The 207370-nt window shown below is 44.4% G+C and overlaps 7 protein-coding genes across 25 annotated transcripts; 3 read left to right on the top strand and 4 right to left on the bottom strand.

The window, feature by feature from the left end:
* The first annotated feature begins 25550 nt into the window (after positions 1-25550).
* On the top strand, positions 25551-39652 carry LOC105009629 (visual pigment-like receptor peropsin). Its single transcript, XM_029119771.2, has 6 exons — positions 25551-25828; positions 27169-27374; positions 33682-33781; positions 35508-35612; positions 36985-37208; positions 38325-39652. Exons 1-6 carry the CDS (start codon positions 25687-25689, stop codon positions 38850-38852), a joined length of 1305 nt encoding a protein of 434 aa, XP_028975604.2. The 5' UTR covers positions 25551-25686; the 3' UTR covers positions 38853-39652.
* A 2679-nt stretch (positions 39653-42331) lies between these two features.
* vit (vitrin) lies at positions 42332-85543 on the top strand. Of its 6 annotated transcripts, none has more exons than XM_029119759.2 (23): positions 42332-42547; positions 53895-53998; positions 55535-55597; positions 56802-56955; positions 57688-57821; positions 58169-58246; positions 58477-58653; positions 60533-60580; positions 63512-63550; positions 65003-65053; positions 67327-67401; positions 69391-69459; positions 72635-72709; positions 73070-73138; positions 73981-74043; positions 74999-75055; positions 75284-75331; positions 76340-76408; positions 78840-78987; positions 79301-79404; positions 80895-81121; positions 81408-81921; positions 82213-85543. In XM_029119759.2, exons 2-23 carry the CDS (start codon positions 53962-53964, stop codon positions 82389-82391), a joined length of 2478 nt encoding a protein of 825 aa, XP_028975592.2. In that variant the 5' UTR covers positions 42332-42547; positions 53895-53961; the 3' UTR covers positions 82392-85543. The 6 variants fall into 6 exon arrangements, with proteins under 6 accessions (XP_028975592.2, XP_028975590.2, XP_028975591.2 ...); XM_029119757.2 differs by having other exon boundaries at positions 56799-56955; XM_029119758.2 differs by having other exon boundaries at positions 53890-53998; positions 56799-56955.
* A 68-nt stretch (positions 85544-85611) lies between these two features.
* Positions 85612-120010, bottom strand: LOC105010268 (striatin). Of its 2 annotated transcripts, none has more exons than XM_029119763.2 (17): positions 119605-120010; positions 105264-105367; positions 102479-102552; positions 100928-101006; positions 98992-99159; positions 98680-98827; positions 98413-98596; positions 96968-97078; positions 95347-95493; positions 93957-94090; positions 93442-93617; positions 92034-92203; positions 91077-91241; positions 90669-90809; positions 90280-90381; positions 89734-89820; positions 85612-87789 (listed from the first exon to the last, which is right to left on the bottom strand). In XM_029119763.2, the coding sequence occupies exons 1-17, from the start codon at positions 119809-119811 to the stop codon at positions 87620-87622; spliced, it is 2367 nt and encodes a 788-aa protein (XP_028975596.1). In that variant the 5' UTR covers positions 119812-120010; the 3' UTR covers positions 85612-87619. The 2 variants fall into 2 exon arrangements, with proteins under 2 accessions (XP_028975596.1, XP_028975597.1); XM_029119764.2 differs by lacking the exon at positions 119605-120010 and adding an exon at positions 118331-118382.
* Positions 120011-120553: 543 nt separating this feature from the next.
* heatr5b (HEAT repeat containing 5B) lies at positions 120554-153697 on the bottom strand. Of its 8 annotated transcripts, none has more exons than XM_034292526.1 (40): positions 153584-153697; positions 152834-153072; positions 152331-152542; positions 152083-152191; positions 151373-151522; positions 151054-151225; positions 150722-150879; positions 148574-148696; positions 148271-148445; positions 147873-147905; positions 146531-146686; positions 145085-145335; positions 144060-144171; positions 143339-143491; positions 142951-143050; positions 142243-142352; positions 141991-142154; positions 141648-141823; positions 140927-141032; positions 140637-140827; positions 138520-138679; positions 137967-138156; positions 136817-136986; positions 136078-136243; positions 134447-134632; positions 133510-133773; positions 132138-132319; positions 131978-132046; positions 127105-127284; positions 125945-126191; positions 125467-125709; positions 124243-124370; positions 123728-123872; positions 123474-123624; positions 123172-123296; positions 122969-123070; positions 122725-122847; positions 122431-122582; positions 122148-122361; positions 120554-121688 (listed from the first exon to the last, which is right to left on the bottom strand). In XM_034292526.1, the coding sequence occupies exons 2-40, from the start codon at positions 152957-152959 to the stop codon at positions 121381-121383; spliced, it is 6282 nt and encodes a 2093-aa protein (XP_034148417.1). In that variant the 5' UTR covers positions 152960-153072; positions 153584-153697; the 3' UTR covers positions 120554-121380. The 8 variants fall into 8 exon arrangements, with proteins under 8 accessions (XP_034148417.1, XP_034148419.1, XP_034148421.1 ...); XM_034292528.1 differs by having other exon boundaries at positions 134453-134632; XM_034292530.1 differs by having other exon boundaries at positions 136120-136243.
* A 114-nt stretch (positions 153698-153811) lies between these two features.
* Positions 153812-164966, top strand: gpatch11 (G patch domain containing 11). 2 transcript variants are annotated; one of them, XM_029119777.2, is made up of 8 exons: positions 153812-153963; positions 154877-155103; positions 156140-156181; positions 156336-156456; positions 158380-158470; positions 162517-162642; positions 162807-162888; positions 164794-164966. In XM_029119777.2, the coding sequence occupies exons 1-8, from the start codon at positions 153914-153916 to the stop codon at positions 164850-164852; spliced, it is 798 nt and encodes a 265-aa protein (XP_028975610.1). In that variant the 5' UTR covers positions 153812-153913; the 3' UTR covers positions 164853-164966. The 2 variants fall into 2 exon arrangements, with proteins under 2 accessions (XP_028975610.1, XP_028975613.1); XM_029119780.2 differs by having other exon boundaries at positions 153833-153963; positions 154882-155103.
* A 245-nt stretch (positions 164967-165211) lies between these two features.
* LOC105008362 (eukaryotic translation initiation factor 2-alpha kinase 3) lies at positions 165212-170298 on the bottom strand. The gene is made up of 11 exons (XM_010867645.4): positions 170141-170298; positions 169045-169598; positions 168891-168932; positions 168682-168801; positions 168457-168573; positions 168189-168332; positions 167485-167659; positions 167240-167380; positions 166597-166698; positions 166415-166477; positions 165212-166312 (listed from the first exon to the last, which is right to left on the bottom strand). The coding sequence occupies exons 2-11, from the start codon at positions 169587-169589 to the stop codon at positions 166190-166192; spliced, it is 1572 nt and encodes a 523-aa protein (XP_010865947.3). The 5' UTR covers positions 169590-169598; positions 170141-170298; the 3' UTR covers positions 165212-166189.
* A 2787-nt stretch (positions 170299-173085) lies between these two features.
* Positions 173086-187986, bottom strand: LOC105008364 (interferon-induced, double-stranded RNA-activated protein kinase). Of its 5 annotated transcripts, none has more exons than XM_029119766.2 (20): positions 187771-187986; positions 187351-187487; positions 187081-187210; positions 185797-185957; positions 181053-181179; positions 180875-180948; positions 180321-180485; positions 179925-180057; positions 178640-178707; positions 178387-178492; positions 178179-178213; positions 178057-178099; positions 177503-177576; positions 177232-177351; positions 176764-176892; positions 176164-176362; positions 175773-175931; positions 174757-174855; positions 174616-174678; positions 173086-174385 (listed from the first exon to the last, which is right to left on the bottom strand). In XM_029119766.2, the coding sequence occupies exons 2-20, from the start codon at positions 187461-187463 to the stop codon at positions 174248-174250; spliced, it is 2136 nt and encodes a 711-aa protein (XP_028975599.2). In that variant the 5' UTR covers positions 187464-187487; positions 187771-187986; the 3' UTR covers positions 173086-174247. The 5 variants fall into 5 exon arrangements, with proteins under 5 accessions (XP_028975599.2, XP_028975598.2, XP_028975600.2 ...); XM_029119765.2 differs by having other exon boundaries at positions 178179-178216; positions 187771-187985; XM_029119767.2 differs by lacking the exons at positions 178057-178099; positions 178179-178213 and having other exon boundaries at positions 187771-187985.
* Positions 187987-207370: the final 19384 nt, after the last annotated feature.

Here is a 207370-nt window from a genome sequence, read left to right as displayed (position 1 = left end):
GGGTTGTGTAGGGGTACATGTGGAGGGTTGTGTAGAGGTACATGTGGAGAGTTGTGTAGGGGTACATGTGGAGGGTTGTGTAGAGGTAGATGTGGAGGGTTGTGTAGAGGTACATGTGGAGGGTTGTGTAGGGGTACATGTGGAGAGTTGTGTAGGGGTACATGTAGAGGGTTGTGTAGAGGTACATGTGGAGGGTTGTGTAGGGGTACATGTGGAGGGTTGTGTAGAGGTACATGTGGAGGGTTGTGTAGAGGTACATGTGGAGAGTTGTGTAGGGGTACATGTGGAGGGTTGTGTAGAGGTAGATGTGGAGGGTTGTGTAGGAGTACATGTGGAGGGTTGTGTAGGGGTACATGTGGAGAGTTGTGTAGGGGTACATGTGGAGGGTTGTGTAGGGTTGTGTAGAGGTACATGTGGAGGGTTGTGTAGGGTTGTGTAGAGGTACATGTGGAGGGTTGTGTAGGGTTGTGTAGAGGTACATGTGGAGGGTTGTGTTCTACGACAGCCCTGGTTCCTCTCACCATAGATCCCCTGTTCTACAGCAGCCCTGGTTCCTCTCACCACAGATCCCCTGTTCTACAGCAGCCCGGGTTCCTCTCACCACAGATCCCCTGGGCCTCAAGGCCAGAACATCATTTCATTAACAGAGTATTATCTTTACATCTCGGAAGGTCAAACCCTAGGTCAAATTGAATCTGTTTGGAAATTGAGGAAATGTATTTATCTTCATGGTCACTGTTTCTTTGTGAAGTAATGTGCTGTTCCGTGTGTGTGTTCATGCATATTCTAGTCTGAGATATTTTTAATTCCTCCATTAAATGGTAAAGCTCATGATCTGAATGGAGCCTATGACACAAAATCATGGATACCTGGCCAGGAAGGAAGTGAAAAAATTTAACAATTTTAAATAAGGAGGAAGAAGGAGTGAAAGATGAACAAGGGAACAAATGAAGTTCAGTGTTATTATAAATTGCCCAATATACAACCGTTTGTGTCCCAAACTGCACTCTAATTGCCCCTTTTTCAACCATGCGAGATATCATGCCAACAGTAGTGTACTATGAATAGATGAAGGTGGCCTTTTGGACGTGACCAACCTCTCAAATGGTGTTATTCAAGGATCAGGCACAGGAAATAATGGGACATTCCATGAAATTCCACAGTGTTTATCAAGACAATTTAATACCTTGTGTGTATGACTGACATGGTTTAAATTTACCGCCACCTAGAACCCAACCAAACCTAGCCCAATCAAGCCCAGATCAGATTGGGTTAAGCTGGGTTGGGCTGAGGTCAGCAACGTCCAACCCACAAGACATCTAACACATTTTCCAGTTAGAAAACAAACCAGTCAGTGGCTGGGAGTTGTCTTTCTTTGACTCAGGTCGGGCCCCACATGTTGCTGCAGATAAGCAGCTCCATATGAGAAACTAGTGGTAAAGGACAGAACAATTGACAGTCCTTCAGGCAACTGAGAAATAAATGTCTCTCTAGGTAGAAAAGATGAATCTATTCTATGTAGTTGAGAGTGGTAATCTTTGAAGCTGGACAGCGTCCCCATGTCATGCCACCACCCCATGGGTCTGAATGTAACCTCAGCTGGCCACAGGTTATTTTCTTCAATATTCAAAAACGCTATTTAAATAACAAGCTATATCCACCAATCGAAAGAGAGGTGGATGCTTGACTTTGTGCCTGTGGGGATCTAATTGGAACTATGAACCCCATTCAGCGGTAGACAATGTTCCATTGAGCATTGTTAGTGTTGAGTGTGACAGTTTAACTTGGGTATCCCATCAGTCCAACTGCTCTACAGACAGATCAGTAACATTTCAAATATCTGAAAACCCTAATCTTATCCTAACCATTAACATTAAACCTTACACAAACCCTTATTCCAAACCTAACTGTAACCTTATATAATATAATAATAATAATATGATAATATGACTATATAGCGAGCATGTACTGATGTACTATTGGGACTCTCAAAATAAATTATGGCCTGAAGAGAAATTGGCATCTCATTAAATAAAATTATGTGACCATATCCGGTCTCTCCCGATGGAGTTCCTCATTCTTCACCGTCTAAATGAATTGTGACACACTGAATCATTTCGAATGCTGTTGAAAAGTAGATACACCACTTAATGGAAAACCTGATTGGCAAACCTCTCTCCAAGTCAAATGTAATAGGCTGTATACTCTAGGTTTCATATTTACTAGGGAACAACATTATCTCTAAGGGTGAAACCCGTCCATCTGTGGAATGTTACCTGTCCTTTATTGAAGCTTTACCCAACCAGAAAATGATAGTTGAGCTTAGATACATGCTTAAGAGTAATGATCTGATAGTGGGTCAAACCACGAAAACTAAACACGGATGCTCTGTGATTATAACCACACCCTGTAGGTTAACTATCCCTGCTGAAGACCGCATCCCTGGAGCAGAGCACGGACTGGGTTTGTGGTGAGGTTGGTAATAGCAGGCCTCTCACCACCTACTGTCTAATTTAGGAAAACCACTGTGCTTTAACACGGTTTGAGAGGGAAAAGAACTTGTGATGCGGTAACCTTTTCCTTTCTAGGCTGTTTGTAGGTGTTTAGAGAAATGAGAGCCGCAGGAAAAGGCTAATGCTTCTATACCTGGACTAGTATCCACACAGCAGATAAATGTGATGATGCTTCTTTATCCAGACTAGTATCCACACAGCAGATAAATGTGATGATGCTTCTTTATCCAGACTGGTATCCACACAGCAGATAAATGTGATGATGCTTCTTTATCCAGACTAATATCCACACAGCAGATAAATGTGATGATGCTTCTTTATCCAGACTAGTATCCACACAGCAGATAAATGTGATGATGCTTCTTTATCCAGACTAGCTTACAGCAATTTAATGTGAGAATATTTACATACCCGGACTAGCCTTCACACCATTTCAATATGATAATGCTTCTAAACCAGAATAATGTTTCTAAACCAGGACTAGCCTCCACAAAGCAGTGTTATGTGTCCAATAGCTCTTGGACTAGCTCAATTATCATTTATGTTTCCATGACTAACTTTGCTGACTTTTTAATTCACTCAAGTGTCACTATCTCTTTCCTTTTCAGTTTTTCTGGCCCTCTATCCCTCTCTCTCTTTATATATTTCTCTTTCTTGCTCTTTGTGATCTCTTTCTGTGTTTGTCAATGTACCCCAGCCATCTGGTGTTTTCCACCACAGATTGCCTTGAGGAGCGTTGGTGTTGTGAAAACCTTTTTCTGACCTTGAAGTGTTGAATGGAAGACTCACTCAACTGTATCTAAAGTTATTGCCCACTCGAGTCCACTCAGGCTGTTGTTGTAATGGTGCGAATCATTACAAAAGTCATTTGTAAGTTTTACTTTGCCTAGGAGTATGATAAGCACAGGCAAGTATACTTACGCTTAGCTTTACCACAGCCTCTGCCATAGAAAGAAACAGTGTGGCTTTGTTTTACTGCATTAAAATTGCATGAAACTGCTTGTCCCTCAGGCTGTTAAAAATGCAGTTATAAAAATGCAATATGTGTACGATTCTTGAAGGGGGTACACACAACACATTATTCTTCATGAGTCAATAGTTTTCGTCCCTCTAATAAAGCCTATTTATACTCCTAAAATGTTTTACTTCATCACAGAGAATATGTGAGTAAAAACATGGATCAAAAGAGATGGAGGTCAATACCTCTAAATCATTTTATTGAGTGAATTTTGTTGTGCCACACATTTCTGTTTCCTATGTAAGGGATCCAGGGTTCTCAAACGTGTGGGTATTGCTGGTGTAGGGTTGGGGGGTTAGTGGGTTGGTTGGCTCTCCTGTAATCCCAACAGTCACACTGCCATAAATGATGCGGACAATGTCCTGAGAGGAGGATAAATCCAGTTGTCACTGCTAAATGAGCAGCACCTCCAACATGGGGAATACCGAAACAAAGGTCAACGGCATCCATCTCACCAGCTGGAGAAAGATGTGTGGACATCTGCTCTGGGTCGAAATGAAAGTGACACGCTGCCTGTCCAAACAGAACAGGGTTTTTCATCAGTGATATATGCTGCCTGTCACTTCTTGCCTGGGGCCTGAGTCTTAAGCTGAGAGCCCTTTAGAGTGCTTGACTCAGACCTTTCTGTGAAGTCATCTGTTGATATCAGTGGAAAATCTCAAATTTTGGGGCATAATCTTTTGATTTAAACTCTGACTTGAATTACAATACAAACATGTTACAATGCAGACGATTGGACTTCCTTGACAGGGCAACACTCCTCAATGAAAGGATTCATGTCACAATGACATTAGTTTAACAGCATTGTGCCTTGTCGGCCTAATGAGGGCTGCCAACCAACTGTTACAGTATAACTTCACCCTCAAATAGAGGCTTGATGATTCTATGTTGATAAGGTGCCTTGCTGGTTTCAGAGATGTAGAGAGAGTCTGAAAGGTAGTTTCTGACTGTTTGACAAATTTGGGTACCAGGAGAAAATATTTAAAAGCAGAAACAGCAAAATAACGAAACCACAAAAGCAGGAATTCTAACTTGCATAGAATGACATCACACATTGACTTGCTTTCATTAGTTTATGATAATCAGAAGCTACATTATTGCCAATATAATGAGCTGTCCACTATGAAACATCATGTCGGGACATTTTTGTGCCTCTAAATCATGATATCTTGGCTCCAGGCGGAGAACAATTATTCCTGGGAACATGAGTAGCACATTACAGTAATCAACAAACTTGTAACTGAGGGGCTGGACATTGACATGTACTGTAGAAGTCCAGGCATATGGTAAGTTGGAAAATGGTTGTTAAGATGCTGCTGATGAGAACCTTTTAAATGAAAGGAACAGCCTTTCGAGGGTCATTCCACAGCATTGTCTTAGCAGCCTGGTCATGAAGAACTGCCAATGCAACAGGGTCTTTGAACAGCTGGCTGTGTTATCACACTGCAGGGAGGCTGTGTTATCACACACCATGGAGGCTGTGTTATCAAACTGCAGGGAGGCTGTGTTATCACACACCAGGGAGGCTGTGTTATCACACTGCAGGGAGGTTGTGTTATCACACACCAGGGAGGCTGTGTTATCACACCCCAGGGAGGCTGTGTTATCAAACTGCAGGGAGGCTGTGTTATCACACAGCAGGGAGGCTGTGTTATCACACACCAGGGAGGCTGTGTTATCAAACTGCAGGGAGGCTGTGTTATCACACACCAGGGAGGCTGTGTTATCACACTGCAGGGAGGCTGTGTTATCACACAGCAGGGAGGCTGTGTTATCACACTGCAGGGAGGCTGTGTTATCACACCCCAGGGAGGCTGTGTTATCACACACCAGGGAGGCTGTGTTATCACACTGCAGGGAGGCTGTGTTATCAAACTGCAGGGAGGCTGTGTTATCACACACCAGGGAAGCTGTGTTATCACACTGCAGGGAGGTTGTGTTATCACACCCCAGGGAGGCTGTGTTATCACACACCAGGGAGGCTGTGTTATCACACACCAGGGAGGCTGTGTTATCACACTGCAGGGAGGTTGTGTTATCACACACCAGGGAGGCTGTGTTATCACACACCAGGGAGCTTAATATTGTTTAATGCCATTTTGAGAGAAAACTCTGAACTCTCGCCCCCCTATAAATACTGTATGAAACGCATCGCCATAATGAGTTGACTTCTTCAAGACAGACTCAACTCAGGAAAAGTTTCAAGATAAACCGTTTGTAGAGGGTTCTAGAGAGAACTTTGTGAGATGAATGTATACTTCAGAGAACCCTGTATGGTTTGACTTGACACCATTGTGTAATAGTATGCCTACATATATACATAGCATGTCTATAATATCTAGGTCAACTCCTAGCCTACGGTGAGTGTTTTTTTTATTGGACCCCCCCCAACCCCCATCAGAAAGACCGCAGGTTTCTTGTTATTCATGTCAGGTGGTTCTGGCTATGCGTAACGGGCTGAGATGGACATGTCAGGGCGACGGGCGGGGAGTGGCCAGTGGAGAGTGGGCGTTGAGAGTGGGAGGGGCACGGTGTCAGAGGAAGGGGATGGATTGGGCAGGAGGGAGAGGCAGGGGGAGGGGCGTGGTGAGGTGAATAGCAGGCTGGCCTGAAGCACATTCCTTCGTCCTTTCAACGGCCAGGACTACTGATGAAATGTGAAAGTGCATTGAAGTGTGTTTTTATAAGAGTAATGCTTCTTCATCCCCATCGCTCTTTTATCTCTTTCAGTCTTTTTTTCCTTCAGTGTTTCTGCTAGCTTGATGCCCTGAGGTCATTCATGTGAAGACAGGACCTGTCTCTCACCTCTGACCCTCTGTATCCTCAGCCTGCATCTGCCCCCAAAACCACTGGAACCATTAACCATCACCCCCCCAACATGAAAAACAGAGCTACGCCCTTGAACACCAGTCATTACAGGATATATAGAACAACTTACAAGTAATAAATTCACAATGATACTAAACATTTTAACATGTCTAGAGTGACTTCCAGAATGATTGGCACCTTGGTAAAGATGGATATAATAAATATTTTAAAAAATTCAATGCTGTTTATGAGCTTGATCTTACAATAAAACATAAGAGAAATCGAGCCTTTAATCAAAGTAAAATAAATATTTCTAAAATGTAAGACAGTTATTGTTAGCCCTAGAAATTATTTAGGAAATGGTCATCAGTGACTTCCTGTTTCTCTGGGGTATAACTATGAGATGACACAAATGCTGAACTCCCTTGGTCAAATATGAACATGGGAAAGGTCAGAGAACACAAATGAAAAATAAATCTTCTACTCTTACCAAGACCCCTGACCTGCCCAAAACAAGGTGAGGTATCACGATTGTGTTTAGTTCTTCTTGATATTCGGAGATAATGTAATGTACAAATAACTAAAGATCTGCATGAAAGAAAACAAGAAAACACTAAACAGCAAAACTGATCAGGAGCCTTTGAGGTGTCTGCTATCCATTACAATGCCATATTAAAGACGACCTCTCTTCCTCCTTTTCTCGATTCTTAGTTATGATCATGAGTTTTTTTTTCCTTGACGCACGTGTGCTTATACCCTTTAACTTGAACAAGGTTACCTCTAAAATGGCTGACTAGAGCTATCATGCTGTCCTTGTCAGTTATTGCATAAGAGTATTTAAGATGTCAACACAGATGCCAACAGCTAAGGCCCAGACAGACCCAGACAGATACAGTATGTCTAAGATGAACAAGAATACCAACATCTGTGTGGACAAATACAAGCTTGATATAACCAGACTGTGAACCTCAATGATACCCACACCACCCACAGGACCAGTCATACTCACCCCACCCACAGGACCAGTCATACCCACACCACCCACAGGACCAGTCATACCCACCCCACCCACAGGACCAGTCATACCCACCCCACCCACAGGACCAGTCATACCCACCCCACCCACAGGACCAATCATAACCACCCACAGGACCAGTCATAACCACCCACAGGACCAGTCATACTCACCCCACCCACAGGACCAATCATACCCACCCACAGGACCAGTCATACTCACCCCACCCACAGGACCAGTCATACCCACCCCACCCACAGGACCAATCATAACCACCCACAGGACCAGTCATAACCACCCACAGGACCAGTCATACTCACCCCACCCACAGGACCAATCATACCCACCCACAGGACCAGTCATACTCACCCCACCCACAGGACCAATCATACCCACCCACAGGACCAGTCATACTCACCCCACCCACAGGACCAATCATAACCACCCACAGGACCAATCATACCCACACCACCCACAGGACCAGTCATACCCACCCCACCCACAGGACCAGTCATACCCACACCACCCACAGGACCAGTCATACCCACCCCACCCACAGGACCAGTCATACCCACCCACAGGACCAGTCATACCCACACCACCCACAGGACCAATCATAACCACACCACCCACAGGACCAATCATAACCACCCACAGGACCAATCATACCCACACCACCCACAGGACCAGTCATAACCACACCACCCACAGGACCAGTCATACCCACACCACCCACAGGACCAGTCATAACCACACCACCCACAGGACCAGTCATACCCACACCACCCACAGGACCAGTCATACCCACCCCACCCACAGGACCAGTCATACCCACACCACCCACAGGACCAGTCATACCCACCCACAGGACCAGTCATACCCACCCCACCCACAGGACCAGTCATACCCACCCCACCCACAGGACCAATCATAACCACCCACAGGACCAGTCATACCCACACCACCCACAGGACCAGTCATAACCACACCACCCACAGGACCAGTCATACCCACACCACCCACAGGACCAGTCATAACCACACCACCCACAGGACCAATCATAACCACACCACCCACAGGACCAGTCATAACCACACCACCCACAGGACCAGTCATACCCACCCACAGGACCAGTCATACCCACACCACCCACAGGACCAATCATAACCACACCACCCACAGGACCAATCATACCCACACCACCCACAGGACCAGTCATAACCACACCACCCACAGGACCAGTCATACCCACACCACCCACAGGACCAGTCATAACCACACCACCCACAGGACCAGTCATACCCACCCCACCCACAGGACCAGTCATACCCACCCCACCCACAGGACCAATCATAACCACCCACAGGACCAGTCATACCCACACCACCCACAGGACCAGTCATAACCACACCACCCACAGGACCAGTCATACCCACACCACCCACAGGACCAGTCATAACCACACCACCCACAGGACCAGTCATAACCACACCACCCACAGGACCAATCATACCCACACCACCCACAGGACCAGTCATACCCACCCCACCCACAGGACCAATCATAACCACCCACAGGACCAATCATACCCACACCACCCACAGGACCAATCATAACCACCCACAGGACCAATCATACCCACACCACCCACAGGACCAATCATAACCACACCACCCACAGGACCAATCATAACCACACCACCCACAGGACCAATCATAACCACCCACAGGACCAATCATACCCACACCACCCACAGGACCAATCATAACCACCCACAGGACCAATCATACCCACACCACCCACAGGACCAATCATAACCACCCACAGGACCAATCATACCCACACCACCCACAGGACCAGTCATAACCACCCACCCACAGGACCAGTCATACCCACACCACCCACAGGACCAATCATAACCACACCACCCACAGGACCAGTCATACTCACCCCACCCACAGGACCAGTCATAACCACCCACCCACAGGACAAAGCAAAGCAAAGGCATTGAATTATTTTTTATACTATTTGAAAGTGCAGGGCATTAGAGGTTTTCAGTAAAAGTATACAGTCTCTTTTGTCTTTATTGTAAGGAAGCTGTGTCTTAGAAATGTCACACTTGATTTCTCCTTACAATTAATGTATTAATCCCAAGTATAATTCACATAATAATTCAGATGTCCTGCGCTCCCAGTGTTACCTGTGTTCCCTAAACACCCTGTGTTCCCTAAACACCCTGTGTTCCCTAAACACCCTGTGTTCCCTAAACACCCTGTGTTCCCTAAACACCCTGTGTTCCCTAAACACCCTGTGTTCCCTATACACCCTGTGTTCCCTATACACCCTGTGTTCCCTAAACACCATGTGTTCCCTATACACCCTGTGTTCCCTAAACACCCTGTGTGTATTTAGATAGAAGGGTATGACATGCTGTTAGATAGAGGGGTGTGATGACATGCTGTTAGATAGAGGGGTGTGATGACATGCTGTTAGAGAGAGAGGTGTGATGACATGCTGTTAGATAGATGGGTGTGATGACATGCTGTTAGATAGAGGGGTGTGATGACATGCTGTTAGATAGAGGGGTGTGATGACATGCTGTTAGATAGAGGGGTGTGATGACATGCTGTTAGATAGAGGGGTGTGATGACATGCTGTTAGATAGAGGGGTGTGATGACATGCTGTTAGATAGAGGGGTGTGATGACATGCTGTTAGATAGAGGAGTGTGATGACATGCTGTTAGATAGAGGGGTGGGATGACATGCTGTTAGATAGAGGGGTGTGATGACATGCTGTTAGATAGACGGGTGTGATGACATGCTGTTAGATAGACGGGTGTGATGACATGCTGTTAGATAGAGGGGTGTGATGACATGCTGTTAGATAGAGGGGTGTGATGACATGCTTTCAGATAGAAGTGTGTAATGGCATGTTGTGTAATAGAGGCCTGTGATGACAAAATATGAAGGGCCCCTTAGTTCAGAACCAGAACAAACTACCTCAGATTACCTCAAAGCTATTGAAACACTGAACCAACCCTGTTTTCGCCAAGTGTAGATTTGGCCTGTCACTTTTCGGTTTAGATGCCCCAATGTCAATGTCCTTGTTTTAGAGTAAGTAAAATTAGAATAACTTATTTATCAAGAGTCAAACTCTCGAATTTCAGGTAACTCAGAGTAACAGTATCTGTAACTAATCTTTTTTTTAAATATAAATCTCATTTAAATGGGATTTACCATAATGATTTCCTCTTTGGCAGACATGAACCAGGGTACGTACCCAGAACACTAGGCCTCCTGTCTCAGAGGTTGGCTGATGTGAATCCTCTGGCTTGGTACCTGGATGGCACTGCCAGAATCTACAGTCTAAAAGGGTTGACCCTAGTTATGACCTCATGCCATGATGGGAGAGCTAACATATTCAACAAAAAAAAAAAAGTTCTCTGCAAAGAAAACATGCATTTAATACACCTTATACATGTGGAATACAGAGAAAAGCCACCAAATTTAAATTGTTTTATTGTTATTCCAGGTTCCTTTCTGGCGCCTGTCTCATATTTGGGCGTATGCTGTGTTTGCTTTTTAACCTGATGTTGTTTTTATCCAGCGGAAAAGATACTTGATGAAAAACACAAACAAACAGAGTCGGCATGGACCCATTCACCCCTCATCTTTCTAAGCCAGCCTGTTTGGAGGAGTCCCTACAAACTGTGGAGCAGAGAGCAGACCAGTCCAACTGCCAACGAAACTTGGAATCTTTATGGGTCTGTTTTCTGTCCAGCTCAACTTGTGCCAAGTCTGGATGTGAGTGGACTGGATACAGTTTGAATACATTTTCTGGTTTTCCAGAAATCCTGGTTCATCTCCTATCTATGCCCTCCTGAATTCAAGAATCCTCTAACCTGGGTTTTGGGAGAACCAAGAAATGTATTTCTGCAAGTCTAGTAACTAGATGTGAATAAACTCAATATCTTCATTGTCACATACAAGTGAGACCGGTCCTCAGACTATTTATCAGGTAAAAGTCCTGAGACACGACTTACTCATAGTTATAGATGGTATTTAATATTTGGCACATGGATAAAGGACACCTCTCTTCTATACCAGGAATAATTATTTCTCTCTTGCTTGTAGGCCAACAATGGCCCACAATGAGAAGGTGAATTAAGAGGGCAGGGAAAGTATGAATATATCCACTAGGGATTAATGTGTGTAGACTGGGAGATCTTCCTCTAAAAAAATACCCTTCATTAATAATGACAAGTGGTCACCTGGGCGCAGGATAGGCTTAGGATTTTAACCTCCTGACACTCCTCCCCTGTCCTCTTGACCCTCACCAAGGATGTTCAGTGTCTTCACAGAATCACTTGACAATTAACACCATGAAGGAATCCGACATATCACCTCAAGACTTTCAAGACATTATCTATCCAACCAGAATAATTTCATGTCAGCGTGCATTTCATGCTCTGTAGGTCCTAATGTCCGCCTTTATGTACTACATATAAGTTGAGAGGTATGCAAACTAAATCATTGTTGAGAGGTATGCAGGCTATATAAATGTTGAGAGGTATGCAGACTATATCATTGTTGAGAGGTATGCCGACTGTATCATTATTGAGAGGTATGCAGACTATATCATTGTTGAGACGTATGCAAACTATATCATTGTTGAGACGTATGCAAACTATATCAATGTTGAGAGGTACGCAGACGACCCAACCTGTTTTGGTTGTATGGGTCAGAACATGGTGTGTTTTGGTTATTAAGGTCAGAACAGGCCCATGGTGTGTTTTTGGTTGTAAAGGTCAGAACAGGCCCTTGGTGTGTTTTGGGTTGTAAAGGTCAGAACAGGCCCTTGGTGTGTTTTGGGTTGTAAAGGTCAGAACAGGCCCTTGGTGTTTTTTTGGTTGTAACGGTCAGAACAGGCCCTTGGTGTTTTTTTGGTTGTAACGGTCAGAACAGGCCCTTGGTGTGTTTTGGGTTGTAAAGGTCAGAACAGGCCCTTGGTGTTTTTTTGGTTGTAACGGTCAGAACAGGCCCTTGGTGTGTTTTGGGTTGTAAAGGTCAGAACAGGCCCTTGGTGTTTTTTTGGTTGTAACCGTCAGAACAGGCCCTTGGTGTGTTTATCTTCATGCTTTACATCCATGTCTTGCTCCATCAAAATGTCTTTCTCTTTCCATCCTCTGTACTAACTCCTCTCTATCCTCCCTACCACCTCCAAATAGTCTGCTAGACTCTGTAGCCATCAATAACGCTGAAAGAAGCAAAATAATATAATGAAAGGGATACAGAAAGAGTAGAGAGTGGCAGAGAGACAGAAAGAGAGAGACAGACAGAGACACTGAAGGGAGCAGAGTGACAGAAAAAGACTGGAAGAGAAAAAGAAGAAAAATAGAGACATTGGGAGACAGACAGACAGAGAGAGACAGACATACAGAAAGAGACAGACAGGTAGACAGACAGCTGCAGAGAGAGACAGACAGTGACAGAGAGAGACAGAGAGACATAGAGAGAGACAGACAAAAAGCAGAGACTGATAAACAAAGACAGACAGAGAGAAAGACAGAGACAGTCAGACAGAGACAGACAGGCAGAGACAGACAGAGTGACAGACAAAGACCAACAGACCCAGGAGAGCATTTATGCCATTTAAATATCAAATTTGGAACTGAACTGGCTAAAAATATTCAAATCTATAATTGAACTAATTCCACTGTATGGCAGTGTGGGGCCTGCTTACAAAACAAGAATTTGACAAATGGTACAAACACCCAATTGAAAGTCTTCATGCAGAACTCTATAAGAGCATCCTGAGAGTCCAGAGAAAAACCCCAAACAATGCATGCAGTGCAGAACTAGGCCAATTCCCTCTTCTGATTAATATACAAAAAAGAGCCACCACATTTTATGAATATTTAATAAAAGGCCACCCCCACACCTACCACTCCAACGCCCTCCAGTGCCAGGAGGAAACGATAGAGAAGAGTCCAGCTGTATGACAAGACCATGGAAGTAATGCATCATGTTTAGGACCTCTGTTGAAGCTGCATCAACCAATCAACCAAATGTGTTTTTTAAAACCACAAAGTGCTTATACATATGCCCAGCCTAAATCCCGAAGGAGCAAGCAAGGCTGATGTACAGAGGCAAGGAAAAACCCAGCGGTTGGCAAAAACTCCCTGGAGTTGATGGAGCAGATGCTATCTTGCCTGTCATTCTGACCTGGCTTGGTGTGAGGTCACATCCAGAATTGGCCCAAGTCACCCAGACTGTAACACAAGACCATTGAGGCTGCATGTCCAGGACTTACCCAGGAACTAAACATTCCTACCAGGCATCAGAGTAGGTATACAGCACACCCTGAACCTACACCTCTCTTTAATCAACACCGCAATTGACCAGACCACTAATACCACCCACCCCCTAGACCAGACCACCAACACCACCCACATCCCTAGACCAGACCGCCAACACCACCCACATCCCTAGACCAGACCACCAACACCAGCCACATCCCTAGACCAGACCACTAAGCGCAATTTTCTTTGCAGCCATCTGCTTGGGCAGCAACATCAGAGTCAGTGACAGCAAGAGACTGAACATGCTAATAAAGAGGGCAGGCTCTGTGCTCTGGTCTGCTCTGGAGCCCCTGGAGTTGGTTGTGGAGAGAAGAATGTTACACAAACTGTTTAACATCGTGGACAATACTTCACATCCGCTGCACAACCTGCTGGTCGGGCAGCAGAGTGTATTCAGCTGGAGACTGTTACAGGAATTATTCCTACCCACTGCCATTACAATACACAACAACTCCCCTCTGGGCAGGGAGAGGAGAATGAATGACATGTGAATTACAAAGGGAATAACATTGCATAGTTCAACATCGTACTCAACACTCTCAAAACTAGCATTGGTAAAGGGATACCAATTTGTACATTCTGAATATGCGCACAGTTTCACATATCTTAGATTTGTAAATATATATTTTTAATATGTACATTTTGTACATTTTAATCAACCTCATGTTAGTTTGTGTATATATATGTCTAATCTGTGTGTTTTTGTAATTTTGCTGCTGCAACATTGCAATTTCAGGGATCAATAAAGATCAATCTATCTTTCCATCTATCTATCTATCTAATTTATCTATCTATCATCTATCTATCTATCTATCTATCTATCTATCTGTCTGTCTATCTAACAACACCTCAATGGATCAGACCACTAACACCACCCACCTCCCTAGACCAGACCAATAACACCACCCACCTCCCTAGACCAGACCAATAACACCACCCACCTCCCTAGACCAGACCAATAACACCACCCACCTCCCTAGACCAGACCGATAACACCACCCACCTCCCTAGACCAGACCGATAACACCACCCACCTCCCTAGACCAGACCAATAACACCACCCACCTCCCTAGACCAGACCGATAACACCACCCACCTCCCTAGACCAGACCGATAACACCACCCACCTCCCTAGACCAGACCGATAACACCACCCACCTCCCTAGACCAGACCAATAACACCACCCACCTCTCTAGACCAGACCAATAACACCACCCACCTCCCTAGACCTGACCAATAACACCACCCACCTCCCTAGACCAGACTAATAACACCACCCACCTCCCTAGACCAGACCAATAACACCACCCACCTCCCTAGACCAGACCAATAACACCACCCACTTCTCTAGACCAGACCAATAACACCACCCACCTCCCTAGACCAGACCAATAACACCACCCACCTCCCTGATGTGTTAAAACTCTACGATCTGACCCCTTATCTCATCCAAAGTGTCAGATCCACTGATGTGACTCTCTTTGAGACGACTAAGTGTCAGCAGGTGCCTGGACTAAATGTTTGAACGCAGTGCGGAGAGAGTTTGATCCTGACCTGCAGCTCTGGGGGGAGTTTGATACTGACCTGCAGCTCTGGGGGGAGTTTGTTCCTGACCTGCAGCTCTGGGGGGAGTTTGTTCCTGACCTGCAGCTCTGGGGGGAGTTTGTTCCTGACCTGCAGCTCTGGGGGGAGTTTGATACTGACCTGCAGCTCTGGGGGGAGTTTGATACTGACCTGCAGCTCTGGGGGGAGTTTGTTCCTGACCTGCAGCTCTGGGGGGAGTTTGTTCCTGACCTGCAGCTCTGGGGGGAGTTTGTTCCTGACCTGCAGCTCTGGGGGGAGTTTGTTCCTGACCTGCAGCTCTGGGGGGAGTTTGTTCCTGACCTGCAGCTCTGGGGGGAGTTTGTTGTGATATGGTGATGGGGGTGTCAGGGCCAAACTGTTGATCCAAGATGGGCATTTCCAGACCAAACTTTTGACCTTGGCAAGGCTTCTGTTGACTGATGACCTCAGATTGTGTGTCAACATAATTCACAGGGTCACACTCTCTGAGATCTAAGGACAGCTTGGATGTTCTTTGTTCGGAGTTTGATACAGTGTGACAATTTTTAACCCCTGTTGACACTTTTTAAAATCCTCTCAGGGACTCGGCAGCCTCTGTGTTTTTCACCTCAGGATGGTTCAGACTAGGCTGGTCCCATATAAAAAAATGTAGCACCAATGGTCGTTGTAAAAAAAAATAAAAAATAGTTTAGACCTTTGAAAAGGCTTCAAGAAGACAGGTCGCATACAGTTTGATAGAATTGTTAAGACAGTTTGACAATTTTACATCCTCCCATGCAGCCAGACAGCCATGAGAGGCTGTAAAACCAGTTGTTTCAATAGCGGGGGCTGACAATAAGGACGTGTGAACAGCAGAATCAACAACCTCTGCATAATCCAAACAGTTGATTTGTGAACCCGTGTTCCCTGTCATTATGGAACTGCTACAGCAGCCTGAAAACACCCATGGGCCTTGCTTGGCCCTGGAATAGCAGGTCCGATGATGTGGAGGTGGAAAAAAACTGGTCTAAGACAAATCCTCAATGAAAATGCTCAGTCAGCGAGAAGAGCCTTGGAGCCTGGGACTAATCCTGGTGGCTTGCCCTCTGGGTAGGGCAGAGGATCCAGGCGCCTGCTCACGATGTCAGAGATAGCTCTAGAACACAGGACCAGATCCTCAAACTAACAAACTGTTCCCCCAGAGAGGCACGCTGTCCACTCAAACAAAGCAGGAGACTGAGGAGATTAGTTGCTCTCGCCTTCCCCTTTCTCTGCCAACCCAGTGAGATGAGGGCTGTGTTGGGCAGATGTCAATGAGCACAACAGCAGAAGGTTGGGGGTAATTCCCCTGAAACAATAATATTTGATCAGCCAAAGGTCGCTGGGTCAAATACCTGAGTTGGAATGATACTGTTGTGCCCTTGAGCATGGCACTGAACCCCAGTTGCTCCTGTAAGTTGCTCTGGACAAGATTGGATGCTGGACGATTAAAATGTAATCAGTCAGTCTCATTCCAAGCTTTACAAAGCTTGTATGACTGTGAAAGCCATTGGTCATGAATGAATGAATGCCTGCCAGAGTTCTCCAGATCATTTCAATCAGTTGAAGTCAAAACAAATCATGTAGGGAAGGATTCAACGCTAAAACAGCCCAAAGTGGTTAGTATGTCCAGCCTAACAGCACCAAGTCCTATATATAATCTGTACTATTCGGACACAATTTAGGATGTTCAGTTTCATTTACACTTTCCAGTTTCCTTGCGGATGTCAGGTGGTATCTTTTCTTCCATGTGTAAACGGATGTGCAGTGTCCTGGGGGACGGCTATGGATTTGACCATAAACCATCCTATTTACATAGGTTACCTTCTAAAATAAATACTGCGTGCCCGTCGCAGAGCCACACCTGAATCAAGTGGCTACATAAATGTTTGTACATGGTTCAGAGCCAAAGACCCTGAGCCACTAACTGATCCAATCCTCGCTGCTGCCTCTTGGCCTGGACATGAAGTGTGTTGACTGGGGTGGCTGGCTGTCTGACTGTAGCATCATTCATCTATTACTTTCCAATGGGGTTGAATCAGGCAGTGGCACGGAGGAACAATTTCATGTCTGGATTAATTGAGGATTGTCTGGTCAGAATTCCCACTAATCTGTGTGAGGAAGTGGGAGAGATCGTTCATCCACCTGACTGTCTTTAACTTATCGATCTGGAGAAGAATTTTTGTTTCGTTTGTTACAACGCATTCTTTCGGGGTGACAGAGAGCATACTGTTAAGAGCATTTGACCTTTCATCACGGGATCAAAACCCTGAGGTGTCAAGGTGAAAAAAATCTGTTGTTGTGTCTCAGAGAAAGACAGTTAGCCCTTATTCCTCTCATGAGTCCCTGCTGTTATGTGTGTCTGCTAAATGACCAACATGCCAAAGTATAATCAACTCCGGAAAGTATATTTAAGTCACTTGTATTTGTTGCAAATGGTATTCTATTTCTTCTAAGCTGTGGTAAAAATGAGTGCACCAGTTTGCAACAGAATGACTTTACTTTAATTACGAGTCAGATTCATTGCCTTGAATACTACAGTCTCGTAGCAGTATGCAGACCATAGTCTAACCAAATATATCATCCTTACTTAAGGTCTCAGCCTGACTAAAGATAACAGGGTTGAAATTTTAGGGTTAAACTCGATAAACTGAGAGACATTATATTTCATAACAAGTTTTTATTTATGCTTCAGAGATGCAACTAGTATGATGACATTCTTGAACCTGCTCTGGCATCCAAACTATGTTTTTGGAACATGATGTGCCAAGGTAAGCCAGGTTGGGTCAGATTAATCTAGCCTAATATCCCTCATTCTGATGCCGTGGTGTGGGTGCTTTTGACACCATGGTGTGGTCATGTTTATTTATTATAAATTTTTTTTATTTATCTTTTATTGGAAAAGCATACTGAAATTTACAATTGTTTGACATCTTACATACATTATGTTGCTTTACCGTTTTAAACTTTTTAATACAAGAACAACAGAACTCAAGTAAGTGTGGCGGGGGAGCCAAATTACTTCCATATTATTTAAATTATTCCATTAAACTTGAAAATCTGTGCACAATTAGTAAGAGGCAGCAGTGCCTACCCAAAATCTGATCTAATCGGCTTAACATATTCCGTCCACATGGACCATATCCTATAGAAAGTGTCCCTCTGCAATTTGAGTGAAAACGACAGTTTTCCATTGTGTAGATCTCGTGCACAATGTTTATCCAGTCCCCAATTGTTGGTGGTTCTGGTTTGAGCCATCTCCTCGTTAGAGCCTTTTTACTTGCTGCCAGTAAGATGTAAAGAAGTTTCTTGTCCTTTGAGTCCAAATGATCCGTTGAAATGTTACTGAGATATAAGGTTTCAAAAGCAAATGGAAAAACAAACGCAAAAACATTCTGTATATGCTCATGAATTTTAGACCAATACTGAGAAATAACTCGACAGTCCCAAAAAATGTTAAAATGGTTAGCTCCACACCCTCCACATCTCCAGCAAGAATCTCCATTGCCCAGATACCTCTTCTGAGCCGGGGTGATGAAAAATCTCAATATACTCTAACCCATTGTATTCATGTGGTCATGTTTCTATTAGGGCAAAAGGTTATAGGAACATCACATCGATACGTTGGTGCAATCACACTGTACTCATGTTTAATTAGTGCTGTGGTTTGGGGTATAAATCACTGGTTGTTTGCTAGCTAGTTTTCAGGTGCCAACCAGGTGGATTGTCCAAACCTCTGGCATATGAGTAAGGGGGCCTTATTTTCCATCCAGATGTGTGATGTCAGTTTGCTGGACAGCTTTTATCTCTGTGTTGGAGGGCAAATAACACATAAACCACATCAGCTGCCTAAAAGTGACAGATTTCTCTCCAACACATGGCAGAGTCAATCTACAGACTTCTCTGTCTGCAGAGTCTACAGACTTCTCTGTCTACAGAGTCTACAGACTTCTCTGTCTACAGAGTCTACAGACTTCTCTGTCTACAGAGTCTACAGAATTCTCTGTCTACAGAGTCTACAGAATTCTCTGTAGACTTCTCTATAGACCTCTCTGTGGACTTCTCTGTAGACTTCTCAGCAGACTTCTCTGGAAACATCTCTGTAGTCTTCTTTGTAAACATCTTCATAGACTTCTCTGTTGACCTCTCTGCAGACTTCACCGTAAAATTCTCTGTAAAATTCTCTGTAGACTTCTGTGTAAATGTCTCTGTAGACTTCTCTGTAGACTTCTTTAAATACCTCTCTGTGGACTTCTCTGTAGATTTTTCTGTAGACTTCTCTGTAAACCTCTATATAGACTTCTCTTTAGACTTTTCTGTAGACAACTATGTAGTCTACTCTATAAATGTCTCTGTTGACTTCTCTGCAGACTTCTCTATAAACATCTCTGTAGTGTTCTCTGCAAACTTCTCTGTAGACTTCTCTGTAGACTTCTCTGCAGACTTCTCTGTAAACTTCTCTGCAAACTTCTCTGTAGACTTCTCTGTAGACTTCTTTGTAGACCTCCCTGCAGACTTCTCTGTAAACTTATCTGAAAACTTCTCTGTAGATTTCTCTGTAGACTTCTCTGTAGACTGCTTTATCTAAACTAAATCATCCTGCTGTTGCAGGAAATGTCAGGCTTGATTTGTGTGAACCCCTTTAAAATAATTATAATAATTAATATCCAGATATCAATTTACTATTTATGTTATAGAAGACATATCTGACGACTGCACAGACCTAGTATGGGCTGAGTTGTAAATATAGTAAAAAACACAGAATTATTTGTGGTAGTTTGAGAAGGTAATCGTTTGGGATTTGCCATTTGTCCTTTTCGTGCAAAGTTTAGTCCAGAAGAATTACAGGCAAGCCATTCTCCTCTGTGGTTGGAGTGAACACAAAACAGCCCCTGTGTTTCATAGCCCACTAAATCCAGCAACCTACTTTAGCTCAGAGTCAGGTATGAGGAAACAGAGTGTGTGTGTTTGTGTGTGTGTGTGTGTGTGCATGTGTGTGTTCTTAAAGTGATGCACATTTATAAAGAAACTGTCTTGTGGGACTAAGAGAAGAATTGATTTGTTTGTTTTCGACAGCTTCTGTGTTCCACACACAACAACAAAACACACACAAATGAACACACATGATAAAACACTTCCATAATAGTGTCTGTGTCAGGGACTTTCCATTTGGAGCATTTAACCCCCCCCCCCCCCCCCCGGTTTTGCTACTGCCTCTGAACTGTAATCATTATATCATAAGCAGTAATGATACAGTACCCCAACTGTAGAGAAGTCACACCAACTGCCAAAACCAACGGTAGCAAGTCAAGCTTAATCACCAGGACCACTTCCAGCCATCAATTCACACCTGAGGACTGTACAGTTTATATTATATTCAGGCCAGTATATTGACGCTTCATATACTGAACCTTAACACCTGAGGACTGTACAGTTTATATAATATTCAGGCCAGTATATTGACACTTCACATACTGAACCTTAACACCTGAGAGCTGTACAGTTAACATATTAATTCAGGCCAGTATATTGATGCTTCACATACTGAACCTTAACACCTGAGGGCTGTACGGTTTATATTATATTCAAGCCAGTACATTGACGCTTCATATACTGAAACTTAACACCTGAGGACTACTATTTATATTATATTCAAGCCAGTACATTAATGCTTCACATACTGAACCTTAACACCTGAGAACTGTACAGTTTATATTATATTCAGGCCAGTACATTAACACTTCACATACTGAATCTTAACACCTGACGACTGTATAATATACACTCACCTAAAGGATTATTAGAAACACCATACTAATACTGTGTTTGACCCCCTTTCGCCTTCAGAACTGCCTTAATTCTACGTGGCATTGATTCAACAAGGTGCTGAAAGCATTCTTTAGAAATGTTGGCCCATATTGATAGAATAGCATCTTGCAGTTGATGGAGATTTGTGGGATGCACATCCAGGGCACGAAGCTCCCATTCCACCACATCCCAAAGATGCTCTATTGGGTTGAGATCTGGTGACTGTGGGGGCCATTTCATTACAGTGAACTCATTGTCATGTTCAAGAAACCAATTTGAAATGATTCGAGCTTTGTGACATGGTGCATTATACTGCTGGAAGTAGCCATCAGAGGATGGATACATGGTGGTCATAAAGAGATGGAAATGGTCAGAAACAATGCTCAGGTAGGCCATGGCATTTAAACAATGCCCAATTGGCACTAAGGGGCCTAAAGTGTGGCAAGAAAACATCCCCCACACCATTACACCACCACCACCAGTCTGCACAGTGGTAACAAGGAATGATGGATCCATGTTCTCATTCTGTTTCACGCCAAAACCAAACCAAATTCAGCTTGAATCAGTCGGCCCATTCTCCTCTGACCTCTAGCATCAACAAGGCATTTTGGCCCACAGGACTGCCGCATACTGGATGTTTTTCCCTTTTCACACCATTCTTTGTAAACCCTAGAAATGGTTGTGCGTGAAAATCCCAGTAACTGAGCAGATTGTGAAATACTCAGACCGGCCCGCCTGGCACCAACAACCATGCCACGCTCAAAATTGCTTAAATCACCTTTCTTTCCCATTCTGACAATCAGTTTGGAGTTTGTCTTGACCAGGACCACACCCCTAAATGCATTGAAGCAACTGCCATGTGATTGTTTGATTAGATAATTGCATTCATGAGAAATTGAACAGGTGTTCCTAATAATCCTTTAGGTGAGTGTATTATCACCATGAACAGCTGAGGACTGTATAGTATATATTATCATCATGAACCTCTGAGGACTGTACAGTATATATTATGAACTGGACAGGATGTTTAAAACCACTGTGCCAATATTTCTTGGAGCTCACTAGTGTTGTAATTTTTGGCAATAAAAAACACAGACACAGCTGCTGTTTTGATTTTGGTGTTTACTAGGCCGGGTGTTTCTGTAAAAGCTCTTTGAGCTCTCTGTTGTTTTTCTTTACTGATTTGATTTGGTGCCACATAATGCAGACTGAGAAACTTCCCACTCTTTACATTTTGCTCTGGTATCTTTAGAAATAGCCTGACCTCTTAGGTATGATGCCAAAGTCTTAGGTTTAGGTAAGAAGTCTGGGGTTAGAGTTAATGTTAGGATTAAGCATTTAGTTGTAAATGTAATGAGGTTAGGGTTACGTTTAGGGTTAGGATGGGGTTCAAGGTTAGGGTTAGGGTTAACGTTAGGGGTTAGGTTTAATACAAGTAGGACTTTTAAGGGCAATCAAAAAGTGTGTGAAACAGAGAAAGTGTCTGACGTGGAGGCTGGAGTGGCCAGGGGAGAGAGAGACTTCCCTGCACATCCTGTCAACCAGGCCTGGGGAGCAAGTTGCTCACACACACACACACACACACACATTTGCACACACAGACACGCACGCTTACACACACCAGAGAGCTAAAGGGAAACAAGGTGAATACTGTGACACAGGGGTGGAGGTGGGCTCGGGTTACCCCAAGGGGTGTGTTACATCCCTTCACTGTGAAGGGAGGGAGGTGGGGAGGTAGATAGGGAGGGATGATGAGAGAGGGGGAGGGAGGCCACTTGAGGAGGGAGACATGGGATGGAGTGGGGGGATCAAAACAGGAATGCTTCAATCCAAACACCTGATGGTGAAATGCGGCTCCTTCAAATCCAGCTTTAATACATCACCTGCCTCGTGTTTCTATTCATCTATTAAACAAAACCATTAAAGCATACTGGGTATGGTGCCTGTTTGTACTTTCCTTCAGTAAACATGCTTTTTTTCTATTAAAAAGAGTATGTAGATTGAAGACCTTGCTTAATCATTTTTAAATGTATATAAAATATAAGAAGTACATCAAATGTGTGTGTGTATCAAAGCAACTCAACCCAGACATATTTTAAAGCTACAACATTGTTACTGGTTTAAACAGTGTGGGAGCAGTAACATTCTAAGCGATAATAAGTCAGACATTTGGCCAATAATCTTCTGTCTTGGTTCACTTGAGCCCAAATAACAATTCATATTTTACTGTTTTATTAATAAATGACTATATACTTTTTCTTGGTTACAGGTATTTGATTTTATAGAATGCTTTTCAAAAACAACGCCTTTCTTAGGCTTCCTCCTGTCAAACAAAGAATGGATTTCAACACGGCTTACTGTGCATGAATGATAATATCAAATAAAACATTCCTAATAGAAATGTGTGTAAATACTATACAGTTCTGCATCTGTCAAACAGAGCCTGCCAAGCTATTCATTCCCAAGGCTAATACAGTCCCTTAAAACACTGCACCAGACCACCCAACTGAAGCCAACACCACAGATTAATTATCAGTGTGTCTTTGCTCAGGACCAATGCCAACATGTTGCTGCGGTCCATATCTCAAAGTTTGAGTTCGGCCATCTTTTGAACATGTCAGATGAATAACCTACTGGTTTCAGAGTGGACGTAGACGTAATTATTCCAAACACAAACCAATAGCTTCCGCTTAGATTCCCCTCAGGCTACATTTTCCTTTATATTTCATAACTTTTAACAAAGGCCAGTAGTTAGTTAAGATCCATATTAAATCTGATTCATATTAAATAGAACCCATAGTGATTAGGGTCCATATTCATTTAGGGTCCATGGTTAACAGGTTCTTATTAAATAGGGCCCATAGTGATTAGGGTCCATATTCACTTAGGGTCCATTGTGAACAGGTTCAAATTAAATAGGGCCCATATTCAATAGGACCTATCGTGAATAAGGTCAACTGTAAATAAAGTCCATAGTAATTAGGGTATTTGAACAGGGTATTTAGTAAACATAGCCCATATTCAGTAGGACCCTTAGCGAATAGTATCCATAGTCCATAATGGTGAGGGTCCATTGTGAACATGGTCCATCGTGGTTAGGATCCATTGTGAATATGGTCCAGAGTGATTAGGGTCCATTGTGAATATGGTCCATAGTGATTAGTGTCCATTGTGAATATGGTCCATAGTGGTTAGGGTCCATTGTGAATATGGTCCAAAGTGGTTAGGGTCCATTGTGAATATGGTCCATAGTGGTTAGGGTCCATTGTGAATATGGTCCATAGTGTCCGTAGTGTAATAATAATAATTATTATAACAGCTTTTTTTAATGATTTGCAGTAAGTCCTTTTTAACCACTTGCATCCCAAATACCAAAGTAGTGTAATATTAATGGAATATGGGGTGTATTTGGGGTGCACACTATTCCCAAGTAGTGCACTATAAATGGATTTGGGTGTATTTGGGCTGCACACTATTCCAGAGTATTATGCTATAAATGGAATAGGGTGTATTTGGAGTACACACTATTCCAAAGCAGTGTATTAAAAATGGAGTAGGGTGTATTTGGGGTGCACAGTATTCCGAATATTTTATTCAGTTGAGTAATATTCTAACACATGATTTTTCTTTGGCTCTCTTAACTGCTGATAGTGACTTTAATCCCTTGATTCCTGAGGATCTGCCCTGTCTTGTCTGATGTTTTAAAACTGCTCAAGGCTTGATACATGAATGCTTGTGGCTTAAATATCTGATATTTACCATCCAAACTGATTCATACTGATTCATGGTTGACACACACACACACATGCATGCACTCCCAGACAAAGCACACACATGCACACACATACAGACATGTTGCACATACGAAACACATGTTCCTGTGTGCAATAGCATTGTACAACACAAACCAAGGGTTCAACCCTACAGACAGCAAAGGAAGACAGACAGCAAAGCCCGGATGGAAAGGCCAGACCCTGACAGAAGTGACTGAACTCTGTGTTAGACCAACACCCCGTACTGCAAATACCTGGAAGAACTCAATAACATTGTGAATAATATTGTCTAAAGAGAGCAAATCTATTGTGCATCTTCATGGACAGACACAAACCTAGGCTAACATAATTGGCTATGGAATTAGGCTATGGAATCTGGACATATTTGCATGATGAATTGTCATTATGGTGGTAATCTGTAGGCTACTTAAAGAAACAAGTTTAAGCTGAAATAAATTAAACCAATTACATCCCCCTCTAGTGAAGTGGCTTAATTTAGTTTTTCTCTTATTGGTCAGGATTCCACACCAAAATCTCCATCTGTTTTTGTCCTTAAGACAGAAATTGGATTACCAGTGCAGGCTAGGCCACTTGCTATCATTTGGCCTGCAATGAATTGTACTGTGGGCTAACTTTAGCGCATTGGTGTTTAGTTCTAAGCTGGCTTTACTAGGAAGCACAGGCAAGTTTCTCTTCAGTATCTTACTGAATGAAGACTTTAGAGAACGGGCAAGAAGCATCACAGAACATACAGGGATTCATGTCTTGGAATTTAGAACATTCAGAACATTTAGAACATTTTGAAGATGGAACAACTCGCACCCCTGAGACTTCCCATGAAGATAGCCAACATTCCGTGGAGGAATAACAATCTGAGCCAGATATATAAAGAGCCTCCCCTGTCGGAGAAGGGGGAGACTGTCATTGGTCTTTACCTGATATTGCTTGGTAGGTGGTGTTATACTGCAGGGTGGATGTAGCTGATATTGCTTGGTAGGTGGTGTTATACTGCAGGGTGGATGTAGCTGATATTGCTTGGTAGGTGGTGTTATACTGCAGGGTGGATGTAGCTAATATTTCTTGGTAGGTGGTGTTATACTGCAGGGTGGATGTAGCTGATATTGCTTGGTAGGTGGTGTTATACTGCAGGGTGGATGTAGATGATATTGCTTGGTAGGTGGTGTTATACTGCAGGGTGGATGTAGATGATATTGCTTGGTAGGTGGTGTTATACTGCAGGGTGGATGTAGATGATATTGCTTGGTAGGTGGTGTTATACTGCAGGGTGGATGTAGCTGATATTGCTTGGTAGGTGGTATTATACTGCAGGGTGGATGTAGATGATATTGCTTGGTAGGTGGTGTTATACTGCAGGGTGGATGTAGATGATATTGCTTGGTAGGTGGTGTTATACTGCAGGGTGGATGTAGCTGATATTGCTTGGTAGGTGGTGTTATACTGCAGGGTGGATGTAGCTGATATTGCTTGGTAGGTGGTGTTATACTGCAGGGTGGATGTAGCTGATATTGCTTGGTAGGTGGTATTATACTGCAGGGTGGATGTAGATGATATTGCTTGGTAGGTGGTGTTATACTGCAGGGTGGATGTAGATGATATTGCTTGGTAGGTGGTGTTATACTGCAGGGTGGATGTAGCTGATATTTCTTGGTAGGTGGGTGTTATACCAGATCAGTTTCAGTGTGGTCAGTCCAGTGGTCAGAACACCAGATCAGTTTCAGTGTGGTCAGTCCAGTGGTCAGAGCACCAGATCAGTTTCAGTGTGGTCAGTCCAGTGGTCAGAGCACCAGATCAGTTTCAGTGTGGTCAGTCCAGTGGTCAGAGCACCAGATCAGTTTCAGAGTGGTCAGTCCAGTGATCAGAGCACCAGATCAGTTTCAGAGTGGTCAGTCCAGTGGCCACTTTGTCAAGAAATAAGTTTCCGTTTTCAGTCTACTGGTCAATGTGACCAGTCTACTGGGTTTGTCTTCAGTCAACAGAGTCAAGAGGTATGTCTCTATATTAAGACAACTGGTCAAGGATCTCTGGAGCCATTTATGGGATGTTCAGCCCCCAGGGCTATGTGTCTTGTGAACGGAATGAGTGGAAAACGGTTGACCTTTGACTTTTGATCCTTTTATTGTGCTCCAGGTAGAGATTGATCTCCTGACCCAATAATCAGTTAAAGATAAAAGACTGTCAATCTTTCTGTCCATTAAATATAATTGGCTTTCTTAGTTTGAATTTAATGATATCGACCTGGTTCTCTAATTCCTTTCCTTTCCTCTCAGGCATACTGTCCTGGTTTGGGAACAGTATAGTGATATTGGTGCTATACAGACAGAGGGCTTCCTTCCTGCCTACAGACTTCCTTACTTTAAACCTAGCTATCTCAGATGCCAGCATATCTGTTTTTGGATACTCCCGAGGGATACTGGAGATTTTTAACCTCTTCAGAGATGACGGCTTCTGGATCAACTGGATCTGGACCTGCCAGGTGAGAATGATTGGTTGGTTGATTCATTGGTTGCTTGATTGTTGTGTATGTATGTATATATCAAATGTTTACTGTATGTATTGAATGATAAACAGCTTCTTCTGCATCTTTTGTGCACTTATTAAATCACATGCAATTTGGAAACCTCCAAGTACGTTTCATTGTTTGAAGGATTAATGATTGGGACAAGATGGGTCAAGAACGTCATAATTATCAGTGTTCTGAGCCTTGCTGACGGAGGTGGTTTGGATTCTAGAGTGTAATGTCAATACCTGTCATTAAACAAAAAATGCTGCCTGGGCCCTTCCTGTGCTGTTTTAGTCCTGGACGGATGTAGAAAAGCCCCAGTACAGAAGAGATGACATAGTGTCGGTCTTATGGACCACTGAACAGGTCCGATACCCGTTGATAGTGTGCATATGCATTTCCAAGACCATGTACCTTGTTGGTCTTCAAAACGCTCTTTCAATTTATCCCGATGACGAGGGTGTGTCTGGCTAGCTATGTCCCTCCTGTTACAGGCCAATCAAGAATGCTGTGAAGGAGTGGCCTGTGGAATGGGGAGGGAGGTGTGAAGGGGGATTAGGCTTGTCTAGGCTAGCTGCTGTCCATGCGGGTCAGAGATTTATCTGTAATCAGATTACGGTTGGATGTCGTGGCGCCAGGGCCTCCACCCCAGGCAAACCAACCCTATAGGCCACACAACATCTGTCAACTATCAAAGAGACACACAGACACACAGATATACAGACACATAGAGACACAGACACACAGATATACAGATATACAGATACACAGAAACACAAAGATACAGACACACTGGCACACAGACACACAGATATACAGACACACAGAGACACAGATACACAGAGATACAGATATACAGACACACAGATATACAGACACACAGAGATACAGACACACAGATATACAGACACACTGGCACACAGATATACAGAGATACAGATACACAGACACACAGATATACAGACACACAGAGACACAGAGATACAGATATACAGACACACAGATATACAGACACACAGATATACAGACAAACAGATACACAGAGATACAGACACACAGAGATACAGACACACAGGCACACAGATACACAGAGATACAGATATACAGACACACAGATATACAGACACACAGAGATACAGACACACAGATCTACAGACACACTGGCACACAGATATACAGAGATACAGACACACAGACACACAGATATACAGACACACAGAGATACAGACACACAGACACACAGATATACAGACACACAGACACACAGATATACAGACACACAGAGACACAGAGATACAGATATACAGACACACAGAGATACAGACACACAGAGATACAGACACACAGATACACAGACACACAGAGATACAGACATACAGATACACAGAGATACAGACACACAGACACACAGATATACAGACACACAGATACACAGAGATACAGATATACAGACACACAGATACACAGAGATACAGATATACAGACACACAGAGATACAGACACACTGGCATACAGACACACGGAGATACAGACACACAGACACACAGATATACAGATATACAGACACACAGATATACAGACACACAGATATACAGAGATACAGACACACAGACACACAGATATACAGATATACAGAGATACAGACACACAGATATACAGATATACAGATATACAGACACACAGATATACAGACACACAGATATACAGACACACAGATACACAGAGATACAGACACACAGACACACAGACATACAGATATACAGACACACAGATACACAGAGATACAGATATACAGACACACAGACAGAGTCTACTCATGGAACCTGGGAGTTCGACTCAATGAAACTTTGGAATTTGGAACCTGGGAGTATTGACTCAAACAACTAATGCAAAGCATACTACCATTTAACATTATAATACAATATTAACATTTTTGTCATTTATGATTATTACTGTGGTCACAGCCCCCTCTATAGAATATGTAGCTGTGGGAATCATTTGTATTACTTGTTGATTTTTGTCCTATTTTAGATTACGTTTGTTGATTAACTAACAAAAATCACTATACTCAAATAATGTTTGGGTGTTTGCCTCTGTTCCACCTTGGCTTTTATTACTGTAACTAGCCATACTTTAGCTAGGAATTTGGGAATGCTTATTTGTGTAAGAGAAGGCTAGCCCATGGTGGAAGCTCTGATATCCTGCTTTCTACTCTATCAGAGGGCTCTCTGTGGGAGCACCTAGAACAACATTGGTAGAACAATAACTGCCTCATTCACAGTCCCAGTCTGGGCTGAAATTTCAACCTACTGCCTATTTAAAGCACCTAGACCATAGGTCTCTGGTAAATGGCAGTTCAATTAATAGAGAATATAAAGTGTTATTTGGGCCACTGACTCCCTTTTAACCATTTGACTAGGAGGTATACGAAGCAGGCAGACAGTGGACTGTCCTCATTGGGTTTGGAGGTATACGAAGCAGGCAGACAGTGGACTGTCCTCATTGGGTTTGGAGGTATACGAAGCAGGCAGACAGTGGGCTGTCCTAATTGGGTTTGGAGGTATACGAAGCAGGCAGACAGTGGGCTGTCCTCATTGGGTTTGGAGGTATACGAAGCAGGCAGACAGTGGGCTGTCCTCATTGGGTTTGGAGGTATACGAAGCAGGCAGACAGTGGACTGTCCTCATTGGGTTTGGAGGTATACGAAGCAGGCAGACAGTGGACTGTCCTCATTGGGTTTGGAGGTATACGAAGCAGGCAGACAGTGGGCTGTCCTCATTGGGTTAGGAGGTATACGAAGCAGGCAGTGGGCTGTCCTCATTGGGTTTGGAGGTATACGAAGCAGGCAGACAGTGGGCTGTCCTCATTGGGTTTTGAGGTATACGAAGCAGGCAGACAGTGGCCTGTCCTCATTGGGTTTGGAGGTATACGAAGCAGGCAGACAGTGGGCTGTCCTCATTGGGTTTGGAGGTATACGAAGCAGGCAGACAGTGGGCTGTCCTCATTGGGTTTGGAGGTATACAAAGCAGGCAGACAGTGGGCTGTCCTCATTGGGTTTTGAGGTATACGAATCAGGGAGACAGTGGCCTGTCCTCATTGGGTTTGGAGGTATACGAAGCAGGCAGACAGTGGCCTGTTCTCATTGGGTTTGGAGGTATACGAAGCAGGGAGACAGTGGCCTGTTCTCATTGGGTTGGTCAGAAACTTAGACGTAGAGGGAGGCTTCCACACCTTTGTCCTGTCTGTTAAATGATCTCAACTCTCAACCATCCCTGCTATCTCCAGTTTTTGGGTGGAGGGAGAAATATTAGGATAGGTAAGTCTGTCCTTTTGGAATATTAGTTGGAAAATGCAATGTAGATACTAAAGGAGGGGACATGGATTGGGAGGAGGGATAGAGGGAGATAGGGAGAGAGGGAGACAGAAAAAGAAGAAAGGTGGAAGGATAAAAGGTGAAGAAAAAGGGAAGAGACTGAGACAGAGAAAGGGACTGTGTGAAGTGAATGAGAAATGGAGAAAGTGGGAGGGATAGAGATGAGTGAGAAAGACAGAGGGAGGGAAAGACAGGGAGAGAGATGACGGGAGAAAGACAGAAGGAGGGAAAGACAGGGAGAGGGATGAAGGGAGAGAAATATAAAGCGAAGGAGGAATGGAGCAAGCAGGCGTGACGGAGAGGGAACGAGACAGGCATGTGAGAAGTATTAGCAGATCAGGGAAACAGAGAGCGTGACAGGAACAGGTACACCCGGGACATGCCTCTCCTCACAAGACAGGACATGGAGGCATGGAATGGTTTTATCTCTTGGAGGGGGACATTTAATGTGTGGTAGTAATGCTGAAGACCTACACAGCTAGACAGATAGCCCAGTTTATAGTACAGAGGAAACAGACAAAGAAATAATAACACTTGCAAAATGTTTTCAAATGTATTTTTTTTAAATACATTTGCTGCTTACAAACAAAGGTGCAGGAACTCCTGGGATCAAGTTGAGGGTTACTAGGAGGCAGTCTGTGCTTGGGTAAAGGAGGGAGAAATACCTGTTGATTATCAGTAATTGGATTAAGTAACCTCCTAGAGCAGATCAGGAGTAATTAGTGACAGTACACTGCATGGAGGGCCCTGTCACTTCACTGCTGTTGTTCACAATGTCTGAATCATAGAGTCACAGCTGGCTGAACCGTAGAGTCACAGTTGGCTGAACCGTAGAGTCTCAGCTGGCTGAATCATAGAGTCACAGCTGGCTGAACCGTGGAGTCTCAGCTGGCTGAATCATAGAGTCACAGCTGGCTGAACCGTAGAGTCACAGCAGGCTGAATCATAGAGTCACAGTTGGCTGAACCGTAGAGTCACAGCTGGCTGAACCGTAGAGTCACAGTTGGCTGAACCGTAGAGTCTCAGCTGGCTAAATCATAGAGTAACAGCTTGTTGAATCATAGAGTCACAGCTGGCTGAACCATAGTGTCACGGTTGGCTGAACCGTAGTCTCAGCAGGCTGAATCATAGAGTCACAGCTGGCTGAACCATAGAGTCACAGTTGGGTGAAGTATAGAGTGACAGTTGGGTGAAGTATAGAGTCACAGTTGGGTGAAGTATAGAGTCACAGTTGGGTGAAGTATAGAGTGACAGTGGGCTGAAGTATAGAGTCACAGTTGGGTGAAGTATAGAGTGACAGTTGGGTGAAGTATAGAGTGACAGTTGGGTGAAGTATAGAGTCACAGTTGGGTGAAGTATAGAGTGACAGTTGGGTGAAGTATAGAGTGACAGTTGGGTGAAGTATAGAGTCACAGTTGGGTGAAGTATAGAGTGACAGTTGGGTGAAGTATAGAGTGACAGTTGGGTGAAGCATAGAGTCACAGTTGGGTGAAGTGTAGAGTGACAGTTGGGTGAAGTATAGAGTCACAGTTGGGTGAAGTATAGAGTGACAGTTGGGTGAAGTATAGAGTGACAGTTGGGTGAAGTATAGAGTGACAGTTGGGTGAAGTATAGAGTGACAGTTGGGTGAAGTATAGAGTCACAGTTGGGTGAAGTATAGAGTGACAGTTGGGTGAAGTATAGAGTCACAGTTGGGTGAAGTATAGAGTCACAGTTGGGTGAAGTATAGAGTGACAGTTGGGTGAAGTATACGAATCAGGGAGACGAATCAGAGTCACAGCTGGATAATAGTCACAGTTGGGTGAAGTATAGAGTGACAGTTGGGTGAAGTATAGAGTCACAGTTGGGTGAAGTATAGAGTGACAGTTGGGTGAAGTATAGAGTCACAGTTGGGTGAAGTATAGAGTCACAGTTGGGTGAAGTATAGAGTCACAGTTGGGTGAAGTATAGAGTGCCCGGTGGTGAGCTGCAAAGTTCCCTTCATTTTCTCTGCATTGAATGAGCCTGGCTAAACAACAGACACATGAGCACCTCCCGCCACGCCAGGACAGGATTCCATCTCATCCCAGTGTTTCCTTTAATAGTTAATGGCACACCTTTAACTATTAGTTAATTTGCAAACACCTTTCGTGTGTACTCAATAGTAAATCATTGAAGGCATCTTTAATAAAATGAGAAAGAAGGAAGTCCATAACAACCAGACCGAAGGATATCAAGACCTGGAAAGATTCTGGTTTGGAGGAATGGACCGAGATCCCAAACTAATGGGAGAACGCCTTCCAATCTGGGTCTTTATCAATCTTATTTCCACAATTTCTCTGTCAGGGACATTTACTAGATATCACATTAGTTGAGTTATCAGCTCCCACCTGATTGGCTGTTGTGGATTGAATGAAAGTCCAAAGGCAGTAGGTATCTGACGGACAGGTTCTAGATCTGCTCTGTGTAGTGATGGCCATTTGAGGCTTCATTACCATTCTTCTAGCAGCAGGATATTATTCCAGCAGCTCTAACTCTGATGTTCAAAATAATAGCCATCACTGAAATATATTAGGCAATATAGTTAACAATCTAGTCTGTACATTTTATGTTTAATGTCTGTTCCAATGTTATTCTTGTCTGTTCTTTTTCACAGTCTAGATTGTTAACAATATTGCCTTATACATTTCAATGATGGCTTTTATTGTGATAAAGAAAATCTGAGTGCTGCCAGCATAATATCCCGCTGCTAAAATAACGCTAATGAAGCTTCAAATGGCCATCACTAACATCAGACTTACCAGGTAGTCAGGGGGTTCTGTGCCAGAGGCAAGGTCCTTGGTCGCTAAGTGACAGGCAGAGACAACCAGTTGTTACAAAACATGAGCCAATGGCATGATGACCCTCTCCCTGTCTCCTCTCCTATAGGTTGACGGGTTCTTCACCTTACTGTTCGGCCTGGCCAGTGTCAACACCTTAACTGTCTACAGTGTCACCAGATACATCAAAGGCTGCCATCCTAACAAAGGTCCGTCGACCACTTACCTTTAACCTTTACTTAAAACTTACGTTCCTGTGGCTTTCATCTTATCAGAGAGGAAAGAAAACGTTGTTGTGTGTTAATGAGCACTGATTACGTGCATGCGTCATGAGAGTACAATTACTGTTTAATGCCCACTATTTCCCAAACATTTCATTATCTACTCCAGACTCGACAATTTAGCTAATTTGAGGTGAAGTTGAGCTACTATTTTAGACTGGTGTAATTAGTGTTGAAAGGAATGTCCTAACTGCCATGTAATTGGGCAGAATAACTGCCTGAAAACTGCATAAGCATTTGGTTGCTTTGGAGGGGAGCAAATGTTTTAAATCCACTAGTTATTTCAATTTAATTTTATAGCAACTATGTGTAAACTAGAGGTATAGTCTAGATGTTCTGCTATGACACACTGACACCATGAATTAGTAGATTTATTGTTATGTACATTTCACTGATTCAGTTGAGAAAGAATCAAACAGCAGGTCCTTCTGAGTCCATTTATGAACAAGGTGTAGGTGCGACCACAAGCAGTCAACAATCTAGTTCTGAAAAGATGTCATCAGAAGTCTTTTCGAATTGATTGATGTATTTGCCACGGTTTGATAACAGCAATATGCTTACTGAGTGCTGGCCAGTCAGACATGCGTAACTGGTCAATCAGACTACAGTCCTTGCAATTAATCAATACCAATTGATTTCTTATCCAGACTGAGTAAAACCTACATGTACATTGTAAACAGAGGTTCTTTTCAGTGGTAGTGATTTACCAGCTAGGTGGCTGCTGAAAAAAGACTCATTGTTCATAAAATGTCACAGTCTGACATTCATAACTAGGGTGGGAAGAATGTTGGGACTTAAGTGCCTCCTCCAAGTTTTCCTGTTGTCATCTAGTGTTTGAGGAGGATTAGCATTTGGAAAGCCAAGCAGAGAAAGATTCAAAAGGACCTAAGATTAGAGACGAAGGTCATTATATGACCTTTGGGGTGGTAGGGTAGCCTAGTAGTCAAGAGCTTGGGACCAGTAAACAACAGATTACTGGTTCCTTTCCCAGATCCAGCCAATTGAAAGAATGCAGTCCTTGAGCAAGGCTGTTAGCCCAATAATAACTCCCAGGTTGTTGATTAAAATAGGAATGTGCTGTTATTTTACCTGGTGAAATAATGGAAAAAGAAACTCTGTACTTTTACATGTTTTTAGCAAGTCTTGAGAATGTTTTTTAGAATCTTTAGAAAATGTTTCCGCCCTTACAATGTTTCCAGGCAGTCTTTAGAATGTTCTTCAAAAACGTATTCAGTGTATCTTTAGAATGTTCTTCAAAAACGTATTCAGTGTATCTTTAGAATGTTCTTCAAAAACGTATTCAGTGTATCTTTAGAATGTTCTTCAAAAACGTATTCAGTGTATCTTTTGAATGTTCTTTAAAAAAAATATGTTTTGCTTTTATCTACCAAACAGTCTTAATGCCATCTGTCAAGCCATAACTTAACTACTTTACTAAAAAGATATTGAAATCAAAACATTTCCTTCATAAGGTGTATGTACGCTAGCAGCGACTGGGAGGAAATTCTAGGGAAACGCTGACTATCATCTTTTACACACTGCGCCTCAAACCATGTTATTTCAGGGGAGAGGTTTGTATGTTGCACATTCATTGCTTCTACAGTTGTGTGCCCCACCCTGTCCAATATGTGTGTTCTTCCCCTCCTGTTTACAGCCTACTGTGTCAGTACGAGCACTGTCCTCACCTCCCTGCTGTTCATCTGGGCCGGAGCCTTCTTCTGGTCTGTCACCCCCCTGTTGGGTTGGGGCAGCTACAGAGGTTAGTGTCTATCTACATCCATCTCTACCTGTCTATAATTACATGTTTATCATCTATGTAATTATCTATCTATGTCAAATTATTAATCTATTAATAATCTATCTATAGTATCCACCTATTATCTATGTATAATCTCTATCTATCTAATAATCTATCTTTAGTATCCACCTATTATCTATGTATAATCTCTATCTATCTAATAATCTATCTTTAGTATCCACCTATTATCTATGTATAATCTCTATCTATCTAATAATATATCTATAGTATCCACCTATTATCTATGTATAATCTCTATCTATCTAATAATCTATCATTAGTATCCACCTATTATCTATGTATAATCTCTATCTATCTAATAATCTATCTTTAGTATCCACCTATTATCTATGTATAATCTCTATCTATCTAATAATCTATCTTTAGTATCCACCTATTATCTATGTATAATCTCTATCTATCTAATAATCTATCTATAGTATCCACCTAGTATCTATGTATAATCTCTATCTAATAATCTATCTATAGTATCCACCTATTATCTATGTATAATCTCTATCTAATAATCTATCTATAGTATCCACCTATTATCTATGTATAATCTCTATCTAATAATCTATCTATAGTATCCACCTATTATCTATGTATAATCTCTATCTATCTAATAATCTATCTATAGTATCCACCTAGTATCTATGTATAATCTCTATCTAATAATCTATCTATAGTATCCACCTATTATCTATGTATAATCTCTATCTAATAATCTATCTTTAGTATCCACCTATTATCTATGTATAATCTCTATTTATCTAATAATCTATCTTTAGTATCCACCTATTATCTATGTATAATCTCTATCTATCTAATAATCTATCTTTAGTATCCACCTATTATCTATGTATAATCTCTATCTATCTAATAATCTATCTTTAGTATCCACCTATTATCTATGTATAATCTCTATCTATCTAATAATCTATCTTTAGTATCCACCTATTATCTATGTATAATCTCTATCTAATAATCTATCTATAGTATCCATCTATTATCTATGTATAATCTCTATCTATCTAATAATCTCTCTCTGGAGTATCTATCATCTTTCTACCTATATCTATCCATCCATCTAACGCTGATGAAGAAGGCCCCCCCTTGCTGCGTCAGCGTTGTGCCAACGCCCCCCGTGTGGGGGCTGCCCTTGCTGGCTGCCCCAGGGAGGTTACGGAACCTGACAGCTTTCACCTATGGGGGCGTTGGTGCAACACTTATGCAGTAGATGTGCGGGTTTGTGCCTATCATCAATCTTCCATCCATATGTCCATCAAACCACCTCTCAAAGCACTCGTCCAACCCGACCATTCCTTTCCAGACCAGGGGTATGGGTCCTGTGAGGTGGACTGGGCCAAGGCGAACTATTCTACCATTTACAAGTCCTATATCATCTCCATCCTTATCTCCTGCTTCTTCGTCCCAGTGATGGTCATGGTCTTCTCCTATGTCTCCATCATAAAGTCAGTAAGGTGCAACAATGTCATGTCACCTGACATGTACCTGTCCTCCCGGCAGAGGAAAGTGGAGAGAGACATCACACGGGTGAGCCAATCACTGTTCTGTCAGCCACACAACTGGCAGTCAGAAGTACATTGTTAGTCATTATCATGTCCTTTACTATAACGTTGCTTAGTCTCCAATGGCCAACATCTCCTCTGTCCTCATTCAGTCCAAACATCTCCTCTGTCCTCATTCAGTCAAAACATCTCCTCTGTCCTCATACAGTCACAACATCTCCTCTGACCTTCTGCAGTCACAACATCTCCTATGATCTCATACAGTCCCAACATCTCTTCTGACCTTCTGTAGTCCTAACATCTCCTCTGACCTCATACAGTTCCAACATCTCCTCTGACCTTCTGCAGTCACAATATCTCCTCTGAACTCATACAGTCACAACATCTCCTCTGACCTTCTGCAGTCCCAACATCTCCTCTGACCTCATACAGTCCCAACATCTCCTCATACCTTCTGCAGTCACAACATCTCCTCTGACCTTCTGCAGTCACAACATCTCCTCTGACCTTCTGCAGTCACAACATCTCCTCTGACCTCATACAGTCCCAACATCTCCTCTGACCTCATACAGTTCCAACATTGTCTCTGACCTTCTGTAGTCCTAACATCTCCTCTGATCTCATACAGTCCCAAAATCTCCTCTGACCTTCTGTAGTCCCAACATCTCCTCTGACCTCATACAGTCCCAACATCTCCTCTGACCTCATACAGTCACAACCTCTCCTCTGTCCTAATACAGTCCCAACATCTCCTCTGACCTCATACAGTCCCAACATCTCCTCTGACCTCATACAGTCACAACATCTCCTCTGACCTTCTGCAGTCACAACATCTCCTCTGACCTTCTGCAGTCACAACATCTCCTCTGACCTCATACAGTCACAACATCTCCTCTGACCTCATACAGTTCCAACATCGTCTCTGACCTTCTGTAGTCCCAACATCTCCTCTGACCTTCTGTATTCCCAACATCTCCTCTGTCCTCATACAGTCCCAACATCTCCTCTGACCTTCTGTAGTCCCAACATTTCTTCTGACCTCATACAGTCCCAACATCTCCTCTGGCCTCGTACAGTCTCAACATCTCTTCTGACCTGCTCCAGTCCCTAACCCCTCTTTTTCCTGTCTTCTCTTCTCCAGGTTTCCATAGTGATCTGCACAGCCTTCATCATGGCCTGGTCTCCCTATGCAGTCGTCTCCATGTGGTTGGCCTGTGGTAACCATGTTCCCAGAATGACATCCATCTTCACCCGTCTCTTTGCCAAGTCTGCCTCCTTTTACAACCCCTTGATCTACTTTGGAATGAGCTCCAAGTTTCGCAAGGACGTTGCAGCACTGTTTCCATGTTCTGCTGAAGAATCCATCCAGAAAGAAGTGGTCCGCCTCAAGAACTTTCAGGAGCTCAACGAACTGAAGCCGGAAGATCCAGAGGCCACAGTCCTTCCAGCGCTACCAGTGACTGTGGTTCCTTTAGGGAAGTATACTAACAGGGATGTGTTGGAGCCTGATGGCGTAGGGGCTCAGGGTTCAGACTCAGAGATGAATGGATCCCTACATTCCCTGGTTTGTGTCACTCAAGACTCCCTGTACTACATTCCCAATGTGCCCCTCACCCCTCTACCCAGCATGCAATCTGAGACACAAATGTACGTGACCGACAATCTTTAAAATGTCATTGTCTGTCCAAAATGCCAGAATGTTCTCTACATAGAAGACTTATTTTGACCCTTAGGGGATGAATGGGGAATTATATAGGGAACAGGGTGCTAATATATAGGGAATAGGGTGTCATTATATAGGGTGGAGGGTTGAATTATGTAGGCAATAGGGTGTCATTAAATAGACAATAGGGTGTCATTAAATAGGCAATAGGGTGTCATTAAATAGACAATAGGGTGCCATTGAGTAGACAATAGGGTGCCATTGAATAGGCAATAGGGTGCCATTGAAAAGGCAATAGGGTGCCATTAAATAGGCAATAGGGTGTCATTTCAGACAAAACATTTCTGTCTCATCTTCTTTGCTTCTGATTTTACTTGAATCATACCAATTACTTGAATTATTATAGGATTGTTGTAAAAAAAGAAAAAAAATCCTCAGCTTGTGGGTATTTATTTATCTTGGTGCGAATTCATTAAATGTTTGCGTCAAAATGTCAAAATGTGCTTGGTTTTGTCATTAAACCATTTTACACTACTTAGAATAAGTCAACTGTTATATTGTGTCTGTATTGGCAGTGTCACTGTGTATGAACCGTGTCACCACAGCAGTATTTATGTGCAGCGACGCTTGTGGGCAAGGTGAGTGGTGTTGTTCAAGTGGTCCTTTCGGTAACTGCCAGGGAATGTGGGTAATTCAGGAAATATGAACAAAACGATCAGGCCGAGGAAGAAACACACACAGAGCCACACATACAGAGTCACACACACCCACAAAGCCACACACACCACACACACACACACAGACGCACACACACACCCACAAAGCCACACACACCACACACCACACACACACACACACACACACACACCACACACACACACACACACAAAGCCACACATACAAACACACACACACACCACACACACATACAAAGCCACACACACACACACCATGCACACACACAAAGCCACACACACACACACACACCATGCACACACACAAAGCCACACACACACACACACCATGCACACACACAAAGCCACACACACACACACACACCATGCACACACACAAAGCCACACACACACACACACACACACCATGCACACACACAAAGCCACACACACACACCATACACACCATGCACACACACAAAGCCACACACACAAATACAGACACACAAACAAATCCACACACATAAATACAGACACACAAACAAATCCACACACACACACACGTACCCTGAGTGTGATCACCACGTTACCAGAACCTTAGGATAAGGTTCCTACTGTCCTGTGGACTTTCTTGAACCAGAGGACAATCCGTTAAGACCAACTGGTTTATATCTAGAACCAGATGATGGTCCATGCTGACATGTGTCTCTAGCTTTCACTCATAAAGGTGATGTCAATTAGAAGAGTCAATTTAAGAAGATACATTAATTTAAAACATTCTTTTTTTATTTATTATTTTATTAGCTGCTACTTTTAATTTATTCAAGTCAGTAAGAAAAAGGACTCAATTGTATGCACTCACTACTGTATGCCGAAAACTGCAAAATTAAAAGATTTCTGTTGGAATTGCATTTTTTTTTCCTGGATGATTGAACCCAGTAAGCATCACATCACCTCCCAGAAGCCTCATGGAGACCAATCTAGACAGTCCCAAACAGCTTCAGGGAGACCAATCTAGCTAGTCCCAGACAGCTTCAGGGAGACCAATCTAGCCAGTCCCAAACAGCTTCAGGGAGACCAATCTAGCTAGTCCCAGACAGCTTCAGGGAGACCAATCTAGCCAGTCCCAAACAGCTTCAGGGAGACCAATCTAGACAGTCCCAAACAGCTTCAGGGAGACCAATCTAGACAGTCCCAAACAGCTTCGGGGAGACCAATCTAGCCAGTCCCAAACAGCTTCAGGGAGACCAATCTAGACAGTCCCAAACAGCTTCAGGGAGACCAATCTAGTCAGTCCCAGACAGCCTCAGGTTAACACACAATCACTGTCACACACACGCACACACACACAGGCTAACCCACACAGGCACCACAAGAGAAAGCCAGATTCCTACATAGTGTTGTGTGTGTGTGTGTGTGTATGTGTGTGTGTATGTGTGTATGTGTGTGTGTATGTGTGTGTGTGTGTGTGTGTGGAGGGGGGCGGAAGGGCGGGAGGGGGTCTAATCACAACACAAAGCTTTCTTACCAAAGCTCTTAAGAACATTACATTAAAATGCCAGGCAATCCCAAGACAGGCTCACTCACATGCCCCCCCCCCCCCCCCCCCCACACACACATTTCTTAAACATCTCTAGCTTTTTGGGGACACCAAAAGTTATTCCCCTTCAAAATCTTATCTTTCCTAACCCCTAATCCTTAACCCCTAAAGCCTAACCCTACTACTAACTACCTTAATAAAACATGAAGAAACACACACACAGACTATTCTCATCGAGAACTTTTAGGCAGCACCAACACAAGTTAGTACTGTCTGTAAGTAACTGTCTGTTCATTTAGCCAGAGAAGCAGGTGTCATTTCTCCAAAAGGTTCATTCTGGTCTCCACCGCCTCCTGAGTTGAATAGCTTGTCAACAGCATGGACCACTACACTACAACCAGAACAAAATAGCACTTGATTAACAAGTGCTCACGGCTAGGGCGCCTAAAGGCCTTCTACAGGGGCTCTGGTTAAAGTAGCGGACACTATCTAGAGAATAATGTGTGGCCTGGGGATGTAGACTGTCAGAAACGTATTTGGTTTGTCACTTTCAGGGTAGCAGGGAGGATCCCCACAGCCCAGGTGTGACTGACCACACCTACATGTCTGGCTTTGAACTGTGGGGTCACAGCCACTGGGTGACCAGGTCACAGGGTTTTATTAAGTCACAGGACTGGATGTGTTTGGTAGCAGAGACCCATTGATCTGTCTGAGATCCACAGATCTGTCTGCATGTATCTCAGATAGTACTGACTCAGTAACCTAATCATAAGAAACCCTGCTTTAAATCCAAGATTATACTCCTCCTTGAAACTATTTAAAAAATATATAAATTATTAACTAATGTAGCCTAAATAGGTAATCTCGGTTAAGATTAATTATATAAACGTAATTGGTGAAAAAATATGACTTAAAATTATTTTCCACATAATCTGTTGTTTTCATGCATTCATCTTTCAGCAATTACTTTCTAAATAATTCTAAAAGAATAGAATAATAATAATTGAGTTGCAATTTAACAGTGAGTTCGTCACTAGTACTTCTACTGATCAGCCCATACTTCGGGCCCCTTGCCTCGTGGTGCCCATGACACTTTCAATGCAGCTCGAATACTTTTTTGCGCCCTGACTTGTTTGTTTCCCAAATGACACCATGTTCCCGAGAGAGCTGTATGCTGCAATCAAATGTAGTGCACTACATAGAGAATAAGGTGGCATTTGGGACATAAGCTGAGTGTAGGACGGGCTGAGCTAAGGGAATAATTTGGTCATGTCCCATTCTCCACTTCACATCGCGCACTCCCGCACAACTCCGAGGATGCAGATCTAACCCTGACGGTGGACCGGACTGCTGGAGCGTTTACTCATAAGCGACACGTGCATGGGAGACCATTTGGATTGTAATTTCAAAGAACGGATCACGGAAAATTGTTGAACATTAAGCAAGAAAAACGTGGAATCAGAATACATTTGCAGTCGTGTTCCCAGGTATGTTCGCCTTCAGGCTATTGCGCAGTGGATGTATAATTGAAATGCTTTAGCTTGTGTCTGCTCAACTTTCCCCACAATGTGTGAAAACTATGGAACTGTAATTTGGCCATGTCAATTGCAGATTTGTTTCAGATATGTGGTGCTCTCGATGATGGCTCTATGTATTTTCGATTAAAATACATTTTATAGATCTTGTGCATTTTTATATGATACTTAAATTGCCACTGGTGTGTGGGAATTATGAATAATAAATGTAGAACTTTAGACAAATCCTACAAGAATACTTTCCACGACTTAAAAAATGTCGTTTAGTTTTAGCTTTTCGTTGGTAGCGGGTTAATGGACACAGTCCCGACGTAGGACAGACTGACTACAGCACGACCAACTAGCACAGACTTGAACCAGGCGCCCTGAGCTATATAGTTACAGCGGCAGAGCTGTCCATGCATAAGCTCAGCTGCACTGAAAGTCATTTACGGTTTACTTTTCCAGCACAACCAAGAACACTCCTCCCCGCAATGTCCCAATGGAGCGCGGATCTGAACCTCGTACAATGACTTTTCCCTGCACACATCTAGTGATGCTGAAGCTGAATGCGCTGTGGTTCAGGCTATCTTTGTTTTTTACTAGTTTTTATTAACGTTTTTCATAATGTCATGGTTTTTCGGATTATTTGCTCAGTGTTCATTCAGTGTAGAACACACCCCTGGTGTTTTTTCGTTCAATTTGACTTGACTAATCTGATAAAGTGCCCTAAAATACACATTTAAACATTCAGTTGGGATTAATAGGAATATTAGATCCAGAAGGACAGCCCAGATTTATACAGCCCAGGACTTTCTCAGAAGTGTGAAGAAGCAACCCATACCATATGAAGTACCTAGTCATTTTGTGTCCTCTTACTATAGTTTATTGTTTAAACTTTGATAATTGATGTGTGATATGTTGGACATTTCTGCAAGAGTGCTCTAAACAGAAAAAAAAAAGTGTTTGTCATCTTACATACAAATCCCATACTCATCCCACCTTTCATACAAATCCCATACTCATCCCACCTTACATACAAATCCCATACTCATCCCACCTTACATACAAATCCCATACTCATCCCACCTTACATACAAATCCCATACTCATCCCACCTTTCATACAAATCCCATACTCATCCCACCTTTCGACACAAAATACATTGACGTGTTCTAAAACTCATCAGAAATAAATACGAGGGCCGATTGACAGTATGTATGGTTTAAAGAGATCATCCACATGAAATCTCCTTCCCACTGCAAAGTTACACCATTATTTCAAACCATTCATAAATGTCAAAGACAAAACAAGAGTGACAACCAATTCACTCCAATTGAAACAGGAATGCACAGCCCTTCCCAAACAACCTGTGGCACAGATTAATCTTATTTACTGTGATTGTCATTGGTGGTATGTCTGGTACTTATCTACTCTTTACAGTTCTGCTTAACTGTGTCATGCTCAAGGCCTTTCTTGCATGCACAGAATGATTCAAGTTCCCCATAGTATTATGATAGGATTAAGATCTGGGCTTTGACTCGACCTTTCCATTACCCTCCATTACTTCTTTATGAGCCATTGTGTTGTAGGTTTAATTGTGTTCTTGGCTCATTGTCCTGTTGAAAGATCCATGTTTGGTTGAGCTTCTGCTTTTTGACAGATGGACTAAAATTCTACTCAATAACTCTCTGATACAACATGGAATTTGTTGTTGACTCAGTGCTGGTAAGTTGGCCAGACCCTGAGGCAGCAAAGCAGCCCCAAAACATAATGCGTCCGCCTCCATGCTTAGCAATGGTTATAAGGTTCTTCTTTTCAAAGGAATCTAGCTTTGACTAATTTTCCAAAAGTATAATCACTAGACACCTGGAAATATACTTCTAGTTGATAAGGTCTTTGCCCATGTGTTGTTTCACAAATGTCTTGTCTTAACATACATTTTTTACAGCAGAGGCTCCTTCTTCCTGACCTCTTACGTAGACCAGCTTTGCACAGTCTCTTTCTGCCAGTTGACTCGTTCACTACAGCTTTGACGATGGGCATCAATACACTTCCTTTTGAGAGCTTTGAAGGTCTTTTGATCTTGGCATGATGTGTTTCCACATGCCCATGAGGTTGAGACCAAACCAGACCAAGGTTTTACTCTTTAAGGAAAAGTAAAACCTTGGTTAAAACATTAACGTCTTCAATGAATGTGGTTGGAATTTAGCTCAGAAATCCATGTGTCAAAATATTTAAAAAAAACTTTCCAGAAGGTGTACTTTTTGCACATGACTGTAAATTGTAGGGCCCTATAATCCAGGACAGATATAAAAGTGACTTGGGCAATTGTTTCTGTTATTATCTGGTCACGCATGTTTTATAGTAAAGGATTCAGACCTTTTCACTTACTCCACATGTTGCTGCATTATGGACTTAATATCTTATTACAAAATATGTTTTTAGAAATGTTTGCCAATTTATTTACATTAATATTTTGTCCCTTTTTTCACTGCTTTGTAGAATCTACATTGAGGTTGATTACAGCTTTGAGTATTGTTAGGTTTGCCTTTACCATCTGTGCCCAAAACTTATTTCAACAAAAGCACATTTGATTTACAAATGTTTTGCAATTACTCCTAAAATGAAACCCAGTGCATTTAGCATGAAAAGTAATTGTACATACCAATCTTTGGCTATGGAAATTAAGAGACAGAAAAAAAAAGACCATGAATGTCGATAGCTCTCACTTAAGTGAAAGTAAAAAGAATCGTTCTATTCCGGCTTGGTGTTTGCGGCCCACTTCCATTTTGTAGTGGGTGTGTAAAGGCTCACTGTGCCTTGATATCTTCATCTCACACCTGCCTAGTGATCTTTCAGGTACACACAGCTGTGTAAAGTGTATGTATGATGAGCTGACACAGCCTCACACACTCAAACACACACACATACAAACACAGTGAACACATCTTGTACTTGGCATTGGGACCGGCCTCGACAACTACTCCACGTCCTGTACAGTGTTTTCATAGATATTATCACTAGACACTTCCAACACACACTAGTATCATCCCTAGACACCTCCAACACACACTAGTATCATCACTAGACACCTCCAACACACACTAGTATCATCACTAGACACCTCCAACACACTAGTATTATTACTAGACACCTCCAACACACACTAGTATTATCACTGGACACCTCCAACACACACTAGTATCATCACTAGACACCTCCAACACACACTAGTATCATCACTAGACACCTCCAACACACACTAGTATTATCACTAGACACCTCCAACACACACTAGTATCATCACTAGACACCTCCAACACACACTAGTATTATCACTAGACACCTCCAACACACAATAGTATCATCACTAGACACCTCCAACACACACTAGTATTATCACTAGACACCTCCAACACACACTAGTATTATCACTAGACACTTCCAACACACACTAGTATTATCACTAGACACTTCCAACACACACTACTATTATCACTAAACACCTCCAACACACACTAGTATCATCACTAGACACCTCCAACACACACTAGTTTTATCACTACACACCTCCAACACACACTAGTTTTATCACTACACACCTCCAACACACACTAGTATTATCACTAGACACCTCCAACACACACTAGTATTATCACTAGACACCTCCAACACACACTAGTATTATCACTAGACACTTTCAACACACACTAGTATTATCACTAGACACCTCCAACACACACTAGTATCATCACTAGACACCTCCAACACACACTAGTATTATCACTAAATACCTCCAACACACACTAGTATTATCACTAGACACCTCCAACACACACTAGTATCATCACTAGACACCTCCAACACACACTAGTATTATCACTAGACACCTCCAACACCCACTAGTATTATCACTAAATACCTCCAACACACACTAGTATTATCACTAGACACCTCCAACACACACTAGTATTATCACTAGACACTTCCAACACACACTAGTATTGTCACTAAATACCTCCAACACACACTAGTATTATCACTAGACACCTCCAACACACACTAGTATCATCACTAGACACCTCCAACACACACTAGTATCATCACTAGACACCTCCAACACACACTAATATCATCACTAGACACTTCCAACACACACTAGTATTATCACTAGACACTTCCAACACACACTAGTATCATCACTAGACACCTCCAACACACACTAGTATCATCACTAGACACCTCCAACACACACTAGTATTATCACTAGACACCTCCAACACACACTAGTATCATCACTAGACACCTCCAACACACACTAGTATTGTCACTAAATACCTCCAACACACTAGTATTATCACTAGACACCTCCAACACACACTAGTATTATCACTAGACACCTCCAACACACTAGTATTATTACTAGACACCTCCAACACACACTAGTATTATCACTAGACACCTAAACAGTGTTATTCATAGTGTTGATGTGGGCAGGGCCAAGGCCATGCACCCCAGAGTGGAAACATCATCAGAGAGTTGTGTGCTGTGTAGATTCCCTGTAATGGTTTATGTGCTGCGTCCATCAACGGCCTGCATGGCCTCAATTCCCATGGCTGATATCGATGGGAGACAATGTGGAGGCCCCCAGGCGTCCTTCATGTGGAAGAATGTAGTCCGGATGTGCCTCAGTGAAGCCTCCAACAGATGTCCTGTTTATCGCAGGTGCAGCCAAAGTGTGTCTGCAGGTACAGCACGATGGAGCCCCAAAGCCGCCGCTTGCTCACACTATTCTGGATGCACCCGTTGGCTTGTGATGACAAGCTGAGTGAGGTTCTCACACCCTGACCTGGTTGCACCTGGGATCCTGGACCGTCTGCCTTTGGCCTTGGTCTCCAGTCCAAACACTTTTTTGTGTGTGTGACAAGTCCTACAAAATATACTGCAATACTGGCTCAGATGTGTTGCCCAGTCACATTAGGGCTTTGTTCAGATGCTTAGCTGTGATTGGCTGAGGGTCTCTGCACATCCCTCAGAAGCTGACATTATTTAAAGGGAATTCCCAAACAGACTTAAGTTAGGATTTCAGGCTCCCATCCTGGTGGTTTTAACTCCATCCATCCATCCATCTTCTACCGCTTATCCGGGGCCGGGTCGCGGGGGCAGCAGTCTAAGCAGGGATGCCCAGACTTCCCTCTCCCCAGACACTTCCTCTAGCTCTTCCGGGGGGACACCGAGGCGTTCCCAGGCCAGCCGGGAGACATAGTCCCTCCAGCGAGTCCTAGGTCTTCCCCGGGGTCTCCTCCCGGTGGGATGGGACCGGAACACCTTCCCAGGAAGGCGTTCCGGAGGCATCCGAAAAAGATGCCCAAGCCACCTCAGCTGACCCCTCTCGATGTGGAGGAGCAACGGCTCTACTCTGAGCTCCTCCCGGGTGACCGAGCTTCTCACCCTATCTCTAAGGGATCGCCCAGCCACCCTGCGGAGAAAACTCATTTCGGCCGCCTGTATCCGGGATCTTGTCCTTTCGGTCATGACCCAAAGCTCATGACCATAGGTGAGAGTAGGAACGTAGATTGACTGGTAAATCGAGAGCTTCGCCTTGCGGCTCAGCTCTTTCTTCACCACGACAGACCGATACATCGACTGCATTACTGCAGAAGCTGCACCGATCCGTCTGTCAATCTCCCGTTCCATCCTTCCCTCACTCGTGAACAAGACCCCTAGATACTTAAACTCCTCCACTTGAGGCAGGCACTCTCCACCAACCTGAAGTGGGCAAGCCACCCTTTTCCGACTGAGGACCATGGCCTCGGATTTGGAGGTACTGATTTTCATCCCCACCGCTTCACACTCGGCTGCAAACCGTCCCAGTGCATACTGAAGGTCCTGGTTAGAAGGGGCCAACACGACAACATCATCTGCAAAGAGCAGAGACGAAATCGTGTGGTCCCCAAACCTGACACCCTCCGGCCCCTGGCTGCGCCTAGAAATTCTGTCCATAAAAATTACAAACAGAACCGGTGACAAAGGGCAGCCCTGCCGGAGTCCAACATGCACTGGGAACAAGTCTGACTTACTGCCGGCAATGCGGACCAAGCTCCTGCTTCGGTTGTATAGGGACCTGACAGCCCTTAGCAAAGGACCCAGGACCCCATATTCCCCAAGCACCCTCCACAAGATGCCGCGAGGGACACAGTCGAATGCCTTCTCCAAATCCACAAAACACATGTGGATTGGTTGGGCAAACTCCCATGAACCCTCCAACACCCCGTAGAGGGTATAGAGCTGGTCCAGTGTTCCACGGCCCGGACGAAAACCACACTGTTCCTCCTGAATCCGAGGTTCTACTATCGGCCGTATTCTCCTCTCCAGAACCCTGGCATAGACTTTCCCGGGGAGGCTGAGAAGTGTGATCCCCCTATAGTTGGAACACACCCTCCGGTCCCCCTTCTTAAAAAGAGGGACCACCACCCCGGTCTGCCATCCCAGAGGCACTGTCCCCGACCGCCACGCGATGTTGCACAGGCGTGTCAACCAAGACAGCCCCACAACATCCAGAGACTTGAGGTACTCAGGGCGGATCTCATCCACCCCCGGTGCCTTGCCACCGAGGAGTTTCTTGACCACCTCTGTGACTTCAGCCCGGGTGATGGACGAGTCCACCACTGAGCCCTCATCCTCTGCTTCCTCAATGGAAGACATGTCAGCGGGATTGAGGAGATCCTCGAAGTACTCCTTCCACCGCCCGACGACATCCTCAGTTGAGGTCAACAGCTGCCCACCTCTACTGTAAACAGCGTTGGTAGGGCACTGTTTCCCTCTCCTGAGGCGCCGGATGGTTTGCCAGAATCTCTTCGAGGCCAGCCGATAGTCCTTCTCCATGGCCTCACCGAACTCCTCCCAGGCCCGAGTTTTTGCCTCCACAACCACCCGGGCTGCAGCCCGCTTGGCCTGTCGGTACCCGTCAGCTGCCTCAGGAGTCCCACAAGCCAACCAGGCCTGATAGGACTCCTTCTTCAGCTTGACGGCATCCCTTACTTCCGGTGTCCACCACCGGGTTCGGGGATTGCCGCCTCGACAGGCACCGGAGACCTTACGGCCACAGCTCCGAGCGGCCGCTTCGACAATGGCGGTGGAGAACATGGTCCACTCGGACTCAATATCTCCAACCTCCCTCGGGATCCAGTCGAAGCTCTGCCGGAGGTGGGAGTTAAAGATCTCTCTGACAGGAGACTCGGCCAGACGTTCCCAGCAGACCCTTACAGTACGCTTGGGCCTGCCGAGTCTGTCCAGCTTCCTCCCCCACCATCGGATCCAACTCACCACCAGGTGGTGATCAGTTGACAGCTCCGCCCCTCTCTTCACCCGAGTGTCCAAGACATACGGCCGCAGGTCAGATGAGACGACAACAAAGTCGATCATCGACCTGCGGCCTAGGGTGTCCTGGTGCCACGTGCACTGATGGACACCCTTATGCTTGAACATGGTGTTCGTTATGGACAAACTGTGACTAGCACAGAAGTCCAATAACTGAACACCACTCGGGTTCAGATCAGGGGGGCCGTTCCTCCCAATCACGCCCCTCCAGGTGTCACTGTCGTTGCCCACGTGGGCGTTGAAGTCCCCCAGTAGAACAATAGAGTCCCCAGTCGGAGCACTTTCCAGCACCCCTCCCAGAGACTCCAAGAAGGTCGGGTACTCTGCACTGCGGTTCGGCCCGTAGGCACAAACAACAGTGAGAGACCTATCCCCGACCCGTAGGCGCAGGGAAACGACCCTCTCGTTCACCGGGGTAAACTCCAACACATGGCGGCAGAGCTGGGGAGCTATGAGCAAACCCACACCAGCCCGCCGCCTCTCACCATGGGCAACTCCAGAGTGGTGAAGAGTCCATCCTCTCTCAAGGAGTGTGGTTCCAGAGCCCAAGCCGTGCGTAGAGGTGATCCCGACTACCTCTAATCGGAACCTCTCAACCTCACGCACTAACTCAGGCTCCTTCCCCGCCAGCGAGGTGACATTCCACGTCCCTAGAGCCAGTTTCTGTGTCCAGAGATCGGGTTGTCTAGGCCCCTGCCTTCGACTGCCGCCCGATCCTCTTTGCACCGGCCCCTTATGGTCCCTCCTGTGGGTGGTGAGCCCACGGGAGGGCGGCCCCACGTCACCCGTTCGGGCTGAGCCCGGCCGGGCCCCATGGGGGAAGGCCCGGCCACCAGGCGCTCGCATTCGAGCCCCAACCCCGGGCCTGGCTCCGGGGTGGGGCCCCGGCTGCGCCATACCGGGCGACGTCACGGTACTCAAAATTTTATTCTTCATTAAGGGGTTTTGAACCGCTCTTAGTCTGACCCGTCGCCTAAGACCTGTTTGCCTTGGGAGACCCTACCAGGGGCATATAGCCCCAGACAACATAGCTCCTAGGGTCACTCGGGTACTCAAACCCCTCCACCACGTTAAGGTGGCAGTTCTTGGAGGGGTGGTTTTAACTCCAGTCCTGAAACTGGAGAGCTACTGTCCTGTAGGTTAATTCTATCCTTGTGGAGAGATGGTGGGGTCTGTCTCTACTATTGGCACCAGGGAGCCTATTTGATACCATCAATCCTCCTGTCGCCAGCTCACATCCCGACAGACCTGGAATTTGACCTCTTAAACCGTAGGTTACTAGCCTGCCTCTCTAACGGCTAGGCTGAGTAGATATATACAGTATGCATTTTATGGTGAAAAAGCAGACGGTCAGTTTAAATCCCTGGACCACCCTAGACCAACAACATCAGTCAGTTTAGATCCCTGAACCACCCTAGACCACCAACATCAGTCAGTTTAAATCTCTGGACCCCCCTAGACCACCAACATCAGTCAGTTAAAATCTCTGGACCCCCCTAGACCACCAACATCAGTCAGTTTAGATCCCTGGACCACCCTAGACCACCAACATCAGTCAGTTTAGATCTCTGGACCCCCCTAGACCACCAACATCAGTCAGTTAAAATCCCTGGACCACCCTAGACCACCAACATCAGTCAGTTAAAATGCCTGGACCCCCCTAGACCACCAACATCAGTCCACTAGGTGGATGTCTTGACGAGTGTTTGGCAAACCAGTCTGGTAGTTTCCTTTATCCTTCAGCCAGAATCCACTGATGCTGATTCATCTGTCTGTCTGTTTGTCGGCTTTCTCTCTCTCTAACTCTTTCTTTCTTGCTTTTTTCTCGCTCTGTAGCTGCCCCAGCTTGTTCCTTTAGGCTCCTCCTTCAATGCTGGCTGACAGTGTGTGTGTGTGTGTGCATGTGCGTGTGTGTGCCCCTTTTTTGCTGCATGTATTTCATCTACCTGCCTGTCAAAACTCAACCCTGTGGAAAATATTGTGCCAGTGCTCATTAGTGTCATGTCTCTCAAACACCAAACTGAAGTGTGTAGACATGGAGTCCCTGCATTACATAAGATAAAGTCTCAGTTTTGAATAGTTTGATGTTAGTTATAATGACATTAGTTGTCCGACAAGACACGCAAACAGGTGGAAAAAAAAACATTCTGAAATGCAGACTTTGCAGAATGAAAACGTTGATGAAACGTTGTTCATGAAACGTTGTTAATGAAACGTTGTTAATGAAACGTTGTTGACAGTCTAATAGGGAGAATGTGTACTTATTTAGTGGTTTGGATAAATCAGTTAGTCAGGTTTGCACCAGTAGTCTTTAGGCCAATAAAGTCAGTGCTAAAGTGATTGAAGTGTGATGGTCCCCCTTTATTGAATGTTTTCACACACTGTACTCCTTGGGGAGTTCGTTGACATGGCAATGCAGCAGCCCCCACCATCTACCCTCTAGACATAAGAATAACTGACATGAACTCTGACCCTGAGGGTGACCCGTGATGCCTGTTTGAGGTCACCGCACTGGCAAAATGTTTGTAACATGACATAACCATACATTGTACCACAAATTATTTTATAAGATGTCATAAAAAAACATTACTACATGAGAACGATTCTGGACAAAAATCCTTTGTCTAATTTCCCAAAGTCTTTGCTGTGTGGTGTGTTATTGTACGTGACAGGGATGTTGGCCCCAGTCTGACCCTGGATGTGGTCCCTGTGATCAGACGGCTGTGTGATGTTTGGGTCACGATGTACCTGTTGAGAGACAAGACACCACCCTTGGAGAAAGTTCAGCATTCCTTTGATAAAAGAGAATAATGGTGGGCTTCACTCAGCGCAACTCTCAACGTGGCTTAGACTTCTGCCCTTGTGGAGGGGAGGACCCAGAATAGACTTCTGCCCCACTGTCCTTGTGAAGGGGAGGACCCAGAATAGACTTCTGCCCTTGTGGAGGGGAGGACCCAGAATAGACTTCTGCCCCACTGTCCTTGTGAAGGGGAGGACCCAGAATAGACTTCTGCCCTTGTGGAGGGGAGGACCCAGAATAGACTTCTGCCCTTGTGGAGGGGAGGACCCAGAATAGACTTCTGCCCTTGTGGAGGGGAGGACCCAGGGTAGAGTTCTGCCCAACAGTTTTGTCTACCTGTCATGCATAAAGGAGGAGAATATAATGTGTCCAGAAGACAGAGGGTGTCTGTCTTGCAAATGTCAATTCATTAGCAATATAAAAATAGATGCATAGAAAACTTTCATTAATGTGACATTTGACTGCTCAAACACAGGAGCATAGCATGCTGTAAGCAGCTCCTCTCTCTGACTCCATGTTACCTGCTCCTCTCTCTGACTCAATGTTTCCTACTCCTCTCTCTGACTCCATGTAACCTGCTCCTCTCTCTGACTCCATGTAACCTGCTCCTCTCTCTGACTCCATGTAACCTGCTCCTCTCTCTGACTCCATGTAACCTGCTCCTCTATTTGCTGTCAGGAAACCAGCAGTTTTTTATTCCCATTAGTAAATTATCAGTCTGACTTGCATCACGGATGACAGTCCATTTGTTGTGTAGGGAAAAGGTATGGAGCCAAATAGAGCTCAAATAGGGCTCCTGAATAGGCCTCCTGAATAGGGCTTGGGTCTAAGTTACAGCACTATGTAGGGAATAGGGCTTGGGTCTAAGTTACAGCACTATGTAGGGAATAGGGCTCGTGTCTATAGTAGTGCACTATGTAGAAAGTAGGGTTTCATTTGGGAAACATAGTCTGACTTGAAAATGTTGTTCTTATTAACACTGTTTTTATCTACAAGTTGTTATGTATAAGTGTGCTATTGGGTAATTACATTAATACAGTATCAAATACATTTCCTTTGTTTCTCTCTGTCTTACAATCTCTCTCTCTCTCTCCTCTCTATCTCTATTTGTCTCTCTCTCTTTCTTTTGGAGAACAGCCAACTTTAGGAGGATATCAGACCGACCAGATAGGACTGGCTCGCAACAAACCTGCCTCTCACCACCATGATGCAGAGAGTATTACTCACTGCTTTCTGCCTAGGTATGGGCACACGCGCACACACACACACACACACACACACACACACACACACACACACACACACACACACACACACACACACACACACACACACACACACACACACACACACAGAAAACTGATAAACACCACAAAATGACAGATGTTGAGCTATTCACCTGGGTTGCTGAGGTAACTGTCTTGTTGTCATGAGGAACAGCCAAATTCTCCCTAACACTTGTATACAGCGATGCTCTGTTTACAGTAAACTCCTGTAACAGAAATATAGGCTTCTCTTAATGTGTGTATTTGTTACTTCTACAGCTATGAAATGATTACATGTTACCCGGATCGTGTTAGGTCAGGAAATATTTGGACATTGACAACATTTTCATATTTATGCCTCTGTACACCACCACAAGGGATTTGAAATGAAACAACCAAGATACAATTGAAGTGCTGACTTTCATCTTTAATTCAAGGGGTTGAACAAAAATAGTGTATGAAGCATTTAGGAATTGCTGCATACTTATTTAAGGGGCTCAAATGTAATTGGACAAATTAACACAATCATTAATAAAATGTTCATTTTTAATACTTGTCAAGAGTCCTTTGCAGGCAATGACTGCTTGAAGTCCAGAACGCATGGACATCACCAAACACGGATGCTTTTCCTGGCCTTTACTGCAGCTGTCTTCAGTTGTTGTCTGTTTGTGGGTCTTTCCGCCTTAGGTTTTGTCTTCAGCAAGTGAAATCGTGCCATTGGAAGTACCATTGCCAATGGATTCTACGATCATCCACCATTGGTGGCTTCCAAGGACTTCCAGGTCTTTTTGTGTTGTAGAGCTCATCAATGCATTCTTTTTTTCTCAGAATGTGCCAAACTGTTGATTTGGCCACTCCTAATATTCCTGCTATCTCTCACATGGATTTTCTTCCTGCGGACTAAGGATGGCCAGTTTCACTTGCATTGAGAGCTCCTTTGACCGCATGTTGTGGGTTCACAGCAACAGCTTCCAAATGGAAATGCCACACCTGAAATCAACTCCAGACCTTTTACCTGCTTAATTGATGAAGAAATAATGAAGGAATAGCCCACATATGTCCATAAAACAGCTTATGAGTCAATTGTCCAATAATTTTTGGTCCCTTGATGAAGAGGGGGCTACATATTAAAGAGCTGCAATTCCTAAAGCCTTCCTCCAATTTGGATGCGCATAATTAAAGCTGAGAGACTGCACTTTAAGCCCGTATTCATTATTTTACAGTAACTTGAATCTATTTTGGTAAACAACCAATATAACAAAACTTGTGTCACTGTCCAATTATTCCCGGACTTAACTATATACAGTATATTTCTGTTCATGTGCCGCTGTGATTTGTAAGGTGAACAGCTATGACACAATCTTGGCTGTTTTGTTTCAAGTCATCTTTGTGTTTTTAGAAAAGTGCTAGTAAACAAATATGTTGTATACTGAATGTGTATAAACATGCCAAGTAAACATGTAATTAAACATGTTTTAAAACTCTGTATCATGTCCTTGGTCTTGGATCTAGTTCTCCTCCAAAGCGGTGGTGAGACCAAACCCGATGGACCCAAGAACAAGAAACCAAAACAAGGTAGACATCATGACAAACAGATATCAGGGTTGACAAGGTAGACATCATGACAAACAGATATCAGGGTTGACAAGGTAGACATCATGACAAACAGATATCAGGGTTGACAAGGTAGACATCATGACAAACAGATATCAGATTTGACAAGGTAGACATCATGACAAACAGATATCAGATTTGACAAGGTAGACATCATGACAAACTGATATCAGGGTTGACAAGGTAGACATCATGACAAACAGATATCAGGGTTGACAAGGTAGACATCATGACAAACTGATATCAGGGTTGACAAGGTAGACATCATGACAAACAGATATCAGGGTTGACAAGGTAGACATCATGACAAACAGATATCAGGGTTGACAAGGTAGACATCATGACAAACAGATATCAGGGTTGACAAGGTAGACATCATGACAAACAGATATCAGATTTGACAAGGTAGACATCATGACAAACAGATATCAGGGTTGACAAGGTAGACATCATGACAAACAGATATCAGGGTTGACAAGGTAGACATCATGACAAACTGATATCAGGGTTGACAAGGTAGACATCATGACAAACTGATATCAGATTTGACAAGGTAGACATCATGACAAACAGATATCAGGGTTGACAAGGTAGACATCATGACAAACTGATATCAGATTTGACAAGGTAGACATCATGACAAACAGATATCAGGGTTGACAAGGTAGACATCATGACAAACAGATATCAGATTTGACAAGGTAGACATCATGACAAACAGATATCAGATTTGACAAGGTAGACATCATGACAAACAGATATCAGATTTGACAAGGTAGACATCATGACAAACAGATATCAGATTTGACAAGGTAGACATCATGACAAACAGATATCAGGGTTGACAAGGTAGACATCATAACAAACTGACTCCATATCAGTGATGTTGGTTATCTTATTCTGTAACACTATTTGGAGGGACCCAACAGTCTATCTGTTGATGTTTAATCTGCTGATGTTTTTTATCTGCTGACTATCAGTTTGGTTTGGTTTAGTTCTGTGTGAAAATCCCATTGGTCCCATAGTTGTACCTTGCTTTTGATTCTCCCTCCATGCCCCTCTTTCTAACCCCTCCATGCCCCTCTTTCTACCCCCTCCATGCCCCTCTTTCTACCCCTCCATGCCCCTCTTTCTACCCACTCCATGCCATTTTCTACCCCAGTAGTTCCTGCCATAGAGTGTGATGTGCGGGCAGGGAAGATCAACCTCCCAGAATTCATTGTTAAATGCCCAGCCGACTGTAAACAAACAAAGAGTCAGGTGTACGGAACCGGTGTCTTCGCCTCCATCTCCAGCATCTGTAATGCAGCCATACATAGGTGAGGACAGGACTGGTACAGCTGTGTCTTAGACACACAGGAGAGGACAGCTGTGTCATAGACACACATGAGAGGACAGCTGTATCATAGACATACAGGAGAGGACAGCTGTGTCACAGACATACAGGAGAGGACAGTTGTATCATTGACATACAGGAGAGGACAGATGTATCGTAGACATACAGGAGAGGACAGCTGTATCGTAGACATACAGGAGAGGACAGCTGTATTGTAGACATACAGGAGAGGACAGCTGTGTCATAGACATACAGGAGAAGACAGTTGTATCGTAGACATACAGGAGAGGACAGATGTATCGTAGACAGACAGGAGAGGACAGATGTATCGTAGACATACAGGAGAGGACAGATGTATCGTAGACAGACAGGAGAGGACAGATGTATCGTAGACATACAGGAGAGGACAGCTGTATCGTAGACATACAGGAGAGGACAGCTGTGTCATAGACATACAGGAGAAGACAGTTGTATCGTAGACATACAGGAGAGGACAGGTGTATCATAGACATACAGGAGAAGACCTGTACAGCATTACAGGGTGGAACAGAATTTCCTCTCTGCAGGTGTTTCAACTAAGCTGTCTGAAGCCTCACCAGGAAGTGTATTGAAAGGCTGAAGAAGTATTTTAGCCTGGGAGAGTCCTAAACAGCAGAGGCTTAGGCTCTCTGAAGCTACATGTCAGTGGTGTCTGATGGGCGGTTCATTTCTACAGCGGTATCATCACTAACGCTGGAGGCAAGGTCATCGTGAAGAAGATGCCTGGACAAAGTGTCTACAAGGGTTCCAATTCTCACGGAGTTCGTTCCCTGTCCCTGCCCAAGTGGAGGGAGTCCTTTGTTGTCTCAGGTATCAAATGTATTTGTCAATCAATCTTAGCATGGGTGTTTAATCAGCCTAGTAGCAGTTGTAGTGTGCAATTTCAGGCTATGTGTGGTTCCCTTGGTAAAGGCATTGTGCTTTTAATACCAGTGTTGTGAGTTCAGTTCCCATTGGGGGCAGCATGAAAACGTACTCACTACTGTTCACTCCTCTGGATTAAGGTCTTTCCTGAATGACTAAACATGATACCACATTGCCAGATGACTAAGTTCTGTTGACACCACAGAAGAGATTTAATATCACCAGTCGCTGTACCACCACCAATATTTTTTCATTTCACCTGATTCTTTTCTAAATGGTTGTTGTGGTGTCAGTGGGGAAGCCAAAGAAAGGTGAGATCTACCCATCCTCACTGGACTACATCCCCAGCAGGCCCACCTATGTCAAGACAGGTGAGAGGGAGTCTTCAACACATCTGAATGCATGTTAACAGGGACCTGAGTCCTGGGGAAGTGATGTGTTGAAATACAGATTATTGGTTCTGGAAGGGCGAGTTTGGAATGTAAAGAATGTGTTGTTACACTGTGGTTTCTATTAAGGCTACTCCTCCCCATTCATTCCTCTTACACCTCCTCACCCTTTCCGCCTTCCCATCCCTGCATCCTCTCCTCCCCTGGTACAGGTCAGAAGGAGGCCAAAGTTCCAGTGGTCACTACTGTCCAGCCGACCACCACTCCAGAGCCCACTACCACGACCACCACCCCAGAGCCCACCACCACCACACCCCCCACCACCACCACCACACCCCCCACCACCACCCCCAGGCCCCGAGCTGCTGTCCACAAAGTCAGGGACGCAGGTGAATCACACATGTTTTAATAGACCTTCCTGATTTAATGTATGCTGTGAATATAGAGGATTGGATATTTACTGAGATACAGATTAGCATGACTGGTTGCATGCTTCTCTGCATCCGCTGATTGGCCAACGTAAGAATTGATCCAGTAATACCAATCCTGATTGGCCGACATTATACCAATCAAACAGTGGATGCAGTACCTAAAACAATGTCCTGACCTAACGGTCACAGTCACAGGATCATGTCTTCATTTGCACTTTTGCGTGATGAGGAAGGGAATGTGATCAAATTAATTAATATCACATCAGATCATTTCAATGGACTGATACTATGTGGTTTTTAAAGATGCCATCCTGAGTTTTTCTATTATTTCAACCAGTGGTGAGAGTGGTGGTCATGAGCCAAACCCCATAGATTATACTACATCACCAATGTATTATACTACGTCATCCATTTATGTACTACGTCATCCATTTGTGTACTACATCATCCATTTGTGTACACTGTCCATTTTTCATGCTAGGTTATCCAGTTTATATCGTATGTATCATATATACTTTTAGAACCTGGAATGCATCATTAGTATTTGATCTTGTCACCTCCCATCGCTGGAGTCAAATGACGATATGAACCAGTACTAATCACATGACCATGACAATATGAAACAATACTAATCACCTGATCATGACGATATGAAACAGTACTAATCACCTGACCATGACGATATGAACCAGTACTAATCACCTGACCATGAAGATACGAACCAGTACAAATCACTTCATCATGAAGATATGAACCAGTACTAATCACCTGATCATGAATATATGAACCAGTACTAATCAATTGATCATGACGATATGAACCAGTACTAATCACCTGATCATGAAGATATGACCCAGTACAAATCACTTGATCATGAAGATATAAACCAGTACTAATCACGTGATCATGATTATATGAACCAGTACTAATCACCTGATCATGATGATATGAACCAGTACTAATCACCCGATCATGGTCACTAACTGGCCTGGTACTCTATTGTATCTACGACACATGAGCAAGGTATGTGAAGGTCTCCCCCCTCTCCCACCCACCCCCTCACCTCCCTGGGTACCCATAGCCCCCCACTCCCTCCACGGTAACCATAGTCCCCCCCCTCTCCACCCCGGGTAACCATAGCCCCCCACTCCCCTCCCCAAGTAACCATAGCCACCCCTCCCCGGGTAACCATATCCCCCCACTCCCCTCCCCAGGTAACCATAGCCCCCCCCCCTCCCCGGGTAACCATAGCCCCCCACTCCCTCCCCGGGTAACCATAGCCCCCCACTCCCTCCACGGTAACCATAGTCCCCCCCCCTCTCCACCCCGGGTAACCATAGCCCCCCACTCCCCTCCCCAAGTAACCATAGCCACCCCTCCCCGGGTAACCATAGCTCCCCACTCCGCCCAGGTTAACCATAGCCCCCCGCTCCCTCCCCCAGAGATGGGGACAAGACCCCCACTCCCTCCCCGGGTAACCATAGCCCCCCACTCCCTCCCCGGGTAACCATAGCCCCCCACTCCCTCCCCGGGTAACCATAGCCCCCCCTCCCCGGGTAACCATAGCCCCCCCCCTCCCCGGGTAACCATAGCCCCCCCCTCCCCGGGTAACCGTAGCCCCCCCTCCCCGGGTAACCATAGCCCCCCACTCCGCCCCGGGTAACCATAGCCCCCCCTCTCCCCTCCCCGGGTAACCATAGCCCCCCACTCCCTCCCCGGGTAACCATAGCCCCCCCTCTCCCCTCCCCGGGTAACAATAGTCCCCCCCCCTCCTCCCCGGGTAACCATAGACCCCCTCTCCGCTCCCTGGGTAACCAAGTCTGTCTCTCTGATCCAGGCAGCAGTCATCCATACTTTGCATCTGTAGCAGCAGCCTCCAGTAAAAGTAAGTTCACCTCAGATGTCTGTGACATCAACTCAGATGTCTGTGACATCACCTCAGATGTCTGTGACATCAACTCAGATGTCTGTGACATCACCTCAGATGTCTGTGACATCACCTCAGATGTCTGTGACATCACCTCAGATGTCTGTGACATCACCTCAGATGTCTGAGATGGTCTATGAGTCTGAGGTGCTGGTGGGGCCTTGGTTTTGAATGGGTTGTTGACATGGTGGTCTGTGTGGTCAGTATGTTGGTTGCTGTTCATTGTGGGGTCTGTTCTATAGATGTCTGTGCCATCAGTATGTCGGTTGTCATTTGTTGTGGTTTCTGCTCGGTTGATGTCTGTGTGGTCAATATGTTGGTTGTTATTTGTTGTGGGTTCTGCGTGGTTGATGTCTGTGTGGTCAGTATGTCGGTTGCTATTCATTATGAGGTCTGTTTTATAGATGTCTGTGCCATCAGTATGTTGGTTGTTATTTGTTGTGGGTTCTGCTCTGTTAATGTCTTTGTCATCAATATATTGGTTGTTATTTGTTGTGGGGTCAGATTTTTTATATATTTGTGTGGTCAGTATGTCAGATTTGTGTGTGTATCTAGTGCCTCATGATGTCACTGTTGTGTCTCATGTTGTCACTGATGTGCCTCATGATGTCACTGTTGTGTCTCGTGTTGTCACTGTTGTGCCTCATGATGTCACTGTTGTGTCTCATGATGTCACTGTTGTGTCTCGTGTTGTCACTGTTGTGCCTCATGATGTCACTCTTGTGTCTTGTGTTGTCACTGTTGTGTCTCGTGTTGTCACTGTTGTGTCTCGTGTTGTCACTATTGTGTCTTGTTAGGTGCTAGCCTTTGGCATCCCACAATATCCATGAAATGTCTCATTTGTTTTTGGTACAGCCAAATCATTTTGAATGCTTTAAAAAATGTGAAGTTACCTATTTTAGCCAAACACTACTGTAGACCATCTCTGGCTTTGGGTGAAACAACATAATGTGTTATTGTTAGCGTTGTTGTTGTTGTTATCAATGTAGCTTTACATAAAATGTACATGATAATGTTTTTACAGTTTTTCACAATTGCTAAGACACATTTTTTGAAACCACCCATTTTCTCAAAACTTTAAACACAGATTCAAATCTTCATACTACATTCACAAAACCCCTGACTCTTGTCAAAATCAAACACTCACCTCAAAGCCATTTCATCTGTTCTCAAAATCAAACAATTCTTTCAGATCATACACACAGCCAGCCAATATATAAACACTACAGAGCATTCATTAGACACTATATATAAAAACGGAGAACACAGCACCCAGGGCATGTAGTTAAAATTGTAAATAGTAAAAGCATTTTGCAATAAATAATAATATATAATATAATAATCCCAACTTAGTTCAGTGAATATATTGAATTCTGTATGAATATATTCATCATCATCATCATCTTCCGCTCATCCGGGGCCGGGTCGCGGGGGCAGCAGTCTAAGAAGAGATGCCCAGACATCCCTCTCCCCAGACACTTCCTCCAGCTCTTCCTGGGGGGACACTGAGGCGTTCCCAGGCCAGCCGGGAGACATAGTCCCTCCAGCGTGTCCTAGGTCTTCCCCAGGGTCTCCTCCCGGTGGGACGGGCCCGGAACACCTTCCCGGGAATGCGTTCAGGAGGCATCCAGATCAGATGCCCAAGCCACCTCAGCTGTCCCCTCTCGATGTGGAGGAGCAGCGGCTCTACTCTGAGCTCCTCCCGGGTGACCAAGCTTCTAACCCTATCTCTAACGGATCGCCCAGCCACCCTGCAGAGAAAGCTCATTTCGTCCGCCTGTATCTGGGATCTTGTCCTTTCGGTCATGACCCAAAGCTCATGACCATAGGTGAGAGTAGGGACGTAGATTGACCGGTAAATCGAGAGCTTCGCCTTGCGGCTCAGCTCTTTCTTCACCACGACAGGCAGATACATCGACCACATTACTGCAGAAGCTGCACCGATCCGTCTGTCAATCTCCCGTTCCTTCCTTCCCTCACTCATGAACAGGACCCCTAGATACTTAAACTCCTCCACTTGAGGCAGGCACTCTCCACCAACCTGAAGTGGGCAAGCCACCCTTTTCCGACTGAGGACCATGGCCTCGGATTTGGAGGTACTGATTTTCATCCCAACCGCTTCACACTCAGCTGCAAACCGTCCCAGTGCATGCTGAAGGTCCTGGTTTGAAGTGGCCAACACGACAACATCATCGGCAAAGAGCAGAGACGAAATCGTGTGGTCCCCAAACCTGACACCCTCCGGCCCCTGGCTGCGCTTAGAAATTCTGTCCATAAAAATTACAAACAGAACCGGCGATAAAGGGCAGCCCTGCCGGAGTCCAACATGCACTGGGAACAAGTTTGACTTACTGCCGGCAATGCGAACCAAGCTCCTGCTTCGGTCGTACAGGGACCTGACAGCCCTTAGCAAAGGACCCAGGACCCCATACTCCTGAAGCACCCTCCACAGGATGCCGCGAGGGACACAGTCGAATGCCTTCTCCAAATCCACAAAACACATGTGGACTGGTTGGGCAAACTCCCATGAACCCTCCAGCACCCTGTAGAGGGTATAGAGCTGGTCCAGTGTTCCACGGCCTGGACGAAAACCACACTGTTCCTTCTGAATCCGAGGTTCTACTATCGGCCGTATTCTCCTCTCCAGTACCCTGGCATAGACTTTCCCGAAAGTCTTTTGCAAACTGTGTGAATGCTATTTGCAAATGATGTCTACCTGAATTAGTTTTAGGTTTTGCCAAAAGAGTGACTGATTCCAGAAATGGGTTTGGGCCACTGAGAATTTGGTTCAGAGAATGGGGTTTAGTGTTTTAGCAATTCAGAAAAACTGTAATCTCTATAACCATATTGCGTAATTCTCAACATTGGGTATCTGTTGGCTATCTATAGGGCAGTCACAGACTAGTCAAGGAAAGGTTCCAATCCCAGGTATGTTCCACTCTCATTTGTTTTATGTGCTTTAAGTAATAGTCTTTACTGTAATACACCCATCAGCCATAACATTATGACCACTGACAGGTGAAGTGAATAACCCTGACAATCTCATTATCATGGCACCTGTCAGTGGGTGGGGTATATTAGGCAGCAAGTGAACATTCTGTCCTCAAAGTTGATATGTTAGAAGCAGGAAAAATGGGCACGAGTAAGGATATGTGTGTCTTTGACAAGGGCCGAATTGTGACAGCTAGACTACTGGGTCAGAACATCTCCAAAACTGGTCAGTGCCTATCAAAAATGGTCCAAGGAAAAGCGGTGAACCAGCGACAGGATCAAGGCTCGTTGATGCATGTGGGGCCCGTGTGGTCCGATCCAACAGACAAGCTACTGAGGCTCAAATTGCTGAAAAGATTAATGCTTGAACTGATAGAAAGGTGTCAGAACACACAGGGCATCACAGTTTGTTGCGTATGAGCCTGCGTAGCCGCAGACCAGTCAGGGTGCCCATGCTGACCCTTGTGCACTGCCGAAAGCGCTTACAATGTGCACATGAGCATCAGAACTGGACTTTGGAGCTGTGGAAGAAGGTGGCCTGGTCTGATGAATCATGTTTTCTTTTACATCACATGGATGGCTGTGTGGGTCGCTTACCTGGAGAACACATGGCACCAGGATGCACTATGGGAAGAAGGCAAGCCAGTGGAGGCAGTGTGATGCTTTGGGCAATGTTCTGCTAGGAAACCTTGGGTCTTGCCATTCATGTGGATGTTACTTCGACACGTTCCTCATACGTAAGCATTGTTGCAGACCATGTGCACCCTTTCATGGCAACGGTATTCCCTGATGGCATTGGCCTCTTTCAGCAGGATAATGCGCCCTGCCACAAAGCAAAAGTGGTTCAGGAATGGTTTGAGGAACACAACAAGGAGTTCAAGGTGTTGACTTGGCCTCCAAATTCCCCATATCTCAATCCAATCGAGCACCTGTTGAATGTGCTGGACAAACAGGTCCGATCCATGGAGGCCCCAACTTCCAACTTACAGGACTTAAAGGATCTGCTGCTAACGTCTTGGTGCCAGATACCACAGCACACCTTCAGAGGTCTAGTGGAGTCCATGCCTCGACGGGTCAGGGCTGTTTTGGCGGCATAAGGGGGACCTGCACAATATTAGGCAAGTGGTCATAATGTTATGGCTGATGGGTGTATAACCTGTAAATCTAAATCTAAACCCTCCTGTGGGTTCTCACACCAACACTAAACCAATGCACTTGATTCTAATTGTTAGCTGGTTGATGAACTGAATTTAGTCAGTACTGTTGTTAGAGTGAGATGTTACATAGCTCTATGGAACCATATTTGTAGTGAAAACCTCCAAACGGGAAAACTACTGAAATGGGTTTGGAAAGGCCTGAATTGAACCAGTATAAATGTCTTATTCAAAGCTTTCCGAGGCGGAACATATGCCAGTAGGCTTCCATCCCGGGTCAACACAGGTAATATAAACCTTAATAAATGGACCCTTGTCATTCCTCTGACTGCCTCAACTTTTTCACCTGTTCGCCCTCAACCCTTCCCACTCGGCCACACCCGGTCCTGTCTGTCTGTCTGTCTCACACACTGTTGGAGCTCTCTACAGCACTGGACTGTCTGTCTGTCTCTAAGACTGTTGGAGCTCACTTCAGCCCTGGACTGTCTGTCTGTCTCACACACTGTTGGAGCTTTCTCCAGTGTAGTTTCTATTTGTTTTGATCGTTTTCTTTGCTGTCTGGGTTGAGGTCTTGGCATGCCACTCTTGACCATGTACACAGGTCTGTAATACGTTTACTGGGACCTCCGTGGGTTTCCCAAACAGTTCCGGATTGTTCTGCTCAGGTCTAGTTCTATTTTATATCCAGCCAGTAGCTGCCGATTCCTGTGTCTGTGTCTGTTGGTCTACTGACTCCTGTGTCTGTTGGTCAACTGATTCCTGTGTCTGTTGGTCTACTGATTCCTGTGTCTGTTAGTCTACTGATTCCTGTGTCTGTTAGTCTACTGACTCCTGTGTCTGTTGGTCTACTGATTCTTGTGTCTGTTGGTCTACTGACTACTGTGTCTGTTGCTCTACTGACTCCTGTGTCTGTTGGTCTACTGACTCCTGTGTCTTTATGTCATGCTTTATCTTTATGTCATACTATTGCTTTATGTCTTTATGTCATGCTTTATCTTTATGTCATACTATTTGCTTTATGTCGTTATGTCATGCTTTATCTTTATGTCATACTATTTGCTTTATGTCTTTATGTCATGCTTTATCTTCATGTCATACTATTTGCTTTATGTCTTTATGTCATGCTTTATCTTTATGTCATACTATTGCTTTATGTCTTTATGTCATGCTTTATCTTTATGTCATACTATTTGCTTTATGTCGTTATGTCATGCTTTATCTTTATGTCATACTATTTGCTTTATGTCTTTATGTCATGCTTTATCTTTATGTCATACTATTTGCTTTATGTCTATATGTCATGCTTTATCTTTATGTCATACTATTTGCTTTATGTCTTTATGTCATGCTTTATCTTTATGTCGTACTATTTGCTTTATGTCTTTATGTCATGCTTTATCTTTATGTCGTACTATTTGCTTTATGTCTTTATGTCATGCTTTATTTTTATGTCATACTATTTGCTTTATGTCTTTATGTCATGCTTTATGTCGTACTATTTGCTTGTTCTTTCCTTTTCACCTTATAAAATCCTATTGGATGACACTTGAGGTCCGGCCCCTGTCTTTCTCCCTTGACGGCTTTGGTACATTTCATGAAATTAAAACCAGGGAACACTGGTGAAGCGTAGTTAGATGTCAGATTATTATGTAAAACAACATGCTTGCAACTGATCCTTAATTGTTCATTTAAGGCTGGCCTAGCATATATATGAAAAAGTATAATTTTACTGAATTGCAAATGATACAGTTTTGTTCTGTTTGATCTTTTATTTTTCAAAATGACAATCAATTATTGTATTCTGTGATTGGTTTTAAGTTGGGAAATATTTGTAAGAACATTTTAAAAAATATACTACTTGCATAAGTATTCAACCCCATGTGCTGTTAAAACTCCCAGTTTACACAGATTAAAGAAATGTCCCAAATGAGGACACAGTAATATTTCAACTGGCCTCTGCCTGTGAACAAACAGTGGTTTTCTGGATAGAAATCCAATGTTGAAGCATCATAATTGAAAATTAAGACCAAAGAGCATTGTACAGAAGTTAGAAACAAAGTAATACAAATGCAGAGATTAGTAAAAGGGTAAAAAAAATATATATATATCCATGTGTTTGGATATCAAAGTGAGCACATTTGCAATAATCAGGAAGTAGAAGCTCCATCACACCACCCAGGAACTATCAAGAAAAGACTGTCCCTCAAAACTCAGCGCTCAAACAATAATCAAACAAGTATCCCCAGGGGGGCCAACCCTAACCCTAACCCAATCACTTTGAAGGTGCTACAGTGTTTGATCGCTGGGTCTATCATGTCAAGGAGAGGGTGGTGTGTTTATTGTTGCATTGTTTTAGTAATTAGTTCATCCTGAGTCTCCCGACTAATTTTGCGTTCTGTAACGTTCTCATGCCTAACATGCTTACGATGTAATGTTTTCCGGTTGTATTATCTATGGTTCACAATCTTATTTTGTGTTTGGGTCACTTTGTTGACAGGTTCTAATATCTATGGTCACTTTGTTGACAGGTTCTAATATCTATGGTCACTTTGTTGACAGGTTCTCGCAGGCCAGAGGCAGCCGGATCACCTACCATCAGGAGACAACCAGCGCCCGGCTCACCCTCCGGAACAGGTCAGAGGTCAAACCTCACCCCACACTAACCTCCTAAACCAACATAAATAGATTGATCCTCATCTGAACTTCTTTGGGTAGGACCTGGGGTAGATTGTGGGGTTAATGGTGTTAGAGAGTGGGCAAAGAAGATATCTGGAAAGAATATTTCAATATCACAACACTGCCCACCCATAAACCCCTTTAACCTCCTTCCACCCTCCAATCCTCCAGCCCTTCAATATTTTCACCTATTAAACCCTCAGGCTTCTATCTTCCCATCCTCAAGCCCTTCTACTCCTTCACCTATTAAACCCTCAGGCTTCTATCTTCCCATCCTCAAGCCCTTCTACTCCTTCACCTATTAAACCCTCAGGCATCTATCTTCCCATCCTCAAGCCCTTCTACTCCTTCACCTATTAAACACTTACCCTTCCACACTCCAATCTTCCAGCCCTTGTACTCCACCTATTAAACCCTCACCATTCCTTTTGATTTTCTAACTGCAAACCCTCTACTCGTTTGCTCCATTCTTTCCACCATTCATCCTTCTATTAGAGATACTTCATACTAATAAATAATACAAAGCCTCTCTGCGAACACAGCTTTCCTGTGGCCTCTAATTGTTTTTCTTTAAAAGCTCACTGCTGTTAAATAACGTACTGCAACATACTGCGCCCCTAAAGGCTCCCTATCACCTACACACAGCACTAGTCTGGTCAAAAGAAGTCCACACTATCTAGCTAATAGTGTGCCATTTTGGACAGAGCCTCCATCTGCCATCAGGAGCATCTTGAACTTCTACTTCTAAATATTTATAGTCTGGAAGATGAAAAGAGCAAATGAAGTTGATCTAAAGCCCTGTGAATACACTCAGCACATGTCCTATTGTTTTTCATATCATGTTGAGGGGGCTGAGATAGAGAATGAGAGAGAGAGAGAGAAAGAGTGAGAAAGAGTGACATAGAGAGAATCAAACAGCTGTTTTGTGTAAAAGTCCTGAGCTGCTGAACTGAAGTCCTCTCTTCTCCTCCCTGTCTTCTTCCTCTCACACAACCGGAAGTTCTCCTCTCTCTCTTTTTCTCTGTCCCTCGTCCATGCGGTCTCTCTCTCTTTTCTCTGTCCCTCGTCCATGCGGTCTCTCTCTCTTTTCTCTGTCCCTCGTCCATGCGGTCTCTCTCTTTTCTCTGTCCCTCGTCCATGCGGTCTCTCTCTTTTTCTCTGTCCCTCGTCCATGCGGTCTCTCTCTTTTTCCCTGTCCCTCGTCCATGCGGTCTCTCTCTCTTTTCTCTGTCCCTCGTCCATGCGGTCTCTCTCTTTTTCTCTGTCCCTCGTCCATGCGGTCTCTCTCTCTTTTCTCTGTCCCTCGTCCATGCGGTCTCTCTCTTTTCTCTGTCTCTCGTCCATGCGGTCTCTCTCTTTTTCTCTGTCCCTCGTCCATGCGGTCTCTCTCTCTTTTCTCTGTCCCTTGTCCATGCGGTCTCTCTCTCTTTTCTCTGTCCCTCGTCCATGCGGTCTCTCTCTTTTCTCTGTCTCTCGTCCATGCGGTCTCTCTCTCTTTTTCTCTGTCCCTCGTCCATGCGGTCTCTCTCTCTTTTCTCTGTCCCTCGTCCATGCGGTCTCTCTCTCTTTTCTCTGTCCCTCGTCCATGCGGTCTCTCTCTTTTTCTGATGATCTTTCTCTTCTCATCTATGCTATCACTTTGTCTGATTATCTTTTCTCTCTGTCTCATCTATGCTATCACTCTATTTTTCTCTCTGTCTCATCTATGCTATCACTCTATTTTTCTCTCTGTCTCATCTATGCTATCACTCTATTTTTCTCTCTGTCTCATCTATGCTATCACTCTATTTTTCTCTCTGTCTCATTTATGCTATCACTCTATTTTTCTCTCTGTCTCATCTATGCTATCACTCTATTTTTCTCTCTGTCTCATCTATGCTATCACTCTATTTTTCTCTCTGTCTTGCGCTTACAATCTCCTCCATCCATTTTCTCATTGCTGAGCAGCTTTTAACAGGGTGGTTCAACCAGTCCCAGTGGAGAAGAACCGGCAGCAGTCACCACAGCACAACCCAAGTAAGTCCCTTAAGATCTCCAGAACCAGACCAGAACCAGACCAGAACCAGACCCAGACGTGACTCAGAACCAGACCAGAACCAGACCTGACTCAGAACCATACCCAGGTCTGACTCAGAGCCAGAAAACCAGAACAGAACCAGACCTGACTCAGAACCAGACCTGACACAGAACCAGACCAGAACCAGACCATGAACCAGAACCAGACCCAGAACCAGACCAGAACCAGACCAGACTGAGAACCAGACCCAGATCCAGGCCAGAGCCAGTTCTGACCTAGACCAGACCCAGGCCAGAACCAGTTCAGACCTAGACCAGACCCAGACCAGAAACAGTTCAGACCTAGACCAGACCCAGACCAGTGTACTATGTAGTAAGTGGTGCCATTTGAGATGCAGCCTGTGTTGTGAAGGAAACATCCTACTGCTCCACCGCAGAATAAAAGACAATGGATGAAGAGGTTCCAGGTTAGACAGCACATCAACAGTTTTATGACAAGCTGACATGACAGGCAGTAAAAACAGCAGTTGTAAAAAAGGTCTAAAAATATCTTGAAAGAAATACTAAGCTGAGAAAAATACATATGTACTTTGTTATCTCTTCCTTGGGAGTTGAGAGACGTGATCTGAAATATTGATAACATGTCTTTAGATATATGGGTCATGACAACACAAATGTTTTCTTAGATCTGTAATAACAGTGAATTCCTACTAAGATAGATCAGGTGCCATCTGTTCACTGCCTGGTAAACATTTAAAGAAGGACACAGAAAGAGATGAAAGAAGAGACAGCTCAGTGGAGCTCCCTCAGAACAGCAAGCCCAGCCAAACCTCTGTATAACTGGAGCCAGGAGGCCCTGTGTGATTCAGGCAAGCAGCCTGTCTGACTAGACTGAAAGGACTCCCCACACCAGGCTTAGGGGCCTCTGAGAGAGCTGTGTTTCCTCTTAACTGTGGTGTTGGTAAGAACCGTGGATCCCTCAGTCTCTGCCCATAGCTGTGGTGGGAAATCTGGCGGGCGTGACCGTGGCTCTTCTGAAATTAAATCACCACACATACGCACAGTGTAATATCCAAACACCATCTACTGTGTATCCAGGTTTGGTTGGGGGCAGGCTTTTGGTATTAGAGCATTAGAGCCATTCTCCCACGGTTATGGTTATGGTTAGGGTTAGGGTTATGGTTAGGGTTATGGTTAGGGTTATGGTTAGGGTTATGGTTATGGTTATGGTTAGGGTTAGGGTTATGGTTAGGGTTAGGGTTAGGGTTAGGTATGCTTTGCTATGTTAGCCAGTTAGTCTGGCTCCTCCCCCTCCTCCCAGACAACACACACCACAGCCACAGCAGTGCGTGGGAACCCCACTGTTCAGGGTATGTGTGTTGTTGTAAGGCCTCTGTTGCTGCTGTTTACCCAGGATTCCTCTGGGGTGGCGGGGGGGCCCTGGGAATGTGTGGTGTTTAGTCGTAGTGGCTTGTTATCAGTCCAGATGGATTCACTCCCTGTGTGTTTTGGTTGTTGTTTGGTGTGTTGTGGTTGGTGTCTTAGTTCTCACACGTTAATCAGGTTTTCTGGTCTAGGAGGCCCAATGCTGGAGCATAACGGAGGCACAGCTCCTATAGACGTCCTCAGAGACCGGTCACACTAGAACGTTCCTGATGAGACACATTGCTAATCCCATTTATACACAAAACATACATTGAATTCTTCACATAATTGTTGCCTCTGGCGATTATTTCTGTCACCAGCAGACAGAAACATTGTAATGTTATAATGAACCAAGGGCAAAGTTGGAGTAAGCCCAGCATTGCAAGCAAACATGGATAAAGACGGTCCAACAATTCATTGTATTTGCTCGTTTGGCCATGTTGAATTTTGCCTGTAGTTTTTTCTTCGTAGCTCAATGTGTTGACCACAAATCCCTGAGTGCTAGTAGCTCTAGGGGCCTGGATAGTTACAGATCTAGAATGGTTTAACCACAGTTCTCAGTAATCTTTGACGTGTCAGAAGAAAGGCCAAGTGGTGTGAAGAAAATAAACTGTACTTTGTCCCAAACAGCACAATATCCCCTATGTAGTGAATTTCTTTCTTATAGGCAATGGAGCACTGCATAGGGAATAGAGTACCATTCAGAACTCAGAATAGTAGGATCAGATAGCGCCTTGTGACTTCTGGGTATCCCTCCACCCTGCAGGTAGTTTCCTCTGGGTCAACTCATATCCCTCCACCCTGCAGGTAGTTTCCTCTGGGTCAACTCATATCCCTGCACCCTGCAGGTAGTTTCCTCTGGGTCAACTCATATCCCTCCACCCTGCAGGTAGTTTCCTCTGGGTCAACTCATATCCCTGCACCCTGCAGGTAGTTTCCTCTGGGTCAACTCATATCCCTCCACCCTGCAGGTAGTTTCCTCTGGGTCAACTCATATCTCTACCCTGCAGGTAGTTTCCTCTGGGTCAACTCATATCTCCACCCTGCAGGTAGTTTCCTCTGGGTCAACTCATATCTCCACCCTGCAGGTAGTTTCCTCTGGGTCAACTCATATCTCCACCCTGCAGGTAGTTTCCTCTGGGTCAACTCATATCCCTCCACCCTGCAGGTAGTTTCCTCTGGGTCAACTCATATCTCCACCCTGCAGGTAGTTTCCTCTGGGTCAACTCATATCCCTCCACCCTGCAGGTAGTTTCCTCTGGGTCAACTCATATCTCCACCCTGCAGGTAGTTTCCTCTGGGTCAACTCATATCCCTCCACCCTGCAGGTAGTTTCCTCTGGGTCAACTCATATCCAATAGCTGTGGTGGGCCTCTATGGTGTAGTACTTCTAACCAGGGTCAATTGGGGAACAGTGTGTCACTCATCAGGTTGTTTAGCAGACTTGGGTCCATCCAAGCTTCATTGTGGCTACCATATATGTGTAGACATGTTACACAGTCGTACCTCCTAGTATAAAACAATTGGAGATCTCTTTGTGTGAAATGGTCCTGGGATGATAAATGTGTGAGTGCTGAGAAAGGTGTTTTTACTTGGTTTAGAGAGGACAAATGGTCTGATTTCATCATTTCGTACTCTGGTCAGTTATGACATAAATGGTTTCGGTGGTCAGAGGGAGCGATGACATCACAAGATGACATCACACTGCATCACATTAACGCAGCATTCTAATCCCCCCTCACCCTCTCAGCTGTGGCCCGTAGGGATTGGCCAACCGCTTCCTTTGCACGACCTGATTGGTCACCTGGAGCAAGGCGACCAACAGGTAATAAAGACAAGGAGCACCATTTCTTCTACATGACAATAAGTTTACAGATGACTAGTGCATAGTAACAGTAAATTCAACAAATAATGCAGCATAGCAATATTTTATAATGGTTATAATATTAATTATAAATCTTTGTGTAACATTTCACAGTATCAACACATCTAGTTGTTATATTCTGCATGCTGGCTTCTGCTTGTCAATGCCAGACCAGTAGTCAAGTCCCATTTCAATATCTGCCGTGTCCAATGTATTTCAAATATATTGGAATTCAGAATTTAAATGGAACTGAGACAGTCCTTTATCAACTGTGTTAGCCAGTAGTCTCCTACTAGCTAATCCTCTGTGCTGTAAATCCAGACGCCAGTCAAGCTGCTCCAGATTCTGGCTACACATGGAGTGAGGCAGAGGCTGCGCCAGAGATCGCAGGTAAGTCAGCGAGACTTTAGGACAACAGTGTCTCTACTGCCCCCTGACAGAACATTATGGTACTGCACCTCTGAGGCAATACTGTGTGCAGTAACCAAAAACGTCATTTTGGTTGTGTGCATTGTAAATCGATTCTATGACCTGTGTGTGCAGAGGCCAGGTCTCCACATCTCTTCATATTAGCGTGTAGCATGTAAAGAACAACCCACGCTGGTATGATGGATATTCTCATGTACCTGGTGCTCTGCTTGCCTCATGGCTTTAATATGGCTCCACTGTGACTGAGATTCCCTGCCAGTAACAGTCCAGCTGTTCTCGTACAGGGGTATATGATCGTCATCCGGGTTAACACTAAAGGGCATTTACCTGTGGGAATACGTTATTCTCTTTGTGGGGATTCTTCCACTTAAGTCAGAATGTTCTGCACTGATGTCCACTGGAGACTTGGTGAATGAAGATTTAAAGCTAAAATCCAAAGTTGAATCCATAACAAAGTGGTCAAAGGGGAGTGACTTTTTGCATTGGTTTTGTTTAAAAAAAAACAAGCACATGATCTGGTTTCTGGTGGCACTACAGCTAATCTATGGTTTCTGGTGGTACCACAGTTAATCTATGCTCAACAGGCATTCATTTGTTTTATTGGAATACATCATTCATTTGTATGTCCCAAAATGTATGTATCAAGCAGGGATTCAAACTTAAGTGGAAGCTAGAACTTACCCACAAACTGGTCTGTGATTGGTTAAACTCTAAATCTGTCCACTCACAAGCATGGAAAGTGTGCATCTTGAATCCTAACTAACATTAAAGTTAACATGATGTAAAAACATCTTCCCGACCAGCCCGCGACCCCAGGCCTGATATCTCCGAGTATGAACGCTGGTTTCATAACTTTGGGCAGTACCGTAAGTTCTTTTTCATTTTCTGTCTTCGAAATTCTGGTTGGACGATTCTGGATATACTGCTTGTTACCTTTTCATTCTGGAGATCTTCCAACCAGGATTCATCGAAATCCTGGGAATTTTCTTGAACGTTGTAACTAAAAGTATTGAAAGATAAAGATTTGATTGTTTTCATACATAAAATATGTGACTCAGTCAGATGTACTGTATGTTGAGGATTATCAATATCATTATTTTTTAATCAAAATCACCAAATTTGTATACTACTTTTGTCTCTGTAAAACTCTGATCTGATCATCTGTATGGTCATCTTTCCAGCACTGATCTTTTCCGATAACTAATTCTCACTGCTATACTGTGTGATTGTTTCACCAGGGTCTTAAATGTTAGCCCGTAATGTAAATCACTCTAAGAGCGCTTGTTAAATTACTCAAATATAAATGTAAATCTGCCCACCTATTTAAGTCCAAGAATAAAAAACATAACCATGTTTATTCACCTTTTCTGCATTTGGAGGTTAGTTTTAGCATTGCAGTCCTCCTACCAACACTCACCCCAAAGCACTAACCAAAGCCTAAACCTGCTCCATGATAGTTTTATGTTGACAGTAAACACTGTTTTGACCGTGGAAGGCATCTACATCTAAATGAACCTGAGCTCATGTCTGACATATCTCATTCTTATCCCACAGACAAGAAAACACACATACCCAGAGACGTTAACACAACAACCTTCAACACACCAGTCTATTAACACAACAACCTTCAACACACCAGTCTATTAACACAACAACCTTCAACACACCAGTCTATTAACACAACAACCTTCAACACACCAGTCTATTAACACAACAACACTTAACAACAACAACAGATGAATATACCAGCACACCAACATGAACACTTCAACAAGTCTGCCTGAATGAGAAGTGATGAGGTCTTGTCTTGTCATCTTTCAGCACCATCCCGGTCCACGGACCCAGAGCGTATGTTACCGCTAGACACTCCCACTAGAGGTGGGTACATAAGTCCAGTTGGCTGGGCGATGAGCCCGTGGACAGGGCCACACCAATCAGAACTGTAGCTCTTCTGCTCCAACAACTGACACGTCAACATTCCATTTTGATTCTTTGACAGTCACTGATATTGTCTCCCAAGGTGTTTTATGCCCAGTACGTCCTGCCAGTGCTGGGGGCTACAGTATGCCTTTCTAACACTCAGCTTCTGTAATATCTCCCACACAGTGGAGACGGTGGATGCCTGGAAACCAGAGGTGAACGCTTATGATTCAGGTGAGACCCGGTAGCATCTTGTAACATGCCTCTAGTACCAGCACTCTCCTGTTGACCTTGTCCAGTCCCACAAGGACCAATGCAGTAACGGCCATGAAACAGGAACCCGTCCCGGCAGTATTCCTCTTCTCTGTAATTGTTCTGTACCATGTTCATGCTTGAGGTATGTACAGTATGTAGCGATGTCCTGTACACAAGCAGCCAACTGAATTATACAAGTACCAAGCCCAGTGGTGAAGATATACTGGCACTAGTGGCAGCGTCTATAGATAGATAATAACAGGAGTAATCCTGGTGGTCTGTTTGTATAGCATGATGCAGGCAGCACAAACAGAAAAACCTTATGGGCAGCGTGGAAGTGCACATTTTGGTAAGAGGTTATTCGTGGAGATCCCAGCCTCTCCCTCCATCCTCGGAGAGCTGCTGGGGTGCGTCAGTAAATACGGAGCCTTTAATTGTAGTAATATACCCTGGAAGGAAACTGGACACATGGGGGCTGTCTCAGTAAGGAAGGAAACCGCTCTGCCACCAACCCTTACAAACAAGATTGCAGTTCTGAAACCGCTCTTCGAGTCCACTTTCTTGTTTAGAACTTGTTTTATACATGCAGTCCTGTAACTGTAACTAAGCCGCACACTGTTTGCAATGTTTCAGTGGAACCAAGAACTTGGAATATCCAGCAACAACATATTATATATACTATTAAACAGGTTCATAGGTCAGCCAGCAAAATGTTGACAAATAGTTTGGTAACAACTGCTTGAAATGGGCATGCACTAATCAACCCGGTAACAAAACACATGTTTCTAAGTTTAGCTTTCTTTATTATACGTGTCAGCAATATCTGGCTAACTTATTGGACCTGTGTTGTAGTAAACCCTCTAAAAACAACACAAGTCTTTTGGCTATTCAGAACCAAGACTTCAGAATGTAAAGTGTATAGAGAGGAAAGTGTTGTCTCAGTCTAACCAAGCTTCCATCTCTCCATCCTATAATGCATCTAACCAGGCTTAAGTGTCCGAGAGCAAGACTCTTTACCTAGAGCGGTCCCAGAGCCTTTGTCCCAGGGAGATCCACGTAGGTTCATCATCCATGTATTCTACTGTATCACATCCATATACAGCTCTGGAAAACATTAAGAGACCACTGCACCTTTTTCTTACCTTTCCAAAAACATTGAAAAGGAAGGTTTTGAGTGAGGAACAGAAGGGTTAAATTAAGAGACCACTGCAAATTGAACGCTTCTGTTCCTCACTCAAAACCTTCCTTTTCAACTTTTTTGGAAAGGAAAGAAAAAGGTGCAGTGGTATCTTAATTTTTTTCCGGAGCTGTATTTCAGTGGATCACATCCATATATTGTATTGTATCACATTCATATCTTGTACTGTTTCACATCCATATCTTCTACTGCATAATATTAATTTCTTGTGTATGGCTTCCATGTATTTTTGTGTATCACATCAACATCTTCTGCTCTGTCACATCCATATATTCTACACCTGTATCACATCCATATACACTGATGAGACAAAACATTATGACCATGTGCTGCCAAAACAGCGCCGACCCACCAAGGTGGACTTTACAAGATCCCTGAAGGTGTCCTGTGGTATCTGGCACCAAGACATTAGCAGCAGATCCTTCAAGTCCTGTAACTTCGGACCTGTTTGTCCAGCACATCCCACAGATGCTCAATTGGACTGAGATCTCGGGAATTTGGAGGCCAAGTCAACACCTTGAACTCTTCATCATGTTCCTTAAACCATTCCTGAACAATTTGTGCAGTATGGCAGGACACATTATCCTGCTGAAAGAGGTGAATACCATCAGGGAATACCGTTGCCATGAAGGGGTGTACCTGGTCTGCTACAATGTTTAGGTTGGTGGCACATGAATGCCCAGATCCAGGGTTTCCCAGCAGGACATTTTCACACGGTGCATCCTGGTCCGTCACTTCCCCAGGTGAACGGTGCCCACGGCCGTCCACGTGATGGAAAAGAGAACGGGACTCATCTGACCAGACCACCTTCTTCCACTGCTTCAAGGTCCAGTTCCGATGCTTGTGTGCCCATTGTTGGTGCTTTTGACGGTGGACAGGGTTCATCATGGGCTCTCTGACCGGTCTGCGGCTACACAGCCCCATATGCAGCCGGGTGCAATGTACTGTGTGTTCTGACACATTCCTCCCGTAACCATCATTAACATGTTCTGTGACTTGTGCCACAGTAGACCTATCGGTTTGGACCAGACAGAATAGGCTTTGTTGCCCTTGTGCATCGATGAGCCTTTGGTGCCCAACACCTAGTCACTGGTTTGTGGTTTGTCCCTCCTCGGACCACTGCCAGTACGTACTCACCACTGCTGACCGGGTGAACCCCACAAGCCTCACAGTTTCAGAGAAGCTCTGATCCAGTAATCTGTTCATAACAATTTGGTCCTTGTCAAAGTCGCTGAGTTCTTTACTCCTGCCCATTTCTCCTGCATCCAACACATTGACTATGAGAACTGATACCCAGACCTTGAAAGGTACCTTTGTTAGGAGATGATCAACGTTATTCCCTTCACCTATGAGTGGGCATAATGTTTTGGCTCATCAGTATATTCTATGGTATCACATTCACATGTTCATTTTCACATCCGTATCTACTAGTGTATCACATCCATGACTTCTACTAAATCACATCCATATTTACTAGTGTATCACATTCATGTCTTCTACTAAATCACATCCATATTTACTAGTGTATCACATCCATGTATTCTACTAAATCACATCCATATCTACTAGTGTATCACATCCATGTCTTCTACTAAATCACATCCATATTTACTAGTGTATCACATTCATGTCTTCTACTAAATCACATCCATATTTACTAGTGTATCACATCCATGTCTTCTACTAAATCACCTCCATATCTACTAGTGTATCACATTCATGTCTTCTACTAAATCACATCCATATCTACTAGTGTATCACATCCATGTCTTCTACTAAATCACATCCAAATCTACTAGTGTATCACATTCATGTCTTCTACTAAATCACATCCATATCTACTAGTGTATCACATCCATGTCTTCTACTAAATCACATCCAAATCTACTAGTGTATCACATTCATGTCTTCTACTAAATCACATCCATTTCTACTAGTGTATCACATCCATGTCTTCTACTAAATCACATCCAAATCTACTAGTGTATCACATTCATGTCTTCTACTAAATCACATCCATATTTACTAGTGTATCACATCCATGTCTTCTACTAAATCACATCCAAATCTACTAGTATATCACATTCATGTCTTCTACTAAATCACATCCATATCTACTAGTGTATCACATCCATGTCTTCTACTAAATAACATCCATATCCTCCCTTTAAGAGATGTAAACAGAGAGGTTTTTTATTAGCCTGGTCTTAAGGCTGTTTGTGTATCAGATCTATCACTAGGGTTATTATCCGCGGCCATAACCCTCCTGCTGTTTCCTGTTCTCTACAGACTGTAAGGTGGACATAGCGTGGTTGATGGATGGTAGTTGGAGCATTGGGAAACGTCGCTTTAAGATCCAGAAGGACTTCTTGGCTGAGGTGGCACAGGTCATCAACGTGGGCGTGGCTGGACCCATGATGGGTGTCATCCAATATGGGTAACTAAATATAGCATTCTTTATGAATTTGTTCTCTCCACTTCCTATCAAAAAGTGGACAGACCTGACAGGAAGTGGACAGACCTGACAGGAACTGGAGAGACCTGACATGTCTTTTCTTCTGTCAGGTCTGTCCACTTCCAGTCAGGTCTTTTCACCTCCTGTCAGGCATGCCCACTTTCTGTCAGGTCTCTCCACTGTCTGTCAGGTCTTTCCTTCTCCTGTATTTTGTTGTTGTTTGTAATAGATAACCAGATCAGATATACTTTGTGGTTCTTTCAGTTTTTGTTAATATTGTTGCTGTTCTCTACAGAGATGATCCAGTAACAGAGTTCAGTCTGAAGGCCTATTCTAACTCCAAAGACCTGAAGCCTGCTGTAGACAAAATCACACAGAAGGGGGGGATGTCCAATGTTGGTGAGTAGGTGAATAAATGAAGTAAACAACATCACAGCAAACAACTTTGGCTGTAATATATGTACAGCTTCCTAGAGAGGATAAGACTGGTCAGCCATTACCAAGCCAGATGCCATCATGGCCGCAGGAGCAAAACTTACTGTAAGTGCAAAAGTGAAAAGGCTACAATTATTGCTTGTTCCTAAAGATGTTTACTATATTTTCACATGCTGAGATTCAGAGGGTAGAATTAAATCTAAATTTGCCCCTAGACACTGTTGGTTAAATTGCAGCCCTGGTGTTAACGTAAAGTTGAACAACAGGCCTCCAGACCAAAGGCATCTGGTTTCACCAGCCCTGGCAGACCAAAGGCATCTGGTTTCACCAGCCCTGGCAGACTAAAGGGGGCAGGCTACCGTCTGGAAATTGAGTTTTATGCGTTGGTTGTTAGGTGTGTCTTGACTCTTTGTGACTCGACTTAACATTGCTGCTGGATACAAATAGGGCTGTTTATGTTTACAGAATGTAACCTCCCTCAAATCAGCAAGGTCAGTTAGGTAGCAAGTAGGTAGCAGGTAACAAGTATCCCTGGACCAGTAACAAGAAGGTTGCTGATTTAAATCCCTAGTGATGTGCTCTTGAGCGCGGCATCTAAACAGGCATTGCTCCAGGGTTGCAGTGAACAACTGACCCATGCTGGTGACCCCTCACTCTGAGGTGCAGATTTAAACATCATCATCTGCACTTTAGTCTCTGTATGTCTCTGTACAACACAGATCACCTACCGTCTTGTGACAGGTAGGCTGACAGCTGCTTTACGTTGTGCAGTGCTGTGTTACTTCACATGTACGACAAATGCCTGGCCAGGGATCATTTCATCTAATGCCTTTCAAGGGAATGCTGGAAAGAATGCATCTGGTGACTTGTTTGCTGGAAAGGCAATTTATACAATACATCTTCAAAAGGCATCCTTGTGTGTGTGTGTGTGTGTGTATACAGACTTGTCCTTAGTGTGTGTGTATACAGACGTGTCCTTAGTGTGTATGTGTGTATACAGACGTGTCCTTAGTGTGTGTGTGTGTGCATAGAAGTGTCCTTAGTGTGTGTGTGTATACAGACATGTCCTTAGTGTGTGTGTGTATACAGACATGTCCTTAGTGTGTGTGTGTATACAGATGTGTATTTAGTGTGTGTGTGTATAGAAGTGTCCTTAGTGTGTGTGTGTGTGTGTGTGTGTATACACAGATGTGTCCTTAGTGTGCCTACCGTATGTCTGGTGTGAATGTGTGTGTGTGTGTGTGTGTATACAGATGTGTCCTTAGTGTGCCTACCGTATGTCTGGTGTGAATGTGTGTGTGTGTGTGTGTATACAGATGTGTCTTTACTGTGTGTGTGTATACCTTAGTGTGTGTGTGTGTATACAGACGTGTCCTTAGTGGGTGTGTGTATATTTCAGTGTGTGTGTGTTGGTGTTAACTGACCACCTCCTGGCTTCCCTTGGGACCTCCTAGGAAAGGCCCTCTCCTACATCAACAAGCACTACTTCAGTGACGCCAACGGCAACCGTGGCGGCGCTCCTAACGTTGCCGTGGTGCTTGTGGACGGGTGGCCCACTGACAAGGTGGAGGAGGCATCCCGCCAGGCCAGGGAGTCCGGTATCAACATCTTCTTTGTCACCATCGAGGGGCCTGACGACAACGAGAAACAGAACGTGGTAGAGCCCAACTTCGTGGACAAGGTTGGTAGAGAGAAGATGGTTGTCAGCCCTTGCTACGCCAATGCGTTCAGCTGGTCATGATGTGGTCTCTTCCAATCCCATAAGCCACATCTTCTCGGGTTGATCTGAACGCTGTAAACTCTATGGAGGTTGCCCCACCACTACACTGATGAAACTTATCAGCCAGCTTCAGATCTAAGTGATGGATGGATTGGGACCAGCCAATACAGCCCTGACGCTTCTGGAAACCCTGAATCTGGAAACCTTAACTAACAACGTCTTGCTGTCTGTCTTGTCGTCCCTCTAGGCTGTGTGCCGGACCAACGGTTTCTTCTCCCTGCCCGTGTCCAGCTGGTTCGGCCTGCGGAAGGCGGTCCAGCCCCTGGTGAAGCGTGTGTGCGACACAGACCGTCTGGTGTGCAGTAAGACCTGCCTCAACGCCAACGACATTGCCTTCGTCATCGACGGCTCCAGCTCCGTAGGCACCGGAAACTTCCGGACCGTCCTGCAGTTTGTGGCCAACATCACCCGGGAGTTTGAGATCTCTGACACGGACACGCGTGTGGGCGCTGTGCAGTACACCTATGAACAACGCCTGGAGTTCGCCTTCGGGGAGCACAACAATAAGGCAGACCTTCTCAACGCTATAAAGAGGATCAACTACTGGAGCGGAGGGACGAGTACTGGGGCAGCCATAACGTACGCCGCAGAGCAGCTGTTCAGCAAGTCCAAGCCCAACAAACGCAAGATCATGATCGTTATCACGGATGGGAGGAGCTATGATGATGTCAGAGTTCCCGCGCTGGCAGTCCACCGCCAAGGTGAGGGTTCCAGAGAATTCGATTAGATTTAGATTAGATTTACAATCTAGAATTCGAATCTGATCAATGGGGCAAAAGCTCCCAAATACCTAAGAATTTACAACAGTAGTGGGACATTTATATAGCTTGATATGATATGGTTATGTTGGTTTGAAAGTTGACCGGAATGGCAAATACCCAATCCGTCACCTTTGTCTTTTCTGTCATGGATGTGATCTTTAACCATGTGTTTATTCACTCCTGTCAAGAATGTGATTGCTAAATATGAGTTTTGTTTATTTGATTGTCCAGGTGTCATAGCTTACTCTATCGGTATTGCCTGGGCTGCGCAGGACGAGCTGGAGTACATCGCCACCGACCCAGATAAGGAGCACTCCTTCTTCGTTGATGAGTTTGACAGCCTCTATAAGTTTGTCCCAAAGGTTGTCAACAATATCTGCCAAGAGTTCAACTCCCAACCCCGGAATTGAGCCGGGCAACATAGACTTCACCTCATATAGGGACACAGCAAACCGAGACCAGGTGTGTCAAACTCAAGTCCTAGAGGATTGTGGTTGGTTTTTGGTATTTTCCCTCAATTTGTGTCCAATTAACAACACAACAACCAGGTGAGGGATGTTCCCAACTAATTAATTAAGTGCAAGAAAGGAAAACACCTCCAATGACTCTGCCCTCGAGGACTGGAGTTTGACACATGCCTTAAGACATCCATTCAACCCCCTGACATCCGTGATTTGGTTGGATTGGTGAGTGTGGTAGTGTGATACACCAATCCAAACTATTATATATTCCTTCTTACATACAGGTACCCCAAGGTTACAAAGGAGGACACGTTTGTTAAGTATTAAAACCTTAGGCTGGGGAAGGGGGCGGGGTTAAGGTAGAGGAGCGTGTAAAGTATTAATACCTTCGGAGGCTGGGGAAGGGGGCGGGGTTAAGATAGTGGAGTGTGTAACATAATACCTTCGGAGGCTGGGGAAGGGGGCGGGGTTAAGATAGAGGAGTATGCATCTGAGTCTTTATGAAACGTATTATCGCTAAGTTACCCAATAAAGAATTGCACAGAAGTTAACAGATTTATTATAATAGATTGACGCTTCCCAATGTATGGTATTGGCGTGAAGCAAAAGACAATTGGTATCAGAACATGAATCCAGAACTATGAAACCATTGAGTGATTTGACCATTTGGTCACGAGATGCTAATCATGTAAGATAACTGATCAAAATGTAAAACTACAGTGTGGAGAAATGGTGCTTATCAGGGTTGGGGACATTTCAAATTTAATACCGTCAGTTTACGAAATAAACTGAAATGTAATAAATAAATCTCAAAGACTTTTCAACAAGCCAAAAATAAACTATCAATCAACTTTTTTCCAAATAACAGTCAGATTGGTTAGCAATTACTTTTCTGGCATTACACAGAATCTTTATGGGGACATGGTGCTTTACAAATGAAAATAGCTTTTGGGGACATACTGTAATGCTTACAAAAACAGACTTATTGGGACATGGTTCTTATAGAGAAACATAGCCTTATGGCACATGGTTCTTATAGAGAAACATATCCTTATGGGACATGGTTCTTATAGAGAAACATATCCTTATGGCACATGGTTCTTATAGAGAAACATATCCTTATGGGACATGGTTCTTACAGAGAAACATATCCTTATGGGACATGGTTCTTATAGAGAAACATATCCTTATGGGACATGGTTCTTATAGAGAAACATATCCTTATGGGACATGGTTCTTATAGAGAAACATAGCCTTATGGGACATGGTTCTTATAGAGAAACATAGCCTTATGGGACATGGTTCTTATAGAGAAACATAGCCTTATGGGGACATTATGTTTACAGAGACACATAACCAATGGGAATATGGTGCTTACAGAAAAACATATCCTTTACAGGACATGGTGCTTGCAGAGAAATATTGTTTTATGGGGACCTGGTGCTTACAGAGAAACCTAGCTCTGCAGAAACACAAAGTGGTGCTTTGTCTTCAGTAGGGGAGAGTTAAAACAGTTATCAGTAAAGGAGATCTGATCTCAGACTATCCATGCCTATATATATATATATATATATATATAGTATGTTGAATTCAGCTATATTATGGTATTTTCATCAGTGTGTGTAATGTATGGGGCTATATCAAGCGCATTTGAGGGATGTTTTGCAAGTGTTATCCTTCAATATCTGTTGTTGTGCCGAGATTGACTATTTATGTTGGTTTCTTTTGGTCAAAGTCGGATGGGATATTATTGATTGACAATCAATTGTGGAAGAAGCCATATAACAAGGGGCCATGCTTTGCATTTTCAAGATTAATTTAGAGAAACTATTGCTGTTATGAACGTGATGGAACACCATTAGCCTTCCACATACAGAAACATAATACTTAGCCGCCAAGCTGTCACTAAATGGATGAAAACAGCCTGCTTTGTTGTAATCCTAAAAACAGTTCTCTATATATGGCTAATATGTATTGCAGTTTAAGTGAACTTTAAGAAGAAGTTATGCTTTTTCTATATCAGCTTTGAGACGTAAATAGATTTAACTTTAAGACCAACTTATCACTAAACGCATTCCTCACAAACCAACCCAGGGTCATATTCATTAGAGTGCACTGTAGCAAAACTTCTTCCAACAAAACAGTGTATTTTTGTATTGGACAAATCCAGGAAGTTCTGTCCATCCCTCTTCAGTTTTATGACTAATGAACATGGCCCTGCTTTCCTCCTCTATTTAGTGGTGACATCTTCACATGGATATTCTTTGGTTTTATTCAAAGATAGTATTTAAAATCTTAGTATTTTTTTGTCCAGTTTATTTGTACATATGCATATTACAAAACACCTTTCGCTTGTAATTTTCAAATACATATTGGATCAATATTTTAATGCAATTTTTAATAAAATGATAATGAAAAAATTTGATTTCAGATGTTTTTCTGTACAGGCTAGGATTCACTGAAACCTATCATTACAATGTCTTCCTTAACGATGTCTTTCACAAAAAATGTAAAAATGGGAGAGCATACCTGTGGGTGGGGGGGTTCTGGGTTTCAATTGCAGTTACTATAGGTTACCCAGGACGGAAGTTCACACTTTGTGTGTTAGACAAAATGAAACCCAGAGATGAATGTGAAGTGTTCAGCTCCCGCCCACACAGTAGCTCACCCCAGACATCAGACGCATTTTATAATGCTCTTTGTGAAAATGGCCCATGCTGAAAGTGCTGAATCCAGACACCCAGCCTAAAACCACAATGTGGGGGTCCATAATGTGGACGTCAGGTCAGGACTACAGTACAGGGTCACTAACAGCTGAGAGGCCAAAGTGGTTTAATCCTGAAGTCTTTCACCATTTCAAAGTTCTCCTTGGAGTGGGAATTATGGGTAAGGGAGTAATCACGGAATTCCATGATGAGTCTGCCGCTAAATTACACGGTACTCTGAATAAAAAAAAGATATACAGCAGGTGGCAGTAAATCACCAACCTCACATACCGGCTCAGACTCCCCGGAGGAGGAGTGTCGGCAGCGGTTTAGTTACTGCACCAAACGGCAACATGGCATTCCCATAGAAAAAACATGTTAGTTCTCTACAATGAATATGTTCAGTTATAAAATCACAACCCCACCCACCTCACTAATGGGGAAATCAAACACTGAAACAAACACAGATTCAACAGCAGTTTTAATGAAAACACTTTCATATACAAACCAGTGACTGACTGTCAAAGTAAATGGCTCATTTGAACTTGCAAGTTACATGAATGTCTCAAAAGTTTAACATACCACTACTGTAACTACAGGTGTTGTTGAATGTCCAAAACGTTACCCTACATAGTGCAGTTCTTTTGACCAGAGCAATGTTGGACACCACCAGTCTCTGCTTTGAACACAGTGCTCCTATAATCAATCGGAACCCAGCACTAATAAAGTCCTGTACTGATGCTTCCTAAACCAAATATGGGCCCAGATTCTGACACAAAACAGCACAGCACAGCAGTAAGCCAGAACACAGATTTGTTTGTGCATTTCACACGCATCTGGTTTTCCAGTGGTCACAGGACATGGCAACACAAACAGACCAGGTGCTGAGACGACCAGGCTGGCATCCAGTCTGAGAGAGCACTGTGACTAACTACACACTGGGTCCAGGCAGAAAACACAGCCCAACCTCAAACCCTCAGACGCTGTAACCTAAAGATAACTGTTACCACATATTTAACTTCATATTGTTAGAACTAGAGGGTTTACTTTGGAAACATGACTGCGTAATTAAACTTTCCTGCATTGTACAGTAATAACTAGGAATTATTCTAAAAGGAAATACCTAATGTCTCTTTAGCTCTGCCAATTTAGCTTCCTACAGTTTCCCTTTAGCCTGGTACAGATCTCTTGGGTACCATCTTTACTAATGAACCAGTAGGTAAGGCCTGGGGTTTGAACTCCCACTCCCACCAACGAGCATGTTATGATCCAGTTCAAATTATCAACCAAAACACAAGGCCAGTATATGGTCATCCTCAAACAGGACTGGAGCAAAGCTAGTAATTCCCAATCATTCTATTTATAAAAAATGTGCACTCAAACTCACACACCACAGTGTGGTTTAGGACTTGAATAGATATATTTTGTTTATTAATAAGTGTTTGAAAATTTACATCCAAGGTTATTGGTAAAATGGACACCATTTTGACAACCACCCCCCCAACCCCCCTCCCCCAACAAAGATGCACTGTAAAATAATGTTCATTTCAAGACCTTTTTAAAGCAAAGGCACATTTGTCAAAAAAAACAAATGAAAATGAAAAAGCAGTGAAAAAGGCCGGCTGATAGATTGAAGCCAGATGCTTCCATCCATGACAGCCTTCAGAAGCAGTCCCCATGTCCTCCACAACAGCGTATCTTAAAACCCATTGAGGCCAGTCATTACTGGAAGTTTGCAGGTGCATGAACAGCCAACAGGTAGTTATTATGAACCAGTACCTGTTCCTCAGGCCATGATTACATCCGGTTAGCTACTTCATACATTGTTAGAAACTATTAATAAGTGACTATTACGTGCACCTTAAAGTGTCACCCAACACAACTCCAGAGGGGGGGCTGGGTCCTGGCCCAGGTCAAGCCAGTTATACAGGGAGGCATGATGACATGACCGAGGCGTTAGGGGGCAACAGCTCACTGGTCCAAACTAAACCCACTCGCCTGTCTTCAATTGAGAAAAGCTGTGCCTCAAAACCCCTTTGGAGACTAGGGTCCACTGGGCTCTGTTATAGGGTCAGCTCATGTGGGTGTGTATTGGCTGCAGGTTCGAAGGTGGGAGGGGCCCTATGGTCAACTGTACCCAGGGGGCTGGGCATCATGGCCGGTCACACCCAGGGGCCTGCCTGGATGGTAGCGGGTAGAGGAAGTAGGAAGTCTTGTGCCCAACAGCAGTTCTAACCAACCACCGCGGTAACCACAGCCCTGGCCTTCTCCCTCAGGAGGCGGGCCGTGTCTGGGGCTAAGCTGTGGCCACGGGCTGCGCCATGTGCCAGTCAAAACAGGGAACCAGCAGCATTAGGGGAGCTTTGCGAGGTGAGGTGATATCACACGTCAATCAAACCTACACCTTAAGGTCCCACCCCTCATGTGTCTCTATTGGTCCTTGGCGCAGAGTTGGTGGGTGGTCGTAGGTCGTCATACGAAAACCTTGGCGAGAGCGTCAGCGCCAGCTGAGGCAATGTAGGCCTGGGAGGGGTGGAAGGCCACGTCGTGAATGGACTCATCGTTCTTTTTCCGGTGGGCAGTGAACTCCTGGATACACGTCTTTGTCTCCAGGTTCCACAGTCGGATGGAGCAGTCATGACCTGGAGAAGGAGAGGATTAGAGAGGGAAGGAGAAGGGACAGGGAGGGATGGAGGGTTAGGGAGGGAGGGAAAGAAGGAGAAGGGTTAGGGAGGGAGGAGAAGGGACAGGGAGGGAGGAAAAGGGTTAGGGAGGGAGGAGAAGGGACAGGGAGGGAAGGAAGGAGGGAGAAGGTGAAGGAGGGAAAGAAGGAGAAGGGTTAGGGAGGGAGGAGAAGGGACAGGGAGGGAAGGAAGGAAGGAGAAGGTTAGAGAGGGAAGGAGAAGGGACAAGGAGGGAGGAGAAAGGTTGGGTAGGGGAGGAAGGAGAAGGGTTAGAGAGGGAGGAGAAGGGTTGGGTAGGAGAGGAAGGAGAAGGGTTAGAGAGGGAGGGGAAGGGTTGGGTAGGAGAGGAAGGAGAAGGGTTAGAGAGGGAGGGGAAGGGTTGGGTAGGAGAGGAAGGACCAGGGTTAGAGAGGGAGGGGAAGGGTTGGGTAGGAGAGGAAGGAGAAGGGTTAGAGAGGGAGGGGAAGGGTTGGGTAGGAGAGGAAGGAGAAGGGTTAGAGAGGGAGGGGAAGGGTTGGGTAGGAGAGGAAGGAGAAGGGTTAGAGAGGGAGGGGAAGGGTTGGGTAGGAGAGGAAGGAGAAGGGTTAGAGAGGGAGGGGAAGGGTTGGGTAGGAGAGGAAGGAGAAGGGTTAGAGAGGGAGGAGAAGGGTTGGGTAGGAGAGGAAGGAGAAGGGTTAGAGAGGGAGGAGAAGGGTTGGGTAGGAGAGGAAGGAGAAGGGTTAGAGAGGGAGGAGAAGGGTTGGGTAGGAGAGGAAGGAGAAGGGTTAGAGAGGGAGGAGAAGGGTTGGGTAGGAGAGGAAGGAGAAGGGTTAGAGAGGGAGGAGAAGGGTTGGGTAGGAGAGGAAGGAGAAGGGTTAGAGAGGGAGGAGAAGGGTTGGGTAGGAGAGGAAGGAGAAGGGTTAGAGAGGGAGGAGAAGGGTTGGGTAGGAGAGGAAGGAGAAGGGTTAGAGAGGGAGGAGAAGGGTTGGGTAGGAGAGGAAGGAGAAGGGTTAGAGAGGGAGGAGAAGGGTTGGGTAGGAGAGGAAGGAGAAGGGTTAGAGAGGGAGGAGAAGGGTTGGGTAGGAGAGGAAGGAGAAGGGTTAGAGAGGGAGGAGAAGGGTTGGGTAGGAGAGGAAGGAGAAGGGTTAGAGAGGGAGGAGAAGGGTTGGGTAGGAGAGGAAGGAGAAGGGTTAGAGAGGGAGGAGAAGGGTTGGGTAGGAGAGGAAGGAGAAGGGTTAGAGAGGGAGGAGAAGGGTTGGGTAGGAGAGGAAGGAGAAGGGTTAGAGAGGGAGGAGAAGGGTTGGGTAGGAGAGGAAGGAGAAGGGTTAGAGAGGGAGGAGAAGGGTTGGGTAGGAGAGGAAGGAGAAGGGTTAGAGAGGGAGGAGAAGGGTTGGGTAGGAGAGGAAGGAGAAGGGTTAGAGAGGGAGGAGAAGGGTTGGGTAGGAGAGGAAGGAGAAGGGTTAGAGAGGGAGGAGAAGGGTTGGGTAGGAGAGGAAGGAGAAGGGTTAGAGAGGGAGGAGAAGGGTTGGGTAGGAGAGGAAGGAGAAGGGTTAGAGAGGGAGGAGAAGGGTTGGGTAGGAGAGGAAGGAGAAGGGTTAGAGAGGGAGGAGAAGGGTTGGGTAGGAGAGGAAGGAGAAGGGTTAGAGAGGGAGGAGAAGGGTTGGGTAGGAGAGGAAGGAGAAGGGTTAGAGAGGGAGAAGGGTTGGGTAGGAGAGGAAGGAGAAGGGTTAGAGAGGGAGGAGAAGGGTTGGGTAGGGAGAGGAACAGAGGAGGACGATGTGAGAAGTTGATCCGCAGGTGGATGACCAGGCAGTCTACAGCTCAGCTGGTGTCCCCCAGGGCTCCGTTCTAGACCCTCTGAAGTCCAAACATAGTATCAGAGTATCTGACCATGGATATGACCGAATGCTGTGAGCTACTTACTGCCAGACATCAGGTAGAGCCCGTTGGGGTCCACAGCTAGACTGGTGACAGCATCCAGGTGGGCCACCATTGAGTGGATCGGCTTTCCTGAAGACAGACAGATTTCTCAGTCAACAGTGCAGTTCAGTGCATTCAGTTTTATATCACCTGAAACCCAAACTGGGTCAAGATTAGGTTTAAACTGGGTCAAGATTAGGTTTAAACTGGGTCAAGATTAGGTTTGAACTGGGTCAAGATTAGGTTTAAACTGGGTCAAGATTAGGTTTAAACTGGGTCAAGATTAGGTTTAAACTGGATGACAGATATTCAAAACACTTTTAGATTGGGACAGGAGTAGCAAGAGGTCCTATTTCATTCAGAAGGTGGATACTGTTTTGAGAACCAAACGTACAGAATGACCGCCTACAGTCCATAATCAACTGGGCGCTTTGAACCCTGACTGCTGTATACCATAGGTATGACATCACAGCACTAACTACTCTAGTTGTGTTGGTGCCCACTTGATAGTAGCACATAGGTATCTCAGGCTAAGTGTGACAAAACTACCTGTGTTGTTGTCGAAGAACTTGATGTGCCTGTCCTCCTGAGCGGTGATGGTGATGGGAAGAGTGGGGTGACTGAGCACTTTGTTGATCTGACAAGTAGCACCTGTGGAAGGAGAATATTCATATCTGCCTTAAATGACCAGGCTTTCTCTCAATGAGTAATTATTGAAAGAAAAGATACAATTCTAGTTGAAACACTGAAGTAACAGTTTCTTCTTTAGACTTGTGACTGAGGAGGAACATCCAGATCTGTTAAACAGGACAATCTGACAGATTTTCTCAGTCCTTCCCCCAAACTGCCTCACTCACTTCCCTTGGAACTCCTGCCCGTCACCAAGCCCCACCCGCCCGTCGCCAAGCCCCACCCACTCGTCGCCAAGCCCCACCCACCCGTTTCCACATTAGATTCCAGTCTTAGAACCAGCTGTTGCGTCTCCATGTTGAACAGGCCGATGTGTCCGCTGGTGAATGATGTCACCATGTGGGCGGGGTCACTGCAGACAAGATCCACTGATGAGGGAACACCAAACTCTGCAGCAGGACGCAGGACAAACACGACACACATTATTCCCTGAAACTAACAGCTGGAAATCAACACATTCTCATCACATGGCTGCTACTTGGGTAAATTCTCTGACTCTCTTCATTTCACCACAAAATCTGAACATCACAGGAATCACTGAATTGGAAGTGGAGGTATCACTGCTGTGTCTAAACATGCTGCCCAAATGTCTGTGTGGTTGGAACTAACTTTATTCCTGGGGGGGGGACTAACTTTATTCCTGCTCGTGCACATACCTTTATTCTGGAAGATGGCCAGGGCAGGCTTGGTGCTGGAGGAGTCCCACAGCCGAACAGTCCCGTCACCCGAGCAGGACAGCAGTCTCTGGTGGATACTACTGTATACCAGGCCCCACACACAGTCAGTATGACCACACAGCGCCCCCCGAAGGACAGACGGCTCTATTACACCAAGAGAAAGACAGGTTAGTGAGACAGACCAGTGGTTACCGTAGGAGTCATAGGGGTCTATATACAGTATCTAGATCCAGTGGTTACCGTAGGGGTCTATATACAGTATCTAGATCCAGTGGTTACCATAGGAGTCATAGGGGTCTATATACAGTATCTAGATCCAGTGGTTACCGTAGGAGTCATAGGGGTCTATATACAGTATCTAGATCCAGTGGTTACCGTAGGAGTCATAGGGGTCTATATACAGTATCTAGATCCAGTGGTTTACCATAGGAGTCATAGGGGTCTATATACAGTATCTAGATCCAGTGGTTACCGTAGGAGTCATAGGGGTCTATATACAGTATCTAGATCCAGTGGTTTACCGTAGGAGTCATAGGGGTCTATATACAGTATCTAGATCCAGTGGTTACCGTAGGAGTCATAGGGGTCTATATACAGTATCTAGATCCAGTGGTTACCATAGGAGTCTATATACAGTATCTAGATCCAGTGGTTACCATGGGAGTCATAAGGGTCTATATACAGTATCTAGATCCAGTGGTTACCATAGGAGTCATAGGGGTCTATATACAGTATCTAGATCCAGTGGTTACCATAGGAGTCATAGGGGTCTATATACAGTATCTAGATCCAGTGGTTACCATAGGAGTCTATATACAGTATCTAGATCCAGTGGTTTACCGTAGGAGTCATAGGGGTCTATATACAGTATCTAGATCCAGTGGTTACCGTAGGAGTCATAGGGGTCTATATACAGTATCTAGATCCAGTGGTTACCGTAGGAGTCATAGGGGTCAATGTTGGGGTTTGGGGTGTTCCAGCTCTGAATGGTCCCGTCCACTCCACCACTGAAACACTGGTCCCCCTTACTACTCATCTCCACACACAGAACTGCTCCACGATGAGCCCTGAATGTATAGATGGGTTCCACATCTAGAGAGGCACTCCTGCAGACACACAGAGAAGCATTAAGCGGGGAAACAAACAGCAGCACTGAATCTTACTATAGAAATAAACTGTGGCCAGTAGAGCAGTGGTACTTAAAGGAGTCTGATTTCTAGCTACTCCAAAATTCACAGATTCAAACAGACCTTTGACCAGTGCTAAATGCAAGTAAAACTCAATACATGCTCCTCTCAGGGAACCAAACTCTACGACTGCACAATCCCCAAATGACTTGAGGGCTGTACCCTAGAATATCCTCATACCTGCAACATCTAGAGATTTGGTTAGATGACAATAAGATAATGATAATCTCTCATTTAAATCACACAATACTGCAGAAACCTCAACTTTATATTTTCTTAGCACAAAAATAAACTAGAAAACCTGCAGTATCAAACATCCTAAAGACTGGCTCGTCCTCACAAGACTGGCTCGTCCTCACAAGACTGGCTCGTCCTCACAAGACTGGCTCGTCCTCACAAGACTGGCTCGTCCTCACAAGACTGGCTCGTCCTCACAAGACTGGCTCGTCCTCACAAGACTGGCTCGTCCTCACAAGACTAGCTATATTCCACACTAATGGAATGTCTTAAAATAGGCTTAAGCTTGTATATGTATATAATAAACAACCTTTTTATTGTTCACTGGGATTGCCTTTCTTAGTGTGTGTTTTAATTTTACTTTATATTTTTATGCTTTAATGATTGCTGTAATACAGCACTCAACTGCAAAACAACCAGTCTCTGCTTGATTTCTCCGTATAAATGAATCTAAAATGAAATAACTTCTAGATGCTACATGTCCTGTTACAAGATGCCATGCATGATCCTTCTAGGCGCTAAGCATCATCCTTCTAGGCGCCAAGCATCATCCTTCTAGGCGCCAAGCATCATCCTTCTAGGCGCCAAGCATCATCCTTCTAGGCGCCAAGCATCATCCTTCTAGGCGCCAAGCATCATCCTTCTAGGCGCCAAGCATCATCCTTCTAGGCGCCAAGCATCATCCTTCTAGGCGCCAAGCATCATCCTTCTAGGCGCCAAGCATCATCCTTCTAGGCGCCAAGCATCATCCTTCTAGGAGCTAAGCATCATCCTTCTAGGAGCTAAGCATCATCCTTCAAGGAGCTAAGCATCATCCTTCAAGGAGCTAAGCATCATCCTTCAAGGAGCTAAGCATCATCCTTCAAGGAGCTAAGCATCATCCTTACTTCTTCTGCTTCTACTAATGCTTGTGGTCTTACTTCTTGGCAGGGGCAGTCTTCTGCAGATTCCACATCTTAAGCGTGTGGTCCTCAGAGGCAGTGACTAGGACAGGTTCTGTGGGGTGGAACGCCAGACCACGGATCCCATCGAAGTGGCTACGCAGAGTGAACTTAGGGTTCCACGTTCTCCTCAGGGCATCCTTGTTGCTGGAGACCTGAACAGGGGAAACACTATGTGTCATCAACACTGATCATGTCATTGGCTAGAGGAGAGAGCAGATCGTGTTATTGGCTAGAGGAGATAGCTGATCGTGTTATGGGCTAGAGGGGAGAGCAGATCATGTTATGGGCTAGAAGTGGGGGTTGGTCATGTGATTGGCTAGAGGAGAGTCTTGATCATGTGATTGGCTAGATGAGTGTGTTGATCATGTGATTGGCTAGAGTAGGGTGTTGATCATTTTATTGGCTAGAGGAGATTGGTGATCATGCGATTGGCTAGAGGAGAGTGGTGGGCTAGAGGAAGGAGCTGTATTTATCCTGAAGGTAACACTCACATCATAAAGCAGACTATCAGCTTCATTAGCTACAGTCAGACCAGCCAGCTCTCCCAGTCCCAGAGCCTCATTGTTTTCATCAGGCCCCATTATAAAGGATTTCCCTGAGGTGGGAGGGAATGTCAGCGCCTCCACTGGAAAAAGAAAACACCAAAGTCAATCCTGGAAGCTCCTGTACAGACGACATTCTGGACATCAGGGCCTTGGTCTATCACAGAGTCAGATTTACAATCACTGCATTCAGTGTAAGGAATATTCCAACTAGCATTAGCACAATTTAGCTTTGTCTAGCAAAACTGTCTGATGGACAGACACACAGAGAGAACCGAGAGATGGACAGACACAGAGAGAGAGAACCGAGAGATGGACAGACACAGAGAGAGAGAACCGAGAGATGGACATACACAGAGAGAGAGAACCGAGAGATGGACAGACACAGAGAGAGAGAACCGAGAGATGGACAGACACAGAGAGAGAGAACCGAGAGATGGACAGATACAGAGAGAGAACCGAGAGATGGACAGACACAGAGAGAGAACCGAGAGATGGACAGACACAGAGAGAGAGAACCGAGAGATGGACAGACACAGAGAGAGAGAACCGAGAGATGGACAGACACAGAGAGAGAGAACCGAGAGATGGACAGATACAGAGAGAGAACCGAGAGATGGACAGATACAGAGAGAGAACCGAGAGATGGACAGATACAGAGAGAGAGAGAGAATGTAAATCATTACTTTGTTTTTTTCCATATTTATAGATAATGCCCAATGTTAACAGTACTGTTCTAGTATGGACAGACTCTGTTGTTAACCCTGTTCTGTCGGTGACCATATAACCAAGTCATCAGCATGTAAAAGATGCTTTATTTCTTTGTCTTCCAGTGAGAGTCCTGGAGATGTAGATGTTCCAGTACAGTGAGAGTCCTGGAGATGTAGACCGTTCCAGTACTGCTGCCAGTTCATTATTGTAAATATTGAACAAGGTTGGACTGACAACCTTGTCTCACGCCTCTATCCTGACTAAAGGTTTCTGTTCTTTTGTTTTCTACTTTTACACAACATTTGTTTTCTTCATACATCACTTTTATAAACCTTGCCTCTTACACCACTTTGAAAGAGTTTTAAGAACATACCTGCCATATTGAGTGAAAGGCTTTTTTGAAGTCTATGAAACAGCCAAATATTTTCCCTTTTTTAGTTTCATGGACATGTTTTTTTTTATCAAGGTGTGAAGCCTTTATATATGGTCTGTTTTTCGGTTCGGTGTTCGAGAGATGGACAGAGAGAGAGAGAGAAAGGCAGAGATGGACAGAGAGAGAGAGTGTGAGTGAGTGAGAGATGGACAGACAGAAAGGGAGAGATGGACAGACAGAGAGAAGAGTCAGTACCTTCGTCAGAGCGATTGTCTTGGTGCTGCTCGTTGACCCTGGGGGCGTTGGGGCGTGCCGGGGGAGGGGCAGAGGGCTCTCGTGGACCCATGTCCTCCTGGTCTCTCAGGTTCGCTAACATGTCCTGGAGCTTTGAACGGTTAGGTCCTGGATGCGTGACGGGGGGGGGGGCAGCGTTAATAACACAGAATTCACTCAGAGTAGCAAACTACTGAACAAACAGAAAATCAACCACAGTCAACCCAGTGAAATGCAGTGGTGAGAGAGAGCACAGGAATACAAAGATGAAAGTAAAAACACGCAGGTTCTTCACATCTAGAAAAGCTGCAGTAAAAACAAGCAAGGAAAAATGTGTGTCCATGTTAGTTCCCACTGAAAAGAAGATCAACAGATGGTCATGATGTGAAGTGTGTGTGTGTGTGGGTGACCTGATGAACAAACACCCCCCACCACACTCACACATAACACACACACCCACCCACACTCACACATAACACACACACTCACCCACACAAGGAATACTGAATAGAAAAAGGAGATTATAAATACAATCCCGTGAAAAAAATAGGGAAAAAGAAGCAGATTGGGACAGACAGTTGTAGAAAATGATGTCTGGGTGAAGCGAGAGTAGACTGGGAATAAAGGCAAGAGAAGCGCAAATCTTTAAATCTGAGTGAATTTGTGGGTGACTTTTAAATCTACTGATAGAACAAGACAGTCTTGGCCTTCAAGGTTCCAGAGTGTATTCTAAATGATGTACACTTATAGAAGACACTACAGCTACGGTCAAACTGGCAGCCCATTTCTGATATCTTCCCACTAAGTGGTATTTCAGACAACCACATCAAATCTGGTCACATAAATAAAAAAAGATCTGATCTCACTGGTTAAAATTTGTTTGTGGAAGAAATACGTGAATTTGCCTGCCTGTGAAAACGTGGCAAAATAGAAGCTGATGACGTTCAGATAAACGTGAGTTGATTTGATAGCTAAAAACTGATTAGTTACGTTGAGTATGTTGAATGCATTATGATTTAGCTAGGGGTTGCTTATATTTGTCCCGCTCATACACACATGAACAGTTGTCGTTGTACAAGTTCTCTGCTTATCCAAAGGCATTCATGGAGAATGGTGTCAGAGCTACTTAGATTGACTCTTAAGATAATGACTATGATAATGACAATTGAATGGGGAAGATGGACTATCTAGCAGTGTACAAATGGGTATGTCAACTAAAGACAGAACAGAATGGACATTATATTAAATAAAAAAGGAGGTACAGATGGGAACATTAAAACAGATACGATGGAGGTATAGAACCGAGACAGTTGAAGGTAGAGGTACACAATGAAAACAAATGAAGATGCAGGTACAGAACAGAGACAACTGAAGATGGAGGTACAGAACAGAGGAAGATGAAGACAGAGGCATAACAGGGACAGTTGAAGATGGAGGTATAGAACAGAGACAACTGAAGATGGATATGGGATGTGCAGATGAAGAGAAGCTGAAGTAAAAGACGAGAAGAGCGGAAAGAGGCTTTTTCATTACTCAAGGCTTCTGGTTCCATTTCTCTTACTCTACAGAGAGAAGAGAGAGAGGAAGAGGAGAGAGGACTTACTCTTCCCCCCTTTTTTGCCCTTCCGCTCCTTCCTGTACTCCTCCTTGAGTTTGGTGATCAGACCTTGGTCCACATCCCACGCCTCAGACAGGCCAGTCTGACCGTCCTTCTCTACAGGGCACAAGACCAGACCAGGAGGCTGTTCAGTGCCGGCCAGGCAAGAGGTTCTAACTGGATGCAGCCGGTACCAGGACAAGACCAGGTGAGATCCTTACTGGACACTAGCCATACCTGACCGTGGCAGGGGTGTGGTGGGGAGAGGAGTGTTTCCTGTTGACACTCCAAACTACCAGGACAGCTATTCATCAATTTAAACTCCTCCTGTACCTGCAGTGTTCAGCTGGTTATGACCAATCTACCAGGCCAGGTATTTAAACTCCTCCTGTACCTGCAGTGTTCAGCTGGTTATGATGAATCTACCAGGCCAGGTATTTAAACTCCTCCTGTACCTGCAGTGTTCAGCTGGTTATGATGAATCTACCAGGCCAGGTATTTAAACTCCTCCTGTACCTGCAGTGTTCAGCTGGTTATGACAAACTGAATAATTCCAATAGTTCAAGGGGATTTTAACTGAATGTAGAATCCATAAAAAAAGACTTATTTTTCTATATTTTCCTTTAGGGTTTGTCTTTAGGATGTCACTGTTCGATATGAGAAGTCAGCAGCCTCTCTTTCACAAAGAGCCATATATAGTAACTAGAGCGGTGGGCCAGGTTTGGGACAGAAGACAGACTACAGAGAGACATGGGACAACCAGCCGTTACCCCACAGAGGTAGACCAGACAAAATGAAGAACAACCAGGACACAGAGACAACAACATATCTAGAGTCGAGGTATTATGACATCATCATGTATATTGAGATACATGAAGAACACTGTCAATCTGAAAAACAAAGCGTCAGCTTTGACAAATGTAAAGGCCTAAATTAAAAAACAAAATACAAAAGCTATAGGCAAAGTTAGTAAACACGTTTTCAATTGAAATTGTAACTGTGATACAGAGGTTGAAATAACAATATGCCACAGGTCTTACCAATTTGTCTGACTCCGCCCAGCCCTCCGCCAACCCCACCGACCCAACATACAACCTAACCTAGTCCACCCCAAAACCCAACCTACCCCACCCCCCGACACACAAACTCACCCACAACCTAACCCAACTCACCCCAACCAACAACCCAACCCACCCCAACCCACCCCACAACCTAACCCAACCCACCCCAACCAACAACCCACCCCAACCAACAACCTAACCCACCCCTCAACCTAACCCACCCCAACTCACCCCAAAAACTAAGCCAACCCACCCCACAACCTAACCCACCACAACTCACCCCAAAAAATAAGCCAACTCACCCCAAAAACTAAGCCAACCCACCCCTCAACCTAACCCACCCCAAAAACTAGGCCAACCCGCCCCTCAACCTAACCCACCCCAACTCACCCCAGTCTGTCCCATCCCCAGCGCTGCGTGACTCTGGAGTTGTGTCCATATCGTCAGGACTGGACAGGAAGTCAAAGTCCTTCATAGCTTCCTCTGTATCCAGGTCTTCACTGGTGTCCATGCTGGGTGACAGTGCCTGCAATGACGATGAAGATGACGAAGATGACGGCTTCTTCCTTACGATCTACAGCAGGGAGAGAAGGATGTGTGATGCTGGCCTGTATGTAGAATGGGCCCGTTGGCGTGTGTCTAGAAAGTCTGTCTCACCGTGCCTGTAGGACCGCTTTGTTCCATGATTGTCCTATCATTCCCCACATTATCTTCATCCTCGTCTTCATCGCTGTACTCAGCCGCAGCGCTCTCAATGAATCTGAAGGCCTCCAGAACCGTACTGGACTCTGACACCTCCTTTATCCTACTCACAGAGAAAGACAGCCCGAGAGAGACAGACAGACAGGCCAAGAGAAACAAACAGACAGACAGGCCGAGACAGACAGAATGTCAGTTCCTGTAGGATAGCGGGTCAGTTGATAGAAAAGCGTGTTGTAAACGGAGTCGTCTCCCTCCCGTGGAACAGACCCCGCAGTGCCTTTCGGTGAGGTGTCAGTTCCGTTGACCAGGGGGGGCTGGCTGACCGCCCTCTCCCCAGGACGCCCTCCTCCGTCTCCAGCAAGACCCAGCAGAGCTCGCACCCTCTGAGACTTCACATCCAAGATGGTGTCTGTGTAGCCCACCTCCTGGAGATACCTGGGGGGGAAGTGACATCACACAGACTGACGTGGTCAGTTTGGGTCTAACAACACTAAAGGCCCTCACAGTAACCCCTGGGAAAACCGTAAGGATATGCTGAGGTTAAAGTTAGGGTCAGACTGAGGTTTAGAATAAGCATGACGCGCCGGGGCCCCACAACACAGGGACCCGCGCCGGGGCCCCACAACACAGGGACCCGCGCCGGGGCCCCACAACACAGGGACCCGCGCCGGGGCCCCACAACACAGGGACCCGCGCCGGGGCCCCACAACACAGGGACCCGCGCCGGGGCCCCACAACACAGGGACCCGCGCCGGGGCCCCACAACACAGGGACCCGCGCCGGGGCCCCACAACACAGGGACCCGCGCCGGGCCCCACAACACAGGGACCCGCGCCGGGGCCCCACACCACAGGGACCCGCGCCGGGGCCCCCACAACACAGGGACCCGCGCCGGGGCCCCCACAACACAGGGACCCGCGCCGGGGCCCCACAACACAGGGACACGCGCCGGGGCCCCACAACACAGGGACCCGCGCCGGGGCCCCACAACACAGGGACCCGCGCCGGGGCCCCACAACACAGGGACACGCGCCGGGGCCCCACAACACAGGGACACGCGCCGGGGCCCCACAACACAGGGACACGCGCCGGGGCCCCACAACACAGGGACCCGCGCCGGGGCCCCACAACACAGGGACACGTCCCAGTGGTCAGTTATGTTGCCACAGCCATTACCCAGCAGGCTGAATCACAACACCCTGACAGTCCTCCTCCATACACATAGAATACCAACTGGTTTTAACAGGATATGAGTAACGGGGGGTTAGCACTTAATTGATCCGTCACTTGACACTCAAGCAGCTCATGAATAAATTGTCACGGTTACGTGTCGAGGCAGATGACAGAGCCGGTGTCAACGAACAACTCAGCGGTCATCATGGAGCTCTCAAATGTTCCACCGATGCGTTCTCATTGTTCCCGTAACGTCTGATGTTCAGCTCAAGTATGCCAAGTTTGCATAAATAATGACGAGGTGGAAGTTCATTATTAATTATAAGCACAATTAGAATAGCCTGTCAAAATAAGTGCAGTTACCATTGGAGTCCAGGAGTGTGCGCTGTTGTATATGATTCCCTGTGCCACAGCAAAGGGGTAGCAGTGTTCTGTCAGTCTAGTTGACTAGCTGTCACCTCTCAGACACGAGTCTGAGCGCCAGTGTCGAGCACAGCAACTAAAGCAGTCTGGAAGGGCTCTAACATTCAGACCAAATTGTCTCTATGGGCTCTAGTGTTTAGACTGTATTGTCTCTAAGGGCTCTAGTGTTTAGACTGTATTGTCTCTAAGGGCTCTAGTGTTTAGACTGTATTGTCTCTAAGGACTCTAAGGGTGTTTTGATAAGGGCTGTTTGGACTAGTGTCTCTAAGAGCTATAGTATTAAGACTGAATTGTCCTCAAGGGATTTTAAGTTTAGACTGTAGTGTCTATTAGGGCTCTAGTGTTTAGACTATTGTCACAAAGGACTCTAGACTTTAGACTGTAGTCCTTGTTCACCATTGCTTAACTTTACAATATCGCTGCAAATGACTCAGAAAGTAAAACAAACAAAATCAGTTCCTGTTTAGTTTTGGGCTGCAGCCTAGTTGATGTATATTCTGTAGCTGGATGCAAACATTCTCTGCCATAACGATACCAGCATGGTGACATGAGGGAGAGCAGTAGAGGGTTCTGAGGGGAAGGGATGGTGTGATGGTTCAGTACTCACTGCCTGAGGAGAAGACGCCCTTGTTTCCAGGACAGCTGGTTGTTCAAGGAGCCAGGGACCTCGTTCTCATTCACCTCATCTTCAGACAGAAAGAGACACATCATATAAACACAGACAGGCAGAAACAAATGGATCTGGCTGGAGGATATCCATTTAATAAAAGGTTCTCCTACAGGGGCAGCAAAGGAACGCTTTAGAGGGAAATACTAACGTATAGACCGCCTGAGATTCCCACACCATCTATCATGGTCCCCTGCTGGTCTGACATCACCCCTAGACGGGTATCTACCACCACTAATATTACAGACCTAATTTGTGAACACGGTCCGACTGTGTCTGCAGACAGATTGGTACACAAACACACATATAACATGCAAATGAGGAGTCGGAGGTGTTTGTGCGGAGCGGTGCTGTTCAACTAGTCTGGAGAGACAGCGGAGCGTCGGGAACCTCTAAACTGGGTCGCGCCTAATTTAAGAGAGTGAAGAGCACACAGGTGTGCCGTGACACCCACACCTCATCCCCTCTCCCTCTTCTTCTACACACACACACACACACACACTTCACCCTCTCTCCCTCTTCTTCTCACACACACACACACTTCACCCTCTCTCCCTCTTCTTCTCACACACGCACTCCACCCTCTCTCCTCTCCTCTCTCTCTTATCAACGCACGCACGCATACCTCATCCTCTCTCCTTCATCAACAAACACACCTCATCCACTCTCCCTTCAATCTTCTTAACACACACACCTAATCCCCTCACCCCTCTCTCTTCTTAATCAACACACACCTCATCCCCTCTCCCCTCTTCTTCAACACACATACCTCATCCCCGCTCCCCTCTTCTTCAACACACATACCTCATCCCCTCTCCCCTCTCCTTCAACACACATACCTCATCCCCTCTCCCCTCTCCTTCAACACACATACCTCATCCCCTCTCCGCTCTTCTTCAACACACACACACACACACACACAAGCCCCTCCTCTCCCTTTTCTTTATCAATACACCTCGTACACTCTCCTCTTAATCACTTCCAGTTAGATACTGGTGCCTCTCTATCTTTCATTTTTATTCTGTAGATTATCCATCTCTACATTATTCTGTTACTTTTCCAACAATGCGAAAGTCAGGTCAGTTAGGGTTGATTAGACCGGGTCAGGTCAGTTAGGGTTGATTAGACCGGGTCCGGTCAGTTAGGGTTGATTAGACCGGGTCCGGTCAGTTAGGGTTGATTAGACCGGGTCAGGTCAGTTAGGGTTGATTAGACCGGGTCAGGTCAGTTAGGGTTGATTAGACCGGGTCAGGTCAGTTAGGGTTGATTAGACCAGGTCCGTTAGGGTCAGGAACGTTAGGGTCAGCTCAGGTCCGTTAGGGTCAGGAAAGTTAGGGTCAGGTCAGGACCGTTAGGGTAAGGTCCGGTCCATTAGGGTCAGGTCATTCAGAGTTGATTAGACTGGGTCAGAGTTGGTTGCATAGCGTTCAGTCCATGAAAAATGCAATGGATTAAGGTTGTGTGTGTGATGCATGTTTTTGTGTGTCTTACCTGATTCAAAGCTGGGAGGTTTCATGTCACCTTGGTTTAACTCTGTTCCATATTTTAACTTGTGGTACTTTGCCCTGGAGAATAGAAAGCAGAATTGCGAACTGGGTTATGAGAGACGTCAAAGGTCCAGGCTTCACTTTGAATGAACAACATGAAATATATTCCCAATCTGCGAGACATGGGAACAGTACGCGCGTGCGTGCGTGCGTGCGTGCGTGGAATCCAAACACGGCATCATCTCATACCCAGACACTGCTCCTGGTGCCTTTCAGGAGTCCTCTAACGAACCATCACATTCCTGTTCAATTGAGAACATCTGAAGCAACATTTCTGTGATTCCTGCTATTCCGAGATAGGAATGACTTGTTGCTAAGCAACCAAAGGACCCGACATACACTATTCCGGAGGTGAAGCAATGAAATCAGTCCTAACCAATTTCAGAGCAGTCGACTTAGACATTTGTTAAATAAGAAATAGCTGGCATAGCCTTTAAGGCATAATTGACGAATGATGAGGTTTTGACAGATGACGGAGCAGGAGGAATTCGACCTCTGTCTTTCTCAGATGAGTGCAGAACGCTCAAACAGAGTCCCGAGATGCCGGATTGCCCAAAAAAAATAATTAATCTTAAAAAATGCAAAGTACAGCATCTGAAAAATGTGGGTCCTGAAAGAAAGGTATGAATGATGCAACATACATCCAATGCGTAAATAACTTCTCTAGAACGCAGCCTACATTCCTTTCCAGTGTACATAGGAGGGAATAACAGGTGACTATAAGACCAGACTGATTCAGTATCTACATTTAAATGAATCACTGGTGCATTCCTGTAACATTTGCAGTGATCTTTGCAGAATTGTAGTCATTTCTGTTATGCAGTATATTTGGGGTCTCCTTGGGCAGTCCAAATCCCTCCTGAGGTTAAACTGGTCTGGTAATCTATGGATTACAAGGCAATGAATTACATGTCCATGAGAAGATAAAATAATCTATGGTTTATGGGGGCACAGGCTGTGAAAAGATCCTGATATCAGGTTTATAGCAACAAGGGCAGTGAACAGAACCTTATCTATGGTTTATAGGGACATGGGGAGTGAATGTACCCTATTCCATGGTTTATAGGGACATGAGGAGTGAATATAACCTAATCCATGGTTTATAGGGACATGGGCAGTGAATATACCCTATTCCATGGTTTATAGGGACATGGGCAGTGAATATAACCTAATCTATGGTTTATAGGGACATGGGCAGTGAATATACCCTATTCCATGGTTTATAGGGACATGAGGAGTGAATATAACCTAATCCATGGTTTATAGGGACATGGGCAGTGAATATACCCTATTCCATGGTTTATAGGGACATGAGAAGTGAATATAACCTAATCCATGGTGTTTATAGGGACATGGGCAGTGAATATAACCTAAATCTATTATTCGTTTATAGGTTGTAGTGGACATGGGGAGTGAATATAACCTAATATATGGTTTATAGGGACATGAGGAGTGAATATAACCTAATCCATGGTTTATAGGGACATGGGCAGTGAATATACCCTATTCCATGGTTTATAGGGACATGAGAAGTGAATATAACCTAATCCATGGTTTATAGGGACATGGGCAGTGAATATAACCTAATCTATGGTTTATAGGGACATGGGCAGTGAATATACCCTATTCCATGGTTTATAGGGACATGGGGAGTGAATATAACCTAATATATGGTTTATAGGGACATGGGCAGTGAATATAACCTAATCTATGGTTTATAGGGACATGGGCAGTGAATATAACCTAATCCATGGTTTATAGGGACATGGGCAGTGAATATAACCTAATCCATGGTTTATAGGGACATGGGCAGTGAATATAACCTAATCTATGGTCTATAGGGATTGGGGCAGAGAACTAGCTAATTCAGTTTAAGGGACAAGAGCAGCATGTTGCAGCTGATTCCTTATGAATACAGTATATATTTTATATATTTATTATTTTTCACAAAGCAACAGAGCAGAGAGGGGCTGACATCATCACATCCTGGTAACAGAGAACAGTTGTGCAGAGCATCGCCAGGGAAAAAGGCAACGTGTGTAATTGTTGTTACCATAGGGACCTGCTGTTGCAGTCATACCGCTGACACCATGGTTACACCCAAGTGCAGAAAGACTGGGAGAGGGCAATTTGAATTATTCCGCAGCTTTTCCTGGAACACAAGGGGACGACCTTGTCATGACTAGGGGCGCCCCAGGGTACTGTGAGTTATGGCAGCATGAGCTGCTTGGAGCTTTAGGCTTCTTGTAGACAAGCCAGGCGAGCAGAACGTGCGTCTGGCAAATTGCACCCTTAAACTGTAAATGTCTTGTCTGTGAAAGCAGAACCTTTTGTAGGAGTCCTGATGCTCCAGGAGACCGAACAGGGGCACCAAACGGCATTATGTGAAAACAGCCTTAGTGGAACGAAGCAACGGGACAGGAATGGTCCTAACTGCAGTCTGGGACTGTGACCTTGTCAGGGCAGGATCCCCTGGGTCAGGCAGAATGACAGCAAGCTTTGCTGCCATATGAGAACATTGTCGTGTCATCAGAATTAGGAGCTATTCAGAATAGGACACATCCTGCCTGCCTACATATTACATTCCTTCCTGTCTACACAGCAGACCTGGTGTCATAGTACATTGTGTCTGTAGTCTACTTTATATCCCTCTGTCACCTGCCAAGATGAGGGTCAAGTCCCTAAGAGGTTAGTGTTTAGGGTTAAGTCCTAGGGGGTGAGTTACATACCGCTCCTGTTTGAGGGCGTATTCCAGCATCTTAATCCTTCTGACCAGATCCTTCTTCAGGTTCTCCTGACCTTTTCGGTCACCCTGCAGGAAGGCTATCTGGGCCTGAAGAGAGAAACATCACACTCATCACCAACACAACACGGAGAGAAAGTCCACATCCCTTTAAACTTTGATACACTTTTGTTGAGTCAGTGCCTCAGACTCATGCAGATTCAACCCCACTTATAACCCATGTTGAATCTGCATAAATCTGAGGCTCTGACTCATATTATACACTTGGAGAGAATTATTTTCATTTGTTGTGAAATAAAATTATATAAAATATTACAAGTGAGATATTATTGGTTAAGACCCCACCCCGCTAAATTAATACTTGGTTGAAGGCCATTTATCAGTAATTACAGTTCTCTCTGTTGGGATAAGTCGCTTATTATTACACTCCAAGATAAGGGTCTGTTGGGATAAGTCACTAATTATTACACTCCTAGATGAGGGTCTGTTGGGATAAGTCACTAATTATTACACTCCTAGATAACGGTCTGTTGGGATAAGTCACTAATTATTACACTCCTAGATAAGGGTCTGTTGGAATAAGTCACTAATTATTATTAATTATTACTCTCCTAGATAAGGGTCTGTTGGGATAAGACACTAATTATTACACTCCTAGATAAGGGTCTGCTGGGATAAGTCACTAATTATTACACTCCTAGATAAGGGTCTGTTGGGATAAGTCACTAATTATTACTAATTATTACATTTCTAGATAAGGGTCTGTTGGGATAAGTCACAAATTATTATTAATTATTACTCTCCTAGATAAGGGTCTGTTGGGATAAGTCACTAATTATTACACTCCTAGATAAGGGTCTGTTGGGATAAGTCACTTATTATTACACTCCTAGATAAGGGTCTGTTGGGATAAGTCACTTATTATTACACTCCTAGATAAGGGTCTGTTGGGATAAGTAACTAATTATTACACTCCTAGATGAGGGTCTGTTGGGATAAGTCACTAATTATTACACTCCTAGATGAGGGTCTGTTGGGATAAGTCACTTATTATTACACTCCTAGATGAGGGTCTGTTGGGATAAGTCACTTATTATTACACTCCTAGATGAGGGTCTGTTGGGATAAGTCACTTATTATTACACTCCTAGATAAGGGTCTGTTGGGATAAGTCACTTATTATTACACTCCTAGATAAGGGTCTGTTGGGATAAGTCACTTAATATTACACTCCTAGATAAGGGTCTGTTGGGATAAGTCTCTACTACATTCCTAGATTAGGTCAACAAGTCCCACAGGAGTTTTCCCACACATTCATCAGAGGGGAACACAACGGTCTTACTATCCACAGTTGAAGGGACACAGAAATTAGTGTTCTGCTTTAACTCCTTAGAGACACACAGGTGGAGCTGAAGAGGTCCATTAACAGGGATGTAAATGTACATCCGGGCTGCTGTGTTGCGATGTGCTAAGTGCCGAAATACTTAAATAGGTTGTACAGCCCTGTTTTAGCCTATATTCTGATAAAACTGGCCAGCTGTGTTGTGTCTAGTCCTTCAACTGGCAGGTAAGGAGGAGTGATGAGAGAAAGAGAGAGGAGAAGAGTAGAGGACAGGGAAAAGGAGGAGGAGTGAGGACAGGGAAGAGGAGGAGAGAGGAGTGAGGACAGGAAAGAGGAGGAGAAAGGAGTGAGGACAGGGCAGAGGAAAAGACTTGACTGACAACTTGAACATAAATCTTGTCAGCCTGAGACTTTCCCTTTTAGTTGTTATTGAGGGATGTTGTCGAAGATTCGTTGATTGGCTTATATCAAACAAGAGCATAAAAGCCATGGACACATTTTCAAAATGTTGTGTTACTCACTGTTTTTTGGGACCACACACACGTTTAAAACATTTCTGATAACTAGGAACCCCAATCCAAAGCTGCAATGAGCCAACCGGGCATTAAAATGTCCTCAAAAAATCCTTGGAACATTGCAGTCCTTCCTGACCCTGACAGGTTTCTTTATCAGGTCAGGGGACGAGGGGCCTGGCTCTCAGGCTTTGTAAGCTCCAGGCTAATCAGCGTTGACAGATTTTAACACCAGAGATTGAAGGGTTCCTGGGGTTCCAGAAAGGGGCGGAGTGACAGGGATGGACCATTTCCGCTAGAACAACTAATGAACAGTCCCACACCCATGCAATCATTCCACAGCCAACATATCACACAGATTAGTAGAGCTTTAGGTGGAGGAGAGGAGTGGCTTTAATAACCGCTGATATCTGCAGTTCATTCAGTACATAGGTTATATGCGGTGTGTAATTCCTTTAGTGAAAAAGCACACACCAGCACCTCAAGGAGGCACATCTCAGATAGATACGATTTTAGGTAGAGTTGAGCATTGTGTCACATTCCAAACATGTTTTCCTCAAAGTCTAGTTCAGCATCATTTGAGCCAGAAGCCTCAAACACAATGAGGCTATTTAGCCTAGAGAGGGAGGGGCAGAGAGAGGGAGGGAGGGAGGGAGGGGGAGAGAGAGGGAGGGAGGGGGAGAGGGAGACAGGGGGAGAGGAGGAGAGAGAGGTTGTGAGGGAGGGGGAGAGAGAGGGAGGAAGGGAGGGAGGGAGGAGAAGGAGGAGATGGAGGGAGAGAGGGGGCAGGTCAGACGTTGGCAGTCAATTCAAAAAAGAAAATTCCATGAAGGATAAATACAGGATTTTACTGTTTTGAAAATGATACATCGCAATAAATCATCATAAATGATATCCCTATATGGCACCTACCAGCATGTTTCTACTGGTTCAGAAGCCAAACAGTTACAGATACATTCAACTGGTTCAGACACAGAGACAGCCAGACAATTACAGATACGCTCTACTGGTTCAGACACAGAGACAGCCAGACAATTACAGATACGCTCTACTGGTTCAGACACAGAGACAGCCAGACAATTACAGATACGCTCTACTGGTTCAGACACAGAGATAGCCAGACAATTACAGATACGCTCTACTGGTTCAGACACAGAGATAGCCAGACAATTACAGATACGCTCTACTGGTTCAGACACAGAGACAGCCAGACAGTTACAGATACGCTCTACTGGTTCAGACACAGAGATAGCCAGACAATTACAGATACGCTCTACTGGTTCAGACACAGAGATAGCCAGACAATTACAGATACGCTCTACTGGTTCAGACACAGAGTCAGCCAAACAGTTAGAGATACGCTCTACTGGTTCAGACACAGAGACAGCCAGACAGTTACAGATACGCTCTACTGGTTCAGACACAGAGATAGCCAGACAATTACAGATACGCTCTACTGGTTCAGACACAGAGATAGCCAGACAATTACAGATACGCTCTACTGGTTCAGACACAGAGACAGCCAAACAGTTAGAGATACGCTCTACTGGTTCAGACACAGAGACAGCCAGACAGTTACAGATACGCTCTACTGGTTCAGACACAGAGACAGCCAAACAGTTAGAGATACGCTCTACTGGTTCAGACACAGAGACAGCCAAACAGTTAGAGATACGCTCTACTGGTTCAGACACAGAGATGCCCAACCACATGTCCTTACATTCGCCTTAACTTTCACACACTAGTGTTGTTGACTGGTTGTCTCTCTGAAGCTGTGAATAGGAAGAAAAAACTACCCCAGATTCTAGTCTATGTAAAGATGGTTATCAAGTGTCCTAGTTAGTACCAACATAATAAAGAAAGAAACAAATATGGCTGCCCTGATAAATACCCAAGTACATTCCACAGTACCAGTACACAGACATAACAAAAGAGAACTGGCAGTAGTAGCAGTTGTACTGTAAACTAGTCCAGCAAACAAAAATGCATTGGATGCCAGTCTGCTGAAACTTTTTAAACCGTGTCTTCTCAGCTAGCCCTCCCATGTTAAACCCCCTCTTCACAGCTAGCCATCACCTGTTAAACCCTGTCTTCACAGCTAGCCCTTCCCTGTTAAACCCCGTCTTCCCAGCTAGGCCTCCCCAGTTAAACCCCGTCTTCACAGCTAGCCATCACCTGTTAAACCCTGTCTTCTCAGCTAGCCCTCCCATGTTAAACCCCGTCTTCACAGCTAGCCATCACCTGTTAAACCCTGTCTTCACAGCTAGGCTTCCCCTATTAGACCCTGTCTTCTCAGCTAGCCCTTCCCTGTTAAACCCTGTCTTCCCAGCTAGGCCCCCCCTGTTAAACCCTGTCTTCCCAGCTAGGCCTCCCCTGTTAAACCCTGTCTTCTCAGCTAGGCTTCCCCTATTAAACCCTGTCTTCTCAGCTAGGCTTCCCCTATTAAACCCTGTCTTCTCAGCTAGCCCTTCCCGGTTAAATCCGGTCTGATCAGCTAGCCATCTGCAGTGTTATACGAGGCTTAGGTTTGAACTGATAGGTACTTAAGTGAAACAATAGCCCACCCTGACAATGGCACACACCCAGGCAGGGGGACAGGGGACTGGCAGAAGCCTAGCTCAGGGTGCAGGCAATGCTGTGGGTTTGATTCCCAAGACTCGCCATATGTTAAACGTATGCACTACAAATTGCTTGTGGGTAAAAGAGTCCGATGAACGGTAGGTTATGACAGGGGCAGGTTGTGCCCAACTTTTAAACAGGGACAACCGGTTGACCGCTGCACTTGATTGGTCATCAGTGAATAGTAGTGTGTGTGTGGGTACGTGGGTGTGTCTACACGTGAGTATGTACGTCTGTACTAGTGTATGGGTGTGTCTGTGTCTCTGTGCATGTGGGTACATGCGTGTGTATGTGTGTGTCGGTACGTGCTTGTAAAAGTGTGTATGGATGGGTGCGCCTGTGCGTGCGCGTGATAAACGGTTTTAGCAGCAGCTCCATGGTCCAGGGTACAGACATCGTAAAAGACAGACTTGTTAGTCATCAGTGGCAGTTACACCTCCTGGTGTCCTGAGGTAAAGAGCCGATAACGGTCATCAGTGGCAGTTACACCTCCTGGTGTCCTGAGGTAAAGAGCCGATAACGGTCATCAGTGGCAGTTACACCTCCTGGTGTCCTGAGGTAAAGAGCCGATAACGGTCATCAGTAGCAGTTACACCTCCTGGTGTCCTGAGGTAAAGAGCCGATAACAGTCATCAGTGGCAGTTATACCTCCTGGTGTCCTGAGGTAAAGAGCCGATAACGGTCATCAGTAGCAGTTACACCTCCTGGTGTCCTGAGGTAAAGAGCCGATAACAGTCATCAGTGGCAGTTACACCTCCTGGTGTCCTGAGGTAAAGAGCCGATAACAGTCATCAGTGGCAGTTACACCTCCTGGTGTCCTGAGGTAAAGAGCCGATAACAGTCATCAGTGGCAGTTACACCTCCTGGTGTCCTGAGGTAAAGAGCCGATAACAGTCATCAGTGGCAGTTAAACCTCCTGGTGTCCTGAGGTAAAGAGCCGATAACAGTCATCAGTGGCAGTTACACCTCCTGGTGTCCTGAGGTAAAGAGCCGATAACAGTCATCAGTGGCAGTTACACCTCCTGGTGTCCTGAGGTAAAGAGCCGATAACAGTCATCAGTGGCAGTTACACCTCCTGGCGTCCTGAGGTAAACAGCTGATAACAGTCATCAGTGGCAGTTACACCTCCTGGCGTCCTGAGGTAAACAGCTGATAACAGTCATCAGTGGCAGTTAAACCTCCTGGTGTCCTGAGGTAAAGAGCCGATAACAGTCATCAGTGGCAGTTATACCTCCTGGTGTCCTGAGGTAAAGAGCCCATAACAGTCATCAGTGGCAGTTACACCTCCTGGTGTCCTGAGGTAAAGAGCCGATAACAGTCATCAGTGGCAGTTACACCTCCTGGTGTCCTGAGGTAAAGAGCCGATAACAGTCATCAGTGGCAGTTACACCTCCTGGTGTCCTGAGGTAAAGAGCCGATAACAGTCATCAGTGGCAGTTACACCTCCTGGTGTCCTGAGGTAAAGAGCCGATAACAGTCATCAGTGGCAGTTACACCTCCTGGTGTCCTGAGGTAAAGAGCCGATAACAGTCATCAGTGGCAGTTACACCTCCTGGTGTCCTGAGGTAAAGAGCCGATAACAGTCATCAGTGGCAGTTACACCTCCTGGCGTCCTGAGGTAAACAGCTGATAACAGTCATCAGTGGCAGTTACACCTCCTGGCGTCCTGAGGTAAACAGCTGATAACAGTCATCAGTGGCAGTTAAACCTCCTGGTGTCCTGAGGTAAACAGCTGATAACAGTAACAACGTCACAACAACCTATACAGGAAAAACGCTGAAAAACCTATTTGACCTTTTGGTTTTATCACAATCATGAATGGGTTTGGAATATTAACAAGCTTCAGAATGGACAATGTTTCCATCACACTCATGTACGACAGCCTTTCCTCAAAACATGTTTAGTTGATAGCGTTATGAGGGACTCAATTTTGATAGTTGAAAGATAGCAAAGGCAATACTACAAACTTTCAGTAAGAACGGTATGAAGCTGAAACCACAGTATGTATTTTGAGGAAACGTATTCTAAATGTCCTCAGTAATCATGCCGTTGAGGAATGGATGTGTTCGAGACCAACCATACCATCTCCCAGAACTGGTGATCTACAGAACAGTAAATTAAAGTAAAGCAATCGGAAATGTAAGTGTATTATACCTCATCTCCAGTCAGAAATACAATTTAAGAGGAGGAAGGAAACCCCGGGGAAGACCTAGGACACGCTGGAGGAAGTGTCTGGGGAGAGGGAAGTCTGGGCATCTCTGCTTAGACTGCTGCCCCCGCGACCCGGCCCCGGATGAAGCGGAAGAAGATGTCATGTCACTTATTGAAAACCCATGAGATACGACCCTTACCCAGTACAATGGAATGGCAAGAACACTTACTGTTGAGTCCTCAGCTGTACTAGCTAGAGCAGGGGAGGGGTCCTCAGTGGTACTAGCTAGACCAGGGGAGCGGTCCTCAGTGGTACTAGCTAGAGCAGGGGAGTGGTCCTCAGTGGTACTAACTAGAGCAGGGGAGCGGTCCTCAGTGGTACTAGCTAGAGCAGGGGAGCGGTCCTCAGTTGTACTAGCTAGAGCAGGGGAGCGGTCCTCAGTTGTACTAGCTAGAGCAGGGGAGCGGTCCTCAGTGGTACTAGCTAGAGCAGGGGAGTGGTCCATCCAAGGCTATTAACCAGAGCTCACACAACACAGATATCAATTATTCAAAGATTCTCACTGGAACGCACCATATGATGAAGTATATAACATGACTGTATTTTAGCAAATCACATGACTGAGGCGTGCTCATTTGTTTTTAACCATCTTTATTCTATGAACATCAAAACGTGTTCTCTAGTGGCTCTCATGTTTTTCAAGAAAAACTGTATTCAAATAATTATATTGGTACTTGAGTATCGTGGTGATGTGAGTTCCCTGGCAGCCAGAGGGGAGGTTCAGGAGAACGCTGTTATTTGAGATTATTCTTTTGTAGTTTAAGTATCTCATAGATTTTCCTGTTGGTGAATTAAGCCCAAGCCTAATGCATCAGTCCACTAGGCTCTTCTGAGAAGGAGTACACTATTTTCATGTTGTATACCGGATCAAATTCACAGAGTGATGTTGCCCTGACAAAGACAGGCTGAATGGACTGCATTCCTCAGCAGACCCACAGCATGGCCAACCTTTGTCCCTGATTGATGACATCATAAACCTTATTCTATCCACAGGCGAACAGATCTGGTTCTGATATGTTTTCACAACCAGGCCAGCGGCAGAACAGCTCGGGTTGATGGGAAAATAAGGAAAACACACATTTCTGAGAGCCAATGAGAAAGGCTGCTGTGATTCCAGGTTACAAACACATGGCTCACCATTTGTCTGCTGGAAGAGGACAAGGAGAGCAATGAGAAAACCAGTTTTGATCAGTCACAGATATATGATTGAAAACAAATGGGATCATTGTATAGACACAGCCGCGCCTACCCAGAATGCACAAAGCCCACATCACTCCCAGAGTGCCCTCAAGATAAACAGGCAATTGGGGCTTTGGACTGAGGACACTAGGGGAAAGAAGCTAGGTGGCCCTGATGTCAAAACCAGAAAAAATGTGAAAGGAGATTATGATAGCAGAGTAGAGGATAGAAGCAGAGAAACAGAGTGGAGGGACTGTCTCCTGTAAAGGCACTTACTCCTCATGTCACAGAAAAACCTTTCATTATTCATAAACCTTCAACTCCTCACAGGATGATGAACTACTGAGTGCTCTCCATAACCCTAACCCTAACCCATACCCTAACCCGCTCCACAGTATAACACCTGACCAGTGTAACCTAGGAGACCATAGAGACAGAATACCTACCCAGGAAAAACAAAGAATACCTACCAGACGATCCCAACCCATAACAGACACACCAGTGTCACAGAGCAGGAACAGTGGAGGGACCAATAAGACTACTACATGATGCATACATAATTAAACCCTAGACAAGTGCACACGAGCGCACACACACACACGCACAGAATTACCCGCCAGCCCCACACATCCCCTACACGACGCACTAACCATATTACCAGCTTCCTGTTCTTGCAGCATCAAAGACAGCTTGTTTGTGTAACACTCACCATTGAAGCCATGACTGCAGTGAGACAGCAACTCTGACTTGACTGGGCCTGTTCTGCAGTATGAGGAGAACGTGGAAGCAGAGGGACGGTGGGGAAGGAATGACAGACTAAGGGCACATAGTTTGTCTTACTAAGCAATTAGTATCTGGGGGACACTGTCTAGTTCAGACACCACAAATGGAAGAAGAGTTGTAGCCTAGCATAGCCGATCAGCGTTGAAGCCTAGCATTGTGGGCTACGTCAGGTGCAGGGAGTCACAGCAGCGTATGAGATTAGAAATTGTGGGCTACGTCTGCTGGATGGAGCCACAGCACCAGGAAAGTACCACAGTAATAAGAATTCAAAACTGACAGAGCGCAATGTTTTTTTCGCGCCACAAACAGACAACCAATGAGCTCCTGTGGTGCAGTCTAGCTGTGTTTCACCTCCAGTGATCTCTGCAACAACAGGAAACAAAACCGACACTGACAGAGTCTGGCAACACCCAGGCTCTGTGTTGACCGTAAACAAAGAACATGTGAGCTCACCTAAATTGGAATATATACGCATAAAAATGTTGTTTTTAGGTCCACTGGTATCTCTCATTTAAAACTCCTAGAACAGCTAAGTATTTTGGTGCTTGTAAAATAGGTGCACTGCAGAGCCCGCAACGCCACTACGTCGGCTGCAGAGCCCGCAACGCCACTACGTCGGCTGCAGAGCCCGCAACGCCAATACGTCGGCTGCAGAGCCCGCAACGCCAATACGTCGGCTGCAGAGCCCGCAACGCCAATACGTCGGCTGCAGAGACCGCAACGCCACTACGTCGGCTGCAGAGCCCGCAACGCCACTACGTCGGCTGCAGAGCCCGCAACGCCACTACGTCGGCTGCAGAGCCCGCAACGCCAATAAACATGTTGAAAACATTGTTAGAAAACCTACCACAAAAACAAATATTTATGGAGAAATGTTCATTAACTGTCAAAATATTATCCTGCAAATATTTAATTGCAAGGATCCCCCATAACTAACAATATGCCTGCCTAAACTAAGGAAACACACAGCCTTGCCACCAAATAAAGTGCATATAATCTACGTAGTTACCTCAATGGTCTAGAGCTGTTATTTCTCAACAATCTACAATGAGGAAATCATTAAATACAGGCTCAGACAAGTAGTGTATGGGGCCATGAGGCAAGGTTTAGCAGGTGTGGCGACAATGTTAAGAAACGCTAGGTCACATTTTCGGAGCGGCGCTTCAGAGGATTCCACAGTTTAGAACACACATGCATACCGACACACCAGGCCAAGCCAACAACACTGAAACCACTGCAGTACCAGAGCTAGACCGGTCCGCTAGTGTACTCCCAGAGCTAGACCGGTCCGCTAGTGTACTCCCAGAGCTAGACCGGTCCGCTAGTGTACTCCCAGAGCTAGACCGGTCCGCTAGTGTACTCCCAGAGCTAGACCGGTCCGCTAGTGTACTCCCAGAGCTAGACCGGTCCGCTAGTGTACTCCCAGAGCTAGACCGGTCCGCTAGTGTACTCCCAGAGCTAGACCGGTCCGCTAGTGTACTCCCAGAGTTAGACCGGTCCGCTAGTGTACTCCCAGAGTTAGACCGGTCCGCTAGTGTACTCCCAGAGCTAGACCGGTCCGCTAGTGTACTCCCAGAGCTAGACCGGTCCGCTAGTGTACTCCCAGAGCTAGACCGGTCCGCTAGTGTACTCCCAGAGCTAGACCGGTCCGCTAGTGTACTCCCAGAGTTAGACCGGTCCGCTAGTGTACTCCCAGAGTTAGACCGGTCCGCTAGTGTACTCCCAGAGCTAGACCGGTCCGCTAGTGTACTCCCAGAGTTAGACCGGTCCGCTGGTGTACTCCCAGAGATAGAGCGGTCCGCTGGTGTACTCCCAGAGCTAGACCGGTCTGCTAGTGTACTCCCAGAGCTAGACCGGTCTGCTAGTGTACTCCCAGAGATAGAGCGGTCCGCTAAGAGACCACTCCGAAAAAGTTGAAAAGGAAAGTTTTGAGTGAGGAACAGAAGCGTTCAATTTGCAGTGTTCTTTTAATTTGAACTCTTCTGTTCCTCACTCAAAACCTTCCTTTTCGACTTTTTGGAAATGAAAGAAAACGGTGCAGTGGTCTCTTAAATTTTTTTATAAATGTTTGTTCTTAAATTCTCACTATGTAGTTGTAGTGTGCTATGCCACCATTCATAAGCTTATTACACTCATATGTATCTATAATATTCAATAATTCTACCAACTGCTGCTAGTGTACACACCAATGCAATGCAATCAGGGAATACCGTTGCCATGAAAGGGTGCACATGGTCTGCAACAATGCTCAGGTAGGTGGTACGTGTCAAAGTAACATCCACATGAATGGCAGGACCCAAGGTTTCCCAGCAGAACATTCTTCCCATAGTGCATCCTGGTGCCATGAGTTCTCCAGGTTAGCGACGCACACACACCTGGCTATCCACGTGCTGTAAAAGGATTCATCAGACCAGGCCACCTTCTTCCATTGCTCCTTGGTACAGTTCTAATGCTCATGTGCCCATTGTGGGCGCCTTCCTTGGTAGGTACTGACCACTGCAGATCAGGAACACCCCACAAGGCCTGCAGTTTTGGAGATGCTCTGACCCAGTCGTTTAGCCATCACAATTTGGCCCTTGTCAAAGTCACTCAGATCTTTACGCTTGCCCATTTTTCCTGCTTCTAACACATCAACTTTGAGGACAGAATGTTCACTTGCTGCCTTATATATCCCACCCACAGACAGGTGCCATGATAATGAGATTATCAGTGTTATACACTTCACTTGTCAGTGGCCATAATGTTATGGCTGATCGTTGTATATTGCTGCTTTATTTTACTGTTATTTTGTGTCTGGCTAGATTTGTTCTTATATGAATATACTCTCTCACTCCTTCTTCCCTCTCACTACGTAGTTGTCGGGTTCACAAGGATGTCATTGTGCAGGATGACACTGTGTTGTTCGGTGCATTTGACAAATAAACCTTGAAATGTGAACTCCTTGAGAAATGTGCTCCTGGAGAACTACGTCCTATAGTTACTCCCCAACTCTGCTCCTGGAGAACTGCAGTCCTTGTGTCATTGCGTAACATTTTGTTTTAGTAATTCAGTATTTCTAAATAGTTATCATTTTACAGCAATAACCGAGGGATAAAGAACGAAGACGCATAAAGCAACACTGTTTTAGTATTTGGGAGCACCAAATCTGGGAGCACCCTAGTGTGTAGTCCTACACAATAATACAATATCTATATATGTTTCTATAACCCTAAATCCAACATGAGTAACGATTAAGCACCAAAAATGTTGCAGTGAACTACAGCCACCAGCCAGTGAACTACAGCCACCAGCCAGTGAACTACAGCCACCAGCCAGTGAACTACAGCCACCAGCCAGTGAACTACAGCCACCAGCCAGTGAACTACAGCCACCAGCCAGTGAACTACAGCCACCAGCCAGTGAACTACAGCCACCAGCCAGTGAACTACAGCCACCAGCCAGTGAACTACAGCCACCAGCCAGTGAACTACAGCCACCAGCCAGTGACACCAGTCATCGGGCATCAAATGTCAACATTCGTTTACTTGGGGTAAAATTATTGAGTGGAAACAATCAAAAATGCATCTCAAGCACAATATTCAATGAAAAAATAATCTAAAGATATGAACTGCTGTTTTGGCAATTTTACTTTCGGGATATATATGCAAAAATCAAGAAAGAACACAAATATTTTTTTAAACATGCGTAAAGGATTATGCACCACAGACTATCAATATGAAAAATGATAAGTGAAAAACGAATTGTAATATTTGGATAGAAATGTGGCAATGCTGACTGTCTTAAACATAAATCACAGTATTATGTTACAGTGACCCAAGTATCAGAATAATATTGTAAGGTGAGGTCCCAGGTAATTCCCACCCCTATTGATTACCTTGGTAAACAATCAGGCCTGATATGGGCCAGCCCTGCCCAACATAAATCGGACTAACTCTAGCCTTTCCCATCAGAGGGAAGTTGTCAGCACACAGTATCCACAGCCACAATCATAATTATTCCAGTTGTAGATGTGTAGGAGTCTGGATAGGATTCGAAAAACACTTCTAAGACTCTGGGTAATGCAGCAAGACAAAGATCCAAAACACAGAAGCATGTCTACATAAGAACGCTTGAAAAATACATGTTCAACTTTGGAAGGTTTTAGTCAAAGCCAAGACTTGAACCCAATATAGATGCTGTGACAGGACACAGCAGTTAGATGGAAGATCTACAAAATCTGTGTCTAAAGCTAGAGTGACTATTGTATTCAGCTCTCCCCTCCTTGTCAGAGGAACATCTATGCACAGCTTAGACAGGGCTGTAAGGCTGTGGTTTGAACAGGCTGTTCAAGGCCACCACTTCTCTAGAAGAAAAAAATCCAGGTTAAATTGAAACCTTATAGGTGCATATGTGAGTAATTTACATACTATACTGTAGTCTGAGGGGTTCACAACTCCGAGCCTGGGGACCAGGTCTACTGCCGTTTTTCTATTCTACCGGAGTTCATTGCATTCACCTGTCCCTTAAATTAGTCAATATTTAGAGGGCTAGAATGAAAACCAGCAGTACTTTGAGTCTCGAGGCCTGGAGTGGAGAACCACTGTAATTGCAGTCCTAGTAGGGTTGCAAAACATTTTTAATGGCAAAAATAAAAACGTTTATATCAAATATCAAAATATTTGTGACTTTTTAAACATGCGGTAACATATGGTGATTGAGGTGTTTGTTGGAGACATTAGGGCTGTTTAAAGTTTTGTTTCATTTCCATTAAATGGACGCATGAAATTGTTTCTATGCAGAAATAGAAATCTACCTAACACCTTCACCTGACACTACATCTAACATAGCGTAATGCATCTTCCTCTAGCCTAAAGAAACCACGCAGCACGAGTATCTGGTGATTTAATTGGTAGAATAACAGACAATCAGTATAGTAGCATAGGCAGTAACCAATCTATCGCGTTCACTTTACACTCACAGGATAGGAACATCCACACCACCCGGACAGCTCAAACACTAGTCCTAACACGGGTGTGTGTGACTGACTGTTTCTGGGCAGGAAGTGGGAAACGCCATCCACAGGAAACGTCTGAGTCCCCTGGACATTGTTCTAGTCTTTCCTCGTCTTTAAATGGACAAGGCATAGTAAAGACAGTGTGTCGGGGGCAGCCTCTCCAGTTCAGTGTAGGCCAACATACTATTACTGGATAAAGTTGCACAAAAATTATTCTGTGACTTCAATTGAAGCACTTTCCAAGACCGAAGCAGAGACAACTTGAAAAACACCTTAGTTACAGTACTAGTACCTACCGGCGTAGCTAGCCTCTTTATTTTAGCCCTTACAAGAAGCATAACGTCCAGTATTTTGACGCTAAGTTCAAAACAGGTCAGTTTTCATTCAGTTGATTTATTTGAAAAACCACACATCCACATGCAACTAAGATAGTTAAGACAGTTGTTCTCAAGACTCAGCTAGCCTCTGACTAAGTTGGCAAAACCAGAGTGGCTAACCTGGCGGGTGGCTAGCATTTGCTAACCAACAAGAGGGCGCTGTCGCGCGAGTAGTAGTTGTAAACTAGCTATAGCTTACATTAAGGCTAGCTAAATCAATCACGTTATGCAGTCATCTTAACAGTCCGCAAATATGCTACCAGCACGAAACGCGCCTCGAAAATGCAATGCAAACAGTTAAGTTATTCACCTGTAATTCGGCGCGCTCCACCTCCCATTGTGCCCTCTCCACCTCGAAGCGGGCCCATTCGTGTTGCAGGAAGTGTAGGATCCCCGGGATACTGTACTGAGCCTTGGCCGCCTCCCCAGCGTCTCCCTCCGGCAGTGGTCCCTTTCCACCACCCGGTAAGATCGAGTTGTTGTTGAAGAAAACGCCGGGCCCCGCCTGTTCGTCCATGGCCGGACTCTATTCAAGTCACGGACGAAGAGAAAGCTCTTCGTTTGTTTTTTTGCTTCGTGATGGTCCTCGCCTTGCAAAATGTACGATATGTGTAATCGGAAAACCTGCTGGACCCGTACACACTCACTAGCAGCTCGGCTTGCGGGACTGCTGCGCTCACTGACAGCTAGCTGTCATTGACTGACGTCAGAGAACTTCATCACGCCCACACCGTGGTAGGACCTAGTAACACGAGAAGGGGCATTATACCCTTTAAAATACGGTGCGTTAAAAATATAGTGTAGACAATAGAATTTAAATGGTATTTTTCTTCCCCTACTATTTCCCCTGAATACACTAGACTGGGAGTAACCCCCTGGAATAGATTGGATGCCTTGCTCAAGGTGGCCCTGTCTCATAAAACACCTCTTCATCCAAAGTAATTTAGAAGCTTTATGAAACATCTTTGCTGCATTTACTGTCAATGTATCATACAGCAAGACATTGTGCAGCATAACAGGAAAAATCTAATCATTCACAAGGCTTCAAGTGACAGAATTAAGTATACTGTTGTTTATTTACACCATCTTCAGTGAATGGCACACATTAGCCGGAATTTAAGTTATATAACAGTTGCGGGCTAATGTTAAGTTTTCTGTTCAGTGAGGAGTAGCAGAAAATTCTCAGTACCAGTAAAGTTTTGAGCAAAAACATGTTAATTTATAAAGTGTACAACATAATAAATACAGTGTGCTTAATATGCAATGTTTAAATACTATTTTATTATTCCTAATTCCATATACAGTACTTCCCCAGTTGAGCGGTTTAAAACTTTATTGATCCTTCGTCTATTTTTTTTTTGATCTCTTCATCTTCACATTTGATTAATAGCCCCAACTATACAGATAATCAATAAAATATGGAAAACTTCATGTCCAGTCTTCTCTTTTCATTTAGAAGTCATTTTGCTGTGGTGGTATTGACCAGTGGTAATGTTTGTCAGGGTTTTCAATACAGCATAATCACTCTGGAACAGGGAATGTGGAAAAGCAATGGCCTGTCTCAGGATTACTTCACATGACAACCTAAAAAGGCAAAGCAGTGGTTCATCTCAAACCTGGAACAGAGACCTAAAATAAACTCATTATATTCAATCATGATTAAATGCATGTGCAGAAAATGAACGCTGGCAATGAAGGTTCATCCAACAAACTGACATGTTCATATTAATGCACGGTCATAAATAATATAATGAAGATGCACAGTGGGAACTACAGTAGGCAGTGTCGAGTTATGAGGTTTGACCAGTATTGGAACACATAGTGAGCAAAACTAAATTCAGTAACATTTTTTTTAATTATAAAAGTACAGCAGTATATTCAAGGGCAAACAGTATTCTCTCTACTGGGGCTGTTGAAACTTGACATGAAATACCCTTTCAATGTTATTTAAACATTTGTTTCCTTGACTTTTCAAGATTTTCTTTTTAGAAACTTCTAACTCACAGAAACCTTTGAGAGACACGAACATCATATCAGACGATAAACAACATTGAGGAGAAAGTCAACGTGGGCATTTTGGGAAAACCTAGAAGAAGCTGGTCTTGAGTTTGATGGTGGGAGCGGCCTGCACAGCCGGTTGGGCCAATAAGGCTGCTGCCTTGGCTTTGCTGCTCGCCTGATTGGCTCGGATGGCTGACTCAAGGCGGATCTTGAGCTCAGGTGCAGCTCCAATGACGGTCTTGAAGGCAGCTGGGTAGAGGGGTCCAATCCGCATCAGGTTGTGGAGGGCAAATTCATGGAGGCCCTTAGAGGCTGGGGAGGCGGAGGAGAAGGCGTTGTCATCCAGCAGATATGAGACCAGGGTGGGGACCAGGAGGGCCAACAGTTGTACCCCTACAGGGAGACACCAAAACAGAGTCAGGAGGCTAAAAACAAGATGCTAATAAAAGAAGTCTGAGCTACAGAGGACAGGGGAAGTGAGTAGACAGATCAGATAAGGAAGAGATCAGCATTTACACATGGAGACTGTTCCCATGTGGCTGAGATTAACTGCACACGTATATGCTAAGCCAACGGGAGGGCCACACCTCCATCAGCCCCGCCCTCCCAGGTTAGACGAGACTGGACATGAATTCAGGCGGTGGTCACTGACAGGCTTTTACAGATCACTGAACGACAGGAAAACAACCCAGCAATACCTTGACAGTAACTCTGGGGGTCTGTTGTCTACTGAGCATCAGCTGAAATATACTTTACTGTATAACGGTGAACAAATGGTCATGTAAAATTATTCATGTTGTCTGTTTCCAGGGACTGTGTACGGCTGTGAATGTGTTCAGTGTGACTACTGACTGTTCTGCTCCTCCCCCATGCCAACCAGGTTCTCCAGGACCCGAATGCCCTCCTGGACGGCCTGTAGCTCCATGGCTGTCCCCGGCCTGCTCCTCTCCGCCCCCTTCAGCTTCTCCACCATGAGAGGGGCCAGGGCGTGGATGTAGGGGGTGGACAACGCGCGGCTGGGGTGCTGGAACACTGACAGTAACAGTTGGTAACACCGCGCCTGGACCTGAGGCAGAAACACATTATATTACAGAACCAGGAGTTATAGTCAAAGTTGGTTTCTTGTGTGTCATACCCAGGGGTCAGGAGAGTTAAGGGCGTTCCTATAGCGGTCCATACAGCCCTGCTGCAGAACGGTGACCCCAATGACCTCTGAACTGCCGGACAGCAGGAAGAGGGTGATGGCCGTCAGCATGCTGACCTCGTCCATGTTGGGACGAGAATCATCTGCAGGATAAACACACATCAGCTACAACTGGAGGAGATCAGGTGATACATCAGGAAAGGGCTGTTCTGCTGCTAATGGTGAAATCATGACTGTATGAAAATGCAACCAGCTAGTCAGTCAGTCAGCCGAAGTGTATTGGACCTGGCTGTGAGTACTCTATGACGGACGCCAGGCTGCTCCTAACCAGGACCGTCCATTGAGTGCGAGTCTTCTCAGATCGGGCCAGAGGAGAGGTGATGATGGTTTTGATTCCCTGCAGAGCCGCTGAGAGTAAGAGAGAGATACCATTTACACATTCTATAAATCAAGAAAACACCCAAGTTATCAAATGAGAATAGGAACAGAGGAACGGCGCTACAGGTGATATGGGACAGCTTTTGTGTACCAGAGACGGGCAGGGGGACAGAGTTATCCGAGGTCTTCACGGCAGTCTCCTTCAGGACGCCGGTTATCAGAAAGAGAACGGTGGGAAGAATGGTCATGCTGCCTGTCAGGAAAACAGGGAACAGACACCTGGACATCTGAGATCTGCGTCTGCATCAAAGTGAAGATCAGTTGGGGGCATTTCGGGAAAGCGAATAAGGTTACCTTGTGGAGAACAAAGCGAAGGTAGTTCAGCCAGGATGGACACAGTGTGAGCCACCAGACGGCAGCTCTCCTCAGGCAGGGGGGGCCGCGGGCGGAGGGGCAGATGGCTGGGGGAATCGTTCACCCTGGGAAGAAGTCGAATAATACAACTTTAGCATTATCTAATGCTTTTCAAAAACCATGCTGAGCGGGTCCTTGCTGAAAGTTATACAATGCACTGATAAACTAGGAACAATTTGAGACACAAACCCAAATACTTGGTAAAACAGGTATACCTAAAGAATGGTAAACAGCTAACTGACCTGGTGTTGAGCTGGGGTAAGTGGCGAACCAGGACGAAGACCAGGAGCTCCATGGCAGCAAACACCAGGGACTTCCCAGGTAACAGCTCCCCAGTCTCTCCTCCCTCCCCCAGGGTAAAGGTAGACTCCTTCTCCCCTCCATCCTCCTCACCTGCAGGGAGAACAATCAGAATACAAAGTAAATACACACAAACCCAGATTTTGGAGCCTGCGGTGCTCCTGGGTGGGGTTAGGGTAAAGGAAAACCTCCTCACCCTGTGTGCTCGCCAGCAGCCTGCGGTGCTCCTGGGTGGCCCGGATGGTCTCCTGCACCACGGTGGTGACCTGGAGCTGTACGTCTGGAGGGTCCCGTGTCAGGAGGAGCCTGTGGAGAACGTTGAGCAGCTCCACACCCAGCAACTACCACACAAAGATAGCACACGTCACACAACACACACGTCACACAACACACCGTAACACCACACACACGTCACACAACACACACGTCACACAACACACACGTCACACAACACACACGTCACACAACATACCATAACACAACACACCTGGTCATCAGCGATGTGTGTGTGTTACCTGGTCATCAGCGATGTGTGTGTGTTACCTGGTCATCAGCGATGTGTGTGTGTTACCTGGTCATCAGCGATGTGTGTGTGTTACCTGGTCATCAGTGATGTGTGTGTGTTACCTGGTCATCAGCGATGTGTGTGTGTTACCTGGTCATCAGCGATGTGTGTGTGTTACCTGGTCATCAGTGATGTGTGTGTGTTACCTGGTCATCAGCGATGTGTGTCCTGGCACAGGGTGAGTTTAGCAGGGTAAAGAGAGCTTGGAGACATGACATGACATGTTCTATTGGCTCCTCTGGACGAGGGAAGCAGAGGAACTCTATACTGACACCTGGAAGGAGACAAACACAAACACACAGAGACACAGACACACAAACACACAGAGACACAAACACACAGAGACACAGAGACACAGAGACACAGAGACACAGACACACACAAACACACAGACACACAAACACACAAACACACAAACACACGGAGACACAGACACAAACACACAAACACACAAACACACAGAGACATACACACAAACACACAGACACACAAACACACAGAGACACAGAGACACAAACACACAGAGACACAGAGACACAAACACAGAGACACAGACACACAAACCCACAAACACACAGAGACATACACACAGAGACACAGACACACAAACACACAGAGACATACACACACAAACACACAGAGACACAGAGACACAGAGACACAGAGACACAGAGACACAAACACACAGAGACACAGAGACACAGACACACAGAGACACAGAGACACAGAGACACAGACACACAGACACACAAACCCACAAACACACAGAGACATACACAGAGACATACACACAGAGACACAGACACACAAACACACAGAGACATACACACACAAACACACAGAGACACAGACACACAGACACAGACACACAGATACACAAACACACAGAGACATACACACAGAGACACAGACACACAAACACACAGACACACAAACACACAGAGACACAGAGACACAGACACACAAACACACAGAGACATACACACACAGAGACATACACACAGAGACATACACACAAACACACAGAGACATACACACAGAGACACAGACACACAAACACACAGAGACACAAACACACAGAGACACAAACACACAGAGACATACACACACAGAGACACAAACACACAGAGACACAAACACACAGAGACATACACACACAGATAATATATGAACTATTAGTTGTTGTGTGTAATAGTCAGTCACACATCTTGATTTAAAATAATAAATTGGGGTTCAAGTGCTGACTGGCAGTTTTAATGTGTTGGTATTTTCATCCATATCAGATTAACCATTTAGGAATTACAGCAAGTTGTGTACATAGCCCCTCCATTTCCTGTAGTTCATCATCAGCTCCAGGGTGTGTCTCTTACCTAACATCAGATGCATTCTGTCTTTGACCAGCTCCTCCGTGCTCTGAGCTACAGGGTTTCCCTGGGGGTAGATGGTGGCCCCAGGGGCCTGCATTGACACGGCCGGCGCCTCCTCATCCCCTTCCCCGGCCCTGAACCCAGTGCTGCTCAGCCACAGGGCCACAGCATGCAGGACAGGGGCCCAGGAGGCCCGGTAGTGGAGGCGAGCGGTGTCGATGGTCTCTGGGGTGTAGAACGCTCCCCCTGCACAAAGAGGAAATAATAGGTTTCATTTGAATTATTCATGTGTGTTTGTCTCCGGTCAGCAGTGATATTTAAACTCTTTACTAAAAGCCTAAATAAATGACATCTACAGCATTGTGAAGAGATGATACTACAGGTTTATCCATCTGTTCTGCTAGCCAGGTCTCCTAGGTTTTAAACCGACTGCTCTGTGGGACAGTCTGGTTGACGGAACAGTAACTAGATGGTGTGGTACCATCTGGAGGAAGCTGGCTGGAGAACTCGGCAGGGAGAGTGAGCAGAGCGTAGTCTCTCAGTACAGCCAGCCACAGCCGAGACAGAGATGGAAGCTCCGGTTGAACCAGCAGGATCAGACTATCAGGAGGAAGAACGTCCGCTCCCACATCCTCTTCTTCCTCCTCCTCCTCCTCATCTCCTCCTTTCACCTCCTTCACCGGCCGAGACTCTGCCTGTTTCTTTATCTTCATGGCCACTACATATACCTGAAAAGGTGGAAGAAAAGAGTTGTTAAGAAATATTGTGATCATAAAAGAGTGCAGTAACTGAATGAAATGGAATATGCAATATGTCGTCATGGAGTGTTTTTAGTAGTGCAACTGACATTTAGATTTATATAATATGAAAACAAATCCACCCAAGCCTAGAGTACTTTTAAAATGTGTGTTTGGGGCAAGCGTGCCGCACAAGCCCTGAAAAGTGAAGCCAAAACGTCTCGATCGCCCCCTGGTGAGTGGTCCCAGTATAGGTCATAAACCCCGCCCTCCCCATGTTATTCAATGGGACACGAGACCAACTAAACAATTAAATTACCCTTCAAATATATTTTTTCCGAAGCTGGTTTCTGTCATTCACTGTAGTTTGTATCACGCTAATGTAAATTCAAGAGTTTGTTTTTAAAATAAGTTGGTTTTTAGTTAGTTATTTAATGCTCTAAAAACGGTGGTGTGACGTCGTGATTCACAGCTGTGATTGACAGCTATCTGAGCCGAGGAGCCACTGAATCTTCGGAGGACTGAGGAGATTGGAACTTTACATTTAATCTGTCATTTCCAATCGATCTTTGAATTTTTTTCGGTAAGTTAAATTTATAAGCTATTTAATTAGTAAATAAATGTAATGGGCTAGCTAACGTTAGCTAAAAGACAACAAGCCTCGTTAATAGCCATGTTAATAGCTAGCAGGTGATCGTTAGCTAGAAGTTACCAATTATTTTTGTATTAGGCCTATTCTAAATTAAGGTTAAACATGATGTAAGTTAGGCTATAACATATCGTCTAGGTTTAACAAGCAAAGGTTGTACTGTACTTGGACTTGCGATTGATTACGGTATGCGCATTCTGCGAGGGAGAGTGAGGGCGGGGCACATCTAGTGTGTGTGTGTGTGTGTGTGGTCACCTCGGCCCAGGCCTTCAGGACAGATAACTTCTCCATGGTTGTAGCACTCTCACTGTACAGCTGGCTACAGGAGCCCTTCCCAGCCTGCACCTTGTCCAGCGATGACACCAGCAGGTTGTGGACACGGCGCAGGTCATTCAGGTCACTGACCACGCCACTGCCAATCCACGTACTACATACCTGGAGGGAACACAGTGAGGTTAAAGGCTAAGGAGTCAGTCGTTTGGTCTGAAAAATGTCTTTGTGTCTGCGTAGGACGAGAGATCAGTTCTGGGTCAGGTCTGAAATCACGATTTAAAGATTTTCGTTCATGGAAAAACAAACTCCAATTGTAGAAATTTATATTTAATTATCTTTATTGTCATTTAAATTTGTGTATGATCCTTTTGCTGAGAACAACAGTTACTGAGAACCAGGGCAACTTGCTGTTCTGTTTCCGTGTAGCTCCAGGGATACTGATACCAGGGTGATTTTAGAGATTTGAGCCGGTTTTAGAGATTTGGGGGCCCTAGGCAGAAACAGGTTGAGGCCCCAACATCATCTATCTTTTACCTTGTGGTCCTTATCAAACACACCTTCTTTCTTTATCATTGAATGGGACAGCCACTTCCAAAGACACTTACATTGCTGTCTGTTTCTGTAGAGTAAATCAACTAGTTTAACAAGAATTATCTGAAGGGTACATATACTGCCTTATAAGTTACAGCTACAGTGAAGCACAAATACCTTAGCCACTTTGTTCAAGTGTATGCCTACAGTTTCTTAATCATGATCAAATGCATTCATATACCTTGCTTTTCTCACTATGTGGTGTTTATGCATACATTGTCTATATCTGTCATGTGATTCTGTGGGTTGCAATGGTCTGCCTTGATACATTTCATTAGCGATTGTCAGGAATAGATCAACAGTGTATCTGATAGCTAAATATACCATATTTACTGGCTCCCAATTCCTCCTCAACATCTGAGAGTGTTCCAGTATGTAACAGATGAGCCTTCATATTGGTTCACTTTTTACAACTCCACAAAAACACGATGACTCATATCCCTGCAGCACTGGGGATTAACTAGTCTCTGCTGAATGAAGCAGTATTATCTAATACCCACACTGCATACCTAAATATAAACACTAGTATCCCCACTGCATACCTCAATGTAAACACTAGTATCCCCACTGCATACCTCAATATAAACACTAGTAGCCCCACTGCATACCTCAATATAAACACTAGTAGCCCCACTGCATACCTCAATATAAACACTAGTAGCCCCACTGCATACCTCAATATAAACACTAGTAGCCCCACTGCATACCTCAATATAAACACTAGTAGCCCAGAGCATACCTCAATATACATTCTAGTAGTCCCAATATATACCTAAATATAAACACTAGTATCCCCACGGCATACCTCAATATAAACACGTGTAGCCCCACTGCATACCTCAATATAAATTCTAGTATTCCCAATACATACCTAAATATAAACACTAGTATCCCCACGGCATACCTCAATATAAACACTAGTAGTCCCACTGCATACCTCAATATAAACACTAGTAACCCTACTGCATACCTCAATATAAACACTAGCAGCCACAATGCATACCTCAATATAAACGCTAGTAGCCACAATGCATACCTCAATATAAACACTAGTAGCCCAGAGCATACCTCAATATACATTCTAGTAGTCCCAATATATACCTAAATATAAACACTAGTATCCCCACGGCATACCTCAATATAAACACGTGTAGCCCCACTGCATACCTCAATATAAATTCTAGTATTCCCAATACATACCTCAATATAAACACTAGTATCCCCACGGCATACCTCAATATAAACACTAGTAGTCCCACTGCATACCTCAATATAAACACTAGTAACCCTTCTGCATACCTCAATATAAACACTAGCAGCCACAATGCATACCTCAATATAAACGCTAGTAGCCACAATGCATACCTCAACACAAACACTAGTAGCCATACTGCATACCTCAATATAAAAACGAGTAGCCCCACTGCATACCTCAATATAAACACTATTATCCCCACTGCATACCTCAATATAAACACTGGTAGCCCACAGCATACCTCAATATAAATTCTAGTAGTCCCAATGCTTACTTCAATATAAACACTAGTAGCCCCACTGCATATCTCAATATAAACACTAGTAGCCCCACTGCATACCTCAATATAAACACTAGTAGCCCCACTGCATACCTCAATCTAAACACTATTATCCCCACTGCATACCTCAATATAAACACTAGTAGCCCACAGCATACCTCAATATAAATTCTAGTAGTCCCAATATATACCTAAATATAAACACTAGTATCCCCACGGCATACCTCAATATAAACACTAGTAGCCCCACTGCATACCTCAATATAAATTCTAGTATTCCCAATGCATACCTAAATATAAACACTAGTATCCCCACAGCATACCTCAATATAAACAAGTGTAGTCCCAATGCATACCTCAATATAAACACTAGTAGCCCCAATGCATACCTCAATATAAACACTAGTAGCCCCAAAGCATACCTCAATATAAACACTAGTAGTCCCACTGCATACCTCAATATAAACACTAGTAGTCCCACTGCATACCTCAATATAAACACTAGTAACCCTACTGCATACCTCAATATAAACACTAGTAGCCACAATGCATACCTCAACACAAACACTAGTAGCCATACTGCATACCTCAATATAAACACTAGTAGCCCCACTGCATACCTCAATATAAACACTAGTAGCCCCACTGCATACCTCAATATAAACTTTGGTAGTCCCACTGCATACCTCAATATAAAAACGAGTAGCCCCACTGCATACCTCAATATAAACACTATTATCCCCACTGCATACCTCAATATAAACACTGGTAGCCCACAGCATACCTCAATATAAATTCTAGTAGTCCTAATATATACCTAAATATAAACACTAGTATCCCCACGGCATACCTCAATATAAACACTAGTAGCCCCACTGCATACCTCAATATAAATTATAGTATTCCCAATGCATACCTAAATATAAACACTAGTATCCCCACAGCATACCTCAATATAAACAAGTGTAGTCCCAATGCATACCTCAATATAAACACTAGTAGCCCCACTGCATACCTCAATATAAACACTAGTAGCCCCACGGCATACCTCAATATAAACACTAGTAGCCCCACTGCATACCTCAATCTAAACACTATTATCCCCACAGCATACCTCAATATAAACAAGTGTAGTCCCAATGCATACCTCAATATGAACACTAGTAGTCCCACTGCATACCTCAATATAAACACTAGTAGCCCCACTGCATACCTCAATACAAACACTAGTAGCCCCACTGCAAACCTCAATATAAACACTAGTAGCCCAACCGCATACCTCAATATAAATTATAGTATTCCCAATGCATACCTAAATATAAACACTAGTAGCCCCACGGCATACCTCAATATAAACAAGTGTAGTCCCAATGCATACCTCAATATAAACACTAGTAGCCCCACTGCATACCTCAATATAAACACTAGTAGCCCCACTGGATACCTCAATCTAAACACTATTATCCCCACTGCATACCTCAATATAAACACTAGTAGCCCACAGCATACCTCAATATAAACAAGTGTAGTCTCAATGCATACCTCAATATGAACACTAGTAGTCCCACTGCATACCTCAATATAAACACTAGTAGCCCCACTGCATACCTCAATACAAACACTAGTAGCCCCACTGCAAACCTCAATATAAACACTAGTAGCCCAACCGCATACCTCAATATAAATTATAGTATTCCCAATGCATACCTAAATATAAACACTAGTAGCCCCACGGCATACCTCAATATAAACAAGTGTAGTCCCAATGCATACCTCAATATAAACACTAGTAGCCCCACTGCATACCTCAATATAAACACTAGTAGCCCCACTGGATACCTCAATCTAAACACTATTATCCCCACTGCATACCTCAATATAAACACTAGTAGCCCACAGCATACCTCAATATAAATTCTAGTAGTCCCAATATATACCTAAATATAAACACTAGTAGCCCCACTGCATACTTCAATATAAATTCTAGTAGTCCCAATATATACCTAAATATAAACACTAGTAGCCCCACTGAATACTTCAATATAAATTCTAGTAGTCCCAATATATACCTAAATATAAACACTAGTAGCTCTACTGCATACCTCTGTATAAACATGAATACCCCCACTGCATACCTCGGTATAAACACAAATACCCCCACTGCATACCTTGGTATAAACACTAGTAGCCCCACTGCATACCTTGGTATAAACATGCATACCAAGGTATAAACACGAATACCCCCACTGCATACCTCGGTATAAACACGAATACCTCCACTGCATACCTCGGTATAAACACGAATACCCCCACTGCATACCTCGGTATAAACACGAATACCCCCACTGCATACCTCTGTATAAACACGAATACCCACACTGCATACCTTGGTATAAACACTAGTAGCCCCACTGCATACCTCAATATAAAGACTAGTAGCACCACTGCATATCTGTTATTAGAGTCAGGATATATATATTATTCGAGTCAAGGATGTTATTATTACAGTCAAGGTTATTATTAGAGTCAGGATTGTTATTATTTGAGTCAGGGTTGTTATTATTATTTGTCATTATTAGAGTTAGAGTTGTTATTATTAGAGTCAAGGTTGTTATTATTTGTCATTATTAGAGTCAAGGTTATTTTTTGTCAGGGATGTTATTATTAGAGTCAGGGTTGTTGTTATTATTAGAGTCAAGGTCTTTCAGTTACGTTCACAGCCATCTTACCTGGCATGCCTTGGCTGTGATGTCAGAAGGGGTATCAGGGGAAAAGGCTGGTCGAAGTGCAGCTCCAACCTGGACATTAGAAATAAGGCACACATTTACTGTACAGTAAACAAAATACAGTCTGCTTATCACAACACAACCCTGGGCTGGATAGACTCACATTGGCCTGGTACTGCTCCAGAATCACATGGCCTGGGAACTCTGGTTCTGGAACTGAAGCAAACTTCTTAATGATGTCTTCCAGGGCCTGAAGACCTGCCATCCTTAACTGGTTGCTGTTGTCTGTAGCTGCCATGAAGGCCATTCGGATCAGATCAGAGAGATGGAGGACCAACAGATCACCTGAGGGAGGTAGTGGTGACAAAATAAAAAAATACTTCCTTAACCCTGTGCCCTAGTACATGATCCACCCTTAACCCTGTGGTCTAGTACATGATCCACCCTTAACCCTGTGGTCTAGTACATGATCCACCCTTAATCCTGTGGTCTAGTACATGATCCACCCTTAACCCTGTGGTCTAGTACATGATCCACCCTTAACCCTGTGGTCTAGTACATGATCCACCCTTAACCCTGTGGTCTAGTACATGATCCACCCTTAACCATGTGCCCTAGTACATGATCCACCCTTAACCCTGTAATAAGTATTCATTAAATGATGGATATCATGATTCAACAGCCTAAAAGATGCACCGGAAGTAACCAAATTAAACTATTGCTATTAGTTAGATATGGAATGGCTGTTGCTAGAGCTCTGAGATGATTCCACTCTTGATAGGCTAGGAGAGATTCCACAAAACTGTGATTGGCTGGGGGTGATTCCTGATTGGTTGTTGCTGTAGCTCCAGGGTGCTAGCTCTCTGACTCACAACTTTGACTTTGTGGAGTGATTCTGTTTTGGGGACAGCAGACTATATAAACAATAAACACCACCCTCATCGCTCTGTCAGAAAAAATTATCATTCGATCCTCCTCCTCCACCCTCTTCTCCATCAGCAACTCTTCTAACTGAACAGTCTGTCTTGTATTAACACACGGCAGCCGGGCAAACAGAGACCAATCGCTCAGGAGAGGACATTACAGCCTTTTGATTCAGCAAAATCAGTGGACTACTTATACCAAAGAAAGTTCACAACGAGTGTGTGTGTCTGTGTGTGTGGGTCTGTGTGTGGGTCTGTGGGTCTGTGTGTGTGTCTGTGTGTGTGTGTCTGTGTGTGTGTGTCTGTGTCTGTGTGTGTGTCTGTGTGTGTGGGTCTGTGTGTGTGGGTCTGTGTGTGTGTGTCTATGTGTGTGGGTCTGTGTGTGTGGGTCTGTGTGTGTGGGTCTGTGTGTGTGTCTGTGTGTGTGGGTCTGTGTGTGGGTCTGTGGGTCTGTGTGTGTGTCTGTGTGTGTGGGTCTGTGTGTGTGTCTGTGTGTCTGTGTGTGTGTGTCTGTGGGTCTGTGTGTGTGGGTCTGTGTGTGGGTCTGTGTGTGTGGGTCTGTGTGTGTGAGTCTGTGGGTCTGTGTGTGTGTCTGTGTGTGTGTCTGTGTACCTTTAGGGTTCTTGGCCTTGGCCAGGCGTGCTGCGGCCAGGTCAAAGTGCGTCCTGTCAGCGTTCTCACACAGCAGTATGATGCGACAGAGACAGTCAGCAGCGAACACCCGCGTCACCCACCGCGGCGCCACCGACGGCTTGGAGTTGTTATCCTCCCCCAGCGCCGTAAACATGATGTCATCGTCAATCTCATCCTGCTTCTCCGAGTCCTCGTCTTCTTTACCGAGGTCTACAGGGACAACAGCCCCACTTCCTCCAGCCTCTGAACATGAATGGAAGAAGGACTTCAGTGTCCCAGGGAATCATGTGCTTTACAACAGACAGGCAGACATACTAAGTCAAGACAAGGACAACAGCCATTTTAGAATAGTTCCTTTTGATCAGATAATAAAAAAGAGAATTATTCGGAATAATCCCTAAAACCATAGCTAGTGACTGTAGCAGCCAGGAAGGTATGAAGTATAAATTAACCCTGGAGCAATAAATGACTAAACAACTGTTCGTGTAGGGCTGACATTGCATGACCCAGCCGTGCTTTAGCTGAGCATAACATCTACATTAATCTATAATAATAATAATAATTCATTCCATTTGTAAAGAGCTTTTCATTATAGAGGAATTACCTTAAAGAGCATGAAAAAGAAAATATTAAATAAAGAAAATATCTATCAGATAAAAATGAAAAAGAATATATAGAGAATATATACATTAAACTATAATGATAATTCAGTAAATTAAAATTATAATACTTATTAATATGTAATAATATACAGTATATTTAATTAAAGGGAAGGGTAGGCCAACCGACAGAGGTGTGTCTTAAGGCCTGTCTTAAAGGTTTGTGCTATATATCAGAGATATTTGATTACAGTTCAAGTCCAGTTTCATATCAAACACCGTCACCAAACACCAAGGTTAAAACAATTTTCACAGACTGTGACCTGTGGTTGCAGCCAAGACATCCTTGCAGAGCTTCAACCAATGAGAGAGCTTGTCCACGGCAAGTGAGGAGAGCATGTGACCCAGCGTGTCGTGGATGTCATGGCAAAGCTTCCTGTCCGTTTCACGGTCCAGCATTCCAAACAGAACCCCCTCCAGACCTGTCTCTGTTATGTTGAGATCTGTTGAGAAGAGAGAGACCGGAAGATGACAGAGTTAGAAGAGTGAGTGAGGAAGACAAAGAGATGTAAGAGCGAAGGGAAAGTACAGCAAATGAAAGAGAATGAGAGGGAGAAAGAGTGAAGGGATAAAGGGAGAGAGAGGAGAGACAGAAGGGGGAGAGAGGAGAGACAAAGGGAGAGAGAGGAGAGATAAAGGGGGAGAGGGGAGAGATAAAGGGGGAGAGAGGAGAGAAAGGGAGAGAGAGGAGAGATAAAGGGGGAGAGATAAAGGGGGAGAGATAAAGGGGGAGAGAGGAGAGACAGAAGGGGGAAAGGGGAGAGACAGAAGGGGGAGTGGGGAGAGATAAAGGAGGAGAGAGGAGAGAGGAGAGACAGAAGGGGGAGAGAGGAGAGAAAAGGAGAGAGGAGAGATAAAGGGGGAGAGAGGAGAGATAAAGGGGGAGAGGGGAGAGAAAGGGAGAGAGAGGAGAGATAAAGGGGGAGAGATAAAGGGGGAGAGAGGAGAGACAGAAGGGGGAGAGACAGAAGGGGGAGTGGAGAGAGATAAAGGAGGAGAGAGGAGAGACAGAAGGGGGAGAGAGGAGAGAAAAGGAGAGAGAGGAGAGATAAAGGGGGAGAGGAGAGATAAAGGGGGAGAGGGGAGAGACAGAAGGGGGAGAGGGGAGAGACAGAAGGGGGAGAGGGGAGAGACAGAAGGGGGAGAGGGGAGAGATAAAGTAGGAGAGAGGAGAGACAGAAGGGGGAGAGAGGAGAGAAAAGGAGAGAGAAGAGATAAAGGGGGAGAGAGAGAGAATTTGGTCACACCTCAGCAATACATTGTCAAAAACATCTTTGTCACCTTTGTGAATCAGTGGGGGGCAGAATTGCAGGTACATTTTGCCAACTGACCTTGGAGATTAACTAAGGGTATTGCATTCAGTAGAACCTTAATAATCTCCCCATGATTATGTCATGCAGAAAATGAGGAAGAGATCAAAAAGGATATAGTTTGGGACTGCACCTGGGATTGTCTCTCTGCACCATGTATTTGCTAGCAATGATGCTAATGACATTTTCTGCTGGTAGAGGAAAACAGGAACGGCAATATACGTCCTCCATAGTGCCAGTGCCTGTGGAGGTGGAGTCTGCTGCTCGACTAGAGGTCAACATACTGATGAGGGTGGAGTCTGCTGCTCGACTAGAGGTTAACATACTGATGTGGGTGGAGTCTGCTGCTCGACTAGAGGTCAACATACTGATGTGGGTGGAGTCTGCTGCTCGACTAGAGGTCAACATACTGATGTGGGTGGAGTCTGCTGCTCGACTAGAGGTTAACATACTGATGTGGGTGGAGTCTGCTGCTCGACTAAAGGTCAACATACTGATGTAGGTGGAGTCTGCTGCTCGACTAAAGGTCAACATACTGATGTAGGTGGAGTCTGCTGCTCAACTAGAGGTCAACATACTGATGTGGGTGGAGTCTGCTGCTGGACTAGAGGTCAACATACTGATGTGGGTGGAGTCCAGGCTCATGGCGTATTCACAGACCTCGGCCGCCTCCCTCTGGACCAGCTGTCTCAAACAGGCCACAGATGCCCGGCGCAGTAGCAGGTGGGAGGAGCACAGGTGGACCTGCCAGGTTAACACACATTACCTACCAGAGGAGCCACAGACTCACTGCAAAAAGTAACACAGACACGCGGGCAGACAGACGGGCAGACACGTGGAAAGACACGCGGGCAGACAGACGGTCAGACACGTGGAAAGACACGCGGGCAGACAGACGGTCAGACACGTGGAAAGACACGCGGGCAGACAGACGGTCAGACACGCGGGCAGACAGACGGTCAGATAGGTGGTCAGACACGCGGGCAGACAGACGGTCAGACACACGGGCAGACAGACGGTCAGACACACGGGCAGAATGGCGGACAGACAGGTGTCCTTACACAGAGGCAGACAGACGGACAGACAGGTGTCCTTACACAGAGGCAGACAGACGGACAGACAGGTGTCCTTACACAGAGGCAGACAGACGGACAGACAGGTGTCCTTACACAAAGGCAGACAGACGGACAGACAGGTGTCCTTACACAGAGGCAGACAGACAGGTGTCCTTACACAGAGGCAGACAGACAGACGGTCTTACACAGAGGCAGACAGACAGGTGGTCTTACACAGAGGCAGACAGACAGGTGGTCTTACACAGAGGCAGGGCACCAGACTGGATAGGTTGACATGCCGTGGGGCGAACATGTGCAGCTGTTGGAGGCAGGATATAGCTGCCGCCTGAACCAGAGAATCACTGTGGTCCTGCATGATGGCACAGCCCACCAGACATGATGAACGGATGGTGGAGATGGTCGCTCCGTTACCTGTCAACCGCAGGAACAAGACAGACACATATTAGCAGAAAAAACGGATTCAAGACCAGATTCAACATCAGTCCCTCTCTGGAACCGGATCGACAATTGGAGTAAACTCACTGGAAACCTGGGTTGTTTCATGACATACTAACAGTGAAGTCACTGGAAACCAGGGTTGTATCAAGACATACTGACAGTGAAGTCACTGGAAACCAGGGTTGTATCAAGACATACTGACAGTGAAGTCACTGGAACAGATGTCAGACAGGGTTGTATATTGGAACAGATGTCAGACAGGGTTGTATATTGGAACAGATGTCAGACAGGGTTGTATATTGGAACAGATGTCAGACAGGGTTGTATATTGGAACAGATGTCAGACAGGGTTGTATATTGGAACAGATGTCAGACAGGGTTGTATATTGGAACAGATGTCAGACAGGGTTGTATATTGGAACAGATGTCAGACAGGGTTATATATTGGAACAGATGTCAGACAGGGTTGTATATTGGAACAGATGTCAGACAGGGTTGTATATTGGAACAGATGTCAGACAGGGTTGTATATTGGAACAGATGTCAGACAGGGTTGTATATTGGAACAGATGTCAGACAGGGTTGTATATTGGAACAGATGTCAGACAGGGTTATATATTGGAACAGATGTCAGACAGGGTTATATATTGGAACAGATGTCAGACAGGGTTGTCTTGCTGTGCACCAGTGCAGTGGTCCTCAAACCTCTCCTGGGGACCCCAGACATCTCACAATGTAACTGGAGCTCTAAACCAGTTCAATTGAAGTGCAAAAGGGCTTGATAATTAGTAAACATGTTGATTCAGGTGTGCTACCTCTGGAATACATCTTATACAAGGCGTGGGTCCCCCAGGAGAGGTTGGAGAACCACCCCTCTCTGGAGGACCGTTTTAGGGAGATTCTCCCTGTCTTTCCTTTTGCTGATAAAGGCCCCTGAGGGTGTGGAGCATTACCCTGCAGCTCGGGCCCCACGGTGGTGATCAGGGCCCCTAGGCATCGTCCCAGACACTGGTGAACCTCGGTGTGTGACGGGGGCACGGTCAGCAGCAGGGTCAGCACCAGAGACAGAGTGGGTTCAACGTAGCCTCGATACATGGGACCACTGGAGTCCACGATCAAGGCCAGTGAATGGAGCGCCCACGTCTGAGGAGACAAGAACAAGGATACCAGGCCCACAAGCCGTTTCAAACAATCACGTCTCTATGGAGACGAACAACCACGTCTCTATGGAGACGAACAACCACGTCTCTATGGAGACGAACAACCACATCTCTATGGAGACGAACAACCACATCTCTATGGAGACGAACAACCACATCTCTATGGAGACGAACAACCACATCTCTGTGGGGACGTTAGCACAATGCACTACGAATATATGATGCCATGTGTCTGGCCTAATACCAATACTTCATCCATTTCACAGAAGGATGCACTTTGTATTGGCTTAAGATTTTAAATCCTTGAAGGAGCTAAAGGGCCCACATTAACCCCCCCACCACTCACCTGCACCTCGTGGGAGGTTCCATCCTGTGCAAGGGCCAATAGGATGCTGACACTGGTCTTGAGGTGCTGCCCTGAGCCAATCCCCCCGACGTATCGATGCAGACAGCCCAGGGCCAGGGAGTGGCCTGTCCTGGAGACCACGTCACGAGCGGACTTCAGTCTGGAGGAAGAGGAGGGGCATTGGAACCTGGATAAAACACTCAGACTACTGAGAGATCCCAGGCATGAGAACCCGGTCCACACACCCTGATAGGACCTGTGGTTGTGACTGTCATAGATTAGGACTCCTTGAACAGACCCATGGACCACAGGGGAGGTTGGAACATACCATACAAGGGCTGTACAGTTTGGATAAGATATTGAATTGGGATTTCTTGGACAAATATTGGAATTACGGTAGATTCGCAATATTCAAACATGGGTATAAACAGTGTAAATAATCTCACTTAAAAATAGAGATCTTAGCCTACATAGTGTGCTACTAAACGTAATAAAATCAACTTAATCTTGTGTTTTTGAAACATTTTACCAAACTGTGAATTTGACGGTGCAGCCTGTGTCCAACCAATGAACTACTCATTTACTGTAATGGAATTACTATGTTTGTGCTGTTGCCATTGCTAGTTAGGCAGAACTTCTCAACACAAGGTATATCTTCTCCTAAATAAGTCATATTTGTGGGCACCGACATTAAGGCCGAAACATATAATAACCACGCTATTGTGTGTGGGACAATATCCACTCGCTAGCTTGTAGCAGACGACTTCGCTAGTAGTTGCAGTATTACCTCAAACTAACACTGCAAATCTATCAAGCATTTAAACAAAATTAGTCCACCGATTTAAATAATCTACAAAAAACCTACAGCACCCGCAAGAAAAACCATGATGGATGTACGATGTTCGCCCATTGCCTCGCATGAAGCGCATCTCATTCACCTTTTTTTTGGAGCTGAAAATCGTGTTGCACGTCAATATCGCAATTTCAATAATTCAATTAATCATGCATCCCACTACCATACAAGGGCATTAGGTACACCTTTCCAATTGGAGGATAATAGACTGTGTAATGGTTGGCTATAACCACTGCCTGCCTCCTATGTTCTGGTATAAAAGACTGTTAACTTCATAATTATTGGAAAACATGTAAGACCTATGGAAGATCAATTTCTTGGACTAAAGAAGGTTCTCCCTTTACTTTCGGTTTTTGATTATGGATGAAAAGTGTACAGAATTTGACACTACTTAATGAACACATCTGCTGTAAAAAAGCTTCAGAAACTGAGTCTGAAAGGACTAAAGGGGGACAGAGGAAGAGAAGAATATAAGAGAGAGAGAGTGAGAGAGTGTGTGTGTGTGTGTGTGTGTGTGTGAAATGCCTGTTTTTGTGTAAAGTAGTCCAGCTCTTTACACAACTGTGCAAAGAGCTGTCAGAGTGCTGACTTTGTGTAAAGAGCTGTCAGAGGGCTGACTTTGTGTAAAGAGCTGTCAGAGGGCTGACTTTGTGTAAAGAGCTGTCAGAGTGCTGACTTTGTTTAAAGAGCTGTCAGAGGGCTGACTTTGTGTAAAGAGCTGTCAGAGGGCTGACTTTGTGTAAAGAGCTGTCAGAGGGCTGACTTTGTGTAAAGAGCTGTCAGAGGGCTGACTTTGTGTAAAGAGCTGTCAGAGGGCTGACTTTGTGTAAAGAGCTGTCAGAGGGCTGACTTTGTGTAAAGAGCTGTCAGAGGGCTGACTTTGTGTAAAGAGCTGTCAGAGGGCTGACTTTGTGTAAAGAGCTGTCAGAGGGCTGACTTTGTGTAAAGAGCTGTCAGAGGGCTGACTTTGTGTAAAGAGCTGTCAGAGGGCTGACTTTGTGTAAAGAGCTGTCAGAGGGCTGACTTTGTGTAAAGAGCTGTCAGAGGGCTGACTTTGTGTAAAGAGCTGTCAGAGGGCTGACTTTGTGTAAAGAGCTGTCAGAGGGCTGACTTTGTGTAAAGAGCTGTCAGAGGGCTGACTTTGTGTAAAGAGCTGTCAGAGGGCGGACTTTGTGTAAAGAGCTGTCAGAGGGCGGACTTTGTGTAAAGAGCTGTCAGAGGGCGGACTTCATCTAGAGCTGTCAGGAGTGCTGCGTGGGCATACTTGTCGAAGCTGTACTGGGCCATGCGTGCGATGAAGGTGGCCTCTCCCACCACCTGAGCCATCCGCCCCAGGGCCTCGCCAGCAGCACAGCGGAGGATGGGGTTGGGGTTGTCCAGCGCCCCCATCACCAGGGCCAGGGCAGACTTACGCACCTCTTCAGGACCCAGAGTGGACTTGTTCTCCGCCAGACCCTTCAGGAGGAGAGGAGTGACAGAATCATTTAGAAAGACGTGTTATATGAAGCCACTCCAGCCAAACATAAGGTCTTACGTGGTCAGGGTTGATCTCACCTTGAGCGCGCTCAGTACAGCTGTGAAGATGTTGAGCTGGACAGCCTGCTGTCTGACTCCCTTGGCCTGTTTGATACACTCGGCAAAGTGGTCCAGCATCTGTAGTCTGACAGGATTAATTAATCTATCATTATCACAGAGTCATGAGGGATTCACACCATTACTATCATTATCACAGAGTCATGAGGGATACACACCATTACTATCATTATCACAGAGTCATGAGGGATTCACACCATTACTAACATTATCAATGAGTGTCATGAGGGATTCACACCATTACTATCATTATCACAGAGAGTCATGAGGGATTCACACCATTACTAACATTATCAATGAGTGTCATGAGGGATTCACACCATTACTATCATTATCACAGAGTGTCATGAGGGATTCATACCATTACAAACATTATCCCAGAGTCATGAGGGATTCACACCATTAATAACATTATCACTGTGTCATGAGGGATTCATACCATTACTAACATTATCACTGTGTCATGAGGGATTCATTCCATTACTAACATTATCACTGTGTCATGAGGGATTCATTCCATTACTAACATTATCTATCCACTATCCAAGGCAGTGTTGCCCCAGCCCTTCCTGTACCCCCAGAGTTCTGGTTTCTGGTTAGAGGTCATGGTTGGGATTTGAAGGATACATAAGGGTCAGGGTAAAGAGTGGTGTTTGGGTTAGGGGTCATCAGGTAAACTCACCTGTGTTTAAAGGACACGTGAGGGAACACCACTCCGAACAGAGCCACGGAGGCATCAATGACGGACACGCCGAGGGGGAGGGGTCCAGGCATGGCCTCGCCCACAGGTACTCTCAGGTAGATGGAGGAGGGGTCGTGTTCTAAAGCCCCGCTGCCGGAAGCACTGTTGGGCTGCAACTAGGACGACAAACAACAACAACAACGACGACAGCATTTGTGGATGGATGGAAACAATAGTATATAAATAGCACTAGCACCATGCATTACAACAATGACAATGCTACACGTTTCTTTCAGTTATTTTTCAAGTATTTAATGTTATCCGTTTCCATGGGGGCGCGTACCTGGTCCTCAATGGACTTATGGTCCGTCTCCTGCAGCCAGGAGCCCATGAGAACACTGTCGTCATAGTGACAGAGGGAGCGTAGCAGCGAGGTGGTGGTGTTGGCGGAGTTGTCTGTCAGAGTGAACTCCGTTACCAGCTCCCTCAGCAGGGCATTGAAACTACCTACAGAAAAGACAGAACGAGATTATAGAGCAGTTCCCCAGTCGAGGTCCAGAAAGTAGGGCCCATCCGGGTCACTGGGGGAGTTCACCTTCGTATGTCTTGGGAGGTAACAAGGCCAGGATGTCGTACAGGCGTAGTCGGACCATTGCAGCACTGGCCTTCAGGTGGGAACCATGAACCTTGATGATCGAGGGGACACTGAGGAGAACACATCAGACAACAACCATGAGGTCAGGAGAGCCGGTCATCCAACCGGACATATTCACTGAAACGTCACGGTCATGACACACTAGTCAAACAACCGGTCATACTCACTGGAACGTCACGGTCATGACACACTAGTCAAACAACCGGTCATACTCACTGGAACGTCACAGTCATGACACACTGGTCAACCAACCGGTCATACTCACTGGGACATCATGGTCATACTCACTGGGACATCATGGTCATGACACAACGCTTAACCAACCGGTCATACTCACTGGGACATCATGGTCATACTCACTGGGACATCATGGTCATGACACAACGCTTAACCAACCGGTCATACTCACTGGGACATCATGGTCATACTCACTGGGACATCATGGTCATGACACAACGCTTAACCAACCGGTCATACTCACTGGGACATCATGGTCATACTCACTGGGACATCATGGTCATGACACAACGCTTAACCAACCGGTCATACTCACTGGGACATCATGGTCATGACACAACGCTTAACCAACCGGTCATACTCACTGGGACATCATGGTCATACTCACTGGGACATCATGGTCATACTCACTGGGACATCATGGTCATGGCACATTCTATAGGCGTCATCAGTCTGCGGATTACGTCCTCTGTCAGCAGTTCAGGACAGTGGGCCACGAAGCTACGCATGGCTGGAGAAAAGACAACACACACCGCCACATGACAATGTCAGACATTCAGTCATTCAGCTAGCCAGCCAGCCAACCAGTCAGCCAGCCAGCCAACCAGCCAGTCAACCAGCCAACCAGCCAGTCAGTCATTCAACCAGTCAGTCAGCCAACCAGTCAGTCAGCCAGCCAACCAGTCAGTCAGCCAGCCAACCAGTCAGTCAGTCAGCCAACCAGTCAGTCAGCCAGCCAACCAGCCAGTCAGTCAACCAGCCAGCCAGTCAGTCAGTCAGTCTGTCCATCTCCACTCACCACACAGGGCTCCAGCACGGCCCTCCAGGGTGACCTGCCAGGTGAAGCTGTCACCCCTAGCCTTCTCTGCCTCCATCTCCTTCTGGGAGCGCGGGAACACGTTCCTCCACAGCAGCAGCATCTTGGGCAGGTGGTAGCGGACCAGAGAGGGTCCTGGACACAATCAATCAATCAAATGTATTTATAAAGCCCTTTTTACAACAGCAGTTGTCACAAAGTGCTTTACAGACACCCCCGGCCTTAAACCCCAAGGAGCAAACAACAGTAGTGTTGGATTTCAGTGGATAGGAAAAACTCCCTAAGAAGGCCGAATTTTAGGAAGAAACCTAGAGAGGACCCAGGCTCAGAGGGGTGACCAGTCCTCTTCTGGCTGTGCCGGGTGAGATATTAAGAGTCCAATTAGAATAATTTATACATTTCCAGAGTCTATTTGATTTTAGACTTGGTCAAAAGTATGACCAGGTGGACAAGGACAGGGACAGCAACGGGCCCCCCAAACCAGGTACTCCGCAGGTGTGGACCAGGACCTCATGTCCTCCTAAAATGTAAAACTAGTTATATGTAAATGTTTTAAATGTAAAACACAGAGTAATAACAGGAGGAGATGTTACTATAGCGGATGTGGTGGTGGTGGAGGCACCAGTAGCAGTAAGTTTCTGGTCACCCCCCCACCCCCCCCCCACCCCACCTCTAAGGGGTTAGAGGTAGGAGCCTAACTCACCCAAGGTCATCAGAGCCCCCAGCAGAAGCCACCCTGCCTGAGTTCTTTGTAGAGACAGACGGCTGTTCTGGGCTGCAGTACGAAGCAGGTCCTCGGCGATACTCACAACCAGCTAGACATAGAGACCCAGATATTACTGTCTGACAACCAGCTAGACATAGAGACCCAGATATTACTGTCTGACAACCAGCTAGACATAGAAACCCAGATATTACTGTCTGACAACCAGCAAGACATAGAGACCCAGATATTACTGTCTGACAACCAGCAAGACATAGAGACCCAGATATTACTGTCTGACAACCAGCAAGACATAGAGACCCAGATATTACTGTCTGACAACCAGCAAGACATAGAGACCCAGATATTACTGTCTGACAACCAGCAAGACATAGAGACCCAGATATTACTGTCTGACAACCAGCAAGACATAGAGACCCAGATATTACTGTCTGACAACTAGCAAGACATAGAAACCCAGATATTACTGTCTGACAACCAGCAAGACATAGAGACCCAGATATTACTGTCTGACAACCAGCAAGACATAGAGACCCAGATATTACAGTCTCACAACCAGCGAAACATAGATATTACTGCCTCACAACCAGCGAGACAAAGAGACACATATTACGGCCTCACAACCAGCTATACATAGAGACACAAATATTACTGTCTCACAACCAGCTATAGAGACATAGATATTACTGCCTCACAACCAGCGAGACAAAGAGAAACAAATATTACTGTCTTACTACCAGCTAGATATAGAGACATAGATGTTACTGTCTTACTACCAGCTAGAATAGAGACATAGATGTTACTGTCTTACTACCAGCTAGAATAGAGACATAGATGTTACGGTCTTACTACCAGCTAGAATAGAGACATAGATGTTACTGTCTTACTACCAGCTAGAATAGAGACATAGATGTTACTGTCTTACTAAACACGTTACTGTGTCATCACCACCATGTCCATCCATCGTCAAGGCAGTGAAATAGGACATGCAGAACAGAACACACCTTTCCCTTGGACTGGGGTACCCCCAGGGGGCACTGGTGGACGCCCCCCAGCAGAGCAGCCATGGCAAAGCTGTACCCACTGACTGCCTCTGGACTGCTCTTCAGGTTGTTAATGCGCTCTGCACAGCGCTCCAGCAGCGGAGTCAGCTGATAGGGCAGTGCCACGGCAACGCAGCGTAAACACCAGGCTGCCGCCAGACGGGCTGCCATGCTGGGGTGGAGCAGCACAGAGGAGACCGTCTCTAACAGGCCTGACGAGGAAAGAGATATAACCATATAACATATTATTACAGAGGAGACCCTCTCTAACAGGCCTGACGAGGAAAGAGATATAACCATATAACATATTATTATAGAGGAGACCGTCTCTAACAGGCCTGACGAGGAAAGAGATATAACCATATAACATATTATTACAGAGGAGACCGTCTCTAACAGGCCTGACGAGGAAAGAGATATAACCATATAACATATTATTACAGAGGAGACCCTTTCTAACAGGCCTGACGAGGAAAGAGATATAACCATATAACATATTATTACAGAGGAGACCCTCTCTAACAGGCCTGACGAGGAAAGAGATATAACCATATAACATATTATTACAGAGGAGACCGTCTCTAACAGGCCTGACGAGGAAAGAGATATAACCATATAACATATTATTACAGAGGAGACCGTCTCTAACAGGCCTGACGAGGAAAGAGATATAACCATATAACATATTATTACAGAGGAGACCCTTTCTAACAGGCCTGACGAGGAAAGAGATATAACCATATAACATATTATTACAGAGGAGACCCTCTCTAACAGGCCTGACGAGGAAAGAGATATAACCATATAACATATTATTACAGAGGAGACCGTCTCTAACAGGCCTGACGAGGAAAGAGATATAACCATATAACATATTATTACAGAGGAGACCCTCTCTAACAGGCCTGACGAGGAAAGAGATATAACCATATAACATATTATTACAGAGGAGACCCTCTCTAACAGGCCTGACGAGGAAAGAGATATAACCATATAACATATTATTACAGAGGAGACCGTCTCTAACAGGCCTGACGAGGAAAGAGATATAACCATATAACATATTATTACAGAGGAGACCGTCTCTAACAGGCCTGACGAGGAAAGAGATATAACCATATAACATATTATTACAGAGGAGACCGTCTCTAACAGGCCTGACGAGGAAAGAGATATAACCATATAACATATTATTACAGAGGAGACCGTCTCTAACAGGCCTGACGAGGAAAGAGATATAACATACTACGAGACCTTCTCCAACAGGCCTGAAGAGGCAATAGATATAACATTATATTACAGAAGACAATGTCTCCAGCAGGCCTGAAGAGGCAATAGATATAACTACATAACATACATACACTATGAGTGTCATCCAAATAGAGGGCTCCTGTATGAGTGTCTCACCAATGGACGGCTCCTGTATGAGGGGTGAAGCTGTAGCACTGAGGCTCTGAACCAGGCTGCCCAACTCTTTCAGGGCACAGACCATCACATGCTGAGTGGCTGAGACATCAGCCGTCCCCGCTTTGTTCTCACCGCTGGTATCATTCACAACTGCCTCTGGGGGTTGAGGAGGTGGAGAGGGAACGAGAGGGGTGATGGGAGTGGGTGTGTCAGGAGGTGGAGGGGGGCGAAAGTGGTTTTGAACACATTTTGCAAAAGACCTGTTGTATAATGGCTTGATGTTAACTAACACATGCAAGGTTACCATGCTTTAACAGTACAGAACATGAGCATCATCAAATCAGCATCAGCTGTGGGAGTTCATCATCACCAACATTTCTAATGAACAAACGTTCCTTATGGCATCAAATAGAATATTTGTTTCTGACAACTAAAGATTGGCAGGACCTCCGGATTGAGGAAGTGTATGCGTTCAAAATGATCGTTTTTATACTCCGTTTTTCAGTAGAGTTGCCATACAATCACACAGGAAATTAATTCAGTGATGAATTAAAACCCTCATAGCTTGGTAGAAAGAGTTTCTATTTAACAGTCTGAACTAAGAGCAGACCCCAAAGGTAGCAGCTGGATCCCAGAGTCTCACCATACGGGATATAGATGATTTATACAGGAGGTTTCAGAGGGAATCACAGAGTAAGCAACTGCAGATGTTATTTGGTAGGAATGATTGTGAAAACTATCTGACAGACTAGGAGGTGTGTGAGGATGGAAGGGGTGGGTAGCTCTAAGACAGCCCCTACAGGCGTGAAAGGGGATGGGAGATATTGCCAATTAAACAAATGAAAAATGAGGTTGGGCTTTTACATCAAAGAAAATAGTTGATTTAGTAAAATGTCCTGCAGGACACGGAAAGGCTTGCTGAGTGAGTGTGCGAGTCAGCAGGTTAATTTTCAAGCAAAGCTTTTCCAGGTTATTTTTTAAATAGGCATCTTCAGCCATCTTCCTCAGCAGCATGTTTAGTTTGGCTTGGTTGACCAGTCTGTAGTAGCTTCACCTCCTCTATGGGCACATTGTAGGAGGAAGGAGAGGGACTAAATCAGCCAATAGAAAGCCGGGGATCAATCAGCCAATAGAAAGCTTGGGATGATTAAGTGGCATTTATATGGCTGGATGTTTCTAGAGTGGTCAGATGTTAGTCTCAGCTGGGGAAACAGGGTCCCTCCCAAACAGCCCCTATTCCCTATCTGATGCACTACTGTAGGAGGGAGAAGTGCACTATGTAGACAACAGGATGCCATTAGGAGCCCATGAAGGTGAGTGTGATGCAGGAAAAGGGAAATACCAGCAGAACTGTGCCTCCGGGCAGAAGAAAGAGCTGAGATGAGAGAAAGAAGAGAAACAGAACAACGGACAGAGTAAGTATGCAGAGAAGAGGGCTGGGTTAGAAAAGTATGATGAGCTGAGCATGAGGAAGCCAGAGCGAGCACGAAGCCCAGCACAACACCAGCACGAAGCCTAGCACGACACCAGCAAACCCACTACAAAATTAAAATAAATTTAAAAAAGACGTGGCTTGTGGTCAAATCCTAACTTCCACTTCACTTAGTCATGACCCCCTAATGTCAGTGGGCGATACAACTGGAGTGAAGGTTAGGGTTGTACCCCAGTCATGAAAATCAACAGGAACTCTCATGAAATAATTAAGATGAAAAGGAGACAATAAGGGTAATGTGTACTTACTCTGCAACGCTCTGAACCGTGATATTTCCCCCCCATCTATCTCCTTACCCACAGCCCTCATCTGTTTACTGAGGGCCAGGCAGATGTCTTTCCCAGCAGCCATCTGGGCCTTCTCCCCCAGCAGGCCCCCCAGGGTGGAGCGCAGCATGAAGGACACACAGCGACGGGAGTACACCTGGACACACACACCTGTTAGGGACGTGGTCTTCACAAGGAGAAACATTGTTGCATCCATGGATTCCACCTTGCTTCTTTCTCCAGTTTATTGGGGGAGAAAGAGTTCGGCCCAGAATGTCTACTCACCGCCTCCACGTGTGTCTGCGTGGCCCGTGGGTGTCCGACCAGGTCCAGGACATGAGACAGGAAGGTGGCAAAGTTTCGCTCCAGCCACTGGCCACCCAGCGTGGTGACGAACACTACATACGCCTGTCAGAGAGAAAGAGATCATTACTAGCAATGGTTATGATAATAAGAATATGCATCCATCCATCCATCTTCTTCCGCTTATCCGGGGCCGGGTCGCGGGGGCAGCAGTCTAAGCAGGGATGCCCAGACATCCCTCTCCCCAGACACTTCCTCTAGCTCTTCCGGGGGGACACCGAGGCGTTCCCAGGCCAGCCGGGAGACATAGTCCCTCCAGCGTGTCCTAGGTCTTCCCCGGGGTCTCCTCCCAGTGGGACGGGACCGGAACACCTTCCCAGGAAGGCGTTCCGGAGGCATCCGAAACAGATGCCCAAGCCACCTCAGCTGACCCCTCTCGATGTGGAGGAGTAGCGGCTCTACTCTGAGCTCCTCCCGGGTGACCGAGCTTCTCACCCTATCTCTAAGGGATTGCCCGGCCACCCTGCGGAGAAAGCTCATTTCGGCCGCCTGTATCCGGGATCTTGTCCTTTCGGTCATGACCCAAAGCTCATGACCATAGGTGAGAGTAGGAACGTAGATTGACTGGTAAATCGAGAGCTTCGCCTTGCGGCTCAGCTCTTTCTTCACCACGACAGACCGATACATCGACTGCATTACTGCAGAAGCTGCACCAATCCGTCTGTCAATCTCCCGTTCCATCCTTCCCTCACTCGTGAACAAGACCCCTAGATACTTAAACTCCTCCACTTGAGGCAGGCACTCTCCACCAACCTGAAGTGGGCAAGCCACCCTTTTCCGACTGAGGACCATGGCCTCGGATTTGGAGGTACTGATTCTCATCCCCACCCCTTCACACTTGACTGCAAACCGTCCCAGCGCATGCTGAAGGTCCTGGTTAGAAGGGGCCAACACAACATCATCTGCAAAAGCAGAGACGAAATCGTGTGGTCCCCAAACCTGACACCCTCCGGCCCCTGGCTGCGCCTAGAAATTCTGTCCATAAAAATTACGAACAGAACCGGTGACAAAGGGCAGCCCTGCCGGAGTCCAACATGCACTGTGAACAAGTCTGACTTACTGCCGGCAATGCGGACCAAGCTCCTGCTTCGGTTGTACAGGGACCTGACAGCCCTTAGCAAAGGACCCAGGACCCCATATTCCCCAAGCACCCTCCACAAGATGCCGCGAGGGACACAGTCGAATGCCTTCTCCAAATCCACAAAACACATGTGGATTGGTTGGGCAAACTCCCATGAACCCTCCAACACCCCGTAGAGGGTATAGAGCTGGTCCAGTGTTCCACGGCCCGGACGAAAACCACACTGTTCCTCCTGAAATCTCGGATTCAGGAGGAATAAGAATATGAATAATCATAATAACTACAAGCAATGGTTATAATAATAATAAAATGAATAATCATAATAACTACTAGCAATGGTTATAATAAAAATAATATTAATAATCATAACAACTACTAGCAATGGTTATAATAATAATAATATGAATAATCATAACAACTACTAGCAATGGTTATAATAATAATAATCTGAATAATCTGAATAACTACTAGCAATGGTTATAATAATATTAATAATCTGAATAATCATAATAACTACTAGCAATGGTTATAATAATAATCTGAATAATCATAACTACTAGCAATGGTTATAATAATAATAATATGAATAATCATAATAACTACTAGCAATGGTTAAAACATTACTAATTACTATCAATGGTTAAAACACTACAAATTACAATCAATGGTTATAACACTACTAATTACTATCAATGGTTATAACAACTACATTTCAATCAATGGTTATAACACTACTAATTGCTATCAATGGTTATAACACTAGTAAACTCTGAGCTTCCATGCGTAGTGTCATAGAAGCAGTTACAGTGTGCAGCATCAAATCCCAGAACCAACAAGGGGAACATCTGATGTTCTTTTCTTGAGCTAGACAGTTAGCATCAACTTTTCAGTTACTGGTCAGATGCTCTAAACACTAGGCTATCAGTTTGACGGAGTGCAATGTAGATCGCCAATTTTGTCATCACTATCCACGGAGCCCCATCTCTTACCTGCGTCACTCCTACTCGCACCTCCCTGCTGACCGAACCTCCCCCCTTTAGCATCTCCCCTCCGCTCTTCAGGAAGCCAGACCCTCCTCTCAGGAACCCGGTGGCCATTAGTTCCAGCACCTCCTCCAGCGTGGCTCGCTTCACATTCTGACGCATGACTACAAGGTCAGAGGTCACAAGAAGGTCAGGGGGAAAAGGGAAATCATAGATGGAGGTATCAAGGTCAAAGTAAGCGAAATGGAGAGTACCACTAACAGGGATAGCCCTGAAAGATATCATATCCCTGACTGACAAGGAAACCTAGTCAGAGATCCCTTTTCCCCTGAACTGACCTGCAGCTTGCTTGGGTATCAGGGCGGTGGCCATGACAGTCCCCAACAGTTTAGAAACAGCTACTCTCACACCATAGTTAGAGCCCTCCAGGGCCTTGAAGCACAAAGTAGCTACGTTCTCCAGTTCCGTGGTCCACATGAACACAGCTTCATTCTGTAGCTCCAGCAGACACTGGACAGGAAGAGAGAACAGGGTTAGTACCACTAGAATGCTAGCTCTCCTGTGATGACATAGGAAGACTGATGTAGGCATGTCGTCACAGCGTCCCGTGTGGAATCACACATGCTCACATTATAGTGGAGGATTCTTGTTACTGACCTTAGCCACGGCACAGCGAACAGCCATGGAGCGGTCAGTCAGGAGGGAGCGGGCGTTCTTATAGATGTCTCTGTGGCAAGAAGCTGCTGCTCCTCCCAGACCATTTAACACCTTCTGGAGACTGAGGAGAATCTCACTGCGACCCTGAGACTGGATGGAGAGATAAGGGATGTGCTCATCTTGACTCTATAGACAGTCTAACAGGTACCTGCACAGGTAAAACACAACCTGTCCAGAGCACAGGCCGCTTTCCTTTCGGGCTTGACAGGTATGTGTCATCCATCTTAACGCGCATAACTCATTCTGACGGGCGTGCGTCATCCATCTTAACGCGCATGCATCTTCCGTGTTTATTACACACATCACTCACATCGTTCGTCCATGTCAGTCAACAACTCCGCCCATTCATTTCAGTCCCAGCACGTCTCTGGAAAGGTCTGTAGACGGTACGGAGTCTAACCCACCACCAGGGATAATGTAGGCGGTCTACCCACCACCAGGGAGAATGTAGGCGGTTTACCCACCACCAGAGATAATGCAATCTAGGTTAACCCAGAACTTATGTAATTGGTGAAAACTTAAATAATCTGAACATTAGTACACAACATCGACACACTAATACAAGTACAACATATTTACATCCTAAGATGTATCAAACAAGTTCACAGTCATGAATATTACAGTGTTATAGGTACTGCAGAGAGCCACACCTCTGCACTCTTCAGTGCCTTCAGCATGTTGTTGATGGTGTCAGGGAAGGAGCTCCCCAACATCCGGCCCATTCTCTCATAGAAGGCCCCGACACAGGCCACTGCAGCTCTGGAACACAGGAACAACGGGGTGGTAGATCAGGGTGTGGGTAATGGGGTATAACCGGGTGGAGTGCCCGGGCGGACAGTAATGTTGTGGGATGTATCATAGTGGGGTATCAGGGGGCAAGATGGTGTACACAACGCACAGTTTGGTGGGCAGGTAAGCAGAAGTGTCATCCTTGCTCTTAATGATGTCGTTGCATTTGTCGAGTGTCTGGAAGACGGTGAAGGTATCTCCTATGCTGTATAGGGTAGCTAGGTTCTTAGCGAGTAACTTCCTGGTAGGGGGGCCGGGGGCGGAGCTGATCAACCCTGTCAGCTGTTCTACCAACTTCTTCTGCTTCTCCTTCACATCCACCTGGCAAAGGCAGAGAGAAAGACAAAACATTTGTTATCACTATAAGGATAACCCCTAAAATGAACCCTTAACCATAACCCCAAAAAGTCCTAACTGGGCTGCTGTCACGACTTCTAGCTCTCACTAGTAAAACACACACACACACACACACACACACACACAATCATCATCACTGAAGTGTGTGTATATATTAATGTATGTTTATGTCCCTGATGTCACATCTATTCCGTACTGCTAACCAGACATGTGTAGAAGTTTGTTTGTGAAAGAGAGAGATATAGATGAGATCACCTTGTTTGCGGCCACAAGCACCTTGTCCAGGAAGCGGAGCCATTCAAAGATAAAGACTGGTCTCTTAGCCTCAGTGATCTGGGCTAGGGCTTCTTCGTTCAGCAGCAGGCTGTGAGCCAGCTCCATAGTGCCAACACTTCTCTAGCCAGCTAGCCAACAGCCCACAGATAGGGGTTCAGGACCACACCTCTCCCTCAGCTCACACAGTCCAAAAACACAGCCTCCTTCACTCTGGAATACTGTGTGGAAAGGGAGTCACTATTTAAGTGGTGTATCTACAATGGTGATATATCAAGTTACCCATAATACACGTAACAGGAACGAAGATGTAAATGGCTAACAACACAGAGTCAGACGTGGTTGCACCTGCTAGCCTGCCAACTATCCAAAACAGTAACAAACTTTAACACAATCAAATACTGTATTAACTGAGTAAGGTTAACATGTTCATAGAATGCATTTGTTTCATAACAAACGTATTTAGCGATCTGACACAAAACTGCTAAAATCATAATAATAATCATAAGATATTCCCAAAATGTGAATGATGGAAGAGTAAACACTGCAGCTAACGTTAGCTAGTTAGCTAGCTAACATCAGCATTCAAGACACTTAACACAAGTGCAAATGAATGCCGAACATGGAAAGCCAAATACCTCAAATTAACAAACCAATTCACTTTATAGTTTCCCACAGATACAACTGTTTTAATACCCGTTAATAACCAAGAACAGCCTCGTCCTACTGTACCTGTTTGTCGCGAAGATGACCGACGAATCATTTGACGTCAGTTGGGTGGGTGACACATTTGGCAATGAAATTGCCCCGAAACTCATAAGAATTTCAAAAACAAAACAATGGACACTGTATACTTTATTTTGATTTAAGAAACAAACAATATTACCATCTTTCATGTTTTTTATATTGCTAAATATAATTCAGAAGGAACTGACCATGTTTTCCGAGGTTCAGACGGAATGTTTAAAGGAACGGAACAAATAATATTGAAGTCAGCGAAAAGGCGGAAGCTAGCCGTTGCTAAACAATAGTTATATAGTTGTTTACCTTTACTCGTCGATAATGGCTGACGAAGAAGATGATTATATGTCTGACGCATTTCTCAGTCAAATGTGAGCTTTATTTCGCTTACCATATCGTGGGCAAATACATTGTATATAACGAAGCTTGATAGCTAGTTTATGTTGGGATGCCAGACAGATAGGCAATGTACTGTACTTAACTTGGATACACTATGTAGTTAACCTACACTTGACCACATATATAAACGCAACATATAATGTGGATGTGTTAGGCGCATGGTTCATGACCTGAAATGTATTACCCCAGACATTTTCCGTATACGGACAAACCCTTTTTTTTTTACCTCACCTTTTGTGGACAAATTTGTTTACATCCTCGACCGCAACTAAAGTAGCAACACATTATCTTGTTTTTAGTTGCGAAAAGTTACGTAGGTCAACAGAAAAAATACGTTGAAACGTGTTAGGGTTCGGGAAAAACACGTTTCTCATCAGTAAATACATGTGCATAAAATGTATGGAGTCTATTTACTGTCCGGGGGTGTAAATGTGATCCTCTTAACTAAACTGTAAAGATGTATTTTCTCCCAGGTAGTGTCACTAAGGAAGCAGTATTTTTCAGTTTAAGCTGTATGTTTTCCTGTAAGTAGAGTCCTTAGAGGCATGCCTTTGTTGAGCCCTAAAGCGTTTCGATGTAATTAGCATTTCTGTAAATCTATTCAACTAAGCTACATCCCTGCTAGTGACTAGTTCTCCTTTCCTTATATGAACTTTAACTCTGTAACAGGAAGCTTACATGTTTTTGTGTCCTGCTTAGTATTAACACACCTGATTTAACTTGGTAGCTAGTCACATTTATAATTATTTATTGAATCTGTTGTGTTAGCAGTAAGTTACTGGACTGGATACAAAGCCTCCCATCCCTTGATTTATTTTTTACACATATTCTACAGAAAAACATTAAGGTTAACTGTGCAATGTTCTTTCTGTCTCTCCCTGTCAGACCAGATGTTAAGCCTGGTCTCCCGATGGTGAAGCGGGTGAAAGAGGCCCTGAGAAAGGAGGTGCTTCACAAGGAGAAGAACATAAAGAACCGACAGAAGACCATTAAAGAGCTGGAGCAGGAGAGCAGAGAGGCAGCACAGCACAGCACCATCAGCCAAGAGAACAAAGGCTTTGCTCTGCTACAGAAAATGGGCTACAAGGCTGGACAGGGCCTGGGGAAACAAGGTCAGTACCCTACAGGGCCTGGGGAAACAGGGTCAGTACCCTACAGGGCCAGGGGAAACAGGGTCAGTACCCTACAGGGCCTGGGGAAATGGGGTCAGTACCCTACAGGGCCTGGGGAAACAGGGTCAGTACCCTACAGGGCCTGGGGAAACATGGTCAGTACCCTACAGGGCCTGGGGAAACGGGGTCAGTACCCTACAGGGCCTGGGGAAATGGGGTCAGTACCCTACAGGGCCTGGGGAAACAAGGTCAGTACCCTACAGGGCCAGGGGAAACAAGGTCAGTACCTTACAGGGCCAGGGGAAACAGGGTCAGTACCCTACAGGGCCTGGGGAAACGGGGTCAGTACCCTACAGGGCCAGGGGAAACAGGGTCAGTACCCTACAGGGCCTGGGGAAACGGGGTCAGTACCCTACAGGGCCTGGGGAAACAGGGTCAGTACCCTACAGGGCCAGGGGAAACGGGGTCAGTACCCTACAGGGCCTGGGGAAACAGGGTCAGTACCCTACAGGGCCAGGGGAAACGGGGTCAGTACCCTACAGGGCCAGGGGAAACGGGGTCAGTACCCTACAGGGCCTGGGGAAACATGGTCAGTACCCTACAGGGCCAGGGGAAACGGGGTCAGTACCCTACAGGGTCTGGGGAAACATGGTCAGTACCCTACAGGGCCTGAGGAAACAGGGTCAGTACCCTACAGGGTCTGGGGAAACATGGTCAGTACCCTACAGGGCCAGGGGAAACGGGGTCAGTACCCTACAGGGTCTGGGGAAACAGGGTCAGTACCCTACAGGGCCTGAGGAAACAGGGTCAGTACCCTACAGGGCCAGGGGAAACGGGGTCAGTACCCTACAGGGCCAGGGGAAACAGGGTCAGTACCCTACAGGGTCTGGGGAAACATGGTCAGTACCCTACAGTGGTGAAGGTGATATTGTGGACAAGTCATGGTGTAGTCCTGACTGAAATGGTCAACAGCTTAACTTATTTTTACCGAATCTCGTAGATTTCCGTAAGTGTTAATTGATATTACTTTTTACAGGAGCAGGAAGAGTCGAACCTATTCCTCTAAATATCAAAACGGGTGAGAGTGACTGTTCTATTTTATTCTCCAAGACACCATGTAACTAAAACCTAATTGACAATGTATACATCAAAATATATTTTTTAAAGAGATGCCTGATGAATTCCCATATCATCTCCAATGTGGCCTGTTAACGCTGTTGTGTATCAATCAGACAGAGGGGGCATCGGGATGGAGGGCGTGAAAAAGAGGAAAGCTCAAGAGCAACTGGAACATTACTGCCAGAAGGTCCGAGCTAAACAGCAACACGAGAAACAGTCCCTGGAGGACTTCAGGTAAAGGCCTCGCTCCCGAATGTCACCTACCCTACCCTGATGGAAGTAGAGCAGTATGTAGGGAACTGAAGGCTATTTGGGACACAAGTATTACAATATGATTTAATAGATTTCTAAAAAAAATGTATGATGAATCAAAATTAATGGGAAATGTAAAAAGTGATTATTTAACGTGTGCCACAAGGAAGTTTGGCTAATGTTTGATATGAAACAGTGAAAATGATCAGTTTACTGAGTCTTATATTTTCTGTAAGATCTGAAATGATAGGTTAGCCTGTTGATAGGCACATGGACAGTGGAAAACTACAAACCCGATTCCAAAAAAGTTGGGAGACTGTACAAATTGTAAAAAAGGAATGGAATAATTTACAAATCTCATAAACTTATATTTAATTCACAATAGAATATAGATATCATATCGAATGTTGAAAGTGAGACATTTTGTAATGTCATGCCAAATATTGGCTCATTTTGGATTTCATGAGAGCTACACATTCCAAAAAAGGTAGCAATAAGAGGCCAGAAAAGTTAAATTTACAGATAAGGAACAGCTGGAGGACCACTTTGCAACTTATCATGTCAATTGGCAACATGATTGGGTATAAAAAGAGCCTCTCAGAGTGGCAGCGTCTCTCAGAAGTCAAGATGGGCAGAGGATCACCAATTCCCCCAATGCTGCAGCAAAAAATAGTGGAGCAATATCAGAAAGGAGTTTCTCAGAGAAAAATTGCAAAGAGTTTGAAGTTATCATCATCTACAGTGCATAATATCATCCAAAGATTCAGAGAATCTGGAACAATCTCTGTGCGTAAGGGTCAAGGCCGGAAAACCATAATGGATGCCCGTGATCTTTGGGCCCTCAGACGGCACTGCATCACATACAGGAATGATACTGTAATGGAAATCACAACATGGGCTCAGGAATACTTCCAGAAAACATTGTCGGTGAACACAATCCACCGTGCCATTCGCCGTTTCTGGCTAAAACTCTATAGGTCAAAAAAGAAGCCGTATCTAAACAGGATCCAGAAGTGCAGGCGTTTTCTCTGGGCCAAGGATCATTTAAAATGGACTGTGGAAAAGTGTTCTGTGGTCAGACGAATCAAAATTTGAAGTTCATTTTGGAAAACTGGGACGCCATGTCATCTGGACTAAAGAGGACAAGGACAACCCAAGTTGTTATCAGCGCTCAGTTCAGAAGCCTGCATCTCTGATTGTATGGGGTTGCATGAGTGCGTGTGGCATGGGCAGCCTACACATCTGGAAAGGCCCCATCAATGCTGACAGTTATATCCAAGTTCTAGAACAACATATGCTCCCATCCAGACGTCGTCTCTTTCAGGGAAGACCTTGCATTTTCCAACATGACAATGCCAGACCAAATACTGCATCAATTACAATGTCATGGCTGCATAGAAGAAGGATCCGGATACTGAAATGGCCAGCCTGCAGTCCAGATCTTACACCCATAGAAAACATTTGGCGCATCATGAAGAGGAAAGTGAGACAAAGAAGACAGTTGAGCAACTAGAAGCCTGTATCATCTATGTTGTATTCTGAATAAAATATTGAAATTTGAAATTTCCACATCATTGCATTCGGTTTTTATTCACAATTGTACAGTGTCCCAACTTTTATGGATTCGGGTTTGTACTTTGTTGGGCTTCGTGAGAGAAGTACTTGTGCTTACTTGTCGCACAGCAGGATGAAAGAACACTCTTCCAACGCAGTGTTTGAACCAGGACTCAGTAAAGACGCCTAACTTGCCTACAGACAAGCTGTTTACTTCCATAATGTATACTCCTGTATGGTTGTATGTACATGTGTAGATAGAGACTGGGATCTTTACTTTGTGGACCTTCTGTTGTTGTTCATGTACATGTGTTTTAACATGGGTGTGTGAATGCCTTTCCGTAATCTCAGAGTGAGAATAAGGACAGAGAGAGAGGAGCTGAAGATTGAAGGAGACTTGAGGAGGAGTCAGAAAGCCTGTGAACAACTGGACAGTCAAAAGGTGAGGGACCTTTGATCTTGTTGTATCCAGGAAGTTCCATTGACATCAAAATGCCTCTTTCCCTAGGAATGGTGACACCATAATTCAATCAATGTACTACTAATACCATCTATACCACTATTATTCTGTCAGTCTACATCTAATCCCACTGTGACATCATCAGTCAAACTACATCGCACAGTGAATCCATCAATTTACTGCTAATCCCAGTGACATCATCAGTCAGTCTACATCGCACAGTGAATCCATCAATTTACCGCTAATCCCAGTGACATCATCAGTCAGTCTACATCGCACAGTGAATCCATCAATTTACCGCTAATCCCAGTAACATCATAATTCAGTCTAGGGCAATTCCACGCAAATGTCAACCTTGCTGTGAAAAATTAAAGTTATCATAAAAAAATCAAAACCCTTTCTAAGTTGTCCATTTGGATCTGTATTTTATTGTATTGATGTGCTGTCATGTAAATTTTAAGGACATTTCTGTTTATTCACCTCAGATAAGGTGTGCACAGATACTAAAATTGCTTTTTTTATACAAACCTATTTCATGCTTTAAAAAGAGGGATCAAAGACTCCTTTAATTATACTTTATGTTGATAGTAAGGATTTTGCAGAAAGATGGGGGCATGACTGAGATATAAATACACTCACTTTGTTATAACTGCATTTCCCTTTAAATTTATAAAGGCTATATTTAGGAAGTCACAACGCTTAAGTGCTGTGTCACGTCCGTAACGATTTAAAGAATAAGTTTAGATTGTATAATCATTATTATTACAATTAATTTGAAACTTTATGTACAAAGCCAAAATATGTCCATTCTAGTTATGATTGACAAATCATCTCACTTAATTGCTCTAAACAACCTAATTATGCGTTACGGACGTGACCGTTATGGACGCTTCACATTAAATCATGCATGATTTGACCAGCTTATATTTGTTTAATTAATTAATTCATTTATTTATTTCAAGCAATATAATGACACAAAACAAAGGCAATCAAGAAGCATTCTGATTAAATCAATACGAAAAGATAAATTAATCAACTTTACAATATAAATCAATCTATTGCTTGAAATGGAGTGGAAAGAAGTCAAACTTATTTAAACTCACCTTGGTCTTTCATCATTTTACTGTTAAAAAAAACCCACACATATATTAAATTGATCTCTATTACTGTACATCAGAACTTTTTAGAAATCAATTAATACTAGTACCATGGAGTGTGCGTGCGCGTGTGTGAGAGAGAGAGAGAGAAATATGAGACGCGCCTTCTGTGATGACTCACTTTCTTTCCCGCGCACGCCCTCTGTGGTCAAAGGCAGTTATTTCTGTGGTGATTGTAGATCTGCGATTTCTGGACAAAATCTCTACTTTATTTGCAGTAATTGGTAAGTATTTTGGGCGTCTCTTTCACACAGATCGTCTTGATCCTCCTGACATCCAAACCAATATAAACGTGGCAAAAACCCATCGGGCCTAATGAAATGAAGTAATCATTGTGATTTTGACTTAAGACAATAACATTTCAATTATTATTTCAATGCATTGGCTAATTTTGCAATAATGTATTTTAAAGCACGATTGCGCATTCAACAACGCAAAACGGGTATAAACATTGCGATTAGTTTGACACAAAACATAATATTGCGATCATTGTGACATGATTGCTTTTTTGCATGCAAAAAAAAAAAACGCTCTCCAGACTGTTTGTTCTATATAGACACAGGCCAACACACTGTTACTATCAGACAGCGTTTCAATTCACTGACGGGACTGAGGGGAAACAGGTGCTCTTAACTCCGGAGAATATCGATATGATAAACTGCATATATAATGATTATGTATCTTAGCATTATCAATTCCATATCTTTCGGGGTCTAAAGTAAACACCTTGATGATAAAAACACATTATCAAGCAAGCAATGTTTTGAACATGCTCACATGCCGGTTAAAGTTTAGCAGCATGAGAGATATGCGTGAACTAATCTATAACACGGTGATTTCAGTTTAAATTTGATTAATTGTGCAGACTTACCTTACTGATGTCTCAGATGTTTGTTGTTTCAAATAAAAAGAGACACACAAAAAGGTCTCTGTTCAAGTTTTCCAGCGTCAGCCAAGTGATGATTTCGGAACGGTCACGTCCATAACGGAAAGAAGTCACATCTGTAACGTCCGTTTTTCCTCATAAATGAATTTTTTAAAACTAAAATAAAATAAATAATGTATGTTCTATAGAGAGCCGACACTCATCCATTCGGCTAGTATTATTTATTTTGGCTTGTGCATTTTAATTCACAGAATTTCAACAAAGTATATTGTCTCCCACAAACTCCCGTCTTTTTTTTGTCACGTCCATAACGCATGTGTATTTCACTCATATTAAATATAAAACGCATGTGTAGATTGATATTTTTCTAATGTCTGTACTCCTTTATTAAGGGAGTATGGACATATAAACAGACGTTTAAATGACAATTCTCCCTATATTGTAGTCTTTAATGCTAACAATTACATAGTGTCACTAAATTGTATAAACAGGGTCAATACCCTACAACATTAACATACAGCGACTGCAACATTAACATGCACCCATCAGCCATAACATTATGACCACCTGCCTAATAATGTGTAGGTTCCCCTTTTGCCACCAAAACAGCCCTGACGTGTCGAGGCATGGACTCCACTAGACCTGTGAAGGTGTGCTGTGGTATCTGGCACCAAGACGTTAGCAGCAGATCCTTCAGTTCCTGTAAGTTGTGAGGTGGGGCCTCCATGGATCGTACCTGTTTGTCCAGCACCTCCCACTGATGCTTGATCGGATTGAGATCTGGAGAATTTGGAGGCCAAGTCAACACCTTGAAGTCGTTGTGTTCCTCAAACCATTCCTGGACCATTTTTGCTTTGTGGCAGGACACATTATCTTGCTGAAAGACTCCAATGCCATCAGGGAATACCGTTGCCATGAAAGGGTGCACATGGTCTGCAACAATGCTTAGGTAGGTGGTACATGTCAAAGTAACATCCACATGAATGGCAGGACCCAAGGTTTCCCAGCAGAACATTGCCCAAAGCATCACACTGCCTCCGCCGGCTTGCCTCCTTCCCATAGTGCATCCTGGTGCCTGGTGTCCATGTGATGTAAAAGGAAACGTGATTCATCAGACCAGACCACCACCTTCCATTGCTCCGGTTCGGATGCTCACGTAGGCACTTCTGGTAGTGGACAGGGGTCAGCATGGGCACCCTGACTGGTCTGCGGCTACGCAGCCCCATACACAACAAACTGCGTTGCACTGTGTGTTCTGACACCTTTCTACCAGTAGCAGCAACAATTTGAGCTACAGTAGCTTGTCTGTTGGATCGGACCACACGGGTCAGCCTTCGCTCCCCGCATGCATCAGTATGCCTTGCTGTGTACAGCTTCTCTGTATAATGGATCAATACACCTTGCTGTGTACAGCTTCTCTGTATAATGGATCAATACGCCTTGCTGTGTACAGCTTCTCTGTATAATGGATCAATACGCCTTGCTGTGTACAGCTTCTCTGTATAATGGATCAATACACCTTGCTGTGTACAGCTTCTCTGTATAATGGATCAATACGCCTTGCTGTGTACAGCTTCTCTGTATAATGGATCAATACACCTTGCTGTGTACAGCTTCTCTGTATAATGGATCAATACGCCTTGCTGTGTACAGCTTCTCTGTATAATGGATCAATACGCCTTGCTGTGTACAGCTTCTCTGTATAATGGATCAATACACCTTGCTGTGTACAGCTTCTCTGTATAATGGATCAATACGCCTTGCTGTGTACAGCTTCTCTGTATAATGGATCAATACACCTTGCTGTGTACAGCTTCTCTGTATAATGGATCAATACGCCTTGCTGTGTACAGCTTCTCTGTATAATGGATCAATACGCCTTGCTGTGTACAGCTTCTCTGTATAATGGATCAATACAGATGATTGTCGATGTATTTTATTTTTAATTCTAATTCTAACCTGAACAAATCTACAATTTATTGCAGGGTGTCACAGTGCCCAGGGAAAACTGGTACTGGCCTAAACTGGTTGTTGAGGAGGAGAAAGAAGAGGAGGAGAAGCAGGAGGAGGAGAAGGAAGAAGAAGAGGAGGTGGAGGAGGATGAGTTGACTGTTAGTACATGTTTGATAAGAAGGTTCAAGAAACCAGTGTTAATAGAAGTGGGAATGTGCAGTATACATTCAGATCTCCATTAAACTGTTGAATTATATGTTCTTGCTATAACTACAAGTGTTCATTTGTTACCTCAGAACTGTTGTTTCCAAATCTCTTCCAGACACTGGACAAGCTGCAGATTCTAACATCATATTTACGAGACATCCATTTTTACTGCATATGGTGTGGGACTGCATACAATGGTAAAATAGACTCTGTGTTCTACTGCCATCCCTGTCTCTGTGTTCTACTGCCATCCCTGTCTCTGTGTTCTACTGCCATCCCTGTCTCTGTGTTCTACTGCCATCCCTGTCTCTGTGTTCTACTGCCATCCCTGTCTCTGTGTTCTACTGCCCCTGTCTCTGTGTTCTACAGCCATCCCTGTCTCTGTATTCTACTGCCATCCCTGTCTCTGTATTCTACTGCCATCCCTGTCTCTGTGTTCTACTGCCATCCCTGTCTCTGTGTTCTACTGCCCCTGTCTCTGTGTTCTACAGCCATCCCTGTCTCTGTGTTCTACTGCCCCTGTCTCTGTGTTCTACTGCCATCCCTGTCTCTGTGTTCTACTGCCATCCCTGTCTCTGTGTTCTACTGCCATCCCTGTCTCTGTGTTCTACTGCCATCCCTGTCTCTGTGTTCTACTGCCATCCCTGTCTCTGTGTTCTACTGCCATCCCTGTCTCTGTGTTCTACTGCCATCCCTGTCTCTGTGTTCTACTGCCATCCCTGTCTCTGTGTTCTACTGCCATCCCTGTCTCTCTGTGTTCTACTGCCATCCCTGTCTCTCTGTTCTACTGCCATCCCTGTCTCTGTGTTCTACTGCCATCCCTGTCTCTGTGTTCTACTGCCATCCCTGTCTCTGTGTTCTACTGCCATCCCTGTCTCTGTGTTCTACTGCCATCCCTGTCTCTGTGTTCTACTGCCATCCCTGTCTCTGTGTTCTACTGCCATCCCTGTCTCTGTGTTCTACTGCCATCCCTGTCTCTGTGTTCTACTGCCATCCCTGTCTCTGTGTTCTACTGCCATCCCTGTCTCTGTGTTCTACTGCCATCCCTGTCTCTGTGTTCTACTGCCATCCCTGTCTCTGTGTTCTACAGCCATCCCTGTCTCTGTGTTTTACTGCCCCTGTCTCTCTGTCTTCTACAGTTAATTTACTAAAACGTATTTACTTCTAAATTTAAGTATGTTTAAACCTAGTTTAGAATTGTTTGCTATGCACAGTAATGTAATTTCGCAACATTATTTAATAGGCAAATGTGTTTCAGTATCTGTTGGATCAACTCTGATCGACAAAAGAAAAAACACTCAAGCTTGTTTAAAGTATTTTTACTAATATTGTAAGTCGAATTTTGTCATTTTCAACAAGATTTCCTAATTGGATAATGTGCATTAAAATGTATGGATAGAAATCTTTTCCCATTGCATATTAAATGTTTAAACAAATTTTGCCACATAAGGAAGGCTGTTTTAAATAACTAGGCTATAATATTTGCAACAGAGCGAGAAGTGAAATGTTACTGTCATTGCTTTGCGGTTACGTGTTGTGAACAGCAATAGTTTACATCATTGACTTAGTGGTAGTTCCGATGCCGAACACAACTGCACCGCTCTGGGCACATTTAGATTTTAAGCTAAATTGATAGAGGTGAGCCCAATAATTTGGAGGCAGTTTGCCGGATTTGCTCCAGAAAGGTGGCGCTCAAAAGTGCGAACATCACGAATCTGAAGAATCATCCCCGGATATATCACATGTATGTTTACCACATTATCCCCGGATCCATCACGTGTATATTTACCACATTATCCCCGGATCCATCACGTGTATATTTACCACATTATCCCCGGATCCATCACGTGTATATTTACCACATTATCCCCGGATCCATCACGTGTATATTTACCACATTATTAGGCTTAGACTCTTAATAGTGGCATACCATTTACAATGTAGACATATTGTTCATCAAAATTATTTGTGCAACAATTAATTGTCAACTAAAATGTCATAATCGTGACAGCCCTATGGTCTAATCTGTATTTGATTGGTTGCGTCTTTTAGATAAGGAGGAACTGTGGTCTAATCTGTATTTGATTGGTTGTGTCTTGTAGATAAGGAGGACTTGTGTTCTAACTGCCCTGGAGAAACAGCTGCAGATCACGATGACTGAACTTCATCACAGCCAAACTATCTACAAAGGAGTTTAGTTTGTATGTTATTTCCTATTTGTATTATTTATCTTGTTGACTAGTATTATGTTTTTTGTAATAAAAAATGAAAAACATTGTGTTATTTAGAAACAAACAAAAGGTTACTTAATTAAACTGGACTTTTCAAGTTGGACAGACAAAGATGACATCTTGAGGTAGCCTGGGTACCAGTCAGTGCTACCATGCCCACTCGTGGAAAACATTCTGCTTGCCAATGACAGCAGTAGGGTAGTTGGCCAGAGCTGGTGGTGTCAGACTAATTATATAGGACCCTAACGTAAAAAAGCACTATAATGACATCAACAAACCAGTCAGAAAATGGAAGTCGTTGTGTTTAGTATAATGCCATATTTCACAAGTTTGAGTTATTACAGTATGTAACAGCAACATTTCAATCACATTAATCAATCACATTTATTTATAAAGCCCTTTTTACATCAGCAGTTGTCACAAAGTGGTTTATAAAACCCATCCTGAAACCCCAAGGAGCAAGCAACAACAGTGTAAAAGGGCCTGAAACTTACAAAGAAACCTAGAGAGGAACCAGGCTCGGAGGGATGACCAGCACGCCCCAATGTGTTCTGGGATCTCCCGATTTACAAATTAAGCACTGCCCATTATTCAATGTACTCACCAACATTTATAGTTCTCACATTTAAGAAAAAAGGTGGAAACAAAGTGAAAACAATTGATAAACAGACAAAAACATTGTTTAAAAAGCTATTACAGCCTCAATGAGCGTGAGCAATTTTTAAGTAGTAAATTTTCCTCTATGTTTCTAAACAAAGCGTCCATGCTAAAACCATTGTTTGAACAGGTACAAACCCAAGGTTGGTGATTTGCATTCAGTTAATTTCCACTAATTTCCACTCAAATTAAACAGTTCTCTGCTGCAACACCCCTGTCCTTTAAATATGACAGAGCCACACCTGACCACAACCGCCCAATGGGAGCAAACGCACCTAAAGTCCATTCAAGGTGGCTTTGTGATTGCTGCGATAAGGCATAGATATGAATAATCAAAGTTCATGACATTTTTGAATATGAAAAACGTTTCAAGTGTGCTTTGTAAAAATGATCTGTACAAATACAGATACGTAGCAAACGGTCAAGCGAACTGAAGACACCTCTGGATGGGATCATGTGACCCTTCACATATGAAGGAATCTGCCTGCTTTGAGATGTCTCAAGAGTCCCATAGTTACATAAACGCTAGATGCAGGAAAACCTCCCACTCCCATGGACAGAACACGGTACGTTACCAGGGTACTGGACAGAACACAAGGCCTGTGGCCTCTCATACTGTTGCCTGGCAGGGTCGATTTAAACTCCCTCTCAGGAGTTTTAGGTGCTCTGCAATCTGTTTGGTGTCAGGTCTGCTCGCTGGGTTTTCTGCCAGCATTTTCCTGATGAGTTTCCACTGCAACAGAAAACATTTATCTGGTAAACTTAAGGTTTACTGTTCACTCACTGTAAAACAAGGAGACAGAGGGACCGGAGAACAATCATCACCAGTCCTCACCTCTGGGTTGTACTCCTTACAGAAGTCATTAGGACAAATCTGTTTCCGTAGGCCCTGAAAAACCTGTGGAACAAACTTTCAGAGTTACTCTAACTGGTTTTAGTGATTCAGGGAGGGTATTCTGAAATATGGTGATTACAAAAGCTATGATTTTCCAATTAGTAAGTTTCAGGCATTCTCACCACATGCTTCTCCATTTCAGTGGACATGTTCCACAAGAGCTCGAAAAAAATCATAGCTAGAGAGAAAATATCCGTTTTCTTGTTATACCTCTTCTCGATCGCCTGTAAATACAAGCATGAGGATTTAAGGTCCCAGTTATTTTTCTGGCATACCAGACATGTTCAGTTACATTTTCTTATATCCTCTGGAGTTTAGCTACAATGTAACTAGTCTGTCCCTGCTTGGCCAAAGCCACAGTTACAGGCCTCAATATTGGAAGCGAAGCCAAGCAGGGGCCTGACGGTGCCAAAGTGAGCAACCTCATGTCAACTTAACGATAAGAAGGTCATGCAGGTGATTACGTGGGTTGCCCTATGATTTTAAGATGTTCATGGTCGTGTAATGTATGCCCAGCTTCAGCAGGTCAGTCAGGTTGGTCAAATCAGAGCGTGAGCATCCTGAAAACTTCTGCTTCCAGAAAGAGACTTTGAAACACCCTGAACGTGACTCTACAATTCCATTCAGCACATTTAATGGGGATGTGTAGACTCTGAAATCCACTGTAGCTTTGTTTGGAACAAAACACTGGTATATAAATTGGGACCAGGGGACATGCTTAACATGAAGCAACTATGAACTTGATAAGACACTCCAGTTACTCACCTGCTCAGGGCTCATGTACAGGGGTGTTCCTTTGTCGACAGTCCTGTACATTGACTCTCCTGTCCCAGTATTGAAAGTGGTCACCAGACCAAAATCTCCAATCTTCACGATGCCTTCACTTCCAAACAGAATGTTATCTGGCTAAAAGATTGCATATTTATACAGCTTCATTTGAAAAGAATAATACATCCAGTTGTTAACTTGACATCTGTAAACACAGGCTAGATCCAGCATGTCATCATTACCTTCAGGTCTCTGTGAATTAGTTTTTTTGAGTGTATATTGTCCACTCCTTGGACTAGCTGCTGAAATATCTCATGTGCTTTATCCTTAGTTCTCCTATTTTTATGAATCCAGGCAGTCAGTGTTCCGCCTTCACAAAACTCCATTTGAATGAATAGGCACAACCAGTCCCCATTTCTGACCAAACACACAAAATACAGAAGTCAAGAAACATCCTCAGGGACACTCCGTCTACACACACTCCGTCCACACAGACTCCGTCTGCACAGACTCCGTCCACACACACACACTCCGTCCACACACACTCCGTCCACACACACTCCGTCCACACACACTCCGTCCACACACACTCCATCTACACACACTCCGTCCACACACACTCCGTCCACACACACTCCATCTACACACACTCCATCCACACACACTCCATCCACACACACTCCGTCCGCACACACTCCGTCCGCACACACTCCGTCCACACACACTCCGTCCGCACACACTCCGTCCACACACTCCGTCCGCACACACCCCGTCCGCACAGACCCCGTCCGCACACACTCCGTCCGCACACACTCCGTCCACACACACTCCGTCCACACACACTCCGTCCACACACACACCGTCTACACACACTCCGTCTACACACACTCCGTCCACACACACTCCGTCCACACAGTCAGTAAGACATTGACATTAAGTGATTCACCTTGAGCTGGAATCGGTGGCTGAAAGGTTTGCTTGGTCTTTTTCAGAGAGGTCTGAATCTGAACCATCTGATTGATCTGTTTCATATGTTGATCCATCCCCCTCGTCTTCTGAGTCTTTGGTGATATCAGATTGGACAGACGACCTAAAATTTGAATATAATAATGTGCTCCGGAATGACAATTTCACGGCCAACAATTGCTTGGACTGTCATTCTGTCCGTAGGCTTGTAGATATATAACCAGTCACACAGTGAGATATTTACTGACTTGGCACTGCAGTCTGATGTGTCCTCCCAATGAGCTTCCTCACGCCATGTTGTGTAGTAGCGCACAATGTTGGGGTGCTCCAAATCCGCCAGGGCTTTTACCTCACGACTTGCCACACTGAGAGAGATCCCAAGGACATCAACATTAACTGAGATGGAATATCTACGTTTCTATAATGAGGAAATACCCTGTTAGATCAATCAAAACCAGAAGATGTTATCTTACCTTGTCCACTTGACAATCTTCACTGCGTATTCTTTCCCATCCTCTCTGTGTCTTGCCTTGGTGACGCAACCGAAGCCGCCGGCACCAAGCACACTAAGTAACTCAAAGTCTTTGGAAAACCTGAAAACAGAAAACAGATCTCAGGCGGCATGTCTTTAAAAAGGTTTTCGTCTCCCTCTCCATTTAAAACTGTATACAGAGCAGCGTACCTGGAGTTTTCCGTGAGACGAATGGAGATATCTTGATAATCACTGTGGGGGTATAACATCGTAACAGTATGAACAACACGTAAAACAACCATCAACTGTGTGTTCAAGTTCCCAAATATCAAAGATCCCCATGGGTGCTAATCCACAGTCGTACCTCTTGAATTGAATGGGCTTTCCTCTAAAGTTTGCTTCAGCATTCGTTACTGCTTCAGCATTCGTTACTGCTTCAGCATCCGTTACTGCTTCAGCATTCGTTACTGCTTCAACATCCGTTACTGCTTCAGCATTCATTTTCCACACGTTTTCTCCCAGCTTCTCCGCCTGACCCATTCTTTGCAGGTCATACAGAATCTTAGTCACCACTTTCTTTGGTTGGCCCAATTCTCTGGCAATATGACTCGACTTTACACCTGTTCCACCACCCTTCGATGTCAGCAAACTTCTCACGTCATCCTTCGTGTGGTCGAGGCGGACCTCAGGGGGTCTAGATCTCTCTGGGCTATTCAAAGACCAAATTGGCGGTGTGTCTTGTATTTTATAAAGACATCCTTCATCCTTTAAACTGTACAACACTTTGTTTACGTCCTTGGCAGTCTTACATCCGACCTCCTTGGCTATTTGGATGGTAGTTATTCCTTCTTTCTTATTTTTTAAAACTGCACATATTTTCTCCTTCAAGCCAGCCTGGTTACATGACATTTTTATTAGCTAGAATGGTGTGGAAGGGCAGACAAAAGATACCATCATACATTAGGCAGCTGATGTTCAGTGTACAAAATCAAATCAGAATCATTGGTAGAAACGTAACCCCTCCGTTACGTTTACCACTAAAGTAACGTTTGAATGAATTGTATTTTTTCAGCTATTTAGTCAGTGCCGAAGATAATTACAATTAACCTATTTCTTTGCTATTGTATTTTTCATATACACTCTACTACAATGCTTGTACACACCGTGGCACCGTAGCCTACGCCATATACAGCTCATGAAAAATTACAAGACCACTGCACATTTTTCTTTCCTTTCCAAAAAAGTCGAAAAGGAAGCTTTTGAGTGAGGAACAGAAGAGTTCAAATTAAAAGAACAATGCAAATTGAACGCTTCTGTTACTCACTCAAAACGTTCCTTTACAGCGTTTTTGGAAAGGAAAGAAAAAGGTGCAGTGGTCTCAAAAAATGTTCCCGAGCTGTATATCCATATTAAACTTATTATTAACCTAAGTATCTTATGTTAATCAGGATGGGACTCACCTTCTAGGAGGATTTATCTGGTCGTGAGCCTCTGATCTATAAAATAATTTCTGAGTTTCGATTTACTAGCAAATATGACTAGCGTTCTGCCAGCAGCACTAAGAAGCGTATTGTATTAATTAAACCTTCAAAATAAAGGCGCCAATATCAATATATTGCATGGTCTATTCTTTCTAAAGATAGTAAATTGTAATCATAGGCTATTTTTATGTTGTTTTCTAATGAATGCAAGTAGCAATTATTGGAAAGTAAATATTATATTAGAATTACTCACTAGGGTGTATAGAATCCATAAAGTCTCTATATTTGTTGTTATAAGGCATTTTGCATAGGCCACATTAAGGTTTAGTGTATTGCAATGGAGACAATGGAGTGGGTGGGTTAGAAAGTGTTGCTAGTTATACGCTCTATTTTCCCCATAAAATGGCAGGTTACATGTATATGGATTCTACACACCCCATGGCCAGTGAGTAATACACTGCCATGTATTTCAATGATGACTTATATTTAGAATTTATTTTGTTAGTGCTGCCAGCACAATATCCTGCTGCTAGCAGAACAGTAATGAAAGCACTAGTTCATACTGGTTCACGCCGCTTGAAATCTATATTATTTTTGCCGGACCGCGTAAGCGGATCCGGCCAAGAAGGTCGAATATCAGCGTCTTGTAAGCAACATTAAAGAAACACTTCCAGGTCACGAAAATTAGGAATTTTTCAAAATAAACGAGACTAACATATTACTTCAAAACCCTATCACTAGACACTGACCACACAGACCAGTATCATGTCTCCCTATCACTAGACACTCACCACCAACCCACTATCTTCCTTTTGCGTTTTTATAACACGGGTTCACACTTGTGCGAACCCGTGTTATATGTACGCAAAAGAAAGATAGTGGGTTGCTCACCACACACACCTGTATCATGTCTGGCACAATACGACTGGAAAATAAGGTAACAAAAAGTTGTTTAAGGATTTTATTAGCAACACCAATTTGATCTAAACACTCATTCTATTTCAACATATGTTTATACTTACAAATTACTAACACTTCCATTTAATGTATTTATAGTGTTGACTATAAAAGTAAAAGTATTTTTAGTATTGGTAATCAATTTAATGATGAAGCATTACCAAACCATTCATTCATGAATTCTTAAAAAGCAACCATTGCTTTCCCATTATTACAAGGGCCAACATGGGCAACAGTGCAAGAATGATAGGGAGTGGCATCTAGTCACTGCATCAACAAATGGTCTACTGCATATAAAACAAGTCAGTTGTATGTAGTACCTACATCATTACATACATGATTTCCCCAATATACACGCCTATTGATAACTAATCTCAAGTCATAATGGACACAGTTGTGTTTAGTATGCACACCCTGGAAGAAATTGTGAAATGTTGGCAAGATTTCTTTTATTTAAGGATAGTGATCATATAAACCCATTTATTATTATCACATAGTTGTTTGGCAATTTTTTAAATCATAATGATAACAGAAATCACCTTAATGGCCCTGATCAAAAGTTTACATACCCTTGAATGTTTGGCCTTGTTACAGACACACAAGGTGACACACACAGTTGAAAATGGCAATTAAAGGTGAATTTCCCACACCTGTGGCTTTTAAATTGCAATTAGTGTCTGTGTATAAGTAGTCAAAGAGTTTGTTAGCTCTCACGTGGATGCACTGAGCAGGCTAGATACTGAGCCATGGGGAGCAGAAAAGAACTGTCAAAAGACCTGCGTAACAAGGATAAGGATATAAAAGATATCCAAAGCCTTGCAAATGCCAGTCAGTACTTTACAATCACTTATTAAGAAGTGGAAAATTCAGGGATCTCTTGATACCAAGCCAAGGTCAGGTAGACCAAGAAAGATGTCAGCCAAAACTGCCAGAAGAATTGTTCAGGATACAAAGAAAAACCCACAGGTAACCTCTGGAGAAATACAGGCTGCTCTGGAAAAAGACGGTGTGGTTGTTTCAAGGAGCACAATACGACGATACTTAAACAAAAATGAGCTGCATGGTCGAGTTGCCAGAAAGAAGCCTTTACTGCACCAATGCCACAAAAAAGCCTGGTTACAATATGCCTGACAACACCTTGACACACCTCACAGCTTCTGGCACACTGCTATTTGGAGTGACGAGACCAAAATAGAGCTTTATGGTCACAACCATAAGTGCTAGGTTTGGAGAGGCCTATAGTGAACAGAATACCATCCCCACTGTGAAGTATGGTGGTGGCTCACTGATGTTTTGGGGGTGTGTGAGCTCTAAAGGCACAGGGAAGCTTGTGAAAATTGATGGCAAGATGAATGCAGCATGTTATCAGACAATCTGCATTCTTCTGCATAAAAGCTGCGCATGGGACGCTCTTGGACTTTCCAGCAAGTCAATGACCCTAAGCACAAGGCCAAGTTGACCCTCCAGTGGTTACAGCAGAAAAAGGTGAAGGTTCTGAAGTGGCCACCACAGTCTCCTGACCTTAATATCATCGAGCCACTCTGGGAAATCTCAAATGTGCGGTTCATGCAAGACGACCAAAGACTTTGCATGACCTGGAGGCATTTTGCCAAAATGAATGGGCAACAATACAACCTGCATTATTTAGGGTCTCATAGACAACTACTACAGAAAGACTGCATGATGTCATTGATGCTAAAGGAGGCAATACCCGGTATTATTAACTAAGGGTATGCAGACTTTTCAACAGGGGTCAGTTTATTTATTTGTTACCATGTTTTGTTTTATGAATGTGCCATTCTGTTATGACCTGGGCTACTGTATGTGTAGGACTACTGTATGTGTAGGACTACTGTATGTGTAGGACTACTGTATGTGCAGGTCTACTGTATGTGTAGGACTACTGTATGTGCTGGTCTACTGTATGTGTAGTTCTACTGTATGTGTAGTTCTACTGTATGTGCTGGTCTACTGTATATGTAGGTCTACTGTATGTGCTGGTCTACTGTATATGTAGGTCTACTGTATGTGCTGGTCTACTGTATGTGCAGGTCTACTGTATGTGTAGTTCTACTGTATGTGCTGGTCTACTGTATGTGTAGGACTACTGTATGTGTAGTTCCCTGCAGAACTGTTGGTTCCCTAGATAAAAATCAACCAAAAAAGGCTGTCAAAAAAATAACATTGTTATTTATCTGACTGACCTTACTTTCATTTAACCTTTAATTGAGTGAAAATTGGTTGAAGGAAAACATTTATTTTAAACAGTAAATAACTTTTTTTTTTTTTAAAACAGGCGGGAACCAGTAATTGGCACCAGTGCATTTAGTTGTTTGTGCACCTTTCCTCAGGCATGTTTGATGAGGCGGGAGAATCATTCCTCCATCAAAAAACTTCAGTCCCTTGTTGTCACTTGTGGACCCGCCTCTTCAGCTCACCCAACAAGTGTCCTTTGGGATTCAGCTCAGAGACCATGATGGCCATTGCAAATGCTTGATTCAAACATTTTGTGTGGATCTGGAGTTACGCTTGAGATCATTGTTCTGCTGGAAAATCCAATGACCAACTGACTTTTATTTTATAGGCCGTAGACTCTGTGAATGTCAGTGTTACAACACATTGTTAAATATATATTCCTGGATATAACATTTAATTTTCAACTCATAAATATGGCCAGACATTTTGTTGTTTTGAATTGATTACTTTTGCCGCATGACTCATGATTTATGAATTACAACCACAATATCCTGGTCTCTCCAAGACATCTGACTGTTATTTTATAGGCTATAGCCTCTGTGAATGTCAGTGTTACAATACATTGTTAAATATACATTCCTGGATATAACATTTAATTTTCAACTGATAAATGGGGCCAGATGTTTTTGTTGTTTTGAAATGATAAAAATATCCGTATTACTCATGATTCATGATCCATTGTATTATTTCTCTATGGATATTGTATCTTAAATGTATTATAAAAAATCTTTGTCCAGGCACTCCGCGATGCCTCGTACCTAAGAACAGCTCTTAACTGTGGTATATTGGCTGTATACCACACCCCCTTGGATGCCAATGAGCAATCAGGATCCAAACCCCCTGGTGTAATTATATGTACTATATAAAAGGCTGTTAGATTGTTCTGTTGTCTTGTTGGTTATGGAGGTCTCTGGTCAGTATGTTATTAGCCTCCGTTAGGTTCATCTTTAGCCGGCTGGCTTCTGGTCGGTCTTCTGGATTGACACACAGCATGGACTCAATCATCTTGTGCTGTAACACAACCAGATCACATAGTTAGTGATCAACACAACCAGATCATCATAGTTCATGACCTAAACCAAACTGTACCTTCTAAAATATTTGTTTTCCAGACAGTAGTGAGGTGTATTGCAACAGTTAACAACAAACGCTTTTGCCAGGCAAATCAAGAGGTTCTGTTGACACAGCAGAAACACCTTTCTGAAATGTTCTCCGATATGTTTCCAAACAAATAAATGTACCTCTATGGGAAACTGCGTAACAAACCGTTGCGGGAACCTCTGGCTTCGGATGTCATCCCAGACCTGTACAAGGAATATGTATTATAGCATAATGCATTGCGATACAAAAGTATACTGCATAGAAGTTATTGTTATATTCACCTCTGCCCTCTCCATGCCAGATAGATTCCAGAGAAGTTCAAAGTAGATCAGACCCAGAGCGAAGATGTCTACCTTTCTGTCATACGAGGTCTTGTTCCTCTGTGAATACACATTGGATATTTGTTTCACCCTTATTTTACCAGATATGTTGATCAAGATTGCATCCTTATATTACAGGAACAACCAGGACACCATTTGGACGCCTTTCTCAAAACGACAGACTGTTCACCTTAACGGCTCAGGGATTCGATATAACAACCTTTAGGTTACTGGATAGATGCATATCACACTCAGAAATGAACATTATTCTCACTACTTAACACCTGACTTACAACAGGGAGGAACATTATTCTCACAACTTAACACCTGACTTACAACAGGGAGGAACCGTATTCTCACTACTTAACACCTGACTTACAACAGGGAGGAACATTATTCTCACTACTTAACACCTGACATACAACAGGGAGGAACATTATTCTCACTACTTAACACCTGACTTACAACAGGGAGGAACATTATTCTCACTACTTAACACCTGACTTACAACAGGGAGGAACATTATTCTCACTACTTAACACCTGACTTACAACAGGGAGGAACATTATTCTCACTACTTAACACCTGACATACAACAGGGAGGAACCGTATTCTCACTACTTAACACCTGACTTACAACAGGGAGGAACATTATTCTCACTACTTAACACCTGACTTACAACAGGGAGGAACATTATTCTCACTTCTTAACACCTGACTTACAACAGGGAGGAACCGTATTCTCACTACTTAACACCTGACTTACAACAGGGAGGAACATTATTCTCACTTCTTAACACCTGACTTGTGAACAGGAATGTGAAGGAAACTACAGCCACGTCTGGTGGCTCCTTGGTTGGGGAGGACATTATAAAACTTGGCTTCAGCGTTCTTCAGCACTCCAGTCGCTGTCGTCATTATGCCCCTCCCCTCACCAGCCTCATCTGCTGTGTTCTAGCGGGGTTGTCCTGGGTTACCTGTTCGGGGGCCATGTAGGACCTGGTTCCGGTGCGCTTCGTTCTCTCCAGCAGGTTCTCATCATCATCGTTATCTTCTGCAGTCACAAGCCCGAAGTCCCCGATCTTTACCTCTCCGTTCGTCTCTCCACCACCCATTCCAAACATGATGTTAACAGGCTGGGAAAACAAGTTAAACCTCTGACCTTGTAAATCAGTTAGACTGTGGAAATCAGAGCAATGAACCAGAAAAGGGGTGGGAATGTTTTAGAGGCTTTAGGATCATGTTGGGATTAAATGTCTTAGTTTCAGGGAATGGAATATATCTTATTTCAAAACATATTGGTCCTTCATAATTTTACATGTCCGTTTTTCCAGGTTAAAGGTGACGTGGTCAAGGTCAGTAACATACCTTCAGGTCTCGGTGGATGAGTTTCTTTGAGTGGATGTAATCAACTCCATTAACAATCTGCTGGGTGATGTGGAGGCTGCCCTCTCTGCGTTTGGGAGTCCGTTGGGCGTTCCTCTCATCGATCCATACCTTCAGAGTCCTTCTGTCACACAGTTCCATCTGAATGTACAGGAACTTGGAGGATGAACTGCTGCCTGAACTATCGGACCAGGACAACAGAACCAGACTTCCACATCAGAACAGTTTTGGATGAATTAATGAAAGGTTGATGTAAAAGGTTACATAAAATGATAGTGCCGTACTGCTAGAGGTGATATAACAACTATGATGTGACATAAATAGTAATCATGTGTATTACTATGAAGGGTCATAACGAGTAATACTGTGTATTACTATGAAGGGTCATAACGAGTAATACTGTGTATTACTATGAAAGGTCATAAGGAATAACAATGTGAAATACTATGAAAGGTCATAAGGAATAATAATGTTTATTACCATGAAGAGTTATAAGGCATAATAATGTGTATCACCATGAAGAGTCATAAGGAGTGTTAATGTGTAATACTGTGAAGGGTTATAAAGAGTAATTTGCATTACTATGAAGAGCTGTAACTCTCAGAGGTATGGTCACATGTGTACTCAGTGTCTTCTTCCCAGGCTGTGTAGTAACGCACTATGTTGGGGTGCTGGAGGTCTGCCAAAGCCCCAACCTCCCGCTTGGCTTTCCTGACAAAGAGTCAAATATATTTGCTTAGTGGAAAATAAAATACTTTTGCTTAGAAGAAACTAAAATATCTCTCCTTAAGAGAGTAAAATGTCTTTGCTTAGGAGAGAGTTAAATAACTATGCTTAGGACAGATTAAAATATCCATCCTGAAAGATAGAGTAAAATATCTTTCTTGGGGTAAGAGTGAAATTGTTTTAATGAGAACAGTAAATATTTTCCCTGTGGACAAAACTTGCTTTCCTGAGGAGAGCATAACTGTTACTGTGAAAGCGAAACACGGTTTTCCTAAAGTTAGTGGAATTATGAGTGAAAGGAACCGTAGCAACATTTGTACTCACAATTTACTCCTCACTATCTTCACAGCAAAATACTTCTGCTCTAATTTCCGTTTGGCCTTGTAAACTTTACCAAAGCCTCCTTTGCCAATTCCCTCGATTGAATCAAACTCGGACAAAAACCTTAGATAATAAAACATGATAAAAAAGAAAATATCCATCAACATCATGGCACTTTATCATCAGGTGGATAGTATTATCTAAGCAGTACTACCTGTTGAGTGATCTTTCTACATTTTCTCCTCAGGTAGATAAATTATAGTTATGAAAGTACCTTGATAAAACAGGTTGATTGGACATGCTTCCACTTGACATCCCCAAATTTTTGTCTTTCAAAACAGGATCTTCCTTTGAAAAACATCAAAGTTTAATACTGCTGTCTGGATGATCAAAGGTCAAACAGGGGGTGCTTATATTTGTCCTGTTTCCCACACATATAGCTGTGTAGGTGAGAAATGGAACCATGCTTGTTGCATATTCCAACTCCCGAGACACATTTAAAGAGCGAGTCAAGGCCAGGGACGAAACATTACTGCAGCCAGTCCTGAAACCATAAGGGCTGACTGTGTTGAATCACCAGCCCCCAATCAACTGATAAAGCCAGATACTTCTCTTTTAAGAGTTTATTTAATGTCTAGCAAGGCATATCAATCAAATGTATATACAAAGCCCTTTTAACATCAGCAGTTGTCACAAAGTGCTTTTACAAAACACCCAGCCTGAAAACTCAAGGAGCAAACAACAACAGTGTTGAAGTACCGTAGCTAGGAAAAACTCCCTAAAACAGGTTGAAATTTAGGAAGAAACCCAGAAATTTAGGAAGAATACCTTTTTGGTCTTGACAGATGACCCCAGGAAGTTAGCTGCTAATCTAAACAGGATTACAGAGGACATCAGTAAAGGTACCTGAATCTAAAATTAATCAAGTTCTTGAGAGAAGGGGCACTTACTTTATTTTAGGTTTCACATTCCCAGGGCTTTCATCCTGCTTGTAGAGTATAAAAATATATATTTTATACGTTTTTTTGTATGTATTGTATTGTTTTGCATTCACAGTGCATAATGCGTTTGTAAACAAATGTTTTACATTTTACAGTGAACCCTACACGCAGAGCCTTCTGTATAGAAAGTATACAAAACCATAATCAGTGCTGGTACCTTGGCCAGAATAGCGTGCGATGATTCAGCGAATATGATGGAGTCACTTGTGTTTTCAGTACCTGTCATACTCTGACCAGTGGACGACGTAGCATTCTGGGATTCCCTGGAAGAGTAGAAGCCGAACAGATACTCAGTCGCTTGGCGTGATGTCACAACAGGAATGACAACAGTCTTTCATGGTGTTGTTCTGATATTTAATTGTTTCCTTGTCAGTTGAGCAGCCCCAGATAGTCTGGCTCCACGTTCTCACCATGAAGTGGAGGAGGTCAGAGAGGTCACTAGACCATCTTCTTCTGAAACAGTCGACCTGCAAGACACCTGAATCACAAGAACAGGGAGGACAGGTAATCCAGCATACAATAAATATCAACTGAATTATAATTAGTGGTTGTTGTTTTGGTAGTGATATTAGTGTGTAGTGAAGAAAGACAAGGGTGTGAAGGGCTGCCTGGCAATAGCTGACCTTCAACATGTATTATGCAAGGTAAATCATGATTCACAAACACTATCGGAACACTGGCCTTCCTCTACAGAGAGGAACAGACAGAGTGAGGATAAGCCCCACCCAACTGAGAGAGGGACAGACGGGGTGATGATAAGCCCCACCCAACTGAGAGAGGGACAGACGGGGTGAGGAGAAGCCCCACCCAACTGAGAGAGGGACAGACGGGGTGAGGATAAGCCCCACCCAACTGAGAGAGGGACAGATGGGGTGATGATAAGCCCCACCCAACTGAGAGAGGGACAGACGGGGTGAGGAGAAGCCCCACCCAACTGAGAGAGGGACAGACGGGGTGATGATAAGCCCCACCCAACTGAGAGAGGGACAGACGGGGTGAGGATAAGCCCCACCCAACTGAGAGAGGGACAGACGGGGTGATGATAAGCCCCACCCAACTGAGAGAGGGACAGACGGGGTGAGGATAAGCCCCACCCAACTGAGAGAGGGACAGATGGGGTGAGGATAAGCCCCACCCAACTGAGGGACAGATGGGGTGAGGATAAGCCCCACCCAACTGAGGGACAGATGGGGTGATGATAAGCCCCACCCAACTGAGAGAGGGACAGATGGGGTGATGATAAGCCCCACCCAACTGAGAGAGGGACAGATGGGGTGATGATAAGCCCCACCCACCTGCTCATGCAATGATAGGTGCCAGATGACATGTATGTTCAATGATTCTTTAGAAAATGAAACTGTTCTGATTGGACATACAGTTTCCCATTAAAATATAATTATTTCATTATTCTGATTTATTATACTGTATGGGTTATGTACATAGCATCCTTTACAGGAATTGTGTAAATGTCAGCTCAAAATCCAAGGGAGAGAGAGAGTGTATATTTTTTGTTAATATATGAAATGGTGTGAGTGCCTACTAAGAGACAAACGTAAACATTTAAATGTACTGGCGCCTGGGTTGGGGTCCGCGTCAAATTGAAGCCACTTCATTCAGACATAGTAGGCCTTTAAATGTATGTATTCAGAAATTGTATAATTTTCTTATTATTTCATCAGTGATGCTGAAGCCTACCTGGCTGTTCCAGTCTGACTGCTCCTGAAGGGCGGACCACGCCTCCTGAGCCGCCTGCTGTTTGGCGTCCTTGGCCGTTTTACCCACACCAGCTGGGTACTCCCTCTTGTCAATCACTACTTTATACACAAATCTGGGTGGGGAGACAACAGGTCGTGTTTAATGAGTTGACATTCCCTCACAGTATGTTCATCTTTCTTATAGTATCGATCTACGTGTCTTTTAAAACGTTTTTATTTTCCTAGCAGCAGGGAGTGCAGGAGTGGGGTGTTAAAGGATAACTGGGTATGATTGTTTTACTCAGATAAAAGAGGAAAGAACTAACTGTAATTTGCTCCGGCTAAGAGGGTTTGCTAAATGACCAATACATAAAATAGAGAAAATGTGTGGACTTACTGAGGGTTGTGTGATGGTCCGCGTCTCTCCACTAGTTGGAAGTCATGGAAGAGTCTGGTTTTCTGGCAGTAGTGGTTGAGAATCCCAATGAAGTTGGTCTCCTCTGCTGAAATGAAACTGCGTTGTTTGGGCACATGGCTCATATTCATGTTTTCATCACTGTTACTGGAAAAACAGAAAAACAAAACAAAATGTATGCTAGGCTGCCAGATATGTCTTAAAATTAGGACTACATCCTGATGGCTTGGCTATAACCCAGAAGTCCTGAAGACTACATGTCTCACCAGAGAGCTGAAGACTACATGTCTCACCAGAGAGCTGAAGACTAAATGTCTCACCAGAGAGCTGAAGACTACATGTCTCACCAGAGAGCTGAAGACTACATGTCTCACCAGAGAGCTGAAGACTACATGTCTCACCAGAGAGCTGAAGACTACATGTCTCACCAGAGAGCTGAAGACTACATGTCTCACCAGAGAGCTGAAGACTAAATGTCTCACCAGAGAGCTGAAGACTACATGCCTTACCAGAGAGGTGAAGACTACATGCCTTACCAGAGAGCTGCAACTGTTTGATTCAAATCCTCCTTCTGGGCCCCAGTAGCAGCATCACAGTTTTTGTCTACAGTCTTGGAAACAAAACATACATTTACCACAAATGCATTTCTTCATGTATAGGTGCCCTTACCCGTGTCGTGACTAGGACCATAGAGCTCTTGATAAATGCCCTTACCCCTGTGTCTTGACTGGCACCATAGAGCTCCTGAAAGACCAGCTTGGCTGCTTCCTCCTTTGCCTCCCTCTTAGTTTTTCCAAAGGCTTCTGGGTATTCTTTGTCACCAAGCAAATACCTACAGCATCTGAAAAACACCACAACATGATCATGTTATCTTGGAATGAGAGGTGTTGTACCAAAAAATTGCTTTCGTATTATTATCAATAGTACTGTATGCTGTGATTTTTCAAAACTCTTAGTACAAAACTCCAGTGATTACACTAGTAACACAACTAGTCTAAATGAAAACAATATTCAAAACAACTGATTGTGCTACATTTGGTTTGTAAATATATTTAACCACAGGATAGTTGATTCATCCACCATTTTTGTGCAATACAATGAGTACACTGGTTAAGTAATCAAAACACAGCATAATGCAGTCATTTCAGTATAGTCACTGTAACTGGTTATGTAATCAAAACACAGCATAATGCAGTCATTTCAGTATAGTCATTGTAACTGGTTAAGTAATCAAAACACAGAATAATGCAGTCATTTCAGTATAGTCACTGTAACTGGTTAAGTAATCAAAACACAGCATAATGCAGTCATTTCAGTATAGTCACTGTAACTGGTTATGTAATTAAAAGACAGCATAATGCAGTCATTTCAGTATAGTCACTGTAACTGGTTATGTAATTAAAAGACAGCATAATGCAGTTATCTTAGTATAGTCACTGTAACTGGTTATGTAACCAAAACACAGCATAATGCAGTCATCTCAGTATAGTCACTGTAACTGGTTATGTAATTAAAACACAGCATAATGCAGTGATTTCAGTATAGTCACTGTAACTGGTTATGTAATTTAAACACAGCATAATGCAGTCACCTCAGTATAGTCACTGTAACTGGTTATGTAATCAAAACACAGCATAATGCAGTCATCTCAGTATAGTCACTGTAACTGGTTATGTAATCAAAACACAGCATAATGCAGTAATTTCAGTATAGTCACTGTAACTGGTTAAGTAATTAAAAGACAGCATAATGCAGTTCTCAGTATAGTCACTGTAACTGGTTAAGTAATCAAAACACAGCATAATGCAGTCATTTCAGTATAGTCACCGTAACTGGTTAAGTAATCAAAACACAGCATAATGCAGTCATTTCGGTATAGTCACCGTAACTGGTTATGTAATTAAAAGACAGCATAATGCAGTCATTTCAGTATAGTCACTGTAACTGGTTATGTAATTAAAAGACAGCATAATGCAGTTATCTCAGTAAAGTCACTGTAACTGGTTATGTAACCAAAACACAGCATAATGCAGTCATCTCAGTATAGTCACTGTAACTGGTTATGTAATTAAAACACAGCATAATGCAGTCATTTCAGTATAGTCACTGTAACTGGTTATGTAATTAAAACACAGCATAATGCAGTCACCTCAGAATAGTCACTGTAACTGGTTATGTAATCAAAACACAGCATAATGCAGTCATCTCAGTATAGTCTTTGTAACAGTAAATCCAAAAGCAATCAATGCAAGACCCCTGTTTCAAAATGACTCTTTGAAGTGCTGAAGGTAATCTGTGACAGCATATTACATTGTTTTCACATTAGACAGGACTCTGTACTGTACACTAACCATCACAATTGACTGATAATAGTTTCAGTAAGGTCTGTCGCAATTATTGGGCTGTTGCAATTATTACATATTTGCCTGATCGCGATTATTTGAGCCAGATCGCAATTATTTCATAGACAACAATCTTTTTGCACAATATTATGATTCCTAAATCATATGTTTCCAATCTGAGTAAGGATTTTTAAAGTTAATGGTAGAAACGTCTCAACAAATACCATGTAAATACCATGAAAAAAATGGACAGCTCTGTGGGAACTTATAGGCTAAGAAACTTGTTTTCTTCTTAATTTCAGTAGTTTAGAATTGTTTTGCTATGCACAGTAATGTAATTTTGCTACATTATTAATAGACAAAAGCTTTTCTGTCGCTTATCTGTTGCATCAACTCTGATGGACCAAAGAAAAAACACCCAAGGTTGTGTAAGATATTTTTACTAATACTGTAAGTAGAATTTTGTCATTTACAACCATATTTCCTAATTAGATACTGCACATTAAAATGTATGGATAGAAATGTTGTCCTATTGCATATTAAATGTTGAAACACGTTTTGCTATGTAAGGAAGGTTATTTCAAATAACTAGGCTATAATATTTGCAGCAGAGCGAGAGGTGAAATGTTACTGTCATTGCTTTGCAACTGTGTTTGAAGAGCAATTGTTAACAACATTGACTTAGTGATAGTTCCAAAGCCGAACAAAACTGCACCGCTTAGGGCGCATTTTGGTTGTAAGCCAAATTGAAAGAGGTGAGCCCAATAATTTGGAAGATTTGCTCCAGAAAGGTGGCGCACAACAGTGCAAACACCACATATCCGGAGTATCATCTCCAGATCCATCACTTGTACACTCACCTAAAGGATTATTAGGAACACCTGTTCAATTTCTCATTAATGCCATTATCTAATCAACCAATCACATGGCAGTTGCTTCAATGCATTTAGGGGTGTGGTCCTGGTCAAGACAATCTCCTGAACTCCAAACTGAATGTCAGAATGGGAAAGAAAGGTGGTTTAAGCAATTTTGAGCGTGGCATGGTTGTTGGTGCCAGACGGGCCGGTCTGAGTATTTCACAATCTGCTTGAGTCAGATGGGCTACAACAGCAGAAGACCCCACCGGGTACCACTCATCTCCACTACAAATAGGAAAAAAAGAGGCTACAATTTGCACAAGCTCACCAAAATTGGACAGTTGAAGACTGGAAGAATGTTGCCTGGTCTGATGAGTCTCGATTTCTGATGAGACATTCAGATGGTAGAGTCAGAATTTGGCGTAAACAGAATGAGAACATGGATCCATCATGCCTTGTTACCACTGTGCAGGCTGGTGGTGGTGGTTTAATGGTGTGGGGGATGTTTTCTTGGCACACTTTAGGCCCCTTAGTGCCAATTGGTCATCGTTTAAATGCCACGGCCTACCTGAGCATTGTTTCTGACCATGTCCATCCCTTTATGACCACCATGTACCCATCCTCTGATGGCTACTTCCAGCAGGATAATGCACCATGTCACAAAGCTCGAATCATTTCAAATTGGTTTCTTGAACATGACAATGAGTTCACTGTACTGAAATGGCCCCCACAGTCACCAGATCTCAACCCAATAGAGCATCTTTGGGATGTGGTGGAACGGGAGCTTCGTGCCCTGGATTTGCATCCCACAAATCTCCATCAACTGCAAGATGCTATCCTATCAATATGGACCAACATTTCTAAAGAATGCTTTCAGCACCTTGTTGAATCAATGCCACTTAGAATTAAGGCAGTTCTGAAGGCGAAAGGGGGTCAAACACAGTATTAGTATGGTGTTCCTAATAATCCTTTAGGTGAGTGTATATTTACTATATTATTAGGCTTACACTATAATAATCGTGAAACATTTCCAATATTATTAGTTTTACACTATAATAATGGCATAACATTTACAATATTGACAACTGTTAATCGCAATTATTACTGTGACAATTAATCATCAACTAAAATGTCATAATCGTGACAGCCCTAGTTTCAGTTCTATAAACAAAAGTGTGATCAATAAAGATGTCTTCTGCATTCATCAGCCACCAGTGATGTCATGACATGGCTCATCCATGAGCTGTAGGAGGGTGACGTGCTCATGGGGAAGGCGGTCATAGACCATCCACCTCCATAATCACAAGGAGATTATGGGGCAAGTCTAGGCTCAGGAATCAGGGATTGGCACAAAACCATTCCTGAATCAACTCTGAATGGTGGAACTTAACGTTATCACACACTATTTCATTGAGGAACTCAATGAGGTGTGCAGTCACAGCATTGTAAAACCCAAGAAGGCTTATGTCCTACCACCCTATCTTCAGACATGAATATGTTTGCACACATTGTCCAGGCACTTAATATTGATAATGTGGCTCAGTTGTTAGAGCACAACACCAAGGTTGTATGTTTGAATCCCACTGAGGTCACAGACAAACCTGGGACCTTAGGGTGTTGATTCTGTTCTTTTCAATCTGAACATAGGCACGACAATTAAAAATCTATGTATTAAACTATAGGTCTTCAGCCCTCTCCTGGGGACCCCCCCAGCCATCTCACAGTTACATTTTTGCCCTGAACTAGCTCACCTTTTTCAACAGGTAAGGGCTTGTTAATTAGTTAATAAGTTGATTCAGGTGTGCTAGCTCTGGGATACATTTAATAGATGGAATGGCTGGGGGTCCCCAGGAGAGGGTTGAAGACTTATGTACTAAAAAAACAGTTAATCAGTTGAGAGCAATCAGTTTAGTGATGGCAAAGGGTATTTTAACAGAAGAGTTCTCCGAGTGCTTCATATGAACATCACTTACGATGTGAACATGCCTTTCTAGATGTAACGCTGATTGCCTTCTGTGCTGTGTTCAGTCAATGTACAATGAGCTACGATTTTTGAAAAAGTGCTTTTTTAGGTTGTGTTTTTTTGTGTTAAGTGTTGTAAAGAATGACAACAAACATGTGAAAATAGTACGAAAGCGATTTTAAAGACACTGAGTACAATGAGCTGTGTGATATCAAACAAGATTTTAGAATTAAGGCTGCTAGCTAACCGCACATAACTTGATAACCACAACTAAACAGGATCATATCAAGTCTTACTGTGATGTACTGTTGGGTCCAATCCGGGACTCTTCAAAAGCCTTTAGAGACAGCCTGTTCTTCTGGCTGTGTTCATTCAGCCAACATACAAAGTTGACCTGACTGATAGGCGCTGGGCCATGGGGGGACGTTAAATAGGGACATTCAGATGACGAAAATGTCTGTTGTTGAACACAAAATAATATTTTCAGAAACCAAATATATTTATATACTGCAAATTAGCACTATAGAATATTCTACATGTTAATATATGTAGGTTTCCGCTGCATTGCGGAAAACGACTCCAAAACACTTGGTTGGGGATTAACGTGTTCACCATCGCCCAACTTTAGCTGCTATCCAAGCTTCTATTCGGTCAATTCATCATGCATCTGTGTATTATGGTTAGAACAAGTAAGGCTCTATCCATCTCGTATGTTCTTCCATCTCGTATTCAGAGTCAGACATAATATATACGTATTTTCCAATATCAAAGACGAAATGGGTAAATTGCTTTCTAGCTAGCGAATACTAACTTCTGTTTACTGTGTTTACACTTACTCTTTTCCGAACAAACGTGTGGATTGATGCAATTGTGAACAGAACTGACCGGTAAACACTGGAAGTACCCATTTATTTGAAATGAGAATTAAATTGTGAACATTTTAACTTTATTTTGAGGAATACAACATCGTCATGTTCTTTGAAGTAAACAACACTAGTTGTCTTAGTTCGGAGTGTTTTAGAGTAGTTTTCCGCGTGCAATAGAGCTTTGCAATAAGGGTACGAATGGTTTCCATTCATGAATTTGTATGGTGCTAATAACGCTAATTACTGACGGAGACAGAGCTGAATAATGGATTGTTTTAAAAATTGGCTCTATGTGCCTGAAGGACCTAGTCAGGGTAAGGGGCCTGTCACCGAAATGTGATTTTTGGATGAACTCTCTAAGTACTAAGATATCCTACAGAACACTGGTGTCAGGCCATGGAGGTCATAGGTCATCTTAAGAGTGGTGCTCCCTCTGTATGTAATAGATGCTTAAAGTCATACCTGGTCAAATATATGAAATAGACTTCCAAAACAGCACCATAAACTCCCCATACAGTCCACTAGTCAACGGCTTAGGATTGTATTGCATATTGGGGGTCAGGGTCAATTTACCCCAGGATTTTCACTCTTTTCCGATTGACCTCTGTAATAATTATACACCCCTGCCGCTGGTTTTGACCAAAGCCCTATTAAAAGTAGCATACTTTACACATAAATGGAATAGCATGCTCAGAGATTAAAGTTTATCCTTACATTCTCATTCTGCTCAGTCTTCATTATGTCATTCAAAGCATGTTTAGCAGCATTTTGTTTGGCCTCTTTCTTAGTTCTTCCAGTCCCGATAGGATAGGCACGCCCATTCTTTACTACTCTCAAGGTAAACCTAGGGAATAGGAGACAATTTCTAAGGGAAATACTCAGTAAACACATTCATAAATAACTGCAGATCGCATGATTATAACATTACTGTATCGTTACAGCGGTAAGTCTCCCCGCCATGCCATCACATTATGGATAACTTACGTTTTAAGATGATCTGGTCCATCTGTACCAACCTCCTCAAACTTGATTTCTGAGATCTGACGTGTTTTCTGAGCAAACTCCAACAATTTGGCAACATAATTTACGGAATCCATTGCGTTGTATAAAGGAAGTCAAATCTATATGGAATAATACATCAAAACAAAGTCACGTTCAAAACCTTTAGCAATGATTAATCGATAATATTAATTTGTATGTGTTCATAATCAATTTGACCGATATGCAAAACAAAAGGAAACCAGCACTGACACATTTAGACAAGTGCAAGCAAGCAAGCATAAACGTTCCAAGATGACAGTTGTAGTTCATGTTCAATTCGTAAAAGGATACATATAAATTCTGCAATTCTTGAATTCATCTAAGAAAACATCGTTGTCATAAAGATATCTTACGAGCACTCACAAGCAGAACTGCTTACTGTGGCCAGTCATCAAAACTTCCGTTTCATGGTGCGACATTGCAGGAAATTTTCCATCAAAAACGTTGTGAATGTAATAAGATGAACGACTCCGCTGGGTCGAACGATACGGAACGACTATGGTCTACTTATTGCACCCGCCCTGCTGAGGGGTTGCCCTAGAACGCGATATCTCATTTGTTTGTTTTTAACTGGTCGTCTGATGCGGATTGGCTACCAGTAGGACTCCGAAAGTGGCTCCTCGACCCGAACAAGAAACGAGGGAGCTGGGTGTCTTGATTCATCTTTTGGTTTCGATTTCCCGGAATGAAACTTAATTACCCAATATGGCAGCAGGGCTGCGCTGTCATGTCTGTATTGTTATTTCTAGAGTGTTCAATTATTCAGTTTTTTAATAATATAGAATATAATGTTTCGGATGTGTAAAGAGAGACCTATATTCCATACCTGTAATAAAATCTGCCTGTGGGTAAAATCTGCCCCTAATGAGGAAAATGTATTTTAACAAGATTGTAATATGTGATCAAGTCATACGATGTTTCTGAATGCAAGCCATACGATGTTTCTGAATGGGAAAATAACAATACTTTGCGGTGGCACAGAGTCGGACTCAACTTACACAGCCACCGGAACTCAGTACCTATTCCCATTACTATTCAAGTAATGGGAATAGGGACTCAACTTTGACTAAAGGTTAAGCGACATTTTCGTAAATGGTATAATGCCATCTTGAGTAGTTTGATGTAAAATTGACGGGAAAATTGATTATATAAAATATTGTTTAGAAATGTATTTAGGAATTAATATTTTTCATTTTCAGTACTTTTACCATGAACATTGGAATAGTTCAAATGTAGAATTAAGCATAATTGGCTCTAGATTACAGGGGAAAAAAGGGTACATTCTCAAATGTACGTCAAAGGTTAAGGGTTAGGACTAGCCCACCTTAATTCAGGACCACGCCCAGCCGTCATCAGATTGTGACCCCTTATTCTGTAGCTCTAGGAGAGATTCATACTTTTAACACAAGGGGGCAGTGTCAGCATACTAAACAACAGGATGTGTGGAACTATTGCATTTGCATTGTGCATTTCATTGTTCTCAAAAATCTATTTTACATGAAATACACAGTTGGGGAATCTCAACAATACAATGATAAAGTGTTATTATGGCAATCTTGTTTCTGCATTGTTTTTGTTCTGCGTCACATTTACAATTAGAACTGAATTTATTTTGTCCGTACAAAAACAAGATTAAGAAACAAATTGACTGAGCCTATATTATTGACCAAGATCTGTACCTTTAAGGCAACATCTACCTTGGTTGGATTTCATAAAAAGTGCAATTATCCTGTTTCAGTCTGCAGCCTCAGAGATCTAAACTGACAGAGACAAATACAGATGGGCAGGCAGGCAAAAAGTTGCGAAAAATAGCAAATCAGGACACAGCGCCATCGATTCCCCGTAACAGATTAGCCCTATTCCTGGACACAAAAAAATCACCCTCGGGGCTCAAACATACGAGACTATTTTGGGTGATTTTGAAGCATGTAGGGGGGCTGGGTGACCTCTGAATGACCTATAAAACATTATTTAATATCAAAAAAAGTATAGCAGCACAAATACAATTTTAACAGCAGCACAAACGATTGAGTTTGCTTTGGGTACCAGATAGCAAAAAATATCCACACGGCTTCTTTTTGCAGCCAGCCCTAAGCTGTGGTCTATAGGTGCGTCCTGCTGGCAGGGATGAAACGTTTGCCGCCGAATACGTCACTCCCATTTCTTGTGAGATGCCTCCGGCAATCAGCCGGTGGTCTGACTGCTTCATTTTCTCTGGCGGTTGCCTCGGTCGTCCGGCGGCAAGACGCTTTTAAATACAGGGCTACTGTTGAAGTCAACACTTCTCCGAGTTGGTTTGTTGGAAAGGAGAATAACACACCAGGAGTCAGGTCAATTACAGTACCGCATATTCCATTTATTACAAAAGCTTTTGGAGACAAGTGTCGCCGCACAATGTCTAAACATGAACTGTCATAACAGCATTATTTATACTTCAAACACGCCTAATAATGGGGGGGGTTGAGGTAGCCTAAGCAAGTGTGCCATTGGTCCAATTTATGTTCTATACCTTATATGTGTACATGCAGCACAAGCGTCATATTTGGGCTTTATGTCTTCAGCTTGAAGTTCCTCAGTATGTGTGTGCATTGTCCATCTGTGTCCTGTTTGCCTAAGACACCCAAGCTAAATCTACTTCCTCTTCCTAGCAACCGTCTACATAAGATTTCCTGTTTTTCTACTTGCATCTTTGGGTTTCAGCATTTCGCTACAGACATTCAACATTTGGCCTCAATGCTCACAACAGTTTAACAGCTTAAACATTCAGTGTATCCACAATTCCCCCTTTTGATCTCTCCCCAGAGAGATCACCCCTATTCGCCAAGCTCCAGTTCTCCCGGGTCGTGCTGCTCCAGTAGAGGCATCAGCATCCCTGGTGGCGGTCCTGGAGCCTTCTCAATGGCTGTAGAGATCACTCTCATGGCGAGCCCTCTTATGCATGGGATACAACAACGCCCACAAGTAACCATTATAGCACAAAATGTAGCAAGTGATAAAAGAACAGACATTATCAAACCTTTCTACTGGCCAAACATCGAGGTCATCCATTCCTCCAGCGGATTATCTATCCCAGAATGCTCGTATGTGACCCCTTGACATAGTCCAATTCAATACCCTCTAATTTCCTCAAGCAGGTGTCCTCAGGTGGGGTCGCAAACCTCTTCGCTGGGGGAATGAAGACCCGATGCCAACCTGGGAAACCTGTAGCAACATACAACACACATCATTATTCCACCAATGCCCATGTACCACTTCATTCAATTCTCATCTCCCCAGACCTTTCTCTGTGACCCTGTCATCTTGGTACGAGTGGTAGGAGCCACTCGGTGTCCTAAACCCCCTTTTGTTACAGTATTCTTTCGGTTCCTTCCCCTAAAAGTCTATCCCCCTGGCGCCGTCCTTTGTCTCCTTCTCTCGCTCGTAATCCCGCAGTATCCTGGGGTCCGCTCCTGGCACCGGTCCGGCTGGTGCTGGTCCTCCTTCCGTCCACACAGGGGAAAGCTCCTCCTTCCCGGTTTGGATGAGGTCCGTCAGCGACCTCCCTGGCTCCTGCGCTGGTGTACACTGGCTCCAATGGTACCAGGTCTCTCCTTTGTCCCTCAGGCGGACCGCATGGCTCGTTCTCTCCACCACCTGATGAGGACCCGTCCACCTTGGCTCCGACCACTTTCGCTAGATGACCTTCAGCAACACCCACTCCGCCTAGGGCAGGTTCTGGTCCAGCGGGTGCAGGTTCCTCCATTCTCCAACTCTGTAGGTGAATTCTGAAACGAGAGCTCGCAATTCATCAAAATACACTCTGTGATCTTTGGGCCATTTTTCCCCTTCCGGGACCGCAGGCCCCGCGGCTGGTCCTGGAAACTGTCTCCCCGTCAGCAGCTCGTATGGGGTGAACCCAGTGGTCTGATTTAAACGAGCATCGAATCGTCATGAGTGCCAGTGGCAGTGCATCTACCCAGTTCAATTTAGTCTGTGCACATATCTTAGCCAACTTGTTTTTTAAATTTTGGTTAATCCTTTCTACCTTTCCCTGGGACAGTGGATGGTACACAGTGCCAAAAGCATGTTTTAGGCCCAATAATCTCTCTACCTTCTGTAAATCACTGTTCTTAAAGTGAGTCCCGTTGTCTGACCTAATTTTCTCTGGGAAGCCGTGTCTGGGAATGTACTGGTTCACTAAACACTTGATCACTGTCTGACTGTCCTCCCTTCTTGCCGGCCAGGCTTCTGGCCACCCTGTGAACATGTCCACACACACTGTAGCGGCACCCCCGTACAGTTTCCCCCATGTCCGTGTAGTCTATCACTATCTCTTGTCCAGGTCTCGTCGTCATGGGGAACGCCCCCATCTCAGGTTTAATCGTTGGTTTTGGATTGTGGTGAGTGCAGATGGTGCATGTCTAGTGTAGTTGCGTACCATATCTACCATAAACGGGTTCCACCAATGGCACAAGTTTCTTAACATTTGAGCCGGCCCTACATGGCCCAACCCATGAGCTTCTGCAAATGTATCTCCCCGCATGGCTGGTGGAAGTATTACTCTACCGTCTGGCCCTCTCCAGAGCCCTCTCGTCTCTGTTACTCATCTCTGTCGCCAAATTGTTTTCTCCAAATTTGATGTCTCACTAGCCTGTTTCGCTGCTGTGTCTGCCGCTTGGTTTCTCTGGGCCACTTCACTATTTGAGCTATCATCCCCATCCAGTCTGCCATGTTTATCCCCTCGTGTGTGAAAGTCAAATTTGGAGCCCCGAGAATTTTGCTTAGGTGTTGTTGCCTGAGGGAAGTCATAGTGAACATCTGTGAATTTACATACGCCACTACACTGTGTGTTGTGAGTATCTGAAGGTGATGCCCCATCACTATGTGTGCGCATTTTTGAATGAGTCTCGCCACCCCCGCTGCATGCTGTGTGCAGGTGGGGTGCCTTTTTTCGGTTTTGTCAAATCCTACGCTTATGTACATGAGGATGTTCCTATCTCCCCCTTTTTTCTGAAACAGGACCCCATTCATGACTAGTCCTGTTTCAGAAACATCTAGAAAAAAGGGTTTTGTGTAGTCGGGAATTGCCAGATCAGCTGCGGTGGCTAGTTGTTGTTTCAGCAAAATGAAGGACTGGTCGGCCGGGCAAGTCCAATTGAGTGTGGCTTTAAGTTTACGCATTCCGTGCTCTTTAACTAGCGCTCTAAGTGGCTCTGTGAGCCCTGAATAGTTTGGGATGTAATTGCGGCTGTACCCCGTGAGCCCCAGGAATGATAGCATTTCCTGAACAGTAGTGGGTTTGGGATGGTGGAGAATGGTTGTGCAGTGTGCTGGTGAAAGCCCTGCTCCCTTCTGCGAGATTACTCTGCCCAGAAAGGAGACCTGTGTTCTTACCAGCTGTAGCTTTTCTTTTGACACCTTGAACCCTTTCTCAGCCAGTCTGGTGAGGACCGTCATTGTAGCTTGGATGCAGGCGGCCACTGTCGGGGCCGCCAGCAGCAGGTCGTCTACGTACTGGACCAAAGTTACCCCTGTCGGCAGGCAGCATCCCTGCAGCGCTTCTCTCAGTACCTGGTTGAATATACCAGGGGAAAGCGCGAACCCCTGTGGTAGTCTCGTGTATCGCCATTGTCGACCCCTATGTGTGAAAGAAAAAATATCACGAAGTTCCTCTGCCAGTGGGAGACAGAAAAAAGCATTAGCCAGGTCAATGTAGGTGAACCATTTTTGATCAGGGATCAAATTAGTGAGTGCTTCTAAATATACCCAATCAGTCCCTGGTGCCTCTAACCGATACGTCTTACAGCTGGGTGAGTACCATACGTTTGGCACCTGAGTGAGTGTCCAATCAGTGCATTCGACCGCCCTTTTAACCATGGGCCCCAGGTCTTTTGCTTGGTGTTTAGGATGCAGAGCCAGTGACACATGCGGGACGGACTCCTCCGCCATCATGTACCACTGATCCTGCTCCTCTGTCAACTGTACATCTGCCGCTACCCCTTCATGGCCTACATATATGAATTTAGACCCGACCTGCCACGTGTCCCCACACACTACATCCCCAAACCCCTCTCTATACACCTCGTCGCCCTGTCGATCATAAAATAAGGTTACATGTGGGGGGTCTGGCAGAGGAAAGTACGGCTCGAGGAGGGAGATCCACGGCCTCCACTTGAAGTAGTGGGACAAAATGCCCTGTTTGTCCGGCTCTTCCGGCACCAATAGTCCCCAATATATTTCCGCTATTTCACCCTTCACCGGCTGTACCAGATACTGCCCTTTGCGTATGGTTTCAGGTCCGCACACCGCCGACGTCCCGTCTGGTAACGTGACAGTTTGTCCATCTGGAGAACATAAGATATTAGCCCCCAGTTTTATCAACAAGTCTCACCCCAATAAGTTCACTGGTCTGTTTGCCAACACCACATACGGATGGCTGAGGGCCTGTTAACCCAGTATTGTTTTCAGAGGAAATGTCACTGGCAAAGTCTGTCCCACCCCTTCAAACCCCACAACCTCCACTGTCTTGGAGGATAATAGTCCTGTGGCGGGAGGGGCGGTGATGGTGGAAAAAGTGGCACCTGTGTCAACCAGAAAGGGGAAGTCCCTCCCGTCGACATTCAGGGACAGCATAGGGTCTGCCTTTCCCCCGCTGTCCCCTCCCCTCCCTGTAGACCGTCATTCCTGGTCCCACCCTCCCTCATAAGAGAGTGGGTACTGGCCAGGTGCACTAGGTGGTGGGACAGCGTGTGGGTTGGGAACTGGAGCTGCCCCTTGGTTTGGGTATCCTCTGCCCCCTGCAGTGTTCTGTGGGCACTCTTTGGACCAGTGGTTCGGGTCCCCACACGTAAAGCAGGCTCCGCCTAGTGGCGGCCCCTTTTTCTATCTCAGTCATAGCCTGAGCGGACACGGCTCGGGCGGCTACTGCCCTCCAGTCCCCCAGTGCCAACATTTGACCAGCTGTGAGTTTATCAAATTGTGACAACCATAGTCCACCTCCCTCTCCCATCGGGGGTAATTTATCTACCAGCGCCTGTACGTCTCCCAGCCCCAGTGGTTTATACCGTGCCTCGCCACCTCCCACTCTAAAGAGAGGCAGCTGAAACCCAGCGCAACTACCTTCCCCTGCTTGTGATTGCGTATACATTTAATTTTTAGTCTTTTGAGCCGATTCTACTGCGTCATGGTGTAGTTTTTGTTCTGGTGGGGGCGAACGCGGCAGAGGGTCTACATCTACGTCTTACCCCAATCTCCACTACAGTCTGATTCGGTGTCCTCGTCTGAGTCAATCCATCTCTCTACTGTTTTCCACGTAAGTAACACCCTTCCCTTGTATGAATTTCCTTTTTCCTGCTTATTTTGTGTCACTCCCCTCAGACTCTGACCCTGTGTCCTCACCTAACCTGCCTTTAGCACTGCCTGACCTTTTCTTCCTGACTTTGTTTGTTCAGTTTATTGCTCCCTTGCTGATGCCTTCCGTACTCTCTCTCTGCCCTTGCCTTAAACGGGTTCACTTCCTCCTCGGTGTGTCTCGCTCCTCTTATTTTGCTTCCCTGTGAACTGAAGTACAGGCTCGCTGTTGTGATGGCAATTTCTAAAGTCCAAATGATTTACGAAAATGGTAGGTAAGACAGAGGAAAACTCGAATGCACAATAAACAGTTTATTCTTGCAAGGAGAGAATACACAGGTTACAAAGTAACAATGAATAATCTCTAAAGTAACACAGAACAAACATCCTCATGTAAAGGAGGAAAAAGGGGTGTGGTAAGATGTGTGTCAATATAACACATTCACATGGTTAACCTTTTCAACCTTTTAGGAGCCATAATGTCTGGACACCCAAGGATTGACCCTAAAAGGGTTATACAGATTAACTAATTTACGAGTAACTAATCCACTGGTGCCGGTCAAGGATGCTGTTCAAGGATGTCTCCCCAAGACAAACACCAGACCCCACTCTACCTACATTCCTTTACTTATCTAAACATGGGGACTCAGTCCTTTAATCAGTAAGAATACATCAGTGTAAGAAATTTCCCTGACAATCCGCCCTATATCATAAAATGTCATGTAATACAAACATGCAACGTTTAACCAATCAGACCATTTACATCTATTCATTAAGCTTCAGACTACTACAAACAATGCTCCTGAACAACATGATCTTTTATGATATCATCATCATCATCATCATCCCAGTAATTTGGGAACTGGAACATCTCTGAAACATCGGAATCCTCATTTACATGCTTCTGGACCATTACCTGTGTTGCAAACTTAGAAACACACATTTTTATTAAACAAGACAAGAATATACCACAAACAAACAAAAAGGCAATAGCGGCTAAGGCAGTAGTCAATAACTTGTATATTGTCATCCCCCAGGGACCAACCATAGAGGAAAGTCCTGAGAATGGGTCCCACCCATGAACTGTATGAAGCTCCTCTATTCCTTTATTAGTTTCTTGGACTAAATTAATTACCTTTTGTGATGCATCTGAAATGTACGTACAACATTCAGATCCCACCACCTTACAGACACCGCCCTGAGAAGCCAAAATCATATCTAGGGCCGTTCTATTCTGCATAGCAACTGAACGGGTTTCACTCAGCTCCGTGCCTATTGCCGCAATTGTGTCAGTTGTCAAATTCATGTGTTTTTCCAACACTGCGGACAGAGCCATTATCTCTTCCTGTGAGGTGTATGTGCCATATCCTGGGATCAGTACACTGAATATACGTTGAGTTCTAGTAAGTGTTCGCTTATGGCGAAATTGGGACTGATATAAAGCTGCCATTTCCCTGTGATCTGCTCGCCTAATCAAAGGGACCAAGTACGCCATATAGCATACTCCACCTGCGTCTCTAGGAATGCAACTGTATCCTTTCCCTCCACAGACTATATAGACCTGCTCAGGCAAAGCCCCTAGAGTCGTGAAGTTGGTTTGAGTTGCGGTGGAGCAATCACATTGTCCTAAACTCTGTGTGGCTCCTGAAGCACCTGTAATACAGAGCGAGACATTATGCAATTCATAAACAGGTATTGGTGACCAAATCTGGGCACAATCACGCAACCTGAGTTTCTCAGGTATAGCAGGAGTAGAACAATTATGTATATTGATGGTCATTGAATCTAAATTCATGTATCTCTCCCATGGGATATAGTTAACCACCGCATCAATACAAATAGAGAAACCTGAGGGTAAGGGATTACAGGTCATACCTGATCTGACTTCATCCTCCTCAGTGCGACAGTCTGTCTCCACCAGGATCATTTGCATCCTTACAATGAAGCCACGTGCTCCTACTCGCTCGGTGTAGGTTAGCCTAAATAATTTGGTTATATTCACCCCCACAGGACGACAGTGATTGTTAAATTCTACTATCACCATATAGACCAAATCTAAGTTAGCCCCACCCGGCTGGTCAGGAATGGCTGACGGGGTATAACATAACAGTCCTTATCTGGTGGTGTCATTTGTGCTGCAACCTTGGTCCAACCATGTGCCTGCCAGTCAGCTACTGAAAATGGGATAGGGGTTAACATAGGGGAACGTGAAGATGTTGGTATGTGTTGACAGATCCAACAATCAGTCATGTTCTTGTGCTTTGCATAGTCAACCATTATCCTAAGGGCTATGTTGTCTGGCTCTAACAGTGCTCTCCTTACTCTACTTGGTTCAGGACGACGTGGTGCAGGAGTAGGAACTACAGTAGTACGTGCAACTGTTAAGGGACATATCATAGCGGGTCTACCTTTAGGGTAGTCAGGTGATCTGCAAGGGGTGTCATCCTCATCGGTACTGAAACACCAGTAATCCTGGATTACTCCCAGAGGTTTGGAAATGTTAACAGTACAATAATCATCATCATCATAACATCTCCACCTATTCACATGGTTGGGCAAATAGTATGAGGGGAACATAGTGTTCCCTCCTGTATTCAGGTGAGTCCAATACCACTTATTATCCTTCAACACTGGGCTTGTCAGTACATAGCAATCCCCATTCGGGGGGCAGTTCATCATGTCACAAGAGATTAACCTAGTCCGTTCAAAATCAGGCCCTATCTGTCGTTCTGACCTTTTCTTATGGAGTACAAATGTCTCTTTCCTTGCTTCATTAGGTGTCATATTTACTATCTGTCCATGATCATCACAGTGCGGTTTGGAAATCCTCACTATTGGTATGACTATGATAATACTTAAAAATCAGCAGGCACCCGAAGGTGCATCTCATTCCTCCGGACCTCCTGAAGGGGTTCCATGGTCCTTGTCTCTCTGGCTCCATGGTCGCAGGCTGTGTTGGAGTTGATAGTTACTAGCACCACAACCCACGCCGCCCTTAGGTAACTTCAATGTACCTATTCTTTCGCCGTATCTTCTACCGCTGGAGCCTTCTTACAGTGCGTGGCGTGGACCCAGGTTCCTCGTTCAGCAACCTTGACCGCTGAGTGACCAGTTGAACTGGGTATGGGCCCAACCAGCGTGGCTTGCTCCAGTGCTTTCTCTTGCAGTCCTTGATGACTACCCAGTCTCCAGGCTCGATGTCATGCAGCGGGCCGTCAATGGGAGTTGGTAGAGCAGCTTTCACACTCCTGTGGATGTTGTTCAGAACCTTTGACAGATTAGTGCAGTAAGTTAACATTGTATCATTCACATGTTCTGAGGTGAGGTCTGTGTGAGTAGGGGCGCCTAGGCCTGTGTTCATTGGTCTTCCAGTGATGACCTCATGAGGGGAGAGGCCTGTTTTCACCCTGGGCCTTCCTCTCATGTATGTAAGCACAAGGGGGAGTGCTTTAACCCAGGTCAACCCTGTCTCTTCACCCAACTTTGAGAGTTTCATTTTAATCATTCCATTTTCTCTTTCCACTGCCCCTCCACTCTGCGGGTGGTAGGCACAGTGAGTCTTCAGATCAACTCCTAGATACTCAGACATCTTCTGAGTAGCTCCGTTCACAAAATGTGATCCATTGTCACTTGACAGTTTCTTAGGAATACCCCATCTGGGTATGATTTCAGTCAATAGTGCCTTAGCAACCGCCGTTGCATCAGCCTTCCCAGCCGGGAAAGCCTCAACCCATTTAGAAAACATGTCAACAAACACAACACAGTATTTCTTTCCCTCGCAGGGGTTCAACTCAATAAAATCCATCATTACATGGTCAAAAGGGCCATCAGGAGTAGGATGGCTGGACTGGGGAACTGCTTGTCCCTGCCCTATATTAAACCTCAAACACACTAGGCATTTTGAACAAAAATGTTGAGCATAATTCGTGAAGCCCTGTGTGTTAGTTTTTAGTTAGTTATTTAATGCTCTAAAAACGGTGGTGTGACGTCGTGATTCACAGCTGTGATTGACAGCTATCTGAGCCAAGGAGCCACTGAAGCGCCATCTCGCGCTTTTTTCGCGATCTTCGGAGGACTGAGGAGATTGGAGCTTTACATTTAATCTCTAAATTTCTATAATTGATATAATTTCACACGGACATAATGGGTTTTTCTGCAGTACATTGTGCTAACCGATCTGGCATTTCCAATAGATCTTTGAATTTTTTTCGGTAAGTTAAATTTATAAGCTATTTAATTAGTAAATAAATGTAATGGGATAGCTAACGTTAGCTAAAAGACAACAAGCCTCGTTAATAGCCATGTTCAAATCAAATCAATCAATCAAACAAAAATGTATTTATAAAGCGCTTTTTACAACAGCAGTTGTCACAAAGTGCTTTACAGAGACACCCGGCCTTAAACCCCAAGGAGCAAACAACAGTAGTGTTGAATTTCAGTGGCTAGGAAAAACTCCCTAAGAAGGTCGAATTTTAGGAAGAAACCTAGAGAGGACCCAGGCTCAGAGGGGTGACCAGTCCTCTTCTGGCTGTGCCGGGTGAGATATTAAGAGTCCAATTGGAATAATAAATAAATTTCTCTTGGCTAAATCCAGAGTATATTTGATTTTAGACTAGGTCAGAAGTATGACCAGGTGGACAAGGACAGGAACAGCAACGGTCCCCCCAAACCAGGTAATCCGCAGGTGTGGACCAGGACCTCATCTCCTTCTAAAATTTAAAATTGGAGGAAACTGAGAAAAGTTAGTAGTACATCCCTCATGTCCCCCAGCACAATAATATAGCAGCGTAACACCTTGGAAACTGAGACGGGGGGGTCCGGTGACACTGTGGCCCTACCCGGGGGAGGCCCCGGACAGGGCCCAACAGGCAGGAAATCAATCCAACCACATTGCCAGGCATCAACCAAAGGGACACCCACCAACCGCAACCCCCCTGAATGAGGGCCGAGTATTGCTAGTAGCGTACAGCCCAACTGCACAAGTGCGCAATAGAGAGTCAACAACAAGCCATTGACTCTTCCCCCGAAGGGCATTGGAGGGAGGGCATCCCAGTGGCAACGAGAGCCCACCTGGCAAGACAGCAAGGGTGGACAGTATCAAGCCTACTGGTCACCTTCACGCCCCCGGGCCAGGCTACACCTAATTATAAACCGTGCTGTAGAGATGAGTTTTTAGTAGACACTTGAAATTTTGCACTGAGTTTGCATTTCTAACCTTAATTGGCAGATCATTCCACAGGAGTGGAGCTCTATGAGAAAAGGCCCTGCCGCCAATTGTTTGTTTAGAAATTCTAGGTACAATTAAAAGTCCTGCGTCTTGCGATCTAAGGTTACGTGTAGGTATATATGGCTGGATCATTTCAGCAAGGTAAGTAGGAGCAAGTCCATGTATTGATTTATAGGCTAAGAGTAAAACCTTAAAATCAGCCCTAACCCTAACAGGCAGCCAATGTAAGGATGCCAGGACAGGAGTAATGTGTTCAAATTTTTTTGTTCTAGTTAGGATTCTAGCAGCTGTGTGCAGCACTAATTGAAGTTTATTTATTAATTTGTCTGGATAACCAGAGATAAGAGCATTGCAGTAATCTAATCTAGAAGTAACGAAAGCATGGATTAATTTTTCTGCATCAGTTTTTGATAGGAAGTTTCTAATTTTTGCATGTTTCGAAGATGAAAATAAGCAACTCTTGAGACATATTTTATATGTTCTTCAAAGGAGAGGTCAGGGTCAAGGGTAACGCCAAGGTTTTTTACAGTTTTTTGGGATACGACCATGCAGCCGTCGAGGTTCACAGTGAGATCTGCTAACAACGCTCTTTGTTTTTTGGGTCCTAAAAGGAGCATTTCTGTTTTATTTGAGTTTAAGAGCAAGAAATTCTCTGTCATCCACTTCCTAATATCTGAAACGCATGCTTCCAAAATAGCTAATTTAGGGGCTTCTCCATGCTTCATTGAAATATATAACTGTGTGTCATCAGCATAACAGTGAAAGTTAATATTGTGATTTCGGATTACATCGCCCAGAGGGAGCATGTATAGTGAGAAAAGTAATGGGCCCAGAACCGAGCCTTGAGGAACTCCAAAGCATACCTTTGACTTGTCAGAGGATATGCCATCCACACTAACGAACTGATATCTTTCAGATAAATAAGATTTAAACCAGGCTAGAACATGTCCACGTAGCCCAATATTGGTTTCCAGTCTCTCTAAGAGAAGGGAGTGATCAATAGTGTCAAAAGCAGCACTAAGATCAAGAAGCAACAGGACGGATGCGGAACCTTTGTCTGAGGCCATTAGAAGGTCATTTGTTACCTTCACGAGTGCAGTCTCAGTACTATGATGGGATCTAAAACCAGACTGGAATATTTCATAAATGTTTTTTGTCTTTAGGAAGGCATTCAGTTGTTGGGAAACACATTTTTCTAAGATTTTTGAGAGGAACGGGAGGTTCGATATTGGCCTATAATTGTTTAATATGTCGGGATCTAGATTAGATTTTTTTAGAAGAGGCTTAATTTCCGCAATTTTTAGTGAGTTTGGTACGCATCCGGAGGAAAGGGAGCAATTTATTATGTTCAGCATTGGCTGACCTAGCACAGGAAATAACTCCTTAAGTAATTTTGTAGGAATCGGGTCTAGCTGAGAGTTTGTGGGTTTAGAACTCATTACAAATTTTGTAAATGTGTCGAGCGATACGGTATCAAAAAACTCAAGTGTCCCCATTGACACCTGATCAGGGAGGCTCCGGAAATTTTCCGGACAACCGAGATTTTTAGGACCACAACTATTTAGGGATTCAGTTATTTGTTTTCTAATGATGACGATCTTTTCATCAAAGTAGTTCATGTATTCATTACAACTAAAGTGAAGACCCACTTCACATGCTAAGCTTTGCTTTTTTGTTAACTTTGCAACTGTATCAAAGAGAAATTTTGGATTGTTTTTGTTCGCCTCAATCAGGTTGGAGAAATAAGCTGATCGAGCAGACGTGAGTGATTTTCGGTATTGTACTGTACTGTCTATCCAGGCTAGTCTAAATACTTCCAACTTGGTGGAGCGCCACTTTCGCTCCAATTTTCTGGAGGCTTGCTTAAGTGCTCTAGTATTGTCGGTGTACCAAGGAGCAAGTTTCTTGTTGCGTATTTCTTTAGTTTTTAGTGGTGCAACTATGTCTAATGTATTTCGCAGTATTGAGTTTAGATCCTCGATTTGATCGTTTACAGATTTATTTACTCTGTCATTTAAGAGTGAACTAGTAAGAATATCAAGGAATTTATTTGTAATCCGAGAATTTATAGTACGGCTTTTGAAACTCATTGTTTGGGGGGCAAGTGAATTTCTTGTTTTAACGGTAAATGTAATAAGACAGTGATCCGATAATCCAGGATTTTGGGGGTAAATTATTAGATCTACAATATCTATTTCCTCGTGACAGGACTAAATCTAAGGTATGATTGTGGCAATGTGTTGGACCTGAGACATGTTGGATGAAACCCATTGAGTCGATTATGGCTTGAAAGGCTTTTTGAAGAGGATCATGGGGGTTTTCCATATGGATATTGAAGTCGCCAAAAATTAGATACTATCTGCCATGACTACAAGGGTAGACAAGAATTCTGGAAACTCATTGAGGACAATGTGTGTATGGGCCGGGGGGCCTATAAATAGTGAGCTATGTAAAATGATTTTTCGGCCCTGGTTAACTTTCATAGGATGTATAAAACATTTGAAAGAATGAAACTACTCTGTGATATGTTTGAGAGTACTAGTTTATGATTTACTGTCATAAATAATATAGCGACACCACCTCCTTTTCGGGATGCACGAGGGATATGATCACTAGTATAGCCAGGAGGAGAGGCCTCATTTAAGGCAGTGAATTCTTTAGGCTTTAGCCACGTTTCACATAAACCAATAGCATCTAGTTTATGATCAGAGATTAATGCATTTACCGCAACTGCCTTTGGAGCAAGAGATCTAATATTTAGGAGTCCCATTTTGAGATGCGAAGTGATACAATTATTTTTATTTTTAGACCGAGGTGGAGGAAGGCTTTATCTTAATAAGGTTGTTTTTGTTAGCACTACCTTGTTTAACTTTTCTCAGCCTGGAACGAGTCACAGTGGCAATAGGTAAAGCTGTACTAACTACTCTGGCTATGCTATTGACAGACTCCACTATGCTAGCAGGCTGGCTAACAGCCTGCAGCCTGACCTGCACCCTATCTCATGTTAAAGCTATAGGAGTGAGACTCCTGTCAATGTTCCTAGACAAAAGAAGAGCACCACTCCAGCTAGGATGGAGTCCGTCGCATCTCAGCAGATCAGGCCTGGCCCTATTTCTGGGAGAGTCCCAAAAAGAAGGCCAGTTATCTGAACAAACTCTACCTCCTGCGACGGGCAGAAACTCCGTTTTCAGCCAGCGATTGAGTTGCGCAAGTCTGCTGTAGAGCTCGTCACCACCCCTAGCTGGGAGGGGGCCAGAGACAATTACTCGATGCCGACACATCTTTCTAGCTAATTTACACGCTGATGCTATGTTCTGCTTCGTAACCTCTGACTGTTTCATCCTAACATCGTTGGTGCCAACGTGGATAACAATATCTCTGTACTCTCTATACTTGCCAGTTTTAGACTTCGCTAGCACCAAACCCCAGATTTGCGGCTACGTCGGTGGCTCTGCCCCCCGGGTAAACAATGTCGATCGCCGGCTGATTCTTTAGTCTAATACTGCGTGTGATGGAATCGCCAATGACTAAAGTTTTTCAGTTTTTCAGTCACCGGTAGAACATGCCTGCCGACCATTCCCCTCCGAAGACGGCTCGGGCCTTGACTCCGACTCCAGTGGGGAAAACCTGTTCAAAGTCTCAGTTGGTTTTAGCAACGATTCAGGTTTAACTGGTCGACGGCATTTCTTCCCAGTGACCAAGAGAAAGTTATTGCCAGGCTGCAGGAGCTGTGCCGGGGGGCTAACAAAACTATCGTTTCTACCTGGTGGCACTGACGCAGATTTTTCTGTTTCTACACTAGCATAATCCTTGCCTGGCATTTGCGTCAGAAGCCGAGCCTCTAACTCTGCTATCTTTAACTTAAGACGAACATTCTCCTCCGTGTTGTTGCTACAACAATTACAGTGAAAAGGCATTGTATTGATACTTAGCCTCGGGTGTTCAGGGGTGAGTAGTTCTGTTAATTATGTCCAAAAAGAGTCCCGGTGTAGAAAAGTTGGGTAAGAGGTCAACAGATAAATATTGCGTTGGTAAAACTCTAAAATAGAATTTTGACCAATTAGTTTATATCGAGTAAATTCGAAAAAGTTTGGCAGGTAGTCAGGTAGGTAACAGCAGGCAGGGTACAGCACGTCAACAATCCCACAATGCAGTTCGTCTCAATTCCAAAGACATCAGCTAGACAAAGCCAACTTCAAGGGTGATGTTAATAGCTAGCAGGTGATCGTTAGCTAGAAGTTACCAATTATTTTTGTATTAGGCCTATTCTAAATTAAGGTTAAACATGATGTAAGTTAGGCTATAACATATCGTCTAGGTTTAACAAGCAAAGGTTGTACTGTACTTGGACTTTCTGCGAGGGAGAGTGAGGGCGGGTGGGGCCGTTGATTTCGCGGCTTTACTTCCTGCACGCTACTGCGCATAACTACTGCGCAGAACTGGTCCCAAGATCGCTATCTGCGCAGACGCAAGTCCAAGATGTCAGCGCCATATCGGGACACTGGCGGCTTCAGTTTTCACCAATGGAAAAGAGCGAAAGGGCGTCGTCCATTTTTTTTACAGTCTATGGTACCAATACTTATTTACAATATTCACCATCCCCCCTTTTGAAGCGTGATCTTTTCCATGAGAGAGCACCGCATAGAAATGAAACAGACATACCATTAGGGCCGATCCAAACAGCATCCACATAGGCTTTAGCAGCTGCATCTGCCCTGCGATTCCCAAGAGAAACAACATCTCTGCCTGTAGTATGGGCTTCACATTTACAAATGGCCACTTCCTTAGGTAACAAAACAGCTTCCAAAAGGTTACGAATAAGGTGGCCATGTTGAATCCGTGCACCAGAAGAAGTAATAAACCCCCTCATTTTCCACAATGTACCAAAGTCATGTACAACACCAAAAGCATATCTACTGTCAGTGTAAATGGTAACACTGACCCTCAGCAAGGATGCAAGCTCGAGTGAGAGCAGACAGCTCCGCAGCCTGAGCGGAAAGATGGTGTGGCAGTCTGTGACCCTCAACCACATCATGATCAGTGACAATGGCATAACCTACATTATTGACAGCAGAAATAGGAGATTTACCAGCAGACCCATCAACATAAAAAACAAGATCACTATTTGGTAGAGGTTCATCAGACAAGTCATCACGAGGGGTACACTGTTGGTTAATAACAGAGAGGCAGTCATGCGGCTCACCATCCACCTCAGTGGGGAGGAAAGTGGCCGGGTTCAAAACAGGACTCCGTACAACAGTGACATGGGGTAAAGACAGTAGAACGTTATGATAATGCAGAAACCTAGCACCTGACAGATGACTAGTCTTGTGTTCCAACAAAATAGAGGCAACAGAGTGAGGAACTTGTAGCTCAAGTGGGTGATAACACACCAGAGGCCGAGACCGCAAAACAGCATCTGCTGCCGCTGCCACAGCCTTCAGACAGTAGGGAAGGCCTTGTGCTACAGCATCCAGTCTAGAAGAAAAGTATGCAATTGGCCTCAACTTATCACCATGTTTCTGCATTAAGACTGAGGACATATAACCATTATTTTCACAAACTGCTTGAACAAACTTCTTCTTAGGATCAAGGAGCCCTAAAGTGGGAGAGGTAGCAAAGGCCTGTTTTAAGGACCTAAAAGAAGCATCTCCCTCAGGGGTCCACACTACCCTATCATGTGACGCGAGCTTCTGGCCGTGGGCCATGTCCTGTAAGGGCTGTACCAAACGAGCATATTCAGGAACCCATTGTCTACAGAAACCTGTCATGCCCAGAAAAGGCAGAAGTTGAGTTTTAGTAAGAGGTTTTAGGATGCCAACAATGGCTGTCTGCACTGAGACTTTTACCCTCTGGTGTCAGTTTATGGCCCAGAAAAATTACTTCCTGCTGGACTAGCTGTAGTTTATTCAAAATGTATGACCTTGCGAGGCCAAATACTGTAACAACAGCACAGTGTCCTTTTCACAGATATCCTTATCTGGGGAACAGACAAGATCATCAACGTATTGAATAAGGGTACTGCCATGTTTAAATTGGAACCCTTCCAAGTTATCTTTTAGTGTGGACGCAAACACAGCAGGAGATTCACAATAGCCTTGAGGCAATCTCGTCCACATGTATAATTGGCCGGAAAATTCAAATGCAAACCAAAATTGCGAATCCTTGTGCACAGGGATGCTAAAGAACACGTTGGCTAAGTCGACCACTGAGAAAAATGGACCATTACTCTGAACTTGAGTCATGATTGTATATGGATCAGGTACAATCGGTGCCCGCGCATATACAGCCTCGTTAACTTTTTTAAGATCTTGTACAAATCACCAAGCCACAGGTTGTCCAACCACATAGGCTTTCTTTACTGGGAAAATAGGAGTGCGACAGGGGCTGTTTGGACATGGAACAATTATGCCTTTCTCCAACAATGCTTTAAAAACTGGAGCTATCCCTTCAATAGCCTCCGCTTTCAGTGGGTATTGAGCCTGGCATGGTCTATGGGGTCCTCTAGATGTAACTACAAGAGGCTGTGCATTGTTAATTAAACCAACATCATATTCATGCTGTGACCACAAGGAAGATGGAACTTCCTCTAACCTAGGATCTGTAGCAGCCACCTGGACTGCACAGACCTGACGGACCCAGTCATCATGCCGCACAAGATGTACTTCCCGTTTACCCAAAACAGTGCACCCAAACCTCTCTCTATATGCCTGGGCTGCCGCGAAAAATTCCACTCCCACCATGTGACAAGGGACCCAGTCCAACACTTCCTTGCACCCCTTCACCCAAGGACCCAAGCTTGCCCACGTGCCAAACACAGGTTTAGCAAGCGGGACATGGGGGTCTGAACCCTCCACATCAAAAACGCGAGACACCTTTCTCACATTTCGCACAGACCATGCACAAAAACCCTCTGAAGACCAGTATACATATTCACCACTCAAAAAATCACTTTTACCATCACCAAACCACACCTTCTCAAAACCAACATCCTGACTTTCTGAAACTTTCGCTGAGCAACGCAAGTCGCCCATATCCATAAACAGAGCTGAACCCCTCTCTACTCTATTCATCGCCTTATTTACCAACTCATGTGAAACAGCTCTAGGCCCTGTTCTTTCTAAATCCCATGAATAACAATAATCAACAGGCTGCTCACCATTTTGAACTGCTTGCAAAACAGTACGTTTAATTTGCATGCCTTTGTCTGAACATTCTAGTGTGATCCCTAACTGTGTCATCAAGTCCCTAGCTAACAAATTAACAAGACAACAATTGGACAACAAAAATGAATGTCTCGGATAACGCTGGCCCTCGTCGTCTACAACCAACAGAGGGGTTGTAAATCGCTCCGTAGTCTGTCCTCCACTAGCCCCTACCGTAATTATAGTTCTACCACTCAATTTG

Source organism: Esox lucius, chromosome 5 (genome assembly GCF_011004845.1).
Source record: "Esox lucius isolate fEsoLuc1 chromosome 5, fEsoLuc1.pri, whole genome shotgun sequence".
NCBI lineage: Eukaryota > Metazoa > Chordata > Actinopteri > Esociformes > Esocidae > Esox > Esox lucius.
Note: the sequence above shows the minus strand (reverse complement) of the source record. Positions and strands in the feature narration are given on the sequence as shown.

Coding starts and splice junctions, on each gene's coding strand:
- LOC105009629 (XM_029119771.2), top strand. CDS start 25,687: ATGGAACAACTCGCACCCCTGAGACTTCCCATGAAGATAGCCAACATT. Junction 25,829..27,168: donor TCTTTACCTGATATTGCTTG/GTAGGTGGTGTT, acceptor CTTTCCTCTCAG/GCATACTGTCCTGGTTTGGG. Junction 35,613..36,984: donor GGGTTGGGGCAGCTACAGAG/GTTAGTGTCTAT, acceptor ATTCCTTTCCAG/ACCAGGGGTATGGGTCCTGT.
- LOC105008362 (XM_010867645.4), bottom strand. CDS start 169,589: ATGTCATGTAACCAGGCTGGCTTGAAGGAGAAAATATGTGCAGTTTTA. Junction 168,574..168,681: donor AAGATTGTCAAGTGGACAAG/GTAAGATAACAT, acceptor GATCTCTCTCAG/TGTGGCAAGTCGTGAGGTAA. Junction 167,381..167,484: donor TAATTCACAGAGACCTGAAG/GTAATGATGACA, acceptor GCAATCTTTTAG/CCAGATAACATTCTGTTTGG.
- heatr5b (XM_034292526.1), bottom strand. CDS start 152,959: ATGGAGCTGGCTCACAGCCTGCTGCTGAACGAAGAAGCCCTAGCCCAG. Junction 150,880..151,053: donor GATACCCAAGCAAGCTGCAG/GTCAGTTCAGGG, acceptor CTGACCTTGTAG/TCATGCGTCAGAATGTGAAG. Junction 140,828..140,926: donor CTGTACTGAGCGCGCTCAAG/GTGAGATCAACC, acceptor CTCCTCCTGAAG/GGTCTGGCGGAGAACAAGTC.
- vit (XM_029119757.2), top strand. CDS start 53,962: ATGATGCAGAGAGTATTACTCACTGCTTTCTGCCTAG. Junction 63,551..65,002: donor AGGAAAGGTTCCAATCCCAG/GTATGTTCCACT, acceptor TCTTATTCAAAG/CTTTCCGAGGCGGAACATAT. Junction 81,922..82,212: donor GCTGGCAGTCCACCGCCAAG/GTGAGGGTTCCA, acceptor TTGATTGTCCAG/GTGTCATAGCTTACTCTATC.
- gpatch11 (XM_029119777.2), top strand. CDS start 153,914: ATGGCTGACGAAGAAGATGATTATATGTCTGACGCATTTCTCAGTCAA. Junction 153,964..154,876: donor GACGCATTTCTCAGTCAAAT/GTGAGCTTTATT, acceptor TCTCCCTGTCAG/ACCAGATGTTAAGCCTGGTC. Junction 156,182..156,335: donor TCCTCTAAATATCAAAACGG/GTGAGAGTGACT, acceptor TGTATCAATCAG/ACAGAGGGGGCATCGGGATG.
- LOC105008364 (XM_029119765.2), bottom strand. CDS start 187,463: ATGGATTCCGTAAATTATGTTGCCAAATTGTTGGAGTTTGCTCAGAAA. Junction 177,352..177,502: donor AATCAACCTGTTTTATCAAG/GTACTTTCATAA, acceptor TTATTATCTAAG/GTTTTTGTCCGAGTTTGATT. Junction 174,856..175,772: donor CCTACATGGCCCCCGAACAG/GTAACCCAGGAC, acceptor GTGTATTCACAG/AGGAACAAGACCTCGTATGA.
- LOC105010268 (XM_029119763.2), bottom strand. CDS start 119,811: ATGGACGAACAGGCGGGGCCCGGCGTTTTCTTCAACAACAACTCGATC. Junction 98,828..98,991: donor TCACCGAAAGGCACTGCGGG/GTCTGTTCCACG, acceptor CTCTGTGAGTAG/GATAAAGGAGGTGTCAGAGT. Junction 93,618..93,956: donor CTGATAGTCTGCTTTATGAT/GTGAGTGTTACC, acceptor TCCCCTGTTCAG/GTCTCCAGCAACAAGGATGC.